Genomic DNA, 288,358 nt, shown 5'->3' with positions numbered 1-288,358 from the left:
TGCGCAAGTGAAGAATTATTTAATCCCACCATTAACAGAAATAGGAGTAGGTCAAGGGGTAGAGGTAGGAGGAACAGGAATTGGGGTTGGTCATCCGGAAGTGAATCGGATGCGGGGGACAAGTGCGTGTCTTTTTTAATCCCGGACTTGGACCCCCCATCCGAGGACACCTACCCCCAGCAGTCAGAGGCCCTACGGGGGTCACTAAGAGAAAAGGGAAACCCCAAAATCAAGAACAAAGAGGGCCAGTTCAAGGGTGGCTCACAGAGGGCTACAAGGTCCAGCAGCCGCAAAAACCATCGGTAGACTCACCTCGCGGTGACCTCAAGGTCGTTAATCTCTCTAGTTTCGATCTTCAGGAGAGGCATGTCAGTCTGCTTAGTAAAAGTCTATCCTTTGCCCCCGTATCTGTGATGACAGAATTTGAAGTTTTTAAGGATATAGACTTATATCTCAGAAAGGTTATCTTCAAGATCTGGCATGACAGGGGGACAGACGGTACTCAAGCAGAGACACCACTCACTGATGATGACACCGAACTAATTGAGATCCTTACATCTCTATTAGATGAGGGGCAAGGCCCTGAGGACGATACATCTCTAACGGAAGTGATAAGACGAGATGCGCAACTGCCAATTAAATCGACTAAAATGCCCTCACTCACAAAACACCGTAATATCAAGGTCTTCCTTGATTTGGTCAAGGAAGACCTTGGTAGGGTAAATTGGCAAAGGGGTAGATCTGTTAACCTAAGTAGTGAAGAGAGAACTCCCCTTAAAGAACTTACTGAGGCATCTAATGTGGTAATTAAGGGCAGCGACAAGGGAGGCAATGTGGTACTGTTAAGTGAGGACTATTACATTCAGGAGGTCCAAAGACAATTAAACGACACCACCACTTACTTAAAACTTCACGCCAGTCCCTTTCCCTCCCTTGTCTCTGCCCTTAACTATAAACTCTCTATTGCCAAAGAAGGCCTCATTTCTAAAAAGGAAGCAGAATATCTTTATGTCAAAACATATAACATCCCCACGTTTTACATTATACCCAAGTTGCATAAATCGCTTAATCATCCCCCAGGGCGGCCCATCGTATCGGCAGTGGGCGGCCCACTAGAAAGAACAGGCAAATTTGTCGATGCCCTTATTCAGGAGCTAGTGACTGCCCTCCCATCCTTTGTACAGGATACAAGGGATGTACTTCGTAGACTTTCTCTGACCTCTGCCCCACCGGATATACTTCTGGTAGGTATTGACGTTGAGAGTTTATATACATCCATCCCACATGAATGGGGCCTGAGGGCAGTTACACACTTCTTAGAGAGCAAATTCCCTGAACTCGGAGCACACAATGAATTTGTCACCGAACTCCTGGAATTCCTCCTGGGTCATAATTTCTTTCAATTCATGAATGGGTACTATCAGCAGATCAGGGGCACATCGATGGGGGCACCGTGGGCTCTGGCCTACGCGTGCCTCCATCTTGGCCTCTGGGAGGAGCAGGTTATCTATCCATCCTCAATGTACCTCAGCCACTCACACATGTGGCTGAGGTACATTGATGATGTCCTGCTCCTCTGGAAGGGTACCTCTGCTGAATTGGACCGATTCATGGGAAATCTAAATCAGAATGATCGCAATATACGGTTAACATACACGGCTAGTACCAATAGTCTCCCCTTCCTCGATCTCCTTATCTCTGTGGACAACGGGGGAATTAGGACCAAAACCTATCGGAAGGACACTGCGGCCAATACTCTTTTGGCCGCAAGTAGTCATCATCCCAAACACCTGGTTAACAGTATACCGGTCAGACAGTTCCTACGCCTCAAAAAGGAACTGTTCGGACCTGGCTGATTACCAGGAAGAGGCAAAACAATTGCACCAAAGATTCAGGGAGAGGGGCTACTCTCATGGTACAATCAAGAGAGCACATAAAAGAGCAGCGTTAAGACCATGATCCACTTTACTTGATGACCAACAAGCACATACCCCACATGTGACGACTGTGGGTGACAAATACCCTCGTATTATCACCCAGTACGGCACACAATGGGAAGAAGTCAGGACAATTTTAACCAAACACTGTCAGGTTCTTACGGTATCCCCTCTCATTGAAAAATTGGTAGGACCTAGGCCCCTACTTACTGCTAAAAGGGCAAGAAACTTAAAAGACACACTTTGCCATTCAGAATTTGTCAGGTCACGAAGTAACGATAATTGGTTAACTTCCCTACCACGTGTAAAAGGAATGTTCCCATGTGGCCACTGCCAGATATGCAAGTTAGTCATAAAGTCAAAAACCTTCACAAGTTGTAATGGGCAAAATAACTTCACCATCAATGACTTTATTAATTGCCAAACAGAAAGAGTCATATATGAAATTATATGTCCCTGTCAAAAATCATATATTGGCAAGACTAAACGTCAACTCAAAACACGCATCCTTGAACATGTTGCTGACATTAAAAAGAGGATAGACAAGAGGACGATACCCCTCCACTTTATAGAACATCATGATGCCAATCCCGAGGGGCTAAGGGTCAGGGGGATCTATGCCCTTAAATTGCCCGCAAGGAGGGGAGATTTTGACAAGATCCTCCTCCAGAAGGCGAAGATGTGGATCTTTAAGATGGGATCCCTATCACCGGTGGGACTCAATGTGGAATTCAGTTTACAGCCCTTCTTGAACCCCTGAACCCTTGGCCCCCCCGTGACTGGCATCGTGATGCTACCTGGCATTTTTTCCTTTCCCTCTCACTGAATCAACCATGCTTTGCCACATACTCAGCAAAAACACTGCTGTCTGTATGATGTCCTAAATGTTTAATTTTTCTTGGGGGTATCTTTACCTCCCATAGGTTCCCAACATTATTTTGTGTTTTCTAATAAATTGGGGACATAATACCAAACTCTGAGGATGATAGAGAATGGGGATAAAATGTCCCTACAATATAGACCATGAATGAATTTAGATAGTCATTATGTCAATGATAATTATATCTCCTATATATACTGGACCACAATCAATTTAAAATAACAACATTAATGGCCAACTAAGAGCTAGGACCAAATTAAAATCAATAAATAGTGAATCTAGAGGTTCTTCCCCCTTCTCTTTCATCTGCCCCCCTTTCTCCCCTATATCTACTTCGGGACATAACCTATGGATTACATAAAGGGTTTCTACCTGCAACTATCCAGTAACCCATACTAAATTCAATTATTGTTTTGCATATTAGAGAATGCAGATCTTATTAGTTATTTACATCTTCTTATGTTTAGTATGCTGTGTAATTTTTAATCACTCTTAATTATATGTTCACTTTGTTCAACTTAAGGATTTGGCACTGTCTACATGGTGATATACATGGAGATAGTGCTAATAACTTTGCTGGCAGAATGGCAAGTTGCATCGAATTAATCCGCACTGTCATTAAAGAGTGAGGACATCTTGTGGAAATATGCGGTAGTACATTTTCCCTCAGTCCCGCACATCAGTGAATGATTAAGTAATTATTACCAATTAGGGGCGGTATATATCGATGCATCTTGAGTCCATTCAGTAGCTCTGGGGAAACCAACTCTGTTGGTGAAACGCGTCAGCGTCCAGCATTGTTCACTGAGCACCCATGCACAAGCGACAATCGAGTCCCCTGTACAGGATCCAACACCTATCGCTCCCCAGGCTGTTCCCCGAGAAGGCGTCCGGCTGATCGGCTCTACAGGAAGTGACGACCGGGAGGACACCTCTGACCCGGAAGTCATTCTCCGCAGCCGCCGGTCCAGCCACATGGAGGGGTAGAACGCCGACGGGTTAGAGTGACAGCTACAGGTTAACCGGACCTGGGGGACCGTACCGCAAAATACCGCTATCCATCCTCCCTCTCTACATGACCAACACACCGCTATTCAAAGAAGCTCACGCCAAGGTAATTCCATGACCTGTTATACTTCTACTCTTTGATTCCGCTTACACGGACGGTGTGCTTCCATTTATATTTACTGTCAACCTGAGACCTATTTCGAGTTCCATCAAGTGATATCTGCGGTTTTCATCTATTCTCAACATCAAGGACTCTCCTTGTTTTGATGACTTAATTCCGAACTTCTCGCAGACCATCAAGTCTACATCTTCCAATACCTTTTAATGTCTGTGGGTTAACCCACCACAGCTAACGAACCAATTTTGGACAATCTTTTCGGCAGATAATTGCAGGTTGGAAGGTTGGAATTCCTTTGCACCATCAATATTCTTTCCAGGAAAATACCCTATTCATACTGAATCCATAATTTTGGTGAATTCCAGCCAGGTCCGTTTATTATGACAGACAGAGGGGTACTCCATTATATTTGAGGTCCTCACACTGTACCTTGCAAATTATCCAGCCTACATTGTATGCTGGTGTCCGCAGGGTCCAAGTGTTTATGATTAGATGGTAATCTTCAACATGCATGGGTGCTAATCGTTGATTTTAATTGTTGTTTTGTAACACTATGGCTCACTGCCTTTATGTTTGTTTTTGTCTTGAATTTGCAATTTAAGGCATACGTGCCTAATAAATTTACACTTTTTAACCAGAATACACGCCTGTGGTGCCCTTAGTTGGCGGTTGGGGTAGTGAGTAACAGACCTTTGTTTGTATTCTCATGGTCTCCCAACCTCTTTTTCTTTCTGTTTTGTTACTTAAGCTTATATGCCAACGGTCACTATTCAGGATAGTGTAACCCATTGAGGTCCGCTACCTGTTATTGATGTGGTGTCCACTATAATCTAGTGAACCCCCCTGAGCCCTTTATAGAACACTATTTGCTGCTCTTTTTTTACATTAATGGCTGTGTGTTGAGTTATCTTGAGAGGACAGCAGTATAAATGTGTCTCAACAGCCTTTTACTGCCTTTTACTGCCTCCCCAAACTATATGTGTAAACAAGCCCTACACATTCGCCACACCAGTGCAGCCAGTCACAGTGTCTCTGAACACTGTCACACCAGTCTCAGTGTCACCATAAGGCCTCTTTCACGTGGGTGTATCAATGCGTACCCTGTGCGAGGGCCATGTTTACCTGCACAGGATGCATAGGTTTGCTCTGCATCCCCATTGATGACAATGGGGACAAAGCAGCTGCAAGGACATTATTTGACATTTGTGTGGGTGCGGATGCAAGGCCCTGAATGCAGACAGTGTGACCAGCTAGTCCCTGATCAACATCACATTAGTCATAAAGTCCCCAGTCACAGTGTTCTTGATTGCCGTCAAATCAGTGACAATGTCACCAGACCACTGCAGCCAGCAGCAAACTTCCTGTTCACTAGCCATACCAGTGCCACTGTCACCGGAGCTAGTGTAGCCATCAACAGTGTCCTTGATCTCCTCCACATCAGTTGAGTGTCATCAGAGCCAGTGCAGCCAGCAACAGCATTACACCACACCAGTGTTGCCTTTGCCTGCTGCCTGTACCAACCCTGGCCTGTTTATCGATCATGTTTCTGCCTGCTGTCTGGACTGATCCTTTGCCTGTTTATGGACAATGGCTCTGCCTGCCACCTGAACTGAACCACCTGCAGGTCCCACTGACTACATTCCTGAGAGACACCAGTGCCAGACATCCCCTGTGGACAACTGTGCTCCTGGAATCACTTCCTGGAATTTTTTTGTTCTTCCCTTCCTCAGCAAGGGAAGAACTCCTTTAGCTCCTGGCAAGTGAACATGGCATTCCTGGGGGCAGCCAGTAGGCTAGATTTGTTTGGCTTATAGGAATGGGGACTGCTTTATGTGACACAACATTGCTATGTTCCTTGACCACTCATACAGTGGTGACCTTTACAGTACATTGTTTTCTATGCTTGTGTTGGTTGATTTTTGTGATATACAAGATGCAGTGTCTGGTACATAATCAATCTAAACACTGAAAAAGTCTCACACATATGGTATCCCTATAATAGGGAGAAGTAGCAGAATGTGTTTTGGGGTAAAATTCTAAGTATGCCCATGCTGTGTGTGAAATTTATCTTATAAAACTGACAACTTTGCATATAAAAATTTTCATTTTCATTAAGCATTTTCCTAAAACATGTGGCAAAAAGAAATGACATTTCAAATAGACTAATTTTTGCTCTTAGAAAATACCTTGGAGTGTTTTCTTTCCAAAATGTGGTCGTTTTGTGAGTGTTTCCACTGTCCTGGCACTCCAGGGCCTCCAACAATGTGATAGGCAGTCAGGAAATTAGATGTGTCATTTTTGCCCCTGGAATGCCTGAAAACACTCCTTGAATTTTGGGCCTTTCTATGTGGTTAGACTGCAAAAAATTCTCACACATTTGGTATTGCCATACTTTGGAGAAGTAGTAGAATGTGTTTTGAGTTGTAATTTTAAATATGTCTATGCTGTGCGTTAGAGATATCTTGTTAATTAATAACTTTGTGTAAAAATTTTTTTTTTTTAAAAATGTATTATGCCTCTTAGAAAAAACCTTGGGGTGTTTGCATTACAAAATGTGATCATTCTGTAGGTATTTTCACTGTCCTATTGCTCAAGGACTAGACTCATTTTTCCTCGGAGAAAATACCTTGGAGTGTTTTATTTCCAAAATGTGGTCGTTTTCTGAGTGTTTCCACTGTCCTTGCACTCCAGGGCCTGCAACAATGTGATAGGCATTCAAGAAATTAGATGTTTAATTTATGTCTGTAGAAAGCCTGAAGGTGCTCCTTCAATTTTAGACCCCTCCATGCAGTTAGACTGTAAAAAAAAGTCTCACATGTGGAATCCCCATACTCAGGGGAGTAATAGAATGTTTTTTGGCATTTGATTGTAAGTATGTCTATGCTGTATGTGAGAAACAGTTTGTTAAAATGAAAACCTTGTGACATTTTTTTTTAAATTAATCGCTTGCCGACCGGGCATCAGCTACAGGCACAGCGCCTGCCTACTTCCCTGTGATTTGCCACATTGGAAGTTCATCTACAGATCCCAGCCAATGATTCATGGACGGGACTTGCTGAGTATCCAATCACAGACTAGAGCCCTGTGTTGATAAACAATGCAGGGCTCTTTACAGAGGGAATGATCGCTTTGTTTCTTTTCCCTACAAAGCAAGGAGTTAGCAGCTGTGAGCTTGATTTAACCACTTGTCTACCATGTCATTTATAAACATACATTTGTAGACAAGTGGTTAAATCAGAGTCCTCATCAGAGTCCCGTTAGAGTTCCCCTTTTATTAGGGTTGCCATTGGAGTCCCCCCTTACACCAGAGCCACATTAGAGTCCTCCCTTACATCAGGTTCCCCATCAGAGTCCCAGTGCACATAAGGGAAATCTGCTAACTGTAGCTGCAAGCTGCATAAGATCTTGTGGCCAACCGGTTGTGGCCCACAAGCTGTGGTTTGGAGACCCCTGCCCTAAGGCAATCAGATTTTCCCTGTATCATCCACCTCTGGTTTTATGGCTTGTAAATGTTTATAACTGTTTTTCTTCTGTGCACCCAGGAATGCATCCAGCAATTTTTAAAACAATCAAGTGAGCTGGCTAGAACTAGTTCCTGAGGGAGTCTATTCTACATTTTCATAGCTCTTACTGTAAAGAATCCATATGCAGAGGTTAAACCTCCTTTCCTCCAATCACACATAATCAGAATATTCCTGCTGCTACAATTTGCACTGGCCAAAATCACCATTGTGAATGTAGCCTAAACCTCATTGCCACCTGGTTTTCCAGTCAAACAGTGCTTTAGGGTATGGCTGTAAGTTGAGGACATCATGTAAGGACTTTATTGAACTACATAGCTTGGTGTAATCTGCAAACACAGAAAAAGCACTTTCAATCCTAAACTCTATTGAAAGTCAATATGTGTAGCACTGCCCCCTTAACGACTGCTGGATCTTCACACTTTCGGGTCCCCCTGGGTCCCCCGGGTTAGCAACCTTTCACATTCACAGTCTATTACTTTACTTCTTGGCTCAGTCAATAATTAGTCCAGGGGTATGTTGTTGTTTTGTTTTTATTTTATAAATTTAGGGATGGGAGAAGGGAAGAGTGGGATACTCCAGATTAACTATGCACAATGTTTGGAAGACATCTATCTGTTCATACAGCCGGGCTGTTGATCAACCTTGCCACTTAGGTGGATTCAGGATTAAGTCTCTTTCCAGATGACTTGATGAACTAAGGATATCTTAAGGACACTCTCCTAGTATCCTCTTTCTTGACCATGACACCCATCCACTGACTATCCTACTCCAGGGTGGCCCCCCTCAGGTCAGGCCCCTTGACATGATCACCTGTAATCATGATATTGTTTTTTCAGGGTGTCCAGTGTCTCCCCCTCAGTCAGCTTTCCTGGACCTCTGGGTTCAGCTCCGTTCCTCTGGCCCTCAGGACAAACACCCGATGCCACGTGCCACTGCTATAGAGGAGGAGGCACCCTCCCTCCAGGACTCTGCTCACCAGCCAAAGACCCATAGCACATGTGCTCCTGGCTTTTATACAGTATTCCAGTATGCCCCGAGACAGCCCACTGTCCAACATGCCACCCTATTGGACCAGTGTGAAAAACTCTCTAGACTCAATGAATCACATACTGAGCAGACCTCACTAACAGATCCTGCTCTCTACTAGACAGAAAGCAATATAGATTTGCCTGCTGCTCCTCTGATAGGCAGACAGAGCCAAAAACTATACTCTCTCACTGGCCCCTACCTAGGATGGTGCTACATATGTAAAAATCCCAACAAGGAATCTTGGGGTATACAACTAATAGTTTTAGACCATTTGGATTATGAATGATTAATCTCTACTATTTGAATGCAGTTTTTAAGCAAGTTTTCTATCTATTCACAGTCTGAATTTTTTAAGCCTATAGATCCTAACTTACACATCTGTGGGGAACTGTATCAAATGATTTTGCAAAGTCCAAATACAGTATATATTATCTACAGACACTTCTTTGTCTAAAGCCCCGTACACACGATCAGATTATCGAATGATCTGTTGTCCGTTTTTTTGTTGCCTGCTAGTCTCATGTCGAAAGTGAAGAGGTTACTTTTATACGAAAATTCCCGTAAGACAGAATTCTACTTCAGAAGTGATGTATGTGTTGAATTGTTTTGTATGTGTTCTTTAGTTTCTGAGCATGCCTAGTCTTGCTCTTACGTTTTTTTTCGGATGAAAACTGTACTAATTAAATGAAAATCGGACGTTGTGTTGACGTATGATAAAAATTTTATAGCCTGCACATCCAGTTTTTGTCATCCGAAAATTCGTAATTGGCTGTCGAAAGCACCATACTAACAATCCTAAAATCGGCAGATCGCTCGTCGGACTAAATTTCCCTTCAGATTTTCATATCGTGTGTACGGGCCTTACGTTTCTGCTTACCTTCTCAGATTTGTTTACACATTTCTTTACTTGGACTTTAATTTACCACATACCTTGGTGTCATCTGCAAACACAAAATGGTACTTTTATTCACATACTTTATATCATTTTTAAATAGGCTAAAAAGTAAGGGTCCCAACACTTTGTCTTGCAGTACACTGCTAACAACCTTAGACCATTCAGAATTTGACTCAATACTCATTACTCTTTAAATGTGTTTTTTAAAGGGTATGTTGACCGTTTAATAAAAAAATAAAAGGTAACCTAGCTCAGAAAACTCTCCTCACCCCCCCACCCCCATTCCCCACTGCACTTAGCTCAGTCTGCTGCTCTCCACTATCTTCGTCAGTGGTTGTAACAAGCCACACTCTCAGAATCCTCACTACACAGTCCTAATAGCTGTGTAGCTTCATAATACAGGCATTTGAAAGTGGTGATTTATCAATGTGGCTGTGCTGTGCAATACGAATTTTTAGATGAAACTGTGAAATTTTCTTAAAACCATCATCCATTTACAGACTGAATTTCCAAACCTATAGCCCTAAACCTTAGCCTTGTACACCCTACTAGTTTTTTCTCAAAGCTCAGGTCGGAGCAACTGTACTAACAATCTGATGTTAGTACAGCAATCTCCCCTGCTGTGCCATTGTGTTTTGACAGGGGGACAACCCCCCCCCCCCCAAGTCAGAACACTCCAGTCACCGCTCTGAGCCATTGGCAGACCGTTTTTCTGACCCTTCAGGCAGCTTCTGTTTGACCGGCTGCCATACACACAGGTTGAATGTCAGACGGTTTCTATTGAACCAGCCAATAACGCCTGACATTGTATTAAACTTTACTGTACACATTAGTTGTCAGTGGAAAACTGTATTAAAGGCTTTTGCACAATCCAAGTATACTATATGCCCATTCACTCCATTGTCTAGGCCAGTTGTCTAGGCCAGTGATGGCGAACCTTGGCACCCCAGATGTTTTGGAACTACATTTCCCATGATGCTCATGCATACTGCATGTATAGTTGAGCATCATGGGAAATTTAGTTCCAATACAACTGGGTTCCAAGGTTCGCAATCACTGGTCTAGGTGTTTGCTTAATTCTAGATTTGTTTAAGAGTATTGGTATTATGAAATAATTGGTTACTATCACTTATAGTATTGCTTTTTTTTTGGTTGAGTTGTGCCTCATAAAATAGTCTCATGTCAACTAAGCCTGCTCCCCCGAACCAGTCTGGGGACAGTATGTTCCCATGGGGGTGCCTAGACCTTTGGGGGAATCTGAAAAAAGCCATCCACTATACAATATAACCCACTATTAAGGAGGTACCACAAGACCATTGCGGTCTATAAAAACTGATGTTTACTGGTTATTCACATGGATGTTTATCACTGATTGCACATTGTCTGTTGACTGTTACGATGTACTACCATACATACTTTTGTATATATTCTTGGAGTTTATATGTATTTTTGACTTTTCTTTGTATACAATGTTTGAACTTTAATAAAACGTTATTGAACGAAAATAAATAAATAAATACATGCATCCTTTAAAAACCACAACATTTACATATACAATTAAAAAACTAAATGACTCATTCTTTATCAGATGGCTACATTTAAAGTTCCAAGCTGACAGAGTCTCAAAGCAGGTAAAGTCTAGATGCATTGGTGCTCAACCTGTGGCCCTCCAGCTGTTTCAGGACTACAAGTCCCATGAGGCTTTGCAAGGCTGGCAGTTACAAGCATGGCTCCCAAAGTCTGAGGCATGATGGGACTTGTACTTCCCCATCAGCTGGAGGGCCATAGGTTGAGCACCCATTAAAGGTATGTCTGGTGCTTACCTTTAAATATATAAGCTTAACATCACCAAGCGCTTAATTTTATTAATATAAGCCTCCATATATCACAGGAGGCCTGCTCTTTCAGGGGACTTCATAAAATAGATGGAGAGTAAACATTCTTCATTTGCTTTGGGTCAACTGTACACTTGAATAGTTGTGTTTAATATCTGGAAAAAGCTGTGTGAGACACACAGAGAAAGCATCAAGTGCTGTTCTATCTCTGTTGAAAGGTTGACTTGAAAACAACATGTTTGCCATGTTGCATTTGAAGAACCCATTGGTAACTCATGTCTGTGAGGCACGTGGGGATCTATGCTCTCTTCTCTATCAAATCATGCAGAACCATCCATAAATAATATACAGTTACATTGTCCTAGTGCTGTAGCCGATTTATCTTTGTATCCCTTGTTACCCCCTCAACTCACATTTGTACACAAGAAAAAAAATAGTAGTAACTAACATTTGTGCCTTTGGCAATAAAACCACAGGCCTTGCAAACCCCACATGGCAAAAAGACATTTCCATTCCAATCCCAGTTTTAAATTAAACTGTAATGAAAAATCAGAAGAGGCAGCTGGGACCATTGACAGTGATTGTAGACAGGAACGCACACAACGAAAGAAAAAAAAATAGAGAGACAGAAGAGAAAGAAAGATTGTGAAGGAAGGCTCTGTAGAGCAATAAAGCAGCTGGTAAACATAAAAGTGAGGAGAAATTAGAAAAACAAATCTAGGATGGAGACAAGCAAAGATGTCTACGTTGCCAAATAAATACATTCTGGGAGGATGGCAAGACAGATGCAATGAATGAGAACTGAAAGAATTGTAATAGAAGGATTATACATAGTCTTACACTGACCCCTGCAGGCCCATGATTGCATTGTTTGTTCCATCAAGATCTATGCAGGCTGAAACTGTTTTTTTTTTTTTTTTTTTTTAGTAACATTTTTATCTTCCTGTTTAATCTTAAAAGGTAATTTAGGACTTCTTAGAACTTTGCAAAGAATACCCATCCATGTGCAAAGGAAAAAAAAAAACTGTATTTTTGCTTGACAGCAAAGCTTCAGTTTATTCACTAAGCTAAGGGAAAGTCCCCATTCTGGCTTTAATTATATTATCCTGTATCCAGTGGGAAATGCTCAAGATAACATGTTGTCATAGAAAAAGTTAGACGCAATGATGTCAGCAAAGTTCAAGGCCCCTTTCACACTGTCCGCTCCTTCGGCGGACTCCGTTTTTCTCAGCGGGGGATCGATCCCCTTGCTGAGCAGGCGAATGGCAGCTCCGTCTCTTCTCTGTGTGCGGAGACGGAGCTGTCAGGTTCCCGCTGTCCTCTATGGGGGAATCGGATGAGAAAGGACCACCTGTCCATTCTCATCCAATCCCATCCGATCCCATTCGCCAGACGGATGTAAAATAGGGTTTCGATCCGTCCGGATTTGATGGACAGGATCGGATCGGATGTCAGCGGACATGTCTCCGCTGACATCCGATGCCCCATAGAGATGCATGGGACATCTGTTCAGATCCGCCTAAAAAACTGACAGGTGGATCTGAACGGTCGGCATGTGTGAAAGGGGCCCAACTGTTTATAGAAGGATTTTCATACAAATGTAAGCATGTATATGCAAAGCTACACTTCACATACACAGCTGGAAGGATCTGCTTTATGAAAAATCCATAGGGCCTGCCTTACGGGTGCTGCATTTACATTTTACAGAAAATGAAGATACTGTTTATTAAAATTGGATCTCTTTCCAAATATGAATATAAAGTTATGTTTACAGTTTTGCTAAGATGAATAAATTAGGAGTAACAGAAATGACCTTTCCTGGAGCAAATGATGCATCAGATTCCCTCCAGTGGCACATATCTGATGGCCTAGCCAGTGATGGTGAACCTTGGCACCCCAGATGTTTTGGAACTACATTTCCCATGATGCTCATGCACTCTGCAGTGTAGTTGAGCATCATTGGAAGAACACCAGGAGTAGCATTCACATTAATTTTTTTTTTTTTTTTTTTTAAGCAAAGATCATGTGACCATGCCCTTAAAATAGAACTATAAGCCAAACTTTTTTTTTTTTCATTTTGGATAGAGTAAGGAAGGGCAGTAACACCTGTCAGATTTTTTTTTTTCACTGATTGTATCCCATTGTAGAGATTTTCCTTCACTTCCTGTCCCATGGCCAAACAGGAAGTGAAAGGAAATCCCTGCAAATTAAGGGAATTTTTGGGGACCCCCCAGGTCACTCGAACTAGTGTGCCCATTGGAAGATTTCCCTCTATTACTTTATGGGGACAACCCAAAATGTGGGATTTTCTTTTGATTTCACTTTTAATGATAATGGTTAATACAGACAGCAATGGGGACACAGACAGCAAAAAAAAAAACAAAACAAAAAAAACTGACAGGTGATCTAATCCCTCTCCACTCTATCCAAAACTAAAAAAAAAAGTTTTGCCTTTAGGTATACTTTAAGTTTTCAGACACATGGCCAATGTAAAATGGAACCCGGAGCAGCATGTTCTCCAGAAAAGGTAAGCATTTCCACTATTCCAACAAGGAATGATCTTTATGCTATTATCCTCCACATAAAAAGTTAAACCACTTGCCGACCAGCCACGTACTTATACGGTGGCAGGTCGGCTCTGCCCCGTGAAACGACGTACCTGTACATCGTTTCGCAGGATTGCTAGTGGGAGCGCGCCCACGTGTCGATTGCCTGCAGGGGAAGCCATTCAGCCAGTCTGGCGGGCAGGATGGCTGCCAGGCACCAGTGATCACTCCCCGTGGAGACAGAACGGCGATCTGCCATTGTAAACGCAGCAGACCGTTGCTCTGTCAGTAATGAACACAGGGATCCTGTGTTCCTCTTATTTAGGAACACAGGTTTCTGTGTTCATTCAGCAAGCCCATCCCCCACACAGTTAGAAAGCACCTCCCATGGACACATTTAACCCTTTGATCACCCCTGGTGTTAACCCCTTCCCTGCCAGTGTCATTAGTACAGTAACAGTGCATATTTTTAGCACTGATTACTGTAGTAATGTCACTGGTCCCCCAAAAAGTGTCAAAAATGTCAGTTAGATGTCCAATCTGTCCGCTGCAATGCCGCAGTCCTGCTAAAAATCGCTGATCATTGCCATTACTAGTAAAAAATAAATAAAAATGACATATATATTTCTCCCAGTTTGTGGACGCGATTACTTTTGTTCAAACCAATCAATATAAACTTATTGGGATTTTTTTAACCAAAACTATGTAGCAGAAAACATATTGGCTGAAAATGATGAAAAAATTTAGATTTTTAAAAAAAAAAAAATGTATTGGGAATGTTTTATAGCAGAAAGTAAAAGATTATGGTTTTCTTTCAGAATTGTGGCTATTTTTTTGTTTATAGCGCAAAAAATAAAAATCAGACAGGTGATCAAATACCACCAAAAGAAAGCTCTATTTGTGGGAACAAAAGGACATACATTTTTTTTTTTTTTGGTACAGTGTTGTACGACAGTGCAGTTGTCAGTTAAAGTAACACAGTGCTGTACCACAAAAAATGGCATGGTCATTAAGGGGGTAAAATCTTCCGGTCCAGAAGTGGTTAAAGGATAAGTTCACTTTTCGCAGATAAAAAAATGTGTGTTTATTTTTAATTTTTTGGAGCCTGTAAAACATTGCACCAGCTATCAGCAGATGGATGGTGCCATGCAGGTCCCCTACAGACCTGTCAGTGTATCTGTGTGCTCATACATCCTGTACGAGCAAGCAGATACACTGGCATGAAGAATCAATGAACTACCATGACCCTCCACAGCACTGGGGTCGTTTATTAAAAACTACAAGCCAACATCTGCAAAGGATGTCGGGACTTGTAGTTCATTCATACACAGAGCTCTGTGGGCGGAGCCCTGCACGGCCATGCTGACTTCAAATAATGACAGCTAGTATGGGGAACTGCTCCCTATGCTACTGTCACATGGAAGGGGGGGGGGGAATCAGGCAGTGGCTGCAGCACTGGGAACATAACACATAAAAGGAGATCTGGTGCCAATATAGAAGGAATAGACAAAAAGTTTGCCAAAAAAAGATCCATAGCTGCTAGAGATGACCCTCACTTAAAGCGGTAGTATACTCGGCTTTTAATTTTTACCTACAGGTAAGCCTATAATAAGGCTTACCTGTAGGTAAAATTAATATCTCCTAAACCTGCACGGTCTAGGAGATATTCACCCTGCATGCAGCCGCTGACACCAGCGACGCATGCGTTCTGAAGGTCCGGCGTATCTTGCCTGACCTTCAGAGCTCCTTGCTGGCTCCTCACCCAAAAGTGAACTCCCGCGCACATGCGTGAGTGATGTCTTCGCGGCTCTGGCCACTCACAGCGCCGGAGCCACCAAACCCGGAAGAGACGCAGAGGAAACATGAATAAAACCAAATTAATGCAGCGCTAGCAACAAATAATATCAAAAATTACAAATTATTTAAATTGAAACCAATCTATATCATGTGAATACAATATGTAATAATAAAATATATTAATCACATTAAAGTGCATAAATTTCTATAGAAATATTTTAAAGTGCATATTTAAACTAAAATATAAACATTCAAATGTGAGATTTAAAGTGCAAAAATGGTGGAATAAAGTCCTTATTGCCAAAGTGCCAAGTAAATAAAGGTGCTTGTGAGGTGAAGGTGCCCTCTTGGTTCCCCACTCACCGGAATTAGATAGTATAAAAGCCCTTGGTTTTATTGCACATTTGCCCAGGATCAGATATGGAATTCCTCCGATGTGTCCTCCAGATCTTCCAACCAATGATATGAAAGCGATGGGCAGCCCATGGATTTGGGGTGTCACTCTCTCGTGACATCGAGTGACACCCCAAATCCATGGGCTGCCCATCGCTTTCATATCATTGGTTGGAAGATCTGGAGGACACATCGGAGGAATTCCATATCTGATCCTGGGCAAATGTGCAATAAAACCAAGGGCTTTTATACTATCTAATTCCGGTGAGTGGGGAACCAAGAGGGCACCTTCACCTCACAAGCACCTTTATTTACTTGGCACTTTGGCACCTTTTTGGATCATCAATAAGGACTTTATTCCACCATTTTTGCACTTTAAATCTCACATTTGAATGTTTATATTTTAGTTTAAATATGCACTTTAAAATATTTCTATAGAAATTTATGCACTTTAATGTGATTAATATATTTTATTATTACATATTGTATTCACATGATATAGATTGGTTTCAATTTAAATAATTTGTAATTTTTGATATTATTTGTTGCTAGCGTTGCATTAATTTGGTTTTATTCATTTATTCTAAGAGTTTCTTAGTGTTGCAGCAGCTGCACACCTTCACAGTTTTTTCACAGAATAACATATCACTATTGTGTAGCGCGGGTTTAAATTTGTTTTTGCAGAGGAAACATGTCAGCTCCCTCAGCGGTGTCCGGGCGACCGTGTGGGGGCTTCGTTCGAAGGTAAGTATTTTATAACGTGCTAGTATGTTATGCATACTAGCACATTATACCATTGTCCTGCAGGGTTTTTCTTTTTTGTTTTTTTTTCTTTACACAGGGGATACAACCGCTTTAATAAATGTTGCCATTTATAATATTCAGTCTTTATTTGAATTTCATCTAATTGGCACGGTATTAAGGGACACTTCAAGAATCAGTAAGCTTGAGGGCTTACAGTATGTAGAGATTTATTTTGGTGTTATTTAGCATTGGAAACATGTTACCCCTAAAAACAGGTGGAACATGTAACATGTTCCCAATGGTGAACCTATAAGACCTGGTTCACACCGGTGTGGCTTTGAAATCTACTTGAGCCTGATTTCAAAGCGGCTCAAGTAAATTTCAAAGCGGCAGATCAGTGCAATTTTCATCTCCGATTTCATTTAACAGAAGTCTGTGTAAGTCGCAATGAAACTGGCAAAAGTAGCACTAGAACCTTTTTCATGCCTCTTGCACACAATACTCATGTTTGAGCATTTTTCAGCCGTAATTTTTGTCTTATTGAAAAGCGCGCATTTGCAAATATTTTCACGCATTTTCACGCATATGCGATCATGCAAATTCGCGTAAATTTGTGCCTCTGAATATGCAATTTTTTTTCAGATCAACAGTATTATCGTGTGCGTTCATTTGATCGCATTTGCATGTATTTGCGCGTATTTGTGCGCAAATGCACGCATTAGGCGTAAATTACTGTCCAAAAATGCAGATTTTTCTATTTTGTTCTTACTGAAGAATGTGCGGCGCTCATTTACGCGCCTGTGTGCATAGGCACATTAGAATTAATGGCCTCTATTTTAGTTCATAAAAAAAAAAAAGCTGTACTGAGCATTTTTAAGCTGCAGTGTGCAAGGGGCCTCAAAGGTGCTGCGATTTCAACCGTTCCATTAGCGACAATACGGTGCGACTTGTCATGCGTTCTGTAACTGTCAAATCACATGACAAATTGCACCAGTGTGAGTGGGGGCTAAATTAGGTAATTCTACCTTGCTTGCATTTGCTCATACCAACGTCAATGGAATCTAGTCACATGCAAAGCGAGTGTAAAATGGGTGTTGCTCATAAATGTTTCTGTTTATATAAAAGTATGCAAACTGACCATTTTCCTTGCAAGGACAGGCTACTGTATATACTGCATATGCATATGTATAAATGTTGTAAATGATAAAATATGTAATTAGCGTGCATGTTATTAAACTTAATAAACAAGCAAGAAGATCCTAATAGATTTATTGCTACTATGCTTTATGTATGTCCCTTCCTATCATTCTAAAATGAAAGGCAACAGCAACTCCAAACATTTCTGCTCATGGCTGTATTTAATTATATTCTTACTATTTATGTTTCAAGGAACAAGAATTCCCAGGGCAAGGGACAATATGTTACACATGACATTGTTCATGATTTGCTGGCAATGTACTAATGGCAACATTAATATGTTATTATTCCAATTCAGGGAAGGAAACATGGATGTTTGGCAATCTGAAACAAGTAATGCATTCTGCTGTAAGAAAAGATGATTTTACTTTGTCAGTGTGAGTGTGTTTGCCTTGAAAGTTATGAGGCCTACAGAAAATTAGTGACAAGTTAGCCCTGGGCTGGATACATTTCCATGCTTCTCAGTCAGAATTAGTTATTAATGTCTGACACCTCCCAATTCATTTACCATTACCATTAATTAACAGTTTAACACACATCATTAAGATCAAGGTTGATGAAGCTTCAGCATACAAATTTTTTGTATTGTCCTCAAATAAAATATAGATAAAAGTAAGCCTTGTACCCAAAAAAAAGCAAAAAAAAAAAAAAAGCACAGATGTTTTAAATAACATGCCTAAAGGAATACCATAAAGCTGCTGTTGAAGTAAACGGTACATTTTTTCCTTTTAAGAGTTACATTTTTAAAAAAAATGTAAACAAAAAAAAAGTGTGTAAGTTCCCCTTAAAATTCTAACCTGACTCTCAGTCCCGTGTAAATACAACAAACAGGATGTTGGATTCAGATTTTTTAAGAGTCACTAAAATTGTCACTGGGCACACTGACTCAGCATTCCACAAAATAGGGACAAGAACAGGGAAAGGACCCGCAGTTGAGAATTCACGGACATATAGTCTAATATGAGTGCCAAACAAATATCCAAAAGCACAAGATAATTTAATGATAATATGGATTCATAGCAGAATTAATCCATTTTATCAATACGTTACCTTGGTCTCTTGGAAGTTTGTTTGGTGCCCTAATTTTAAGATATGTATGGCTTATTCCTGAGTGACCAAAATAGGGAGGGCAGCAAGCATGTTCCTTCCTGAGCATATCAGGCTATATGCTTTTCAACACTAATTTATTCATAAATGATCTAGAGGAGGGGATATCTAGTACAATCTCAGTATTTGCAGATGATACTAAACTAAGCATGCCAATATCTTCTATGCAGGATGTGGAAACCGTACTAGCGGACCTGAACAAAATAATGGGGTGGGCAACTACATGGCAGATGAGGTTTAATGTTGAAAAATGTAAAGTAATGCACTTGGGGGCCAAAAACCAGAAAGCAAGCTACTCACTAGGGGGGGAGCCTCTGGGTGAGTCTAGGATGGAAAAAGACTTGGGGGTACTGGTAGACAACAGGCTTGGCAGTGGCATGCAATGCCAAGCCGCTGCAAGTAAAGCCAACAGAATACTGGGATGTATAAAAAAGGGGATTCACTCCAGAAATAAAGAGATTATTCTCCCACTCTACAAGACTCTGGTCCGGCCACATCTGGAGTATGCTGTCCAGTTCTGGGCACCGGTCCTCAGGAAGGATGTGCTGGAACTGGAAAGAGTCCAGAGAAGGGCAACAAAAATAATTAGGGGAATGGAGGATATCAGCTATGAGGAAAGACTACAAGTACTGAACTTATTCTCTCTGGAGAAGAGACGACTCAGGGGGGATATGATATCAGTGTTCAAATACTGTACTGGCGACCCTAGCATAAGGAACAAACTATTCAGAGAAAGGAGATGCAATAAGACACGTGGCCACTCACTAAAACTAGAGGAAAGGTGGTTTAACCTTAAAATGCGTAAGGGGTTCTTCACTGTAAGAGCAGTAAGGATGTGGAATTCTCTTCCACAAGCAGTCGTATCAGCAGGGAGCATTGATAGTTTCAAAAAACTGTTAGATGGGCACCTTAGAGACCACAACATACAGGGGTATACAATGTACGGTTAAAAGCAAACACACACACACATCATAGGTTGAACTGGATGGACTGGTGTCTTTTTTCAACCTCACTAACTATGTAACTATGTAACTATGTAACACTGGGAGGGTACTTTACAAGGGGAGGGGGAGGGCTTCTTTACCTCTTGAAAGTCACCCTGTCCCCATTTTGAAGGGAAAAAAGGATTCACCCCTACACCTATTCCTTGTGATTATGTGAGGGCTTGTTCTGGGGACCTCTTGGAATCTGGAAGCCACTGCTCGAATATATGGGCCTCCAGATACCCCTGTTATTAAAGACACTCACTGTGAAAATGTTCTTTAATAAAAATCTACTTAAAAAATGTATACATTCCCCGATGTATAATTCCCTGATGTAAATCCAATCATGATAACCCACCACCACCCTGACCACCATGTCTCTAATGATGCTGAGCTGTTGCTGAAGGTCGAAATGCTTTTTTTTTTTTTTTGGGCACAAGGCTTTCTTAAAAAAAGCATACAGTTTTTCAAAGGTGAATTGGGGGATTTCATCTGCCAAATTATATATCTATTTTTCAAAAATAATCTATGCACATCCACTACTTAATGGTCCTGTAATCAATTGTTCATGAAATTGTTGCTTCCTGTTTTGATCTGCCTCCTTGCAACATTCTCCATGAGTACACAAATCTCTCCTTTTCTCCCTCACTTCCGTTTTTTTGGAATGAGCAGTGTATGTTAGTTGTGGTCTGGACTGCTCTATGTACACTACACATCCCATAGTCTATAGTCCCTAGTCCATCTTGGCAGTGAGCAATGATTGGTGGCTATGCTCTCACTTGTAGTGGGACCATGAAGAACAAACATGGCCACCCTCTAACAGGAAGTTGGATTACAGCAGGAAAAAAAAAAAATTAAGATTTGGAGGAGGCTGAGAGCAATAAAAGGTACTTTTTTGAATTGAGAATACATACTTGAATAGAATATATTTTTTTAAACCCAGAGTTTAGTGTCACTCTAACAAAGCCATTTGTATTGTCCCTTCTAAACCAGCCAACCAAAGTTCAAAGGCCCTTGCAGTTTATAATTACTTATTTGGGTAGGCAAATTGCACATAGTTTTAGTTGTTTAGAGAACCTTGAACATGCTGGGTTTGTCTTCAACCCAAGGCTGTCCTAAACCTGAATCTCATGCCTAATCACAAGACTGGTGGTATGAAATTACAAATCGTTTGGCAAGTAAACATAAATGTATGTATGATGTGTATTCATGTGGTTGACTGGAATTTCAATTTAAACCTGTCTATATCATACTCCTAGTAACTGATTGTTTCTTTATGTTTTCCCAAATCTGATAATTTTATTATAGTTTTTGCTATAGATATGTACTTTTTGGTAATATGATACTGGGGATAATAATTTTCTAAAGGAATGCAGAATGTTCAGATCTGAACCCTAAACTTGTGTTTTGCAACCCCTCATCGAACCAAACACAGCCATGATTAGCTCATCCCTAATGTTTAATAATCATGTGCAAGCAGAATTTTTTTTTCCCCTTGCATATGATTAGCTAATCCAAGTGAACAGCTATTTACCAAGCTAAAATAAGCCTTGACTATGCCAAGTTAACAACCTCTACTCCTTTAGTAAATGAACCTCACTATCTTTTCTTCAACATATTCTCTTACCTTTTACAATGTATTCAACAATTTAAATGGTATATTTAATGTATATCTAAAATGATCGCAAGCTTCATATCAACAAAGTGCAGAACCTCCTTAGAAGAGTGAAGAGGAGAGTAATGATCAATCTTTGTGCAAATGAGACCTTGTAAACATACCCCATGATGCCTTTTCTCTATTGCCCCAGTATGCTAATAACCTCTTAATATCATATTCACTTTTCAGAAAAAAAATTAGTTGTCATGGCAATAAAATTGTGTTGTGCTCTTCCCTGTGAGGAGACTCAGTTATTAAAATTACATGGGAGAACTGTATTTTTTCCATGGATAAAATCTCATACAGTATGTTTAACCCTGTTCAGAGGTAACTGAAACACTGGGGACCAAACAACATTTTTTGCAGATTCGTTATGTATTTGGTTACTAAACAATATCTCTCTAACAACTTTTTATACCAAAATTATTTTCTCACTCTTTTTCCAGGCATAGAAGACATTTGTTTGAAAGATTTGAGCTTGTACTAAGAGAGGTACATGAGCTGTAATTGCTGATTGCATCAGGAAATACTGCTGATCCAATTGCTTCAATGCTTTCAATGTCACTTAACAGAACACCAGTGGAACATTAGGGGGGTGTGGGGACTGGTGTCTGCACCAGATATGGACTCACTGATGGGTCTGTGTTGGGAGGCGGTAGGACCTTGTGGTTGAGCCACACCTTTACTAACCCTCAACCACTTCCCCTCTTAGCTGGAGAGGCCCCTGCAGGAATTGTGCCCCCTGCCACTTTTGGCAGGCTTAGCTCCCACCGAACACAACCCATTCAAATGAGTGGGACCCCACAACTAATCAGAACACCAGTGGCATACTAAGGGGGTTGTTGAAGTCGCAGGGGGTGCGGTCTGCATCAGATATGAACTCACAGGAGGTGCTGCTCCACCCATCAATCTCCTTCCCTCTTCTGGACTTCTGCTAACTCTGAGCTCCCACTGTATATGATGACCTAATAAGAGAGTTTAAGGAGAAGGGTTTCCATACTTAGGGTTATGTAGGGAGCAGGGAAGAGGGGTGTCTTTACTAGGGGGATGGGCAGGATGTCTGTACTTAGGCATCTATCTGGGTTGGGGGGTGCTTGTCCCGGGAGAGGGGTGTCTGTACTGAGGGGTCCTTACTGGGGGGATGTAGGAATGTTAGGAGGGTGAGTCTGTACTGAATAGTCTGTGCTGGGGGGTATTTCTGTACTAAAGGGTTTGTAGTGTGGGTCCTCTCTGTGCTGGGAGGGTCAGTCTGTACTGAGGGATTTGTGCTGGGAAAGGGGAGGGATTTTTTACTGGGGAGTCTGTGCTGGGGGGTCAGTTTATGCTGATAAGTCTGTGCTGGGGGCTCAGTTTATGCTTGGGGGGAGTCTCTACTGAAGGGTTTGTGTTAGGAGGGTCAGTCTGTACTGAGGGGTCAGTTCTGGGGGGTCAGTCTGTGCTGGGGAAGTCAGATCCCTTGGTTGAGCCAAGCTTTTACTGCCCCCATTACTTCCTCTTTTAGCTACAGAGGCCTTGGCAAGAATTATACCCCCTGTCACTTTTGGTAGGTGTAGCACGCAAACCCATTCAAGTGAGTGGGGCCTCTCTACAAGTGACCTTTTTTGCAAGTGCATTGCAACTAATCAGAGCACCAGTTGCATACTAAGCGGGGGGGGGGGGGTCAGGGGTGTGGTCTACATCAGGTTTAGACTCGCAAGGGGTGATGTGGCTGTCTGACATTAATCCTTTTGCATTGCTCCATGCTGCACTGCAATGCCGTGCAATACCAAAGAAAACTGTCAGAGACCACAGCACCCCCTGTGAGTCTTCAGCTACTGAAGGAGCTCACAGTGAGAGGAAGATCTGTTCCCCTGCTCCACCCATCAGTCTCCTTCCCTGCTCTGGGCTTCCCCTCATATTTCTTAATACAGCCGGACCAGACAGGATTTGACCCGGGCAGACAAGCTTTGGATGCCACCAGACGCGCAATTGATGTGGTCCATTTTGCCGAATGAAGTTGAACCCCCTCTCTGCTTCTCTCTATTGATGCGAGAAGGCATTCGACCGAGTCCACTGGTGTTATATGTCTCAAGTATTACACAAGTTTGATTTTGGGGGCACTATCCTCTCCGCCATCCTAGCTCTATGTTCCAATCCCTAAGCTCAGGTGTACACCTCGGGTATACTTTCCAAACCATTCAGTATTTCCAACGGAACAAGACAGGGTTGCCCCCTGTCCCCAACAATCTTTAATTTGATGATGGAACCGCTAGCCAGTAAGATCCGCTCACACCCACAAATAACAGGATTTCTCTTTCGAGGAAAAGCCTCACATTATCAACCTGTTTGCGCACAATATCATTTTAATGTTAACGAACCCTCAAACTTCACTCACGATTACCCATACCATACTCTCAGAATTCAGCAGAATATCGTATTACAAAGTTAATCACTCCAAATCACTAATAATGAACATAAATACCCCCAACCCTGTGGTGGTGGCATTAAAAAAAAGTTTACCATACACCTTGGCCGAATCTAACATTCCCTATCTAGGCATAATACTCACCCCTTCTCACAACACGCACAGGCCAATTTCAAACCCCTAATCGCCAACTTAGAGTCACAGTCAGTGGCGGCTGGTGCTCAAAATTTTTGGGGGGGCGCAAACAGAAAAATGGAATAGGCATTGCTTTGCGGCAAAAAACGCTGTAAAAAATTGTGTGACTTTGAGGTCACAAAAGAATGAAAGGGGCCTTCAGTAATCAATGTATAGTGTGCCCCCTCTCAATGCAGAGTGACCAGCGTGCCCCCTTTCAATGCAGAGTGACCAGCGTGCCCCCTTTCAATGCACAGAGACCAGCGTGCCCCCTTTCAATGCACAGAGACCAGCGTGCCCCCTTTCAATGCAGAGAGACCAGCGTGCCCCCTTTCAATGCAGAGTGACCAGCGTGCCCCCTTTCAATGCAGAGAGACCAATGTGCCCCCATTCAATGCAGAGAGACCAGTGTGCCCCCATTCAATGCAGAGTGACCAGCGTGCCCCCCTTCAATGCAGAGAGATCATCGTGCCCCCTTTCAATGCAGAGTGACCGGCCTTCAATGCAGAGAGACTTACCTGCAGCGGCTGCTCCTCCTCAGTCCCCCGCAATCTCCTCGAGTCCTCCCGCCTCCTCCTCGGCCAATGGCATGCGTTCGCCTTTCGGCCAATCAGGAAGCAGGTCTCGGACCCGCTTCCTGATTGGCCAGGAGGAGGATCCGTGTGACAATAGCGAATTTCCATTCGCTATTGTCACACAATGGGTGGGCTCAGGGCGCACTGCCCCGGGTCTACCCTTTTCTGAAGCCTATTAGAGCTTCTGGCTCTAATCAGGTGATTAAGAAAAAAAACCCCATTGAAATCCATGTGTCCGGTGCCCCGCATGTAAATTAGGATGCCGGATGCATGTATAGGGAGGGGGCGGCGCCCCTGCGCCCCCATTGCACCAGCCGCCACTGGTCACAGTTAACCACTTAACGACTGCCCACCGCAGATTTACTGCGGCAGGCAGCCGCTCCTGGGCAAAGCGACTTGGCTCTACGTCGCTTGCTCTCTGGAGGCTAGGGGGCGAGTGCCCGCCCCTGGCTGTACGCTCCTGCCCCCGCTAGTCAGCCAGAGAGCCAGTGCATGTGTCAGGTGGCTCTGATTGCCACCTGACACCGGTGATCTCCCCCTGCTGACAGAGAAGGACAGACGGCTGATGTAAACACAGCCATCTGTCCTTCTCCCTGCAATGATCACAGATGTCATGTGATCCTGCTATATAGTATCGCATGTCTCTGTGATCATCTCACAAGCCCAACCCCCCCACAGTTAGAATCCCTCTCCTAAGCTTACATTTAACCCCTTGATCACCAATAGTATTAACCCCTTTCCTGTCAATGGCATTATTACAGCAACAGTGCATATTTTTAGCACTGATTACTGTAGTAATGTCACTGGTACCTCCAAAAGTGTCAAAAATGTCAGTTAGGGGTCCGATCTGTCTGCCACAATGTTGCAGTCCCGCAAAAGATCGCAGATCACTGCCATTACTAGTAAGAAAAAAAAAACAATAAAAATGACATAAATATTTCCCGTAGTTAGTAGACCCAATAACTTTTGTGCAAACCAATCAAAATACACTTATTGCGATTTTTTAAAAAAAAAATATGTAGCAGAAAACAAATTGGACTAAAATGTTAAAAAACTTAGATTTTTACATTTTTTGGGGGGAATGTTATATAGCAGAATGTGAAAAATATTGTTTGTTTTTTTCAAAATTGTCGCTCTTTTTTTGTTTATAGCGCAAAAAATAAAAATCGCACAGGTGATCAAATACCACCAAAAGAAAGCTATATTTGTGGGAAAAAAAGGACGTCAATTTTCCGTTAAAGTAAGGCAGTGCTGAATCGCAAAATAGGGCCTGGTCATTAAGCAGGAAAATCTTTCGGTCTTAAAGTGGTTAAAGAAGAAAACTTTAACAGAGATGTCTTGAGCTGGCAGACTAGCGGTATACAAAATGCTTATACTCCCTCAAATCCTATACATGTTTCAATCCCTCCATATACCAGTCAAAACATTGCACCTACAGTCCCTTACACAACAACTGAAAAATGTATATGGAAAAGAAAAAAATACGCTGACACCTGGAGGCCCCTAGAACTAGACTCGTACTTACCAACTAATAAAGCATCCATTCTTGCCTGGAGGGAGATAGCAAACTCCACCTCCACATCCTTTACCCCGCTTGTCACTGATATCCCTCTAAGAACTCTAGAACACCTCATCCCCGACATCTCCCTGTCCGACCTAGAGAAGTTTGACATTAAATCAGTATCAGACCTTCTCGAGAACGATCGGCTGATCTCCCCAGAAACCATGCTAACCAAATACAAGCTCCCAAGTAACACCTTCTTCAAATTATACCGCATTTATTATTTCCTTAAATCTCACCCTCCTCTGCATATAAAGATAAACCCCAAAATAGTGCAACTTTTCAATAATCCCAAACAAGAAACTAAGGGAACATCACTTATATACAACACCCTCCAAAGTCAAACCAAATTTAACAGAACTAAACCCATGCTCCAATGGGAGTCAGACCTTTAAACCTCAAGCTATCCAATACTCACACTCCACTACACACTGTGTAAATCACTGGGAAATGGCCTTAAAAATACAGTGGGTACGGAAAGTATTCAGACCCCCTTAAATTTTTCACTCTTTGTTATATTGCAGCCATTTGCTAAACTCATTTAGGTTCATTCCTCTTCCTCATGAATGTACACATAGCACCCCATACTGACAGAAAAACACAGAATTGTTGACATTGTTGCAGATTTATTAAAAAAGAAAAACTGAAATATCACATGGTCCTAAGTATTCAGACCCTTTGCTCAGTATTTAGTAGAAGCCCCCTTTTGATCTAATACAGCCAGGAGTCTTTTTGGGAAAGATGCAACAAGTCTTTCACACCTGGATTTGGGGATCCTCTGCCATTCCTCCTTGCAGATCCTCTCCAGTTCTGTCAGGCTGGATGGTAAACGTTGGTGGACAGCCATTTTTAGGTCTCTCCAGAGATGCTCAATTGGGTTTAAGTCAGGGCTCTGGCTGGGCCATTCAAGAACAGTCACAGAGTTGTTGTGAAGCCACTCCTTCGTTATTTTAGCTGTGTGCTTAGGGTCATTGTCTTGTTGGAAGGTAAACCTTCGGCCCAGTCTGAGGTCCAGAGCACTCTGGAGAAGGTTTTTGTCCAGGATATCCCTGTACTTGGCCGCATTCATCTTTCTCTCGATTGCAACCAGTCATCCTGTCCCTGCAGCTGAAAAACACCCCCACAGCATGATGCTGCCACCACCATGCTTCACTGTTGGGACTGTATTGGACAGGTGATGAGCAGTGCCTGGTTTTCTCCACACATACCGCTTAGAATTAAGGCCAAAAAGTTCTATTTTGGTCTCATCAGACCAGAGAATCTTATTTCTCACCATCTTGGAGTCCTTCGGGTGTTTTTTAGCAAACTCCATGCGGGCTTTCATGTGTCTTACACTGAGGAGAGGCTTCCGTCGGGCCACTCTGCCATAAAGCCCCGACTGGTGGAGGTTGACTTTCTACAACTTTCTCCCATCTCCTGACTGCATCTCTGGAGCTCAGCCACAGTGATCTTTGGGTTCTTCTTTACCTCTCTCACCAAGGCTCTTCTCCCCCGATAGCTCAGTTTGGCCGGACGGCCAGCTCTAGGAAGGGTTCTGGTCATCCCAAACGTCTTCCATTTGAGGATTATGGAGGCCACTGTGCTCTTAGGAACCTTAAGTGCAGCAGAAATCTTTTTGTAACCTTGGCCAGATCTGTGCCTTGCCACAATTCTGTCTCTGAGCTCTTCAGGCAGTTCCTTTGACCTCATGATTCTCATTTGCTCTGACATGCATTGTGATCTGGAAGGTCTTATATAGACAGGTGTGTGGCTTTCCTGATCAAGTCCAATCAGTATAATCAAACACAGCTGGACTCAAATGAAGGTGTAGAACCATCTCAAGGATGATCAGAAGAAATGGAAAGCACCTGAGTTAAATATATGAGTGTCACAGCAAAGGGTCTGAATACTTAGGACCATGTGATATTTCAGTTTTTCTTTTTTAATAAATCTGCAACAATGTCAACAATTCTGTGTTTTTCTGTCAGTATGGGGTGCTATGTGTACATTCATGAGGAAGAAGAATGAACTTAAATGATTTTAGCAAATGGCTGCAATATAACAAAGAGTGAAAAATGTAAGGGGGTCTGAATACTTTCCGTACCCACTGTATCCCTTAGATCAGTGGTTCTGAACTCCTGTCCTCAGGACTCACTAACAGGCCAGATTTTAAGTATTACCTTGGGGAGATGCAATACTGCAATCACTGAGCAACAAATGATATCACCTGTGATGTATTTCAGTTATCTTGAAAACCTGGCCTGTTCGTGGGTCCTGTGGACAGGAGTTGCGAATCACTGCCTTAGAGGGTACCTTACTCCATGCAGATTAGCAAAAATGTACCCCACTAGCTCACCATTATGCTGGAGAGGCTGCAACTCCACGGGTAACATCCTGCACATACTTTGGTCATGCAAAAACATTTGTAGTCTTTGGTATAAAGTATTTCAAATGATATCGGATATAACCGGCATCTTGACACCTGCCAACCCAGCACTAGCCCTATTTAGGCTTTCTATCACCAGACACTGGAAACAAGATCTATCCCCTAACCCTTTGGAAGTGATTAATACAACAAACCAACACTTCCTTTGGGAAAAATCCTCAGCCATACAAAACAACACTCTACGCTTTTTTGATCTGATATAGAAACCGTGGCTCCTATGGTATAAACCTTGAGAACTCCAGATTCCCTGCTGTTCCTGATCGTTAATTTCTGTTGTTCTACCCTAATAAATGGTCAATAACTGATAATCTATGATTAGAAACTTACACATATAATTGTGTTGTCTCTGCCTGCCTCCACCCTGTCTTCTCCCCCCCACCCCCCCTTACTTCACTATTTCCCTTTTCCTCCTTCCCCCTCCTCATTCTATCTCTCCTCTTCTCTTTCTTCTCTTTACGCTTACTTTCTTATATGTGATCCTCCACATTTGCGGCTGCGCCCTCTTTAAGTTTGCTGTACTCACTTTGTAAGCATTTGTTCCTCTGTTCATTTAAAAATAAATAAAAATATAAAAAAAAGGGGGTTTTCAGACGCCGAGAGGTGGGGGGGGGGGTCTATGATCATGTGACTGCTGTGATTGGCACATAAATCGAAAAGCTCCCGATCATAAGCAGGGAGCTTTCCGTTAGCCTCTGGTAACTGTGGCGGGAGTGCGCAGGGCATGTGCTTTCAGAACAGCTGTATTTGCAATGTGATACACAAATATGCAGCTGCTTGGTACCAAGACCCACCCGTCAAGAGGTTGCATATTTGCCTACTGCCAGTGCCAACAGGTTAACCTAACAAGCTAAATATAGAATCAAATTGGTTGTAACTGTTATGCATAACTGATCTAGATTTTGTCTTTTTATGTTTTAACAAGTTATGCTGTGTTTTACATTTCATACTCCTGGCTACTGTAATCTTTTGTAAGATAGACTGTGTGTAGAAAAATTAAACAGTTTATTTTTATTAAAATCACATGTAATTGAATAGTTTATTTTTATTAATATGAATTTGCTGAGGTTTGCACATGTCTGTGACATATGTTTATGATCAGTTTAGGGGGAATAGGCTTAGATGTTATTTACCTATGCCCCTTTAAGCCCCTCCCACTGTTAACACAATTTACTTTCAATAGATTTTTATTGAAAAATTATAAAATACAAATAACAAACCAATGTCGGTTTAACAAGAAATAGCCGTATCGAGCATGTACAGAGAATCAACAGAATGAAAAATTAAGGTAATGAACACATATATGCATACCATAAGTGCTGAGTAATGCCCGTGTATCAAAGGGGCATGGCATATGAACACATTAAACAAGGTATATTAACACATTAAACAATGTATAGTAACACATTAAGCAATGTAAACAACTAAGTAACCTACGTCATCCAGGAACCCGGGAGAAGTATGGGCTTTGTAACCATGACTGCCAGTCGGAATGAAACTTAGGACCCTTGGCTTTGGAGTAGGCATATGCCTTTTCCAGTGAGCATTGCATGTTTATCAGGCGGATAGCTTCCATGTGTGAGGGTGGTATAGGCTGTTTCCAGTAACGCGCTATTACCGTTTTGGCCGCCACCAGTATATGTACCACGACCGTCCTCAAGGCGGGCGGAAAAGAGTCCAAACCCAACGAGAGGAGGGCCAAAGCTGGATCGGGCTTCCTGAGAACGCCAGTTGTAGTAGATAGAACCTCAAACATCCTTCTCCAGAAGCTAGATAGGCCCTTGCAGGACCAGAAAATATGCAAAAGTGTTCCGATTTGGTCGCAATTGCGCCAACAGGTAGGGCTCTGTGAATCGTGCAATGTGATATGGAAATACTCGCGCCAAGGAGTGCAAAATAATGTCTGTGGGAAGCTGCAATGTAATCAGGTGCACTAAAAATTAGTGATCTAGGATTGTGAACAGAAAAGCTTACTGCGCTACCCTTTTAGCTAGTGAACAGCTCTTGGTATGGGTTGTTGATTAACAAAGTGCAGTAAGGTGAATAAAAATAAATAAATAAGTAAGTATGGATCACTCCAAACTCAAATGTAAAGTGCAATAATACCCATATAAAATAAAATGAAATAAATACAATAACAATATAAATATCAAAGAATGGTGCAACAACAGCATACATTAATAATATGACTTAAATAGTGACAGTCCGTTTATCGTGACTAAAGTGCAAAGTGCTGGATAAAAGTCTCTTGTGCAGATTTCAAACGGTGGTGACTCCTGTGACCCTTTGATCACCCTCCAGTGCTCGAAGGTAAGGTATCCCACTTACCAGATATGGTGGATTCTTATGGCGTACGCCAAAAAGAATCTATAAACGCTTGTGTGTTTCTCCTAACCTCGGATGGTCCGGTTCTGTGTTTGGCCCATAAGTACTCGGGATAAACAAGAAAGAGAAATGCTCCTCATAGTGTAGAAAGGTAACGACCTTTATTACTCGAACACATGCATAAAAACACACTCTTCATGTAAAAAACACATCCAATAGAAGTCCTTAAAAACTGTGATAAAAAACTCCAGAAACTCTTGTGCAAATATCGCAAAGGAAAACCGTGATAGGTCACAGCAAAAAGTGTGGGGTACCCATATGGATACTAGTACCGCTGCTGAGCTTCCATAGTGCCTCGCGGCACGGTAAGTCTGGACGCTGTGTAGTCACCGCTGGGTTCGCCGTACCCGGAAGTGGTGTGGCGGCGTGCGGTCCAGCGATAGCTCAGAGCGAGGCAGCGTGCGTACCAACTTGACGCGTTTCGTCAGAGATGTGACGTCTTCAAGTTGGTACGCACGCTGCCTCGCTCTGAGCTATCGCTGGACCGCACGCCGCCACACCACTTCCGGGTACGGTGAACCCAGCGGTGACTACACAGCGTCCAGACTTACCGTGCCGCGAGGCACTATGGAAGCTCAGCAGCGGTACTAGTATCCATATGGGTACCCCACACTTTTTGCTGTGACCTATCACGGTTTTCCTTTGCGATATTTGCACAAGAGTTTCTGGAGTTTTTTATCACAGTTTTTAAGGACTTCTATTGGATGTGTTTTTTACATGAAGAGTGTGTTTTTATGCATGTGTTCGAGTAATAAAGGTCGTTACCTTTCTACACTATGAGGAGCATTTCTCTTTCTTGTTTATCCCGAGTACTTATGGGCCAAACACAGAACCGGACCATCCAAGGTTAGGAGAAACACACAAGCGTTTATAGATTCTTTTTGGCGTACGCCATAAGAATCCACCATATCTGGTAAGTGGGATACCTTACCTTCGAGCACTGGAGGGTGATCAAAGGGTCAAAGGAGTCACCACCGTTTGAAATCTGCACAAGAGACTTTTATCCAGCACTTTGCACTTTAGTCACGATAAACGGACTGTCACTATTTAAGTCATATTATTAATGTATGCTGTTGTTGCACCATTCTTTGATATTTATATTGTTATTGTATTTATTTCATTTTATTTTATATGGGTATTATTGCACTTTACATTTGAGTTTGGAGTGATCCATACTTACTTATTTATTTATTTTTATTCACCTTACTGCACTTTGTTAATCAACAACCCATACCAAGAGCTGTTCACTAGCTAAAAGGGTAGCGCAGTAAGCTTCTCTGTGAATCGTAAATCTTTGACAGTCGGTACGGCGTTAGGTACCAGCGAGTGAGGATCTTCTGGGCTTGTTCCCAGTGGTTCACGCATTGGGTAGATTTATATGAGCCACGGATAGCAGTCTTCCATTGAGCCTCGGAGAAAGATGTTTGCAGCTCCCTCTCCCACGCCAACATGTGGGGGGACTTGGAGAACCCCGCTTTCTGACCAAGGAGGTTATAGAATAACTAAATACCTTTTACCGGGGCAGATGGGGATGTGAGGAAATTCCACACCTGTATGGGGAGGTTGATTACCGGAGGAGGGTGTTTGCGAAGAAAACTAGCTATGCTGTTGTAGGAATAATGTGTCTGTGGTGGTAAGCCAAACTCCGAACGCAGGGATTCGAATGATTTGAGAGAGTTGGACTGCAGGAGCTGGTCCACTGTGACGATACCTGCCGCCTGGAGGATGGAGAGATTGGTGTGGGGAAATAACCTACATAACGTGGCGATCGGGATCCAGACTGGTACGGTTTTAGACGCAGTAGGGAGCTGTGTGAGAAGGGTATGCCAAGCTGTCAGCGTGGCTTGAGTGGGCAGAGGTAAACAATGAAGTTCTAGTGGTTTCCACATATCAGCTAGTAGCAGGTCCGATAGGGCACCAGTTTTGGAGAGGGTAGATTCAACAGAGACCCATGGAGTGTTATGTTGGTCCGAGAACCAATGGCGCAAGGATGACAGGCGGGACGCTATATAGTAGTCATTAATGTCAGGGAGGCCCAATCCCCCTATTGATTTGTGTTTAACCATGTGGGATCGCGCGCATCTAGCCCTTTTTTTCTGCCAAACGAACGTGTGTAACAGTTGATTGAAGGGGAGAATGGCCTTCTTTGAGAAAGGGACTGGCAAGGTGTGGAAGACGTACAGGATCTTGGGCAGGCAAACCATCTTGAACGCGGCTATACGCCCCATCCATGACAGTTCGACGGTAAGCTTAGCGACATGCGAGGCTATAGATTTCAAAAGGGGGGTGACATTTGCCGTAACCATGTTGGAGGTGGGGAAGGTCAAATCTATACCTAGATAATGCAGGGGCTGAGTGGACCATGTATACGGTAGGCTAGCCTGTAAGTGGGATCGTGCCGTCGGGTGGACCCCCATGTCGAGTATCACCGATTTGTTGAAATTAACCTTATAATATGAAATCCTGCTGAATGTCTGAAGGATATTGTGGGTGGCCGGCAAGGATATAATGGGGCTTGTGAGGCTTAAGATGACGTCATCAGCGAAAAGTGTGATGATGTGGTGGGAGTTAGGGAATTTGAATCCTGTCACCAGGGAGCTCTACCGCAGTTGTACCGCTAGCGGTTCTATCAAAAGGTTGAAAATTAGAGGGAAGAGCGGACAGCCCTGACGAGTTCCATTCGAAATGGGGAAAGATTTAGAGAGCATGCCGGCGGACAACACTCTAGCGGAGGGGTTCGTATATAGAGTGAGGATGGCAGATAAGATAGGGCCCGCAAAGCCAAATTTTCGTAGGACGGCCTGCATATATTCCCAGTGTACGCGGTCGAACGCCTTCTCTGCGTCAATAGAGAGTAGCAGAGAAGGCGTTCGAGTGCGCTCCGCATGATGCATCAGATTGACAACAGGTCTGGTGGCATCTGGGGCCTGGCGGCCCTGGACAAATCCTATCTGATCTGCCCCCACTAGAGTAGGGAGTACCGTGGCTAGGCGATTTGCTATGATTTTAGCATAGATTTTCAAATCGGTATTGAGCAAGGATATGGGCCTAAAGTTTGCCGGGGTGTTGGGCGGTTTCCCTGGCTTGGGGAGAGTAGTGATGTTGGCCTGTAGCATTTCGGATGGCAAAGAACCTGTGTCGATAGCCTGCGTAAAAAGAGATAACATATGAGGGGAAAGGATGTCTTGCATAACTAAATAGTATTCATTAGTTAGGCCGTCTGGCCCAGGGGACTTATTTGATGGCATAGACTTAATAGTTTTAAATAGTTCTGAAGAGGAGATGGGATTATTGAGGAGTGCAAGCGCATCCTCTGATAGGGAGGGGAGTTGAAGGTGTTGGAGAAAGGCTTGGATGTCAGCGTCGGTAGGTTGCGGCGTGGAGCTGTCAGTGTTCAAATCGTAGAGGGCCCAATAGTAGTCCGCGAAAGCATCCGCGAAGCTTTGGGGGTGAGTAAGTTTTGCGTTGGTGTGCGGGTGAATAATAGAATCTATTCTGGTGCGGACACGTCGGGCCTTGAGTCGGGAAGCCAGGAATTTTCCGGCTTTGTTGTGAGATGAGTAATAGGTCATGCGAAGTTTTGCTAACAGTTTGTCACGCTGTTCGGTTAGCAGCCTGCAAAGGTCTGCTCGAAGAGCTGTCAGTTTAGAAGCGTGCGTCTGGGCTGGAGATGTTTTGTTCAACTCGTCAATGGAGTGTATTTCCTCAGTAAGCCGTTGGAGGGCAGCATTGCGCCTCCTTTTTAGTCTGGAACCTGCCTGGATCAGTAACCCTCGGATGAATGCTTTGTGCGTGTTCCATAATGTGGAAGGGGCAATATCAGGGGTGTCGTTAATATGGAAGAAATCCTGTAGGTTTTTCCGTAAGTGTCTTAGGGAGTCAGGGTCAGAGAGAAGGGAATTGTTACACCTCCAGATGAAGGAGGTTGTGGAAGGGGGACTGGTAGACAGAGTCATATGGACTGCTGCATGGTCCGACCATGTGATGGTGCTTATGGAGGTGTCAGCAAGAAGAGGCAGGGTGGCAGAGTCTACAAGGAACATGTCGATCCTGGAGTACGTGTTGTGGCTCGCAGAGAAGAAAGAGTAGTCTCTCTCCTCTGCGTGCTGATATCTCCAAACATCGTGTAACCCCTCAGAATGAAATAGTGTTGCTAAGGATGGAAGTTTGGACTTGGGTTTGGCTGATGAATCTAATGCGGGATCTACAACCATATTGAAGTCACCACATACTATCAATTTACCTACTGTCAATTTTGAAACTTTAGAACACAATTTTCTCAAGAAAGAAATCTGGCGGACATTGGGAGCATACACATTAACAATTGTATAAGGACATTTGTCAATAATACAGTGAATAATCAGGAAATGACCTTCCCTGTCCTCCACCACCTTAGAGAAGGAGAAGGACAGGGAGTCTCGGAAAGCTAGCATCACCCCTCTCTTCTTGGCTGTGTAGGAAGCCTGGAACACATGGGGGTAATCGGGGTTTGTACAGCGGGGAGTATGACCAATCTGGAAATGAGTCTCCTGAATTGCCAAGATGTCGGCCTTAGCTGAGCCAGCTTCTTTCCACATTGAGTGGCGTTTTGCGGGGTGATTCAGCCCCTTGACATTCATGGAAAGGAATTTAACTGCCATGGGTGGTCAGGAGAACATGCCAGGGGAAAGTGGATGAGCCGGAGGCGTAGGGGGAAAGGGAGCCTGGGAGGGTGTCAGGAGACTAGCCAGAGGAGAGTTGCCCGTAGGCCTGGCATGGTGGCCAATTTCCAATATGGCCGCACTCTCACAAATGCACGCACACGTATTGCGAACGCACGTTCACTATGGCAAAGACGTGTGTGTGCTGGCTCACACAATGCTTGTCAGATCTTGGCGCCCTCTGGCCTTTAAAAGAGGGACTGCAGCACATGGACATTGCTGACTGATCTTCAGCTTCCTGTTTCCTGTTCTTGTGTGTGTGCTTATGCTTCTGATCATCTGTTACCGACCCGGCCTGCCTTTGGATACCTCTTGTTATTCCCCCAGCTCTGACCTCGGATAGCCCACGGATCTGCTCTTGCCTCTTGTCCTGTGTATGACTTCGGCTTGCCTGACTACGTCCCTGCTCTTCTGTCTGCTGACCACTGGCTTACTGACTTTGGCATCCATCTCTGACTACGTTTCCTGCTTCACCCTGTCTGCTGTGATCCACCTTGGTGCCTACCTGCAGTACCCAGCCTGCTGTACCCACCTGCAGTACTTACCTGTTGCTCCAGCCTGCAATACCTATTTGCCATATCCAGCTTACTGGAGCCACTACAACCTGTTTCCTGCTGTGTGCAGTCTGCACCATCATCAGCTCCACTGGGTCCTACTGCTCACCTCATCTGGTATCCACCTGCGGAGAGATCTCCACACCTGCATCTCTCATCCGTGGCACAGCCTGCAATCCCTGCTTCTTTGGGCTTCGTGTTCCCTGTTTCCACCTTCAGGGACACCGAGCACCTAGCCGCAAGGAGAGCCCTCTCAGCATTTCGGCTTCAGGACCAGGTACGTGACAGTATCAGTCAGCCAAAAGATGTCTGAAGCCGACAGAGGTGCGTCTCCATTAGAAGCTCTGTGCCAACAAGTCGCAGCCATCACGCAAGCCATAACAAATCTGCAAGAAGACTATGATCAATTGGAAGGTCGTCTGCAGAGTCTATACACTACTCCTTTTCCTACCGACCAGAACCCGGAAAATACAGCCCCAGCCTCAGCTTCTGCTGCCTATAAACGCACAGCTGTCGCACCAACGATAGTGGTACCTCCACCCGAACCAAGGGTCCCCATACCTGAACGTTTCTCTGGGGACCGAAGAAAGTTCAGGGCTTTTAAAAACGCTTGCCAGTTGTATCTAGCTCTGCAACCACAGACTTTTTCTCTTGAAACCGTTAAGGTTGGCTTTGTCATTTCTCTGCTCACAGATGAACCACAATCCTGGGCCCATTATCTTTTGGAGCAAAAGAACCCGGTCCTCAACTCAGTCTCAGCTTTCTTCGAAACTATGTCGCAACTTTATGACGACCCCCAGCGAATGGCCACGGCCGAGGCAGCCCTACACACACTACAACAAGGGTGCCGGCCTGTTGAGGACTATACAGCTGAATTCTACAAATGGTCAGCAGACACCGGCTGGAATGAGGCCGCATTAAAGTACCAGTTTCGGCTCGGCCTATCTGAAGCACTTAAAGACGAGCTGGCTCGTGTCGACACCCCTGCCACTCTGGAACACCTTATCAAACTGTCCATCCAGCTTGATCGCCGACTGCGGGAGAGACGATCCGAACGAATTCAGTCCTCCAGACCTACCTGGATGCTACCGAGAGTTCCCCCAGCAATCCACTCTACGCCTGTTACCTCTTCTTCCTCAACACCCCTAGAGGGAGAACCAATCCAGATTGGACTGATGCATTCTGCCCTAACTCCCGAAGAAAGGACACGCCGTCGGCAAGCCAACCTTTGCCTCTACTGTGGAGGGGCTGGACATTTTCTTTGTAATTGCCCTGTGAGACCCAGTAAGCCCCGGCTTCCTGGCCCTGCCTACTCTCTAGTCACCGGGATTCACCCAGCTCACCTACTTCTACCCATCTCACTACAGGTGGCGGATAGGGAAATCAAGTTTCAGGCCATAATTGACTCCGGTGCTTGCAGTTGCTTCCTAGATCTTGCTCTAGCCAAGAAATTTAGCATTCCGCTTAGACCTAAAAGACTGAGCCTTACTGTTCACCTGGCAGATGGCACCATCCCCACATCGGGGCCCGTCACCCAAGAGACTGAACCTGTTATGACTATAACTGACTCTGAACATCAGGAATTCCTGTGCTTCGATGTCCTTCGCTCCCCCATATTTCCTGTGATATTGGGCATCCCCTGACTGCGAGCCCATAACCCCAGGATTGACTGGTCTAAGGGGGAGATCATATTTTCCTCTGCCTACTGCCACCAACATTGTTTTGTACCTGAGTCCCTGAGCTCTTCCAGTTGCATGACCATCCAATCAGTATCGGATAACAGTCAGCTTGTCCCATCCAGCTACCACAACTTTCTAGACGTGTTTGATAAGAGGAGAGCCGATGTCTTGCCTCCGCATCGGCCCTATGATTGTCCCATAGAATTGCTGCCAGGTGCAGAAATTCCCTTTGGCCGGATATTCCCGTTATCCGAGGTGGAATTGGAAGCTCTACGTCTCTACATTGACGAAAATCTAAACAAAGGATTTATTCGTCCATCCTCTTCCCCAGCAGGCGCGGGGATCTTCTTTGTTGAAAAGAAGGACCACACACTTAGGCCCTGTGTGGACTACAGAGAATTAAATAAAATTACTATTAAAAATCGATATCCACTTCCCCTAGTACCAGAACTTTTTCAAAGATTTAGGACTGCCCAAGTTTTCACAAAACTAGATCTCCGGGGTGCTTATAATTTAGTCCGGATTAGAGAGGGGGATGAGTGGAAGACAGCTTTCCGAACCCGTTTCGGACATTTTGAGTATCTTGTCATGCCCTTTGGACTGTGTAATGCCCCGGCAACTTTCCAGCATTTTGTAAATGACATCTTTAGAGAATACCTGGATCACTTTCTGATTGTGTATCTTGACGATATTCTTATTTTCTCGGCATCACTCGAACTACACCGTGTACATGTGAAGAAAGTCTTATCTACACTTAGAAAACATGGACTCTATGCTAAAGCAGAGAAATGTGAGTTCGAGAAACAAGCCATCCAATTCCTGGGGTTGATAATATCCACCAATGGAATCGCCATGGACCCCCAGAAGGTGTCTTCTATTCTTGAGTGGCCTGCTCCAGTGGATAAAAAAGGAATCCAAAGATTTGTAGGATTCGCTAATTTCTACAGAAGGTTCATCAGAGGGTTCTCAGCCATCATTGCCCCCATCACTCAATTGACACGACAACACTCTCGATTTCAGTGGTCTCAGGAGGCCCAGGAAGCCTTTGATAAACTTAAAGCCCTGTTCACTTCTGCTCCAGTATTACAGCACCCAGAACCCACTTTACCCTACGTCCTGGAGGTAGACGCCTCGGAAGTGGCTACTGGAGCAATCTTATCACAGCGCCAAGGGCCTAAAGCTTTGCTCCACCCAGTAGCCTTCTTTTCAAGAAAATTAAGTCAAGCAGAAAAGAATTATGATGTCGGTGACCGGGAGCTGTTGGCCATCAAGGCGGCTTTAGAAGAGTGGCGATATCTGCTGGAGGGTGCAGCCCACCCTGTGATGATCTTTACCGATCACAAAAATTTGGAATACCTCAGGACTGCCAAACGGCTTAGACCCCGGCAAGCACGGTGGGCCCTGTTTTTCTCCCGTTTTAACTTTCACATAACCTATCGGCCGGGGTCCAAGAATAGCAAAGCTGACGCTCTCTCTCGAATGTTCCCGGAAACTCCTGAAGTAGCATCTTCCAGCACAATCCTGTCCTCCCAAAATTTTTTACTAATACTACCTAATCTAAAGTCAGCCATACAGCTAGCATCTGCCCAATGCCTGGAAACTGAAGTTTCAGCTTTAAGGAAGCAAGATGGATTCTTCTGGCATAACGATAAAATTTTTGTACCACAAGAGACCAGGACTTTAGTCCTTAAAGCATGCCATGATCATCAGCTAGCCGGTCATTTTGGGGTACACAAGACCATCGAACTTGTCCAACGTTCCTTCTGGTGGCCAGGCTTGAGCCAGGACTGCAAAGATTATGTTGGTTCCTGCACAACTTGCCTCCGCAGCAAAGGGAGTAACACTAAAGCCTGGGGCCTGTTAAGACCATTACCGGTCCCGGACCTTCCCTGGAAAATGCTGTCCATGGACTTCATTGTGGATCTACCCCCTTCTGAGGGATTCACTTCCATTTTTGTAATAGTAGACCGATTGTCTAAAATGTCACATTTTGTACCGATGGTGGGCACTCCCTCTGCCGCAGACACCGCCCATGCCTTTATAAAGGAAATAGTAAGGCTCCATGGTCTGCCCAGAAACATAGTCTCTGACAGAGGAGTACAATTTACCTCCAGGTTCTGGAGAACTCTTTGTAGAGCCTTAGACATTGACGTCTGCCTATCCTCGGCCTACCACCCCCAAAGCAACGGCCAGACGGAAAGAACCAATCAAACCTTGGAACAGTACCTTCGATGCTTTTCCACTTTCTCACAAGATAATTGGGTATCTCTGTTACCCTGTGCCGAATTTGCCTATAACAATGCAGTTCATGCTGCCACCAACCAGACTCCATTCTGGGCCAACTATGGGTACCATCCATCCTTTCTACCTGACGTGTTGCCTGAAAGTCCTGTGCCCGCAGTTCAAGACAGATTAACCTCCATCTTAACCAACTATCAGGTTCTTCAGGAAGCCATTTCAAAAGCTCAGGAGGATTATAAAAGGTACTATGATAAGAAGAGGAGGGGGAATCCAGTTTTGAAAGTTGGAGACAGGGTCTGGCTATCTACGGCTAATTTGAAACTCCCTTGCCCTTCACGAAAGCTGGGTCCAAGGTTCATTGGGCCATTTGAGATAAGGAGAGTGATAAACCCTGTGGCCTTTGAACTGAAACTTCCACAATCTTATAAAATCCACCCGGTTTTTCATGTGTCTCTTCTGAAACCTGCCTCTTCAGACCGTTTTGCGGGAAGAGAAGACCCACCACCACCACCACCGGTTACAGTGGGCGAAGATACTGAATTTGAGGTAGAAACAATTCTTGATTGCAGGAAGAGAGGAAGGCAAACTCAATATCTTGTCAGATGGAAAGGTTACCCCCCTGAAGAGAATTCTTGGGAGCCCGAAGGGAATATTCATGCTCCCAGATTGTTGCTGGAGTTCTTCAACAGAAACCCTGAAAAGGTATCGCGTTTGGGCATCCGGAGGCTGCCCGTAGGGGGGGGGCACTGTCAGGAGACTAGCCAGAGGAGAGTTGCCCGTAGGCCTGGCATGGTGGCCAATTTCCAATATGGCCGCACTCTCACAAATGCACGCACACGTATTGCGAACGCACGTTCACTATGGCAAAGACGTGTGTGTGCTGGCTCACACAATGCTTGTCAGATCTTGGCGCCCTCTGGCCTTTAAAAGAGGGACTGCAGCACATGGACATTGCTGACTGATCTTCAGCTTCCTGTTTCCTGTTCTTGTGTGTGTGCTTATGCTTCTGATCATCTGTTACCGACCCGGCTTGCCTTTGGATACCTCTTGTTATTCCCCCAGCTCTGACCTCGGATAGCCCACGGATCTGCTCTTGCCTCTTGTCCTGTGTATGACTTCGGCTTGCCTGACTACGTCCCTGCTCTTCTGTCTGCTGACCACTGGCTTACTGACTTTGGCATCCATCTCTGACTACGTTTCCTGCTTCACCCTGTCTGCTGTGATCCACCTTGGTGCCTACCTGCAGTACCCAGCCTGCTGTACCCACCTGCAGTACTTACCTGTTGCTCCAGCCTGCAATACCTATTTGCCATATCCAGCTTACTGGAGCCACTACAACCTGTTTCCTGCTGTGTGCAGTCTGCACCATCATCAGCTCCACTGGGTCCTACTGCTCACCTCATCTGGTATCCACCTGCGGAGAGATCTCCACACCTGCATCTCTCATCCGTGGCACAGCCTGCAATCCCTGCTTCTTTGGGCTTCGTGTTCCCTGTTTCCACCTTCAGGGACACCGAGCACCTAGCCGCAAGGAGAGCCCTCTCAGCATTTCGGCTTCAGGACCAGGTACGTGACAGAGGGAGTGCAGAGAGCTTGGTTCAGTTGTTGAAAAGATGAAGGAAACAGGGGCTAGAAAAACAGTACCTGACGTGTCCATCATGCTAGGCGAAAAGAGCGGCCAGTACCTGACTGTATGGCAAGGAGTCCTGGAAGTCCCGAAGCTGTGGCCTGTGGAGTAGCTAAAGGCACTCAACTGGATACATTCGTTGATACTGGAGCTGCGGAGGAAGAAGTACACTGCACATGGACAAAGAAGAGGCAAAGTCACTGGTACGGCTAGGTTGGTGGTAGAGAAATCAGTAACAAGAACAAACAAAAAAACAGACAAAAGATAAAAAGGACATGGCCCCTCGGGGCCAACTGTGTAGCTGGGGCTACAAAAACTGAGGAGGGGAGGAAGCAGCACGGTGTAGAGTGCTTCCTAGAGACAGGGAGGGCCGTGCATGACCGGCTTGATCTGGCAGTGAGTGTCACTTGTGGCGGCTGCGAGATCTCGAAGATCTGGATGCAACCTGCCATTCCGGTTGTACGCGGGGTGGTAATGGAGGTAGAGCCTTGGAAGTCGATGTGCCCGGGTCTTCGGGAACAATTCCCCATTGGCGTAGCAGTCGCATAACCTGATCAATTGTGGTGATCTGTGAGGAAGAACCCTGATGGGTTATGCACAGTTTAGCTGGATATTTCCACTTGTACAATATCTTGTGGTTGCGAAGCACTTTTGTTACTGTATTGAGGTTGCGGCGTTGTTGGAGGGTGTACTGGGAGTAGTCGGGTAGCACTTGGATCGTTGCTGCACGTTCCGGCAAATGGTCTTTACGTCTGAATGCGTCCAGAATCCTTTCCTTCGCTTGGAAAAAATGGATGCGAAGCAGGACATCCCTAGGAACATCTTGGGGAAGGAAAGAGGGCTTCGGAATCCTATGGATCCTGTCAATAGTTAAGTCCGCATTGGTCAGTGCTGGGACAGCCTGCTGGAAAAGGTCGAGTACAAAGTTAGGAAGTTGGTTGGGCATTACCGTTTCTGGGATTCCGCGTAACTTTAAGTTGTTACGCCTGGATCTGTCCTCCAGGTCTGCAAGCTTGGCTTGTATGCGACTAATGTCGTTTTGTTGAGCAGTATGTGAATCTACCAGTGTGTTGTACGAGACGGTGAACTCATCCATTTTGCACTCCACTGTGTTAACCCTTTCGCCCAAGCCGTGCAGCTCCTTTTGGCAGTAGGCAATGGATGAGGAAACCGTGGTCTGCATAGATTTATGCATCATAGATAGCATGTCCTTCAATCAGAGATGGGTTGACCTGTTGTTGGGATTGATGCAAAGGGATCTGGTTCAGGGGTAAACGACCAAGTAGGAATTGTGGCATTGTCCTGGTCACTCACCTCCATGTCAGCAGGGCGAGATGAGCAGTGTCCCTCCTCCCACCTAGGCTTCGATTTTGCTGGGCTGTGTGTGGATGGGGTGGAAGGAGAGGAGTCTGCAGAGCGTGCCAGCCTCATTTGCCTGCCTGTGTCCTCTGTGTCCAGGCGCGCCGATGACGTCACAGCTGCGACGGTGGAAGCGGACACAAGAGGGCCGGCGATCTTCGGGTGGATTGAGGCTCCGACGCCATTTTGCGTGTTTCCCGAGGCCGCCGGGTAAAAGAAATCGGACAGTGTGAACTGCCGGAGGGTCCGTTTTTCTCCTGGCCATGGCGGGATGCTGCAGTGGATGTTCCCCAAGCGGTCTGTGTGATTTAGGAGTGGCAGCACTCGCTGTGATGGGCCGTAGATGTGTTACAAGCCGAGTCTGCAGCAGAGCTCCTCTGTCAAGCGGCCATTCAGTCCAGCGGTCGCCACGCCCCACGCCCCCTGTTAACACAATTTAATTATACCCACAATTCACTGTGGGGCATTATGCATGCCACTTATTTTGTTCAAACCAGTTATTTTGAAGGGAAGGGTAAAAAAATGACCAGCCCCTGTACCCCACTGCAGAACTCTGCAGAAATCTGGAATCCTGACATCACTCTGATCTCACTTGTTGCAGGCTTGTTACAGGTTAATGACTCTTAAAGTATTCATAAATAGTTATGAAAGCTGCGCTACCCTATTTAGTATACCATAATACAGATGGCCCCCGGGTTACAAACTAGATAGGGTCTGTAGGTTTGTTGTTAAGTTCAATTTGTTTGTAAGTTGGAGCAGGTACATTTTTTAAGTGTAGCTCCAACAGAAAAAATAATTTTTTGGATAGCGTAGGGAAGGGTTAACACCCCTGTAACATTTGTTTTGCTGTCTGTGCCCCTGTTCAGAAGATTTCATCTCACTTTCTGTCCCTATGACAATTGGATTTTGAAAATGTTGGGTTGTGGTGGAAACAAGGATGGATGATAAAGCTTCAGTGGAGACACATTTTTCCCATGATAACTCTTACAGGATTGAATTTCGTTTTCTAGGGGTAAATCTCCTCTAACTTACTGTTGTCTCCCTCTACGTTTGTAAGTAGGAGTTGTTTGTAAGGTGGATGTTTGTAACCCAGGGACCCCCTGTATATACAGTATCTCACTAAAGTACATTTTTGTAAATACTTTATGGTATCTTTCTATGTGACAACGCTGAAGAAATGACACTTTGCTACAATGTAAAGTAATCAGTGTACAGCTTGTATAACAGTGTAAATTTGCTATTCCCTCAAAATAACTCAACACACAGCCATTATTGTCTCAACCGCTGGCAACAAAAGTGAGTACACCCTAGGTGAAAATGTCCAAACTGGGTCACAATTAGGCATTTTCCCTCCCCGATGCCATGGGACTCGCTAGTGTTACAAGTTCTCAGGTGTAATGGGGAGCAGGTGTGTTAAATTTGGTGTTATCGCTCTCACTCTCTCACTGGAATTTCAAAATGGCACCTGATGACTAAGAACTCTCTGAGGATCTGAAAAAAATAATTGTTGCTCTACATAAAGATGGCCTAGGCTATAAGAAGATTGCCAAGACCCTGAAACTGAGCTGTAACACGGTGGCCAAGACCATACAATGGTTTAACAGGACAGGTTCCACTCACACAGGCCTCGCCATAGTCGACCAAAGAACTTGAGTGCAGGTGCTTAGCGTCATATTCAGAGGTTGTCTTTTGGAAATAGACGCATGAGTGCTGCCAGCATTGCTGCAGAGGCTGAAGGGGTTGGGGGTCAGCCTGTCAGTGCTCAGACCATACACCGCACACTGCATTAAATTGCATGGTTGTGGTCCCAGAAGGAAGCCTCTTCTAAAGATGATGCACAAGAAAGCCCACAAACAGTTTGCTGAAGACAAGCAGATTACGGACATGGATTACTAGAACCATGTTCTGTGGTCTGATGAGACCATGATAAACTTATTACAAAATGAGGTTGAAGGATTGTAAGAGGTGCATGAAAGTCAGCCAGCCCCCAGTTTGATGTACTCACCTTCCAGTCTGTCATCAACAAATAAGACCTGTCTCTTGGTACAAAGAACAGGGGTTTAGTTGACACACATTTGCAAACGCATGTGAAAGCTGCAGAACCACGTCACGGCACCCTGTTTAAATCTGCAGTCCTACACTCTTAATTTAGTGTCCTCACACTGGAGGCACATGGCCGCTAATGGGTGGATGGGGAACAGGTGAGAGGGAGACAGCCCAACCTCCCCCAACCCATCCCCATGCACGACTGGCTATTGTCTCAAAAAGTTCAAATAATTAGGTTAAAATATAACCATGGTGCAAACTGGAGAAGACCAGCTGAAAAGCATTACACCTCCATCCCCTTGGTGGATGCAGTATATGGATAGGAAGGGATTTTATATATGGGGCATGGCCTGTAAAGCACACTGCCTTTGAAATCCCTTATTTCCTTTGGGACTTTATATGAGACAAGCAGGTCATGCTATTGGTCTCCATCCCTGTATACGGAAAACACTAGGGTCAAATCAAAAACTGCATCCACCAAAAACGCACGAAAATCGCACGGTGGGACTTTAGATGAGGCACCAAGCTGTAAGCAAGGCGTCTCCATCCCTGGTTGCTTTAAACATAATGGACTAGGTGGGACTTTAGATGAGACCCAAGCTGGTGTTGCCCGGCGTCTCCATCCCTATAACAAAACACAAAATGAGGTTGAAGGATTGTAAGAGGTGCATGAAAGTCAGCCAGCCCCCAGTTTGATGTACTCACCTTCCAGTCTGTCACCGACTGGAAGGTGAGTACATCAAACTGGGGGCTGGCTGACTTTCATGCACCTCTTACAATCCTTCAACCTCATTTTGTGTTTTGTTATAGGGATGGAGACGCCGGGCAACACCAGCTTGGGTCTCATCTAAAGTCCCACCTAGTCCATTATGTTTAAATGATAAACTTATTTGGTTCAGATGATGTCAAGTGTGTATGGGGGCAACCAGGTGAAGAGTACAAAGACAAGTGTGTCTTGCCTACAATCAAGCATAGTGGTGGGAGTGTCATGGTCTGGGGCTGCATTAGTGCTGCCGGCACTGAGGAGTTAGTTCATTGAAGGAACTATGAATGCCAACATGTACTGTGACATACTGAGGCAGAGCATGATCCCCTCTCTTCAGAGACTGGGCCGCAGGGCAATATTACAACATGATAACGACCCCAAACACACCTCCAAGATGATCACTGCCTTGCTAAAGAAGGGTAAAGACTGACCAAGCATGTCTTTAGGCCTAAACCCTTTTGAGCATCTGTGGGCCATCCTTAAATGAAAGGTGGAGGAGCGCAAGGTCTCTAACATCCACCAGCTCTGTGATGTCATGATGGAGGAGTGGAAGAGGACTCCAGTGGCAACCTGTGAAGCTCTGGTGAACTCCATGCCCAAGAGGGTTAAGGCAGTGCTGGAAAATAATGGTGGCCACACAAAATATTGACACTTTGGTACATTTTCACTTAAGGGTGTACTCACTTTAGTTGCCAGTGGTTTAGACACTAATGGCTGTGTGTTGAGTTATTTTGAGGGGACAGCAAATGTACACTGTTATACAAGCTTTACACTCACTACTTTACATTGTAGCAAAGTGTAATTTCTTCAGTGTTGTCACATTAAAACATATAATAACATATTTACAAAAATGTGAGGGGGTGTACTCACTTTTGTGAGATACTGTTCAATATAATCTGCTATTGGTGAATGTTATATGCTACAAATACAATGAATACAAAATATGTACAAATAAAGTGCCATAAGTTCATATAAGTGATTCAAATAAAGAAAAAAAAATGCAAGCTCTATAGAGTACTAAAAAAAGTCCGTCAAGAAAAAATGTATGAAATAAAACGAAAAAGTCCATCAAATTAATGTTAAATATATACCCAATAGTGATTGTGAAGTTGATTCATAAGGGATACTTCCACAAAAAGTCCTCCGTGCATATACTAATGTGCCACTGCAATCCACCATATTTCCCCCCACCAGGGTGTGCACTCACCCACCAATATTGACCCCCTAGGCGTATGCCAAGGCAGGTCTGTAAAGCTTCCATTACTGCTGTGTGCCCCGAAGGTATGGAGACCACATCGCAAATATAATTCAAGGGAAAGACAAAACCATGGAAGATATCATAGCGTAACTCAATTTTATTGTAAAAAGGTCATAAAAATAAAAGATGTCCATCTAACAAAACAGGTGCTGTGTCCCATCACTGGGAATGCTCTGCCGATTGCTCAGAAGAGCCGCTGCTGCTCCGCAATGTGTTTGTTCCACCAGATGTAAGTGACATAGTGCTTGACAAAGTGCCCGGGCGGATCTATAAAACAAATCTATAAAAAAAAAAAAACACACCAGAGGTTATCTATTAGCCCATTGTAAAACTGGCACTTACAGTATCTGTTTTACAATTATTTCCAAGAGTTAATTTCCTTGCTTGAATAACAGGCCAATTAGGGAAAGCCTAATAATAATAATAATTTTAATAAACATTTTACTTCTTCAAATTATGCAAACCCCCCATATTTACTTGTATGGGAATTGAACATTATTAATTTTGACTTTTTGAGTATATTATTTTCATGGTTTATTTTATTGCACCATGTTTTGTTTGCAGACAGTTTGCAAGTGTTATTGAGTAAATATGATGTATTGTTGTATATACGATTTTATTTATTCGTAAACCAAATCTGTGACCTTTAATCTGCACATGGTAGCTTGTTTAATCCTGTTTAATTTGTTCATAAATGATCTAGAGGAGGGGATATCGAGTACAATCTCAGTATTTGCAGATGATACTAAACTAGGCATGCCAATATCTTCTATGCAGGATGTGGAAACCTTGCAAGCAGACCTGAACAAAATAACGGGGTGGGCAACTACATGGCAGATGAGGTTTAATGTTGATAAATGTAAAGTAATGCACTTGGGGGCCAGAAACCAGAAAGCAAGCTACTCACTAGGGGGGGAACCTCTGGGTGAGTCTAGGATGGAAAAGGACTTAGGGGTACTGGTAGACAACAAGCTTGGCAGTGGCATGCAATGCCAAGCCGCCGCAAGCAAAGCCAACAGAATACTAGGATGTATAAAAAAGGGGATTCACTCCAGAAATAAAGAGATTATTCTCCCACTCTACAAGACTCTGGTCCGGCCACATCTGGAGTATGCTGTCCAGTTCTGAGCACCGGTCCTCAGGAAGGATGTGCTGGAACTGGAGAAAGTCCAGAGAAGGGCAACAAAAATAATTAGGGGAATGGAGGACATCAGCTATGAGGAAAGACTATAAGCACTGAACCTTTTCTCTCTGGAGAAAAGACGATTGAGGGGGGATATGATATCAATGTACAAATACTGTACTGGTGACCCGAGCATAAGGAACAAACTATTCAGAGAAAGGAGATACAATAAGACACGTGGCCACTCACTAAAACTAGAGGAAAGGCGGTTTAACCTTAAAGTGCATAAGGGGTTCTTCACTGTAAGAACGGTAAGGATGTGGAATTCTCTTCCACAAGCAGTCGTATTAGCAGGGAGCATTGATAGTTTCAAAAAACTATTAGATGGACACCTTAAAGACCACAACATACAGGGGTATGCAATGTACGGTTAAAAGCAAACACACACACATCAAAGGTTGAACTGGATGGACTGATGTCTTTTTTCAACCTCACTAACTATGTAACTATGTAAGCTTAAAAAGAAACCTTTGGATTTTTTAAAATAAAATGTATTCTTGTTTAACCCAATATGTACTCTTAGTCAACCCTGATCATTCCTAATTAAGTCTTACTCTCCTTCTCTCCTTAAATCAATTACTTACTTTTTTAATTTACATTCATTTTTGTAATATTTTTTTAGTTTTGGAGAATTAAGAAAAAGTAATGTTTTCATTTGCCGGGCTTTGTATGAGAATCCTAATTTTAGTGTAGTTTTAAATGGGACAGATTATAGAATATATTATAGAACTACTGTATATACTTTTTATTTACAGTAAACTAAATGCACCACTGGTCAAAATAAAAAAAATAAAAAAAATCTTTCTTACCTTTACACCCACCTCCCACCACCAATGCTCCTCGTTCTGTGGCAGCATGCAGGGAATCTTATCCACCCACTGTCACAATTTGACTCTGCCCACACTCATTCATTCCAAGTTTGCTGTGAATGAATGAACTACTACTAGCATCTACCATTGCAGCAGGACAGCTTGTTGGACGCTGGTGAGCGCTCTCGTAGGTCATTGATTGTTCCTGCATTTCAGTAAATGTCTGCCTCTACTAGAGGTTTGGGCAGACAGCTGACTGAGAGTCTGCAGGATTCTGGCATTGCATCCGCGATCTCCTGATTGCGGGTAAAATGCTCTATAGGCCACAGTGTAAAAAAATAATACATGCACATTTTTTTACCTGCAAAGAAATGCACATTTATTATTTTTTTCATAAAAGGTGAATGTAGCCTTTAATTTTTCCTATAGATGACATTGAAAATAAAATAATTTTAAGTAAGTAAGCAAAGGAACAAGAACTAAAGTGGTTAAAGTTAACATTGAATCTAACTACCTGGATAATGTTTGCTCATGGTAATCCTGCTTTTAAAATTTCATTTGGTTATAGGGAAATAATTCCAACACCTGTGATATCATTAATCTAATAAGGAAGTATAATCTTTTCATATTAGGGCAGATCTAGCACAGGGGATACCCTGTGAGTTTTCTGAATTGAGGAACTTCTTTGCAAGCTAATTTGTTTTACTGAGAGTAAAGCAATTTCCTCATCTCTATTAATATCTGTTTAAGTGTGATATCTAGCATACTAACTATTTATTTTAGCACAGACAAGGAAAGCAAAGAAAAGTCAAATAGCTAAAAAAAAAAAAATATATATATATATTTTGGCAAATAGCACAAGCATTACAGCTTTGAAAACTGAGCATTCTGTCTCTTGACTTAGAAACGTCTGCAAAACAGAAAATGGTATCAAATACTTTTCCTTTTTTGGCGCCAATCCATGGCAGCATACATGTGGTTTAGCCCCAGCTAGCTCACATGTGGTAGTAGCCCCACCTGCAGTAGATGCCCACACACAGCTCTTTGGCAGAATATCCCTAGGAACAAACTGTGTGGGTTTAGTATACTGCCATTGATTGGTGCCAGAAAAGCAAAATTATGGTAAGTATTTGATACAATTTTCCATTTTCCTAGTGCCAACATGGCAGCATACATGGCAAATAACTCGCTACCAGAGTGGGAAGCTTAAGAAAATCCTTTCTTAAAAGAAGGCGAGTAAGCTACTACCTTCCCGGCAGTAGTCAACTGTAGGACTACTGAGCCCATCAGCAGTGCTGAATGCATCATAAGAGGACCTGTTTGGCTGCCCTGCCTTTCATGTCAGTTGGCACCCCTGCATAAGGTGTTGACCAGATGCTGCTGGTCAAATTTGCAACAATTGCTTCTGGTGGCTGCAGCCCAGCAGTATAGTGGACTCTTTAAATTACCTTTAAGACCAGCAAAGTGTTTGTGCACTGTGGCCTTCTACCTTTTTGATTTATAAGGAATTAAGTGTAGCTGTTCTGGCTACCCAAACAACTATTGTTTGCAAGTGTGCTGTCTTTGATCTGAAAATACAGAGGGAGTACTTGCAAGTGTAAGTGCACTAATACGGCTACAATAACCTCTAGCACCAGGTAGAAAACAGAGAATGAGAGGAAAGAAGTCTGCAGCCAAAAGCTTAGGAAGCACTGATAGATTTAGTAGAGTGTGTAATGTCAGGAAGGGATGGAACGTAAACCCTAGACTAAGGGGTTGGATAATGGTCAACTCGACATGGTGAAACTAGAACTTGGAGCGCCAGTAGAGCATCCACCTTGGAAAATAGGAGGAAAGTAGAGGCTGAGAGATAGACTCTTCATCCCAACCACATCCAGATAATAGAAGGAAACTTCCTTTGAGCACATTGGAGGCAGACCAAAAAAATAGATAAGGATGTCCTGTTTTGGATCAGTAAAGCCAAAGTAATGCAGCTCTATGTGAGTGATCGACTCTCACGTCTCTTGAACTAGAAGCCAGGGTGTTGCAAAGCTTGTCTGTGAGTTTTAGTAACATTCACAAATCCGGAACATTGTTGCACTTCTTGGTCTCTTAATTGAAGCAAAAAAAACACATCACAGGTATGACAGGAACATAAAAGGTAACATGTTTCGCAAAGTCAGCACTTACTCAAACCTCAAGCCATGCCAGATAAGGGCACCAGCCCGAACACTTGCCTCACTAAGCAAAAGCTGTGAATGAACTACTTCACATCCCACAGAGTCATAAGGACAGCAACAATAAGAACCCTTATAGTTCTGAGAGCCATACACTGACCTAGGCCCGGCTGCAGGAGAGTTCTTGTCCCATGAAGGAACTCCTGGGGAGGAAGTCCTGATGCTTACACCAAGATAAGCATGCATCACATGTCCAGCGATAGATTTAAAAAGTAGTAAACATCCCAGGTTAGCATCAAGGGATTCCTAGACTGCACGATGCCCTGTCTCTCAGAACTTGAGCTTCAATCACCAAACTGTAAAGGCATCTTGAAGCTGGATGGGAAAATATTATTCCTTGGGAATAGATGATCATAATCCAGTAAATATCTTGAAGCAACTGTCCGGGGTCAGCCTGAAACAATAAGGAACACCAGAATGCCCTCCATCCTGAACATGTGAGACAAATGAGGAAAGGGAAAGGATCAGGAAGTACTGATCCCACAGAGTCACCAGAGCATCCTTTACATCCATCAGAGAACCACTGCACCTGAGACAAAATTGTATAGCTTTTAGTTTGACCCAAGGGCCAGGAATAGCTCCAAGTGTAGGAATAACTCTCACAGGTTTAGTTGCTGCTGTCTGATGCAGCCTGTCTGCCACTGCATAGGTCTGGAATGCTCATGCCTGACAATATTGGATATAAAGATATAGCTTTTTTTCTTCGAAAAAATTCTGGATCAACCTGAAAATGAATATACATATATATAAGAGGATTAAAGATCCACAAGTTTGTCTTCAAAGAGGAATTAACCTCCATAATCAGTTTTAACAGCTTTACTGATCAACAATATGAGAAAAAATATTTAAAAATACCTCCACCATTTCAAAACATGTAATTGCAGGCCAGGCAGCTGCTGCAGTCATACATCCATTCATTCTCACACACCTAGTCAAGGGAATGATCAAAGAGGGCAAAGTCATATAAATTGCAATGCTAAGCATTATATCTTCAGAGATGTGGGATGCAGTCTTGCATATGGTGAAAGGACAGTTTGAAGCCCTATAGATAGATGACAAACTCACCAATGTCTGATTTCGCCACTTTGCCACACAGGCAGTGTTTCCCAGCTACTTCCTGGAACGGTCATGCATGTCTGCGCTGGCCGGCCAGTGGACTGATTTCATGAACGTGATGTTGTCACGCTGAAGTGTTTCACTTGCCAATCAACCTTCTTCAAAGCTAGGAGGGGCTTTACCTAGGTGTCTTATATACAGTTGATACAGATGTAGTGCTGATTACTGCCCCTAGGAGTCCTCAGTGCACACTCCTTTATTGACATTCATCACAACATTAAAATCAACAGAACTCAGAGTGCAATAATCATATGTTTTACTTGGCGTAGGATGACGTTACTGTTTTACATTATCAATCATATCAGAGTCCACATTTTTTCTCTGGCCATGTCTATTGGATCTAGATAAAAGGAGCAGTTATTCCCTTCACCTTGGATAAAAAGCAGCCACTTATTTAGTATTTTATAGATGCCATATAGTGTCAACTTGAAATGTTCTTGGGCCACTTATGCTGACAAGTTGCATTCAGTGTTTAACCTCTTGGGGTGTAGGGTACCCAGATTAAATATCCACATTTTCTCTTTCTGGACTAAAATCACGTCAAAGTCCCCCCTTCAAAACTGAAGGTCCAATACGTAGGTGCTTTTGTCACGTAAGCCTTTTGAGTTGCCTCCATGGAATTGTGCAAAGTGAACCACAAGTGGACATTCATCGTCCTTTTTCTTGATGCTCTTTATGTGCTCACCAATCCGGACCTTGCGCTGCTATTTAGTTTTACCTACATATGCTTTGCCAGAAGGGCAAGTTAGCATATATACCACATGGGTAGTTGAACAGTTAATACATTTACAGACATTGAAACACTTGGTTCTTACTGATGACATCACATCCGTGACGTCAGTCCACAGGCCGGCCAGTGCAGACATGCTTGTCTGTTCCAGGAAGTCACCAGGAAAGACTGCCTGTGTGGCGAAGTGGCGACGAGCGGGGCATGGGGAATATCGTGATTGGAAGCTGACACCACCGGGAATTCCAGGACCTTGTGAAGGCTGCCAGGGTGTGGTGAGAATTTCCAATTGACTTTGACACGCTTACTACTATCCGGTACGGCTCACCCACATGCAGCGCAGCTTCCATCTCCCCATCCGCCTGCAATCGCCCTCAGACCAACCCCACTCTGTTCGGGAAGTTACTGTGCTTAAACTGCACTATCACCTTGCAGAGTCTTCCCTCATATTTCCCTTGTGGACTAACAGCTTGGTTCATCCATACTAACACCCGACTGCAATACGATCTTGGGACTTCCTACTCACCATACACCTTATCTCATCAAGGTCAGACATTGGCGATTTTGTCATCTATCTATAGGGCTGCATGACTGCATCCCACAGCTTTGGAGATATAATCCCTATCATTGCAATTTATATGACTTTGCCCTCTTTGATCATTCCCTTGACAAGGTGTGTGAGTATGAATGGGTGTATGAATGCAGCAACTGCCTGGCCTGAAATAACAACGTTGTCATTTTATTGTTTTGAAATGGTGAAGGTAGTTTTACATATATATTCTTATATTGTGGAACAATAAAGCTGTTGAAAGTAACTGATTATGCTGGTTGATTCCTCATTGAAGAGAAACTTATGGATTCTCTTATTTTAATGCTGCTGTAGTCTAGAGGATCACGCCCCAGTAACTACTCCAAGGGTGACAGAGAATCCAGTTGTTCAGGGGTGCTTCATTTATTGGCCAACCTAATTCATTCCTATTTAAGGTCAAGTTATGGTGGAGTTTTTCTTTTCATTATATGGATAACAATCAATATACGCCACCTTCATGGCATTGTCTGCTTGAATCCAGATTGTATAACCTTCCACTAGGGAAGTGTAATATTTCAGGGACAGTCAAACAGCCCAGAAGTTCTGGATATTACTTTGGGCAACAAGATGCCAAAGACAACCAAGTCCCTTGTAATCAAGTGTGTCCAGGTGTCCTCCCCAGACTAACCAACTGGTATCCACTCGGGGATTTCTTAAACAGGAAGGGAGGACTTCCTTGCTTGGTATCTTCACCCAGGGCTTACAGCAATCCTTTGTGATTATGAATAGTGGATAAAGGAGGTTTTGTCTACTCCTTTAACCCAATCATGACACACTGTTTATCTTGTAAAGAGCGCTTTACCCAGGGTTTAAAAAAATTGTTTGTAGCTAAGCATAGGAGCAGGAGAGCTTCTGTCTGACTCACTCTTCAGCCCAGAGTGCTGAGGTTTGCAGCCTGGAAGATGATTTTCTGTATCTTGTATTGGACTTCTGACACTTCTGTCACAGTATAGGACAGGCTGGGCTCCTTAGCCAACAGAGAGGCCTGCTAGCACCTGAATTCACTCTTTTAGCAACAAAATTCCTGCCTGTCTGATGACCCCCACTGATAGGAAACCTGTGGATCTTTGTTATGCAGTGCAGTCAAGTATAACAATAACAATGCAGCACAGAGACATGATTGATAGCATATCTATCTGCTAGAAACAGGAAATGGCCCTTGATGCATGGTTTGCAGCTATGGGCATGCTGGCATCCAATCTTAGCCCATGGATGCCCTATCTGTAAGCTGCTGGCTCTCTAAACATTTTTCCTCCTCTTTTCTTCCTGCCTCTGAATCCGGGAAATGTTTTCACCTATTTCAAAGAAGCCCCCCAAGTAGTTTTGCCTAAATCTATGATGGCCACTAGAATGCACACTGGAAAACACTGCACCCATGGCCCATCTGAGAGGAAACGTAACACACAATTTATGAAGACATTGACAGATAAATTATAAAAAAGTGAAAACATACTTATCTTGGAAATGCATTGTCACAGTTCCATGGATCCGCTCACTTCTTGGGAGGCAGGCTCCAGACAAGAAGAGCACATTTGGAAAAAAAAGAAGAGCACTTCTGAGGAAAATAGCCCAGGCTTCACTGCTGTATGAAAGGGCTACTTAGTACCCAATGTTTTACCCCAAAAGAGCCACAGAGGAGGTTCCCTGCCTCATCAGAGCCTTTAGCATCCCGAGGTCAGAGACTGTACTACAGGAGAGGCTGAACCTGTGCGGACACCACCAAAGGTGGCAGGTAAGAGTTTATTTTCTTCACACTGGCTGTAATTTCTGTGAGGACAGAAAAGGGAATTGGTTGTTGTGTGGGCATCAACTCTTTATAGCTATGCACTGTTCCTGTAGGCGAAAGTAGGCGGGGCTATTATCACATATATCTATAAAAATCTAGTTGTAGAACAAGGATATGTGTCTCTTTTTGAAAGCACTGTTTTTTTCATGTTTTTTTGCAGTGTAGTATGTTCATTAAAATTTTTACAGGTAGATTAGGTTTGGACAGAAGGAAAATTATTTCTTTGTGAATGCATGTCATGAAACCTCTAATTTTCTAGTCAAACACACCTCACAGATACAATTGAATAGTCCTAATATTCTGTATAAAAGCATAGATATAATAAACTCAACTAGAGAGGTCTACTTGAAATCTTTGAAATTATGATTAAAATTATGTTTGCGTGTGATCTGTAAAATGAGACAAAGAAAACATTTAATTGTATGCCATGTGTTATTATAGCAGATTTTCATCATGTTACAGGAGTGACTTTTTTTACTAATAAGTAAAATAAACTGCTAATGCATATTGACACTCAATAGCATTCCTTGCCCCTCACACTCAGGTTTAATTTACTAAGCAGTCTTGCTAAAAATAGCAGATAAGAGATGAACTGCTAATTGCAGAGTTAGAATCCACATTCTGTTGAGGATGACGATCTCTATATTAGTAGCAAAACTCTCTGCTTTTAGAAAGGGTGTGCTCACATAACTGTTATCCTCCTGTATTTTGTATTTTTTTTATTTTTTTATTTTGTATTAAGAAGGAGATAGAAAAAAAATTATATTACACAAGGGAAATAATCACCTTTGTGCGATGAAGTCGCTATGTAACACTGAAAGTAGAAAGATCTAAAGAGGACAACTTATTATTATTATTTTTTTTTTATTTGGATAGAAAGTGGGAGGTCTAGAGCCTCTGATTTGACTGCTGTCCATATCCCTGTTGGAGATATTTCTTGACAGGAAGTGAGAAGAAAATTCGACCTAGAGTGAAAAGTCCCTTATTTGTCACTGCCACTGAAACAGATTCCCATTTTCTTTTGTCCTGGTGACATCTAAAAAATGTTTTAGGCAGCAGTTCCTACATAATGGTAGTCGAATTTTACATCTAATATAAATAATGCACAGCATAATAAGTAGATACAGTATAAAGAATAAACAATCAAATAAACTCATACTTTACACTTTGCATAAAAGTATATAACAAAATAGTAAAAAATAAATCTTGTGTCGGTATTAGGGTTGAGCGAACCCGAACTATAAAGTTCGGGATCGTACCGAACTTTAGGGTTTTCGGGTACCGGACCCGATCCCGGACATCGTACTGTATATTCGTTATCGAGTTCGGCAATTTAATGGCGCGTAAAAAAAGGTGCAGGGCAGCCTATCCACAAGCGTTTAACTGGTGTGCCCTTAGAAGCCATCACAGCCATGTCTACTAATGGCATGGCTGTGTTTGGTCAGTGCAGCATGTGACCCATCCAGCTTATCTATATAAGCTGGAGTCACATAGCGCCGCACGTCACTCTCCTCTATCTAGTGTAGGGAAAGGCTGCCTGCGGCTGCTGCTTTGAGGGAAAGCATAGGAGTAGGACAGAATCTTTGATCATTCTAATTACTCTACATAGATGTTGTTGTGTACTAGGGCGCTGCTACATTGAGGGAGAGAGGGAGAGTATATAGAAGGAGGACAGAATCATTAATATTATTCTTTAATCAGAACTTCAACTCATCTACATAGATGTTGTTGTGTACTAGGGCGCTGCTGCATTGAGGGAGAGAGGGAGAGTATATAGAACGAGGACAGAATCATTAATATTATTCTTTAATCAGAACTTCAACTCATCTACATAGATTTTGTTGTGTGGGTGCAGTGCACAATCTTTTTACTCTGCCCTGATCCCAGTGACAAAAAAAATACTTTTATACATCTGTTAGTTAGGTGGGTGGTGGGGGGGAGTTTTATGCAAGCTCAGTGCACGAGCATATTCAGTGCGCATTTAAAGCTATATATAGCTATAATTTTCGGGGTTTTTAAAAACACCCTTTTTGGGCTAAAGTCCACAATTGTATAGCCCTTGCTTGCTGCATCTGTACATGTAGAATTCAAGCTGCTGTCCTACTGTGTTAGTCAAAAAAACAAAATTTTGGGGCAAAATACACAGTTTTACAGCCTTTGCTTGCTGCATGTGTGATAAAAACAAGCTTGAAATACTGCAATAGTTTTCAGGGTTTTAAAAAATACCCATTTTTGGCATCACCCTCCTTCTTGGGCCTCTGTCGCATTATTAAGTGCACATTTTAAGCTATATATTGCTCTAATTTTCTGGGTTTTACAAAAACACCCTTTTTGGGCTAAAATCCATAATTTTATAGCCCTTGCTTGCTGCATCTGTATGTGTAGAATTCAAGCTGCTGTCCTACTGTGTTAGTCAAAAAACACCCTTTTTGGGCAAAATACACAACATACTGTTGTTTTATTCTGCTATTCAAAAAACACCCATTTAGGACAAGATCCTAAATGTGAGAAATATGAGGAGAACATCAAATAAGGGACGTGGACCCCAGTCGTGGTGCTGCTGGTGGAGCTCCTGTTGCAAGGAGAGGACTTGCGGCTCTACGAATGTTGAGGCCAGAACAAGTACAGGCGATAGTAGATTGGGTTGCTGACAGTGCCTCCAGTGCCGTCAGATTGTCTCCCATCCAGTCTACTGCTGAAAGGTCAGAGTTGGCACCTGCAGCCGATATCCATCAGTCTTTCACCTCACCCCCTTGCAAATCAGCCAAGCAGTCTGAGGCCCAAGTCATGCAGCAGTCTCTTCTGCTTTTTGATCACTCTGTTAGCCTGGTTTCCCAGGGCCATCCACCTAGCCCTGCCCCAAAAGTGGAAGAGATTGAGTGCACCGATGCCCAACCACTTATGTTTGAAGATGAGTACATGGGAGGACCATCGCAGCACGTCTCGGACGATGACAAAACACAGGTGCCAACTGCTGCGGCTTTCAGAATTGTGCAGACTGACAAGGAGGGCAGGGGTGAAGACTGGATGGAAGATGATGTGGAGGACGATGAGGTCCTCGACCCCACATGGAATCAACATCATGCAGGTGACCTGTATAGTTCAGAGGAAGAGGCAATGGTTGCAGAAAGCCACCAGCACAGCAGAAGAGGGAGCAGGGTGCAAAAGCAGAGTGGCCGTCCCCTAGACAGTACGCCTGCTATTGCCCAATGCAGCAAGGGACTGAGCACACCAAAGCCAGCTCCAAGGAGTTGTCTAGTGTGGCAGTTCTTCAGACAATGTGCTGATGACAGGACACGAGTGGTTTGCACGCTGTGCAATCAGAGCCTGAAGCGAGGCATAAACCTTCTCAACCTGAGCACAACCTGCATGACCAGGCATCTAAGTGCAAAGCACAAGCTTCAGTGGAGTAGACACCTCAAAAACCAAGAAAGGTCTCTTGCTCCTCCTGCTTCCTCTTCTGCTGCAGTCTCGGCCTCTTTATCCACCTCTGTAGTGACAGTGGCACCTGCCACCCCGCAAACAGAGGGTCAGCCAGCAACACCACCACCTGGGTCACCAACCATCTCCACAATGTCCCATGGAAGCGTTCAGCTCTCTATCTCCCAAACACTGGAACGGAAGAGGAAGTACCCCCCTACCCACCTGCGATCCCTGGCCCTGAATGCCAGGATTTCAAAATTCCTGGCCTTTGAAATGCTGTCATTCCGTCTGGTAGAGACGCAGAGTTTTAAAAGCCTTATGGCGGTGGCTGTCCCACAGTACTTCGTGCCCAGCCGCCACCACTTTTCCAGGCGAGCCATCCCTTCCCTGGACAACCAAGTGGGGGACAAAATCAGGTGTGCACTGTGCAACTCCATCTGTGGCAAGGTCAACCTAACTACGGATACGTGGACCAGTGAGCATGGTCAGGGACGTTATATCTCCCTAACAGCACACTGGGTAAATGCAGTGGCGGCTGGGTCTGAGGCGAAAAGCAGTTTGGCACATGTCCTTCCACCACCAAGGATTGCAGGGTGCTTCAGTTTGCCTCCTGTTGCTAACTCCTCCTACTCAGCTTCCTCATCCTCTACCACCTCCTCATCCGGTCAGTGTAACACCTTCACCACCAACTTCAGCACAGCCAGGGGTAAACTACAGCAGGCAGTTTTAAAACTCGCCTGTTTGGGGGAAAAACCACACACCGCATAGGAATTGTGGAGGGTCATTGAACAACAGACCAATAAGTGGTTGGTGCCAGTGAGCTTCAAGCCCGGCCTGGTGGTGTGCGATAATGGGCGAAATCTTGTAGCAGCTCTGGGCATAGCCGGTTTGACGCACATCCCTTGCCTGGCGCATGTGCTGAATTTGGTGGTGCAGAGGTTCCTTAAAAATTACCCAGATATGTCAGAGCTGCTGCAGAAAGTGTGGGCCGTCTGAGGGCACTTTCGGCGTTCTCACCCTGCTGCTGCTCACCTGTCAGCGCTGCAGCGTAACCTCGGCCTTCCCGCTCACCGCCTCATATGTAACGAGCCCACAAGGTGGAACTCCACCTTGCACAGGCTGGCCAGACTGTGCGAGCAGCAGCAGGCAATAGGGGAGTTCCAGCTGCAGCACGCACTCGTGAGTCGCTCTGCAGAACAGCACCACTTCACCGCCAATAACTGGGCCTCCATGTGAGACCTGTGTGCCTTGTTGCTCTGTTTCGAGTACTCCACCAACATGGCCAGTGCCAATGATGCTGTTCTCAGTGTTACTATCCCACTTCTATGCCTCCTTGAAAAAACAATTTGGGCGATGATGGAAGAGGATGTGGCACAGGAGGAGGAGGAGGAAGAGGGATAATTTCCAAGGCTTTCAGGGCAGTCATTCACAAGTGGCTTTGAGGGTGGGTTCCTGCACTCACAAACGCCAGGTACACAATTGTCCAGCAAGGGCACAGTGCTGGAGGATGCCGAGGTGGAGGATGAGGAGGAGGAGATGGAGGAGGAGGAACCATGTTTACAGCAGGGTGGCACCCAGACCAGCTCATGGCCATCAAAAATAAAATTAAAAACCAAAACCAGTGTTGGCTACCTCGCCCTCCTCCACTGCCGCCGCTTCCACCTACACCGCCACATCCACCACCACCTCAACCTCCTACTCCATATGGACCTCGTCCTCCTCCACCGCCGCCACTTCCACCTACACCGCCACATCCACAGCCACCTCAACCTCCTACTCCATATGGACCTCGTCCTACATCAAGATTATTATTTTTTATTTTTATGTATTTTATGTTATTTTAAATTATTTCCCTATCCACATTTGTTTGCAGAACACTTACCATGCTCTTAACAACATTTTGCTGCCATTTGCAGCCCCCAGTGGCGTACCTAGAGCATTTGGCACCCGGGGCGGATCCTATATCTGGCACCCCCCCAACTTTAAAATGTAAAAACACCCACAAAAAATTGTAATGTGTCTCTAATCACAGTTCCCCCTTTTCCACTCTCTGCCTCCCCTGCACAGTCCTACCTTCAGCATAAATAGATAGCTAATATTATTAGCAATGTGTTTAAGTTTGAGTAATAGATTGGAGACTTGCTAAAGGAGATATTCAGAGACTACAGACATGATACAGGAGATGGTCAGAGACTGCAGACATGATACAGGAGATGGTCAGAGACTACAGACATGATACAGTAGATGGTCAGAGACTACAGACATGATACAGGAGATGGTCAGAGACTGCAGACATGATACAGGAGATGATCAGAGACTAAGGGCATGATACAGGAGATGGTCAGAGACTGAAGACATGATACAGGAGATGGTCAGAGACTACAGACGTGATACAAGAGATGGTCAGAGACTGAGGACATGATACAGTAGATGGTCAGAGACTGCAGACGTGATACAAGAGATGGTCAGAGACTGCAGACATGATACAGTAGATGGTCAGAGACTGAGGACATGATACAGTAGATGGTCAGAGACTGCAGACGTGATACAAGTGATGGTCAGAGACTGCAGACATGATACAGTAGATGGTCAGAGACTGCGGACATGATACAGTAGATGGTCAGAGACTGCGGACATGATACAGTAGATGGTCAGAGACTGCAGACATAATACAGTAGATGGTCAGAGACTGCAGACATCATACAGGAGATGCTCAGAAACTGCAGACATGATACAGTAGATGGTCAGAGACTGCAGACATGATACAGTAGATGGTCAGAGACTGCAGACATGATACAGGAGATGGTCAGAGACTGCAGACATTAGTACAGTAGATGGTCAGAGACTGCAGACATGATACAGTAGATGGTCAGAGACTGCAGACATAATACAACAGATGGTCAGAGACTGCAGACATGATACAGGAGATGCTCAGAGACTGCAGACATGATACAGGAGATGCTCAGAGACTGCAGACATGATACAGTAGATGGTCAGAGACTGAGGACATGATACAGTAGTGTAAGATCCTGGCACGCTCAGTGCCTTTCTATCATCTCACTTCCGGGTTGCATTCCACCACTCAGGTAGGTGGAACGCATATAAGGTGTGTATTCCTTTAACAGTGCTGACATCATCATCAGGCGCCACACTGAGCGGCTATTTCAACTGACGGTCTGCACTCACACATTGTTCGTGCAACCGCTCCTGATACCTGCCTAACCTGACGCTGCCGAATCTTCCAGCTACATACCCTATACCTGTATTGACCGGAGCCTCGCTACCTTGTCCTACACTCCCTCACTACTGGCTATTGATAAGTACCCCACAGGGGACCCCCTCTTATCAACAACGCTTGCTATCTATACCTGCATTATAAGAACTATTGCTAGCTCTAGGATACATGCTCTCCAGTATCTACCATCTGCATTTCTAAACCTAGATCGCTAGCTCTTGGTCCTATTAATTGTTACAACCTGCATTACCGAACTAAGCTTAGCAACACCTGTATATCTTGCTTGCTATTATCTATCACCTGTTGATTATACTAGATTGCTAGCTCTTGTGATTGCTATCTATCATCATCTACTATCATTCCTGTAACATCACTATCTGAGTGTTTATCATCATCTACTATCACTCCTCAGAGCCTATACCTTCAGTGTAACATCTCACTGCTACTTACATAATTACTATCACTCCTGCAACATCATTATCTGAGTGTTTGTATATGTGCATACTGAATCAGGCTGAACAACTATGATGAGTCAAGAGAGTTGGATCAGGTGATTTAACAAGATCTCTACAAGACTACTGAGTGGAATTCTGCAGCTGCAAATCCAGTATCCTTGAGCTAAAACCCAGAGCGTTACAAATAGATGGTCAGAGACTGCAGACGTGATACAGGAGATGGTCAGAGACTGCAGACATGATACAGAAGATGGCCAGAGACTGCAGACATGATACAGGAGATGGTCAGAGACTGCAGACATGATACAGAAGATTTGCCAGATACTGCAGACATAATACAGGAGAAGTCAGAGACAGCAGACATGATACAGGAGATGGTCAGAGACTGAGGACATTATACAGTAGATGATCAGAGACTGAAGACATGATACAGTAGATGGACAGAGACTACAGACATGATACAGGAGATGGTCAGAGACTGCAGACATGATACAGGAGATGGTCAGAGACTGCAGACATGATACAGGAGATGGTCAGAGACTGAGGACATGATACAGTAGATGGTCAGAGACTGAGGACATGATACAGTAGATGGTCAGAGACTGAGGACGTGATACAGGAGATGGTCAGAGACTGAGGACATGATACAGGAGATGGTCAGAGACTGAGGACATGATACAGTAGATGGTCAGACACTGCAGACATCATACAGTAGATGGTCAGAGACTACAGACATGATACAGTAGATGCTCAGAGGCTGAGGACATGATAGAAGAGCACTAGGGGGGCCGGAGAGCACAGACGAAGCAGAGAGCACTGGAGGAGTTGAAGGGCATGGTGGGGGGGGCTGGAGAGAATTAAGAGGGGGTTTGAAAAGCATTGTAGGGGGGTTGGAAGGTGCAGGGGGTGGAGAGCACTGGGGGGGACAGGGAGCACTTGGGGGGGCGAGCAGGGAAAACCAGGGGGGTGGAGAGCACTGGGGGGGGACAAGGAGCACTTGGGGGGTGGGCAGGGAAAATCAGGGGGGTGGAGAGCACTGGGGGGGACAGGGAGTACTTGGGGGGCAAGCAGGGAAAATCAGGGGGGTGGAGAGCACTGGGGGACAGGGAGAACTTGGGGGGGGGGGTGGGCAGGGAAAATCAGGGGGGTGGAGAGCACTGGGGGGACAGGGAGCACTTGGGGGGCGGGCAGGGAAAACCAGGGGGTGGAGAGCACTGGTGGGGGCAGGGAGCACTTGGGGGGTGGGCAGGGAAATTCAGGGGGGTGGAGTGCATTGGGGGGGGCAGGGAGCACTTGGGGGGTGGGCAGGGAAAATCAGGGGGGGTGCAGTGCACTGGGGGGATAGGGAGCACTTGGGGGGCGGGCAGGAAAACCAGGGGGGTGGAGAGCACTGGGGGGGGACAGGGAGCACTTGGGGGGACAGGGAGCACTAGGGGGGTGGGCAGGGAAAACCAGGGGGGTGGAGAGCACTGGGGGGGGGACAGGGAGCACTTGGGGGGCGGGCAGGGAAAACCAGGGGGGTGGAGAGCACTGGGGGGGACAGGGAGCACTTGGGGGGCGGGCAAGGAAAACCGGGGGGGTGGAGAGCACTGGGGGGGCAGGGAGCACTTGGGGGGTGGGCAGGGAAAACCAGGGGGTGGAGAGCACTGGGGGGGGGCAGGGAAAACCAGGGGGGTGGAGAGCACTGGGGGGGACAGGGAGCACTTGGGGGCGGGAGAAAGCACTGTGGGGAGCTGAAGAGCACGGGGGGGGGGCTAAAGAACAGGGGGGGTCAGCAAAAGAAGTTTTATAGGAGGGGGATGGGGCAGCTGCATATAGATGAATTGATCTTCCCCTATTCTTCCTGCAGGAGAGAGAGGAGGAGAATCAGTTATTCAGCAGGCAGCTGCAGGAAGATTAGAGAAAGATGAATTCCTCTATATGCAGCAGCCCCACCCCCCTCCTATCCAGCACACACACTTGGGCATTGGGCACTCACCTTCTTCCCGCCGAGGCTCCGCCCCTTCTTCCCACCGAGGCCCAGCCCCCTTATACCCGCCGCGGCTCCGCCCCCCCCCCCCCCCCGATAGCAGCACGGACTGAAGGAGCTGCCAATGCAGCTGCCTTCACACTGCGGGATCTGTCTGAACACACAGGCAGGACACCGGCTGACACCCCCCAGAGCGTGGCACCCGGGGCGGGCCGCCCCCCCCGCCCCCCCCCATTGGTACGCCACTGGCAGCCCCCTATCCCTTTCCATTACTTTTTTTAGAGCCATTTTAGTGCTCAAAAGTTCGGGTCCCCATTGACTTCAATGGAGTTCAGGGTCAAGTTTGGGTCAAGTTCGGGTCACAAACTCAAACTTTTTTGTGAAGTTCGGCCGAACCTGTCGAACCCGAACATCCAGTTGTCCGCTCAACTCTAGTCAGTATCTATATATTACTTACCAGTGGCGTAGCGTGGGGGGTGCAGGGGGGGCAAGCCGCACCGGGCGCAACATCTGGGGGGGCGCATCCGCAGTGTCGCTCTGTCTGTCTGACTCTGACATACACAGTTCACACACTTTCTGCGGCTGCCTCCATCTTTAGGCTGGGAGATGTCCAGCGTGGCCGTCCTATGGCTGAAAATGGTGGGTCGGACGGGGCTGGACTGTGCCTTACCTGTCCATTGGTGTAGAGTGGGGTGGCGTTGCAAGCCAAGCCCCGCATATGCCGCCTCACCTCACTGCTCAGTCAGTTTAGCAGCGAGTGAGTCAGCAGCTTGGCGCTGTCACAGAGTGGGGTTTTTTTTTTTATCACCTGATTAGAGCCAGAGGCTATAATAGGCTTCAAAAAAGGGTGGACACGGGGCACAGAGCAGTGCGCCCCGAGCCCACCCATTGTGTGACAATAGCGAATGAAAATTCACTATTGTTACACGGATCCTCCTCCTGGCCAATCAGGAAGCGGGTCCGCTTCCTAATAGGCCGAAAGGCGAACGCATGCCATTGGCCGTGGAGGAGGCGGGAGGACTCGAGGAGACGCGGGGAACTGAGGAGAAGCCGCCGCTGCAGGTAAGTCTCTGTGCATTGAAGGGGGTACGCTGGTCTCTCTGCATTGAAAGGGGGCACGCTGGTCATTCTGCATTGAAAGGGGGCACGCTGGTCTCTCTGTATTGAAAGGGGGCACGCTGGTCATTCTGCATTGAAAGGGAGCACGCTGGTCTCTCTGCATTGAAAGGGGGCACGCTTGTCATTCTGCATTGAAAGGGGGCACGCTGGTCATTCTGCATTAAAAGAGGGCATGCTGGTCATTCTGCATTGAAAGGGGGCACGCTGGTCACTCTGCATTGAAAGGGGGCACGCTGGTCTCTCTGCATTGAAAGGGGGCACGCTGGTCATTCTGCATTGAAAGGGGGCATTCTGGTCTCTCTGCATTGAAAAGGGGCATGCTGGTCATTCAAACTTGCATTTAGATGCATTTTACTTTAATTACAACCAGTATTTTCATAACAAACAATACATGTGCTTAGGGGGTAAGGTTTCTTTAACTAATCTAGTGGAAGAGACTCGAGTGCTAAAATCCTGCGGGTTGGGGGCGCAAATTACTTGCCTTGCCCCGGGTGCTGACAACCCACGCTACGCCACTGTTACTTACAGGTTGTACCAAATGAGATAATGTTATTAGTCTTTGTCTCCTAAAAGGGAGAAATAGAAGAATGTGGGTATTATGGGGCACGCTTCTCTTTGATCAGGAAAGCAACATGTCAGTAATTTGCATGGCTTGGCATTTCTGTTCCATATATATACTGTATATACAGGTGCATCTCATAAAATTAGAATATCATCAAAAATGAATTCATTTCAGTAATTTAATAAAAAAAAAGTGAAGCTCATATATTTTATAAAGATGTGTTACACACAGAGTGATATCTTTCAAGCATTTATTATTATTTTCTTTTAGTTTTGATGATTATGGCTTACAACTAGTAAAAACCCAAAATTCAGTATCTCAGAAAACTAGAATATTACCAATAAAAAAAAGGATTTAATTTTTTTTTTTTTAATTGTAATTTTTATTCCTTTACTTCACAAATACATATATATAAAGAAAATCGAATTTCTACCCCAAATCCCAAGAACCCCCCCCCCCCCATCTAACCCACTCTGGAATTGCAGATCTACTTCTCCTTTCCCAGAAAATTAGCAAACTCAAATTTTTAATCACTCCCCTATTCTTTCCATAGATCTATATATTCTCTAGTTTTTTTTTAAGGCAATCTAGTTCTTCGTCTCTGTTACACAAATACTCCATCTCGTATATATATATTCTACTCTATCACACCATTTCCTTACAGCAGGTGCTTCTATTTCAAGCCATTTTTTTGGGATAGTTCTCTTCACTGCATTGAGCAAGTTTCTATATTGTTTTAAATATCTATTTGTTCTATGGAATAGGCATGTCCAGGGGTCATCCATAATACTCTCACCTGTATTTTATTAATAAGTTGTTGTATCTTTAACCACTTGCCGACCACCGCACGACTATTTACTGCAGCGGTCAGCTGTTCCTGGGCAAACCGGCGTAGGGCGCGCTCCAGCCCCCGCTCATTCGCAGAGATCCCCGCGCGAGTGACTGGCGGCTCCGATGTCCGCTGGCCACTCGCGATCTCCCGCAGGAGAGGGAGAAAGGCAGACGGTTGATGTAAACACAGCCATCTGTCATTCTCCCTCATGTAAGTGCAGAGACTATACGATCCTGCTATGTAGAATCGTATGTCTCTGTGGTTACATCACAAGCCACGCCCCCCACAGTTAGAATCACGCCCCTAGGGATACATTTAACCCACTGATCACCAATAAAGTTAACCCTTTCCCTGCCAGTGTCATTTTTACAGTAACAGTAACTGATTACTGTAGTAATGTCACTGGTACTCCCAAAAGTGTCAAAAATGTCAGGCAGGGGTCCACCGCAATGTCGCAGTCCCGCAAAAAAAATCGCACATCGCCGACTTTACTAGTTAAAAAAAATAAAAATGACATAAATCTTTCCCGTAGTTAGTTACGGAATAACTTTTGCGCAAACCAATCCAAAAACGCTTATTGCAAATTTTTTTACTAAAAATATGTAGCAAAAAACAAATTGGCCTAAAATGTTAAAAAATTTTGATTTTTAAATTTTTTTGAGAATTTTTTGAGAATTTCATATTAAAAAATGTAAAAAATATTGTTATTTTTTATAAAATTGTCGCTATTTTTTTGTTTATAGCGCAAAAAATAAAAATCACACAGGTGATTAACCACTTGCCGACCGCCGCACGACTATCTACGTCGGCGGTCAGCCCCTCACAGGCAAACTTACGTAGCTCTACGTCGCTTGCTTGTGAGGGTCTAGGGAGCGAGCGCACGCCCCCGGAGGCGCGCTCCCGCTCCCGCGTGGTCACGGACCCCCCCGCGCGTGTGACCGGCGGACCCGATGTCCGCCGGCCACTCTGCGATCGGCGGGGGAGAGGGAGAAAGTCAGGCGGCTTGTGTAAACAAGCTGCTTGTCATTCTCCCCTCTGTATGAGAGATGATCATACGGTTCTACTATGTAGAACCGTTGATCACTCTGCATACAGCTGAAACCACAGCCAATCACAGTAGAAAGCACGCCCCTAGGGACACACACAGCCCCTCCCTCTCAAATAAAGTTAACCCCTTCACTACCAGTGTATTTTTACAGTAACAGTGCATATATATAGCACTGATTACTGTAGTAATGTCACTGGTAACCCCAAAAGTGTCAAAAATGTCAGTCAAGGGTCCGATTTGTCCGCCGCAATGTCGCAGTACCGCAAAAAAAATCGCAGATCGCCGCCATTACGCGTTAAAAAAAAAACAACAAAAATCTTCCCCTTTGTTAGTAAACGCGATAACTTTTGCACAAACCAATGAAAATACGCTTTTTGCGATTTTTTTTACCAAACATAGGTAGCATAAAACAAATTGGCCAAAAATGTTAAAAAATTTTGATTTTTACATTTTTTTGGGGGGGAATTTCATATAAAAAAAGTGAAAAATATTGCTATTTTTGCAAAATGTACTCTCTTTTTTTGTTTATAGCGCATGATCAAAAAATCGCACAGGTGATCAAATACCACCAAAAGAAAGCTCTGTTTGTGGGAAAAAAAGGACGCCAAATTAGTTTAGGTACAGCGTCGCACGACTGCGCAATAGTCCGTTAAAGTCACGCAGTGCCGAATCGCAAAATACCCCCTGGTCGTTTAGCAGCCAAATCCTCCGGGGCTTAAGTGGTTAAATACCACCAAAAGAAAGCTCTGTTTGTGGGAAAAAAAGGATGTCAATTTCATTTGGGTACAGCTTTGCACGACCGCGCAATTGTCCGTTAAAGTCACGCAGTGCCAAATCGCAAAATAGGGCCTGGTCTTTGAGCAGCCAAATCCTCCAGGGCTTAAGTGGTTAACCAAAACTCCCAAATCTTGGGATATTCCCACCAGACATGAATCATTGTGCCCACCATCTGGCATCCTCGCCAGAACAAATTTGACTTCACTGGTTGACAGCTATGTGCTTTGACCGGTGTTGTATAACATCTCGAAAGGCACTTATAAGTCAACTTAATGGTATTTATGTCTCTAGCGGTGCAGTGTGAGGTTCTCAACACGGTTCCCTCCTCGTGCTCATTCAAACCAAAACCTATTTCTCTCCCCCAATTTCTATAAATGTAACTTTCCTCGTTCCCACCAGATCTGTTAACATCTTATATGTCTGAGACAAATCATTTTTTATTAATGAATTACAGAGTTTTTCCACCAGATTTTTCTGAACTGATGGATTGGGGCAAATCACTTACAAAGTGTTTGAATTGCAATAATTAAGTGTCAGCTTTCCCATTGTGTTTAAATCATTAAGTGATCCAATTTTGTGTAATATCTTTTAATTGCAAATCTCCTATCCCACCACCAAATTGTTTCTCCATTCCAGATATAAAATATGTTGTGCCGACTAACGGTAATAACGGAGAGTTGTATTTCCACCGGGGCCTGCTTGTATAGCATATCCCAGGTCTTATATATACAGCTCTCATTATTTCAAGCGTATCTTCGTGCAATTCCCTATATTTTGGTGGGACCCAAATGTTCCTATCCAATTGTACTCGGCTCAACGTGATTTCCAACTTAACCCATCTTTTTTAAGAATTTTTTTTTTTTATTACTCCCCCCTGTGTCTTATCTCTACTAAGAGCCGCATACTGCACCCTAAGTTTTTTCCCATGCCATATAAATTTTAACAACATTGTTCTGTTTGATTTAAAATATGCAGGTGGAATAGCAATAGGTAGCATTTGAAATCTGTATAGTATCTTAGGCAAAATCATCATTTTAAACATATTTATTCTGCACAACCAAGAGATTGAGTGAGTCAATATTTTCCTAATGTTTGACTTTTTCTCCTCTAACAGTGGGATGTAGTTGGCAACGTAAAGTTTTTCAGATAAGGATGTTATATTTATCCCTAAATATTTTAACTTAGATTTAGCCCAAGTAAATGGAAATTACTTGTGCAGTGCCTGCTCTTCTTTTTTGTTTAATCCAATATTCAGAATTTCTGATTTATTTGTGTTTTACTTAACGTTTGACAATTCCCCATATCTCTTTAATTATTTGATAATATTTGGGAGACTTATTCTAGGGTTGCTAATATAAAACAAAACATTGTCCATGTATGCTGCTATTTTATGTTCTTTCTGACCAATCCTCACTACTTTTATATCTAATGCCCCGTACACACGTACCGATCGTCGGCCGACAGAACGTCCTACAAATGTTTGCGGCTGGCGTGTTTGTTGTTTGTCTGTTGAAAAGTGCTCAAAACTTGCCTAGGACATTTGTCTGCCGACAGAAAATGATGTCACTACGTTCCACGCACGTTCGCCGCTACAAAAGAGGAAGTGAGTGTTTGGCCGTGACCCTTCTGGGCATCTCGCGCTGATTTCGGTAGCATTTGTTTGGTTGACGACATTTCGCTATTTTCCGAGACATCGTTCGAGAATTTATTATGGCGACCGTGAATTCGTCCATTGCTGTCGTTAGTGTTGGAGTTTTGGCTCTGAGACGACGTACGAGCAATAGGAAGAAGAAGCGGACCTCCTGGGCGAAAAATTGGTTGCTTAACCGTGATCAATTTACTCATATGTCCTTGCTGAGGGAGCTCCAGGAAAATAATCCTGATGACTTCAGGAATTATTTGAGGATGACGGATCCCATCTTTCACCGTCTTCTTGCCCTGGTGTCCCCCTATATTCTGAAGCAGGATACTTGTTTGCGGCTAGCAATTACTCCTGAGCAAAGGTTAATTGCAACGTTGAGGTATCTTGCAACAGGGAGAAGCCTGCAGGATCTGAAGTTCACCACAGGCATCTCCCCCCAAGCACTGGGAGTCATCATCCCTGAGACCTGCTCTGCCATCATCAAGGTCTTGCAGAAGGACTATATCAAGGTATGTTTTTTTTTTTTACATTACATGTATTAGTAGTTTCACCCGAATTATGATGTTTTTGGATGTACAGCAATTGACACAGGCCATTATTTGTAAACTACCCTCTGTCCGCATGCACATAGTAGTAAAGGTGTAGATTATCTTAACCATTTGTAAAATTACCCACTAACCACCCCACCATTCTCTCCTATGTGTCCCTAAATGCATTGCCTGTTAACAGTATGTCGAATTTTTTAAATTTTATTGCTTTCCCTCAAACAATTATTCCTTGGCCAATGTTTTAGTACCTAGTTTATGATTTATCTAAAATACATCAGTCCATCCATTCCCACCTATGATTCTGTATGTTTATGTAATGATGTTAAAACCTTCACTGACCACAAGCCCTTATTGATGTATAAATGCCCAGTTTTACTTACCCATCCCCCACCCACATGCTAAATCTCAAAGTCAGTATATACCAAAGCTCAAGCTCAGAGGTCTTCAAACTACGGCCCTCCAGTTATTCAGGAACTACAATTTCCATCATGCCTAGTCATGTCTGTGAATGTCATAGAATTACAAGGCCTCATGGGATGTGTAGTTCTGCAACAGCTGGAGGGCCATAGTTTGTAAATCTCAGCTCTAGCTGGTGAGTATAATGGGCCATACACACTATAAGATTGTCAGAACAATTTATCCTTCCGATTTACCAAAACCAAATAATATGAGGTCCAACAAACACTTTCAAATCCTATGCAATCTGGTAGGCCCTTGCACTACATAGAAAAGGTAAATCTGCACGAAAAAGTCTTCAGAGAATCTTATAGTGTGTATGGCCCTTTACAATATAAGAACAATAGGAGGTTGAAAATAAATGTATGTAGATGTTACATCCCCAAATCCAAACTTTTGCCTTCCTGTTGTTTATATTTTTAACAAGTTGCATAAGCATTTAACAGACAACTGTGTGTGTAATTAATAATGTGATGTGCTCAAGCACTAATTTTTTTTTTTTCCCCACAGTTTCCTTCAAACGCAGAGCAATGGCTGGAGATTTCTGATCAATTTCTGGAGAAGTGGAATTTTCCCAATTGTGGGGGTGCTATTGATGGGAAGCACGTCCGCATTGTCCCCCCTCCGAATTCCGGCATATTTTATTATAATTATAAAGGTTTTTTTAGTATAGTCATGTTAGCCATAGTTAATGCAAACTATGAGTTTATTTATTTGGATATTGGCAAAAATGGCCGCAATTCGGATGGGGGAGTTATTGATCAGACGGAGTTCGCTCGTCGTCTAAAGAACGGCACTCTGAACCTGCCATCCAGGGAGCAAACTGTTGAGGGTATGAGCTTTGTGTTTATCGCAGGTGAGGCTTTTGCGCTTGGGGAGCATCTCATAAAGCCCTACCCTCAGAGGAACCTCACCCCCGACCAAAGGATTTACAACTACCGGTTGTCCAGAGCTCGCAGAGTTGTGGAGAATGCCTTCGGGATAATGGCCAACCGGTTTCGGATATTCCTGACGTCCATAAACCTGGCACTGTACAAAGTGGATAATGTGGTCTTGTCTTGCTGCATTTTGCACAACTTCCTATGCAGGAATGTACACAATTATGTTTTGCAGCAACTGGATACTGACCCTGCTATGCCAGGTACAAGTGGAGAGGCCCAACCTCCTGACCAAGTGGAGACCATGACGTCAATGGAAGTTGGACGGTCAGGATTGGCATCACACAGGGCCCGTCAGATCCGCCAGGAATATCTGGACTATTTCGTGGGGAGAGGAGCTGTGTCCTGGCAGCAATCAATGTCACACACACATTAATGTTGGTAAATATTTGACACACAAGATAAATGTCAGCGATCTATTATTTTTGAACACATTAAACAAAAATTGCTATGATTCTGTATTGTGGATTCTAATCATTTGGGCACATATGGCCAACATAATTTTTGTTGTAAATCATGTGTTATATATGTGTGACTTTGGAAGGGTTAATACATTCATCAGTGGGTTTCTTTGCTGTAGTCTCTCACCAGCTGATCCAAAGTGATGATGGCCATGTGTTATTTTTTATCCAGTGGTGTAAATACAAGGGCCTTCTGCACCCCATAAAATTTCCACAAACCCTCTCACATAGAGAACTAGGTCACACCCAAGGTTCATCTAATGTCACCTTACATTGGTGGTCATTGTCCAGAAGGTGCCCATACTATATATTTCATATAATACATTAGGGTATTAACAACGTACCTACACCTGTTATGTTGTGTTCATTTAGGACATCCTTCTCACTGCCCACCAATGTTAGGATATTTCAGTGTTATGTGAAACTTGATCATTGTTCATCTCAAAGTGTTATATATATAGGTAATGGAAAGTGAACTAGAGCAACGAACAAGCAATACACTATAGATTACACTGATCTCCCTACACTGATTGCTACTGGCAATATCAATGCCATCTTGAATCCTAGGACTGCTAGTACCTTGAGTGTTGAGTCACACTTATGCGATGTGGGAAGTCTGCGACTTTTCAGCCTTCCAGCATTGCATAAGGGTGACCCGCCACTTACTTTTTGCACAGGATTGTATTCCACAAGTGTTAAGCACTGTGCGATCCAATCCAGATACATCAGAAATAAAGGGTCATGTGCGACTTGTATGCGTGTTCATTGCGAATGTAGCCATACAAAGTGTATATGTCTCAATTCACACTGCACATCTGATGGCATGTAATATCGTAGCGCACTGCTCCTTTATTACATGCGATCAGATGTTCATGCGAAAATCATCTATACAGTTTGTATGGCTCAATTCGCACTGCACTCGCACAAAAGTCGCACATGATGCATTTATTCAGCCGCATCAGGATAGGATCGCACAGTCGTTCAAACTTGTGTGATCCGATCCTGTGTGAAATGTCAGATCGCACTGTGATATGCGTTAAAACTGGGGGTATCTTTAACATTTCATTGACACCTCCAGCAACTCGCATATGGCAGTGTCAAAAATGCTTACATTAACATGTAAATATGGGAATAGGACAGCCATCATACATTTAGTGCTTCTTTACACAGCTTTAGACCTCGACCCCCCAACGAAAGTCTAATAAAGAATTGAACACACATTGTTGAATGTAAAAACGTTTTAGTATCAAACATTCACAGGGTTAGGGTTAGGGTTAGGGTGTTGGAAAGTGCTTTTCCCAAACTTGGGTACACTCTTTAACATCTGAGTGTCATAAAACTGGCATAAAATATTCTATAAAAATTGGAACATCCCAATACAAACAGTAAAAACTTAAAAAAATTTTTTTTTTTAAATTTGGCAAGCATGTCCACAAAATCACGCATTTTTCCTTGCAATGCCGTTGCAGTCTCTTTTATTTGCTCGAGGTCTGAGCAGCATTGAAGAGCCTCACGGGTCAATTTGGCCAATGTGCAAGTATGTAATACATGATCTGGAAAATAAAATACAACGGAGTCAATGTGAATCACCTACATGAGGTCATAATATAGAAACATTTGGTGTGCAGGTAATCTTTAAATTCCTCTCGAGTTAATACCTACCCTGTTCTTATGCTCTTTTGCCCTAGGCTCTTCATCTTCCTCCTGTCCTCCTCCAATGCTGTTGCTGATGATTCTGCCGGTCTCCTGAGCTTACTATATATTCATTAGGGGTGTGAACGCATGATGACGTCATTGTGAGGGCATGGTTGTAATGTATATATATTAAGATGCAGAGACCAGAGACGGGCAGAATGCACGGCAACAGCATCGGAGGAGGACAGGACAGGAGGAAGAAGAAGAGCCTAGGGCAAAAGAGCAGACAACATAAGAGCAGAAGATTGGACAGCAGAAGAGTGGAGAGGAGAAGATCCAAAGAGCAGAGTGGAGAAGACCGGATGAAGATATTTAAGAACATTTCAGAAACGTCTCCTGTCGTTATTCACATACACTTCCATTTATGTGGTTAATGTGTAGGGGTACTATGTACCCCATACCCATTCACATAGTGATTGGGGTCTGGGATCTGGGGACCACCCTTTGTTAAAGGTTGCTTCCAAACTCCTAGGAACCCCCTGGACGCATGACCCCCCAAAACCACCAGACAGGGTTGTGGGGATGAGGCTCTTGTCCTCCTCTACATGGGAGTAAGGTGCTTTTGGGTGTGCGGTGCAGAGGCCCCCTGGCCCAAAGCAATAAAACCCCCCCATGTTGAGGGCATGGGTCCTGCTGTGGTCCAGGGGGTGTTTGTTCCGCTTGCGCGTTCTCTTTCCTGGCCTGACAAGCTGCATGCTTGGATAAGGGTCTGGTAGGGGTTTTGGGGGTAACCCACGCTGTCTTTTTGTTGTGGGCCTACCCTCAAACTCAATACCACACACAAAAGGCCTGATTGTGAACTTGGGGTGGACACCCACGGTGGGTTATTCAATTTGTCTGTGTAGTTCCCCCTCAAAAATCTTCACAGCGCAGGTGGCCCCGCAAGTCAGAGCATCCTGATCCGACTTACGGTGCCACTTCCATTCAAATAAAGAGGCTCCCATAGGGAACTAGTGTTGACAATTGGAGGCTAAAAATAATACTGATATAAATCATTATGAAAAAACCTACGTGGGCACACAATTGGCTCTTGGACACTTGGTCCTGGATCCTCCACAGTTTTGGAAGTGGCTTCCACGCTAATTGCCAAGTTGCCAGGAGATCTGGGTTCTGACATGGCTGGGGATGCCACATCCTGGCATGACGCAACATCTGCAATGTAAATTTGTAAGGGAATACAAGAATATAAGGTTAAACAATCATTGCAAATACACATATTTCTATGATCCCACTACACAAAAATCTGTGCCTACAAACCTTCATGTTGCTCTGGTGTCTCATCACTTGTTGGCTCCACCAGAATCACCTCAGGAATAATGTCTTCATCTACATAATCCAAAAAAGTTGCCATATCATAAAAGTCACAAGAGGTACTTTTGTTAGGACATGGTGCCCTGCTTGATAGCTCTTTTAGTAACAAATATGAAGACATGTACATAGTTATCTACGAAAAATATGGTACATTAATGTTTGACAGTGCATAGGAACCAATTACCTTTAGTGGAATCTGTGCCACCTTCTGGACCCATGTCCTCATCTTCTTCGGCAACTGCCGATGGAGCTGCCAAACCTCTCCTCCTCCTTTCCCATAGTTTGGCACGGAGTTTTCGTTTTTCTCCTATTTAAAGGTTTGAATAATAATCTGTGATTAATAGGAATGTTTGCAGAGAAGATTCGTGCAGGAAAGAACGTTCGTTGCAACACAATACATATATTTTTAACTATGGCTTCCTGACTTTTAATGTCATATACTAAAACATCAACAATAGATCGATCTAATCACGACATGACAACTAAAATGAGTAATCTAACTTTTTACATAGACATTATAATCTAGACATGTTAATACAACATACACCAAATTATAAAAAACATATTGCATTTTAAAAAAAAAAATAAAAAAAAAAACTTACTTTTTTTCAGAATCCCATGGATTTGGGAAAGCTGATCCTGCTCACGGTGTTTCAGGTCGGACCACCGTTTCCGAATCTGATCTTTCGATCGCTCAACACCGAATTTTTTCAATAAACAGGCCACCACCTTATCCATGATGCCATCTTTCCTGGCATTTGGCCGCTCGTAATTAGCCAACTTGCCATCATAGTCCATTTTTTCTAAAATGGAGACCATCTCCACCATTTCTGGCTTTGACATAGACTCAGACAATCTTCTTGATTAAAAGATTGTTCCACTGCTTCAGGTGTGAGTGTCGCATGTAGGCCTGATCTTCAGCACGTACACACCCCTGCACAAGCCCGCCACTGGAGGAGGAGTTGACGCCTGCACTGTATTTAAAGGACGCCAGATCGTTCGGCCGACGATTCGCTAGCGGACACATATCGAGGGTTGGAGCACGATCGAGCGGCGAATCACGACTTTTCCCCACAAACAAAGGTACGACTATTTTAATAGAAAGTGTGTGTTTTGGGCCCTATACAGCTTTTATTAGGAATATCTTTATTATGTGCCAAAATACATGCTATTTTAATATGTTTTGTGTTGTGTTGTGTCTTGCAGGCATATACTGTCCTGCAATATGATGGACAATTACACCAGCCACAACTTTCTAATAAGTTTTATTGATGAGTTCAGGCAACTGCCGTGTTTGTGGCAAGTGAAGTCGGCGGATTATAAAAATAAAAGATTCAAAAAACAGGCCATGGACCATTTGGTGGCCTTCTACAAGCCCGTCTGTCCTGGGGCAAATTTGGAGTATGTAAGGCGAAAAATCAACAGCATTCGCACTGCCTACAGGCGGGAGGTCAAAAAAATTGAACAGTCCACCCAGTCTGGAGCAGGTGCACAGAATGTACATGTACCACGGCTGTGGTACTATGATAACTTGCGATTCCTGTCCGACACCTTGGAATCCAGGCCATCCATATCAACACTGCCTTCTACTTCGGCAGAGGGCTCAGTGTCGGTTGATCCAAGCCAGGATGAGGATTTCCTGTAGGAGAGTTTGAATCAGGTATGGCATTTCACTATATATTGTCTGCTAAAATTTAATCATGTAACAAAATTAGAAGCTAAACCATAATTGACCCTTTATGTAAACGGGCATAGCAAGGGGTTGGCATGACAGGCAACCGCCAGGGGCGCAGGCCAAGGGGGGTGGGTCACAAAAACATTGGCATTGGTTTATTGTTTTTTTGAACAATCCACTCAGCCTGCACACCCCAGAACCCCCAGTTTGCAGGCGCATTCATGCAGGTGTAAAACATTGAGAGCTGCTTCATGCATGTGTAAAACATTGAGAGCTGCTTCATGCAGGTGTAAAACATTGAGAGCTGCTTCATGCAGGTGTAAAACATTGAGAGCTGCTTCATGCAGGTGTAAAACATTGAGAGCTGCTTCATGCAGGTGTAAAACATTGAGAGCAGCTGAGCCAAAAGACCAGGAGACTGAGACTGCCTCTCACTGCATCCCCAGCACACCTCCGGTCTTACAAACAGTGCTGCATCCCCAGCACACCTCCGGTCTTACAAACAGTGCTGCATCCCCAGCACACCTCCGGTCTTACAAACACTGCTGGAGCCTCAGCATTCCTCTGGCTCAACCTTTTTTAAAACAAAACTAACAGCTCCTGCAAATGATCCATCCATCCTTGCTTCCATGTCTCTGGTCTCTCACTCTGGGTCAGCAAGGCAGGTGGCTCCCTTATTCCTGTTTACCTGCACTGCTTCACCCTCAATGCCCTACATCAAAGCCCTCTGCAAGTTCAGGCCCCTCTCTCTCTTCAACCCCCCTCCTCTCTCTCTCACACCCCCTCTTTCTCTCCCTCTCTCTATCTCTCACCCCTCTCTTTCTTGTTTTTCACACCTGAGACAATGATTGCCCACTAGAGAGCTCTACACTGGGCAAACAAGGGACAAATGAGAAACATTTAATGCCCTTTTATTTTATTTTTGGGGGTGGGTTACATTTTTACATTGATCTTGGGGGGGGGGGGTTGTTGCCAAATACAGCTCCTCAACAAGGGCACTGGAGACCCTAGATACGCCACTGTATGTAAAGTCTGCTATTTGATCACAATAATATAACAAACATGCATTTTTTATACACTATAACATTCTAACCAATTGTTCATTTCATCAACAGGGAAGTATGACTGAGGAGGAGCCAGGTTGCAGCCAGGAGCCTGGGGAGCCTGGGGAGCCTGAGGAGCCTGTGGAACTATTTCCACCACCACCTCCTCCTGCCAAACGGAGGCAAAAGAGAAAACACATTGATGACATCACCGATGAGTTTATACAGGAGGCCACCATAGCCCTACGTAGGAAACCGGAGGCCAATGAATCATTTGGCAACATGACGGGCAAAATTTTGGATAAGGTGGAACTCAGCCAGTGTCAGTATGCCCGAAAAATCATACTCGATGTGCTGCAAAAGGCTGAAAACGGCATCCTTAATGAGCACAGCCATGCATGCCAGGAGCACCCGTGCCCTCCACCTCCACCTCCACCTCCACAACAGCCACCACCTCGCCAAATGCCACATGGCCAGTGGCAATATGGCCAGCAGGATCCAAACCTGCCCTCATGGCAACCTGATTACAGTTACCACCAACTTTAATTTGTGTAACCCCCTATTATTTATTTTACCCCTGTTTGGCAGTTTCTATTTTAATTTTGTCCAAATGGACCTTTTTTATGTTTTGTTTATTATACGGAGAGTATTGATGTTTTCATTTCTTTTTTTCAGAGATACAAAAAATAAAGAAAATTGAAAATAAAAAATGGCCTATCTGAATTTGTTAACATGTTTAATATTGTGCATAACCTGAAAAATATGTTTTATACATTAATTCATACAAGAATAAAGGGTCATATCAATAGTTAGATCTTTGCTGTTAAAAAAATAATAATGGTGAAGAGTTCAAATTATTTAATTATATAATTTGATAGAACAGATAGAATAGACAAACATTATCTTCATCATAACAGAACACATGCCTTTTTATTCGAAAAGTATGGCATTATGAGCAGCATCTTCCTTCTTCTCACATTTATCAAGATGAGCATGTGCTCCGCATTTCACCTATTTCTTGGACTGCCGCGAGCCGAAAGTTCTTTCTGGATAAAATGTTGAGTTTACTAGAGAAAATTCTTCCGGAAACTCATTTGGTTTGATCATGCGTGTTGGGATTTGTAGCTGTGTGTCGGCAGAATTCTGTACTGACTGGCGAACAATCGTCCGTTCTGGTGTCGGCATACAAAAATGTAAATGCTTGCAAGAAAGACTCTTGTCCGCAGAATGTGCGCAGACAGCTGTTGGAGACACCATACTAACAAGCGTACAATCGGCAGATCTTTCGTCCGCCGACGTTTGTATGCCGACGATCGGTACGTGTGTACAGGCCTTAAGTTATTTCTTAAAGATGCCAACAAAGCTTCTAATGTTAGGACGAACAATAGGGGCGAAAGAGGACATCCCTGTCTCATCCCGTTACACATCTTAAACCAAGGTGATAAATTACAGTTTACTTTAATGATGGATTTTTATATAGGGCTCCTATCTATTCATCTTGGGTCCAACATCCCGGTCCTTTAGTGTTTCAGGCATGAATTCCCAGTCCACCCTATCAAATACTTTTTCAGCATCGATTGATAACAAGAGGGCCGGGACATCTCATTCTTTAGACTTGTGTAACAACAATTGAGTTCTAATCCCATTATCCCTCCCTTCTCTTCCTGGGATAAATCCTGTCTGATCTGCATGTATCCACTCTACCATCAAGTTCTTCAATCGCGCCAGAATTTTTGCATATAATTTTCTATCTGTATTTAACAGTGCTATTGGCCTATAGCTAGAGCACAAGATTGCATCTTCCCCATCTTTGGGTATAGCATTTATATGGGCCTGTAGTGGTTCCACTCTCATCTCCCTCTTTTCACTTATTTCCTTAAACGTCTTATAATAACTAGTGGTAAAACCTTATGGACCAGGGCTTTTTCCCGTAGGGGTATTTTTCAAGACATCCCTAACTTTTTACTGAGATATTGGTGCCTCTAAGGCTATTCATTTTTCAGTTTTTATTTTAGGGAGCTTTGAATTTTGTATATATGCTACGATCTTTTGTTTTCTACACTGTTCAACTTCAGATGTTCCCTTTTGACGGACTGTGTATAAGGTTTTAGAGTAATTTTGGAATGCACTGCCTATTTTCATAGTTGAGTACACCATTTCCCATTAGCTGTTCTTTATTTTTTCTACAGTATATAGTTGTTTGATTTTTTTTTACTTTTTATTAATCTTGTGAGATATTTTCCGCGTTTACTTCCCCATTTATATCTTTCCTTTGCCACCCTATTAAAGCATTGTCTGGTTTCTTCTACAAGCACTTCTCTTAGTTTATCTCTTTTTAGCACTGAAACCTTTTGTGTCTCTGCATCTAGGTTCTTTTTATGTTTCTGCTCCTCCTCTTGTATCTCTGATATTAATCTTATAATGTAGGCAGTTCTTTCCTTTTTATTTTCTAGAGCCTACTGAGATAAATATCCCTCTAATGTATGCTTTATGGGCCTCCCAGATTGTGACTGAAGACACATCGGAGGTTTCATTTACTAGGAAATATTGGTCTAGTTCTTCCTCAACTCTCATTCATCTTGCAATAATTCTTAGTTTATTCTCCTTGTATTCACTTTTCTATAATGCCCTGGGAATTATATTTCCATGATAATCGGTGCATGATCAGAAATAGTCCTATCGATGTACTAGTAATTGCTTCTATCAACTTGTGCTCTATCATTATATTGCCAGTCTTGAGTACGTTGAGTGCATGGGGGGAATAGAAGGAATAGTCCCTCTCTCCTGGGTGTTGGATTCTCCAGGCATTGACCAGTTGGCATTGGAAAAGCTTAATCCTTAACTTCCTAAGCTGGACTCTTCCCGTCGCCCGTGCACTCGACGTACAGTCCAGAGATGGATCCATGCAGAAATTATAATCACCCGCCAACAATAGGTTACCTTTTTTAAACAGGGACAATTTATCTAATATCTTCCTCAGGTATTCTTTGGGTTTTTATTTGGGCAGTATTTATTTGCTAGGGTACAATCTGTACCCTGCAGTTGTCCCTTCCAGAAGATGTATCGGCCCTCTGGGTCGACCAATCTTTCTTCCAGGGAGAACCTTATATCCTTAGCAAACCCAATTGCCACTCCCTTTGCTCTTCTTATAGGTAAGTCTCCATAATACCAAGTCGGAAAGGTATTTTGAGTATATTTTCACATTTGTATCTTATGCAATCTATGTCTCCTGTAGAAACACGATTTTAGCTGAAATCTGTCTGAGTTCTCCTAATATTTTATGTCTTTTAGTTGGCGTATTTAATCTGTTAACATTATAGGATAGTATTTCTGGCAATTCATTCAGTCCCTCTATCTATTTTCACCTTTCATTGCCTATCCCCCCCCCCCCCCAATACTTCCACGTTGATCCAACATTAAGCTTGAAAGAAGCAGCGACCACAACCAATAGGACCACAAATTCCCCAACCCCGCTTCTACCCCTCCACATCTGCCCATTACTCCCATCAGGTTCACTCCCGTGAGTGACAGCAGGCAGTGGAGAGATTGCAAGTTGTCACGGGACCAGGCCTAATGGGGAACTCCATCAGGCTCCAACCACCCAGCTACAGAAATCATCAGCCCCTGCACTGTCTGTGTTGACAGCTACAGTGGTGGGAGGGAGCTCAGCTGCACGGAGGGAGTGTTCATACAGACACTTTGGCCGTGTTCATCTTAAATTCGGATACCTATTTCCAATCCAGTCTCTCGTCCACACCAACTCTTCCCAGAAATAGAAAGGCAAAAGTTGTCCTGCAATGACAGAGAAACAAATAAAACATTTTTTTTTATTATTTCAGGGGGAAAAAAAGGTGAGCTTGAACTGTTGCAGGACTGATTGACAAAGACATTTATTGAATATTTTGTGTCATCTCATCTAAATATGTGGAACAGGATACTTTTACTGTCAGTTATTTCCGAGTTTCCCCCAAAAAAAAAATGATTGACATGGCTTGTTGCCTAATAACAACAACAGTAAAGAAAAAATAAAACTTAGCTAAAGTATGCATTTAAGATTTCACACATCTCTCACTAACCGAATGTGACACTGCAAAAAAACATCCTTTTCTTTGCACCCTAAACTGTATTAAAAAGAACACTTTTATTTTGAGATTTACATAAAAACACTACCCTGATACATTTCTATCCCAAACAATCATTGTAAAGTAATCATTTAAAACAGTTTTCTTTATTTTACTTTCCTGTTTTGGAGGTTGCATGTATCCAATTTAGTCAGAGTGTCACTTCAAGAAACAACTTTGTTCACTGTGATCTTAAGCAAATGGACTAGAACCATTAAACTTGTTTTTAGAAAACTGTAAAAACTAAAAAAAAAAAAAATAACACGCTAGCATTTCTTTTATTTTCAGGAAAACAAATACCTGAGTCTCCATCAGTGCTTAAAGCGTATGTAGAGCCTTTTATTTTAGATAGAGTGGAGAATGGTTTAGAAATAATTACATTACCAACCCTTAGGCAGTGGCAAGAAGCTTCCAGTTACCACCAATTATCAGTTAGTGGCTGTGTGAAAATTATTGGAAAAGTAACAAAAATAGTGACAATAGAGGATGATGATGAGATGATCAGAAGCACTGTGACTAGTAGTGAAGACTCTATAGCACTGAAGTGTTCACATCTATATGCATCTAAAACGGATGGAGCTATCCCAAAGGAATACATCCAAGACAGCATAGAGCAGGGATCCTCAAACTACGGCCCTCCAGCTGTTGTGGAACTACATGTCCCATGAGGCATTGTAAAACCTTTACATTCACAGACAAGACTAGGCATGATGGGAATTGTAGTTCCTGGACAACTGAAGGGCCATAGTTTGAAGACCCCTGGCATAGAGGAACAAGCTGAAAGCAACCAGAACCTATAGGAAATATTTGTGGTTTGTGGCACTGCACTGGAATCTTTGAGTGAATGCACCCAAATATGTAAGTTTAATTGGCCCATCCCTATCAATGATATGTAAATAAATTGAGAGCTGTTGCCATCCTTTCCCCCCATGTTATTCCTCCTGGATCATCACTGAACGAATGAGTGAACTTGCAGACTGGGGAGATTACTTTTTATCTGCTATCATACAACATATCTTAAACTTTGAAGATTTGTATCCCGAAGCCTCTCAATGCCTTTGAGTTTCTTTGACAATTGTTGGAGTGACAGTCTTTCTGAGGACTTTTGATAAAAACTCAACTCAGAGTACTGCTGATGGGCACTGATAGGCAGCATTGATGAGCACTGATAAGTGGCACTGATAGGCAGCATTGATGAGCACTGATAAGTGGCACAGATAGGCAGCATTGATGAGCACTAAGTGGCACTGATAGGCAGCATTGATGAGCACTGATAAATGGCACTGATAGACAGCATTGATGAGCACTGATAAGTGGCACTAATAGGCAGCATTGATGGGCACTGATAGGTGGCATTGATGAGCACTAAGTGGCACTAATAGGTGGCATTGACGAGCACTGATAAGGGGCACTGGTGGGTAGCACTGAATACTGATGAGCACGGATAGGTGGCACTGATAGGCAGCATTAATGAGCACTGATAGGCGGCATTGATGAGTACTGATAGGTGGCACTGATAGGCAGCAATGATGAGCACTGATAGGCGGCATTGATGAGCACAGAAAGGTGGCACTGACAGTCGGCATTGATGAGCCCTGATAGGTGGCACTGATCGGCAGCATTGATGAGCACTTATAGGAGTCACTGATAGGCAGCATTAATGAGCACTGATAGGTGACATTGCTGAGCACTGATAGGAAGCATTGATAAGCACTGATAGGTGCCACTGATAGGCAGCATTGATGAGCACTGATCGTTGGCATTGATAAGCACTGAAAGGCGGCATTGATAAGCACTGATAGGTGGCACTGATAGGTAGCACTGATATGCGCTGACATGCATTATTGATGAGCACTGATAGGTGGCACTGATGGGCATTGATGAATACTGATAGGCGGCATTGATGAGCACCGATCAGCAGCATTGATGAGCACTGATAGGTGGCATTGATGAGCATTGATAGGTGGCACTGATAGGCAGCATTGATGATGAGCATTGATAGGCAGCCCTGATGAGCATTGATGAGCAGCACTGATAGGTGGCACTGATAGGCAGTATTGAAGAGCACTGATAGGCAGCACTAATGGACACTGATAGGCGGAATTGATGAGCACTGATAGGACAGTATTCATGAATCATGATCACTGATAGGTAGCACTGATCAGAGCCCTGATTATCAGTGTAAACAATGTACTGACAGTCTTGCTGGTTACCGGGTCTCCTTTCCTCACACAGACACAGAGTGGGAAAGAAAGGAGTGCCAATACCTGACAAGTCTGTTTACATGTGATCAGCTGATCACATGGTAAAGGGCCACTATGGTTGTCCAAAGTATTTGTACAAACATTTTAGCCACTGACTTTTTATAAACAGACACTCACCTGTCCCAGGATCCAGTGCTGTCCTCGTCCAGATGTTTGTTTTTTTTTACTGGTTTGGTCCTCAGCACCGCCATTGTAACCACTTTGCGCCTAAGAGTAAAACAAATGTTAATGCCTAAGCACCATTTTGTAACTTTGACATGTGTTAGTAAAATTGTGCATATCATCACAACTACTTTGTGCATCCAGGTGCATTATACTGCTTTTTTTTTAAGGACAAATTTGGTTTTTATTTGGTGGTAAATGGTAATGGATATCTCCTTATTTTTTTAATATCAAAGAAGAACTGGCCCAAAATAGTAAAAACAATTTTTTTTTTTAAATTTAGCTGTATATTTCTTGTTACTACCATAACCTACCACCAAAGAACAATCCAAAATAAATTTTCCTGCTCAGAACAATTGCAGTGATACCACACATGTAACAGTAGTGCGCTTTTCTTTCTTTTTTTTATTCTACCTAAAATACACTGACACTGACATTGACACTGATATGAATTAAAAAATGCTTTTTAAAATAAAACCTCCCCAAAATATACTACCTATGACCTTTGGACCTGACATTGACCTTTAACCTTTACTTGAACCATGCACTAACCCTGGCACTGACCTTGATCAAACCTAGATCTAGGTATTTTTCTTTATTTTTTATTTTATTTCTTTATTTATTTTTACACACACGTGTTTATTTTTCTCTCTGCAAGAAGAGAGAGCAATACAATGTATCTTTCCCCTCCATTCAGAGAGAGAAACACAGGGGTGGGCTTCATAGTGACTAATCACTGTGATAGCTAATCAGAGGCTATCACAGCAATCAAGTGACCCGAAACCCGGAGTTCCGGGTCCTGATCGTTAGTAGGGGCTCCTGGTGAGATCCCAGTTTCTGTGCTGGGAGCGCACTGTGCGGTGTGCTCCCAGTAAAAAGGCGTATGCATATATGCAGCCCCACAAAAAAACAGTCCAGTGGGGCCGCATATACAGTATCTCACACGTCACAGGTCCCAGAAGATTGCCTGGCTATTTAGGACATGCACTGCAGCCGCAAGCTGTCACAGCCGGGTGCCCACATGAGTGATGTCGGCACCGGGGAGAGCCGAGGGAGAGAACCGAGGCTTCAGGCGGCCACATCGCTGGATCGTGGGACAGGTGAGTGTGTGTTTATTAAAAGTCAGCAACTACAATTTTTGTAGCTGCTGACTTTTAATAAAAACAGAAATGGCTGGAACTCTGCTTTAGGTATTTTTGGACTGCTTTACTTTCTTTTTGGCGGAGTTCTGCCTCTTCTTTTCTCTTCCCAGCATATAGGCATGCTTTACAACTTATTCACCATAAAATACTGCAATAGTATGCATCTAGTGGTGGACACTCTCGAACAGCCTATGCAATAACAATGTCACTTGTTATCGAATACTGCCAAAACCTCTCTACAAGGACTGATAGAACATTTTAACTAGCTCATGGACATGTGGTCAGTGGTCAGTAGAACCCAACTGGGACTTCCTTTTTAACTTTTTTTAATTTTTACAATGGCCAAAGACCTTAATTCTAATAAAAATTATGCAAAGTTTGCTACCCTGTAAATTTTTGGTCCATCAGTGACCTATTTGTAAGAAACACATTTATTGCAGGATGATGATAGTGTTCTCCAGAGATCCAAATTTTCAATTCAATATCACTCCACTTTTTCTACTTATGCATGTAGGGTGAGTGTGCTGATTTCTTCCACAGCATTGTTCTTTTGCAGGCAGGCCAATGTCATCTCTCTGGGGAGATTTATCTTTCTATACTAATTCATTGATAACCTTTTGTGTATACTAGCTAACATAGTGTATATATACCACCCCCATGTATGCATGAGGTTCTCTGGGAGTTTGAAAGGATTTTAGCTACTTATACTGATCTACCAATTTTAGTGTTTGGGACCTTAAAAACTTATTAAACCCCAGTCTGGATAGACATAGTGATTCTGTCTCACAGTCAGTAACTTTGGTGATGACTTTTGTCCGATATTTACGAGAACATGAGTTAGGTTTGATGCATAGAGGCTTTGTCACCCTGATACATTGCAGTTTTCTGGCTGTTATGGTACTTGCTCTATCTAGGAATGATCTCACTTTATGCACATATTTTATGATCCCTTATGTAAAATATGTTGCATATGGTGCTAGAGGCCCATCACATCATTCTGCTATAGAGGTTAGGCAATATCAAGCACCCTCTTCTTGCACTGTTCCTTGAAAAATAAACCCAACGTGGCTTAACTTTACTCCTACAGAGGATAAAATCATGGCCCTAATAATAGAGTTTTTCAATATTAATAAATATTGTGCTAACACTTTGTTGTTTTGGGATGCACAGAAAGCGTCTAAGGGGCTACTCATAAAAACCATAAGTCATATTAAGAAAACATCAGGGGAATGGGAAACTGCTCTTATAAAAGCAATGCAGTTGGATGGGGATGCATTTTGTCAATGATTCTACCCCAGCCCACCAATCACAATGGAGAGATGCTCAATTATAAAAGTGCTTCCCTTACTAAAGCTGAGAAGAAGCAATTGTTTTACACACCATAGGTACTTTAAGAAGGGGAGAATACTGGACACCTTTTGTAGAGGATTGCTAGGTCTCAACCTGAACCGAATTATATTGGCTTCATTCAAAATATAGCTGGTAAAGTTGCACAGAGCCATAAGGAAATTACTTTTACATTTAAGTCTTTCTATCGGGACTTATACTGTATATGGTTCTAAATTGTCTTATTCCCTGCTCAGATTTTTGCCTTCTTTAGACCTACTCAAGCTAGCAGACAGGATAGTGTTAAATTCCCTGTTGACCCTAGAAGAGCTCTCCAGTGCAGTGACGGATGGCACAAGTCATAGAACCAGGTACAGATGGTTTACCTGTTGAAATTTAAAAACAGTATGGTTATGTTCTGTTAACTGAGTTACTCCAAGTATTTAACATTGCCTTCCAGACAGGTATACTTCCCCATTCTATGATTGAAGTGATGATTGTGCTGTTGCCAAAGCCCAGAAAGGATTTACTTTGTCTACATGCGTTTCGCCCAATCTCCCTATTAACTTCTGATGCAAAGGTCCTTGCTAAGGTATTGACGAATAGATTGGCCACATGTATACATAAAATTGTAAACCTGAATCAAGTTGGATTCATTCCCACCAAGTCTACGGCACTTAACATCAGGTGTTTATTTCTCAATATTCAAACCCCTTCAGACTAATTGAGTGAGAGGGCTATACTGTCATTGGATGCAGCTAAAGCCTTCAACAGTGTAGAATGGTTGTATTTGTGGGAGGTCTTGAAATCTTTTGGATTGGGGAAATAGTTTATTAATTAAATGGGTACAATTTGTTACTGTATATGCAGCACCTCAAAGTCGTATCCTCATTAATAATATGCTCTCAGAACATTATAATCTGCATAGGGATACAAGACAAGGATTCCCCTTGCCCCCCCTTCTATTTGCCCTTGTCATGGAATCTCCTAAAATGGCTAATAGACAGACACTATCCATAGTGAGATTAAGGGGAGGCAAGTCTGCAGTGCAGGAACAGGCAGCTGAATGATGCTGTCAATCAAGCAGGGGGCGTGACTGGGGGTGTCTGGAGCAGGAAGGATGGGCAGCAGAATGTCTGCTGAAAGCCACTGTGAGTCTAATAGGGGGTGTTGCCCGGAGTGTGTCTGCAGCAGGGATGACAGGCGGCAGAAAAACATGTATGGCAGTGGGGAAAGCTGCTATCAATCAAACTGGGGGGGGGGGTATGTCTGCAGCAGGGAAGAAAAGAAGGGCAGGCCAGGGGGCAAGGCAACAAGATGACCACTGGACTATAGGCATGTTGTGTGTGTGCATGGTGTAGCGGCTCTAATCAGCAAGTTCAGGCTCGTAAACCAACCGTGCCAGCATAAATTTGCATATAATCCATGCTTACTGTAGTGAGTTTGAAATATGAAAAGAGAAGGCCTGGCAGAAAAGGGGCTTGCTACTAAATGAGTGCACAAATGATGAAAAAGCATCATTTTCAAAATAGTTTCTGACTAAATAATAGAAAGTCAAATTATATAACATTAATAATTATTTTAAGCCTAACATTAACATACACTTTAAAACACACAATTTGTGGATAACTTAAACCTGCACATGAAGTTGCACACTTGTACAATGTACGCCAGAAACAGTAGCATTTAGAAAGAAAGAAACCATTGCTACTTCGGCCCCTTTCACACTTGTGCAACTTATCATGCAACTTTGGACATCTGAGTTGCACGACATGTCGTTCCCCATGTTTTCCAATGATACTTATTCATATATGCAGTACTTTGGTCCACCTTTCATGCAAATTAAGGGCCATAGACTTCAACGGTGCCCCTGAGAAGTTGCATGAAAGTCATACCTGAGTGTTATACAATGCAACTTGTGTGCAACAGTTGTCCAATAAAACTGGTCAAATCCAAGTTGCACCCATCCAAAGTTGCGTCAAAGTGCATCAAAGTTGCACTTTAAAGTTGGCGCAACATTGGAGTCGTACAAGTGTGAAAGGGACCTAAATGACATTTCCCAGCAGACTTCATTCTGTTTATCAAAAACAGCATGGGGCCCCACTCAAAATCAATACCAAAGTCTTAGCCACATGCCCTTAGCATTGTGAAGGTATTTTGCAGGGAGGGGGGGAGGGGTGCAAAGCCTCTACCCACAATGTACCTTGTCCCAAAGTCCATGGGGACAAGGGCCTCATCTTCACATCCCTGTCTCAGTGGGTGTAGGGGTCTTGAAGCACTCCTGAAAATAAGGGGCCCCCAGATATCCGGCCCACTCCCCCTATGTAATTGAGTACGGGACCCCCCAATATAAATCCAAAGTCAATCAGACTGTGCAGTGATGCAGATACAATGTAAATCATGATGAATGGCACCTGATGATTAGGGATGGGCTGAACACCCCCCTGTTTGGTTCACACCAGAACACCTCGAACAGGAAAAAAGTTCTAGCGAACATGCAAACTCGATTAAAGTCTATGGGACACGAACATGAAAAATCAAAAGTCCTACATTTTTAAGGCTTATATGCAAGTTATTGCCATAAAAAGTGTATGGGGACCTGGGGAACATGTATCAATGCATTATAATGATCGTTTTTAAAGGAGCAGTGATTTTAATGAAACTTAAAGTGAAACAATAAAAATGAAAAATTCCTTTAGATATCGTGCATGGGGGGTCACCTTGATGTGCCTGTAAAGTGGTGCATCTGTACGATGTATGGAGCCTGCTGTTATGTATTGCTGGTTCCTGGCAATACAGTTATAAAAAAATGGAAAAAAAACAGCGTAGGGTCCCCCCCCCCCCCAGTCCATACCAGGCACTTTGGGTCTGGTATGGATTTTAAGGGGAATCATACCCCACACCAAAATTAGTAAAAAAAAAGGGCGTGGGTTCCCCCTCAAAATTAATACCAGACAAGCAAGCACACACCCCCCCTCCTGAACCATACCAGGCCACATGTTCTCAACATGGGGGGGTGGGTGCTTTGGGGCAGGGGAGTCTGCCCCCCACCCCAAAGCACCTTGTCCCCATGTTGATGGAGACAAAGGCCTCTTCCCGAGAACCTTGGGCTGTGGTTGTCGGGGTCTACGGGTGGGGGGGCTTATCAGAATCTGGAAGCTCCTTTTAACAAGGGGGCCCCCAGATCCCGCTCCCCCCATACATCGTACCCATACCCATTCACCAAAAAAGTGTAAAAAATTAAAGACCACCACAGAACATAGTTTTTGACAAGTCCTTTATTAAAAAGAAAAAAATAGTGTCCCTCGATGTAAATCCATTACCAATCCGGACCCCGCCGGACCCGGAATATAGGAAAAAATGAAAAAGTCACGTGACTTCAGAAGGGGGTGGTGCCACCGGGTGACATAATCGCATGGCCCTGCCCCTTGCCTATAAAAGAACTGTCAAAGGCGACGATCGGGCAAACGGTGGAAAGCTTCTTAAGAGGCGAAGTGTTTTAACCTTTTTTTTCTATTTGCCGGTCCGGCAGGCGTTCTGATTGACGATGGATTTACACTTTGGTCTGTGGTTTTTACTTTTGTACACTTTTTTGGTGAATGGGTATGGGTAGGATACCCATTCGTATAGGGGGGGCCAAGATCTGGGGGCCCCCTTGTTAAAGGGGGTTTCCAGATTCTGATAAGCCCCCCACCCGCAGACCCCCACAACCACAGCCCAGGGTTGTTGGGAAGAGGCCCTTGTCCCCATCAACATGAGGACAAGATGCATTGGGGCGCACCTCAAAGCACCCTCCCCATGTTGACGGCAAGCGGCCTGGTATGGTTCAGGAGGGGGGGCACTCACTCGCCCCCCCTCTTTCCTTGCCTGCCAGGCTGCATGTTTGGATAAGGGCCTGGTATGGATTTTGGGGGACCCCACGCCTTTTTTTTTATTTTGGCATGAAGTTCCCCTTAAAATCTATACCAGACCCAAAGGGCTTGGTATAGATTTTGGGGGGGACCCCACACCATTTTTTTTTTATTCTGTCATAGAGTTCCCCTTAACCACTAATAATGCTGGGCACTTTCACCCCCTTCCTGCCCAGACAAATTTTCAGCTTTCAGTCCTCTCTGGCATCTATGGGAAATATTGGTTAGCTTGATATGGCACTGCTCCCTGTCTTTAACATTGGCATCAGGGGTCTTCAAACTATGGCCCTCCAGTTGTTCAGGAACTACAATTCCCATCATGCCTAGTCATGTGTGTGAATGTCAGAGTTTTACAATGACCCTTGGGATGTGTTGTTTCGCAACAGCTGGAGGGCCGAAGTTTGAGGATCCCTGCACTAGATCAAGAGGACAACAGTTTAAATGTTGCAATCAAAAAAAATTGTGTTGCGCTGTGAATATACTAAAACAAACATGTATTAAATATTTAAAATCATGTAGTGCTCATACACTGACGGGAATAAAGTGCTATAAGTGGAAAAAAGAAACTTCATCAATATACACATGTAAAGTGGTAAACATGTGCATTCATAAATAATAATATACGATAAAGTGCAAAGTAAGGTAAACAAATGAATGATTTTCAATCGAAAGTGACAATTATTCTGTAAAAAGCATAAAAAACTTTAAATAATGTTCATTCAAAATTCCAAATCTTCAAATGTTGCATACAATTGGTAAATGAAATAGACAGAGGAATCCCAAATCCAAATACTTGTGGTGACACAGGTGCTCCACACATGCTTAACTACAGTCAAAAAGTGCTCCAAGTGGTCCCTTGTCCGTGCTCCACCATACATAATGAATGGACACTTACCAGATGAAGAGACTCCAAAAGAGGTCTAGCCACGCATTAGTGGGCAACAACCCCCACTGTGGGTTTGCAGGTAACACTTTCTTCACATGACCCATATGTTGGATGTGTCCTCAAAAAGATCCCACATTAATTTGTCACCATTCATTAACCAATAAAAAAGGAACACAATCGCTCATTGCTCAATTTCCCAGCATAAGAAATGTTTTAAAAGAACTGTATTCTACTCACAAGTAATATGAATACATCATACATTCAGAAATGATTAGAGAAACAAAGAAAACACTGTGCATAAAGAAGAAGCAGCTGGCACCTGAAACAATAGTACAAGTTCCAAATAAAAATAATCAAAACAGCGTGTTGCAGCGCTAAATCATGAATAAGATTATAAACTAAACATCTTCTCGTGTGGAAGAGATCCAATGGATCAAGATCATTCGTCTGGCAACAAGTAGGCTGGTGAGGATCCAAAGACGAGGAGGGTCAGCCGAGGTGCTCGACCATTTCTGTAGGCGTTTGTCCCAGTAGCCGAACAATAGTAGGAAAGGGTCTTTTGGAGGAGATATATTAGTGACATTTTTGATGAAGGCAAGGACTTGATTCCCAGAATAGCGAAATGTACTGACAGTCCCAAAATTTGTGGAAAGAGGGAGGGCCTCTCGGCAGAGCAAAGAGGACACTTATGGGCGTCCGGGATCGTATTGTCAGAGAGGAAAGGAATGTGAGCTCTGTGAAAGATTTTAAGCTGGGTTTCCTTCCAGTTAGAGTTAGGGGTAAGTCCGAGAGTGGTCCGGAGATCGCTGATCATGTTAGGCAAGGTATCATCTCCAGGAAAATCTTTCAGCCAGTTTGAGGCGGAGGACGTGAAGGAGGCAAGTGGACATGACTTCAATAGAGGTTTATAGATATCCGAAATGGTGAATTTGCCAGAGTCCAGGAGGTTGTCAATGAGCGAGAGCCGGAATCTGTTCTCAGACTTGCTTGAGATAGTATGTATAAAATGGAGACATTGGTTCAGGTAAAAGGAGTCTGATACCCGCAAGTTGTATTTAGCCACAATTTCAGAGTTAGAGAGCAGCGTCCCCGTTTGGGGGTCGCATAGCTGAGCAAAGGTGTGCAGTCCTTTCATTTCCCATACCTTATATACCGCATGATCTACACCCGGGGGGAAGGCAGGGTTGCCCCTGATCGGGAGGTACTTGAAAAGTAAAGAGGCAATTTCAAAAGCTTACGTACTTCCCTCCATGCAATAACCGTGTCCCTAAGGAGCAAGTTATGGCGAAAAGCAGGTTGCAATTGGGCCAATTTGACACGCGGGAGAGCCGATAAGGCGTAGGGACTGGACATCTGAGACTCATGGTTAGAATACTGCGAGGTCTGAGATATCCAGTCCAGGGCCACCCTTAAGAGGCATGATAAGTTGTACAATCGTAGATCAGGAAAATTAATGCCAGCGTCACGCCTGGGGAGGCTCAGTTTTTTAGAGGATATACGAGGTCTCCTACCTCTCCATAAAAAACGGGAGAAAGCCAGAGAAAGCTCCTGAGCATCTTTATGCTTAATCAATAGAGGTAGAGTTTGAAGAAAATACAGGAGGCGGGCAAAGCTGACCATTTTTATCAGGTGGCATCTCCCCAAGAGAGACAACAGCAGTTCCATCCAATTCTCCAGTTCCCCTTTAATTTTAGAAAACAACAGGGGATAGTTGAGAGCATAGATAGAGGAGGGGGTCCTCCCAATTTTGTTACCGAGATACGTGATGTGCATAGATGCGATTTAAACGGGGAGTGTTTTTCCCAGGCGTGGGACGTAGCTAACCCCAGGTGGAGAATTTCGCTCATGGAATAATTAATTTTGAGGCCCGAGCATTTCGGAAATGCATCGAAGGTGGAGATAATCGTAGGTATGTCGGCGGAAGGGTGGGAGGTAAAGAGAAGAACGTCGTCCGCGAACAGGGAAATCCGCAGGTCCTGAGATCCCATTCGTATCCCATGCAGGGGAGTATTGCTAGAAAGATATCGTGACAGGGGCTCCATCGCCAAATTGAATAATAGTGGGGACAGGGGGCAGCCTTGGCGTGTACCTTTATACAGTCGTCAGTCATGGAGCCACCCACGCACAGTCTAGCAGTCGGGGAGGTGTACATGGAGGTTATGAGATTGACAAATGGGCTATGGAACCCCATGGTCGCCAAGACCTTGCGCAACCAGACAAAGTTAACATTATCAAATGCCTTTTCGGCATCCAAGGTAACTATGGCCAGGTCTTGCTTAGGGTTTATCCATGCATGGTCCAGAACCAGTAACACCTTTCTGATGTTGGCAGTGGCCGAACGGCCTTTGGTAAAACCCGACTGGGCGGGGTGTATCAGATGGGGCATAATCAGTGCCAGGTAAGAGGCAATGATTTTTGATAAGATATTCACGTCGAGATTAAGTAAGGAGATAGGGCGATACGATCCCAGTTCTAGTGGGTCCTTGCCTTTTTTTGCAAGGAGTTTTATTATAGCCTGATTACCCGTCGGCAAGTAAAGCTCACCTTCCCAAATGTACGAGTAGACTGCGACGAGCGTGGGGACTATGGTAGGTGTGATGGATTTGTAGAACTCGCCAGAGAGACCATCAGGCCCTGGAGATTTATTAGATGTGAGGTGCCTAATCGTTTGTGTGACTTCTTCTGCCGAAATTGGGGCATTCAACATAGCTAGGTGGTCAGTACTAATGACAGGGAGTCCCGTGCCCGATAAGAACAAATCACCCGCCGAGCTGTCCACCTCGTCAGGGTCATAAAGAGACGAGTAGAAATCCCGCATAATGCGCTGCATGCCGTGTGGTGTGGAATCGACGGCACCCGTGTGATCTCGCAGAGAATTGATATGAGTAGGAGATGTCTGGCCCTTGCACATTTTCGCCAATAGCTTGCCAGCCTTATTGCCGAACCTGTGCAAAGTCGCAGAAAGGTGTGCTTTGTGGATGCGTTCCACTTTGTCAGCCCAGTCATCAAAATTTTTCTTGGCTAGGAGCCAATCTTCCCTATCCGCCGGGGAATCAGTCAGTACCAAGTTCCGCTGGGCCAGTCGCAAGCGCTCGCTAGCCGATTTATACCCGCCATTCGCATGTCGTTTGTAAGCCGCCGCATAAGAGATGATACGACCTCTCAGGAAAGCCTTGCCCGCCTCCCAAAACAGGTGGGGGGAGGTGGAGTGCGCCGCATTGGAATTCGAGTTTTCCGTCCATGCACGTTCCAGGAAAGCCTGGAAATCGGCATTGTTGGCCAGGTATGAGGGGAACCGCCAAATAAGGGGGGCAGCCGCAACACCGGCTAAGTCTAGGGATATGGAGAGTGGAGAGTGATCTGAGATTGCCATGTCATGAATAGTAGCGTCCTGCGTCAACGGGAGAAGGGAGTCCGAACAAAAAAAATAGTCGATTCTCGTGAAAGTCTTATGAGGGTGAGAGTAGAAGGTATACTCGCGATCCGCCGGGTGGAAATGCCGCCACATGTCAGTTAGTGAGAGAGATTCAATGAGCATGGCTAAAGGGGTGGGATTCCCTATCGCATGGGGCAACGACGCCGGGGGAGAGAAAGATTTGTCAAGGACTAAGTCCATAACAGCGTTAAAGTCACCCCATAGCAGGCGCGGGACATTTGGTAGGGTCAGTACTCGGGCAGATAGTGCAGTATAAAAGACTGATCGAGGACATTGGGGGGATATACATTGGACACGACAAATTCCTTGCAGTGAAGTCGGACATGAGTTGAGACATAGCGGCCTTCTGAATCCGCATCCACCGAAAGAATTTCCACTGGGAGGCGTTTATGATCAATATAAGAACCCCAGCTTTACGGCCTAACGCTGCCGAACCCACTACATTACATACCCAGAGCTTTTCCATACGTGCCATATCATCAGTAGGGATGATCGAACGGTTCGGGTCGACCATCGGTTCGACCCGAACATTGGCTGTTCGAGGTTCGGCCGAATTTAGAACTTTTTGCTAAAAAAAGTTTGGAATTCGGCAACCAGAACCGACCAAAATGCAATGGTTCAGGAAATGGGCTTTAAAAGCCTGTGATTGGACCAGAACCATCAGTAAAAGCCAATTGAGGGGGCAGGAGAATGCTAGGAATGTGATTGGAGTGACTAGGGGGTCCACAGTCCAATCATTAGTGAATACGCCCCCCCGTGTATGTAAGATAGCCCCTGCCAAATTCCTAGCATTGTTATACAGGGACATGGAAGAGAGTGAAAGCAGTTCTGTGACTTTTGCTACAAAGTGTCATTTAGCAATTTTTAGTGTGAGGAAAGGGATATCTAGTGTAGTTAGGGTGCTATTTTCCACTATAGTTAGCTTTAATTATTCAATTTCTGTAGGGAAAGTGTTAAGTGTAAGGGGACCGTAGTGTAGTGTAGGGTTAACTGACTCTGATTGCTATGGCAGGGTGACAAAACCCTTCCATATCAGGGTGACCGCTATAGAGAAAAGATCGTTTCTCTCTGTCACTTTCAGAGCACCAATATGGCTTCTCACCATTCAGCTTGCTTTTTGGCTGCAGGCATTTATAGGGCTTTTTTGAGGAGATGTTTGGAGTCAGGCATGCCATCTGAACATCTGTGTAGGTGTATATATACAAACACCCATGTCTGTGTATATATACACATACACATATATAGGTGTGAAAGTAGCAGAAACATATGCTTGGGTTATATATACACACACACTTGTATATATTTATACACATACACACATATAGGTGTTATAGGAGCGGAGCCATATTAGTGTGAATTAGCGCAAGCATAGATTTCTGCTATTTTCACACCTATATATGTGTATGTGTATATATACATACATGGGTGTATATACCCCTACACAGAAGTTCAGATGTTATGCCTGCCTCCAAAGACGCCCAAAAATTGCCCAAAAAAACGCCTGCAACAACACACCTGGGCATTTTTTTTTTGGCGCAGGCATTTTTTTGGGCATTTTTTTTGGGTCTTTGGAGGCAGGCAAAACATCGGAACTTCTGTGTAGGGGTATATATATACATACACCCATGTCTGTATATATACACATACACATATACAGGTGTGAAAGTAGCAGAAACATATGCTTGCGCTAATTAAATTATTAACAGGCATATGGCTCCGCTCCTATAACACCTATATGTGTGTATGTGTATAAATATATACAAGTGTGTGTGTATATATATAACCCTATATAGAAGTTCAGATGTTTTGCCTGCCTCCAAAGACCCAAGAAAAATGCCAAAAAAAATGCCTGCGCCAAAAAAAAAATGCCCAGGTGTGTTCTTGCAGGCGTTTTTTTGGCCATTTTTTGGGGGTCTTTGGAGGCAGGCAAAACATCTGAACTTCTGTATAGGGTTATATATACACACACACACTTATATGTATTTTACACATACACATATAGAGGTGTTATAGGAGAGAAGCCATATTAGTGTGAATTAGCGCAAGCATAGATTTCTGCTATTTTCACACCTATATATGTGTATGTGTATATATACAGACATGGGTGTATGTATATATACCCCTACACAGAAGTTCAGATGTTTTGCCTGCCTCCAAAGTCCCCCAAAAAAAGCCAAAAAAAATGCCTGCTACTAAACTGGCAAGGTGTGAAAATAGCGGAGCCATATCCCTGTTCTATAAGTGACCTAATACAAACAAGCTTTTTTTTATGGCTCTGGACATGCTACAGAGCTGAAACTTCACAGGTACACTTTTTAGACCCCCCCAGACACTGAAGCCAAATATTTTTTTTTTTTTATTTATTTTTTTTTTTCAATAATTGGCTCTCTATCAAAAATGAAAATTTTTAAGAACTTTTTTTTGTGTGATTAACCACTTCACCACTAGGCCTATTTTGGACACTTTTTGTTTACAAGTTAAAATCAGTATTTTTTCCTAGAAAACTACTTAGAACCCCCAAACATTATATATATTTTTTTAGCAAAGACTCTGGAGAATAAAATGGCGGTCATTGCAATATTTTTTGTCACGCGGTATTTGCGCAGCGGTCTTTAAAACGCCATTTTTTGGGGAAAAATTAAATTTCACTGCATTTAAAAAATACTAAACAGTAAAGTTAGCCCATTTTTTTTGTACATTGTGAAAGATGATGTCACGCCGAGTAAATAGATACCCAACATGTTACGGTTTAAAATTGCGCCCCCCCGTGGGATGGCGACAAACTACGGTCAATAGAGATCTCAATAGGCGACGCTTTAAATTTATTTAACGGTTACCAGTTTAGAGTTAGAGTGTAGCTCTTTTTTTTTAATTATTGCTCATGCTCTGGCGATCGCGGCGATACCTCACATGTGTGGTTTAAACAGCGATTTCATTCGCGGCTCAAATTCCGTATACGTTTTTTTTTGTGCGCGAGCTAACGGTGACCGGGGCGGCTAATTTTTTTTTTTCCCTTTTATTTTATTTATTTTTTTAACTTTATTACAGTTTTTAAAAAAAAAAAAAATCTGATCACTTTTATTGCTGTCACAAGCAATGTAAACATCCCTTGTGACAGCAGTATGCGGTGACAGGTACACTTTATGGAGGGATCGAGGGTCTAAAAGACCCTAGACCCCTCCACTACACTTCCCTGTATGCAAAACGCCAAAAACGGCGTTTTTGCATACAGCCGTTTTTCAAATTTGCCGCCGTTTTGCAGCACACTGACCCGGAAGTGACATCATGGACGCCACCTCCGGGTTACGTCATCGGAGACCCGATCGATGCCGTTTCCGGCATTCATCGGGACTCCATCCAGCCGGCGGACGCGCCGGCTGGGTGCTCGGGGCTCCCGGTGGGACGGGAGCCCCAGTAAAAGCCGCGGAAGGCGGCGGGAGGGGGGGGACGTCCCCTCCCGCCCCCCCGGGTAACGATCAAGCGGCTCCCGAGCCGCATCGATCAGTACCGACGGAAAGCCGACCGTCAGCTTCAAACCACGGTACCGGGATGATGCCTCTAGCTAGAGGCATCATCCCGGTATACCCCCGCAAAGTTTAGGACGTCATATGACGTCCACCCAGGGGGAAGTGGTTAATAGTCCCTGGGGCATGACCCAGAACCCTAGGCACTTTTTAGGGGCATTTTTTGGGTTTTAGGGCTTCAAAATGGTGTTTTTTGATTACCGAAGTTCGGGTCCCATTGATTTTAATGGGGTTCTGAAATCCGGGCCGAACTTTCGGGAAGTTCGGATGTTCTGGCCGAACTGAACTTTTGAAAAGTTCGATCATCCCTAATCATCAGCCGGAAGGTGGGATTCCTGGATAAGAGCTATGTCAGCCCGGAGGCGTTTAAGGTGCCTTAAGATTTTCATCCTCTTAGCCGGGGATCTGAGACCCTTAACATTCCAGGACACTATCGTCATGATAAATGAAAAGGGGAAGGGTGTGTGTAAAAACGGAGGTAGAGCTTACCCATAGTCAAAAAAAGAGTGCGATATGTATAGCAGAAATAGACCCGCCGAGTAGTCACACGAGCACGTCGAGTAGGAAGCGTGGCCGCCGGGTGATTGACCTCTGGGGGAAGGGAATCGGGAAAGGAATGGACCGGAAAACTGGATGGAAAAAAAACAGACAAAATAATCAAAACTACACAGTCGCAAGGACTTCACTTTTTTCCGCATGCGTATTCAATGGAGCAAAGCTCCACAAGTGTGACTCCAGGGACGAGAAGGGACGAAGTAGGCCCTACCAAAGTTCGTCTCTGCAGAAACCTGGGACGCGACCTACGACAGAGCATGGTGCAGCCATAGCATAAGAATCAACCAAGGGAAAAGGAGCATGTAAATATCAATACAGTAACGAGTGAAAAAAAACAAGCAATAAACATACAAATGAACTCTACATGTAGAGGACGAGCTTACGAGTCATGCCTTCCTAGAAGGCAGGGACCACCCGGGTGCCGTCCCCGGAGGAAATCGTTCCAAGGGCCCACCAGGTAGAATAAATCATAACCAGGGCCCAAGATGAATCAACGGGGGTCCAGAGCGACCAGAGCTAACAACATCTGAGTACCGTTGCCATTTAGGGGATTCCTTTCTGGGGCTCTGTTGAACATCGGGTCTGGAGAAAGAAAGGGCTTTGGCAGATGTGGAGTGACCAGGGTCACCGTGGTGGAGAGAGCGGACAAAGTTCTCTGCCTCTTCCGGGTCTTGAAAGGATAATTGGTTGCCGTTCGGGGCACGAAGGCGTAGTGTCGCCTGATAGGCCAAGGTGAATTTCAAACGTTCCTGGTGAATTTTGGAGCAAACGGTCTGGAAGGCTTTGTGTCTTTTTGCGACATCAACCGAATAGTCAGCAAATATAAGAACTTTCATACCTTAGTTCTGGAAGTGGGAGGTTTGGCGGAATTTCTGTAAGATGGCAGACTTGTCCGCATAGTTTAAGTATTTTGCGATAATGGGGCGAGGGGTCTTACGTTCTTCAGAGTAGAGACCCATTCTGTGAGCCCGTTCCACTACGCAGGTCCCATGAAGGCCCAAAGCGGCAAGAATCTTCCGCGCGCACAATTCAGGAATGGCTGAGGGCGCAACGCTTTCAGGGATCCCAATAAATCTCAGGTTGCTCCGGCGTGATCTGTTTTCCAAGTCTTTCAACTTGTCCATGATAACGCAGTTCAGTTTGTCTTGGGATTGTTCCGTGCCCTGGAGCTGGTAAAGTTCATCCTCAACAGTAGAGATGCGACTTTCTGCCTCATTGAGGCGTTGGGAGTGGGAATCCAGCTCCTTTTTAATGCATGCCATGCCAGCAGCCACGGCCCGCTCCACGAGGCCGCAATGGTGGGGGTCAGCAAGGCCACTACAGCCTGAGCGATCTTGTCGGTGGAGGGGTCCTGTACACAGGGGGATGCAGTGTGAGGCATCTGGGGATCATCCGCAGGCATCCTGGAAGTGTCCATCTCTGCAGCGTCTGGCGGGGTGCCAATGTAGGCCGAGACCGCTGCCTCGATTTGCGCCGGGCCCGGCGGTGGCTGCGGCGCCGCTTTTTCTAGATACCAGTCCATCGTGGCAGAAAATAAAGATCACCGCCGGGTCCGGGGGGCTTCACAAGCCAGATGGAATGGTCGGAGGCAGGCAAGAGGCTTCGAGCAGAATTTTGTTGCCGATTTAGTGGGTCACACCACGGGAGCTGCTGAGAGCCCTGCTACTCCATGCGGCGCCGGAACCGGAAGTTCGACAACTTTTAATTTAAAATCAATGTTAAATTGCACTCACGTGTAGAAGATCAAAATAGCAGTAAAACGAACAGAGCATACAGCAGCAGCGTTGCTGCAGATCGTTCCTCCTTAGATCACAGGTCTCCCGGCCGTAGACAGACTGGTGTGGGAGAGGAAATATTATCACCCCTTCATCCGTCCACCAGGGACCAATATGAAAACAGACTCGCGCCGTCAGGATAAACCATGCCCTGGAGTTTTTCTCTTTCTGGGCATCTATTCAAGCTATCATCGTTTTTTGAGAACTTTGTATGTTCATATATGGACTGCCTTATGCTTGCTTACCACATTCATTTGTTAGATGTTTAGTTTATAATCTTATTCATGATTTAGCGCTGCACCACGCTGTTTTGATTATTCAGAAATGATTGTCCTGCACCCCGGTGGGCGTGCTGACGTCACCGCTATGTCCTTCAACTCAACATACGTTTCATCTCAATAGACGTCCTCCACAGGGGCAACGGAGAGTTAAATGTTACCCATTAATACTCCTAGTGCTGTTTTAAAAAGGCATTTAAATTTAGCTCTCATGGGCCCTATCGGCACTAGCCCTGCAATGTTATGCTAACAATTTACGCAAACCATTTTTTGTGAGTGCATCACAAATTAGTGTTTAAAGAGGAATGATGCCTTCCTTAGTTAAACACATAGATTCATTAAAAGCTTTACCATTCCACTATGTTACAGAAAAGTCACACTAATGTAATATCATTTGGGACAGCAGGATTCCCTGCCACCATGTAAAAATAGATATAAATGACACAGGTTTGTCAAGAATGTGGAGTGAGGGCCTCCAGAGTGTTTGTGCTGAGTGGGGAAAGTTGGTTTCACAGATTTCTACAGGTTTTGTTATTCCAGGATTGGGTTCTGGAGTTGGGAGGCCTCATGGATTCTTAGGAGGGACAAAACTTCTGATCCTTTGTCTGAGTCTTGTTGACACCAGCAGAGTGTGTGTGCAGGTGTGCACAGCCTTTATAATCTAAGGGCTTGGCTGCAGCTCAAGACTCCATCTAGGAGACAGTTGTTCTCCACCCTCCCCACTCCAAGAGGCTGCAGTGGAGCAGCCAGTGGTATGCGTGTCAGCGCAGGCCAGGTGAAGTCTGTGAGGGAACATACAGAGGCCCTAAGCCTGAGGGCCAAAGAAGCAGCACTGCAAGAAACTGATAAGAAGCCTGGAAACTTAATGTCATTGTGTCCCTTTTTTGAAGTAATGGTGGAAGCCCCTGCGAACCCAAGTGTTTTGTTTGAGCTTTACTGTTGTTATTAGTAAAACTGGGCCACCAAGCCCTGAAATGGCATTTCCTGGTTAGCATGAACTTATAGGAAAGCTTTACATCAGCGAAACCCCCTACATATCACACATTCTAATCAACAGAGTGATACAATGTCACTATGGTCACGTTGAACTATTCTGATGACAGTATGTAAAAAATTGTAAGAAAAATAAAAAAATGTCACTAGTCAGTATACCTGATTACCACCACACCAGTCATATGATGACCCTGTACTGCACTGGTGACAGCATGTAAAAAACAATTGTAAAAATAAAACACATGTTATTTAATTTCTTATATTGGCAAAAATTTATGACACAAAATTACAATTTTAAAAATCTCACAATGCCTCTTACTAAATACCCTTGGACTGTCTACTTTCCAAAAAGGAGTCATTTGGGGGGTATTTTTTACTGTCCTGGCATTTCAGGGCCTCAAAAAAAGAGATTTACATCAGTACACAACTCTACAACCTTCACACAGGCTAAATAAAATCACAGATTTGGGTTATTTTTACTAAAGAAATGTAGAATTTTCGCCTAAATGTATGAATAAAGATCATTTGTTTGCAACATTTGATAACAGAAACTAAGAAAAAGGTGGGGGGGGGGGGTTCACATTTTTTTAGTATTTTTTTTATTTTTATTGCAAAAAATTTAAAAAACCCAGTGGTGAAGAAATACCACCAAAAGAAAGCTCTATTTGTGTGAAAAAATTATGCACATTTCATTTGCATACACTGTTGCATGACCAAGCAATTGTCAGGTAAAGTAGCACAGTGCTAAATAGCAAAAAATGCCCTTGTCATGAAGGGGGTAATACCTTCTGAAGGTCAAATGGCTAAGCAGTGGCCAATGTATTTGCTTGAAAACAGAATTATTTATGTTTGGCTGGAGCTGTTATTATAAAATATTATGTGTGTGTGTGCAAGGGTGCACAGACAGGTGTTTTGTTTTTGTATGTTTGTGTGTATTTGCCTACAATTTTTCTTTATTTTCAACCATTTTGAATAAAATGTGTATCCAGCCAAATGTAGAAATTGTTATTAGACAATGTAGAAAGGTTTGTCCATTGTAACATGAGTATAAAAAATGTATAACATATACCGTACATTACATACATAGTGTATATATGCAAAACATTTGTCTGTTAACCCTTTTTTTATTTCAACCTATTGTTGTTTATGTTTTACAAAACATATAATTAATACAATTTAACTTAAACAACGGCAATAACTATAGGTATTACAAAAGTAACAGATGTCCACGTAGATTTTGTCTACTTGATATGATTCTGTTGATTAAATGTTGAAGCTATTTGCATAGAGCCCTGAAGCAACTGGATACTTTAGCACAGAAGTAATGTCAAACATAAGAATCAGCAGGTTATAAATCACAAGGCCCCATATTATTACATTCCCCATTACATTCTCTGCATAAATGCTGCACAGTACCTCAAGGGTACTACCACGAGCAGGGGAAACAAATGATCCTACGGTGTTTGTAGACCACAAATGCTGACAAATTGCCATTGCATTCCATTTTTTTCCTTCCCTCCTGATTAATGATCTCATGCTTATTTAATTACTGTGACACATTCTATATATTTAATGCTAAATGAGCCTATTTGCTTGAGAGTGCAAGCATAAAACAAAAGGTTGTAATAACTCTGCAGAACACATTACAATAATTATTCCTATCTATCTCTCTGGGTGCAAATTATAATATGGATATTTCAAACAAGGCATTTATTGTATATCATTAAATCTTTAACAAGGATATGCCTGTCCAGAAATGTAGATTTTTGATTCGCATGTTATTAATGTAATAGATAAAAATCAGAAGCCTTCAAAACCTGCAGTTACTGATCTATTTCATAACTTTAATATCATTTCTGAAGGCCAGCTTTCAATCAGACGTAGCTTGCAGTGTTTTCGGTTTTGAAATATTTATTGCATTTACCTAAACCCTATTAGCAAATAATTCTTCTGCCTACTGATAAGAAGTAAGATCCATACAGTAAGCAAGACACGATTGATACATTTAGGCAGGAATTTATTACATGGATTCCGATTTTAAAGAATGCTAAGTGGCACTGCACCCTTAGTTTCTTCTCTTAATACAATAAGGAAGAAGATCGTTATTCCCTATAAGACGATTTTTCATTCTAAGCTAATTCTTTTTCAGTTCAGTCCCCTGTATTGTGTTACGCTTTCATTTAAGAAAAGCTATTGTGGATTCAATGGCTTGTGATTAGATTAGGCTGTGCTCTGTGAGCATGTCACGTTTTGCTTTATAACTTAGCATCTGTTCCTGCAGTCACCAAACTCCTGTTTTCAGTGCCCATTGCAGCCAACTGAACCTTTTCTTTACTGTCTCCAAATAAAAGTACTCATAGCTTTTGTTTCACAGGTCATTTCAAGTTCATTCTAGAAGTTCATTAGTTAAGCTTTTGTGTTCTTAACAATGATACATCTTGCAGGGGCAAGGGTCATTTCCCACTGGAAGGGATCATACGTTATCTGCTGTGTATCACTCTAAGATGTGCGCCCATCTTCGTGATAAAGACCACTCCGACATTTATTCTGTGAAGGAACATCAGTCAAAGCGGAGGTTATAAGATCAAATGCTCACAGAGTGTAATTTCAGAAGAAAAGCATTTGGATTATTATATATTATTATCACTGAGGAAACTATTCAGTTACAATTGTCCAGAATTCATGGAGCTGGGTTTAAGCCACCCGGTAAGCTTTTATCATTTCTGGAAAGTGACTATAGTTAAAGAAAAAGATTATGTTATTTGTTGCTGGATATAGAGATAAACTGACATGCTTAGGGCCTTGGTAAGCTGATGTATAATGTCAGCATGCTGCGGAACTATTTACAATTAATACTATAACTGTGTACAATTAGAGTCGGTTCACACTAAGGCGACACGACTCCTTACTACTTCGGGGGCGACTTTTGCATTACCATGCACCACGACTTCAGAGCGACTTGCAGGGACTTCACATAATGGAAGTCTATGCAAGTCGCTCCGAGGTCGCCCCGAAGTAGTAAAGGACCCTTTTTCTAAGTCGGAGCGACTTGTGTCACTCCTATTAGAACGGGTCCTGTAGTGGTCAATGGACCGCAAGGGAGCACGACTTGTCAGGCTGACAAGTCGCCTGACAAGTCGCGCTAATGATGACCAGCTCTTATAAACTATTTTAGATGACCACACATTAGCAAAGTAAAATATATAGGTTAACAATATTTGAAAAGGTGTTTCTATATGAAATCATGTGGAAGTGTCAAAGGAACTTAGATGTTTTCCTGGTGCTACTGTTAGGAGAGATAAAATGGACATTTTAAAAATTGTCAAAAAAGCTAGTGAAGAGTGCAATGTTGATGTTGTTGTGCACCTTGGCACAAATGGTTTGTCCCAGAATGATGTGCGATCTGTACAGAAAGATTTTCTGAATGTGGGCCAGGATCTTCAACAATTGAGGTGTACTGTTACTTTTTCAGAGGTCTTACCAGTGCATAATGGATAATACAAGAAAGTACCTCATTTAGCAGAGTTCAATGTTTGGTTAAAGGATTGGTGCAACGCTGAAGGTTTTAGTTATATTGGTTATGATGCTATCCGGTGGTCTGACATTTAGCTGTTCAAGTGAGATGGCCTGCATCCCTCACACAAGGGCACTGAGCTTCTTGGTATGGAATTTAGAAATTTTTTGGGCATGCATTTAAACTGAGAAAAGGGGGCAGAGATGTAGTTGAGGAGCATTTCTGACCCCAGCAGGTTGAAACAAATGTGAGGGTTTGTGTTGCTAACGACTGGGCTGATGAGGTGGTCACTTCAGTTGAAGTTTCTGGTGGTAAAAAATAAAGCCATTGATAGTAGCGTTTGTCATGTCATGTGCACTAATGTTCGTAGTTTAGGCAACAAGCTTTGTGAGCTGACAGCTCTTATGTCTAGGGAGAACCTGGACCTTGTTGCAATTACAGAGACATGGTTCAAGGATTCAAATGACTAAGAAATAACTTTACAAGGGTCATAGGCATGGGCACAGGGTGTGCCAGGTGTGCCACCCTAATCACCCTGTGCAGTGCCAATTTCCCCTGCTTTCTGGCGCCCTGTCTCCGCCCCCCCCCCCTGCAGTGCTACCAGCTTTCCTCCTCTCCTCTGCTGCCGGCTGCTGTGGGGGGTGTTTCAGGATGGAGAGCAGGGGACATTTCATTTACTGGCCCCTTCCTTTTCTGAATGAACAGAGTGAGTGATCTGTACTGGTCGCTCCCGTGTTCATTCTTAACTGAAGCTAAGTAAACTATGTTTACTATGTTTCCGTTTGTGAATGAACAGGAAACCGCTCAGCACAGAGCACTTCCCATTTGTTCACTGTCCAGTGCACCTGAGGCTACAGAGAAATGGACTGGGGAAGCTCTTTAATCCCTTCCTCTGTCTCAAAAGTGTGACATCAGGGGTCTGTTTAAATCCTTGATATTTCACCAAAGCCCCCCCAATCAAAAAATTGTAAAAAAAAAACAATAAAAACGAGAATTGTAAAAAATAATAAAAATAAAAAACTACTGACACCAATCTCTGCTCTACTAACACTGTCCACTGCTCTGCTGATATACACGCATGTGTGTTTGTGCTCTGGGGTGCAGATTCTAATGCAAAAGGATGCGCATGCCAATGACCAGGATATACACTGAATAGGAATGACAGACTAGGGAAGAGGGGAGGCGGAGTTTCCATATATGTAAAGAATAGCATAATGCTAACAATAATTTAAAAACACAATGAAATACTAGAAACCCTCTGGGTCTGCCTTCCAACCAGAGAGGGATCTTTCCTTAGAATTGGTGTAGTATACAGACCCCCCAGGACAGACTGAAGATTATGATAACTTGTTGATTGATGAGGTAACTCAAATGGCAATGAAGGGAGAGGTTTTAAATATAGGTGACATCAACATGCCTGACAATAACTGGAATTCTCAAACTGCTATTACAAGCAGGAGCAGGCATGTAATGGAAGCACTGAATGGGGTTTCTCTAAAACAGTTAGTAAAAATACCAACCTGAGGTGATCATAGTACTGACAAATGCTGATCGACTTTGGGTTCTCGTTGTAGCACCCTCCTAGGTACGTAGGTGCTAGGTAAATGCATTGATTGCTCCTTCTGCTTAACAGGGGAGCCTAATCTATTAGGTTGCCTGTTACATGTTTCCAGATGTGATTCACTGCGTCTGATGGAGTGTCCCCACTGCATCCAATGAGGGAGCTTGTTGGACAGTGGAGGAAACCCAGCCAGTGACATATTAGCTTTTATGGGAGAACCAGAGGGAGGGCCTTCTTGCAATGCATCCTGGGATTGCTCATAAAAGCTCAAGGGACCTGTGACAGGGCATCTTAGGCAGGAAGCAGAGTCCCGGGAGGATGCTTTTGGCTGTCTCTCCTCCTGCTGTGTGTGAGGAAGGTGGTCTTAGGCTGGTGGTCGGCCTAGTGAACCAGGTGTGGAGCTGAGCAGCACAGGATCCATTGTAGCTGACAGTGAAGAGTCTCTCTGGAAAAACAGTGTCCATGAGTACTAAGGGACTTGCCAAAGGGTCGGCCCAGGAAGGGGGACCACTCCAATCAAGTCAGGGGATCAAGGAGATAGCTCACACAGAGAGAGTTTCAGTAAAGGGAGTGCCATGTAGAACCCTGAAGAATAGGGACAAAGGGGGTACCTAGTTGGGCCCTGAAGAGCGATTCACAGAGCAATACAAGTTCATTAAATTCTTCTTCACTGCTAGTTTCAAGGTGAAGCAGTGGCTTTGCCACACTCAGCTATATCCAGACGTCCCAGCAAATTGTACATAGTTCATTCAAGTTGGAGTATCCCACTCATCCCTTCTCCTATCCAAGTTCTCAATAAAACCATAAAAAAACAAAACCCCTAGACTGTTTCTTGACTGAGCCAGGCACTTTAAAGATGCTAAACTGTTGTGTTGTTGCTATGGAAAAACCAGGCGAACCTGTAACCAGCAGCTCCCAAGGGAGTAGTGCTACATAGTGATCACTAATGCCTTAAAACAAGAACTGAAAACTCTTATACAAAAACAAAAGTTTTAGATTTTAAAAGGACACATTTTGCTGAAATGGGGATATTTCTAAAAAATGAATTGAAAGGTTGGAGTAAAATGACAGGCGTAAGTAATCAGTGGGCACTATTAAAGTCTACCATCCTGGAGGCAACTAGATTATACAGTCTGTCAGGCAAGTTAGTAAGAATAAATGGAAGAAAAAACAATATGGTTCACTAAACAGGTAAGTACGATAGTAAAGGGAAAAATAAAAGTAGCATATATAAGATTCAAGGAAACAGGAGGACTGGCTGTCACAGCTCTTTGCTCAGAGCGAAAATGGGGAACTGAGCAATCAGCAGTGTTTGATTGCTCAATTCTTGGGGTAGAGCCGGTAGGTAGTCCCATACTTCCCTGCCTAAGAGTGCCTAACCAGTAGAGAAAGATAAAAAACAGGCAGCACGTAAAACAGGAAGGTATGCAACCTGACAGATACTGACTCTTCTAAAACTCTGTTTTACCAATAAGTGCAGATAGTATTAGAATTTGTGTATTTGTGGAGTAGTTGTTCACATAGGCTTGTTACTTCCAGTAGTTGTTTAGCTGAACAGTTCTTCAAGGACCTAGATAGCAATCTATACAGCTGGAGGTATAAATGGCATTTGAACACAACAGCTTTTATACAATATGACTTCTAACAACATATACATCCAATATATCTGCTTAATCATAAATAAATGTTTGATAATCATAAATAAATGTTTGATAAATAAAATGGCTGTTACCTTTTCCCCTTCAGTTTGAGATCATGTCCCCGTGTTCTTGATTTTGGTTTCATATTGGGCATTACGATTTGTTTTAGGCGTGAGTTAAACTACAGCATGGAAATGTAAATGATTACCTGTCAACTCTGATGTCCTCAAATCCTACCAAGAGCCTACCTTCATGAAGTCATTATGTTCTCTCTATGTTTGTGTGTTCATAAGGTGTGGCATGGGGTGGGGGGGGGGCTTACTGTTTTCACCCCCTGTTTTCCTTGCCAACTTTACCCTGTATGTAGTAAATGTCCAAGCTAGATGTGATAAAGGTGAAGAAGTATCTTATAAGAGGCCTGTCTCCTATATTGGCTGTAGGCACTGTGGAGCTTTTCCCAATTACTAACTTGCCATTTCTTGTTCTGCATTGTGTATCTGTGTAGAGGTGGCCTTGATAGGGGAGAAGCACTTTGATTCTTCATTTGAGAGTTGTCAAGAATCAAGAATCAGCTATAGGGGTGGGAAAAACACTGATTCAATGTACAGATGAAGCAGAAGCAGGGAGAGCCTTGCACTTTAGGTCCACATGTCAAGTATTTATTCCAGCAAGCTACACAATAATGAAATCACAAAATCTCCTGAAACTATGTCAGAGGCAGCAGTTCCTCAGATGATCTAACACTGTAGATATACTGTACAGCTACGATGCACAGGAGTGACTAGGCACATAAAATACACTGCTGTTTTTCACAAATTCAAGAGACAAGGTACCTTTATCAGGGTATTGCTTAGGTACAGTATTTTAAAAGCAAAAGATGCTCAAGCATCTTGAAGCTGTAATGGACAATCTTTTGAACTGTTGAAACATACGTTATAATCACAAACACACCAAGGTATGAAAAGCACGTATTACATTTATTAAGTACAGATCACTGAGCAATATTTTATAGGTCCACCAAATGTAAGCAAATAGGCACTGACAGCTGCTGCTGACCCGTTGGGTTAGTGGTGCTATTAACTGATACAGCAATCCTAAGATCACTAAATCACTTCTTCTTTTCAGCAGTAAATAAAAATGGTCAGATGCCTTTTGTTTACTACTGGTACCAGGGGAAGCCCAACATAGAACCAAAATGTCCTCTGCCATGGGCTCCGGGGGCCATCTTGGAATAACCTGTGTCTAGTTTGACATAGAGCCCTCATGAGATTCCTGTGGCCACATTGTACACAGATATACTATATAAAATAAATAGGTAGTTATGGAGAGGAACCTATTTGTTAATGGCTGGCAAGGATAGCTAGGTTCCAAAGACTTCCTCACCCCTCCAGGCAGGACGGGTGAAGGAACAAAGTCACAGTAAGCCTAGTAACAGGACCCTCACAGGGTGCATTACGGTAAGAATTCCCTATGTTTGCATAGGTAGGTTCCCCTTTGAGATACACTCATGCAGTTGAGCAGCCTGTCATTAGGACCAGGAGCAATTTCTAGAGAAGCCTACTGTTTGGAGGTGAATTCGAAGAGGGTTAGAGTGTTATATCCCCTGAAGAAGTCACGTGAGCGATCGTGATGTAAGGCGTAGGGCATAGCACCGGAAGTGACGTTACGGGACACGGAAGTCCCGCGGCATAGCGGCTGATAGCGGCAATTTTAAATGTGAGTGGATATATTTTTTTCTAATTAATGTGAATAAGAAAATACTGCACTATATTGGCCCCTTATTTTTGAGATCCAAAGTCTGACCAAGTGAACCCCAGCGGGATCCAGATAAGGAGGAGCATACCACCAACCATCCCCTTTACAGAGAAAGAGAGGAAGAGGGACCAGATCCTATACCCCATCCTGTATACCTATAAAAGGAGAGGAGGAGAGATCAGATCTTTAATAGATCTAAATGCGCAATACCTGAGGCATTAAGGTGAGCATATAGCACACCTATAGGTGAGGAGCACCGAAGAGCATGCCTGAATCACACGGTGTATACTATATGTAAACATTAATGTTACATATAGAAAAGGAAGATCTGCGGTCACTGTCTAAGCAATATTTGGGACACTAAAGCACTTGTTGGATATTTTTTATTTAATTTATATCTTGTTTGCACTCTATGTTACTGGCGTATGTATTGATATAACATCTATAATATATACCGATTTACACAGAGCACTTTATGGATACACTTATATCACCTTGATTTATTGATAATATATTAATAATTTTAATTATATTTATTGTCACAGAGCACTTTATTGGCACATTCATATTTTTTATTACTTAATCTTTTCATCATCATATTTGTTTTATAATTTGATACAACACATGGAATATTTACACTATTTATTATCTATTGCACAATACGTTATTTAATATAATTTTATTATTTTACACTATTTATTACCACTGAGATATACGTACACCTTATAGATATCCCTTGAAGCACAGTACTCCCCCCCATTTTTTACAGTGTTATAGTATTTAACGATTTTAACCCGGATAAAAACTCCCTTAAAGATCAGTTGTGTCCTCTTCTTTTGGTACCTTTGTCATCTAATAAGCACACACATACTTCCTGTTGGCTCCCTTACTTGCAGCTACACCTCTTCAGTGTGTGTATTAAAGCTGACATGTTTCAGGAAGATGCTGTCATCTTCTCAATCACACTTATCTACAAATACAGCTTAAATTCTAATACTATCAGCACTTATTGGTACAACAGAGTTTTAGGAAAGCCAGTATCTGTCAGGTTGCATCCTTTCCTGTTTTACATGCTGCCTGTTCTGTATCTTTCTGTACTGGTAAGGCCCTCTTAGGCAGGGAAGTATGGGACTACCTACCGGCTCTACCCCAAGAATTGAGCAATCAAACCCTGCTGATTGCTCAGTTCCCCCTTTTTGCTCTGAGCAGAGAGCTGTGACTGTCAGTCACCTACTTTCTTCTCTGCCCTTCCAGTGCTCACTGGAGTGCTGGGATGTGGAGGGGGCAGGAGGGGCTGGTTCAGCCTCTCAGAAGCATGCTGAGAAAAGGAGCCAGCTACTAGTGATTGACGAACATCAGATGTGGCGGTTCACGAACGCGATCCGCAAACTTTCTCAAATGTTCACGAACCGCAAGTTTGCGGCGGACCCCATTCACTTTAATGGCAGGTGAACAATAAAAACCTCCAGGTCATATTTGCAGCCACAAAATACTTACTAGCTGTGCACACATAGTTCCACAACATGGACACTGACATACCAGAAGTATTGCTATTGGAAAAATTGCCATAAAAAAGTCAGCCAAAAAAATATATATATTTTTTTCTAAATCAGCCAGAACTGACAGCAGCCGGTAAATATATGTCAAATACATATAGGATCCATTCACACGTCTGTAAAATGGGTCCGCATCTGTTCCACAATTTAGCGGAACCTTTACAGACCCATTGATTTTCAATGCCAGTCTGAAAAATTAGGCATTCACAGGATAAAGAAGTAAGTGTCGGCCAGTACAGGCCCCAAAAATTAGCCAACAGGCGTTCACCTGACAGCAAAGAACTTTGTATTCTGTGGCTGGAGGTACATTGGCATTCACAGGATACAGAAGTAAGTGTCGGCCAGTACAGGCCCCAAAAATAAGCCCACGGGCATTGTATTCTGTGGCTGGAGGTTGCTGTGTGGAGAAGGGACAGACTGTATAGTGACACAAGTTGCTAGCTAATAGGTCCAAAAAAGTATTTTGTCAGTGTAGGGAGAGGTTGCTGTGTGGAGCTTGGGCAGACTGTAGCAATTAGGCATTAAACGGACATAAAAGGCCTTTTATGCCAATGTATTTACCTAAGACAGGGACCATGAATTGTTATGGGTGGTGGCAGATATTTGTGGCCTGTCATGGAGGAATTTAAATCAAACATGGTCTACTGGTCACATGTGTTGAATTCCTCCGAGATCCATGCCTCATTCATTTTTAGAAATGTGAGGTAGTCAACACTGTCGTGAACTAGGCGAGTGAGCTTATCGGTCACGATCCCCCCTGCTGCGCTGAATGTCCTTTCGAACAGGACACTGGATGAGGGGCAATCCAACAGTTCAATTGCAAATTGTGCAAGCTCTGGCCAGAGGTCAAGCCTGCCCACCCAGTAGTCCAGGGGTTCATCACTTCTCAGAGCGTCCACATCGGCCGTTAACCCAAAGTAGTTGGACACCTGTCGGTCTATGCGTTCACTGTCGCTGGAGCCTTTGCAGTCAACGTATAAGTCGCGGCAAGCCCAACACTCACCTAGGGACGATCCACTGGACGGATGGAAAATAGGGTTTCCATCTGTCCAGATTTGACGGATCGGATGTCAGCGGACATGTCTCCGCTGACATCTGATGCCCCAATTCCACATCCTTACCGCTCTTACAGTGAAGAACCCCTTACGCATTTTAAGGTTAAACCGCCTTTCCTCTAGTTTTAGTGAGTGGCCACGTGTCTTATTGTATTCCCTTACTCTGAATAGTTTGTTCCTTATGCTAGGGTCGCCAGGACAGTATTTGTACATTGATATCATATCCCCCCTCAATCGTCTCTTCTCCAGAGAGAATAGGTTCAGTGCTTGTAGTCTTTCCTCATAGCTGATGTCCTCCATTCCCCTAATTATTTTTGTTGCCCTTCTCTGGACTCTTTCCAATTCCAGCACATCCTTCCTGAGGACCGGTGTCCAGAACTGGACAGCATACTCCAGATGCGGCCGGGCCAGAGTCCTGTAGAGTGGGAGAATAATCTCTTTATTTCTGGAGTGAATCCCCTTTTTTATACATCCAAGTATTCTGTTGGCTTTGCTTGCAGCGGCTTGGCATTGCATGCCACTGCCAAGCCTGTTGTCTACCAGTACCCCTAAGTCTTTTTCCATCCTAGACTCACCCAGAGGTTCCCCCCCTAGTGAGTAGCTTGCTTTCTGGTTTCTGGCCCCCAAGTGCATTACTTTACATTTTTCAACATTTAACCTCATCTGCCATGTAGTTGCCCACCCCGTTATTTTGTTCAGGTCCGCTTGTAAGGTTTCCACATCCCGCATAGAAGATATTGGCAAGCTTAGTTTAGTATTCTCCTTCTCCTCTCTCCTCACAATTGTCCTCCAGTCCACCTTCCATCATGCCGTCCTCACGTTTTTCTAGAAAAAGGCAGGCTTCCGTGGCCCAAATGTTCGAGCGTAAAAAAATGATGACGCCGGATAACCCTCTTGCCCAACGGTTGACCGCTAGCTTGTCGGGAACTGATAGCCCGCCACTACTATCATATAAACTGGTGGACTCGGAGGCCTTTCGAAAATGTGTGGCCATTGGAACACCACTATGGAAGATCCCAGGAAGGAAATATTTCTCACAGAAGAGCATCCCAGGGCTATATGGCCATGTTCAGCGGCAAGTGAATGTATCTCTGGCACAAAGTGTCGGTGTCAAGATACATCTGACTACAGACACGTGGTCTAGCAAACACGGGCAGGGAAGGTATGTAACTTTTACTGCCCACTGGGTGAACCTTCTGACAGCTGTCAAGCATGTAATCCGTGGCACCCGTGTAGATTTGGTTTTACCTCCACGGATTGCATGCAGGCCTGCCTCTTCTTCTACTCCTCCTACTCCTTCCTCCCTCTCCTCCTCAGCTGACTCCTCCTTTTCCGCTGCTACCGTCTCTTCCACTGCGCAGCCCAAGATCCCCAGAACGTATTCGGCATGCCAGGTGAGACGTTGCAATGCTGTCTTGCGTCTGTTGTGCCTGGAAGCCAAGAGCCACACTGGTCCTGTACTCCTTTCAGCTTTGCGTTCACAGGCAGATCAGTGGCTAACACCACTCAATTTGACAGTTAGTAAAGTGGTGTGCGACAACGGTGCCAATCTGCTGAGCGCGCTAAAACAGGGCAAATTTACACACGTGCCATGCATGGCACACGTCCTGAACTTGGTCATGCAGCGATTTGTTGTCAAATACCCTGGGGTCCAGGACGTCTTGCGGCAGGCCAGGAAAATCTCAGCCCATTTCAGAAGATCTTACACAGCCATGGCTCGCCTTGCTGACATTCAGCGGCGACACAACCTGCCCGTCAGACGTCTTATTTGTGACTGCCCGACGGGATGGAACTCAACCTTGTATATGCTTGATAGGCTGCTCCAGCAGAAACGTGCAGTTAACGACTACCTGTACGAACTCTGTGGCAGGACAGGTTCTGGGGAGCTTGGGTTTTTTTCACCGCGCCAGTGGCTGCTCATGCGCGATGTATGCAGACTTCTGCGGTCATTTGATGAGATCACCAAACTGGTCAGTCGCAGCCAGGGCGTATCGTACCTTACGCCTTCTTTCTGGAGCGTGCATCGCGTCATGTCATTGATCAAGCTGTCGAGGAGCAGGTAGATGAGGAAGTTGCAATGCTGGATGAATAAAGAAAGCATATTATAATGGATTTGTATTGTGCAGCATTGTGACTGGTGAGCGGTTCTGCAGTGATACTACAACTACAAAGAGTGACAAACACAATTAGAAAAAAGTATTATAACTGGTGTGATAGACCAGTGGCCCCCCAAAATGACGGATTGAAGCGGGGGTGTTATATAACAATATACTTTCATAATAGTGTATTTGGGTACTGCAGAAATTTTGCCTCTGCATCATCGATGTCACCTTCCCCACCACTAACATTAGAGATCTCGGAGTAGGCAGCAACAGTGGGGACCAACCTCTTCGGCTGATCTGGGTACTGTCATCAGAGTGCAGAGTAGCGGCTGTTGCTACCTCCTCTTCCTGATCCGATGCCAAGAATGGATGTGCATCGTAACTGTCTTGTGATGAATTGGAAAATAATTCCTGTGACTCAAGCAGAGGGTATATGGTGGTGGTGCCTTTGAGGGTGCACACAGCAGAGAGTGAAGAGGGTGCAGATAGAGAGGATGAGGAGGGTGCAGATAGAGAGGATGAGGAGGGTGCAGAAGAGGAAGGCTGAGTGAGCCACTCAACCAAGTCTGGTGTGTTCTTTGACGTAATCGAACGCACCTTCTGCAACTTCCCACTTTGGCTCCGGCCTAGTGCTCCTGCCCTACCCCTACCACCCCTGCGGAAGGGCCTGCCTCTTCCTCTGCCTGTCATTTTTTAAATGACCCTGTGACAAAAGTCTCTAGAGAAGAGCAGTATATGGGGAAGAAGGTATATAACACCCCGCTTCAATCTGTCGTTTTGGGGGGCAACTGGTTTATCACACCAGTTATGAAAAATATTTTCTAGTAACTTTTGTCACTGTGTGTAGCAGAGTTAACGCAGCGAAAGAGGCAACATTTCTGCAGTACCCAAATACACTATTATGAAAGTATATTTTTAAATAATGCCCCGCTTCAATCTGTCCTTTTGGGGGGCCACTGGTTTATCACACCAGTTATGAAAAATATTTTCTAGTAACTTTTGTCACTTTGTGTAGCAGAGTTAACACAGCGAAAGAGGCAACATTTCTGCAGTACCCAAATACACTATTATGAAAGTATATTGTTATATAACAACCCGCTTCAATCTGTCATTTTAGGGGGCCACTGGTTTATCTCACCAGTTATGAAAAATATTTTCTAGTAACTTTTGTCACTGTGTGTAGAAGAGTTAACGCAGCGAAAGAGGCAACATTTCTGCAGTACCCAAAAACACTATTATGAAAGTATAACACCCCGCCTCAATCTGTCGTTTTGGGGGCCACTGGTTTATCACACCAGTTATGAAAAATATTGTCTAGTAACTTTTGTCACTGTGTGTAGCAGAATTAACGCAGTGAAAGAGGCAACATTTCTGCAGTACCCAAATACACTATTATGAAAGTATATTTTTAAATAATACCCCGCTTCAATCTGTCCTTTTGGGGGGCCACTGGTTTATCACACCAGTTATGAAAAATATTTTCTAGTAACTTTTGGCACTTTGTGTAGCAGAGTTAACACAGCGAAAGAGGCAACATTTCTGCAGTACCCAAATACACTATTATGAAAGTATATTGTTATATAACAACCCGCTTCAATCTGTCATTTTAGGGGGCCACTGGTTTATCACACCAGTTATGAAAAATATTTTTTAGTAACTTTTGTCACTGTGTGTAGCAGAGTTAACGCAGCGAAAGAGGCAACATTTCTGCAGTACCCAAAAACACTATTATGAAAGTATAACACCCCGCTTCAATCTGTCGTTTTGGGGGGCCACTGGTTTATCACACCAGTTATGAAAAATATTGTCTAGTAACTTTTGTCACTGTGTGTAGCAGAGTTAACACAGCGAAAGAGGCAAAATTTCTGCAGTACCCAAATGCACTATTATGAAAGTATATTGTTATATAACACCCCACTTCAATCTGTCGTTTTGGCGGGCCACTGGATTATCACACCAGTTATGAAAAATATTTTCTAGTAACTTTTGTCGCTGAGTTAACGCAGCGAAAGAGGCAACATTTCTGCAGTACCTAAATACACCATAATATGCTTTCTATATCAGAAAGTATATTATAAGTCTATTACACCCCTATATACTGCACACCAAACAATAGTACACCTATACCAGTCCTAGTGCCGGTTCACACTGATGCAATCACAGTTTGTATGGCTGAGTTCGCACCGCAATCGCAGTGAACACGCACAGGATCCTTTTTTTGGTCCGCAGCAGAATCAGATCACATGGTGGTTCACACCAGTGCGATCCGATTCTGTGTGAACTGTCAGATCGCACTGCGATATGCGATCTACGCTGGGGGTGTTATTAAGTTTGAATTGACACCCCCAGCATATCACATATGGCAGTGTGAACTGCCTGTGCTGTGGATGCGATGCAAGAACACGCAGATATATTCGCATCAGTGTGAACCAGCACTGACAGTCTGTCCCTGCTCCCCACAGCAAACCTCTCCCTACACTGACAAAAGACAGAATATAGACAGTACACCTATACCAGTCCTTAAAAGGACTTTTGTGGACCTATTACCAAGCGATCTGTGTCAGTGACAGTCTGTCCCTGTTCCCCACAGCAACCTCTGCCTACACTAAATAAAGACAGAATATAGACACTTAGACAGTACAATTATACCAGTCCTTAAAAGGACTTTTGTGGACCTATTACCGAGCGATTTGTGTCACTGACAATCTGTCCCTGCTCCACACAGCAAACCTCTCCCTACACTGACAAAAGGCAGAATGTAAAATGACAGCCAGGTCAGGTCTATTTATAAGGTAGGGGGTATGTCCATGGGCTGAAATGTCTCAATTTGCTGTCCTGTATCACCTGATGGATGTGTCATGGGTCAAAGTTCTTCACAATGTAAAAGAATATGGCGGCCGCGAACATCGTCATATGTTTGCATGATCAGCGGACAGTGAACGAGCAAAGTTCGCCGCAAACCGCAAGGCCATCTCTACTAGCTACCAGTCAGGATCTTTCAAAAGTCTGGACCAGCTGAGTGACATCAGTCGACAGCAGGCTTTAGCCCACTGTCGGCTGAAAATGGTTCACTAGAATGCAGAACAAACTGCACTCCTCTAAACCACAGGAGAATTAAAGCCAAAATGGATTTTGCTATACTTCTCATTTAATATTTCTATATACTATAAGATTACTACAATATAACAACTCTTCTATTTTGAGTTCAGGTATTCTTTATTGGCCATCACTGCCCCATTGCAAACAAAGCCATCAGATGAGCAAGCCTGGAGGCATTAAAAGGGTATGTTTTTGTTAACTTCCAAAAATGAAATATCTATGTACTCATTTATCTGTGTACTCATTGGTCAAAAGTTGAATATACCACAAGAAGTACAGCAATTTTTTACATTAGTTTGTGGCATGTACTTTGTAAAACACACTTATTTACATTTATGTATAGCACTTAAGGGAAGGTACTGTACATTTTTATTTGGATGGCATTATAGGAGCACTCTCATGTTTGCATGTCCATTTTAATAAAAATCTGAGAATCTAATTTAATAGATAATTTAATAGATATTCACAGAGCAAGCTCGGCACAGATGCAGTTTTCCACTCACATTTTTTTCTCTAGTTTATACTTTCAGAAGTCAAAGTTTAGGCTGCGGTAAAATTGATTACAGAAAAATAATCCTATTGTTTACTTATTCGATTTTGAAAAGTTATTCTTGTCTAAAAAGAATACTGACAACAAAGGAAGCTCAATAATGCTTAAATGCAAGCCTGTCAAAAAACTGGATAATTCTAACTGCGAATATGATGAAAAAATGTTATAATGATGAGTCAAATCGGCGATGTAGGCAGCAAAATCATATGCAAATTGTAATTTGTCAGAAACAAAATCAAGCTTGTACCTTGGACCCATCCTTCCCCACCTTTTCAGTCTCTGTCCAAATGAATTCCTTCTTTACCTTTTCGCCTTAGCTATTTATTTCCTACTGATTTTAGTTTCTTATTTAACAATTGCCATTTAAACACTTTTCGTGTTCAGTCACATCATCTGTTAAATTTCTATTTTTATTGTTGCATTAAAAAAAAAGCACAAAATGAAAAAAAAATGTCTTTATTTGTAAACAGCTTTGTAATACTTTGTATCTGAATCCTAATGTTAGTGTCATTGTACTTGGCAGATAACTATTAAATACTTAAAAGAATAAATCTAATACTTGTAATCTATACTAACACTAATTTTCAAAAACAAACACTGATCAAAGCAGATTAAAAAGTGCATTTTTTCTTTTGTTGCCTTTTTGTCTATGGTTTGCATAGAAAATATCTTTAAAAAACATATTTTTCCTGAGAAAAATTATCTATACATTATTTTTGATATCCCAAGTAATGTCATTGCCAAGGTTATTGCCAAATGAACAGGACCATAGCAGAAAATGAAATATTGCTCAAGAGCATGAGTGGTATACAGGGGGAAGAGCTGAAATAAATAAATAATAGTAAGATTTGAAAGCAGCTCTAACTTTTACAGGACTTTTAAAGTCCCATTCACTTAGTGGTAATGTCGGTTACTGCTAGTGATTTAAAAGCTGTGATTCACACACCGAAAGATATGCCGTGCATAGGGAAGCTCATTCACGTTAACTGGCTGTCCTATGCATGTTTGTTGTGCCAGAGAAGCTCAGGGGCTAAATTTTGTCCCTGAACAATTTTACACTCATTTTGCTGCGATTCTCACAAGTATTGTCAAGTGACAATTGCAGCAAATTTAAATTAGGCTGCATTTTGGGTTTCTAACCACAGCGATTCTCCCCATGATTCCAAATTGCCTATATGTGAACAGGATCCAATGCCCTGTACACACGATCCAAAAATCGGACAACAGATCGTCCCTTTTTGTTTTGTATGCTAGTTCTTCTTCCCTTTGTAGTCTGCATTCAGCCCTGCCATAGGATGTCACCACCTTTTTCAGCTCTCACTTTCTGCAATCCTCTTGGTGCCACCCTCTGAGTCCACAGGAGCTGGAATTACAGATGTGGTATCACATATCAATGCACGCTGACAGTACTCATTGTCAGCATACATTGAGAAGAACATTGGAAACAAAATTGAGTGGATATATATCCACCACAATGTTGATTCCATGTAACCCTGGTTGAGAATATAATGTCTAATCATTCAAACTTCCATTGCCATTGCCTTTATAATGAATTGCTTTCTTTGATAACATTACATTGCAGTATGATTGAATCTATAGCCCTATATTGGTCTACTTACACTGTACATATGTATATTGTTTTTGCTATTCTACTAATGCTTGCTGCTTGTGACCTTCTAGGTGCCTTCGGGATGCAGGGCCTGATTTGGGGTCCCTTTTTAGCTTCTGCCCTGCCTCCTTTCCATGGGACTGGTCCTATTCCTGTGGAAACTGGGGAGAGTGCTTAGTGGGCTTATGCCTTAAGGCCCCTCCTTTCCCATACACTGCCCCTTGTTGCTGTTTTCCTATGGTGGATTGCTGTGGGCAATGACTATGGGGGACGTTATGGTGCATGCTCGACCTTTCTCTGCTGACAATTTTGCAGGTTAGGCTTTAGGCCAGGAGACCAGCATGTGAGTCCCCCAAGGGGGATTTAAACTGTGGGGCGTGCTGGGGAAGATTGGACATAACAGGTAGGCACTCTGCATTATAAATTGCTTTTTATACTCAATCCATTAGGGGATTTACTTTGCATGAGGCTCTGTCATTTATAAGGAATTGCTCTGACAGAGTTAATGAATTAACTTGCAAGTCATGCATATGTTCCTGTAACGGAACAGGACACCCCTAACTGGGTAGCTCCATTGATCGATGCTCCTAGTGCTTCCCAAGGGCTCCAAGCACTTCACAAGAAACTGTAACCACTTCAGACCCCACAAACCTCCGCAGCTTGGTTAGGGTCTCGCCGTCTCCTACCCACCCTGGACCTACAACAAGGCTCCAGGTTCCCGTGGGTGAACCTCTCTTTCCCCAGAGAGTGCAGCAGAACAAGCTCTTACACAAGCTCTTACAAGAGCTTAGTGATTATTCCAAGGGAGTATGGAAGACCATAGCAATCCCTTGTAGCATATTCCCCCAATAAGAGACATGACTCTACATTGAGGGTGAAGTAACTCTAGAACTACTTTGTTGAACAAGAAACAGACTTTTATACAGTTTTCACCCACAAGGTTACCGCCCAGGTGGACCTTGTTGAACACTGGACGTGACATTCACAATCCAATAGGAACAGGGTTTTACACTCCCATACAGTGTATACAATCCCGCCCCTCTGGCTGATTACAGTAGCATATGAAAGTGTATACAGGAACTAAACTAATTTTCTAGCCATCTGGACAGAACAATGTGAGGTCATTAACATTTAACAATGGAACAGACAGGTAAACTTTAACCACTTTACCGCTAAGTACTGTAATAGTACTGCGGCAAAGTGGCTCTTGTAGGTCTGACGACGTAGACCTACGTCGTCAGACTCCTCCCCTGTAGGCGGCGCTCGCGCGCCGCCGGAGGCGCACTCCCGCTGTTTTCATTCACAGCGGGAGTCGGGCCAGGGGAGGAGCAGCGGCGATCGCCGCTGCTCTGCCCCGATCGTCGGGGATCTAGTGTGGAGATCCGTCCGCCTGTGTAAACACAAGCGGGCGGATCTCCTCAGTGACAGGGAGTGACAGATCGGACTGTTCAGCATAGCTGGACATCCGATCTGTCCCTGTCTCACAAAGTCACCTCCCCCACCACACGTCAGTAAGCACCAGGCATACATTAACCCCTCCCTCTCCAATAAAGTTAACCCCTTCCCTGCCAGTGTCATTTTTACAGTAACAGTGCATATTTATAGCACTGATTACTGCAGTAATGTCACTGGTACCTCCAAAAGTGTCAAAAATGTCAGTCAAGGGTCCGATCTGTCCGCCGCAATGTCGCAGTCCCGCAAAAAAAACCGCAGATCGCCGCCATTACGCGTTAAAAAAAAAAAACACCAAAAATTACAAAAATCTTTCCCTTTGTTAGTAAACGCAATAACTTTTGCGCAAACCAATCAAAATACGCTTATTGCGATTTTTTTTACCAAACATAGGTAGCAGAAAACAAATTGGCCAAAAATTTAAAAAAAAATTGGTTTTTACATCTTTTTTGGGGGGGATTTCTTATAAAAAAATGTGAAAAATATTGTTATTTTCTCAAAATAAACGCTCTTTTTTTGTTTATAGCGCAAAAAGTAAAAATTGCACAGGTGATCAAATACCACCAAAAGAAAGCTCTGTTTGTGGGAAAAAAAGGGCGTCAATTTCGTTTGGGTACGGCGTCGCACGACCGCGCAATTGTCAGTTAAAGTCGCACAGTGCCGAATCGCAAAAAGTGGCCCAGACGTAAGACAGCAAAATGCTCTAGTGGTAAAGTGGTTAACACAATACACATTCCCTCCCAATACACAAACAATAGGGAAGTCTGCGAATGACAGTCTTTGTGTGTCTCTCACAGCCAAGCATGAAATACACTGTGTAAGGAGGTATTAAATCTTCATATTTCTATATGAAGATTTTGCTGACAAATATTGAAGCAAACCAAACCATTACTTATCTGTCTTTCACTCATAGTGATGGTTAGTACCATCACAGTTCATTTTTATAGCTGCTCTAACTATATTTACCAGCTTGCTTAGTGGACTCCATCCTCCCTAGATATGGTTGTAAAACTTTGGGAACATTCATTTTATGAATTTATACATTTATATACTGTAATTGTGTCTTCGAGGAGTGGTTCCTTCTTCTTTGGTACAAGTTTTTTTTTATGAAACCTTTTCCCTTTCTATTCCCTTTATTAATACAGAGCCTTCTATAAGATTAATCCTTTTGAATGTTCACCTGGTTCTTAACATGTCCCTCTTCTCCACCCCACAGCTTGTATATATCACCCTCACTCCTGTCCTCACCTTATTACTGCACTCACTATCTCCTGCTATTTCTAAACCCACATGCACATAAATCCTCCAGGACACTGAGGCATGTCCCTTCATATAAATCACACTCTCATATTACCAACCTCACCTTTCTGCTTCTCCTAGCCTCTGAAGACATATCCCCAAACCCTGGGCCTCCATCATTTACCCATACTCAACACACCACTTTCCCTGCACTCTCTGGCTGCAGCCGCACTCAGCATAATCTAGTTCCCATCTCTCTTCTTCCCAAGACCAGACTCCCTTTCTCTTGTGCCCTTTGGAACGCCCGCTCTGTCTGTAACAAACTCACCTCTCTCCATGACCTTTTCATCGCTAACTCATTTAATCTACTCGCCATCACCGAAACCTGGCTTCACGAATCCGACACTGCGTCTTCTGCTGCCCTATCCCAAGGTGGTCTTCTATGGACTCACTCCCCTAGACCCAATGGACGCAAGGGAGGGGGTGTCGGGATCCTTCTAGCCCCAAATAGCACCTTTCAGGTACTTCACCCACCACCCTCTCTGTCAGTCTCCTCATTTGTGGTACACTGCATTCGTCTTTTCTCTCCGGTTTCTCTAAGGTTAGCTGTGATCTACTGCCCCCCTGGACCAGTATCGACCTTTCTTGACGACTTCTCTGCCTGGCTACCCTACTTTCTCTGTTCCAAAATCCCCACAATCATTCTTGGCGACTTCAACATCCCTGTTAATATTAACACTCTTACCACTTCCAAACTTCTCAGTCTAACCTCCTCCTTTGACCTGAAGCAATGGATACATGCCTCTACTCACTCTGAAGGCAATATCCTTGACCTTGTCTTCTCCCACCTATGCACTCCGCACAACCTTTCAAACATTCCTTTCCCTCTCTCTGATCACTACCTTATTAGTTTCACTCTCTCCCTCTCCTCCGCCTCCTCTCCCTCCAGCTACCGTACAGTTACCCGCAGAAACCTACACCATCTCAACCCTTCTCTTCTCTACTCTGCTACCGACCACCTCTATGACAAAATCGCACCCCTGTCCTGCGCCAACCTAGCCACTTCTGTCTACAACGCTTCACTCTTAGCCTCCCTGGACACACTGGCCCCCCTCACCACACACCGAATCAGGCCCTGACCCCTTCAACCTTGGCAAACCGAAATCACTAGAAATCTGAAAAAGCATAGCCGTGCTCTTGAGCGCCTATGGCGTAAGACTAGGTCTCAGAAGGATTTCAACCAATATAAATCTGCCCTCCAAAAATACAATTCCAGTCTCCACACTGCCAAACAGGCCTATTTTATCACTCTCATTAACAGCCTGTCATCACGCCCCCGGCAACTCTTCGTTACCTTTAACTCTCTACTCCGTCCTCCACTACCCCCTCCCACAGACTCACTCACTGCCCAGGAGATTGCCTACCACTTCAAACAGAAGATTGATACAATTCGTAAGGAGATCGTAGCTGTTCAGACACCTTCCATGCCTTATGCTTCATGCCCACAGGTGCGATCATTACTTCCCTCATTCAACCCCGCCACTACAGATGAGGTTGTTAACCTACTTGCTAACGTCCACTTAACCACCTGCCCTCTGGATCCTGTTCCCTCACAAATGCTACGTTCACCTTCTGGCCCTATTCTACGCTCTCTAACCCACATCTTCAATCTCTCCCTCTTTTCTGGCATCTTCCCCAACTCTCTAAAACATGCACTAGTCAGCCCTATACTCAAAAAGCCCTCACTGGACCCAACCGATCTGAACAACCTACGCCCTATTTCCTTGCTCCCCTTCTCATCCAAACTCCTCAAACATCTAGTTTACAACCGACTGTGCGACCACCTTGCCGTGAATAGCCTCCTTGATCCCCTTCAGTCCGGATTTCGGCCTCAACACTCTACTGAAACTGCTCTCCTAAAACTGACAAACGATCTACTAATGGCCAAAACCAATGGACACTATTCTGTACTCCTACTTCTGGACCTTTCTGCTGCCTTTGATACGGTTGACCATCCCCTCCTCCTCAAAAAACTCCACGCCTTTGGTCTCCGTGACTGTACTCTTCACTGGTTATCTTCCTACTTATCCAACCGCACCTTTAGCGTTATGTACAATTCTACTTCCTCCTCTCCTCTTCCCTTCTCTGTTGGGGTCCCCCAAGGCTCTGTTCTTGGACCCCTCCTATTTTCAATCTACACCTCCTCTCTGGGTCAGCTGATAGCCTCCCACGGCTTCCAATACCATCTCTACGCTGATGATACCCAAATCTATCTATCCACCCCTCAGCTCTCTCCCTCAGTCTCCTCACGTATCACTAATTTACTATCAGATATATCGGTCTGGATGTCTCACCACTTCCTCAAACTCAACCCATCCAAAACCGAGCTTATAATTTTTCCTCCACCACGTGCCCCTTCCCTTGATTTCTCCGTCAATATCGACGTCATTACTAATAGCCCATCCCCGCATGCCAAGGTCTTAGGTGTTGTCCTGGACTCCGAACTCTCCTTTAAACCCCACATCCAATCGCTGTCCAAATCTTGCCGCTTCAGCCTCCGCAAGATCTCCAAAATATGCCCCTTTCTAACCAAAGACACAACAAAACTCCTAGTTCACTCTCTGGTAATCTCGCGCCTTGACTACTGCAACTCCCTTCTCGTTGGCTTACCTATACACAGGCTAGCCCCCTTCAATCCATCATGAATGCTTCCGCCAGACTCATCCACCTTACCAATCGCTCAGTGTCCGCTGCTCCCCTATGTCAAGCCCTCCACTGGCTTCTGGTCACCCAACGAATTAAATTCAAAATACTAACAACATCTTACAAAGCAATCGACAGCTTAGCCCCCAGCTACATCACTTGCCTAGTCTCAAAATACCAACCTAATCGCTCTCTTCGTTCCTCTCAAAACCTCCTGCTCTCTAGCCCCCTCATCACCTCCTCCCATGCTCGCCTCCAGGACTTTTCCAGAGCCTCTCCAATCCTATGGAACTCCTTACCCTTATCTGTTCGATTATCTCCTACTCGCCTATTAGCTTTTAGGCGATCTCTGAAAACCCTCCTTTTCAGAGAAGCCTATCCTACCAACACCTAACAAATGTATCTCCATCTTCTCCATCAACCCATCCCCCACGGTTATTGCCTTTTGTTTCACTTGACCCTCCCTTCTAGATTGTAAGCTCTAACGAGCAGGGCCCTCTAGTTCCTCCTGTTTTGAACTGTATTGTAACTGTATTGTCTTCCCTCACATTGTAAAGCGCTGCGCAAACTGTTGGCGCTATATAAATCCTGTATAATAATAATAATAATAATAATAATAATAATGTCCTCTGTGGCAGGGAAAGCTATTTAAAGCATATTTGCTTTATTTGCTGTCCATGCTCTTCTTCCACGGGAGTCCTGTGTTTGTTCCCATGCTCGTTCATAGGGATTGCCCCTGAGTTTGGTGCCCAGGGTTCCTGCTGGTGTACAGGTAGCAAACAGTATTCATTACTGTTGGCATATATCGTTGGAATCTTTTGTTGTTGTTTTTTCTTTGCTTTATTTTGTTTTCCATATGCATAATGTTGATACTGTCTAATTACAGAATGACTGGTCTCTCCCAATATCCTCCTGAAGAAGTGGGTTTCTCTGGAAAATGCATTGAAGCTTAAGCTCCCTTGAAAATCCTAGCATATTTACTTACTTCCTGAAGCTAACCTTTTACATTTTACTAATGATTGTATATATGCTTTACTAATTTTGTTATCCTGTGTAGGACATTGTCTTTTAACAGTTGTCTTAATCTGGTATGTGAATATGTTTTTAAACTTCTTTAATAATACGTTTGTGCGATTTTAACTATATTACACTCTGTGTAGCACCATTAAAGTCCATTTCCAAAAAAAATCTTTTCAATGATCAAAGAAAGGCTTTAAGTGTAGTTAGCAATTCATAAAGTAAATGAAAATATATTTGTGTCTTTGAAAAATTAAATCGAGAATCAAAAAAAATGAAATTTGTGGTAATGGTGTTTGTTTATGGGTTTATTTTATTTTATTCATCTATTTTACTTATTTTTATATTATCCTTACTGCAAGTCCTATTTCAGCTGATATTTATATTAGTCAGGTATTTCTACTTTTTCAATTCTACTGTAATAGTGCTGATAATTTTGTTATATCTTAATAAAATACTGTTCCTTTCTCTAGAGAGTAAATTGAAACAAATGATCGTGTTTATCTTATTAAGGAAAGTGTATGTTACTAGAGCTAGCAGGACACATGAATTTAAAGAAATGCCATGAAGACACAACAATAAATAACACCACTGTCCATCCTGAAAAGCTTTCATGACCTGTTAGGGTCATAAAATAATTATTTAGTTTAATGTCATGATCCAGTCCCCCACCATCCATATAGAATTCTATTCTATTCCCTATCTCATCAGGGAATTTATTGTTTCATGTTAGAGGTCTCAAAATATATTAAACATGCAAAAACAGTAGACCATCTGTGTGAGAGATAAAGTTCTCTACTCTAAGGTGTCCTTTTATGAAACGGAGATGAGCAGTGATCCTGCTGATCACAGCTCATTTCCGATCATTCTCAGTTTATGAAACAGAAATGATCGCAGGAGAACATGTTCTCCGCTGATCATCTCTTCACACAGGGAATCTGTCATTGACAGACACAGAAATGGCCAGACTATGAAGCTGCGATCCCCGCACTTCACTGGCGATCTGGGTCAGAATTCACACTCCCGGGTTCACCAGCCTGGAGCTTGTGAAGCAGGGAGTGAAGACAGAATCGGGGGAGAACTGAGGGGGAAAAAGGAAGATTATGGACTTCCTTCTTCCTCGTTCAGACCCCCCAACACAGTAATCATGTCCCCCTGCCATATTTATGTATATATATACATGTATATATATACACACATACATGTAGATATATATTTAATGTGTATATATATATACAATGTATGTGTGTGTGTATTCAGTGTATATATATACATATTTATGTAAGGGGACTATTATTTATAACCTCGTGTACTCAGCAGTGATAATTTATCTCTGCTTGTTAAAGCGCGCGAGGGATTTTCATACTACTGTAATCTCGCTTTGTCTCACGAGATTACAGACGCTCCATTGACTTCTACACAGATCTCCGAGAAAACCGTTCTCCTCTGATCACCCTGGGCGAACTGAAGTTCTCCGATTCATAAAATGGGTGCCAGATGTGATCATTTTCCCCAGAGAACTGTAGAGAAGCCAAAGGAGAAAAAAATTCACCCGTTCATAAAAGGACACCTAAATGGGTAATTTATCTCATATGATAATGTGATATTTTCTGATATGTTATTACCTAAAAAGATGTGTTATACAATCAATGAACAAATATTTTTAAAGAGTTTCTACAGGACAAAATACTAATTTTTAATTTTACAATTACACAAATAAAGCTGTACTTATGTTTGAGAGTAATTAATCTGGATAAAAAGCCCCATCCCCAATTTATTTAGATCTCCCCATCTAGCCATTATATCAACAAGACCTTATGATTTATTATGCAGCACCACATGCAGGCAGGTTTTAACCACTGAAGAGGGAAGCAGTAGTTGCAGGTCTATGGAATTGATTTAGAAAAGTGTAAAAAGCTGTTCACTTAGCATGGGGATTTTCACTAATTGTTAGCTTAGTGAAGGAGGAGAAGCTCTGCTGACTTCCATCATCCTATCATTTGCAAGCATAAATACTGTTTTCTAATTTTCCTTGCGCATGATTGGGCACTCTTTGCCAAGTATATTTTCTCAACATTTGCTAAGGGAAAATTCCTTTACAAAGTGAACAACTTTTTTGCCTTTAGTAAATCAAACCCTATAACTACAAGGAATCCACTAGATATGTTGGGCTTTTTCTTCTCCTTTTTGATTATTTATTAATCTGAAGGTGGACTCTGCCCTAATATACCATTATTTTTTACTACTTTTTTAGGTTTTTACATCTGAATTCCTTATATCTGGAGATGTGTGTGGGTCTCATTGAAGGCTAATTAACTTGATCCAGATCACAAGCTGGTCTCACTACCTTGCTGTTAAGTGCTGTATTTGCTCAAATCCCTCTATCCCCAGTTGGGCTGCTATTTCTCCTTATTCTGGTGCTACCGCCCAGTCTAATCAGTATTTACAATGAATGTAAGTGAGGATCCATCTTTTTTTGATCAATTTATTTTTATAAACTCATATTGTGCATTTGTTTCCCTATTGGTTGAGTAATTATTTAATCTTAACACTTCCGCTCCTGCTAACCCCCTCTGCAGGTGACCTTTAGGCGCTAAATGGCGTATTTTGGCTATGTGGTCTCTGGATCCCTGACATCAGGCTTACACAACCATCCACTCAGGTTCAGGCTTCATGCCACAGGTATGATTTTGCCTTGTTTTTGGTGCATACCACCTGGACACATGGCACTTTATCTATATACTTGGTGAGCGCATTAATTGAATTCTATGCATTTACCTGTATATATATATTAATAGCATTCATTGCCTGGGCGTTGCTCTGAAGAAGCCATTTCCGGCTAAACCGGTCAGCATTAAAAGCTAAATCAGCGCAGACGGAAGCATGATTTCACGTTTACTTCTTTGTAATAAATGCACTTTATGCTGATGTAATTTTTATGATTCATTTTGATATAAATAAAATGTATACTTTTTTATTACATTTGTTGGTTTATTCCAAGCACCGTTAAAGTCTCATCATGATATACTCTTGTTCTTAGTCTTTCTATGCAAGGGATGTTGCTGATATGATCTATTGACTTACTGGCCCTCTTCACCATTTTTTCCCTGATTCTGGTATGTTTGTGGAAATTTTCTAGGGAAGTTTTGCTGTAAACCCTGCATGTCATTTTCCCTCATTACTAGGGTTGAGCGGACACCTAGATGTCCGTGTTCGACGGGTTCGGCCGAACTTTAAAAAAAAGTCCGGGTCCGTGTCCCGGACTTTTACCGAACTTTTCCCGGACACCGAACCCCATTGAAGTCAATGGGGACCCGAACTTTAAGGCACTAAAATGGCTCTAAAACACCAAAGGAAAGGGCTAGAGTGCTGCAAATGGCAGCAAAACGTAATTAAGAGCATGGCAAGTGCTCTGCAAACAAATGTGGATAGGGAAATAACTTAAAACAACAAAAAAAAACAGAAAAATAAAACAATGTTCTTCTTCATCTCTGAAGGACGAGGCCCATATGGAGTAGGAGGGAGGTTGAGGTGGTGGTGGATGTGGCGGTGACATAGGCGTGCGCACAGGGTGTGCTGGGTGTGCCTGGGCACACCCTAATCACCTAGGGCACATAGCATTGCCAGTGAGGAGATGGGAAAGATCTCCCTGGGACCTGCTCTGCTCTATTTCTCCTTGCCTACAGGTACATGGCCCCGATACATTACTCTCCCTGCTGGCAAACACATGCATGTGTATTTCAACTTTGGGGTGCACACCTTAATGCAATAGGCTGCGCACACCTATGGGCGGTGTAGGTGGAAGCGGCGGTGGAGGAGGACCAGGGCCGGATTAACAGCATCATGGGCTTGGTGCTGAGGATTTTGAAGGGCCTTAAGGGCCGTGCCTTGCCATGCACCCAGAGGAGGAAGGGTGCAGCCATGCATGCCTAATTCAACATGGGATGCTGTCTCTGAAGCCCATAAACACATCCATGCATCGCCAACTGTCCCTCCTTGTCCGGCCTTCACGCTGTGTGGGGAGGTTCTGAGGGTGCTGCCTGGGGAAGCGAGCATAGAAGCCAGACTTCTGTGTTTACAAGTGACAGAAGAGCGGTAACAGTGAATATGGCCAACCCGGGGCCTATATAAAAGGTAGGGGCCTGGAGCTGCAGCTCCAATAGCCCCTACATTAATCTGGCCCTGAGGAGGAGGACGAGGTAGCCAACACTGCTTCTTTTCAAAAATTTTAAATGAGGGTACACCCCAAAAGAGTGAGAAAGAGCAAAAATGGAACAATGGGTGGGTAAGGTCGGTATCCATTGCTATTCTGCATAAGGTACGGAAAAGTCCCGTGGGATCCATGCCTGGTTCATTTTAATGAACGTGAGCTTGTCCACATTGTCTCTGGACAGGCGGCTGCGCTTGTCTGTTATAACGCCCCCAGCCGTGCTAAATACCCGTTCAGATAATACACTGGCTGCAGGGCACGCCAGCACCTCCAAGGCGTAAAGGGCAAGCTCAGGCCATGTGCCCAATTTGGAGACCCAGAAGTTGAAGGGGGCAGACCCGTCATTCACTACATGTAGGCGTGTGCACACATACTGCTCCACCATGTTGGTAAAATGCTGCCTCCTGCTAAGACGTTCCATCTGAGCTGCTGGTGCTGCTGTTTGTTGTGGCGTGCTGACAAAGCTTTTCCACATTTCGGCCATGCTAACCCTGCCTTCTGAGGTGCTGGCGGTGCCCTGGTTGCGTTGGCGACCTCCTCCTCCTCCTCCTCTGCCTTGTGCTTCCACTGTGGCCCCGCTGTCAGATGGGAATGCCAGCAGCATGGCGTCTACCAGCGTGCGCTTGTACTCGCGCATCTTGCGATCGCGCTCCAGTGAGTGAATTAAGGACGGTACGTTGTCCTTGTAACGGGGATCCAGCAGCGTGGCCACCCAGTAATCAGCACAAGTTAGAATGTGGGCAACTCGGCGGTCGTTGTGGAGACACTGCAGCATGTAATCGCTCATGTGTGCCAGGCTGCCCAGAGGCGACGAAAGGCTGTCCTCTGTGGGAGGTGTATCGTCCGTGTCCTCTGTATCCCCCCAGCCACGCACCAGTGATGGCCATGAGCTGGCCTGGGTGCCACCCTGCTGTGAACATGGTTCCATCTCCTCCTCCAGCTCCTCCTCCTCCTCATCCTCCTCATCCTCCAGAACTGTGCCCCTGCTGGACAATTGTGTCCCTGGCGTTTGTGTGTGCAGGAACCCACCCTCGGAGCCCCTTGCGAATGACTGCCCTGAAAGCCTTTGAAATGTTACCTCTTCATCCTCCTCCTCCTCCTCCTCATCCTGTGCCACATCCTCTTCCATCATCGCCCAAATTGTTTTTTCAAGGAGGCATAGAAGTGGGATAGTTAAGCTGAGAATGGCGTCATTGCCACTGGCCATGTTGGTGGAGTACCCAAAACAGCGCAACAAGGCACAATATATGCAAATGTCAAATATGCAAACTATGCCGCAATTTAATGTTTTTTACACCAAAAGGGTGTGTATTGAATAGCGGAATAGGATAAAAAAACTGTGTATCTCACACGTACAAACACAGACTAGGCCCGATTAAATTTTTTCCTACCCTAAAGGGAGGATGAGGAAGAGGAGTATGGAACATGCAGCACCCTCAAATCTTCAGAAGTATGAGATGAACCCCAAAAACTTGGAAAGGTGGATCTCTCTCACACGTACCAACACAGACTATCCCCCAATTTAACTGATCCCCAAAGGTTTTTGATTAAATAGCGGAATAGAAAATATGATCCAAAAAAAGTGTATGTATATCACACGTACACAACCACACTAGGCCCCAATTACTATTGTTTGTACCCCTAAAAGGCTAGATGAGGAGTAGGGGGGGTATGGAACAGGCAGCACCCTCAAACCTTCAGAAGTATGAGATGAACCCCAACAACTTGGAAAGGTGGATCTCTCTCACACGTACCAACACAGACTATCCCCCAATTTAACTGATCCCCAAAGGTTTTTGATTAAATAGCGGAATAGAAAATATGATCCCAAAAAAGTGTATGTATATCACACGTACACAACCACACTAGGCCCCAATTACTATTGTTTGTACCCCTAAAAGGCTAGATGAGGAGTAGGGGGGGTATGGAACAGGCAGCACCCTCAAATCTTCAGAAGTATGAGATGAACCCCAAAAACTTGGAAAGGTGGATCTCTCTCACACGTACCAACACAGACTATCCCCCAATTTAACTGATCCCCAAAGGTTTTTGATTAAATAGCGGAATAGAAAATATGATCCAAAAAAAGTGTATGTATATCACACGTACACAACCACACTAGGCCCCAATTACTATTGTTTGTACCCCTAAAAGGCTAGATGAGGAGTAGGGGGGGTATGGAACAGGCAGCACCCTCAAACCTTCAGAAGTATGAGATGAACCCCAACAACTTGGAAAGGTGGATCTCTCTCACACGTACCAACACAGACTATCCCCCAATTTAACTGATCCCCAAAGGTTTTTGATTAAATAGCGGAATAGAAAATATGATCCAAAAAAAGTGTATGTATATCACACGTACACAACCACACTAGGCCCCAATTACTATTGTTTGTACCCCTAAAAGGCTAGATGAGGAGTAGGGGGGGTATGGAACAGGCAGCACCCTCAAACCTTCAGAAGTATGAGATGAACCCCAACAACTTGGAAAGGTGGATCTCTCTCACACGTACCAACACAGACTATCCCCCAATTTAACTGATCCCCAAAGGTTTTTGATTAAATAGCGGAATAGAAAATATGATCCAAAAAAAGTGTATGTATATCACACGTACACAACCACACTGGGCCCCAATTACTATTGTTTGTACCCCTAAAAGGCTAGATGAGGAGTAGGGGGAGTATGGAACAGGCAGCACCCTCAAACCTTCAGAAGTATGAGATGAACCCCAACAACTTGGAAAGGTGGATCTCTCTCACACGTACCAACACAGACTATCCCCCAATTTAACTGATCCCCAAAGGTTTTTGATTAAATAGCGGAATAGAAAATATGATCCAAAAAAAGTGTATGTATATCACACGTACACAACCACACTAGGCCCCAATTACTATTGTTTGTACCCCTAAAAGGCTAGATGAGGAGTAGGGGGGGTATGGAACAGGCAGCACCCTCAAACCTTCAGAAGTATGAGATGAACCCCAACAACTTGGAAAGGTGGATCTCTCTCACACGTACCAACACAGACTATCCCCCAATTTAACTGATCCCCAAAGGTTTTTGATTAAATAGCGGAATAGAAAATATGATCCAAAAAAAGTGTATGTATATCACACGTACACAACCACACTAGGCCCCAATTACTATTGTTTGTACCCCTAAAAGGCTAGGAGTAGGGGGAGTATGGAACAGGCAGCACCCTCAAACCTTCAGAAGTATGAGATGAACCCCAACAACTTGGAAAGGTGGATCTCTCTCACACGTACCAACACAGACTATCCCCCAATTTAACTGATCCCCAAAGGTTTTTGATTAAATAGCGGAATAGAAAATATGATCCAAAAAAAGTGTATGTATATCACACGTACACAACCACACTAGGCCCCAATTACTATTGTTTGTACCCCTAAAAGGCTAGATGAGGAGTAGGGGGGGTATGGAACAGGCAGCACCCTCAAATCTTCAGAAGTATGAGATGAACCCCAAAAACTTGGAAAGGTGGATCTCTCTCACACGTACCAACACAGACTATCCCCCAATTTAACTGATCCCCAAAGGTTTTTGATTAAATAGCGGAATAGAAAATATGATCCAAAAAAAGTGTATGTATATCACACGTACACAACCACACTAGGCCCCAATTACTATTGTTTGTACCCCTAAAAGGCTAGATGAGGAGTAGGGGGGGTATGGAACAGGCAGCACCCTCAAACCTTCAGAAGTATGAGATGAACCCCAACAACTTGGAAAGGTGGATCTCTCTCACACGTACCAACACAGACTATCCCCCAATTTAACTGATCCCCAAAGGTTTTTGATTAAATAGCGGAATAGAAAATATGATCCAAAAAAAGTGTATGTATATCACACGTACACAACCACACTAGGCCCCAATTACTATTGTTTGTACCCCTAAAAGGCTAGGAGTAGGGGGAGTATGGAACAGGCAGCACCCTCAAACCTTCAGAAGTATGAGATGAACCCCAACAACTTGGAAAGGTGGATCTCTCTCACACGTACCAACACAGACTATCCCCCAATTTAACTGATCCCCAAAGGTTTTTGATTAAATAGCGGAATAGAAAATATGATCCAAAAAAAGTGTATGTATATCACACGTACACAACCACACTAGGCCCCAATTACTATTGTTTGTACCCCTAAAAGGCTAGATGAGGAGTAGGGGGAGTATGGAACAGGCAGCACCCTCAAATCTTCAGAAGTATGAGATTGTGTTCACTGTACCCCACAAAGATTGAGTTCACTGCACCCCACAATGATTGTGTTCACTGCACCCCACAAAGATTGTGTTCACTGCACCTCACAAAGATTGTGTTCACTGTACCCCCCAAAGATTGTGTTCACTGCACCCCACAAAGATTCTGTTCACTGTACCCCACAAAGATTGTGTTCACTGCACCCTAAAAGGATGTTGTTCACTGCACCCCACAAAGATTGTGTTCACTGCACCCTAAAAGGATGTTGTTCACTGCACCCCAAAAAGATTGTGTTCACTGTACCCCCCCAAAGATTGTGTTCACTGCACCCCACAAAGATTGTGTTCACTGCACCCCAAAAAGATTGTGTTCACTGTACCCCCCAAAGATTGTGTTCACTGCACCCCAAAAAGATTGTGTTCACTGTACCCCCCAAAGATTGTGTTCACTGCACCCCACAAAGATTCTGTTCACTGTACCCCACAAAGATTGTGTTCACTGCACCCCAAAAAGATTGTGTTCACTGTACCCCCCCAAAGATTGTGTTCACTGCACCCCACAAAGATTCTGTTCACTGCACCCCACAAAGGATTTTGTTCACTGCACCCCAAAAAGATTGTGTTCACTGCACCCCAAAAAGGATTTTGATCACTGCACCCCAAAAAGGATGTTGTTCACTGCACCCCAAAAATGATTTTGTTCACTCCACCCCAAAAAGATTGTGTTCACTGCACCCCACAAAGATTGTGTTCACTGCACCCCAAAAAGATTGTGTTCACTGTACCCCCCAAAGATTGTGTTCACTGCACCCCACAAAGATTCTGTTCACTGTACCCCACAAAGATTGTGTTCACTGCACCCCAAAAAGATTGTGTTCACTGCACCCCAAAAAGGATGTTGTTCACTGCACCCCAAAAAGGATGTTGTTCACTCCACCCCAAAAAGATTGTGTTCACTGCACCCCACAAAGATTGTGTTCACTGCACCCCAAAAAGATTGTGTTCACTGCACCCCAAAAATGATTTTGTTCACTGCACCCCAAAAAGGATTTTGTTCACTGCACCCCAAAAAGGATGTTGTTCACTCCACCCCAAAAAGATTGTGTTCACTGCACCCCAAAAAGATTGTGTTCACTGCACCCCACAAAGGATTTTGTTCACTGCACCCCAAAAAGATTGTGTTCACTGCACCCCAAAAAGGATGTTGTTCACTGCACCCCAAAAAGGATTTTGTTCACTGCACCCCAAAAAGATTGTGTTCACTGCACCCCACAAAGGATTTTGTTCACTGCACCCCACAAAGATTGTGTTCACTGCACACCAAAAAGGATTGTGTTCACTGCACCCCAAAAAGATTTTGTTCACTGCACCCCAAAAAGATTGTGTTCACTGCAGCCCAAAAAGATTGTGTTCACTGCAGCCCAAAAAGATTGTGTTCACTGCAGCCCAAAAAGATTGTGTTCACTGCAGCCCAAAAAGATTGTGTTCACTGCAGCTCACACACAGAAAAATGGATGTGGATCACTGACACCTGCCTATCTCCAATCCCACACCACACAGCAATATCGATTGTAGTTTGTAGAACACAGTTTCCCTAAAATTCAGCAGACTCTGTCCCTAACAGGATTGAGAAGAGATCGTAGATCAGGATTGAGTGCAGATTCACCCCACCCCCCACACAGCAATATCGATTGTAGTTTGTAGAAGACACTGACCCTATAATTCAGCAGACTCTATCCCTAAAATGCCTACAACTCGCCCTGCCTAAACACTCCGACCTGTCCCTCAATTCTATCCGGACACAAATGGTTTTTTCCTGCCTATCTTTCCCTAATCAGCAGCCAGCACATTGATGTGTGCTCTGTCCCTTAGCTAAGCAGCAGAATGACGCTGCTGCGGCGGCTGCCTCGAACTTATAAAGACTTGGTCACATGCTTCAGACGGCCAATCACAGCTACTAAGACATTTGCAGGCATGGCTGGGATGGCTTAAGGCACACCAGTTAAATGATTGTTGATTGGCTGTTGAAAGCCCGCCATGAAAAGAGCGCCAAAGCATGCAAAACCCGGAAATAAAACGACCGAACACGGATTTTTACCCGAACATACAGTAAAGTGTCCGTGTCCGTGTTCGGGTAAAAAAAATCCAATTATTCGGTACGAACACGAATAATACAGTCCGTGTTCGCTCAACACTACTCATTACACGATCTTACACAGCTATAAAACATAACTGATAAAGGGACTTAATGAAAACAGAATTTTTAAATTAATAAGGTACTTGTGTTGTTTTGAATTGAGAAAAAAAAAAGAGTGAGTATGGTAATGAACAGTTAAAATAATTGACTTTGAGAGAGTTTTTCCATGAGATTCTTGCCCCGGGATTCACCCATAGAAGTTTATTTGTGTCTGTTGTTATAATAAAATGGCCCTCACCTCATGCAGGTCAGTCTGATATAGAGGTTTGACCATTCAAATGTAAAGGGTAATACTAATATAAGGGAAATATAAGTATTATAGTATTATAGCATAAGGGTAATAATATAAGGGTAATACTCTCTGCAAGAATTATGATTACATTACAATTTCACCAATACGTGCTTATATAGATTTCTATTAACACATGATTAGGAATGTCAGGTCCTTGCTTGTTTTCACCATAAAAAGCAATGTGGGTCCTCACACAGGTATTTGCCCTTACTTATGGTTCCTATGCGTAGGTAGTGCTATAGCAAAGTCATAAAAGAAAACAAAAACTCCAACTGTCATATCTGCGAGTAACCATCATTAAACTACAGGCATCTTTTCACTATGTTGCTCCCACTGTAGTGCCTTACCTATTCGGAACTTTAGTTTATGGATACACAATATTAAAAGCACACAAGCTATTTCTTATAGAGATCTTTCCCAATATGTCTAGAAACTATATATTTTGCACAAAAAAATCAATAGAACTATAAAAGAGCAGGCAGGTAAAACAGTAAAAGATCTTTTAAAATGTCTGAATTTCATATCTCTGTTCATTTTCTGGGTCAGTGAATCACAAAGAATTGAATTCAAAACATCCAACGTGAATGACAGTCAACTAGCATTTTCATAAGGAGAGTTCAGGGATTGCAATCTACCTTATCTCTTGGAATAGGTTTACTTTTAGGTTAACACTGAAATAATTATAACTATACAAACTATGTTCTCACTGCAAGTGCACTATGTTTTCACTTTTATTGGCATACATCTAAAATGTATGAAGCCTGATAAAGGGATCTGAGCATCCTGAATGCTTGCATCTTTAATAACTTAACCACTTGAAGGCCGGCATTTTGAACCCTTTTACAGTCCAGGCCATTTTTTCAGTTTTAAGCGCTCACACTTTGAATGACAATTACTCAGTCAAGCAACCCAAATGAATTTAATATCATTTTGTGAGACAGATATAGCTTTCTTTTGGTGGTATTTTATCACCACAATTGTTTGTGCTATATAAAAAGTAAAAAAAAGACAAAAATGTAAAATAAAAAATAAAAAAAGAACAATTTCTTTGTTTCTGTTGTAACACTGTGCAAATAAGTAATAGTTTTTATAATTTTTGACCAAAATGTATTCTTCTACATTTCTTAGGTTTAAATCTTTTATTCTGTGTGAAAGTTATAGAGCCTACACACTATGGTATATACACAGTGTTAGAAAATTGATCAATCCTGATGTTCTGACTGCCTATCTAATTCTTGATGCCCTAAAATGCAAAGTCAATATAAATACCCCCAAAACAACCCCTGTATGGAAAGTCCTAGGTATTTAGTTAGAGGCATAGTGAGTTTTTTTAAGTCGTCATTTTTTGCCAAAATGCTTTGGAAAATGATGAGAATAAATCAATTTTTTTTTTTAATGTTGTCATTTTAACAAGTTAAACCTCACACACAGCATAGGCATACTTACAATTACTAATAAAGAGATTGCTGCGTTTGCTAATAATATATAAATATCATATCACAAGATAATATTATAAAAGCTGCCAACACATGATCCTGAATATGGAAACAGATGAAATCAAGCAAATAAAAGTAATAGTGTAACGCTAATGTCTTTCTATAATAACTAATAAGTCCAGCCAGCTCTTGTGGCTCTACCTGGCACCATATTGTTCATCATGTTCATCAGGCAGGGGGTTGCACAGGCTGGGATTGCATTGGCAACTATCATCTTGGATAAAGTATTAATATTGGATTAAGTATTACACTTCTGCTCAGCACTTTCTAAAAAGCTCTTCTCTATCCCTCCACAGGTAAACATATGCTGCTTTCTTATGCTGCTTTCCAAATCCACCTTTAACTGAAACAGAATCATTTCTCTAATTTGCTTAATGGTAAACATATGCTGCTTTCTTATGCTGCTTTCCAAATCCACCTTTAACTGAAACAGAATCATTTCTCTAATGTGCTTAATGGTAAACATATGCTGCTTTCTTATGCTGCTTTCCAAATCTTTTACCTCTGTCCATTGAACACTGATGTTTGTTTTTGCTTTCTCTTGTCTCTACCCAAATTATGAGCTGTCCTTATCTTTATTACTCTGCCATTCTGCCCTCTTGCTATTCCTTGTAGTCTGTTTTGGGTGTGAGAAGTTTATGCTGTCATCCATGTGTCCCTCCTATGCAATCCTAATTGATTAATTGGCAATACCTCCACCCAACTCTGTATAAATGTAAGCCCTTTCTAGGGGATGCACAGGCTGGGATTGCATTGGCAACTATCATCTTGGATAAAGTATTAATATTGGATTAAGTATTACACTTCTGCTCAGCACTTCAGCGAATGCACAAAGCATACAACTGCAAGCCAACAGACAGACTACAGGTGAGCTGAGACTCTATACTGCTTTTCCATCTCACATTCAATTTACATCACAATCTCACCACCCTGTATTATGCAATCCCTAATTCTCCTTCTCATGTTTGCATCCTCTCTCCTAAAACTTTCTCTCCTTCACCCCTCATCTCCGCCCCACAGCTTGTATATATCACCCTCACTCCTATCTTCACCTTTATACTGCACTCATCAACTCCTGCTGATTCTGAACCCACACACCAATAAAACCTACGGGACACTGAGATGTGTCCCCCCTCATAAATCATACTCCCATATCACCTCCCTCACCCTTTTGCTTCTCCTAACCTCTGGAGATATTTCCCCAAATCCTGGACCCCCATCATTTACCTTTGGCAGACATACCCATCACCCCCTATCCTCTGACACCAGCCGAAATCCACGCAATCTGGTTTCTATTCCTCTTCTGCCTCAAGCCAACCTCCCCTTCTCCTGCGCCCTCTGGAATGCCCGCTCTGTTTGCAACAGACTCACCTCTGTCCATGACCTATTTATCACAAACTCCTTCAACCTGCTTGCAATTACTGAGACCTGGCTTCAAGAATCTGACTCTCCTTCTCCTGCTGCCCTCTCCCATGGTGGTCTCCTGTGGACTCACTCTCCCAGGCCTAGTGGACGGAAAGGAGGTGGGGTTGGAATTCTGCTTTCCCCTCAAAGCACTTTTCAGGTTCTTCATCCACCGCCTTCTCTGTCTCTCTCCTCATTTGAAGCTCACTGTATTCGTCTATTTTCTCCAGTTTCGTTGAGAATTGCTGTGATCTATCGGCCTCCTGGACCGGTATCAGGCTTCCTTGATGACTTCTCTGCCTGGCTACCCTACTTTCTCTCTTCTGAAATTCCCACAATCATTCTTGGAGACTTCAACATCCCTGTTAATCTTAACACTCCTGCTACTTCTAAACTTTTGAGCTTAACCTCCTCTTTTGACCTAAAACAATGGACACATGCTTCTACTCACTCTAATGGCAACAGCCTTGACCTCATGTTCTCCTACCTATGCACCCCTCACAACCTCTCCAACATTCCATTCCCTCTCTCTGATCACCACCTCATTAGTTTCAGTCTCTCCTTGTCCTCCTCCTTACCTTCCAACTACCGAACAATTACCCGTAGAAACATTCGCCATCTGAACCCTTCACTTCTTTTTTCTGCTACAGATGGTCTCTTCAACACAATCTCATCCCTCTCCTGCCCCAACATGGCCACTTCTGTCTACAACAGTTCACTGTCATCTACCCTGGATGCTTTGGCCCCCCTCACTACACACAGAATCAGGCCCCGACCGCTTCAACCCTGGCAGACAGACAATACCAGAAGCCTCAAAAAACGTAGTCGTGCTCTTGAGCGTCTGTGGCGTAAGACTAAGTCACAGCAAGATTTCTGTCAATATAAATCTGTCCTCCAAAAATACAGTTCCTGCCTCCACACTGCCAAACAGACCTACTTTATCACTCTCATTAACACCCTCTCACACAGTCCCCGTCAACTCTTTTCTACATTCAACGCTCTACTTCGTCCTCCATTGCCTCCACCCACTAACTTACTCACTGCCCAAGAGATTGCCAATCACTTCAAAAATAAGATCGATACAATTCGTGAAGAGATTTTTACACTAAAGATATCTCCCTCACCTTACACACCTTGTCCTCCTGCACAATCAATACTTCCCTTGTTTAACCCAACTACTGTAGAGGAAGTTACTAAAATTTTTTCTAATGCCCACCTAACTTCCTGCCCCCTGGACCCTGTTCCTTCTCAAATACTACGGTCACCCTCTGACTCTATCCTACACTCTTTATCTCATATCTTCAACCTCTCCCTCTCCACTGGGATCTTCCCCAACTCTCTAAAACATGCGCTAGTAACTCCCATACCAAAGAAAGCCTCGCTAGACCCCTCCAATCTTAATAACTTAAGACCCATGTCCTTACTCCCTTTTGCTTCCAAGCTTCTTGAACGTCTAGTCTACAACCGCCTGAGCAAGCACCTCATTGAGAATAACCTCCTTGATCCCCTTCAGTCTGGATTTCACCGGCAACACTCCACAGAAACTTCTCTCCTAAAACTTACAAATGACTTACTAACAGCAAAAACCAATGGTCACTACTCGATACTCTTACTCTTGGACCTCTCGGCTGCCTTTGATACTGTTGACCACCCCCTCCTTCTCAAAAAACTCAGTTTGCTCGGTCTCCGTGACTGTGCTCTCCACTGGTTCGAATCTTACCTATCTCACCGCACCTTCAGTGTCACTTACAATTCCACTTACTCCTCTGCAACTCCTCTTACTGTTGGGGTCCCCCAAGGTTCTGTCCTTGGACCACTACTATTCTCAATCTATACCTCCTCCCTGGGTCAGCTAATAGCCTCCCATGGCTTCCACTACCATTTCTATGCTGATGACACCCAAATCTACCTCTCTACCCCTCAGCTCACCCCATCAGTCTCCTCCCGCATCACTGATCTACTAACAGACATATCAGCCTGGATGTCTCACCACTTCCTCAAACTGAATCTATCTAAAACCGAGCTGATAATATTTCCTCCTCTACGTGCCCCTTCCCCAGAATTCTCTGTCAAGATCAATGGAATAACTATTAGTCCTTCCACACATGCCAGGGTGCTAGGGGTAACCCTGGACTCTGCACTGTCCTTTCAGGCTCACATCCAATCCCTGTCCAAATCATGCCACCTTAACCTCCGCAACATCGCTAGAATACGGCCCTTTTTAACCAATGACACCACCAAGCTCTTAATTCACGCCCTGGTTATCTCTCGCCTCGACTATTGCAACTCCCTCCTCATTGGATTACCCTTACATAGATTATCCCCCCTTCAATCCATAATGAATGCAGCTGCAAGACTTATCCACCTTACCAACCGTTCAGTGTCCTCCAACCCTCTCTGCCAATCCCTTCATTGGCTTCCACTCACCCAACGAATAAAATTCAAAGTGCTAACAACAGTTTACAAAGCCATCCACAACTCTGCCCCCAGCTACATCACTAACCTGATCTCAAAATATCAACCTAGCCGCTCTCTTCGGTCCTCCCAAGACCTCCTGCTCTCTAGCTCCCTTGTCACCTCTTCCCATGCTCGCCTCCAGGATTTCTCCAGAGCTTCTCCCATTCTTTGGAACTCTCTACCCCAATCTGTCCGACTGTCCCCTAATCTATCCATCTTTAGACGATCCCTGAAAACCCTTCTCTTTAAAGAAGCCTACCCGGCTACTAACTAATAACGCTGTTTCTCTTGCTCCATCAGCGCATCCCCCACAGCTATTGCCTTTTGTATCAATTGACCCTCCCTTTTAGATTGTAAGCTCTAACGAGCAGGGCCCTCTGATTCCTTTTGTTCCAAATTGTAGTGTAACTGTAATGTCTGCCCTCATTTTGTTAAGCGCTGCGCAAACTGTTGGCGCTATATAAATCCTGTATAATAATAATAATAATAATCATTGCTGCACTTACAGGCTGCTTTCTGATACTGGGTTTCCCAGGTGGATTGTTCCTAGTTGAACTGTAACTGTGCTGCTTTCAATTAAATGGTGTTTGTTTTATCCTACTAGCCTCAGTGCCCTGTCCTTAACTTTCTTCTGATTTAGGACACTGTGCTGCAATGTTCTCTGTGTTTCCAATGGATTTCAGCTGAATGGGTTGACAATGACTTTCTTCCATTCACAAGGAGGAGCTGACAAGTAGAAGGAGCTCAAGAGACTTGATGGTTGGCAACAATGAATCATGGGAGATGAAGTTTGGGAAACATACTTTACTATGGCAGTCTACAGTATGGATTATTGGACTTCACTTGCAAGTGCGAACCAGGTATAAGGGGAGAGAGAGTTGTACTTTCCCAAGCCGAATACTGAAGAACTTTCTCTTTTCTGTGAGGAGACTGAGGCATGCACACTGCTGTTCCTGTGTGCAAATTAACCTGCCTCAAGCCTGTGGCCATGTGCTGAAGTCACTCCAGGTAGATCCAGAAGTGATCCGAAATCTAAACAGTGAGACCCCTGTTGCTGTATCACTAGGACTAGTGAGAGGACACTGTTGCTATGAACCTGTGGCGGCTAGCAGAGACTGAGCACATAAGGATTGGCCATCAAACTAGCAGCATTATTTATCGATTGCAGTCTTTGCTGGGACTGTACTCATGTGCACCACCATGAAGACTGTGCTTCGAAGCTAGCCAGCTTTTTTGCCCGTAATAAGATGGCTAAGCTGAAATATAGCCAACCAGAATGGTTTTATTCTTGGGCAGGACCACCACATGTGAAAATGCATGCCACCTGGCTCTCCACATCTCCAACATTGGTCTGGTATAGCTGGGGTAATCTTATGTAGCTTGGCCTGGCTATGATACCATCTGGTTAGGAGTTTATAATTATGTTCTTGCGCTTGGGAAGCTAAGGTTAACTTAAACGTAAGGCCGAAGGCTTTATCCCAATCTTCAGTGGAGGGATTGCTACCTAATTCTCACTCCCAGTCACGAGTGTAAAAGGGACGACCAGGATAATTTGTTAAACAAAAGGATGCCATACAGTTTAGAAAGAGCATGTGAGCAATCTGAATCTGAAAGACACAACTGAGTCAGGCCCCCATGAAGCCGCTCCTCAACCAGCCAGTCGTAAAAATTGAAAAGTTGAAAATACTGAAGCCACTGTCCTCTGCAGGTTCAAAAAAGGGATCTAAGAGGTTTCAAACTCTGTGGAGTAAGCGCTTGCCAAATGGAAGATTTACAAGGTGGTTGCCAACTAAGAAATCCCTTATCAGACGACCCTGGCAAAAATCCCAGGTGGCTCAATATTGGAGTTAAATGCCCCCGGTGCGATGAGACACTGTAGGTTCAAATGACCATATCCCACATGAATAGAAGCAAAGAAAGCAGTGGCGTTAATTATGTTGAAGCTGGGTGGTCAATAGGAAGCACCCACAAGAAAAGTCAAAGGAACAGGCCATATGTCTGACTCAAGAGAGACCCAGTGCTTGGGAGAATCATAGTGGAACCAGTCCAGCACCCTACTGGAAGTGCCACAGCATGGTGTAATTTCAAGTGAGGTAAACCAGCACCACCATTGTCCCACCTCTTCACCAAAATATCATGCCAAAGTCTAGCCAAAGATCTGGGACAAATAAATTTGAGTAATAAAAAGCTCAAAGATTGGAAAAGTAAACCTGGAACCTGAATAGGAATTGTTTGAAAAATATTAAGAAATATAGGGGGATATCCATCTTAAAGAGGAACATCTGTCCCAATCTAGAATATTGCATTAATGGCCAACTCTTGATGTTGTTGCATAGTGGACAGGAGCGTGAAATAATTTAGCTCATACACTTTATGTAATTGCGAAGGTAAAAAAAAAAAAACAATATTGTTTTACTTTCTGCTATAAAACATTCCCAAAATAATTACAAAATCAATTTTTTTTTCAGCATTCCGCTACATATTTTTGGTAAAAGAAATCCCAATAAGTGTATACTGATTGGTTTATGCAAAAGTTATCGCGTCTACAAACAAGGGGAAAGATTTATGTCATTTTCATTTATTTTTTTTATTTTACTAGTAATGGCGGCGATCAGCGATTTTTAGCGGGACTGCAACACTGCAGTAGACAGATTGGACACCTAACTGACATTTTTGACACTTTTGGGGGAACCAGTGACATTACTACAGTAATCAGTGCTAAAAATATGCACTGTTACTTTACTAATGACACTGGCAGGGAAGGCGTTAACACCAGGGGCGATCAAAGGCTTAAATGTGGGCATAGGGGGTGCTTTCTAACTGTGTGGGGGGGGGTGGACTAATTGAATGAACACAGAGTCCTGTGTTCCTAAATAGGAGGAACAAAGGATCCCTGTGTTCATCACTGACAGAACAGTGGTCTGCCGTGTTTATATCTGTCTCCATGGGGAGCAATCATGAGTGCCCGAGGGACATCATGGCTGCTGGACCTGTGGACTAGCTCCCCCTCTAGCCAATCTAGTCACACTAACTGCTACACGTCATTTCGCATAACAGAGCCGATCTGCTGCAGTAAAACTACGGCGGCTGGTCGGCAAGTGGTTAACTGACGTGCCCCTTAGCCTTCCCCAAACTTGTGTGCCCATGCAAATAATGGGGAGAGCAATGGTAATACATACAGTATGACACACGCCCAAGAGAACATCCGCCCTTGTTTGTGTCCACAAAAGTGTTACATGAGCCATAAGGCTATCAAAAGACCATTTGTATTCCCCACCTGTCCAAGAAATTACCCAATTCCTGCAGTAAACCAAATAAAACAATATTCATATAATAAGCCCACTTTCCATATTGTAAATTATGGACCATATGTTCCAGGAGAGCATTACAGACCCCGCAGTCGGGACTAACTGCCCATAAAGGGACTATCTGACTTCAGCCCCCGAGGGGACACATCAAATTAATCCGGTCAGCTAAGGTGCTTTGGCAAAGGTCTACAAAATGACTAATCTGAACAACAGCTCAGTTCCTTAGGACTAAGTTTCCGAGCAATAAAAAACTAGGACAACTCCACACAGACACCACAGCTAGACCTTCTTGGAAAAACATATTGTTAAATAGAAATAGCATTGGAGAGGTCATGTACATATAAATACCTTTGGGAAATAGTTCATTAAAAAATAAAAAGATCTCCACTTCCAGGGCCGGGTGCCTAGAATAGGCTATGCAGCACAGGGTGGAGAAGGCTAACAAAGCCCTACAGGTGTATCAATAAGAGGGCAAAACAAAAACCCAACACATAATCCCTACAAGCAAAAATCACAGACAGTGCTGCAATAAAAGGCAATGCTCAAAAATGTATGTAGGCAGGTTAATACTCTGTCCATTAGTCCAAACAAGACAGTTAAGTAAGTACATTTACGATAAAGAATATCTGTATTTTTTTTTCTCTTTTTTTCCCCTTTTTTTTCCTCCTCTCTTCCCCTCTTCGTTGGCCCCCCTTTATCAGTGTGGTCAACTGCTCGAAGATGGCCTAGGCGACTTTCCAGAAGGGAGGTGTGAGGGTTCCAATGGCTCCCATGTTGGAGGTTAAGGAAACATCAGTAGCAGAGGGTCTGGCCATGGCTCCAATTCTACTACAGGCAGCTCTAGTTTTCTAATAAAGTTTGGGAGGTCCACAGGAATGCAAAAACCATAGGAGCAGCCATTTTTCTTCATCTGTAGATGAAATGGAAAACCTCATCCATATGTGAGCCCACCTTCCTGAAGTGCCCGAGTTAGCAAGCGTGGGGCTCTTCGCTTAGCCAAGGTCTGCTTCGATAGTTTATGTATAAACACAATTCATATAGTGAACTTGGTGTTGAGTTATTCACTTTAAAGTCATTACAGAGGACAAGGAGGCACTCTTTAACTCCAGAGCCAAAGAGACTTTTCCAAATATGGAAAGGTTTCTTCAGAGTAAAAGCTGTGAAATTGTGGAATAGACTCCCTGTCATGTACCTGGTTGAGGCTGACGGGAGGGCTTTCCCTTACACCACCTGTGCTGTTCCTCCTGTTCCTCCTGAAGAAGGTGAGAGGATATAACAGGGCACAAGGTGGCACGGATACCTGGTTGGAGGAGATCCTGGACAGAAGGTACATGCAGCAGCTGCCAAGCAGGTTTGTGGACTGGTAGATGCGGGTACACGCCAACGAATGCAGAACAGCAGGCAGACTGATGAACAGACAGGTGCAGGTACACAGCAGCAGGTGCAGGACAGCAGACAGAACCCAGGCTGGTGAGCAGGCGGATGCAGGGACTTGGGTGGTCAGGCAGGCAGAAGTCGGTAATGGCCAAGTAGCAGAGGTACAGGATCGGATCCAGAGAAGAGTCAAGGCCAAGCCAGGGTTGATATCAGGTGAGCAGAGAAGGCACTGGAACGGTAGGCAAAAGGCAGAGCCGAGTCAGCAATAAGATATCAGGAACAAGCAGAGTCAAACAGGCCAGGTATAAACAGGAACAAGCACAGGATCAGGTCACAGACAGTAGAAGCTGACGACCGCTCAGCAATCTTCTGGTCTATGGAGCCAGTTTAAATAGGCAGGAGGGCGCATGCGTACGTTTGCAGATACGTTAGTGAGTCAGGAATATCTAGTTGTCAATCGGGAATTATTATTAGCAAGTGTCCATCTTCGTGCACATCTTTGTGCATGACTATGCATTCGATCCCCTGACACTGCCTCAAGAGCTGGTTCGGTCCAGCTCAGTAGATTGCTTTAAAATAGGCCTCGATTATTTCCTAAATGTACATAATATATCTGGATACTAACATTTACAGGTAAAGTTGATCCAGGGAATATCTAATTGCCTTTCGGGGGATCAGGAAGGATTTTTTTCCCCTGCTGGAGTGTCATGGTCTTACCTTCTTGCTGTTCTCCTTCGTTTGACATGTGCTGGCGGCCATCTTGGTTTCTGGGTTTCTTGTAGCCTCCCACCCTGCGGCTCCTCCTTTCCCACTGGGAGGAGCTGGATGCCTAGCTCATATATATATAGGAGGTCTGTGGCTTCAGTTCCCTGCTTGGTCCTCCTGTGTTCACATGCTTCTAAGACTGCTGCTGCTTCTGCTTCTGGTTCCTGTTCCTGGCTCGTCTGACTACCCTGCTGGTTCCTGATCCTGGCTTCGTCTGACTACCCTGCTGGTTCCTGATCCTGGCTTCGTCTGACTACCCTGCTGGTTCCTGATCCTGGCTTCGTCTGACTACCCTGCTGGTTCCTGACCCCTGGCTTCGCAAATGACTCTGCATCAGTTTCGCCATCCGTTTGGACTTTTGCTTTACAGCTTGTTTTTCAATAAAGCTTTCTTATTTTCACTTATCTGTTGTTGTACGTCTGGTTCCTGGTTCCGTGACATTAGGACCAAGCCATGAATTCTGACGGTACAGGGCCATCCTCGCTACCCACGCTGGTTGCCAGACTTGATCAGCAGGATCACCTGTTGGGTCGGTTCGCCGTGACGTTGCAAACCCTGCTTGAACGCACGGTACCACAGGCCATGAATTCTGACGGTACAGGGCCATCCTCACTACCCTCGCTGGTTGCCAGACTTGATCAGCAGGATCACCTGTTGGGTCAGTTCGCCGTGGCGTTGCAAACCCTGCTTGAACGCACGGCTCATTTCGCTCCCGTTGCCGATGGGTCGGTTGTCGCTCCTGGGCCCGCTCCTACTGCCGCTCCGGTTGTTGCGCCAGAGTCTACCCCGACACCTGTTGTTGCGCCTGCGGTGTTTCGGGGTATGTCCGGTTCTGCCCCCCTTCCACAGCGCTTTGGGGGAGAGCCAACTCAGTGCCGAGGTTTCCTTAACCAGGTGGGCATTTATTTCGAGTTGCTGCCACATGCCTTTCCTACTGAGAGATCAAAGGTGGGCTTCTTAATCTCGCTGCTCTCGGACAAGGCCTTGGCCTGGGCCAGCCCTTTATGGGAGAACAACAATCCGGTGGTTGCCGAGTTTTCCGGTTTTGTTGCTTCTCTTCGGAAGGTATTCGATGTGCCGGCTCGTGCTGCCTCTGCTGCGAAGCTCCTTATGTCCATCAGACAGGGTTCACGATCCGTAGCTGAATACGCCATTGAGTTTCGTACCCTGGCAGCAGAGGTGGGCTGGAATAATGAGGCTCTGGTCGCTGCTTTCTCTCATGGTCTCTCGGATGCCTTGAAGGATGAGGTTGCAGCTAAGGACCTACCAGTGGAGCTCGAGTCTCTTATTTCTTTCCTGATTTTGATTGACACCAGACTCAGGGAGAGACCTTCCTTTAAGGAGAGTCTGCGGAGGCCTCCTAACAGATTGGCGCCTACCTTTGTTGTCCCACCCGTGCCTCCCTCTCCTCCCACGCCTCCTGGGGATGAATCGTCTGGGGGTGAACCCATGCAGCTGGGGTTTGCTCGCCTGTCCGAGGGGGAGAGGGTACTCCGGAGACGCGAGGGCCGATGCATGTACTGTGGTCTCAGTGGGCATTTTCGGTTGGCATGTCCGAACCGTCCGGGAAACGCTCGCACCTGAGATCCTGTCGGGGGCAGATCTTGGGTGGAGTCTCCTCGTCCCCGGTTTCCCGTGTTGACAAACCACTGATCACTGTTGTCCTCTCCTGGGTCGGGGGCTCGGTGACGACCCAGGCGTTGGTGGACTCTGGTGCTGGTGGTTTGTTCATTGATAGTGTGTTCGCTGCCGCCAATTCCATTCCTCTGCAGGCTCGAGGTTCTCCTCTGGCTCTTGAGGCGATAGACGGCAGACCCCTTCTGCCGCCACACGTGACTCATGAGACCCTTCCAGTGGGGTTAGCCATTGGTGCCGTCCACAGAGAGTCGGTCTGCTTCCAGGTTATTTCGTCTCCACACTACTCGGTGGTCTTGGGGTACCCCTGGCTCCAGAAGCATAATCCGATTTTCGATTGGAGATCGGCCGAGATCCTCTCGTGGTCACCGCAGTGTGGGGCTAGTTGCATCCATGGGCCTGTCAAGTTGCTGTGTACTTCCTCGGACTCTCTGTTGCCCCCTGAATACGAGGAGTACCGGGATGTATTCGATAAGGTGCGCGCGGTTGCCCTACCTCCGCACCGCCCATACGATTGTGCCATCGAGTTACAATCTGGTGCCGTTCCTCCTCGTGGCAAAGTCTATCCACTGTCGGTAGCGGAGAATGAGGCCATGGAGGAGTACGTGAAGGAGGCGCTTTTACGCGGACACATTCGCAAATCCTCGTCCCCGGCAGGGGCTGGATTTTTCTTTGTGAAAAAGAAGGGCGGTGAGTTGAGGCCTTGCATCGATTACAGGGGTCTCAATCGCATCACGATCAAGAACGCTTACCCGATACCCTTGATTTCCGAGCTGTTCGATCGCCTTAAAGGGGCCACGGTCTTTACCAAACTCGACCTGAGGGCGGCATATAACCTCGTAAGGATCAAGGCGGGCGATGAGTGGAAGACCGCGTTTAACACCAGGACCGGTCATTATGAATCCTTGGTTATGCCCTTTGGGCTGTGCAATGCGCCCGCAGTCTTTCAGGAATTCATCAACGATGTTTTCCGTGACCTGTTGCAGCAGTGTGTGGTGGTCTATTTGGATGACATCTTGGTATATTCTGAGTCCATGGAGACCCACATTCTGGATGTCAAACGAGTGTTGCAACGGTTACGAGAGAACAAGCTGTTCGGTAAGCTTGAGAAATGCGAATTTCACCGATCCCAGGTAACCTTCTTAGGTTACATCATTTCCGCTGAGGGGTTCTCCATGGATCCTGAGAAGGTTTCGGCTGTCTTACAGTGGCCCCAGCCCAGTGGTCTTCGCTCCCTCCAGCGCTTTTTGGGCTTCGCCAATTATTATCGGAAGTTCATCAGGGACTTTTCCATGCTAGCCAAGCCTCTCACGGATCTGACCAGGAAGGGCAGTAATTCCCAGGTCTGGCCGCCCGAGGCCATCCGAGCTTTTGAGGCTCTAAAGTCCGCCTTTGTGTCAGCTCCGATTCTGTCGCATCCCAACCCTGGGTTGCCCTTTGTCCTCGAGGTGGACGCGTCTGAGACGGGAGTAGGCGCCCTTCTGTCTCAGCGTAGAACACCAGAGGGTCCTCTGCTTCCTTGTGGGTTTTACTCCCGGAAACTGTCTTCCGCGGAGTGCAACTACCAGATTGGTGACAGGGAGTTATTGGCCATCGTGCAGGCTCTTAAAGAATGGAGGCACTTGCTCGAGGGTTCGGTGGTTCCGGTCCTCATCCTGACGGACCACAAGAATCTGACCTACCTCTCTGAGGCCAAGAGATTGACACCACGTCAGGCCAGATGGGCTCTGTTCTTGTCACGTTTTAATTACGTGGTCTCCTACCTACCCGGTTCCAAGAACATCAGGGCGGATGCCTTATCACGGCAGTACTCCGACCTGTCCAGGGAGGAGTCGATTCCGACTTCGGTCATACCTCCGAATCAGATCCTGGCCGCCATTCGCACCAGCCTGACCTCTCCCCTGGGTGAGCAGATTTTGGCGGCTCAATCTGGTGCTCCCTCTGGGAGACCCAACGGCAGATGTTTTGTGCCTGAGGAGTTGCGCACTCGGTTGTTGCGAACCTACCATAACTCCAAGACCGCGGGGCATCCTGGAAAGAATCAGCTGTCCTGGGCTGTTTCACGTCTGTTCTGGTGGCCTTCCCTACGTTCCGACATCGCCGCATATGTAGCGGCATGCTCCGTTTGTGCCCAGAGTAAGTCTCCTCGGCACCTTCCGTTGGGCCTTCTGCAACCCTTAGCCACCGGGGAGCGCCCATGGTCACACCTGGGGATGGATTTCATTGTGGACCTCCCTGCATCCCGAGGCCATACGGTCATTCTCATGATTGTGGATCGGTTTTCCAAAATGTGCCACTGTGTTCCTCTCAAGAAGTTACCCTCTGCACAGGAGTTGGCCACGATTTTTGCCAGGGAGGTCTTCCGGTTGCACGGTTTGCCCAAGGAGATTGTGTCGGATCGGGGGAGTCAGTTTGTGTCCAGGTTCTGGCGTGCCTTTTGCTCCCAGTTGGGGATTCATCTCTCCTTCTCCTCGGCCTACCACCCTCAGTCCAATGGGGCCGCAGAACGATCCAATCAGGCCTTGGAGCAATTCCTTCGTTGCTATGTCTCCGATCACCAAGACAATTGGGTTGACCTCCTGCCTTGGGCTGAGTTTGCCAGGAACACGGCGGTGAACTCTTCCTCTGGGACGTCTCCCTTCATGGCCAACTATGGGTTCCAACCTGCCGTGTTACCGGAGGTATTCTCTCCCCAGGATATTCCGGCTGTGGAGGATCACCTTTCCGTCCTACGTGCTTCTTGGGTACAGATCCAGAGGTCCCTTGAGGTCTCTGCGCAGCGCCAGAGACTCCAGGCTGATCGCAGACGAGCGCCTGCTCCTTCCTACCAGGCCGGAGACCGTGTATGGTTGTCCACCCGCAACCTCAACCTTCGAGTGCCCACTCCCAAGCTGGGGCCTCGCTTTGTTGGTCCCTTCCGAGTGCTTCGCAGGGTAAACCCGGTAGCCTATGCCCTTGCGCTTCCTCCTGGCATGCGGATCTCCAACGTGTTTCATGTCTCCCTGTTGAAGCCACTGGTGTGTAATCGTTTCACTTCCTCGGTTCCTCGGCCTCGTCCGGTCCGAGTGGGCAATCGTGAGGAGTATGAGGTGAGCAATATCCTGGACTCACGCCTGGTCCGCGGTCGGGTGCAGTTTTTGGTTCATTGGCGTGGTTATGGTCCAGAGGAGCGTTCCTGGGTTCCCTCCGCAGATGTCCATGCTCCTGCCTTGCTCCGAGCCTTCCATGCACGCTTCCCTCAGAAACCGTTCTTTACTCCGCGGAGGAGGGGCCCTTGAGGGGGAGGTACTGTCATGGTCTTACCTTCTTGCTGTTCTCCTTCGTTTGACATGTGCTGGCGGCCATCTTGGTTTCTGGGTTTCTTGTAGCCTCCCACCCTGCGGCTCCTCCTTTCCCACTGGGAGGAGCTGGATGCCTAGCTCATATATATAGGAGGTCTGTGGCTTCAGTTCCCTGCTTGGTCCTCCTGTGTTCACATGCTTCTAAGACTGCTGCTGCTTCTGGTTCCTGTTCCTGGCTCGTCTGACTACCCTGCTGGTTCCTGATCCTGGTTTCGTCTGACTACCCTGCTGGTTCCTGATCCTGGCTTCGTCTGACTACCCTGCTGGTTCCTGATCCTGGCTTCGTCTGACTACCCTGCTGGTTCCTGACCCCTGGCTTCGCAAAAGACTCTGCATCAGTTTCGCCATCCGTTTGGACTTTTGCTTTACAGCTTGTTTTTCAATAAAGCTTTCTTATTTTCACTTATCTGTTGTTGTACGTCTGGTTCATGGTTCCGTGACATGGAGAAAATTGGATTAAGCTTTGCTGGCATTTTTGCCTTCCTCTGGATCAACTGCAGGTATAGGATTGTGTATATAGGATTGTTTGATTTTTTTTTTCCCCCTTTTATTGGATAAATTGTACAGATGTGTGTCTTTTTTCAGCCAGACTAATTATGTAACTATGATAGATCTGGATATACAGAAGGGTTATTTCGGCACCGTAAAAATCTACAATGCCCTTTCCCAAGTTTTATTGAGTATGGCTTCCTTCTGTTTGAAAAAGTGCACCCGGTATAGAACATCACAGGGTTGTGTAGCAGGATTGAGAGAGCCTGGGATCCAATATACCCAATCAATATCAATTGGATCTGTGTCAAGCATCCTGAGTAGTATGTAGAAAATACTTGTCACTGTAGGCAGATGATCTTTCTGTTGTTCTGCCGATGTCGGTCTTCCAGGTCATCAGCGTGGGACCATAAAGCTTGAATCTTGACATGATGGTCAGCAATCCCCATCTGGTGATCTTCTTGGACAGAATAGGTGATACAACATTTTCCACCACCTCCAGGTGATCGTGAAAACCATGTCGCTTTTATGGCTATCTTCCATTTTCAGAAGTGTAGCCTCCATATCCCTCTTGGTAGATAGTAAATGGAGTTATTTTTTTTAGGTTGTGAGACATTTCTCCCCTCTCATTGTCATTGCCTAAATCTGATCATTGATCCACACAATCTCATCCAGTGTCTCCTACACTATTAACTGATAGACTTCAGAACCTGCATGAGCAGGCACCATCTTGACTGCATGTTGGGACAGTCGTGGCTGCTGGCGACTTGAGGACTTTTTAAAAAAGGCACCAATATCAGAGCTTTTATCCTGTAGGTGCTGTGATTCAGGCTCTGGATCCCTGGGGTCTCCTCTTACCCAGCTAACTCACAGCAGAAATCGAATGCCATGTAATAGGTAGACACTGCCAAATTGCCAGACACTGCCCACTACCTAAGCTATGTACTCACAAATAAGGCACGTAGTGTCTGACAGATTTTTGTTGCTTGTTTCTGTTTGTTCTGGGGTGAGGAGTACTGGCGATCACTGCCAAAGCTAACAACAACTATGAACAGCTAAAGCATAGGTGACAGCTATGGAGATGGTAGATGGTGAATCGTGGATAGCTGGTAGTAGTTGGTCACTGTCAGATCAGTATTGCCGAAGAGCCATCAACAGAGCTGCAGTGTTCAGGAGACAAACAGAAGAGAAATCTTGCAGCGGTGGGTAGTAGATGACTGCTAGTGAATGGCCACTGCTGGTATTGCCGACACACCATCAGTCAGGCTGCTAGGTCCACAATGCAGCTGTCACGATTACTGGGTCAGGCTCAGAGTCCAGTCGCAGGAAGCAGCAGCACAACCGTGGTCAACAAGCAGAGTCTGGTACACAAGAGATCAGCCGGAGTGAGGGAGCAAGCAGATGAGTAGTCGTAGTCTTTAGCCGAAGGTCGGTACACAAGCAGTGAAGGGCAAAATGGCAGCAGGCAGAGGCGTAGTCCTGGAACGTAGCTGGAGGTCGGTACACAAGTGGAAGATTCAGGATGAAGCACACAAAGCTAGATCTTGGCAAAGCACAATAATCTGGCATCAGGAAGTTTCCAGATCAGGCTTAAATAGGAAGTACAAAGGAGTGGCCAAAGGTTCAGAGTTCACAGGAGGCTGGGCAAGGAACTAGGCAGGAAACTGGACAAGGTCTAGGTCACCACATAGATCTAGTATGCATAGATATCAGCTGCTGGATAGCTCAGCAAGAAGAAGCACTGTCAGAAGCAACTGAGGACCTGGGTTTGAATCTGGGCCCTGACAGTATGCCCCTCCTTCTAGGATGACCACAGGGCATCTCAGGACCAGGCTTAAGCGGAAACCTTTGATGGAACTCCCGAACCAGTCTAGGAGCATGGACATGCTCAGCAGGTTCCCAAGAATTTTCTTCAGGTCCGTATCCTTCCCATTTCACCAGGTACTGCAACTTGTTCCTGTGGATCCTGGAGTCAATTATTCCTTCTACAATAAATTCCTCTTCACCCTCAACAACCACAGGCAGGGGAGGAGGAAGGACTCTCCCAGGGAAGGAATTTTCATGGAAAGGTTTAAGTAAAGAAACATGAAAAACAGGATGGACTCTCATACTGTCAGGAAGTTTCAAGCGGAAAGTAACTGCATTAACTTGTGCCAAGATTTGAAAAGGTCCTATATACTTTGGCCCCAACTTAACAGATGGTACCTGAGTCCTGAGATTCTTTGTGGATAACCAGACCTTGTCTCCAACACGGAAAGACGGTATTTCTCTTCGAAGTCTATCAGATGCTTTCTTGTAAGCCTCCTGTGCCACTTTCAATGTTTCAAGCAATTTTCTTTGAGTTTCCTGTAAAAGAGATAACCTCTCATTAACAGCAGGAATTGGTGTAGCAATAGGGAGGTCAGGAATGCAAACTGGATGGTACCCTGTATTCACATAAAAAGGACTAAGAGATGTGGAGCTGTGCTTAGAATTATTGTAGGAAAATTCTGCTGTTGGCAGATAATCTACCCAATCATCCTGCAAATAGCTAACAAAACAGCGAAGATATTGTTCCAAAGTCTGATTTGTTCTTTCTGTTTGGCCATTGGATTAAGGATGAAATGCAGAGGAAAGATTGACTGTGACACCCAGGGACATGCAGAAACTTCTCCAGAATTTGGAAGTAAATTGAACCCCCCTATCTGAGACCACATCATCCGGGATTCCATGTAGTTTAAATACTTCCCGGATCATTAATTCAGCAGTTAGTTCCGCATTGGGTACCCCCTTAGTTGGGATGAAGTGAGCGATCTTGGTGAAGCGGTCGACCACTACCAAGATGGTGGTCATTTCCTTCGAAGGAGGGAGTTCAACCACAAAATCCATAGAGATTGATCCCCAAGGCCGTGATGGAATTGGAAGAGGTTGAAGCAGTCCGACAGGGGAAGATCGGGGTGTCTTATGACGTGCACAAGTTGGACAAGAAGCAACATAGTTCTTAACATCTTTCTTGTAACTAGGCCACCAGAATGAACGAGACAACAGTTCAGCAGTTTTAAAGGCCCCAAAATGTCCTGCAAGCTTAGAGTCAAGAACCAGTCTGAGGACTTCTAGCCGCGCACTTTGAGGGACATAGAGGCAATGGTTCTGAATCCAAAAGCCATTCCTGAAGGTGAGACTCAGGTCCTTGGGTGGATGTTTAAGGAGGGGATCAGAAGAGTAGCCATCTTTAAGCAAGGTCAAAAATTCTTTGGGATTAGTGGCTCCTAAAAAGTTCTTTTGAGAAAGAATGGTGCAGTCAGAGTTGCTTTCTTGAGGGGATTCAGACAAACTCCGTGACAGGGCATCAGCCTTGCCATTTCTTGAGCCAGGTCTATAAGAAACAATGAAATTAAACCCGGAGAAGAATAAAGACCAGCGTGCTTGTCGGGAGGACAGTCTCTTTACAGAACGGATGAACTCTAAGTTCCGATGATCGGTAAGAACAGTCACTAAATGCTCAGCCCCTTCCAACAGATGCCTCCATTCAGAGAAAGATTCCTTTATCGCCAGCAGTTCTTTATTACCAATGTCATAGTTCCTTTCAGCAGAGGACATCAACCAGGAAAAGTAAGCACAGGGATGAAGCTGCATCTTTTCACCTGTACGCTGAGAAAGGATAGCTCCAACAGCAGAATCTGAGGCATCAACTTCTACAACAAAGGGCAGTTCAGGGTCAGGATGTACTAGAATTGGTGCAGAGGTAAAGAGTGTCTTTAGTTTACAGAAAGCAGATTGTGCCTCTGGTCCCCATGTGAAGGGACATCCCTTCTTGGTTAACTGGGTAATTGGTGCAACCACCTTGGAAAAGTCCCTTATAAACTTTCTGTAAAAGTTGGCAAATCCCAGAAATCGTTGAATTTCTTTAACATTCCTAGGGGCAGGCCACTCCACCACTGCTTTAATCTTATCAGGGTCCATGCTCAACCCTTCAGGGGAGATTATGTACCCCAGGAACTGAATCTTGGTCTGTTCAAATTCGCATTTCTCCAATTTGATGTACAGCTGATTCTTCCTCAGGCGGTCGAAAATAATGGATACGTGTTTGCGATGTTCCTGTAGAGAATCTGAAAAGATAAGAATATCATCTAAATAAGCAATCACAAATTGATCCAATAGATCTCGCAGCACATCATTTATAAAGTGTTGAAAGGTTGCTGGAGCATTGCAAAGACCGAAAGGCATGACCAAAGACTCAAAATGTCCATATCTGGTTCTGAATGCAGTCTTCCATTCATCACCCTTACGAATGCGAATGAGGTTATATGCACCCCGTAAATCCAATTTAGTAAAGATCTTTGCAGAACAAAGTCTTTCCAAAAGCTCGGGGATTAGTGGGAGGGGATAGCGATTTTTGATTGTGATTTTATTTAATTCCCTATAATCAACACATGGTCTCAATGTCTTATCCTTCTTTTCAACAAAGAAGAGACCTGCCCCAGCAGGAGAGGTTGAGTGTCTTATGAACCCCTTTGCCAGGTTTTCATCCAACCACTCCCTTAACACCTTTAATTCAGGTTCAGACATAGAATAGAGGCGGCCAAAAGGAATCTCTGCCCCAGGTAAAAGTTCAATAGGACAGTCATAAGGGCGATGTGGGGGTAGCTGATCAGCATTCTTCTTATCACACACATCATGAAATTCCCTGTATTGAGGTGGCAGGCCTTCATATCCAGGAACCATGTGTTCCTCTACCCGGAGATTCTCGATATGGGAGGAATCAGGTTGACAATGTCCTTTACAGTACTCTGAGGCAAAAGTTAAAACACGTGTTTCCCAATTGACAGAGGGGTTATGAATCGAGAACCAGGGGATACCTAGAATGATAGGAAACTTTGGTGATGAAATCAACTGAAAACATATGGTCTCCTGGTGATCAGGCTCAAAAAACAGACTAAGAGGAGCAGTCCCATGGGTAACTGGCCCGGAGGATAGAGGGGAACCATCAACAGTCTCCATATCTACAGGTAAGGATTTATTCCTTAATTCAATATGATGGTCTTGAGCAAATCCAATATCCATAAAATTTCCCCCCGCTCCAGAGTCCAACATGGCAGAGCAGGAGATGTCATTAGCCCCATCAGAGAGTCGAATGGGAATTATAAAGTGAGTGGGCGGAGCTTGTATAGGATTGCTTTCTTCAAGTATTGGAGAAACTGACTGAGCGATGGAACTAATTTGTTCAATGTCTTTCACATCAGTTGCAGCAACTGTTCTCCTTAGCTTATTTGGACAGTTAATAGCATAATGTCCAGAGTCCCCACAATAAAGGCATAAATTTTCACTCCGACGTCTTTCCTTTTCCTGAATAGTGATACCCCTTCTAACGGAATCAATCTGCATAGGTTCAGGGTTACTGGAATCATGAAAAACCTGAGAACTCTTCCGAGGAGGTTGACTAAAAGAAAAACGCATACCCTCAGTATTTCCCAGTATTCCCAGTCTTTCTTTTCTCCTTTCAGAGAGTCTCTGGTCAATACGGATGCACAATTGGATAAAGTTCTCCAGATCATCAGGGGTATCACCTCTAGCCAGTTCATCCTTTATTTGCTCAGAAAGCCCCTGACGAAATTGGCTTCTTTGTGCTGCTGGATTCCAGGTTGTATCTGCGATCCAGCGCCTGAATTCAGTAGTGTATTCAGCCACGGAGCGTCGTCCTTGACGCAAATTATGCAGTTTGGCCTCAGCAGTAGCACATCGATTTGGATCGTCAAAAACTTGGTCCATAGCTTTAGTAAAGGTGTGGAGGTTATTTAATCCTTTTCCACATAGGGAGAGGCCCAAGATAAAGCTTCCTCTGTCAGGAGATTGATAATAAACAGTACCTTCTTTTTTTCGGGAAAAAATGCAGCAGGCTGCATTTGAAAATAAATGCGACACTGATTAAGGAATCCTCTGTAAAGCCTTCGGTCTCCATTGAATTTTTGTGGAAGAGGAATTCGAACACTGGGCTCAGGACTTGCGCCATTTAGGGAACTAAGATCCAACACCTGTTTCTCTAAGTCCTGAATTGCCTCTTGTTGATCTTTCACCACATTTTGCAGTTCTTTAAATTTTGCCTGATAAGTGACACCAAACTCTTGTAATTCAGAAATTTGCTGAGTGACAGTGGCAAGGGTAGCTGCCACTGCGGACTCCATTGTGGCCAGATTATTCTGTCACGATTACTGGGTCAGGCTCAGAGTCCAGTCGCAGGAAGCAGCAGCACAACCGTGGTCAACAAGCAGGGTCTGGTACACAAGAGATCAGCCGGAGTGAGGGAGCAAGCAGATGAGTAGTCGTAGTCTTTAGCCGAAGGTCGGTACACAAGCAGTGAAGGGCAAAATGGCAGCAGGCAGAGGCGTAGTCCTGGAACGTAGCTGGAGGTCGGTACACAAGTGGAAGATTCAGGAGGATGAAGCACACAAAGCTAGATCTTGGCAAAGCACAATAATCTGGCATCAGGAAGTTTCCAGATCAGGCTTAAATAGGAAGTACAAAGGAGTGGCCAAAGGTTCAGAGTTCACAGGAGGCTGGGCAAGGAACTAGGCAGGAAACTGGACAAGGTCTAGGTCACCACATAGATCTAGTATGCATAGATCTAGTATGCATAGATATCAGCTGCTGGATAGCTCAGCAAGAAGAAGCACTGTCAGAAGCAACTGAGGACCTGGGTTTGAATCTGGGCCCTGACAGCAGCCAAATAAAACAAGCAGGCATGGGAGGGGAAGCCCGCTGCAGTACACAGCGGGCGACGGACAGTCCCTGCCTGATAATGGATGGTAGACGCTGGATGCAGGCAGACAAGGACTCAGTCATAAACTCAGGTGGTTGCTCACACAAGTGAAATGATGGGCTGATAATTGTCAGTTTCCAGTGGGTCAGAGACTGGATTGTGCTGCAGTTTGCAGACGAGCAGGAGCGGGAGTGGAGCTCACGCTGGGAGCAGGCCTCTCATCGTCATCAGCAGGCCACTCTAATATAGCTGCATAGAAATATGCTGCTATAGCCTAATGGCCATATTGCCTAGTGAACTGTCATTGACCTAATCCTTGATTTACTCTTTTATGTGCATACAACAATTTACTACAACCCATGACAATATATTGGGTACATCTACCACAAACCAGTCTGAGGTTTGCTTTTTGAAACTGAACCTTGGTAGTGTGTACAGCATCTATATTTGTGATGCCAGTAGCAGTGCAATAACCATTTGCTTTACCTGGTGTGCCAATGGGGCTTAGGTGTTCTCAGAGTAGAGGCAGAAGAACAGAGAACCCAATCTATCAAACGGCTCCTGTGGGCATAGCACTACATGTATAATTGTACTAGGGATATTAGGATATTAGAATGCATTTCGCCTTGGGACAGTACTCTACAAGAATGGTTTGAATTTCATTTTAAACTACCATGGAATATGTTCATGCTACATAAATTACCAAAATCATAATTCACAAGAAGTACGCTCTCTATAATGCAGGATAACATGAGCCCTCTCTGATAAGGACACAGAAAAAAAACAAATGGGATCTTAAACTGTTAAATGATACAAGAAACTTACTGCAAAATACACTTTCATTGACATTGTTTCTGTATTGTGTAATTAAACTACTGCATGTCAGATAATTTCCAGATCAAACAAAGTTAAAAGAGTAGATAATACAGTTCTGTATTCTTAATCTTCACAAATTCTTTACAGCTATTAAATCACAGAAATTTTGAATGAGCAACAAAAGTTAAGCTACAGTATGTCTTGTTATTGAATTATCTTGCTTTGCTTTCTCTAGTAAGAGAAACTAATAATAACTGGAATTGGACACTTGGGGTTCACATCTACAAATCATTTCCACAACGTTATTAAAGTATTAAAGAGTAAACCAACAGTTATCAGACTACCAGGAGATTTCTTTTTTCCATTCTAATTTTAACAAAAAGAAACAAAATGGATTCTAATTGAGACTGTCTATAAAGCTATCTTTTAAATCTTCCTACTTTTATAAAATAGCAATATGTTCCTATGTCCTTTTGTGATTCTCAAGATACTTTCCACTCAACTTCCACCCCTTCCAAGGATTTTAATATACAGAGTCTTACTTGGTAATAAATAGCTACTTGGCATTATCTCTCTATATACAGACATGGCTTATTAGATTAAACTTAAATCCTCTTCTAGACATTTTAGAGCATCAATATCTATAGCCCCTTAAGAAAAATATTCCTTTTCAGATAACTGAGAGATCAGACAAAGAGTAGAATACACATAGATGGTATCGATGCTACAGTGTATGAGTGACATCCCTTGATCTTTAATACATGACTGCCATGTCTTGCAGAACCAGATAGTATTTTCAAGCTTTCTCTGATCTTAAATAGGAACTGCCAGGTGTTTTCTTACTATCCAGTTTATATTTTCATACACATTGAAAAGACTTTTGAATGCTGATTTTACACCCCTGGCACCAAACATATGGCCCCTCAGTGCAAACTGTGTGGCCCACTGTGCTCCAGTCCTTAGAACAGGTCTTAAGCCCAGAGTTGTTTATACAGTACATATACAGGTGCCTCTGTCAGTTTTTAAGTGCAAACACTGTAAACACAAATACATCCAGTGCTAATATAACAGGACCAGCGCCCCTCCATAGTAAATGACAAATAACATCTGGGGGTCAAGAAGCAGCTATGTGGAAAAGCTGGATGGATACTCAAAAACACAGTCACGCAAAGAATAACCACATGTAAGCGCTATATGAACCCACCAGGTGATGGGTAATGATAACAACAATAGTGGTCATAAATGATACCAAGCACTGTGTCGTAAATAAAATATAAAAAAGTTTAATTAGAAAATTAGTTTCATAAATATTAATCATTGGTATAAGACAGCAGTACACCTTATGCAAAAATACCCCCTTAGTCTGCACTGGTGAAGCCAAATGAGTAGTTATAGACTCATAAATGAGTAACCACCCAGCATGCTGTGGAAGGCTTGGAACCAGCCAGGGACAGTGCAGCAGTATGGGGCAGCTGTGCTGTACTCTGGGCTGTGAGGAGGTGGTGACAGAGTGCCCAAATGTATGATGAAGGAGGATGGAAAGGTCATTTGATCCCCAATGTAGGAAGGCTGAGAGGGTCACCGAATGTGGCCCCTCTGATCCACCCGTGGTGGGTACCGCCCGCGAGGAGACCCAGACGTGACGCCAAACCCTAGGGGTAGGATATCCAGAGCAAGGCTTGAACCGCTGATCAGCCGTTGATGGTGAGAGGCAATGCTAGTGACACAGTGCAGATGAAACAAGGGAGCAAAGGGAGTAGCTGCTGTGCACACGGCGACCTCTCAGCCTCCCTACATTGGGCATTGAACTACCTTTCCATCCTCCTTCATTCTATATTTGGGCACTCTGTCACCACCTCCTCACAGCCCAGCATACAATATAGCAACCCCACGCTGCTGTACCATCCCTGGATGGTTCCAAGCCTTCCACAGCATGCTGGATGGTCACCTATTTGTGAGTCTCTAACCCCTCATTTGGCTTCACCAGTGCAGACTAAGGGGATATTTTTGCATAAGGTGTACTGCTGTCTTATACCAATGATTAACATTTATGGAACTAATTTTATAACTAAACCTTTTTATGTTTTATTTATGACACAGTAATTGGTATCATTTATGACCACTATTGTTATCATTACCCATCACCTGGTGGGTTCATATAGCGCTTACATGTGGTTATTCTTTGTGTGCAAACACCAGCTTGTTAATTCAGGAATGTTGACAGATTGGGACTTTCTCATGTATAAGAAAGCTCTTAAAACAAACAGTTTGCAGGTCTTCTAACCCTGCCCATCACACCTTCCTGCTGCAATTTTCCTGGTCAGTTCAGCCAAGTTTGACTGATCCTCTCTCAGCCATCTCTTCCCTTTGTTAAATCACTCCTCTTGCATCCACCTACCCCCTGTCTAGCTGCTCTGCTCCAGGTCACCCCTCCCCTATCAAGTCACTACTCTGCCAGTCATTTTCTCCCCCTAGTCAATCCACATTTCTGTCCTAGTCTAGACACTCTCCAATGCTTGAAAATAGGAATGAAAGTCCCCGCGCTATGGATATAAAAAAATAAATCTCCTTGTGTTTTAAATTAGTATATCACCACATGTGGGCTGCTGCTGGTATAAAGGTGTGTGCCTTTAAATAATGTATAGTAATAAATGTCAGCGCTGCTCCTATATAATACCGCAATAAATGGTGCAAAAATAAATATGATAAAAAATTATATAAAATATCAATGCTGCCAAAGTGCTGCATGCAATAAAGTGACAATTAGAAGTTCATATATCACTCCATTAAAAGTCCAAATAATGCTCCTTTAAAGTGCTGCTGCTTGACTTCAGTGATGAATTAATTCATGTGCAGTAAATGATCCAACCGTGCTCCCCTGTGTGCCCCCACTCAGCAAAACACTGCTGGGTAATGCAGATATAAATGAAGAATCCCCCGCACTGGTAAATTAATCATCCACAACGTTTACGGATCAATGTGCATGCCTCTAGGAACTCTCCTCCATCATGGTACATGAAATAGATGGACACTCCATAAGGTAAAATAATTTAAATCTTTATTGCAAAGAAACAATATCCACTTACATCCACTTACATAGAAGGTACAGGCTATTCCTCTATTCAGTCCGGGGGTTAGCCAGGAAGTGGCATGCGTTCCACCGGGCGGATGTGAAGTCAGACGATGGTATCACTCTTGACGTGTTTCGTCCCTCCCACTGGGCGTCATCGGAAGCTCATCAAGCTTGATACCAGCGCCTGACGTCACATCCGCCCGGTGGAATGCACGCCGCTTCCTGGCTAACCACCGAACTGAATAGAGGAATAGCCTTTACCTTCTATGTATAGCCGCATCGGCTATAATCGGGACTCCAACCAGCCGGCGGACGCGCTAGCTGGTTGCTCGGGTCTCCCGGTGGGACGGGACACCCGGGCAGAGCCGCGGAAGGAGGCGGGGAATTCCCTCCTGCTTGCTGGGGTAAGTATTGAGCAGCTCCCGAGCCGAATCTGTCATTACCCCCGGAAAGCCGACCGCTGGCTCTAAAAAATGGTAGCTAGAGGCATCCCCCCGGTACAACCACTTAAAGGCAGCCGGCGTAGGTCTACGTGGCTGGTCGGTAAGTAGTTAAAGAGGCATTATTTGGACTTTTAATGGAGTGATATATGAACTTCTAATTGTACATATTTTGTCACTTTATTGCACTTAGCACTTTGGCACCATTGATATTTTATATAATTTTTTATCATATTTATTTTTGCACCATTTATTGTGGTATTATATAGGAGCAGCTACCCTATGTAATAGGATTTACTTGTAATATATAACTAGTAGGTGATTTGTGTTCACGTGAATAAATAAATAAATATTGCTGTGCTATAATTAATAAGCTTACTGGGAACAATAATATATTAGCAAATATCATAAAAACCTCTAAAGTGCATGTGCAAACATGTAAAAAATATTGGTGATAAACTTATAAAGTGCTGGTGCTTAATTGATAATAATTTCAATAAAAACTCATGTCATATATAATACATAAACAGCAAAAAAGGTTTTCCAAGCGTGTATCCAGTGAAAAAAAGTCCATAAAGTGAAAAAATACACAACTAAGGGAAGTGCAAAAAGGAAAGTGCTCAAAAAAGAGAGTCTCTTGTGATGAAATGGGGATCGTGCAAGCCTTGATTGCTAACACTCTGTGCCAAAAGGTAAGGTAGCCCACTAACCAGACGATGTGGATTCTTATGGCGTATACCAATAAGAATCTAAAACGCTTAAACTGCTGCTCCTTGGATGTGGATGGACGGATGGGCGATCTCGTTATGGGTACGGATGTGCTTTCAGCATAAGAAGAAAGAAGGAAGAGAGACTCCTCATAGTGTAGAAGGTTAAACACCTTTATTCAAAAAATCTTAGGAACACATCAATCTTCATAAAATCATCCGTAAAAATAGTCCATAAAAACCCCCAAATCCGACACTGCAGCTAAAACTTGAATACTCCAGGTAAAATCACTCCAAGTAAAAACATACGTGACACAGCAAAAAAAGTTCAACCAAAGAAAAACACTCGAGTATGGCTAAAAACGATAAGCGCTCATGAGATCCTGTATTGCCTCCCGGCTGTAATACAACAGGACGCTGGTTTACAGCCGCGAGGCAATACAGGATCTCATGAGCGCTTATCGTTTTTAGCCATACTCGAGTGTTTTTCTTTGGTTGAACTTTTTTTGCTGTGTCACGTATGTTTTTACTTGGAGTGATTTTACCTGGAGTATTCAAGTTTTAGCTGCAGTGTCGGATTTGGGGGTTTTTATGGACTATTTTTACGGATGATTTTATGAAGATTGATGTGTTCCTAAGATTTTTTGAATAAAGGTGTTTAACCTTCTACACTATGAGGAGTCTCTCTTCCTTCTTTCTTCTTATGCTGAAAGCACATCCGTACCCATAACGAGATCCGTCCATCCACATCCAAGGAGCAGCAGTTTAAGCGTTTTAGATTCTTATTGGTATACGCCATAAGAATCCACATTGTCTGGTAAGTGGGCTACCTTACCTTTTGGCACAGAGTGTTAGCAATCAAGGCTTGCACGATCCCCATTTCATCACAAGAGACTCTCTTTTTTGAGCACTTTCCTTTTTGCACTTCCCTTAGTTGTGTATTTTTTCACTTTATGGACTTTTTTTCACTGGATACACGCTTGGAAAACCTTTTTTGCTGGTTTATGTATTATATATGACATGAGTTTTTATTGAAATTATTATCAATTAAGCACCAGCACTTTATAAGTTTATCACCAATATTTTTTACATGTTTGCACATGCACTTTAGAGGTTTTTATGATATTTGCTAATATATTATTGTTCCCAGTAAGCTTATTAATTATAGCACAGCAATATTTATTTATTTATTCACGTGAACACAAATCACCTACTAGTTATATATTACAAGTAAATCCTATTACATAGGGTAGCGCAGTATTTACCATCTCTTTCACAACTATCAGATCACTATCTCATAGTAGATAGTGACCTTTTATTACTTGCTGCTTCCCAACAATTTAAAATTTTTTAATACACCTTGGCGCGAGTATATTATTTACAATATAGGAGCAGCGCTGACATTTATTTCTATACACTCTCCAGTGCTTAACAGGAGCCTCTGGGGCTTGTTGGTATGAATCCATCTGTTTATTTTCATACCCATTCATAATGTGTAAATAGATTTTATGATAAACAAAGGCTTTAACCACCTGCCTACTGGGCACTTTCACCCTCTTCCTGACCAGGCCAATTTTCAGCTTTCATTGCTGTCGCACATTGAATGACAATTGTGCGTTCATGCAACACTATGCACCAGAAAGAGACATCAGCATAGATGAAAGTCGAATGGCCTACAAGGGAAGACTCATCTGGGTGCAATATATTGCATCAAAGAGGGCACGATTTGGTGTAAAATCCTACATGCTATGCAAATCGTCAACTGGCTACATTTGGAATTCAGTGATATATACTGGAAAAGGAAAAAAATTTGATAAAAAATACAGCAATTATGGAATGGAAACATCTTCTGTTCTTTCACTAATTGAGCCATTGCTAAATCAAGGCTAGTGTGTAACAACCGACAACTTTTATACATCTTCTGAACTGTGTGGGGTCCTACTGCAAAACAAAAACTGATGCCTATGGAACTGTAAGGGCTAACCGGCCCGACATGCTGCCAATGTTTGCAAAAAGAAGCTCAGGACAGGAGAAATGGATGCCTGGCAAAAAGGCAAAATGATGGCACTGTGATGGCGGGACAAGAAAGATGTGTGCCTAATGAGTACAGTGCATAATACCTCCACTGTTATGGTACCCATGAAAAGTAGGAAAGAAATCATGAAGCCACAAGTAGTGATAGACTACAACAACACCATGGGAGGTGTCGACAGAGCCAACCAAGCAATGACATTCTACCCAGCAATAAGGAAACAGCAAAAGAAGTACTATAAGAAGATCTTTAGACATATTCTTGAGCAATGCTTGTGGAATGCCTACATTCTGCTCAAAAAAAAAAAAAAGACAAGCCTGTGATTCATTCAGACTTAATTTTGAAAGTTGCCGAACATATCTTTCTAGATCCCCAAACACCATCAATGGCTGTAAATAGATCTGGACGTCGTGCTGTTGGCGTTGTCAACCCAGAACGCCTGACTGGTCGTCACTTCATGGACTACATCCCACCAACTGAGAAAAAGTCATCACCTACAAAGATGTGCGTTGTTTGTTGCTCGAAGAAAGATGACAGTGGAAGGTAAATAAGAAAGGAAACTAGATTCTATTGTCCTGAATGTGACGTCGGACTTTGTGCAGTCCCATGATTCAAAATCTTTCATACCCGAGATGTTTACTAAACCATTATTACAGTGACTAGTAATACTTGTTTGTACACATTTCAGTGTTTTTGGTTTGATTATATTATTGAATAAAATGTATTATTATTATATTATAATTTTTTGATTTTGTGTTTCAAACTTTATCATACCCGGGATGTCTATTAGACTCTTGTTTGGACATATTTAAGTGAGTTATTCCTAATAATTTCAGGCCTAAAATATAAAACAACAGATTTCCATGCAAAACAGTGTACTGCTTTGAGATCAATCCTGACATAATCAGACCGCCAGGGAGGTTAAATACATATATATGAAAAAAGCCCTACAGAGGGCCACACATGACAATACATGTGTACCAACCTAATCCACCAGAAGACAGTCAATTGGATTAAAAGGCTGACATAAGGCTGACACAAGGCTGAGAATGGATGCGGCTTGGCGGCTCTTAGACCTTTCCATAGTGGCATGAGTGACACCACCCATCAGTTGTATATTGCAGATGATAGATGGTTGACTATACACAGGCCTTTCTGTACCTCTGATTTATCTTAAGCCTTGTGTGAACTCCTTATTTTCCTGTATTACATTGACCATTAAGACCTTGCATGTAAAAATCTGCTGCCAGTGGTTATGATCAAGTAGAGCTAGTGGGCAGTAGTTCGTTTTGGTTTTGGTTTTGGCGAACAGTCACCTTCTGATAATTAAATTCTGTGTAAGAATTTTTTTTTACTGGATTGGCCTTATCAGGAAAATACCTCCCTTTGCCCAGTTGTCTTTAAATGTCGCAGATTGCCAAGTATATGCTACTTCAGCTTTTTTTATTCAGTATAATGCCCAGGTTCAGCACTCGCCCGTGAGACTGTCAATTGGCATTGCCATCCATTACATCAGGCTGATCGCTGATTTTACATTTCTCTTGAGTTAAACTTCTGAAGAAGCAGGAAACCCGTGAAACATGTAGAGTAAGATTGGAGATACCCCTCTGAACCCCCCAGGGATGAGACACCTACAGTGGATAACCACTTGTTATAAGAGGAAAAGTTATGTTCTTTTAATCTAATTGGTCGTCTTCTGGTTGATTAAGATGGTACACTTGAATTGTCATGTTTGGCCCTCTGTAGGGCTTTTTTCATATACAGTATCTCACAAAAGTGAGTACACCCCTCACATTTTTGTAATCATTTTATTATACTGTATGTTTTCATGTGACAACACTGAAGAAATTACACTTTGCTACAATGTAAAGTAGTGAGTGTAAAGCTTGTATAACAGTGCAAATGTGCTGCCCCCTTAAAATAACTCCACACACAGCCATTAATGTCTAAACTGCTGGCAACAAAAGTGAGTACTCCCCTAAGTGAAAATGTCCAAACTGGGTCCAAAGTGTCAATATTTTGTGTGGCCACCATTATTTTCCAGCACTGCCTTAACCCTCTTGGGCATGGAGTACACCAGAGCTTCACAGGTTGCCAATGGAGTCCTCTTCCACTACTCCATGATGACATCATGGAACTGGTAGATGTTAGAGACCTTGTGCTCCTCAACCTTCCGTTTGAGGATGCCCCACAAATGCTCAATAGGATTTAGGTCTGAAGACATGCTTGGTCAGTCCATTACCTTTACCCTCAGCTTCTTTAGCAAGGCAGTGGTCGTCTTGGAGGTGTGTTTAGGGTCGCTATGATGTTGGAATACTGCCCTGTGGCCCAGTCTCTGAAGGGAGGGGATCATGCTCTGCTTCAGTATGTCACAGTACATGTTGGCATTCATGGTTCCCTCAATGATCTGTCGCACTGCTGGCAGCATTCATGCAGCCCCACACTATAACACTCCCACCACCATGCTTGACTGTAGGCAAGACACACTTGTCTTTGTACTCCTCACCTGGTTGCCACCACACACGCTTGACACCATTTGAACCAAACAAGTTTATCTTGGTCTCATCAGACCACAGGACATGGTTCCAGTAATCCATGTTCTTAGTCTGCTTGTCTTCAGCAAACTGCAGGCTTTCTTGTTCATCATCTTTAGAAGAGGCTTCCTTCTGGGACATCAATTTGATGCATTGTGCAGCGTATGGTCTGAGCAATAACAGGCTGACCCCCCACCCCTTCAACCTCTGCAGCAATGCTGGCAGCACTCATATGTCGATTTCCCAAAGACAATCTCTGGATATGATGCTGAGCATGTGTGCTCAACTTCTTTGGTCGACCATGGCAAGGCCTGTTCTGAGTGGAACCTGTACTGTTAAATCACTGTATGGTCTTGGCCACCGTGCTGAAGCTCAGTTTCAGGGTCTTGGCAATCTTATTATAGCCATCTTTTTTTCAGATCCTCAGAGAGTTCTTTGCCATGAGGTACCATGTTGAACTTTCAGTGACCAGTATGAGAGAATGAGAGCGATAACACCAAATTTAACACACCTGCTCCCCATTCAGACCTGAGACTTTTTAACCTTAACGAGTCACATGACCAGGGAGGTTAAATGGCTAATTGGGCCCAATTTGGACATTTTCACTTAGGGGTGTACTGACTTTTGTTGCCAGCAGCTTAGACATTACTGTGTGTTGAGTTAGTTTGAGAGGACAGCAAATTTACACTGTTATACAAGCTGTACACTCACTACATTGTAGCAAAGTGTAATTTCTTCAGTGTTGTCACATAAAAAGATATAATACAATATTTACATAAATATGATGGGTATACTCACTTTTGTGAGATACTGTATATGTATTTATTACATTTTTGACTAATTTTTTTGTTGTATTTTGTTGAGGTCATACTGTACCATGAAAGTCCTCAGTGATAGTAAACACAGCTTATTATGCTTCAGTGATGAATGAACACTGAGTGATTGGTAACGATTAGTGTTGAGCGAACACGGACTGTATTATTCGTGTTCGTACCGAATAATTGGATTTTTTTTACCCGAACACGGACACGGACACTTTACTGTATGTTCGGGTAAAAATCCGTGTTCGGTCGTTTTATTTCCGGGTTTTGCATGCTTTGGCGCTCTTTTCATGGCGGGCTTTCAACAGCCAATCAACAATCGTTTAACTGGTGTGCCTTAAGCCATCCCAGCCATGCCTGCAAATGTCTTAGTAGCTGTGATTGGCCGTCTGAAGCATGTGACCAAGTCTTTATAAGTTCGAGGCAGCCGCCGCAGCAGCGTCATTCTGCTGCTTAGCTAAGGGACAGAGCACACATCAATGTGCTGGCTGCTGATTAGGGAAAGATAGGCAGGAAAAAACCATTTGTGTCCGGATAGAATTGAGGGACAGGTCGGAGTGTTTAGGCAGGGCGAGTTGTAGGCATTTTAGGGATAGAGTCTGCTGAATTATAGGGTCAGTGTCTTCTACAAACTACAATCGATATTGCTGTGTGGGGGGTGGGGTGAATCTGCACTCAATCCTGATCTACGATCTCTTCTCAATCCTGTTAGGGACAGAGTCTGCTGAATTTTAGGGAAACTGTGTTCTACAAACTACAATCGATATTGCTGTGTGGTGTGGGATTGGAGATAGGCAGGTGTCAGTGATCCACATCCATTTTTCTGTGTGTGAGCTGCAGTGAACACAATCTTTTTGGGCTGCAGTGAACACAATCTTTTTGGGCTGCAGTGAACACAATCATTTTGGGCTGCAGTGAACACAATCTTTTTGGGCTGCAGTGAACACAATCTTTTTGGGGTGCAGTGAACAAAATCTTTTTGGGGTGCAGTGAACACAATCCTTTTTGGTGTGCAGTGAACACAATCTTTGTGGGGTGCAGTGAACAAAATCCTTTGTGGGGTGCAGTGAACACAATCTTTTTGGGGTGCAGTGAACAAAATCCTTTTTGGGGTGCAGTGAACAACATCCTTTTTGGGGTGCAGTGAACACAATCTTTTTGGGGTGCAGTGAACAAAATCCTTTGTGGGGTGCAGTGAACACAATCTTTTTGGGGTGCAGTGAACACAATCTTTTTGGGGTGGAGTGAACAACATCCTTTTTGGGGTGCAGTGAACAAAATCCTTTTTGGGGTGCAGTGAACAAAATCATTTTTGGGGTGCAGTGAACACAATCTTTGTGGGGTGCAGTGAACACAATCTTTTTGGGGTGGAGTGAACAACATCCTTTTTGGGGTGCAGTGAACAACATCCTTTTTGGGGTGCAGTGAACACAATCTTTTTGGGGTGCAGTGAACACAATCTTTGTGGGGTACAGTGAACAGAATCTTTGTGGGGTGCAGTGAACACAATCTTTGGGGGGTACAGTGAACACAATCTTTTTGGGGTGCAGTGAACACAATCTTTGTGGGGTGCAGTGAACACAATCTTTTTGGGGTGGAGTGAACAAAATCATTTTTGGGGTGCAGTGAACAACATCCTTTTTGGGGTGCAGTGATCAAAATCCTTTTTGGGGTGCAGTGAACACAATCTTTTTGGGGTGCAGTGAACAAAATCCTTTGTGGGGTGCAGTGAACAGAATCTTTGTGGGGTGCAGTGAACACAATCTTTGGGGGGGTACAGTGAACACAATCTTTTTGGGGTGCAGTGAACACAATCTTTGTGGGGTACAGTGAACAGAATCTTTGTGGGGTGCAGTGAACACAATCTTTGGGGGGTACAGTGAACACAATCTTTTTGGGGTGCAGTGAACACAATCTTTGGGGGGTACAGTGAACACAATCTTTTTGGGGTGCAGTGAACACAATCTTTGTGGGGTGCAGTGAACACAATCTTTGGGGGGGTACAGTGAACACAATCTTTTTGGGGTGCAGTGAACAACATCCTTTTAGGGTGCAGTGAACACAATCTTTGTGGGGTGCAGTGAACAACATCCTTTTAGGGTGCAGTGAACACAATCTTTGTGGGGTACAGTGAACAGAATCTTTGTGGGGTGCAGTGAACACAATCTTTGGGGGGTACAGTGAACACAATCTTTGTGAGGTGCAGTGAACACAATCTTTGTGGGGTGCAGTGAACACAATCATTGTGGGGTGCAGTGAACTCAATCTTTGTGGGGTACAGTGAACACAATCTCATACTTCTGAAGATTTGAGGGTGCTGCCTGTTCCATACTCCCCCTACTCCTCATCTAGCCTTTTAGGGGTACAAACAATAGTAATTGGGGCCTAGTGTGGTTGTGTACGTGTGATATACATACACTTTTTTTGGATCATATTTTCTATTCCGCTATTTAATCAAAAACCTTTGGGGATCAGTTAAATTGGGGGATAGTCTGTGTTGGTACGTGTGAGAGAGATCCACCTTTCCAAGTTGTTGGGGTTCATCTCATACTTCTGAAGGTTTGAGGGTGCTGCCTGTTCCATACTCCCCCTACTCCTAGCCTTTTAGGGGTACAAACAATAGTAATTGGGGCCTAGTGTGGTTGTGTACGTGTGATATACATACACTTTTTTTGGATCATATTTTCTATTCCGCTATTTAATCAAAAACCTTTGGGGATCAGTTAAATTGGGGGATAGTCTGTGTTGGTACGTGTGAGAGAGATCCACCTTTCCAAGTTTTTGGGGTTCATCTCATACTTCTGAAGGTTTGAGGGTGCTGCCTGTTCCATACCCCCCCTACTCCTCATCTAGCCTTTTAGGGGTACAAACAATAGTAATTGGGGCCTAGTGTGGTTGTGTACGTGTGATATACATACACTTTTTTTGGATCATATTTTCTATTCCGCTATTTAATCAAAAACCTTTGGGGATCAGTTAAATTGGGGGATAGTCTGTGTTGGTACGTGTGAGAGAGATCCACCTTTCCAAGTTGTTGGGGTTCATCTCATACTTCTGAAGGTTTGAGGGTGCTGCCTGTTCCATACCCCCCCTACTCCTCATCTAGCCTTTTAGGGGTACAAACAATAGTAATTGGGGCCTAGTGTGGTTGTGTACGTGTGATATACATACACTTTTTTTGGATCATATTTTCTATTCCGCTATTTAATCAAAAACCTTTGGGGATCAGTTAAATTGGGGGATAGTCTGTGTTGGTACGTGTGAGAGAGATCCACCTTTCCAAGTTGTTGGGGTTCATCTCATACTTCTGAAGGTTTGAGGGTGCTGCCTGTTCCATACTCCCCCTACTCCTAGCCTTTTAGGGGTACAAACAATAGTAATTGGGGCCTAGTGTGGTTGTGTACGTGTGATATACATACACTTTTTTTGGATCATATTTTCTATTCCGCTATTTAATCAAAAACCTTTGGGGATCAGTTAAATTGGGGGATAGTCTGTGTTGGTACGTGTGAGAGAGATCCACCTTTCCAAGTTGTTGGGGTTCATCTCATACTTCTGAAGGTTTGAGGGTGCTGCCTGTTCCATACCCCCCCTACTCCTCATCTAGCCTTTTAGGGGTACAAACAATAGTAATTGGGGCCTAGTGTGGTTGTGTACGTGTGATATACATACACTTTTTTTGGATCATATTTTCTATTCCGCTATTTAATCAAAAACCTTTGGGGATCAGTTAAATTGGGGGATAGTCTGTGTTGGTACGTGTGAGAGAGATCCACCTTTCCAAGTTGTTGGGGTTCATCTCATACTTCTGAAGGTTTGAGGGTGCTGCCTGTTCCATACTCCCCCTACTCCTCATCTAGCCTTTTAGGGGTACAAACAATAGTAATTGGGGCCCAGTGTGGTTGTGTACGTGTGATATACATACACTTTTTTTGGATCATATTTTCTATTCCGCTATTTAATCAAAAACCTTTGGGGATCAGTTAAATTGGGGGATAGTCTGTGTTGGTACGTGTGAGAGAGATCCACCTTTCCAAGTTGTTGGGGTTCATCTCATACTTCTGAAGGTTTGAGGGTGCTGCCTGTTCCATACTCCCCCTACTCCTCATCTAGCCTTTTAGGGGTACAAACAATAGTAATTGGGGCCCAGTGTGGTTGTGTACGTGTGATATACATACACTTTTTTTGGATCATATTTTCTATTCCGCTATTTAATCAAAAACCTTTGGGGATCAGTTAAATTGGGGGATAGTCTGTGTTGGTACGTGTGAGAAAGATCCACCTTTCCAAGTTGTTGGGGTTCATCTCATACTTCTGAAGGTTTGAGGGTGCTGCCTGTTCCATACCCCCCCTACTCCTCATCTAGCCTTTTAGGGGTACAAACAATAGTAATTGGGGCCTAGTGTGGTTGTGTACGTGTGATATACATACACTTTTTTTGGATCATATTTTCTATTCCGCTATTTAATCAAAAACCTTTGGGGATCAGTTAAATTGGGGGATAGTCTTTGTTGGTACGTGTGAGAGAGATCCACCTTTCCAAGTTGTTGGGGTTCATCTCATACTTCTGAAGGTTTGAGGGTGCTGCCTGTTCCATACCCCCCCTACTCCTCATCTAGCCTTTTAGGGGTACAAACAATAGTAATTGGGGCCTAGTGTGGTTGTGTACGTGTGATATACATACACTTTTTTTGGATCATATTTTCTATTCCGCTATTTAATCAAAAACCTTTGGGGATCAGTTAAATTGGGGGATAGTCTGTGTTGGTACGTGTGAGAGAGATCCACCTTTCCAAGTTGTTGGGGTTCATCTCATACTTCTGAAGGTTTGAGGGTGCTGCCTGTTCCATACCCCCCCTACTCCTCATCTAGCCTTTTAGGGGTACAAACAATAGTAATTGGGGCCTAGTGTGGTTGTGTACGTGTGATATACATACACTTTTTTTGGATCATATTTTCTATTCCGCTATTTAATCAAAAACCTTTGGGGATCAGTTAAATTGGGGGATAGTCTGTGTTGGTACGTGTGAGAGAGATCCACCTTTCCAAGTTGTTGGGGTTCATCTCATACTTCTGAAGGTTTGAGGGTGCTGCCTGTTCCATACCCCCCCTACTCCTCATCTAGCCTTTTAGGGGTACAAACAATAGTAATTGGGGCCTAGTGTGGTTGTGTACGTGTGATATACATACACTTTTTTTGGATCATATTTTCTATTCCGCTATTTAATCAAAAACCTTTGGGGATCAGTTAAATTGGGGGATAGTCTGTGTTGGTACGTGTGAGAGAGATCCACCTTTCCAAGTTGTTGGGGTTCATCTCATACTTCTGAAGGTTTGAGGGTGCTGCCTGTTCCATACCCCCCCTACTCCTCATCTAGCCTTTTAGGGGTACAAACAATAGTAATTGGGGCCTAGTGTGGTTGTGTACGTGTGATATACATACACTTTTTTTGGATCATATTTTCTATTCCGCTATTTAATCAAAAACCTTTGGGGATCAGTTAAATTGGGGGATAGTCTGTGTTGGTACGTGTGAGAGAGATCCACCTTTCCAAGTTTTTGGGGTTCATCTCATACTTCTGAAGATTTGAGGGTGCTGCCTGTTCCATACCCCCCCTACTCCTCATCTAGCCTTTTAGGGGTACAAACAATAGTAATTGGGGCCTAGTGTGGTTGTGTACGTGTGATATACATACACTTTTTTTGGATCATATTTTCTATTCCGCTATTTAATCAAAAACCTTTGGGGATCAGTTAAATTGGGGGATAGTCTGTGTTGGTACGTGTGAGAGAGATCCACCTTTCCAAGTTGTTGGGGTTCATCTCATACTTCTGAAGGTTTGAGGGTGCTGCCTGTTCCATACCCCCCCTACTCCTCATCTAGCCTTTTAGGGGTACAAACAATAGTAATTGGGGCCTAGTGTGGTTGTGTACGTGTGATATACATACACTTTTTTTGGATCATATTTTCTATTCCGCTATTTAATCAAAAACCTTTGGGGATCAGTTAAATTGGGGGATAGTCTGTGTTGGTACGTGTGAGAGAGATCCACCTTTCCAAGTTGTTGGGGTTCATCTCATACTTCTGAAGGTTTGAGGGTGCTGCCTGTTCCATACCCCCCCTACTCCTCATCTAGCCTTTTAGGGGTACAAACAATAGTAATTGGGGCCTAGTGTGGTTGTGTACGTGTGATATACATACACTTTTTTTGGATCATATTTTCTATTCCGCTATTTAATCAAAAACCTTTGGGGATCAGTTAAATTGGGGGATAGTCTGTGTTGGTACGTGTGAGAGAGATCCACCTTTCCAAGTTGTTGGGGTTCATCTCATACTTCTGAAGGTTTGAGGGTGCTGCCTGTTCCATACTCCCCCTACTCCTCATCTAGCCTTTTAGGGGTACAAACAATAGTAATTGGGGCCTAGTGTGGTTGTGTACGTGTGATATACATACACTTTTTTTGGATCATATTTTCTATTCCGCTATTTAATCAAAAACCTTTGGGGATCAGTTAAATTGGGGGATAGTCTGTGTTGGTACGTGTGAGAGAGATCCACCTTTCCAAGTTGTTGGGGTTCATCTCATACTTCTGAAGGTTTGAGGGTGCTGCCTGTTCCATACTCCCCCTACTCCTAGCCTTTTAGGGGTACAAACAATAGTAATTGGGGCCTAGTGTGGTTGTGTACGTGTGATATACATACACTTTTTTTGGATCATATTTTCTATTCCGCTATTTAATCAAAAACCTTTGGGGATCAGTTAAATTGGGGGATAGTCTGTGTTGGTACGTGTGAGAGAGATCCACCTTTCCAAGTTGTTGGGGTTCATCTCATACTTCTGAAGGTTTGAGGGTGCTGCCTGTTCCATACCCCCCCTACTCCTCATCTAGCCTTTTAGGGGTACAAACAATAGTAATTGGGGCCTAGTGTGGTTGTGTACGTGTGATATACATACACTTTTTTTGGATCATATTTTCTATTCCGCTATTTAATCAAAAACCTTTGGGGATCAGTTAAATTGGGGGATAGTCTGTGTTGGTACGTGTGAGAGAGATCCACCTTTCCAAGTTTTTGGGGTTCATCTCATACTTCTGAAGATTTGAGGGTGCTGCCTGTTCCATACTCCTCCTCCTACTGCTCAACCATCCTTTTAGGGGTACAAACAATAGTAGTTGGGGCCTAGTGTGGTGGTGTACGTGCGAGATACATACACTTTCTTTTTGATCATATTTTCTATTCCGCTATTCAATTAAAACCTTTGGGGATCAATTCAATTGCGAGATAGTCTGTGTCGGTACGTGTGAGATCCACCTTTCCAAGTTGTTGGGGTTCATCTCATACTTCTGAAGATTTGAGGGTGCTGCCTGTTCCATACTCCTGCTCCTACTGCTCAACCATCCTTTTAGGGGTACAAACAATAGTAATTGGGGCCTAGTGTGGTTGTGTACGTGCGAGATACATACACTTTTTTTGATCATATTTCCTATTCCGCTATTCAATAAAAACCTTTGAGGATCAATTGAATTGCGGGATAGTCTGTGTCGGTACGTGTGAGATCCACCTTTCCAAGTTTTTGGGGTTCATCTCATACTTCTGAAGATTTGAGGGTGCTGTCTGTTCCATACTCCTCCTACTCCTCATCCATCCTTTTAGGGGTAGAAACAATAGTAATTGGGGCCTAGTGTGGTTTTGTACGTGCGAGATACATACACTTTTTTGGATCATATTTCCTATTCCGCTATTCAATAAAAACCTTTCTAGGGCAAGATCTTAAATTACAGAAATATGAGGAGACCGTCAAATAAGGGCCGTGGCCTGGGTCGTGGTGCTGCTGGTAGAGCTCCTGTTGCAAGGAGAGGACGTGGTCGATCTGTGCCAGCTACACGCACAAGTGAAACACCTTCCTCAAGTGTGAGTAGGCGACAGAACCTGCATCAGTATTTGGTAGGGCATCAAACGCCCCTAGAAGTGATGAGGCCAGAACAAGTTGAGGCGATAGTAGATTGGTTTGCTGCTGACAGTGCCTCCAGTTCCTTCACATTGTCTCCCACCCAGTCTACTGCAGAAAGGTCAGAGTTGGCACCTGCAGCCAATGTCCAACCGTCTTTCACCTCACCCCCTTGCAAATCAGGCCAGCAGTCTGAGCCCCAAGCCATACAGCAGTCTCTTATTCTTTTTGAGGACTCTGTCAGCAGGGTTTCCCAGGGCCATCCACCTAGCCCTGCCCCAGAAGTGGAAGAGATTGAGTGCAGCGATGCCCAACCACTTATTTCTCAAGATGAGTACATGCAAGGATCATCGCAGCACGTCTCCGATGATGACGAAACGCAGGTGCCAACTGCTGCGGCGTTCAGCATTGTGGAGACCGACAAGGAGGGCAGGGGTGAAGACTGGGTGGAAGATGATGTGGAGGACGATGAGGTCCTCGACCCCACATGGAATGAACGTCATGCAGGTGACCTGAGTAGTTTGGAGGAAGAGGCGGTGGTCGCACAGAGCCACCAGCACAGCAGAAGAGGGAGCAGGGTGCAGAAGCGGAGCGGCCGTGCCCTAGACACTACGCCCGCTACTGCCCAACGCAGCAAGGGAACGAGCGCACCAAAGTCAGCTCAAAGGAGTTCTCTAGCGTGGAAGTTCTTTAGAAAATGTGCTGATGACAGGACACGAGTGGTTTGCACCCTGTGCAATCAGAGCTTGAAGCGAGGCATAAACCTTCTCAACCTGAGCACAACCTGCATGATCAGGCATCTAAGTGCAAAGCACGAGCTGCAGTGGAGTACACACCTTCAAAACCAAGAAACGTCTCTGGCTCATCCTGCTTCCTCTTCTGCTGCAGTCTCGGCCGCTCCAGCCACATCTGTAGTGATACCGGCACCTGCCACCCCGCAAACAGACGATCTGTCAGCAACACCACCACCTGGGTCACCAACAACCATCTCCACAATGTCCCGTGGAAGCGTTCAGCTTTCCATCTCCCAAACACTTGAGAGGAAGAGGAAGTACCCCCCTACCCACCCGCGATCCCTGGCCCTGAATGCCAGCATTTCAAAATTATTGGCCTTTGAAATGCTGTCATTCCGTCTGGTGGAGACGCACAGTTTTAAAAACCTTATGTCGGTGGCTGTCCCACAGTACGTCGTGCCCAGCCGCCACTACTTTTCCAGGCAAGCCATCCCTTCCCTGCACAACCAAGTGGGGGAAAATATCAGGTGTGCACTGCGCAACGCCATCTGTGCCAAGGTCCACCTAACTACGGATACGTGGACCAGTAAGCACGGTCAGGGGCGTTATATCTCCCTAACGGCACACTGGGTAAATGCAGTGGCGGATGGGCCTGAGGCGGATAGCAATTTGGCGCATGTCCTTCCACCACCGAGGATTGCAGGGCGCTTCAGTTTGCCTCCTGTTCCTAACTCCTCCTACTCCGCTTCCTCATCCTCTACCGCCTCCTCATCCGGACAGCGTAACACCTTCACCACCAACTTCAGCACGGCCAGGGGTAAACGACAGCAGGCAGTTTTACAACTTGCCTGTTTGGGGGACAAACCACACACCGCGCAGGAGTTGTGGAGGAGCATGGAACAGCAGACAAATGAGTGGTTGCTGCCAGCGAGCCTCAAGCCCGGCCTGGTGGTGTGCGATAACGGGCGAAATCTCATAGCAGCTCTGGGCCTAGCCGGTTTGACGCACATCCCTTGCCTGGCGCATGTGCTGAATTTGGTGGTGCAGAGGTTCCTTAAAAACTACCCCGATATGTCAGAGCTGCTGCAGAAAGTGCGGGCCGTTTGTGCGCACTTTCGGCGTTCTCACCCTGCTGCTGCTCGCCTGGCAGCGCTGCAGCGTAACTTCGGCCTTCCCGCTCACCGCCTCATATGTGACGTGCCCACAAGGTGGAACTCCACCTTGCACATGCTGGAAAGACTGTGCGAGCAGCAGCAGGCCATAGTGGAGTTTCAGCTGCAGCACGCACGCGTGAGTCGCTCTGCGGAACAGCACCACTTCACCACCAATAACTGGGCCTCCATGCGAGACCTGTGTGCCTTGTTGCGCTGTTTTGAGTACTCCACCAACATGGCCAGTGGCAATGACGCCGTTCTCAGCTTAACTATCCCACTTCTATGCCTCCTTGAAAAAACAATTCGGGCGATGATGGAAGAGGATGTGGCACAGGATGAGGAGGAGGAGGAGGAGGATGAAGAGGTAACATTTCAAAGGCTTTCAGGGCAGTCATTCGCAAGGGGCTCCGAGGGTGGGTTCCTGCACACACAAACGCCAGGGACACAATTGTCCAGCAGGGGCACAGTTCTGGAGGATGAGGAGGATGAGGAGGAGGAGGAGCTGGAGGAGGAGATGGAACCATGTTCACAGCAGGGTGGCACCCAGGCCAGCTCATGGCCATCACTGGTGCGTGGCTGGGGGGATACAGAGGACACGGACGATACACCTCCCACAGAGGACAGCCTTTCGTTGCCTCTGGGCAGCCTGGCACACATGAGCGATTACATGCTGCAGTGTCTCCACAACGACCGCCGAGTTGCCCACATTCTAACTTGTGCTGATTACTGGGTGGCCACGCTGCTGGATCCCCGTTACAAGGACAACGTACCGTCCTTAATTCACTCACTGGAGCGCGATCGCAAGATGCGCGAGTACAAGCGCACGCTGGTAGACGCCATGCTGCTGGCATTCCCATCTGACAGCGGGGCCACAGTGGAAGCACAAGGCAGAGGAGGAGGAGGAGGAGGTCGCCAACGCAACCAGGGCACCGCCAGCACCTCAGAAGGCAGGGTTAGCATGGCCGAAATGTGGAAAAGCTTTGTCAGCACGCCACAACAAACAGCAGCACCAGCAGCTCAGATGGAACGTCTTAGCAGGAGGCAGCATTTTACCAACATGGTGGAGCAGTATGTGTGCACACGCCTACATGTAGTGAATGACGGGTCTGCCCCCTTCAACTTCTGGGTCTCCAAATTGGGCACATGGCCTGAGCTTGCCCTTTACGCCTTGGAGGTGCTGGCGTGCCCTGCAGCCAGTGTATTATCTGAACGGGTATTTAGCACGGCTGGGGGCGTTATAACAGACAAGCGCAGCCGCCTGTCCAGAGACAATGTGGACAAGCTCACGTTCATTAAAATGAACCAGGCATGGATCCCACGGGACTTTTCCGTACCTTATGCAGAATAGCAATGGATACCGACCTTACCCACCCATTGTTCCATTTTTGCTCTTTCTCACTCTTTTGGGGTGTACCCTCATTTAAAATTTTTGAAAAGAAGCAGTGTTGGCTACCTCGTCCTCCTCCTCAGGGCCAGATTAATGTAGGGGCTATTGGAGCTGCAGCTCCAGGCCCCTACCTTTTATATAGGCCCCGGGTTGGCCATATTCACTGTTACCGCTCTTCTGTCACTTGTAAACACAGAAGTCTGGCTTCTATGCTCGCTTCCCCAGGCAGCACCCTCAGAACCTCCCCACACAGCGTGAAGGCCGGACAAGGAGGGACAGTTGGCGATGCATGGATGTGTTTATGGGCTTCAGAGACAGCATCCCATGTTGAATTAGGCATGCATGGCTGCACCCTTCCTCCTCTGGGTGCATGGCAAGGCACGGCCCTTAAGGCCCTTCAAAATCCTCAGCACCAAGCCCATGATGCTGTTAATCCGGCCCTGGTCCTCCTCCACCGCCGCTTCCACCTACACCGCCCATAGGTGTGCGCAGCCTATTGCATTAAGGTGTGCACCCCAAAGTTGAAATACACATGCATGTGTTTGCCAGCAGGGAGAGTAATGTATCGGGGCCATGTACCTGTAGGCAAGGAGAAATAGAGCAGAGCAGGTCCCAGGGAGATCTTTCCCATCTCCTCACTGGCAATGCTATGTGCCCTAGGTGATTAGGGTGTGCCCAGGCACACCCAGCACACCCTGTGCACACGCCTATGTCACCGCCACATCCACCACCACCTCAACCTCCCTCCTACTCCATATGGGCCTCGTCCTTCAGAGATGAAGAAGAACATTGTTTTATTTTTCTGTTTTTTTTTGTTGTTTTAAGTTATTTCCCTATCCACATTTGTTTGCAGAGCACTTGCCATGCTCTTAATTACGTTTTGCTGCCATTTGCAGCACTCTAGCCCTTTCCTTTGGTGTTTTAGAGCCATTTTAGTGCCTTAAAGTTCGGGTCCCCATTGACTTCAATGGGGTTCGGTGTCCGGGAAAAGTTCGGTAAAAGTCCGGGACACGGACCCGGACTTTTTTTTAAAGTTCGGCCGAACCCGTCGAACACGGACATCTAGGTGTCCGCTCAACCCTAGTAACGATCACTGACTCTGTTCATTCAGAAAAGTAAGAGGCTTTTCTTCTCTCAAGACCGAAAATATGGATACAGTTCAGTTCCATTGACTGTTTACTCCATTCCGAAGTTCGATCAGCAAGCTCCTTTTACATCCATGAATGCCATTTAAAATTATCTCAATAAATGCAAATGGATTAAATCATCCAGCCAAGAGATACGCTCTTTGGAAAGAAGCTAAATCTTCCAATGCGAACATCATTTCGGTACAAGAAACACATTTCCAGACATCCAATCATCCCAAATGCTCTAACAAAGATTTTCCCAACATCTATTTAGCTACATCTCCATCAAAGAAAAAAGGAATCCTCCTAGCAATTAAACACACAATTAACTGGCAACAAAAGGACTTGGTGACTGACCCGGATGGCCGCTAAATTATCCTCACAGGATCATTTAACGGATTGCCCATGACCCTAGCATCAATCTATGCTCCTAACACGCATCAACTTCGATTCCTCAAGAGAACACTAAAAGTCATCTCCAAGGTCAAATATGGCAATCTTATAATCTGTGGGGACTTCAACCTGACATCTAATCCAGAGATGGACACTTCAATCAACAGGAGAAGCTCTTTACAGGGTTTATTACATAAGGAAAACATGTACGATGTTTGAAGGTGTCTCCACGCATCAGAGAGAGATTACACTTTTTACTCCTCCAGACATCGTACATACTCAAGGTTGGATATGTTTGTGTCTGATAGGCAACTTCTGGGGATGATCTCATCCTCGGTCATTAAGGATATCACATGGTCTGACCATGCTGTGGTGGAGGTGACCGTGGATGAGGGAATCCCCAGGGGGGCTAATTCTGTATGGCGTTGCAACATTAGAAATCTGCAGTCCGATATGGGTAAAAAACATATCTCCCAACATCTTACTGAATTTTTCCAACTAAACGTAAATTCGGTATCAGATCCTTGGAGCCTCTGGGAAGCACATAAGGCCTACATGAGGGGAATCTGCATACAGCAGAGCTATAAACTTAAGAAGAAATATAATCAAAAGCTCTCACGAGTCCTATCTCAAATTCATGACCTAGAATCCAAGAACAAAATTCTCCCAGACACCAAAACCACGAAACCCTTGGCTAACCTAAGGATAGAACTTCGTTCTATTCTATTGGAAAAAAGCGATATCCAATTCAGAAAACTTAAATTAACATGTTACGCACAGTCCAATAAAATTAGTAAAACATTAGCAAATAGGCTTAAATCCAGACAAACTAAATCTAGGATCTCTTACCTCATTCAATCTAAGACAAATCACAAATTAACCCATCCTCAAGACATAGCAGACGAATTTGCTGACTATTACTACTCACTTTATAATTTGGAATCAGATCCCGTAATCCACAAACCTGTAAGTAAAGATATTTCAACGTTTCTAGAGAACCTTAATTTACCTAGTCTCTCTGAAACACAACTCCAAACACTTAACGCACCCATAACTATTGACGAAGTAAGAAAAACAATATTATCCCTACCTCAAGGCAAATCGTCAGGCCCAGACAGCTTCCCGAGTGAGTACTACAAGCTATTTCAACACACCCTCACACCATTTTTACTTGATGTATTTCAAAAAGCGGTTGACACGTCATCATTCCCAAAAGATATGCTAGGAGCCTATGTAACCACGATCCCTAAACAGGGAAAAGACCCCTCTAAACCCGAAAACTATAGGCCGATCTCTTTATTAAATACTGACCTCAAAATATTTGCTAAATTATTAGCAAAACGCCTACAGGGAGTTCTGCCTTTTCTGATCCAAAAAGACCAATTCATCAGATGCGACTAGAAGAATTGTTAATATCCTTGATGTAGCAGAAAAACGTCTGACGCCTTCTCTGCTGTTCACATTGGATGCAGAAAAGGCGTTTGACAGAATCAATTGGATGTATATGTCATCCGCCCTACGTAAATTTGGCCTGGAGGGTAACATCTATTCAGCAATTATGGCTCTCTACTCCCAACCTACAGCCAAAGTCTTCACATCCTGAACGCTTTCCAAACCCTTTAAAATTTCGAATGGTACAAGACAAGGATGCCCCCTTTCCCCAACAATTTTCAATTTATCCATTGAACCCCTAGCCGAAGCTATAAGAAATTCTCCCAAAATACGAGGTTTCACTATTGGCGATACAGTACACAAGATAACTTTGTTCGCAGATGACATTATCTTGATGTTGTCATCTCCAGAAACATCCCTACCTGCAGCCCACATTATCCTTACCAATTTCAGTAAAATCTCTTACTATAAAGTAAATAATTCCAAATCGCTTGTCCTAAATCTGAATGTTAGTCCTGATACAAAAAACCGTCTGATGGGAAACTGCCCCTTCACATGGACAGATGAGAAAGTATACCATTACACCTCGAATCTCTGGCCTTATTCACTCAAATTTTAAATCCCTAAAACAAAAAATCTGTGAGGACCTTAATAACTTCTCTAAAATTGACTTAACATGGGGAGCGAGAATGGCTGTAATAAAAATGACCATCCTTCCTCAAATCTTATACTTGTTTAGAGCACTGCCTATCCCCATACCAAAAGCACAGTTGAATTGCCCTTACAAGTATTATTAGGAAATTTATTTGGTCAGGAAAAAAAGCCTGCATAGCTTTCAATATACCAACTGCACACAAATCCATGGGGGGAGCTGGGCTACCGAACTTACAAGCCTATTGTTGGGCCTCAAGGCTAGACCAAATAAAACATTGGTATACCAGTAGTGAAACCCCACTATGGGCATTAATTGAAACCGACTTGGTGCCAACTAAAAACCTAACACTCATGCTTCAGTGTGATTTATGGATACCCTGGAATTGGCACAACATTCCTATAACAGTCAAGGCTTCTCTCCAAGCTTGGAGAGCTATTTCCAAACTAACTCCTACAGTAAACCTTTTCCACGCATGTGATATCCCTATCAAGATAGTAGAATTTAAATTTAAAAAACGTAATGTTTCTAGACTAGAGGATTACGGCCTGTCACTCATTAAACAACTATACATTAACTATAAGCTTAAAAACAAAGAAGAAATTATACAGGAGTTCTCCCTCCCTCATGACCTGTCATTTACCATTTCCAAGTTAATTTTCACTCTAGCCAAACATCCACTATCAGAACTACTAACTAATTCCCAAACATGGAATTTCATCTCCACAGTTCCACCCCTAACTAAAGGAATATCTCTCTTTTACTCCTGCCTTACATCTGATTCCCTCAAAACCAAATCACAACACATGCTGAAGTGGGAGAAAACGCTTAACCAATCTTTCACTCTAAAACAATGGCAAATAGCGATCAATTCTACCCACAAATTATCACATTGCACAAATCATTGGAAAATGATAACTAAGATTGTGAATAGGTGGTATTTCACTCCCTATAGGTTATCCAAAATGAATGCTTCCCTCTCTCCACTATGCTGGAGAGAATGTGGTAAAATTGGATAACCTACAACACATCCTCTGGGAGTGCCCCTCCCTTACAAGTTTTTGGAAAGCAATTTTCCAATGTATGGCATCCATCACTGGAATCCTAACGCCTCCCAAACCTGAATTAGCTTTACTTAATCTAAACATTGAATAATATCCACTCACATATAGACAAATGATTGTACATCTCCTTTCTGCAGCTAGGACTTTAATATTACGAAAATGGAAAAACACCGACACTCCGAATCTCTCTGAGGCAATCACCTTGGTCAATGAGAACTATAAACTGGAAAAAGCGTTATCCTTCAATACTTTAACGCATCACAAATTTCAAAAAGCTTGGTCGGAGTGGCCCTATTTGGCACCTAAAACTAGAAGTTTATAATCTAACCCTTTACTTAGCTTAGTTACACTTGTTTTGAGCTCATCTTTATTTGTGTTGATCTTGGGGAGGTCGGGAGGTGGGGGACGATCCATGACTTGGTGACATTGTTCCCCTAGGGGTTCTGAGTCAGGGTGGTTCAACGCCTCTCATCTTCTCTCTGCATCAATGCAAACTGTATTGACATTTATATGCATAATGTATATGCACTTGTACGAAGTTTATATTGATTCTTGAACACTGTACCATCTACTTTTGGATAATATTCTACCTTGTTGTAGTAATTTTCTTTACTTATTTCACATTCTGTTAATGTGTTTTTTTTTTTGTTTCTCATCTATATTTGAATCTTAATAAAAACTATTGATTGAAAAAAAAGAAAAGTAAGGGGCTAGGAAAAGACACATTTACCAGCCCATTCCCTTGCTCTCCATTCTAAAAGATTCACTGCAGCAGCTGGTGGTGAGGAATAGGAGGGAAGCCAGCAGCACTGCAGAGGGGCCGCTTCTGTCCATACCATTTGCCTAGCTTCTCTGTACCACCTTCTGCTTACTTTGTCCACTACCTTCTTCTCTCTTTGCACACCTCTTACACACTTTGTCCATAACATATATCTTTGAAGTTCGGCATTCTTTTCTCTTCCTATTCTGTCTACCCCACTTTCTGCCCACTTTAATACAATGATCTGCCCAGTTTGTCTACACCAACTTCTACACATTTTGTACATTAAAATATTCTGTCCACTTTGGCCACTCCATTGTTTACTCACTTTGTCCATACCATGTTCTTTCCACTTTGCCCACTCTAGCTTCTGTCCTGTCTGCTCCACCTCCATACCACATTAAAAATGTCCTGTTCATTTTGCCTATACATCTCCTGTCAACTCTACCTACCAGTAGCTGCTACTTCCTCTCCTGACAGCTTGGCAGCTGGTGGGTCCGGGAAAGGCGCATTGGATTGGGCGTGCCCTTCATTCACGCGCCCAATGACATCACCATCCAGGTACCACCTCACCACCTTAGCCAAGGCTGCCAGTTTAGCAATCAGGCTACTAAAGGCCTTCTGGAACACAGGCAGGGCAGGAGAAGAGACACAGACATGGCTGCATAGTGGGAGGTGAAGGCATGGACCGGGTGGCCGCAGCCCACTGCGAAAATAGCTATAGACACTGATGAGGCATCACTAATGGGCACTGTTATGCTGCACTGGTGGACACTGATATGCTGCACTGATGGACACTGATTGGCACTGATGAGGCTGCAGTGCCAATCAGGACACTGAGTGAGGATCAGTGCCCCTATTATCAATGTAAATGTCCCCTGTCACAGAATAGACGGTTATTGGCTTTCCTTTTCTCACACAGTGACAGTGCTGAGGAAAGGAAATGCCAATAAACTGGCATTAATTTACATGTGACAAGCTGTGATCATACATGGTAAAGGGCAGCTGTGAGTACTGTGAATGGATTTGTTAACAGAAATCCATTCAAAAATGAAAAAGAAATGTATAAATATAAACACAGTTCATATTAAAAAAAATTAGCTTAAAAGTCAAGAATTATTTTTAACAAGAAAAGCCCATTAAAAGAATATCAATTTTAAGACTAACTACTTGTTTAGTGCACTAACTTTCCGATTGTTAATTTCAAGTTAAACAAACTGTTTTTCAGACAAGAGACCTAACCTTAAACCTGATCTTCAGTCAAAAAGCTAAATGCAGGTATAAAACACATATATGGGGAGTGCCTAACCTGCTGAAGTAATACAGTCAGTGGAGTGAACAAAAAAAAAAAAACTGATTTCCCCATCCACACAAGTGAGATAGATGGAGGAATCCTTCCCACTTGGGACATTGTATTCTGACCCGCCAGCTGCATCTGCTGATCATTATTTTTTTTAATGAATTTTTATTTTTATACTTGATAGCAAATGAGAATATGGTATCCCTAATCATCGTATTACAGAGTGTCGTAGGACAATCAAAACAACTCAGCACACTTTGCATATATAATAAACAATTTAACGACAAAGATAGGTTAAACATGGGATAGCTAGAAAACAAGTGAAACCTCTCCTAATAATAGAGACATTACTTATGTATAGTACTATGTTGGGATAACAGGAAGAAATAGTGGGTAGAATAGGGAGAAAAAGGGGTTTGGAAAGAAGTAGTGAAGTGAGGGTGGGTGGGAAGGGAGTGGGTGAGAAAAAGGGCATTGGTCAAAAGGGTGAAGGGCTTTGTCTAGTCTCACAATGAACACCAAACAATAACACTACTTTATCAGTTGCGCAGGTTAAAGTTGAGTAGATTGTACTTGAGGCTAGAATTTTTAGGTATTCTGTGGTGGTTGTAAAAGCGTTCCAATAGAACTACATCTACAATAGAAAGTTACTTCTTTCCCTTTAATGATGGAAGGGATCGATAGTTTTTTAACATGTCCCTTTGACAAAAGTTAGTTAAACAAGGGCCTACAAACAACTACCCATTTAGTGTGCAAAAACTGCATATAAGAATTTTCATACACAATAAATAAAAAAAATGAAGTAAATCAAGTGTTTACAATTAAAGAAATTCAAAGATATGTTAAAGATAGTAATACCATTACTAAGTCCTTCAATCCTTGATAAATATATAAAATTTAACAGTTCATAGGAGTGCATGCAAAGCTGCCACCGTTAGTCCATGAGAATGAATATTATTGGACAGTGACGTCCACACTGTGCACCACCAGGAACCATCACCACCATTCCACACTCACCAGAAGGTATGGCTGCACAGTGTTAATATAGCAAACAGCGCTCAATTTCACTGCCCAGTTAGGTTCTGCTGCTCCCCAAAGAAGTCGGTCCCTTTAAGGCAGGGGTGGCAAACCGTTGACCCGGGGCCACATGTGGCTTGCGGTGCCGTCTGATGTGGCCTGGGGGACAGCCAGCAGCAGCTGCCAGCCATACCCACCTGGGAGACAGCAGCAACTGCCAGCCCTTCTCACACTGAGAGACAGCAGCAGTCACCAGCCATACCCGTCTGGGAGTCAACCAGTAGCAGCCGCCAGCCAAACCCACCCCGGGGAACAGCCAATAGTAGTAGCCAGCCATACCCTTCCTAGGGGAAAGCCAGCAGCAGCAGCCACCAGCCGTTCCTGCCTTGGGGGACAGCCAGCAGCAGCTGCCTGCCATACCTGCCTGGGGGATAGCAGCAGCTACCAGCTATACCCGTCTGGGGGACAACAGCAGTTGCCAGCCATACCTGCTTAGGGGACAGCAGCAGCCATCTATACCTGCAGGAATCCTGAGGAAGAAGATTAAGGTCAGTTTTTAAAGTCAAACAGAAATGGGCATATCTTTTCTGTACACTGGTGCACGAGCTACACTGGGCTGCTTTCAAACTGCAGTGCAACTGCGGGTTACCTGCGCTTCGTCATCGACTTCTGTTATTACCTGTGGTTTTGGTGGGCTTTCAGAAAGTGCACCACACCTGCAAGATATAATAGAATTCTATAGCAAAGTGCAGCTAACCTGCAGGAAAGCCACAGGTGCACAGCGCTGCACCCACCATGTGGGAAAACCGCAGCGTATCAGTGTGAAAGCAGCCTTAGGCCCCTTTCACACAATCAGTCCATTTCGGTCCACCTGTCTGTTTTTCAAGTGGACCCAAATGAACCCTCCAATTACCTCTATGGAGTGGCAGATGTAAACAGGTTTGTGTCCATCCCCTTCCATCTGGGTGGATAGGATTAGAGGGCCCATAGAGGAGAGCGGGCTGTGTCCATGTCTGCTCAGCATTTGTGAAGTGGACATGGACCGGTCATCTGCCCGTTCCTCTCATTGTGGTCTTCAACCAGTTACCAAGTCGCTTAAATGGCCCTTGCTTTTCAAAGGTTGGGCGCCCCTGCTTTAAATAATTAAACTGGCTACATGAAAACTCCACTATCTAAGGCAGAAAAACAGGCACCACAGCTGTATGGCGGAAATATCCACAAAGTGGAGCCAGAAATGCCCATCACAGTGTAGTGATTTTTTAGTTAAAATTAAGACATAAAAGTACAATTATCTCCAAAAACAACTGCCTTTTATAAAAGGTCTATACATAAACAAACTCAGTCGGCACTTGCAAATATGGATAATAAAAAGAAAGCACGCAAAGCCCCCACCCTTTGGATGCTGGCAGAGCACCTACCTAGAGGTTTTTTTTTTACATATTGTGTTTTTGTTGTGCTAGCTGCTAGTTCACCCACTGAGCACTGAGTTTTTGTTTATATGTGGCTCATTTAAACAATTGATTTCTGTTGTGAGGGGAAGCCTACACACTGATCTGAATTTGGCTGGTCTCTGCTGGACCGACCAAATATCAATATGTGTATGGCTTGCTTTAGTATACTCTTTTTGAAACAACAGCTAACAATGCAAAAAATGGCTTTACAGCAAATGTTTTCTTCACTCTACATTCAGTATTATAGCAGCATTTATTTTCTAAAAAAAACCTGTTGCCAAAATGAAAAAAAGAAACTACAATTTGGGAATACTAGGGAGCAGCTAAAGTCATTTCTTGTGCCCCCAGTAAAGGCTATTCAGTGCAGAGGAAGTGTGGCTCAAGGAAGGGATATGGGCACTAAAAACACACACCATAGTCAGCTCACACCATGCCCAATAGTTAGCACACAGTAAAACACAGTGATTATACTTTTGCTGTTACTGAGCTGTGGAATTGCTGCTTGATGTGTGCATGCAGAATTTCTTCACTAATGTAGAACCCTCCTAGGTAGGTTCTAGAAGAGAGTATAGTTTTGGGGTCTTTCTGCTTACCTGGAAAATTGCCAGGTAAATTTAGAGTGCTCTCTGCCTACCAGGGAGCAGGGTCTATTGATAGGTTCTGCTCATGGTGTTCTGCTCAGGTGCAGCTCAGCTTGTCTGAATGTTTCACACTGGTCTAATAGGGAGGCATTGTGGACATTTGAAGGAAACCTGACAAGTGATGGCACAGGCATTGTTACAGCCCTGGTGGTTGTCAGGCGAAAGTGCCTTGTTGCATGCTGGGGACTGTATAAATGCCAGGGGCACATTTGCTTGGGTTATTCGGCTGGAGAGCTGACTGGAAGGCACCAGGAAGGATCTGATTCTGCCTTTTGTGAGTATAGATCTGTGTCATGGGGCTTGTCCTGTGAGGGCCATCCCTTCAACTAGAAGAGTTAGTGGACAGGTGTAAGTCAAGGGGATGCTAGAGAGTGTCCTGAAGATAAAGTAGTTGCATTATATCTCCTGCTAGAGAGAGCAAGAAGATTTAACTCTTCCATACAAGTGGCAGTAAGGTAAAAGCAGTGTGTCTGCTTCCACAAGTAATCTGGTGAGGCTAAGTGAGAGTTGTCCTTATCTACTTAGAATAGTTCAGTTGGAGTATCCCACTTTTCTCTTCTCCCATCCATGTTCCAACAAAAAATATAAAACCCAATACACTGGACTATTTATTGAGTAATGAGCAAACCGGAGTAAAGATGGATGTGTGAAAAAATCCCCTAGTGATTGTCTGCAGATAATCAGAGCGAGGCCCAAGAAGTCATCACACAGCAAGCCCTACGGGGACAGTGCTACACTGATATGATGTCTAAGGATAGTGTCCATGAAGTGAAACATTCAACCTAGAGATAATTTAAAGCTGCAGATCTGATTTTTCCTTTTACTACAGAAATGTGCAGTGACGCAATATTTCCAGACGTGTGTGGGTGTTGGTGATTACACACTATTCTTAGAAAGGAATGCATTAAATAGGAAGGACAGGTGGACAGCTGAATGTGACCAGCAGATATGGGAAAACCTGGCCTTGTTTATATGCTCCTCCATGTCACTTTTCCTAAGCCAATACTCTCCTAAACACACTCCATGCTATAGCTACTGCTTCTCTGAAGAACTCTTTAAGCCGAATATTATAAATTACTGCATAAGCAACAAAACTAAATTTCCTCATAGTTAAAGAGGAAGTAAACTCAGCTGTAAAAATCTATCTTTTAACCACTTTAATACAGGGCACTTCCCTCCCTTCCCGCCCAGGCCAATTTTCCCCTTTTAGCGCTGTTGCATTTTGAATGACAATTGCGCGGTCATGCAACACTGTACCTACACCAAATTTATGTCATTTTCCCCCCACAAATAGAGCTTTCTTTCGGTGGTATTTGATCATCTGTGCGATTTTTACTTTTTGCTAAACAAATAAAAAAAGACCGAAAAGTTTAAAAAAAAAAAAAAAAATTTTGTTTATGTTATACAATTTTGTAAATAAATAATTTTTTTCCTGCACTGATGAGCACTGATGAGACTGCACTGACAGGCACTGATGAGGAGGCACTGATGGGGTGGCACTGATGGGGTGGCACTGATGGGGTGGCACTGATAGGCGGCACTGATAGGCGGCACTGATATGCGGCACTGATAGGCACTGATATGTGGCACTGATAGGTAGCACTGATATGCAGCATTGGTGGGCACTGATAGGCGGCACTGCTGGGCACTGATAGGCGGCATTGATGGGCACTGATAGGTGGCACTGATGGACACTGATAGGTGGCACTGACGGGCACTAATGGGCACTGATAGGCGGCACTGGTGGGCACTGATGGGCACTGATGGGCGGCACTGATCGGCACTGACGGGCGGCACTGATGGGCACTAATGGGCACTGATAGGCGGCACCGGTGGGCAATAATGGGCACTGGTGGGCGACACTTAAGGATGGCAATGATGGGCACTTGTGGGCAGCACTGATAGGGAGGGCACTGGTGGGCAGCACTGATGGGGTGGGCAATGGGGGGCTCCCTGAGCCCTGATTGCCATCCCTGGTGGCCATAGTGGGCATCCCTGGGGTCATAGTGGGCATCCCTGGGGTCATAGTGGGCATCCCTGGTGGATCTAGTGGCATCCCCCCCCCCCGAGGGTCTGCACTGGTAATCAATGATCTGATTACCAGTGCCAACCCCCCCCCTGTCAGGGGAGCCGCCGATCGGCGCTCCTTTACTCGTGCCTGTCAGGCACGAACTAAGGAAAGCCGATCAACGGCTGTTCCTATTTACTATGTGACCAGCCGTGATTGGACACGGCTGATCACATGGTAAAGAGCCTCCGTCAGAGGCTCTTTACCGAGATCGGAGATGCAGGGTGTCAGACTGACACCTCGCATCACCGATCGCCGCTTTGCGCGCCCCCGGGGGGCGCCCAGAGCGGAGTTATCCTGCCGCCGTCATATGACGTCCGGTCAGGATAACTCAACCACATTCCCGCCGTCATTTGCCTATAGGGCGGGCGGGAAGTGGTTAATGCACATTAAATATTTAAATTAAAACCTTCACAAAAACCTTTTTTGAAATTTTATTTTTTTCCTGCTTCTTGATCTCGGCTGCGCCATGTCATCTGCTGCTGTCAGCTTCCCCTGCGGACGTCATTTCCGCCCTTACTGTATTCCTTGGTCAAAATTTTGTGAATGCGCGATTTGCTACTTTAATCAATTAACAGTATTATAGTTAATATAATCTAAAAATAAATGTCATATAAAACTTTAATTTAATAATGTTGCTTGACTTACATTAGTTGCAATTGCTCTCAGTATTGCACTGTGTACTGCTGATGCTGCCGTGGTTCACTCCCACTGTGTGACGTCTCACAGTCACAAGGGGAGAACCAGGAAGTTAGGGAGAAAGGCACAATCGCGAGGCTTCATAGCTGTGCCATTTTACGACGTACAGGGAGACCTGGCATGATTTTCTTAATGAAACGGCACACATATAGTGCAGTGGATTGACAGACAAACTGGGCATGTGTCGATGATGTCATAAAATTTTACAGGAAGAATTACAGGAAGATTATGCAAGTAAGCAATATTTTACAGGCACCGATCTATTGCTTTCTTTAGGCAGATTAGAATGAGCTGAAGTCTAGATGGGGAGTTTACAACCACTTTAAAGGAAATGTATAGTGGCTTTAAATATATTCCCTTTATGTATTATGGGGAAGATTAAAGTTACAGTTTTTTAAAAAAAAATGTTTCTTCTTTTTTTTTTTTTTTTAAGCCAGGTAAGTATTTCTGCATAACATTATATATGCAGGCAGGAGATGGTGCCCTAAACCCGTGTTTCCGAACCTTTTTCCAGTCACGGCGCTCTTAAAAAGTATTTTCAGTCTCGAGGCATCCCCTTTTCAAGGGTCGGTTCACGTTACTGCATGTCACGGAACACACGCAAAATAGCACTTCTTTCTGACACACAGACAAATGCACTGCTCTTTAGGTGTGCTTTTAATTTTCAATGATACCTCACACATTGGAAAACATGGGGTGCTTTTGGTGCGGCATAATTTTAAAAAAGGGTCAGGGACTTCTTTCCCCGCATTTCTGCAGAAAAGGAAGGCCATTGAAATTAATGGGCTGCCCTATATGCAGCACGCAGCCACACAGATGTGAACCAAGGGCTTGGTCACATGTCAGGTTGGAGGGTTAGTAAAACCACATGGTTGAGCGACTTTTACCACCCCCAACTTCTCTCCTTTTAGCTGTAGAGGCAGCAGTTGGGGTATACACATGCTGTGGCTGCAGCTGGAGGTATACCCAGGGTGAATGGGGCTGCATTGCAACTACCCCGCAACTGTGTGCATTGCACAGCTGCGTGTAGGGATGCTGCATTTACAGGTTTAAAACAGGAGGTGAGGAGTCAACGTATTGCCTCTTTATCGCCTGCCAAATGCCTATGAAAAGCAATTTGAGCATGGATTGCGATCATGCAATCAAGGGCGAATACAAATGCGCAAAATGTAAGCACGTTGCTTCCCTGGAAGCTCAGGTCCTGAATCTAGGGAAGCAGCTGGCGACACTGAGCCAAATGTCCATACCGAAGGAGAGCCAGGATCGTACCAGTCAGGCGCAGGCAGGGGCCTGCACAGAGGTGGGCGGAGTATTGGAGGTGCAGGCATCAGAGCAGAGTAGAGGGGTGACAGTTAGGAGGGGTAGAAGGGGACAAGGCAAGGAGGCTGATCCTGGGCTGGAGCACCCCAATAAATTTGCCCCATTGCGTAATGTTGGGGAAACCAGTCAGGGACCAGCATTGCTGGAGCAGAGCGACGCCCCTAGCTGCCAGGGGAAGAACTCCTCCAGTGAGGCCCGGGAGAAAGGGAAAGGAAATACAGGTGCTGGTGGCAGGGGACTCAATTATTAGAAGGACAGACAGTGCAATCTGCCACAAAGACCGTGTGCGCCGAACAGTCTGTTGTTTACCGGGCGCTCGGGTTCGGCACATAGCAGATCGCGTGGACAGATTACTGGGTGTGGCTGGGAAAGACCCAGCTGTCATGGTACACGTGGGTGCCAATGACATAGGCAGAGGAAGATGGAGAGTCCTAAACAATTTCAGGGACTTAGGAGCTAAGTTGAGGACTAGGACCTCCAAGGTAGTATTTTCAGAAATACTACCTGTACCTCGAGCCACACCAGAGAGGCAGCTGGAGATTAGGGAAGTTAACAAGTGGCTGAGGAGCTGGTGTAGTAAGGAGGGTTTCGGGTTCCTGGAGAACTGGGCCGACTTCTCAGTCGGCCACCAGCTCTATGGTAGGGACGGATTGCACCTAAATGGGGAGGGTGCAACCGTACTGGGTGAGAAGATGGCCAAAAAGTTAGAGGGGTTTTTAAACTAGGTGATGGGGGGGGGGGGGGGGTACAGTAGAATTAGCCAGTGGAAAGCAAGATCCAGAGGGCAGAAATGGGGGCATTAGCGGTAGGGTGTTCGGAGTTCCTAAACCCAGGGGGGGTATGGGGAAAAATCACAAGAGCAGCCTAAAAACATCAAATGAGGATATATGTAACCGATCAAGATTACGAGGCTTGTATACCAATGCCAGAAGCCTGGCCAACAAGATGGGAGAGCTGGAGCTGCTGATGTTTGAGGAGGACTTAGATTTTCTGGGGATAACAGAGACTTGGTTTGACAGCTTTCATGACTGGATGGCAACCATTCAGGGGTATTCCCTTTATCGCAGAGATAGAGAAGGTAAAAAAGGGGGAGGGGTATGTCTGTATATTAAGAACAGTGTACAGGTAAATATGAGGGATGATATTAATAATGGAGCTATGGATGAGGCAGAATCCCTATGGGTAGAACTTCAAAGGAAAGGCGCTGTGGGGAAAGTATTATTGGGCATATGCTATAAGCCCCCCAACCAGAGGGAGGAGGGGGAGGCGGACCTCCTTTTACAAATAGGATTGGCAGCAAGGATGGGAAATGTCATTATAATGGGGGACTATATTATCCAGATATAGACTGGGCAGAAGGAACCGCGCATTCAGCCAAAGCTCGGCAGTTCCTAAATGTTTTGCAGGACAATTTCATGGGTCAGATGGTGAATGCACCGACAAGAAACAATGCGGTTCTTGACCTACTGATTACCAACAATACAGACCTGCTCACGGATATAGAAATATGGGACAACTTAGGAAACAGTGACCATATGTCAATTAGTTTCAGTATTAATTACAGTAATAGGAAACACAAGGGCAATATAAGGACACTGAATTTCAAAAGAGCCAACTTCCCAAAACTGCGCTCTCTGCTAGAAAATATCAAATGGGATAGAACCCTGGGAACAAAGAACATGGAGGAAAAATGGGAGTGCTTCAAAAGTATACTTAACAAAGGGATTGACCAGTGCATTCCAAAGGGAAATAAATTTAAAAGAGCAAAACTAAACCCTGGGTGGCTAAACTCCAACACAAAAATGCATATTAATGCTAAGGAAAAGGCCTTCAAAAAATATAAGGCTAGACAAATATATAGACAAATAGACAAATAATAATTATTAATTAATTAATATTAATAATAACAAATAATAATTCATGTCCTGTTAGCTGCTAGAAATCTAATACTTAGAAACTGGAAATCCAAAGTCATTCCAAACCTCTCGGAAGTTATACATTTGGTAAATGAAAACTATGTACTTGAGAAAGCACTGTCAATTAATAACTTGACCTACAATAAATTTCAATTAGCCTGGGCCGCATGGCCTTTTCTTACACCTGATAATAGAATGTCCTAAAATTTCCTCTTAGGATGGAGACATGGGACTGGTCCTCCTTTGCCTGGAGACATTGCTCCCTACGGGTTCCGGGCTCGGGAGGACGGTCCTATCCTTTATCCTCTACCTTCAATGTCATGGAAAGGATCTTACATCTGTACTATCTGTACCTTTATTGCTTAATGAGACTTGAACTGGATACACCTTTGTACTCTTTTTTTTCCTCTCTCCTCCCCCTTTGTTAAACTGTAACATTCCCTATGTTATCCTCCATGTTGGAGGTTTGTTCTTATGTTACCTTCTTACCTTGTAAATCAATAAAAATTTATTGAAGTAAAAAAAAAAAAAATATAAGGCTGAGGGGTCATTGGCAGCATTCAAGCATTACAAAGAGTGTAATAAGAAATGTAAAGACGAAATCAGGGCGGCTAAAATAGAACACGAGAGACATATAGCGGAAGAGAATAAAAAGAACCCCAAAAAATTCTTTAAGTACTGTATATAAACAGTAAGAAAGCGAGGTCAGAACACATTGGCCCCATAAAAGACGATAAGGGAGTTTTGGCCACAGAGGACAGGGAAAAGGCAGTAGTGTTAAATAATTTCTTCTCTTCAGTCTTCACAAAAGAATTGGGGGGTTACACTAACCCAGCTTGTAAGGCCAAACTAAACAACACACCTCAGGAAATACCGCCATGGCTAACAGAAGATAGACTTAGAACTAAACTAGAAAAACTTAACATAAATAAATCACCGGGACCGGATGGCTTGCATCCGAGGGTTCTTAAAGAGCTCAGCCAGGTGATTGCCAGACCACTATTCTTGATCTTTAAGGATAGTTTACAGATCGGTATGGTGCCAGCTGATTGGAAAAAAGCCAAAGTGGTACCATTATTTAAAAAGGGCCCGAGATATATCCTGGATTCCCGGGTAACTATAGGCCGGTCAGCCTAACATCAGTAGTCTGCAAGATTTTAGAGGGGATGTTAAGGGACCACATACAAGACTTTAGTAATGAAAACGGTATTATTAGTAGTAATCAGCATGCATTCATGAAAAATCGTTCTTGCCAAACCAATCTATTAACCTTCTATGATGAAGTGAGCTGCCACCTAGATAAAGGTAAGCCTGTGCATGTGGTGTACCTGGACTTCGCAAAGGCCTTTGACACCGTTCCCCACAAACGCTTACTGTTCAAACTAAGAGAGGTAGGTATGGACCATTAAGTAAGTACCTGGATAGAGAACTGGCTCCAGGGGAGGTTGCAAAGGGTGGTGATTAATGGGGAGTACTCAGATTGGGCAGGTGTGGAAAGCGGGGTCCCCCAGGGTTCTGTTCTGGGGCCATTCCTGTTTAATTTATTCATAAATGATCTAGAGGAGGGGATATCGAGCAAAATCTCAGTATTTGCAGATGATACTAAACTAAGCATGCCAATATCTTCTGGGCAGGATGTGGAAACCTTACAAGCGGACCTGAACAAAATTATGGGGTGGGCAACTACTTGGCAGATGAGGTTTAATGTTGAAAAATGTAAAGTAATGCACCTGGGTGCCAGAAACCAGAAAGCAAGCTACTCACTGGGGGGCTCTGGGTGAGTCTAGGATGGAAAAGGACCTGGGGGTACTGGTAAACAACAGGCTTGGCAGTGGCATGCAATGCCAAGCCGCTGCAAGCAAAGCCAACAAAATACTGGGATGTATAAAAAAGGGGATTCACTCCAGAAATAAAGAGATTATTCTTCCACTCTACAAGACTCTGGTCCGGCCACATCTGGAGTATGCTGTCCAGTTCTTGACACCGGTCCTCAGGAAGAATAAACTGGAACTGGAGAAAGTCCAGAGAAGGGCAACAAAAATAATTAGGCAGCTATGAGGAAAGACTGCAAGCACTGAACTTATTCTCTCTGGAGAAGAGACGATTGAGGTGGGATATGATATCAATGTACAAATATTGTACTGGCAACCCTAGCATATGGAAAAACCTATTCAGAGAAAGGAAATACAATAAGACACGTGGCCACTCACTAAAACTAGAGGAAAGGCGGTTTAACCTTAAAATACGCAGGGGGTTCTTCACTGTAAGAGCAGTAAGGATGTGGAATTCTCTTCCGCAAACAGTCGTATCAGCAGGGAGCATTGATAGTTTCAAAAAACTATTAGATGGGCACCTTAAAGACCACAACATACAGGGGTATGCAATGTGCGGTTATCAGTAGACACACACACATATCATAGGTTGAACTGGATGGACTGATGTCTTTTTTCAACCTTACTAACTATGTAGCTATGTAACTATGATTGCTTTACAGAGGAGCAGTAGGCCTCGCTGCTATCACAAGCAAGCCCTAAAAAAGCAGTTCAGAAATAGGGGGGGGGGTCAAGATTAAAAGTGAGTACTATATACTATGTACTATATACCCCATACTCATTTACATGGGGGGGGGGGGGGGGGTTGGGATCTGTTTGCCTCCTTGGTAGAGCGGACTTCCAGGTTTAGATAAGCCCCCTGCCTGCAGACACCCACAACCACCAGCTAGAGTTGTAGAAGAAGAGGCCCTTGTCCCCATTCTAGGTAGTACCAATAGTGACACTTGAGGGGTCACAATGGTGACCCCCCTCCCAATGTTTCAGGGGGCCGTGAGGCCTCCATGCTTAATTTTATTGCAACGCACCATACAGGATAACATGTTCTTGTACTGCAGCACATTGCGTTGCTGTACCGCAACATGCTTTTGCTTACTTCACATAAAGCTTGTACAGAAAAAAAGGGAGCTGGGTGATGTACTGAATCACGCACTTCACCGCCCCCTGCCGCAGTCGAAATTGAGAGATAAAGTGCTCCAACAGAGGTCTCTTTTAAGTGTGAATTACACATCTTTGCAGTGTATAATAGCCCACCTTAAGTTTGCATAAGCCAAAAACCAATTTAGATAAAATTTTATATAGCACCACTGCCCTCACTTTGCCACTATATTTTACACACCACATTACAAAAAAAGAATATGGCTAACAATTCCTTTCTTTTAGGATATTTCTTCACTCACCATTACCTTTGTATCAAATTTGACGAGAAACATTTTGGCAGTTTCATTAAAGGAGATGTACAGCCAAAGCTCGTTTGGCTGTACATCTCCTATGGACTACAGGAGTGCAGTTCGTTCTGCACTCCTCTGACCCGACTTCAGCCTGCTCTCTGCTGATGTCAGAGATGTCGGTCCAGGCACCGCGTCATCACGACCACAAAGTCGGAATCCGCCAGGTGCCTGGACCGAGACCCGGCTCAGCCTATCAGCGAGCTGCTGAGAGCCTGAGCCAGCTTCTCCCTGCCCCTCCACAGCCCAGTGCTCCAATGAGCGAGGAGGAGGTGGAGCGGAGAGCTGCTGACTGATAGTCAGCCTGTAAGAGACGCTCAGCTGGACCCAAACAGATGTTTGTGCGCATGTCCAGGCACACAGGAAGGAATGTGCGAATGCGCATGTGCAAACGCGTGTACGCAATGTGCACACATAATTGGCACCAAACGGCCTATTTATACTGAGCGGTGACATGAGCATATTGCTGAGTGGTCTTTCAGCTTGTTCCTGTTTACCTGTGCCCTGACCTGCTTCTGGATTACCTGTTATACTGACCCGGCTTGCCCCTGACTCTCCTTTGAATTCCTGCCTCCCTACCTGTGACCCCGGCTTGTGTCTGACCCTGCCTTTGCCTTATGCTTTTGTGCCTCGTTGCCAGACTGTGTACCGACTTCGGCCTGTATCCTGACTCCGCTCCTGTCTCCCGTTCCTGCACCCGTGCTGTCCGGCTGTTGACGACTCCTTGGCTTGTGTTCCGGCTTCGTTTCTGCCTTCTCATCCAGCATCACCAAGTTCCAGTTCCAGGTATTCATCTGGTGATCCACAGCCATCAGTCTTCTGTCAAGACACCACCTGCTATACCGGCCATCGTGCCACTCTGTGTCCTAGACCGCCTGTCATCTCTAACAGGGGTGTTGGACAGGAGGTGCGAGAGAAGCCCTCTCTACAGCTTGGTCTTCACCAGGTACGTGATACAACCTCTCTCTGCTCGGGGAGCTGTCAGAACACAGGGATTGGCGGTGATTGATAGCTCAGTTCTAAGTGCAGAGGCACCGGGGGACAGATGCAGCATCAGACCAATGCTGCAGTCATCTAGGTCTAAGTAAAAATGGGGAAAAAGGGAAACCCAATACTTCTCTTTTAATAGCATGAGCTTTTTAAAGTTATATGCCTTTAACAAACTGTAACATATAACCTTGGTGCTGTGTGAAGTGAAACAGTATAAGCGTGTGCTGACTGGAATATTCTAAGTTTTCAAGATAATTATCTGTTTGTAGAACACTTTAAAGGAAGTTGAAATAATACCCTACACATCAGTTGTTCTTTTCTGTGCTTCTCTCATTTCTGCATCCAAGACAGCTGGGAAAACAGGGTTGGTGATTGGAATAAAGTCCTCTTACAAAAAGAGCAAAGATGGATTTACATTCTTAGACCTACAGATCCTCCAGATCTCAAAGAAATGGTCATCTTAAAATCCTATATGGGGGTCACTGCCCTGGATTACTGCTCTAGGGTTGCTTCTGGGAATTTGGTGTTTCTATTTTGGGTCTCTTTACATGACCTGTGTGAGGATTGAGCTGCCTGTGGTCATATAGCCTGTGACCTGGTTCCTCCCTTCCCACTTTTGGGTATCTTCCCTCTGTGTGGTTCTCTACTGTGCGGGGGTGGGACTACTGTGTGTGGTGACATAATCATGGCACTATTTATGCGTCGGAGGAGATGGCATCACAATGAGTAGTAACAGGGGGTACTCATGAAATACAGGAAGTGGTTTCACTTCTTTCCCATGTGCTGTTTGATGCCAGATTTTCATTGTGCATTGTTATATTGTGAGAGAACACCGCTCAAGATGAAAGCTCCTCCAATTAGCCTTGTCTGAGCACAGAAAGAGGGCGCTGGCTCTGCATGCATAACAAGTGAAAACAGAAAATGTCTGGACGGCTGCACTCCAATGAGAATCACATTTATTGGGATAGATAAAATCCATACAGCAAAGCAGAGGTACAGGAACAAAAACTACTGACGCATTTCACCCTTGTGATCGGACTCAGAATTATTGTGTATACCATTTGGTCTTTTACATCTTTACATACAGTATCTTGAGTTTGGTCATGTACACTGTAGCTATGATTAAGCACTGACACAAGTGCAAAATGTGTCAGATGTTTTTGTTCCTGTTCCTGTACCTCTGTTATGCTGTACAGATTTTATATATCCCAATAAATGTGAACTGCATCAGAGTGCGGCCGTCCATACATTTTCTGTACATTGTTATATGGTGACCTGTAATTGTTTGTTGTGTCCACATGGTGTTCTCCTGGCACTGCCTCACCCCATTTTTTATTTGTAATGAGTTTTGGTGAGTTGATTTTACTGGTCCGGAGAGGTTCACGCACAGGAATTCAGTTTTTGGGGGTGATATTGTTCCTGTTGGTTCCAGCAGGCACAAGTGAGAGTGCAAATGGTCTCATGCCCTTCCCTAGCAATCGTTTCGGGTTGGATTTCATCGTATATAATGTGTAAATATTTTCTCATAATTTACAGTTGGACCTTATTTTTCTTTTGATTACCTCTCTAGATTGATGTGATTTTTTTTTTCTTATGGCATCATCCATCTTAAGATATGTATATGGGCTTGTATGAGAGAGAAGAAAGTGCAGACAGTTTACAGGTGATGTTATCTGCACATGCTGCAGTCCATGCCGTGGTCCAGAATCATCCCTCTGCTCGGCTTTCCACCTAAGGACTTCTCCATGCAGCAGCAGACCCTGGCGGTTCACATCGCAGACATCCAGCGCTGACATCCCGGATTCCCCTTACTGATGAGAGCTTGTTTTACTTCACTCCATGTGAGTTGCCCCTTGTATTTTATTGCAACTAATAAACCTGTAAACTGTCTGCACATAGAGGTGCTTTTTCTTCTCTCTCCTGCCAGTCATTTAGAGCCCTAGTGCTTGGATACCATGTCTCAGGATCCCCCCCCCTTCTTGTTGGATCACTTCCTCCTATCCTATGAACTTCATGCTTACATGGACTTCTTATGAACTTCTTGTCAACTATTTATACAGAGACTGCCCCCTTCACACAGGGTCTGGTTACCTGTTGGCAAAGAAAAATAATTAAAGGCAAAACAAATGCAGGCAAGCAGTCTTGACTCCCATCAGTTTGCCTATAGAGCAAATAGGAGTACAGAAGATTCTATTGGGTTAGCACTGCATATGACCCATTAAACTACATGAGAATGCTGTTTATAGACTACAGCTCGGCCCTTAACATCATTATTCCAGACTTATTTTTAAGAAACTGCTGAAGCTGGGTCTGCCGCTGTCCATATGTCCTTGGATTAAGGATTTTTTGGTAAACAGATCTCAGGTGGTTAACATGGGCCAATGTTCCTTCTCTGAGACGTACCAAGTCATCTACTATTTGTGATTTATACCTATGACTGTACACCCTACTATCGCACAAAAGAGCATTATTACGTTTGCTGACGATACTACGATATTTGGTTGAATTAATGTAGGGAATGAGGAATGTTATAGAGCAGAGGTAGAAAAGATAGTGGGGTGGTCTGCAGAAAAAGTTTAACCTTGAACATGTGGAAAACTAAAGTGCTAGTTGAAGACTTTAGGAAAAACTAAAAATAGCTCCACTTTTGATTAAGGGTGAATGTGTGGAGAGGGTTTCTGGCTTTAAAGTGAAGTTCCGCCCCCCCAAAAAACGTAAAAGTCAGCAGCTACAAATATTGTAGCTGCTGACTTTTACTATTAAGGTACTTACCTGTCCAGGCATCCAATGGTGTCCTCAGCCGAGCAGATTATTGAATCAGCATTCTTCTTGAATGGGCTCCCTTAGCTATTGTTAAGGGAATCCCTTAGCTATGGCTAAGGGAAAATGGGCCAGCTGCAGGGGGAAGGAGGGGTGCAGAACTTTTGGCTCAGTTCTCCGCAGTCAAAACCAGGTACCCACTCCCCCCCAAAAGGTGCCAAATGTGGCAGTGGAGGAGGGGAGGAAGCAGACAAGCGGAGCTTGCCTATTTGGGTGGAGCTTTAGGTTTCTTGGAGTATATATTTCTGAGAATCTTTCCTGGGTTAGTAAAATGTACCTGCTATTGTTAAAAAATCGAATCCGAGAGTATAGGACTACTTAGGAAGAATGGTCTAGGGCAAAAAGTATTAGAGACCTTTTATGGATCTTCAATTGAGAGCGTATTGGTGTAGTGTATTTTAGTATGGTAACCAAGTTGTACTGCGGCTGAAAAATGCTTCAGAAAAGAATTATCATTGTGCAAGAAATTGTGGGTTGTAAACTCCCATCCCTAGCAAAATCTTGCCGTCTTGTAAGAGCAGAAAAAATAATAAGTATACACTACAGGAATATTACATTTATAACAATTAGGTAGAGATAGAGCTTACTTCCATGTGCAATCAAAGCAATAAATGGACAAATGAATTCAAGTTAGGTAACAATTGGCCAGGGTTAGTGCCTTGCTTTTTAAAGGGGTAGTTAATTATTTTGTTTTATATAATCTTTTATGGACGTATGAGTGAAAGCTGTTTGTATGTTTAAAAATTGTGTGGAGGTCCATTCTAAAAATCTTTTTTTGGATTTTATTTGCAATGATAATAAATCAAATCTATTAATCTTAAGTAGAGTTGAGCGAACACCTGGATGTCCGGGTTCGATGGGTTCGGCCGAATGTGAAAAAAAAGTCCAGGTTCGTGACCCGAACTTAATCCGAACTTTACCTTGATCCCGGACTCCATTGAAGTCAATGGTGACCCAAACTTTTGAGCACTAAAATGGCTCTAAAAAAAACATGGAAAGGTCTACACTCTACAGGGCTGCAAATGGCAGCAAAAGCTTCTTAAAAGTATGGCAAGTGCTCTGCAAACAAATGTGGATAGGGAAATAACTTAAAATAGCATAAAAAACAGAAAAAAAAATCATCTTTATCTAGGAGGACGAGGCACCTACTGGAGTAGGAGGTTGAGGTGGCAGAGGATATGGCGGTGTAGGTGGAAGTTGCGGTGGTGGTGGAGGAGGAGGACGAGGCCCATATGGAGTAGGAGGTTGAGGTGGTGGTGGATGTGGCGGTGTAGGTGGAAGCAGTGGGGGAGGAGGACGAGATAGCCAACACAGGTTTTTGTTTTTATTTTATTTCTTTTTAAATTAGGGTACACCCCAAAAGGGTGAGAAAGATCAAAAATACAACAATGGCTGGGTAGGGTCGGTATACATGTCTATTCTGCACAAGGTACAGACAAGTCCTGTGGGATCCATGCCTGGTTCATTTTAATGAACGTGAGCTTGTCTACATTGGCTCTGGACAGGTGGCTGCCCCCAGCCATGCTAAATACACGTTCAGGTAATACACTGGCTGCAGGGCAGGCCAGCACCTTCAAGGCGTAAAGGGCAAGCTCAGGCCATGTGCCCAATTTGGAAACCCAGAAGTTGAAGAGGACAGACCCGTAATTCAGTACGTGTATAGTACATAAGGAATGGTATATGGTATATGGTAAGGAACGGTGATGGCGGCGGAGGGGCTTTTTTCCCCCTTCTGGGTTGAGTCTTGCCTTGGAAAAGGTATGTGTCCCTGGTTGTGGGCAGGGCTCTCCCAAAGCTGTCTAAGTTCTGAGGCCTTCTGGTAGGGACGGGGCAGCACTGGTCTTGCCAGGGACCGGGATTCAGAAAAGCCTGTGTTGTATGTGCCCCTGGAGTGGCAGTCCAGGGGTGCCATAATTCACGGTGGATGGCAACACTATGAGTATGGCACCAAGGACACTGCACTTCCTACACACGTTTTTCACACCTGCCTCTAGGGCCGGGCCTTTTGGTCAGGAGTCAGGACCAGAGGAATTTTTTATTCCTGACAAAAGGGCCTGCCATAGTATTGCAACGTGGCACTAACCTTGCACTTCTCCACTATCCCTTTCCCCTTTTTTATGTGTTGTGTGTCTCACGTTTTGTGTTTTTTATTGTGGCAGTACAATTTATTTTGCACAGCGTGATTAGTAGGGTGTAGGTCCTTGGGCCTGTCCCTGAAAGTCTTGGGATGGGGTGGATATGGCCTTCTGGCTTGGTTCTCCCTCTCTCATGGGGTCTCTATTCAGGAGAGCCCCACCTAGTACTTGGGGTGGTCTGTTTCAGCAGACCTCCTAAAGAATGGGGCTGTCTGGTTTTGGCCAGGTTAGCCAGTGTAAGTACCCCAGCCCCTGTCAGGAGCCTTGCGCCCCAGGGGATCAGGGTCAAGGACCCTGCGAACACCCTGTGCACTTTTTGTGTTTAACTTTTTTGGTGTGCACTTTTTTATGCACCCATCGGGTGATAGACTGAGTGTGTTCACACACCATGGGCTTAAAAAACAAAACAAAAAACAGCTGGTGGTCCTGGTTGTTGTGGCGTGCCGACAAAGCTTTTCCACATTTTATACATGCTAACCCTGCCTTATGAGGTGCTGGCGGTGCCCTGCCTGCATTGGCGACCTCCTCCTCCTCCTCTGCCTTTGCCTTTTGCTTCCACTGTGCCCCCGCTGTCAGGTGGGAATGCCCTTCTCGACCTTTTGGCTAAGATCAAGTGTAGTATCTGTTGTTATCAGTTATCTGGGTGCCACCCTGCTGTGAACATGGTTCCTCCTCCTCCATCTCCTCCTCCTTCTCCACCTCGTCATCCTTTAGAACTGTGCCCTTGCTTGACAATTGTGTACCTGGCATTTTTGGGTGCAGGAACCCACCCTCTGAGCCACTTGTGAATGACTGCCCTGAAAGCCTTGGAAATGATCACTGCTCCGGATGCGGAGGCGGTAGAGGATAACGATGAGGAAGCAGAATAGGAGGAGTTAGCAACAGGAGGCAAACTGAAGCGCCCTGCAATCCTTGGTGGTGGAAGGAGATGCGCCAAACAAATTTAAAGGGGGTATCTCACAGTAACATAATCAGCAAACGCTGCAAAATTATACATTTTTCCCTAAATGGGTGTTTATTGAAAAGCAGAATAGAACAACAGTATCCAAAGGGTGTATCTCACACGTACAGATACAGACTAAGCCGCAATTTAATATCTTTCTTTCCCCTAAATGGGTGTTTATTGAATAGCAGAATAGAACAACAGTATCCAAAGGGTGTATCTCACAGTAACATATGCAGACTAGGCCGAAATTTAATATTTTTTCCCTATATGGGTGTTTATTGAATAGCGGAATATAACAACAGTATACAAAGGGTGTATCTCACACGTACAGATACAGACTAAGCTGCAATTTAATATCTTTCTTTCCCCTAAATGGGTGTTTATTGAATAGTAGAATAGAACAACAGTATCCAAAGGGTGTATCTCACACGTACAGATACAGACTAAGCCGCAATTTAATATCTTTCTTTCCCCTAAATGGGTGTTTATTGAATAGCAGAATAGAACAACAGTATCTAAAAGGATGTATCTCACATGTACATATACAGACTAGGCCACAATTTAATATTTTTCCCTAAATGGGTGTTTATTGAATAGAGGAATAGAACAACAGTATACAACGGGTGTATCTCACACGTACAGACGCAGATTAGGCCGCAATTTCATTTTTTTCCCCCTAAATGGGTGTTTATTGAATAGCGGAATAGAACAACAGTATACCACGGGTGTATCTCACACATACAGATACAGACTAGGTCGCAATTTAATATGTTTTCCCTAAATGGGTGTTTATTGAATAGCGGAATAGAACTACAATATACAACGGGTGTATCTCACAGTGAAATATGCAGACTAGGCTGCAATTTCTATTTTTTCCCCTAAATGGGTGTTTATTGAATAGCGGAATAGAACAACAGTATCCAAAGGGTGTATCTCACAGTAACGTATGAATGACAATTTTTTATTTTTCCCTTTCCCATTTTTGAATAGCAGATTAGAACAGCAGTGTCTAAACACTGTATGTCACAGTAAAATATGAAGGAAAAAACGTTTTTTTTTTTTTAAATCCAGATTAGGCAGACACATATGCACTGAGCTTGCATTACATGGCCGCTACACGCCGCATGCTGCCCACCTAACAGACTGATAAAAGTTTTTTTTTTTTCTCCCTCCTCCTCACTGGGCTCAGGTCAGGGCAAAAAGATTGTGCACTGCACCCCCACACAATAAAATCGATGTACATCGCTGTCTGATTAAAGAAGATTCTCCTATTCTTTCCCTGAAAGCAATCTCCAGCCTGCCCCTACAATAATCTTCTATCTCTCCCTCATATCAGCAGCAGCAGGAACCTGACCCTACAGTAGTTAGAGCAGAGTAACGTGCGGCGCTATGTGACTCCAGCTTATATAGAGGCTGGGTCACATGCTGCACTGGCCAATCACAGCCATGCCATTAGTAGGCATGGCTGTGATGGCTTCTAAGGGCACACTAGTTAAACGCTTGTTGATTGGCTGCCCTGCAGCTGTTGAAACCGCACCATTAAAACCACGCCAAAACATTAAATATATTACCGAACAACTGACTGTATCCCGAATAAACAGTAAAATGTTCGGGTCCGTGTCCGGGTACCGAACACCCAAAAGTCCGGTACGATCCCGAACAATACAGTCCATGTTCGCTCAACCCTAATCTTAAGTGCAAACTCAGGGGGCATTTTAGTAACCATGGTTCGTAGATTCCAGACCAGTGTTTTTAAACTCATTTATAACTTGAAGGCATTTTTCACACTTATACGACTCAAATATTGTGCTGACTTTGTAGTGCAACTTTGACGCAACTTTGGATGGGTGCAACTTGGATACGACTTTGGCTTTGACCAGTTTTAATGGACAACTGCTGCACACAAGTTGCATTGTATAACATTCAGGTAACATTCTGAGGGTTAACCTTGAAGTCTACGGCCCTCAAGTTGCATGAAAGTCAGACCAAAGTAGTGTATGAACTACTTTAAATTGCACATATATGAATGGGTATCATTGGAAAACATGAGGAACCACATGCTGTGCAACTCTGATGTCCAAAGTTGCATGACAAGTTGCACAAGTGTGAAAGGGGCCTAAATCAAAATATGGAATTTACATGGCATGCTGCAATGTAATCTCTGATCCCAAAGAAGTGGACTGTTTTACAGTTCCTTGGCAGGGCCAAAACGTATTTTGTGGTTATTAAAATATACTACTTGGAATAATAAGGAACACATGAATATAAAAGTTATTCTGCAACAAATATTTAATTTTCTTTTTTGACCATAGTTACATATTAACCACTTGACCACCGGAGGATTTTGCTGTCTTCCGTCCAGGCCACTTTTTGCGATTCGGCGCTGTGCGACTTTAACTGACAATTGCGCGGTCGTGCGACGCCGTACCCAAACGAAATTTACGTCCTTTTTTTCCCACAAACAGAGCTTTCTTTTGGTGGCATTTGATCACCTGTGCGATTTTTACTTTTTGCGCTATAAACAAAAAAAGAGCGTTTATTTTGAAAAAATAACAATATTTTTAACATTTTTTTATATGAAATTCCCCCCCAAAAAAATGTAAAAATCTATTTTTTTTTAAATTTTTGGCCAATTTGTTTTCTGCTACCTATGTTTGGTAAAAAAAATCACAATAAGCGTATTTTGATTGGTTTGCGCAAAAGTTATTGCGTTTACTAACAAAGGGAAAGATTTCTGTCATTTTTGGTGTTTTTTTTTTTAACGCGTAATGGCGGTGATCTGCGATTTTTTTTGTGGGACTGCGACATTGCGGCAGACAGATCGGACCCTTGACTGACATTTTTGACACTTTTGGGGGTACCAGTGACATTACTGCAGTAATCAGTGCTATACATATGCACTGTTACTGTAAAAATGACACTGGCAGGGAAGGGGTTAATTTTATTGGAGAGGGAGGGGTTAATGTATGCCTGGTGCTTACTGACGTGTGGGAGGGGAGGTGACTGAGTGACAGAAGGACAGATCGGATGTCCAGCTATGCTGAACACTCCGATCTGTCAGTCCCTGTCACTATGGAGATCCGCCCGCTCTGTTTACACAAGCGGGCGGATCTCCTCACTAGAATCCCCGACGATCGGGGCAGAGCAGCGGCAATCGCCGCTGCTCCTCCCCTGGCCTGACTCCCGCTGTGAATGAAAACAGCGGGAGCGCCGCCTACAGGGGGAGGAGTCCAGCGACGTAGGTCTACGTCGCTGGACGGGAACGAGCCACTTTGCCGCAGTACGCTCCATGTGAGCGGTCGGCAAGTGGTTAAATGTTGTCAGCATCTCTGCAGAACAAGCACTGAGATAAAATATGGTCACTACATAGGTAGTCCTTTGTATCATGCAAAGAATCAGTAAAACACAATCACTGTGCTGCACTGCTAAGCAGAAAACAAAGTCTACATATCCAATGAACAAATATGGCTTCTCCCACACACTTTATTTTAGATATTTATATTATGGCAATGGCATACCTAAAGAAATTAAAAAGACAATACATTCACTATATAAAAAATAATTGTTTAATCCTACAAAAAAGAGATACACTTTGCTAATTTTTCAATGCCTCTGACAACTGTTTACCGCAGTGCGACATGCCCTGTATACCAAGAGAAGTCAAGCAATACATCTTTAGGCACTGGAGGAGGTGAAATGTGACAGAGAGGAACACACTTACATGCTCAACATTATTTTGTTTCTCATTTTCCAGTACACTCTGCATGGTAATTATCATTTATTTGCTTTTCCTGGAACATCTGCTGCCACCAGAAATGATGGGCTTGTTTTTAACAAACACTGATTAGCACTTCATCATAAAATCATTCTGAAGGGTTGGAAGAGTGGAGTGGAAGGCTCTAAAGATATCTTTATTAATTAATCCTCACATCAATAAACTGTTAAGTTTGGACTCTATTCTTCACAACTGTCTTATACTCTATAATTTTGTACAAGAGCTGCATAAAGAAATGTGCAAGCAGAGAAAATTTAATTTTTAGACTTGCAAAAAAAAAAAATGGGGGAAGTAAGGTGTTTTTTTAATTCATTCATTAAACTCTTTAAATCCTATACCTGACTATCTAATTATCCTATATCTATTTATCTTCCAATTTGCTGTTCATCTATACAGCAGTTTTAATGTTTTTCCATCATCAGTCCAGCTATTTATCTTAACAGGCCATCTCTGTGAAACTCTAATTATTGCTGAATCTACTCTGCTGGCTCTTGACTTTTGCATGACCTCAATGATTTTATTATGGTGCTATAGACGGTATCCCTACATGTAAATGCATTATTTCACTGAGAGATAGTGTATATTAATTTGATTCCACTGTCATCTTTTTGGTACAGATCCCCACAAACATGAAGTCAACTGAGACACAGCAATTATATCAGCACTACATGAGAACTTCAACTGAAACCAATATTTTAAAAGCAAGATAGAAACTCACTCAGCATCATCCCACCAGGGAAAGTCAATATCACAACCTAATAAACTGCTGTGGCCTGCTGTTATTAGATTCTAAACTTTATACTGTGATTTTAGTCCCATTTCACAGCATTAACAAGTGACTGAGGTGTACGTTTAATGAACAGAGATAATTTATCTAATTTCAGTTCTTAGAGAAAAATCACCCTGTTTATGAAGCGGAGAACAGAGGAGAAGTTTTTCCTCTGAGAACAGCTGAGATCTGTGTAGAAGGGGGGAGGGCTGCCTGGTATTTCGTGAGATACCTGTGTGATTACAGAGCAGCTGAGTTTAAGGCCTCATGCACACTGGATGTTATCAAAACGTCAGTATAAAGTTGTAGGAGTTTTTCAGCTTTTTTGCAGTAGCGTTTTTTAGCTTTTTTTCAGCTGTAGTGTTATTTAGCAAAACTATACTCCCACAAAAGCTTGTGGCACAAAAATGTTGATAAACGCCTAATATCCAAATTTTTGGCATTTTTCAGCTTTTATCATAGTTAGAGTGTTTTTAAGCCTTATGCACACAGGTGCTTTAAGAGCGTCAGACAGGTTTTTTTGCAGCTTAAAAAGGCCGCTCCATGTTATTTCTAAGGCCCTTATGCACACACTGGCTTTTAGGAGCTGCAAGTGGCATAGGCATTTTTAAGCTGTAAATAAAACCCAGGCCAGTGCGTTCTGGAGCAGCAGCGTTAAGCTGTAAAAAGTCTGATGCTGCTAAAGGCTGCATACAGCCTTAGGCCATGTCAGACATTTTTAAGCTGTAGTAGTTGGATTTGAGGTTGGAAAATAGAAGAGGGCAGAGAAAGGCTGCTAAACATGGCTAAAATGTACATTAACTCCAATACAAAACGCTTCTAAAAGCACTTTTCTACAGTTGTTTTTTTACTGGTGTCAGAACTGGCTTTGCAGCTAGTTTTTTTCAAATGCCCTGTGTGCATGAGGCCTTACAGCTGAAAAACTCATCTCAAAACGCACTATTTCTGGGTTTTTTTCCCAGCCAGAAAACGCCCCTGCCAAAAACTGCTGATAACAGCCTATGTGTGCATGGACACATAGAATAACATGCTGGGGAGTTTACTGGCTGCAGAAAAAAATGCCTACACCAGACGTTTTGGTGATAAACGCCAAATATCTGCATTTTTTGGTGTTTTTCAGCTTATATCGGAGTTAGAGCATTTTTACAGCTGAAAAACTGCTCTCAAAACCCACTAGTTCTGGGTTTTTTTTCCCAGCCAGAAAATGCCTCTGACAAAAATTGCTGATAACAGCCTACATGCAGTGGTGGGATTCAGCTGGTTCGCACCGGTTCCCCAGAACCGGTTACTAAATATTTGGAAGTTCGCAGAACCGCCTTGTGACCATCTATATATCATCCGCTGACCGCTCTGCTGCTCTCTCTGTCCTCTGTCCCTGCTTGTGGCCATGGCGGCAGCGCTCTCTCTATGCAGGGAGGCGGCTGGAGCCCACACACTGCACTGGTTGCTAGGCTAGAGCCGCTTAGCGTCTAGCAACCAGTGACGTCACCCCTTTCTCCTCCAAGCCGGGGCACCGCCGCCTCCCAGACAGTCCCCGCCTATTACAATTTGGCTCTAGTAGGCTTCAGGAAAGGGTGGAACCAGGCGCAGAGCAGTGCGCCCCGAGCCCACCCATTGTGTGACAATAGCGAATGAAAATTCGCTATTGTCACATGGATCCTCCTCCTGGCCAATCAGGAAGCAGGTCTTAGACCCGCTTCCTGATTGGCTGAAAGGACTTGAGGAGACGCGGGGACTGAAATGAAGAAGCCGCCGATACAACAGGTAAGTCAAGTGCAATGGTCTGGGGGGGGGCGCGCTTGGCAAGTTGGCACGCTGTTCAGTCTGCATTGAAGGGGGCACACTGGTCTCTGCATTGAAGGGGACATGCTGGTCTCTGCATTGAATGGGGCACAAATGATGATCTCTGCATTGAAGTAGGCACGAATGATGATCTCTGCATTGAAGGGGGCACGAATGATGATCTCTGCATTGAAGGGGGCACAAATGATGATCTCTGCATTGAAGGGGGCACGAATGATGATCTCTGCATTGAAGGGGGCACGAATGATGATCTCTGCATTGAAGGGGGCACAAATGATGATCTCTGCATTGAAGGGGGCACGAATGATGATCTCTGCATTGAAGGGGGCACAAATGATGATCTCTGCATTGAAGGGGGCACGAATGATGATCTCTGCATTGAAGGGGGCACGCTGGTCTCTGCATTGAAAGGGGGCACAAATGATGATCTCTGCATTGAAGGGGGCACGCCACATGCTGGTCTCTGCATTGAAGGGGGCATGCCCCACGCTGGTCTCTGCATTAAAAGGGGACACGATGATCTCTGCATTGAAAGGGGGCACGCAGCACGCTGGTCTCTGCATTGAAAGGGGGCACGCTGGTCACTGTGCATTGAAAGGGGGCACGCTTGTCACTGTGCATTAAAAGGGGGCACGCTGGTCACTGTGCATTGAAAGGGGGCACGCTGGTCACTGTACATTGAAAGGGGGCACGCTGGTCACTCTGCATTGAAAGGGGGGCACGCTGGTCACTGTGCATTGAAAGGGGGCACACTGGTCACGGTGCATTGAAAGGGGGCATGCTGGTCACTGTGTATTGAAAGGGGCACGCTGGTCACACTGCATTGAAAGGGGGCACGCTGATCACTGCATTGAAGGGGGCACGCTGGTCTCTGCATTGAAGGGGGCATGCTGGTCACTGCATTGAAGGGGGCACGCTGGTCACTGCATTAAGGGGGCACACTGGTCTCTGTATTGAAGGGGGCACGTTGGTCACTGCATTGAAGGGGGCACGCTGGTCTCTGCATTGAAAGGGGGAACGAATGATGATCTCTGCATCGAAGGGGGCACGCCACACGCTGGTCTCTGCATTGAAGGGGGCACGCCGCACTCTGGTCTCTGCATTGAAAGGGGGCACGATGATCTCTGCATTAAGAGGGAGCACGCTGGTCTCTGCATTTAAAGGGGGCACAATGATCTCTGCATTGAAAGGGGGCACCCAGCACGCTGGTCTCTGCATTGAAAGAGGGCATGCTGGTCACTGTGCATTGAAAGGGGGCACGCTTGTCACTGTGCATTGAAAGGGGGCACGCTGGTCACTGTGCATTGAAAGGGGGCACTCTGGTCACTGTGCATTGAAGGGGGCACGCTGGTCACTCTGCATTGACAGGGGGCACGCTGGTCACTGTGCATTGAAAGGGGCACGCTGGTCACTGTGTATTGAAAGGGGGCACGCTGGTCACTGTGCATTGAAAGAGGGCACGCTGGTCACACTGCATTGAAAGGGTGGCACGCTGGTCACTGCATTGAAGGAAGCATGCTGGTCTCTGCATTGAAGGGGCACGCTGGTCACTGCATTGAAGGGGGCACACTGGTCTCTGCATTGAAGGGGGCACGTTGGTCACTGCATTGAAGGGGGCACGCTGGTCACTGCATTGAAGTGGGCACGCTGGTCACTGTTTTAAATGGGGCATGCTGGTCAATGTGCATTGAAAGGGGGCACGCTGGTCACTGTGCATTGAAAGGGGGCACGCTGGTCATTCTGCATTGAAAGGGGGCACGCTGGTCACTGTGCATTGAAAAACGGAACTGGTTACTAAAATTTTTGAATCCCACCACTGCCTATGTGTGCATGGATACATAGGATAACATGCTGGGGAGTTTACTGGCTGCAGAAAAAAACAGGAGGAGTTTTTCAGCTTTAAAAACGCTCTAACTCTGATAAAAGCTGAAAAACACGGGGAAAAAAAACCCGCTGAAAAACGCAGCTATTCAGCGTTTATCAGTGTTTTTGAGCCTTAAAGCGGAGTTCAACCCTCTTTTTCTTCCTTCCGGATTCCTGTGGGGAAAAGCATGTTGAAAAAGAATTGGACATTTTTTTTGGGGGGTCACTTACCTTTTTTTAAGGGAATCTCTGTCCGACTTCCTCTTTCTGTGGCCGCGGCCCCGGACGTCACTTCCGGTTTCGCATTGCGTCATGGGAGATGTGAGTCATCAATCGCAGGGTGCAATGGGAATGGCCGGCCGCTACTCTGATTGCCGAACGCAATCTACAGTGCATGTGCGAGATTGCGATCAGCATTCTGGGAGCCAGAAACCAGGAGGAGGGACACAGTGGGGGACACAGTAGCTTCAGACGCCCACACCGGAGATGGCCGCGCTCTGCAATCAATTTTAAAGGTAAGATTTTATCTAAATTCAATTACTGTCCTGTACTGTAATGTGGGGTTACTGCTAGTGTAATTGGCGTTAGCTTAGGATTAGGGGGGTATTTTTTATCTAAAAAATGTTTTTGTGGTCGGAACTCCGCTTTAAGCTTTTATGGGAGTATAGTTTTGCTAAAAAAAAAAGCTATACAATGCTACTGCATGTAGCCTGGTCGCAAGGCTAGTGTTGTTCAGACTGTTGTTCTGTCATTAAAGTTTTAACAAGGATGAACTTATGAATTATAGGAGATGTAGTTCTGGGAGGAGCAAGGACCATAGACTGCTTATGTGGTTGGACTCTTCTCCCAGGGAGCAATGTGACTCGCGGAGCCTGCTGGGAGTGTCTTTATAAAAGGGGGCGGGACCAATTATCACTCTCTTGCCTGGAGGACATCACGCTGTGAGGAGGGATAGAGCTGCTGCGGAGTGCAGAAGAGTAGGCCAGAGGCCTTGTGGAGGACACCGGAGTCTGATTGATCCCTGTGAGGAAGGATCTCGGTAGCGTGACCGAGTGAGAGATCGCCCTGAGAGGCCATGAGTGTCGCTAAGGAGAGCGGGACACTGCTGGAGTGAACTGGGTAGCGGAGTTCGTCACATTGGGTGAGAGAAATCCAGTTAAAATATCTGCTGTGCTGCTAGACTGAGCCAGGGCGGGACTGCAGAGCTGTTTTAGCAGAAGGCCATATTAATTCTAACGGTCACCACAGGACACTGAGGTTCCGTAGAGTGCGTGGTGGATCAGAAGGCCTTGCCCCTCCCTCCCAGTGCTAGATTTACTGCCAACTGTGAAGAACCAGAATCTATTTTCTCCCTTCCTGTTTGGATTACAATTACTGCATATTACCGTGGGGATTACAGTTATTCAATCACCTCTACTGTGGATTACAAATACTTTCTTTGGATTGGCTGAGGACACCCTTGCCGGCGAAGACTAGTGAGGCCTCACTCATCCAGGAGATTCTTGCAATCTAATGTAAAGGGGGCCCCCAATAGTACACAGAGTGCACTCTGATAGTTAGATTGGTGCAGACTTATTAGAACTGCTAAGAAGTTACTAAGGATAGAGTTATTCTTTAAACACTGTCAAATATTGAGTTGTGGTCACTCTCGCATTGCACTTGAGAAATAGTGTATTGACAGGATTAGCAAATATTTAATCCTTTAGTATATATACAGTAAATGCAATTATTGCTGCGGCAGCTTCTATACACAGTACGGATGTGCCACTTTACAGGAAGACCCCCCCAGCCCCCCCCCCCCCGGGCACTAAATTGAAAGGAATTTTTCATCTTATTGTTATTTCTCATTTTTATGCTTTCACGTTAACCACTTAAGGACCGGAAGGTATTATACCCTTAATGACTAGGCCATTTTTTGCAATTTGGCACCTTATGACTTTAACTGGTAATTGTGCAGTCATGCATCAATGTACCCAAACAAAATTTATGTAATTTTCCCCCCATAAATAGAGATTTCTTTTGGTGGCATTTGATCACCTCTGCGGTTTTTATTTTTTATGATATAAACGAAAAAATTTACATTTTAAATTTTTTCCTTTAAAAATTATCCAATATACTAAATTTTTGTCATGTATTTAGGCCAAAATATATTTAACTACCTGTCTTTGATAGAAAAAATCTCAGTAAGTGTAGAATTATTGGTTTATGCAAAGGTTTTAGCGTCTACAAACTATGGTGTATATACTGAAATTTACGCAGCTTTTACTTTCTGACTGCCTAGCTCATTTCTTAAAGTGCTAAAATGGCAGGGCAGTACAAGCCCCCCCCCCCCGAATTTACCCCTTTTTGGAAAGTAGACACCCCAAGGAATTTTCTAAGAGGCATGTTGAGCCCATGGAATATTTTATATGTTGCCGCAAGTTTCGAGAAAATGACAAAAATGTTTTTTGGTTTTCTTTTTTACACAAATTTGTCGTTTAAATGATATATTGCTCACAAATGCCATGGATGCATTCTGCTGCTTCCTCTGAGTATTAAGATACCACATATGTGGGACTTTTTGGCAGTCTAGCCGTGTACAGAACCCCAAAAACAATCACCGCCTTCAGTCTTTCGAAGGGCATACTGTACATTGTTGATTTCACTCCTCACTACCTATCACAGTTTCGGAGGCCATGAAATGCCAAGAGAGCACAAAACCCCCCAGATTACCCTTTTTCAAAAAGTAGACACGCTAAGCTATATTCTGAGAGGCATGTTGAGTATTTTCCAGATCTTGCTTTTTGTCACAAAGTTTTGAAAATTGAAAAAAAAAAGAAAAATAACTTTTCCTTTCTTTCTTCATTTTCCAAAACAAATGAGAGCTGCAAAATACTCACCATGCCTCTTAGCAAATAACTTGGGGTGTCTACTTTCTGAAAAGGGGTAATTTGGGGTGATTTGTGCTATCTAGGCATTTCATGGCCTCCGAAAATGTGACATGTAGTGAGGAAGTAAAATGAGCAATTTACGCCCTTTGAAAGCCTGAAGGCGGTGATTGGTTTTCGGGGTCCCGTACACGGCTAGGCTCCTAAAAATTCTCACACATGTGGTATCCCTGTACTCAGGAGAAGCAGCAGAATGTATTTTGCAATGTAATTGTGTAATTCCACATATACCCATGGCATGTGTAAGCAATATAAAATTTAGTGACAACATTGTTTAAAAAAAAATAATAATTTTCCTGAAACTTGTGGCAAAATACAAAATATTCCATGGACTCAACATGCCTGTCAGCAAATAGCTTGGGGTGTCTACCTTTCAAAAAGGAAAGGCGTCATTTGGGGGTGTTTATATTTTATAAAATATTAGAAGTTTACGCCACACATCACCCACTCTTCTAAGGACTTGAAGACCAAGCCTTTTCTAACACATTTTGTTTACATGAAAAAATATTTTTTTTTACTAGAAAAGTACTTTGAACTATTTTTTTAAAAAAAGAGGCCCTACAGAATAAAATGGTGAGTGTTGCAATTTTTTTTGTCACACGGTATTTCCGCAGAGATTTTCAAAATGCAATTTTTGGGGAAAAAAACACTTCTTTTAAATTGAATGCACAAATACACTATATATTGCCCAATTGTTTAGTCAAATATAGGATGATGATCTCATGCCGAGTACATGGATACCAAACATGACATGCTTTAAAATAGCACACGCCCATGCAGAGGCGACAAACTACGTACATTTTTAAAAGCCTTTAAAAGCCTTAACAGGTTACCACTTTAGATTTACAGAGGAGGTCTACTGCAAGAATTGCTGTCCTCGATCTGACGTTCATGGCGATACTTCACATGCATGGTGTATTGCTGTTTACATATGACACGAGACTGAGACTTGCGTTCGCCTTTGTGCACAAACACGGGGGGGACAGGGGTACTTTAATTATTTATTTTTTTATTATTAATATAATTTATTTTTCTTTTTTATTTCATTTTGACACCTTAGCATTTTTATTGTTATCACAGGTAATGTAAATGGCCTGGACCTAATGACTGATCAGTTCTGAACCCAATTACTTGCATATAAGCCTTCAAAATGGCCACTTTTCATAAACTTCAAACAACATATTCGGTTCCGAACGTTCGCGATGTACAAAAGTTCTGGTGCGAACCGAACAGGGGGTCGTTCGGCCAATCCCTGGTCCCTACGTGACCGCTACAGGAAAGAACTCCATGAAGAGAGGTCTGCAGAGAGAAGTGGATACCTGCAACACATCGTAAGCCTAACCCCCATGCAGAGGCTTTGTCGTTTTTGAGGTGCACCACTGAGATGCGACCATATGTATATTTTGTGTTTTTTTGCATCCAAGAAGCTGCTAATTTTACCTTATTATTTGATTTGTCTCTGGATAATATTGCCTGCTATCATCTGCAGCAAACATTATTATACTATAGTATTCCTACAATCACTTCTTATCCAGAAGGGAATCTGACCGCTTTTTTGTAACGTTCCCTCAGCTATTGCTAGAGGGCAATCCTGTAGTGCACACTTGACAGGATTCTAATAAATACTGTGAACACTGTGAATTTTTTTAAGACATTATCAATTAATTTTTATCCTCAAAGCTGCATGCTATTTTACCTAGAACTGTCACAAGCAAGGCCTGCAAGTATGTCATCAGACAATGGAATCAAAGCTGAAGCAAAACCAAAAAACAAACGCAGAGCCAGTTTCTCCTGATGAAAATCAACCACCCACTCAAGCACCTGTGGTGTTTCTTTCAAAATGTCACAATTGTCATGTCACAAATCACAACCCCAATCTACCAACCACTCAGTGTTGACCCCTTAAAAATGGCACCTGGTGTTGGTGCAGTGACACATTTGTAAAAAAGCATAATCTGTATTTTCAGGCTATTTACAGGCAAATATTGATAGGAGAGTCCAATCTAGTTCCACCACCTGTCAAACATGCCATACTCAGCCAGAGCCCCCTTTTGAAGAATATTTTGATCGCTTACTTGATGAAATGAAAAACCATTTTCAATCCTCTGCCACAAAAGATGATGACGACTTCCTCAATATCTCGGACCCCAATGTGATGTTTTGCAGAATGTTACTGTCTGTAATCAGGGAGGTCCCTATTGATAAGCATACTGAAGTCAAGGGTGATATATATGCATATATTATGTTCATAGCTTCCGCTTGCAAAGAGCAATGCCCATTTCCTCGATTTCAGCCCTGGGGATTGGGTTTTAATAAAATTAGTGGCTCTTTTACTAAATCACTGCCGGCCATCATTACCATGACACTATACCTGCCATGAGCCCTTACTCAGGACCCCCACCAATGAACACACCTTTCCCATCTCATTAGGGTTTTCAAAAAAATGCATGAGCAGCCAAACCCATGTCGTCCACTCTCATCTTTATCTTCCCAATCTAAATCACCCACAGATGTCGGCAGGGAAACAAGCCATTCTTTCCTGTATTCCAATTACCCAGTTTATGAAAACTTGTAGTCTTGCTTACTGCTTTTAATTTGTTATTTATATGCCTGTTTTATTTTTATATTTTGGTTTAATCGGACTGATACCTTTGCTGATATCAGGTATATCCAACATCCTGCTGATTGTTATGTATGCTACCCCCACTAAAGATTGGTTTTCATCATGGCATGGTCAAACTTCTTAAATTTGACCATTTCAACCCCCTCTTTGTGTCCTACGCTCATGCCATCTTGTCTGCACACAGCCAGCAAAGCCAAAATGTGTCCAGGTAAGATGAATGACAGTATACTTTTCACGAATCCTGTTAAATCTAGCCAAACCAATTTCTAATTTTTTGTAAATGAAGTAAAGGAGACGAAGGAGAGGTTACCGACACAAAATCACACCACGCAATTTTTGGCACATATTCAATGGGGGCATCTCACAGCAGGATGTTGAACACACTTTGAAGTTTGTGCATTTCAGAACCCAAGCGGTTTAAAAAAATGTGTTTTTTGAAGCAATACATGTGGCCACTGTAAGCCCAGTATGTACCATCCAGTACACGCAGTACTATGCAGTAGTTGGTAGCAAACTTGTGAAGATCTCTGAAAATTATATACAATTCCAAGGTGTGTGGCTGGTGTCACTATCTGTATCAATGTAATTTAGAACATGCAAAGCTTGCATAACATTTTTTGCAGTGTATAGAAATTATTGACAATTTTGCCAGTGATGTTTACTGTGCTCACAGTGCCCATATGTATTAAAAAAATGTTTTTGTTACATCACATGACAGAGGAATACTTAACATTTTTGGGATTAATGGAAGGGATTTAATGTGGCTCGTGTTATCACAATTGCAATATTGAGTCAAAAATAGTGTTGTATGCTTGAAACCGAAAAATTGACAAAAAAGTTGTTTTTTTTACATGCAAGCATCAAGGTTTTGTATTTTAAAGACCTAAGGTCTTCTTTCTTTGGTTTTCAAGTTTACATAAAGCAGACATAAAAATAAATCTAATATAATTGGACAAAGGTGTTGACTTTTTTTATGTTATTCAAAAATGTAAAACTCGTATATTATCTATAGAATTGTAACAAAAAAAAGTAAACATGTTTAAAATTATAAAATGGTACAACAGTGGTAATTACAAGTTTGCAACATGGAAAAACTCTTAAAAAAAGAATAGGTAAAGTTATTTTGCCATGGAACCTGTCCTTCATTAGAAAAGAAGTAATCCGGAAAATGTTCACATATTTGGAGGGCATGATTACAGGGACGAGTGTCAGTCAGATGACCTTGGGGTTCATTTGGAATCAGTTCTGGAGATTAAGTGTCCATTCACATTGATCCGACTTGTCACATTGATCCGACTTGTCAGGCGACTTGTTAGCCTGACAAGTCGCGGTCCTCACGCTCCCACTGTGTAGTACAGGAGCCGTTCTAATAGGAGCGACACAAGTCGCTCTGACTTAGAAAAAGGGTCCTGTACTACTTCGGGGCGACCTGCAGGCGACCTGCATAGACATTCATGTTATGAAGTCCGTGCAAGTCGCGCCAAAGTCACGCTGCACGCGACTTCACAGGTCGCCCCCTAAGTCGGACCGACCTAATGTGAACGGAGGCTTACTGGACACATTCTCCTTTATCCTTAAAAAGTTATGTAGAGCACACCATGCCAAAACTATATTGACTGCATGCTCAACATCCAGGTGCACTGATGTTAAAAAAACATGCCATTTTGATGTACAGATTACAAAACCACCCTCTACCGTTCGGCATGCTCTGTTTAGTTAATAAGTAAAATTACGTTTCCCAGTGCTTTAAGTGGCCCAAAAGAGGCGCCGGTACTCTATTATAGCCTATAATTTTTTTTTTTTTTGATGACTCCTACCTATGACCAAATACATATGGCTACCTTAGACTCTTAGACTCACCTAGAAGCACACAATGTGCTATGCAGCTGTGGCAGGCAGGCAGGGCATTGTGTTGTACAGTGTTGCCAACCGTCCGTATATTTACGGACAGCCCGCAAAAACAGGGCACTTTTCTCCTGCCCGTAAATGCCCGTAGCAGGAGAAAAGTGCCAGTAAAAATAGATGTGACCGGCTCACCTCGGAACTGCGCATGCGCAGTTCCGGAGATGCCCGAGATGATCATCTCATTATCCGATCGATTCCGATGCTGCAGGGCCCAAGCTCTGGGGGCGGGACTGGCAGAGGCTGTGCGGCGCGCTTACTGGTCGGGACTCAGGACAGGAGGCAAATGATGATGTCATGGCGCCACGCCAGGAGGCAGGACTCGGAGCCGAGCGGGAGTTGATGCAATGGAGAAGCTGGACTCTGGAGCCCTGTGAGTGCTGTCACGCTGTGGAAGGAGTCAGAGACTCAGAGCGGTCCGGACAGTGTTGTCATTGCCAAATCAGTGCTTGTGTTGTGTTATTGTCCACTTCCTCTAGTCTCCACTGCTGTGTGCCAGTCAGATTCGGTACTTTTAAATGTGAGTCTGTCTGACCATCTGATCGTGGGACAAGCACTTTACTCTTAATTGTGATCCCAGGGGGCTATCCAGTGCTAACATTCCATCCCCAATGAGGCTATCTCAGTCAGTATTAAGAGTAAGCTGGGTCCCGCAGTCTCTGACCACCCCCCTGTACCATGTCCGCAGTCTCTGACCACCCCCCTGTACCATGTCCGCAGTCTCTGACCACCTCCTGTTCCATGTCCGCAGTCTCTGACCACCTTTTGTACCATGTCCGCAGTCTGTGACCACCTCCTGTTCCATGTCCGCAGTCTCTGACCACCTCCTGTTCCATGTCCGCAGTCTCTGACTACCTCCTGTTCCATGTCCGCAGTCTCTGACTACCTCCTGTTCCATGTCCGCAGTCTCTGACCACCTCCTGTTCCATGTCCGCAGTCTCTGACCACCTCCTGTTCCATGTCCGCAGTCTCTGACCACCTCCTGTACCATGTCCGCAGTCTCTGACCACCTCCTGTTCCATGTCCGCAGTCTCTGACTACCTCCTGTTCCATGTCCGCAGTCTCTGACCACCTCCTGTTCCATGTCCGCAGTCTATGACCACCTCCTGTACCATGTCCGCAGTCTATGACCACCTCCTGTTCCATGTCCGCAGTCTCTGACCACCCCCCTGTACCATGTCCGCAGTCTCTGACCACCCCCCTGTACCATGTCCGCAGTCTCTGACCACCTCCTGTTCCATGTCCGCAGTCTCTGACCACCTCCTGTTCCATGTCCGCAGCCTCTGACCACCTCCTGTACCATGTCTGCAGTCTCTGACCACCTCCTGTTCCATGTCCGCAGTCTCTGACCACCTCCTGTTCCATGTCCACAGCCTCTGACCACCTCCTGTACCATGTCCGCAGCCTCTGACCACCTCCTGTTCCATGTCCGCAGCCTCTGACCACCTCCTGTACCATGTCCGCAGTCTCTGACCACCTCCTGTACCATGTCCGCAGTCTCTGACCACCTCCTGTACCATGTCCGCAGTCTCTGACCACCTCCTGTACCATGTCTGCAGTCTCTGACCATCTCTTGTCTTTTATCATGTCTGCAGGGGAGTCTGGACTCTGGAGAGGAGTCAAGAGTGAGAGCGCTACTGGGATGGGGTCACGGGAGAAGTCAGATATGTGGGGCCTGCAGAGTGGAGACCAGAGCAGTCTGACTGAGCCCTGCACAGTGCACCTGAGAGGAGGTCAGTGACAGCGCCGCCAGACCAGTCTGATGGGGGGGTCACTGATGTAAGGGGGCACTGATATAAAGAACCCTCTATATTAGTAACCCCCCCATATCTTAATGTATTCACTCTGTGGAAGGTGGTCTCTGGTCACCAGATTGCCCCCCACATCAGAGTTCCTTGCGTTCCCCTTTACATCAGTCTGCAGGATTCTCCCCTTACAGTGCGAAGGGGGAACTCTGGGGACCCTGATATAAAAGGGAACTCTGATGTAAAGGGCAATGCAGTGGACTTTGATATAAGGCGGTTTCTGGTCACCAGAGCACCCACTTAAATCAGAGTTCCCCCTTAAATCAAGATCTGCAGCATTCCTCTTTATGTCACTGTAAGGGGAATCCTGCACACTCTGATATATGGGGTAACGCTGTGCTGGCTGGGTTATATTAATCTGATATTCATGTAAATGGAGAAATATATTTTTTGACTTTTGTTTAACCTAAACACATTGCTAATAGCACTATCTACATGTTTATAGTTCAAGTATTGATATTTGCACGGTTTAGCACTGAAAAAAGCCTGTTTATGTACATTTTTGCCATGTCAGTAAAAAATTAGTGCCGTCCGTAAATTTTGGATGTTCTGCCAGTAAATTTCCCTCCGGGGGGTTGGCAACACTGGTGTTGTAGCTGAGGGCAGCTGAGCTTGAACTTGAGGCCGAGGCGCCACTTTCTCTCTTCAGGAGAAACCAATGCGATTTTTAGATTATGAGCTATAAACCAATAAAAGAGCGTCAATTTTGAAAAAAAAAAAAAAGTAGTATTTCTCATTTTCTGCTATATAATATTACCAAGAGCGATACACAGATAAACTAAAAGTAGGGGGCCAGACTGGTGTATCGCTCTTGGTGTAATATTATAAAACAGAAAGTGAGATACATTTTTTTTTTTTTTTTTAATTTACGCTCTTTTATTGGTTTATAGCGCATAATCTAAAAAATGCATCGGTTTCTCCTGAAGAGAGAAAGTGGCACCTCAGACTTAAGTTCAAGCTCAGCCGCCCTCAGCGACAACACAGTGCCCTGCCTGCTGCCATTGTGTGCTTCTAGGTGAGTCTAAGGTAGCCATATGTATTTGGTCATAGGTAGCAGCAAAAAAAAAAAAAAAAGTATGGATGCCTAGCTTGCTGCTACCTATACATATCATATATCATGGCTACCTTAGACTCACTCACCTATAATGTGCTGCTCTGCTGCTACTCACCTAATGTGCTGTGCGGGTGGCAGGGGCCAGGGCGCTGTGGTGGCAGGAAGGATGGCAGGGCACTGTGGTGGCACTGGCAGGCCTGGCAGGTGCTGTTGTGGCAGGCGGTAGGCAGCCAGGGCACTGTGGGGTGACAAGCAGCCAGACTTTACTTTCTCTCGGCAGTCGGCAGGACACCTGTTGTTCTTCTAAACCGCTCAGGGTACTGCTGAAGGGAAGGGGGATGGAGCACTGGAGCCAGCCCCAACGCTGTTTAGGCGCAGGAATAAGTTCCTCCTCCGCTGTGAAGGCTGGGGCGGCGGGCCGGGCGTATGATGTCACTGGTTGCTAGACGCCAAGCGGTAGGCGATCTAGCAACCAGCACCAGGCAGAGGCCTTGATTGTGACATGTCAAATTCCCCATATTGGAAACGCTGATCCATCAAAGAATTACGAAATATTCTAGAATCTTTAGAACTTCCTTAGGCCCCAACATCCACAGCTATATATTTCAAATTATCATAACTGAGTCCCAGCAGAACAATTGAGAACATTTTTTTGTAGTTGAGAAGAGAGAACCAAAATTAGGTGGCTTGATGAGACGGACATGTTTACAATCTAATGCCCCAATGCAATTTGGGAAGTTAGTTTTCTACCAAAACTCATGAGCTATTTTTCCCCACACACTGGATGTTGGTTCTGGCATTACTGATTTTCAGTTCTTCCCACAGGATGATACAAGTGTCATGCACAATTGTTGACACAGTTGAGATTCCCATTAAAAACTGATGGTGTAGGCAAAGTGGCAAAGTATCTGGAAGATAAAATTGAAAAACTACCTAAAATCACTAACAGAAATGTTTCTGCACTAATGCTATGCCTCATATTGGTATGCCTTCGGCTCAGGCGTCCTCTTACAAGGTCTAATACCTGATCAAAGGTTGCCACTGACATCCTAGTAAAATTGTAGAATTTGTCTTGGTGAGTACGTATTTCTCCAAACATGAGGGCAAAGTAGCCAATAGATGGACGCTGGGAGGTCAAGGGATGTTCCCAGTAAAGACGATGTCTCCTCCTCTGAAACAGATCCATCTGTCTCCTCCTTTTCTTTCTCATAAGCAGCAAAATGAGCATTGCAATCAGATTGCTTCCATAATCCATATTTAATTATCACACTTTCACAAAGGTCGAAGTCCTTTCCACTAAACAAAGACACAGGAAATAGGTGGGCAGAAATGCACTATGGGTAGTCAAGGGACCAAAACAACCATACAGTAGTTGCTATGGAAATCGCAAGAATGTTCAACTGCAGCTAAACGCAGCCGCATTTAAACACAAGTAATCACTTTTTATTAAAATGTACAACTGCAAGTGATCACTGTGCTTGGAGTCTTGGGATTTCAAAATAACAAATCATGATTTTACCAGAGCAAGACAGCCGCCTGTGTAAAAGAGGCCTTAGCAAGAAGACACATGCAGGAATTTTAAGTTTCTCATAAATTCCATTTAAGATATATTCCATTTAAGATATATTTTTATGCTTTACATCTCTTCAAATATTTTCTAGCAGCATATTGTGACCTACTGTTATGTTGGAATGTACAGTATTTGTAAGGGAGCAGCTTGGTTCTTTTAGATTTTAAAGTGGTTGTAAACTCTCTATTCTGCAGTTCCAGTTCAGGAATAAGAAGGGTTCCAGGGGAGAAGCCGGAGTGACAGCAATATACAGGTGCAGAAGAGGTAATCCAGGAGTTCAGGAGGTCCGGAAGAGTGCTGCCACGAAACACGGGGAGTGAGGCATGAGGTACGGTCAGCCCCGTGCCTCGAGGTGTTCTAGCCAGGAGATGGCGGCACCCGGATCATCAAAGAAATGTACTCTATCATCGCCCTCAACACGAACGCGGGCTGGGAACAGCATGGCATACTTGATGTTCTTTATGCGGAGTCTGCGCTTTGCTTCAATAAACGTTTTGCGTTTTTTCTGAACCTCCGCCGAGAAATCAGGGAAGATGGCTAGTCTCCCATTTCCAAAGGGGATATTGCCCTTCTCCCTGTTAAGCCGGAGCACAGCATCCCTGTCTCTGAAGTTCAGGGGTTTGGCTATGAAGGTGCGGGGAGGTGCTCCCTGAGGTGGTGGTCTGCCAGACAGGCGGTGGGCTCTCTCCACTACAAAAGTAGGAGAAAAGGCTTCATGGCCGTATGTATCAATCAGGAGTTGCTCTAGAAAGTCTGATGGATGAGCCCCTTCTGCCCCCTCAGGCAATCCTATAAGCCTGATATTACATCTCCTCAGCCTATTCTCCATATCGTCATGCTTAATCATAAGCTGGTTAATCATAAGCTGGTTAACTTGAAGCTGGAGACGATCTGATGTAGTTTGCAGGGGGGACAGGGAGTCCTCCACAACACTGATCCTCTGTTCAGCCTCAGTTACCCTCTCCCTCAACTTCTTAAGATCTTGGTGGACCAGGGAAATATCAATCTTTACCTCATCGATCTTTGAGGTGAGAGAAGCCTGACACTGTGAGATGGCCTCCAGCACTTTTGCTGTCTCGGCTCCCGCCGTGCTTATCTCCGCTCCCGCCTCGGCGCCATCTTGGGACAGGGGGTCCTTGTCTGTGCGGCGGTATTTGTCAAGTTTGGCGGCCCGATTTTTTGGGCGGCGACATGCTGCGGGGTTTCCAGAGAGTGACCGGAGGTATCGAGGAGGCTGAAGAGGATCGCGGGGTACAGGATTAGGGATAACAGGAGAGTTCGCCGGTGGAGCTGCTCTCACTTGTGTCCTACTTCATGCCGCTCCAGGCCACGCCCCCCGTAAACTCTCTATTCTGACTTCAGCTCATTTTATTCCAAATTACTAAAGCTACAGATTGCTACCTGTGTAATTCTCCTTACTTGTTTCTTCTTCTTGTATTCTGTCCTGCAATGTTTCATGACATCATTGGCACATGCGCTTTCTGTCCCTTGATTCACGGCACGCTCTGTGTGCCATTCCCCCTTCAACATCATACATCATGCTTTGGCTGAGAGTTACGCTCTCTGCTGCACAGCTGAGAGGACACGAAAGACTTGGCAGATTAAAATTCCTAGCTTCCTTGTTTTCCCCTTAGTAAGCACACGATCACGCATGCATGAGATTTCAGCAAGGGAACCCAAGGAAGGGCGGAAATCACGTCAGCAGGGGATTTACCAAACAATACAGAAGATGGCGCTGCCGATTCCCCGAAGAAGCATTAATTAAAAAAGATAAAAAAAACAGTAAGTAACAAGCATTCTTACATCCTTTAAACTGGGCAATGATTGTAAATACTGTACTATATGATATAGCTTGAAAAAGCGATTTAAAATGCAGTTTATTTTAAATCGCCTCGTGCCTCGAGGTGTTCTAGCCAGGAGATGGCGGCACCCGGATCATCAAAGAAATGTACTCTATCATCGCCCTCAACACGAACGCGGGCTGGGAACAGCATGGCATACTTGATGTTCTTTATGCGGAGTCTGCGCTTTGCTTCAATAAACGTTTTGCGTTTTTTCTGAACCTCCGCCGAGAAATCAGGGAAGATGGCTAGTCTCCCATTTCCAAAGGGGATATTGCCCTTCTCCCTGTTAAGCCGGAGCACAGCATCCCTGTCTCTGAAGTTCAGGGGTTTGGCTATGAAGGTGCGGGGAGGTGCTCCCTGAGGTGGTGGTCTGCCAGACAGGCGGTGGGCTCTCTCCACTACAAAAGTAGGAGAAAAGGCTTCATGGCCGTATGTATCAATCAGGAGTTGCTCTAGAAAGTCTGATGGATGAGCCCCTTCTGCCCCCTCAGGCAATCCTATAAGCCTGATATTACATCTCCTCAGCCTATTCTCCATATCGTCATGCTTAATCATAAGCTGGTTAATCATAAGCTGGTTAACTTGAAGCTGGAGACGATCTGATGTAGTTTGCAGGGGGGACAGGGAGTCCTCCACAACACTGATCCTCTGTTCAGCCTCAGTTACCCTCTCCCTCAACTTCTTAAGATCTTGGTGGACCAGGGAAATATCAATCTTTACCTCATCGATCTTTGAGGTGAGAGAAGCCTGACACTGTGAGATGGCCTCCAGCACTTTTGCTGTCTCGGCTCCCGCCGTGCTTATCTCCGCTCCCGCCTCGGCGCCATCTTGGGACAGGGGGTCCTTGTCTGTGCGGCGGTATTTGTCAAGTTTGGCGGCCCGATTTTTTGGGCGGCGACATGCTGCGGGGTTTCCAGAGAGTGACCGGAGGTATCGAGGAGGCTGAAGAGGATCGCGGGGTACAGGATTAGGGATAACAGGAGTGTTCGCCGGTGGAGCTGCTCTCACTTGTGTCCTACTTCATGCCGCTCCAGGCCACGCCCCCCGTAAACTCTCTATTCTGACTTCAGCTCATTTTATTCCAAATTACTAAAGCTACAGATTGCTACCTGTGTAATTCTCCTTACTTGTTTCTTCTTCTTGTATTCTGTCCTGCAATGTTTCATGACATCATTGGCACATGCGCTTTCTGTCCCTTGATTCACGGCACGCTCTGTGTGCCGTTCCCCCTTCAACATCATACATCATGCTTTGGCTGAGAGTTACGCTCTCTGCTGCACAGCTGAGAGGACACGAAAGACTTGGCAGATTAAAATTCCTAGCTTCCTTGTTTTCCCCTTAGTAAGCACACGATCACGCATGCATGAGATTTCAGCAAGGGAACCCAAGGAAGGGCGGAAATCACGTCAGCAGGGGATTTACCAAACAATACAGAAGATGGCGCTTCCGATTCCCCGAAGAAGCATTAATTAAAAAAGATAAAAAAAACAGTAAGTAACAAGCATTCTTACATCCTTTAAACTGGGCAATGATTGTAAATACTGTACTATATGATATAGCTTGAAAAAGCGATTTAAAATGCAGTTTACATTTCCTTTATTTATGCAGGCTAGATGCAAGAATTATGTCTTATGTGTTTGGAAAATCTTCAGACGCACAGCACAGAAAAAATACAAAGAGTTTATTTAGTGTAAAAAGATGGACAATTTTGCAGCCCAAGGAACAGTAAACACAAAGTAAAGATTATTGATTCAATAGTTCTAATCTTCTAACATACAATAACTTACTATTACCTGTGATAATGTAAACCTTTCAGAAAAATATAAAAAGTTTAAATAAAAGGCTGATTTTATCTTTACAGTCTAAATAAAAGATCTTCCTTTAATTGCTGCCCACACCCTGAACGCTGTTCTAATTAAGATACATGCTTTCCATCTTTTTTAGAAACTGACATTTTTGGGAATATTGATTTCCTGGTCCGCTTCTGTTCTCAGTGGCTCCTTCCACCAAGCCCTAATTTCACTACAGGACATACTGTAAAGATGTAGGGGTCGGTGGAAGGAACCAGTGAGGGACCAGGATATAATCACTAGGGATGATCTTTGGGTTCAGTATGTACATGGGTTTGGACCAAATTTTGCTTGTTCTGTGGTTCGGTGAACAGACTTAATGAGTGTTTGGCCAAGCAGAACCTCCTGCTGCAGTGGGAAGTGAAAATTTTGCAGCGTTTTGCTGTAGAAGGTAGTACATATTGTACAGATGCAACAATTTACAGGCAGGTTAAGTTGATTCTTGAGGCATGTTATTTAAAATAATTTTGCAACTATATTCTTTCACTCCTTTTATCCGTCTGCCAAACAAATTTTTTGTTTTAATGGTACATGTCCCTCAAGGTTTTTTTTTTTTGCCTAGAAATTGGCCATTACTAATTAACTTTATTGGGGTTTGGATTCAGCATTTGAACTTCAGTAAAGTTTTATAAACCTACCCTGAACTGAACCCAGACATGATCAGCTCACCACTAATCAAAACACCTTGAAGTGTTAGGGAAGCCATAGATGGTGCAAATTTCTTTCCTGCAAGCACGGGTTGCAGGAAAGCAATTTGCATAATTCCCCAATCAACACAGAGAGTGCTGACAGGGGAATCTCTGCTATCGATCACTGTTTTCTCCGGCGGGGGCGGCTTCCCCCTCACAATCCAGCCCCCCATGCCGAGAGAAGACAGTGGTTATCGCTTGCGGCTATAGTAGCCACTTGCAATGACTGCAAGTGAATCCAGCAGGCTGCTTGTACCCAAGTTGATCGATCAATAAATTTGGTACATTCAGCCTACTCATTAATGGTTTGAATCTCAGCCAGTTTCTGCTGAACTAAGCCTGCCTTCGTTTCCAAAAAGATTTTAAGGTGTATCTTCTTTTCACTAGAGCAATGCTCTGTGGTAAATGCATAGAGAGAGGTAAGTATTCGCTGTCTTCTTTAGGGTCCATACACACTGGCTTGACCACTTCAGCTCTGGAGGATTTAACCCCCTTCATGTGCCATTTTTTGTGGTACGGCACTGCGCAGTTGTGCGGCACTGTACCCAAATTAATTTTTTGTCCTTGTTTTCCCAAAAATAGAGATTTTTTTTTGTGTTATTTGATCACCTCCTTGTTTTTTATTTTTTGCACTGTAAATACAAAATCTACCAACAATTTAAAAAAAAATGATATTCAAAAGTGGTGCCGCGCTCCAAAGTGCTAATGTGCTGGTATCCATTTAAACCTGTTTGCATAGCAATTTTCAAACTCAACATATCATATCAAACCATATACAACATTAACAAAACAAAACAAACAATGCATCAGTCTATAAAGTGTCCTTTGTTATGAATATGCTTGCATATTATTATTATTATTATTATTATTAATAATATTATACAGGATTTATATAGCGCCAGCAGTTTGCGCAGCGCTTTACAATATGAGGGAAGACAATACAGTTACAATACAATTCAATACAAGAGGAATTAGAGGGCCCTGCTTGTTAGAACTTACATATGCTCAATCTTTCTTAAAAAACAGAATTGTGTTCACATATCAAAAGGACTGCTTCCTTAATTAGTGCTCGCCACTATGTGCTCCAATCATCCACATACATTATTGATAATCCCCGCATCCGATGTGCCCTCTCCTGGGGGAGAAGACCAACCAATGGTCTATATACACTTTTGTCCCTCTCTGGGGATCTGTTTTACTCCTTTGCTGGCAATCCTGAGATTAGAATCCTCCTTCTCTTACACTTATCTCTATACACCCAAATCATAAAGAGAGAAAGCTGTACATAGTGCTTTAACTTTTAAAACAACCGGTTTATTAAACATTAAGTATAAAAACATTCACATTTTCCTGGTGCTTAGAGTGCACCAAACTGTAAAAAGTATTCAGTCCTCACAGTGTGCGTATAAGACAATTAGACAGTATTTCCACAGTATGCTCACAATGCGCGGCTCAGCGTGATGACAGATTCGCCCTCCCCTACATGTTACGCCACAGGGTCACGTGGCTTCCTCAGGGAGCGATTTAAAGGGATACTAGCACATTAGTATTCGGGAGCACGACACCACTTTTGAATACAATTTTTCACATTGATACACGTTTAGAGAGTGTGTAGAGGTGTGAGCAATCTGCTTAGTACGTTTTGGAGTCTTATAGCACTCAGTATCACAACATAGCAGCGTGCAAGTACACCCATTTTAAATCTCTTTTACTTACTGCTATAAAATATATCCAATAAAAAAATGTAACAAATCAAGTTTCTTCATCAGTTTAGGCCAATAGGCATTTTGCTACATATTTTTGGTAAAAAAAAACACCCAATAAGCATATATTGATTGGTTTGCGCAAAAGTTATAGTGTCTACAAACTATGGGATATACTGTATGTATGGAATTTTTGTTTATTTATTTATTCATTTTTTTTACTAGCAATGGAGGTAATCAGGGACTTATAGCGGGACTGCATTATTGCGGCGGAGGAATCGGAAACTAACTTTTTGGGGAACCAGTGACACTAACACAGTGATCAGTGCTAAAAATATGCACTGTTACTGTACTTATGACACTGGGTGGGAAGGGGTTAACATCAGGGGCAATCAAAGGGTTAACTGTGTACCTAGCTAGTGTTTTAGTGTAGTGTGGGAGGTGCTTTTACTAGGGTATTCATGCCTTCCTTACTGACAGAACGGCAATCTGCTTTGTTTATGCCTTGCCTGACGAATAATCAGCGGGTGCTGACAGACGTAGAGTCCGCAGGACCCGTTGATCAGCTCCCGCTGTGTAGAATCACAGTGGGAGTGAGCCAGCAGCAGTGTGCACTTGCGCCTGTTACTTGGAAATGCAAGATCACGTATATATATGTGATCCTGCGTAGTGAGGCTGCCCTGTAGCAGTAAAACTGCTATAGGGCGGTCGGCAACTGGTTGAAAAACAAGAGTTTTGTGTTTTGCCTGTAGAAGCAGCTCAATGGTATCCTGCGTGTCCATGCACATTAGGACCTTTAGAGGCATATTTTAAGCTCAGTGTTTAGAGACAGGAAAAAAACCCTTCTGGTTTGTTTTTTTAATTGGAGCTTTCTGGCAGAAAAAAACACTAAACACTCTTAAACTCTTTGTAAAGTGGTAGCAATGGGAGCCAAATATGCTCCCAGTGTGGCCAACATAGTCATGGCAAGATGGGAGGAAAATGAAATCCATGAGAAGTGACCAGAGAGGGCACTTTATAAGAGGCACATAGATGATATTGTTATTTGTTGCAGGAACTAAATTATAACAGATATGACCTCAGCTTTACTGGAGAATATAATAGGGAAGCAATACATTTTATGGATCTTGTTCTATATAAAATAAATGGAAAAATATGTACAAAAATTATTTTTAAAGAAACAGACTACAATAGCTTTATCCCCACTACTGGTTATCACCATTAACGATGGATATACAGTACAATACACTAAGCAGTCAATTCACAAGAATTAGGAGGAATTGCAAATTAGACTCAGATTATTTTACACAAACAAATTTGTTGATGGAGAGATTTTTAGAGAAGGGGCATACGAGAGTTTTCCTCGGAAAAAGGAAAGAAGTCATACTAGATAGAGAGACCAGAATTATTATCTAAAAATATTTAAAAAAAAAAGATTGATATGGGATGTAGTTTTTTTACAAATTCAATCAAAACATATTGAGGGAGCCATTAAAAAACATTGGCTAATACTAACTCAGGATGATATTTTGAGAAAAATACTTCCTAGACACCCTACATTTGTTTATAGGAAAAATAGATCAGTACCTAATAGGATTGTCAATTATGTTCTAGACCCTCCCTAACAGATCCAATACATTACTAACATGAAAGGGTTTTATAGGTGTAACCAGTGTAAAGCTTGCCGTACAACTAATAAGGATAAGAAGAAAATTAAAGAATTTGAAGCTAATACTACCGGGAGAAAATATGTTATCAGGTCCTTGATTACTTGTGAGACCACCCATGTGGTGTATGTTCTATAGTGTCCATGCCATTTACACTACGTAGGGAGGACTACAAGAAAACGTAAGGTTCATATAGGACATTGATGGAGAACCTTGGCACCCCAGATGTTTTGGAACTACATTTTCCATGATGCTCAACTACACTGCAGAGTGCATGAGCATCATGAGAAATATAGTTCCAAAACATCTGGGGTGCCAAGGTTTGCCATCACTGGTATAGGAGAACACTGTAACAATATAAAAAAAGGACTAGAAAAACACATTGTGTCCAAACATTTTAAACTACAACATAATAGGGACTCCAGTTTGCTTACTTTCTATGGAATAGATAGGGTTAAAGGGATTTGGAGAGGGACAGATATGATGAAGGAGGTATCCGAAAAATAAACTCAATGAGTATATGAAATGGCTACATTGCAGCCTTATGGGTTGAATATGGATATAGATTTGAACTGTTTTTTTAAACTCATTTTTGATCAGGGATAATGTCAGTGTGGAGAAGGAGGAGATGATTGTCATTATCTGGATGATTGTGGCATTGTCCCTTTAAGAGAGAGACTTGAGGGTTGGGATAAATGTTTGGGGGAGAAGTAGGGAAAAGAAATATTACGGTAAATGAGAACCTATCCCTCTTCATCTTAGTGAAAAGGAATAAAATGTATGAAATATGGTACTGGGAGTAACTCTAACATCTTTAATTTTGAGGTTAACCCATACCATAATAATAATAAAAAATGGATAGTTTTTCCTAGGACTAACACTAATAAGAAATAGAACCATATAGGTGTTGGTATATGGTCATCAAATTAGATGAAGGATGGTTAGGTAATTTAGTGCTGTCACTCTCCCTCTAGTGAAGTGAACATATCATTACAAGAGAATAGAGTGATGAGAGGGGATATATAGTGAGGATCTCAACATATGCATTTCTATAATAATAAATACATATTTTAACCCATTATTCAGAATATGTTATTATGAAATTGAAGATCAGTTTGGTGTATGTCAGGTTGGATTGGTACATTGATTGATTTTTAATTAATTGCGAGTGGGTAGTTGTCCTTGAATAAAATGGCACATCCTTACCTGCTCCCATGAGAGTGTCTGTATGATGGGGACAACATAGAGTAGGTTGTGGATCTGTTTGTTGGATATATATGAAAAAGGCACTGTAGCTGGTTTATCATTTTACCAGTAACTCCATCTGGTGAGTCAGTTTTGGGTGATTGGTGAAGGGAGCACATAGGGTGTGGTTTGGCACACAATTTTCACAGAAGATTTGTTGCACAGAATATATTCACCTTTCTGCACATTATTTGAATGCTTTTAAGAATATTAAAGAATGGACATTGTTTATGGATTTTTTTGATTTTTAATACTTATTTATTTAATTGGACTTTTTCACTGATATGAATTGTTTTTTTATTTCACATTCATTTCACCTGATTTTTTCACGGATATGAATTGTTTTTTATACTATCATTTTTTCCACTTTTTTCCACTATTTTTACCATCATATTTTTGCATTGATTAATAGAAAACATTTTTTATAATTTTTTAGAATTACCATTTTTTTCAATAAGACACTTGCACTTTGTTTTAGATATCATAGGATATTATTCTAGATAGATTTACACTGATTCTATAGTTTGTTGATCCACTCTTAAACACGCCTAAACATGTATACAAAAAATGCTCTATATGAGTGTTTTTTCTGCTAAGGGAACTGTCATTTTGTTAAGCCCAGTGTGCATGGAGCTTTACTGGAAAATATTTTATGTTCACTCTCAATTTAGTGAAATTATTTCAATTTAGTGACATTCAATTTAGTGAGTCATTTAACCTAAAGAGGAATACTTTTTTTTATTAACAACAAAATTAGCTCATTAGAATAGTGAATTTTGTCGTGAGGTACCACATCCCTAATTGAGTACACAGAAGTATCGAATGTTGGGGCATAGGTTGGGATTTTAAAGGTACCGTTTTAACATAACCAATATGACACAGGAAATTGTGTGATCTATTATTTTCTTTAAAATATAGCTTTATTGTATACAAATAATCCCAACAGTGGGATGTATGATCATATATCAAACAGACATAATGACAGACAAAAAATCATCAAATACAATATAAAAATGTGCCATGATGGCGAACATCACAGTATCAACATGTAGTCACAGCCTTATTTGAGTGGGTGGACTCCCCAAGAGGTTGCTGCCGGCCTGGGCAACCCTTGCCGATATGCAAACCTCTAGTGTATCCGACTTCCACTACCCGACATGTTTCGCGGTGTGAACCGCTTCATCAGGGGTATAAGGAATTAACAGTGACCAACTAAAGAGGTGACAGGAGAAAACAAACATTAGCATCATAGTTATACAGTTCGTACTTTAATATCATATGATTGAGTTGTTGCGAATATCGGTATGTGTCAAGAATGGAGCATTGGGCCGTGGCCCCTCCACCTTCTGACACTTGCACGTCATATATTCGATCATAGTTACCACGATTACTTACATAAATAACAGGAAAATTTATTTACACTGACATGCAGGCCGGAGCTCATGCGATATTCCCAGGTGATGAGACTGATGTATCACAAGCATCCAAGATACACGTGCTGGGTGCCAACTAATGTCCCCCAGGCGGGCATGGACGATCACATGTAGAAGGCAGCTTTGCCTAAAATGGTAGAGAGTATATTCTATACTAGTGAATCAATGCAATAAGTGCCAATGGATACTAGTAAGTATTTCATACATAAACCAGATATAGTGCTTAGGATAGACATTTGTCCACCCATTAGATAGCTATCATTAGCCATATATTATTGTCATGGGTAACAAAAGAACTTTATGGTAGTTGATGAAAATAGTAACAGTATATAATGTCTTGATACCTACCAAAATAAAGGCTAGCAGGTAGCACACTGGTCAGACGATGGATATGGCGGTGTTGCGTACATAGGGAGGGATAGGATATCTATAAGGGAATTGTCCCGTTGTATTCGGGTCTCCAAATGATCCCCTGGATATCTGTGGAGGTATATGTATAGTTGATATAAAATATAAAAAATATAAAAGAGGTGCTTGACACAACCAGTCCAATGTTCCTCAGTAACAGAAAGCCCGAACCCACATGGTTACCCAAAGAGTCAGACATATACAAGATGGGTAAAAACAGGGGTCCGTAGTATGTGACACCCTGTGTTGGGTCCTACCAAAATGTGATGCGCCAGAAATATAATAAAAAAGTGATGACTTTAAATACAATAAATCATATCCAGTTCATAAGGCACATAGCAATGTGTGTGCTTCCAATAAAGTGATATGAAGAGTGTCCCCGTATCCAATTGAAGAAAATCCAGTGATGAAAACAAGTTGTAAACACCAATTAGTGAATCCCTCCACCAGGTGAATTAGCCTCTCACCTTCCTAAAGGACCCAAACGGGCCAGCAATCACATGTATCATGGATCAGACTTCCAGGAAAGAGCCACACTGTATTGCACCTCGAGGGATCCCGGGACATATAAAAAACAGATGAAGAAATCTAGTGCTCTCTGCTTACTAATAAGGGTGTGCTTTATTAGAGAAAGGCAGATCAACTCACATTTGTTGGGCACTCAGCCGTGCCTGCTGTATAAGCGATGTCAGCGATCTGTTACCAGAGAGAGACTCTGCGTCGGCCACGCATGCTCCGTCCCCCTATACGCGTTACGTCGAGCGTAATGCTCCTTTGACTTCCTCGGTAGGGGTCTGTGTTGGGTCCCAAAGCCATACAAGTACAGCGTGGTAAACACCATTACCTCTCCTAGTCCGCGTGTCCAGCCTCCATCGTCTGCGCCATAACAGTGCCCTGCCGCTGTTAAAATGTGTGTCGTCAACCCCGTCGTCAGTAGAGGGCGACGCGTGCCGTACTGACGTCACGGGGTCTGATGTACAACTGCGCATGTGCGTCGATGGACGCAATGCGCAGCTGTGAATACCACAGGCGGCTCCACCTAACAGGGGTTGCATAGCAACCCGATAACGCCGGAACACAGCATCCGCTGTGGAATGGAAGCGGCGTTAGTGGTGGAAGATCCATCCGTGTGATTTTATGATGCTGACTGCCATTGAACCAAGAAGATTGAGTATTACTGGTAGAAAAGAAGTACTGTGGGGGGCACCTCTAAATGGAAAGTGAGAATTTCAGCAAAATCTACATTTTTTTTATTTTACCCTTTTTTGGGCCATTTTTTTTCTTTTTGTTGAGTTCTGCTTAAGAAGGACATTGTAGTGGCTTTTAGGCCTAGTAATATTATTTCAACTACTGTCTGATGCCTCAGGCTGGGTTCACACTGATACGATGCAGGAACAACAGCAATTCCTGTGCAGGTTCCCACATCGCATCAAACTCACAGGCAGCTTACACTGCTCTCTGCGAACCACTGCAGGTGTCAATGTAAAGTTAAAGACACTCCCAAAATCAGTTTGCAGAATGCAGTGCGAACTGTGGAATAGGATGGGAGTCATATTGCATAGGTCTGAACACCCATGCGATCCGATTCCAGCACAGACCAAAATGGTGCAGGACCCTTTTTTTTTTTGGTCCGCTCTGGAATTTGATGCAAATTCAGCCATACAAACTGTTCTTTTCTTTACAGCAAGAAAAAGGTAGCTGCGTCTGATTCTACTGGGAGGCAACTGTTTAAGAATTCTGGAGTATGTCATTTTAAACATTACAAGTTTCCATCAACATGAAAAAACATTACAATGCAGCACTACTTAAGGTTGTGCTAGGCATAAATAAAATTATGTAAAGTGTGAAAAAATGACTAGCTTTCTTTTAAATAGTTATTTGATAATTAGACAAAGTAATTATCTGAGCATTTTAATTTCCTTATTAATACCTTTTCTCCAAACTTAGTTGTCATTCTCCCTGACATACCCAAGACACAGTAAGTCACTTTATTCTTACAATGGTGTCCGCAAAGGATTTCTTTCATAATTGCATTACATTGTGACACTGGGGGAAACAGGACACCCTGGGACATCACTTCTCTTATTAGTAAATTAGATATTAAAGACGTCAAGTTGTTTCCTCTTGACTGTGAAGCAATTAATGTTTCTCCAACAGCTACAGATCACTTAGCAGAGTTCATTAACTGTGACTGCTGGTTACTGAAATTGGCATGTTTGAAAGGACAAAACAAGTAGGTCCCAATCCACAATGAAGCAGCGTCTGAGCTCCAAATCCATTAACAATATATATTGAAAGCTATCCTTGTACCAAGAAAAAAATAAAAATTCAATGTTTTTTTTGTCATTTTTAAATTCTTCTCCTCAATAAATGCCTGCCTGAAACGTCAGGAAAATAATAAATAAGCACCATGAAAGAGTTTTTTAAGGCACATAGGCTCAAATCTTTAAAACAAATGATTACTACTGGAAATCATGGACTGTTTGAAAGTTTTCTAAAGTGTTCATATCCTCAAAGTACAACTTAAAAGGCAACTCCACTAAAATAGCAAGTGTAGCTTGTAAGTGCACAGTCTGTTTTTTTACTGTGTAATCAACCTGCGCTTCCCCACTTGTGGAAATCAGCCAGATTGTCATCGGACAAATTTGATTAATTTGATTAATTTTGTGAGCCTCCAGGTTTTCCAATTTCTGAAGTTAAACTAGTTGAACCAGACTGCAAATAAAGTGTTACAGAGCAAGAATTATGCAAATTAATGAAGCATTGTGTAGCAGGATTTCCAGGCATTGGGCCTGATGTGGGTCTGCCATGGTTACCGGTGACACTTTCAGCCCATTTAGGCTGAATACCCAAGTGTGAGATTTGAGTCAAAGACCAGTCCGGCATCTTTGGTTTGTTTTGTTTATTTGATATTGGGGATGGGAGAAGGGAATGAGTGGGATACTCCTCTGGCTCAACTAGGTACAAATGGGACACTTTGGAGAAAAATGCCTTTCAGCGCTGTCTTGACGCCGGCTGGATGCCGACCAGCACTTGCTGGCGCTTGAAAAACAATGACCTGCTGTACTGTACTTGAACCTGACTTCTGACACTTTGGTTAGCTCAAAAGTCCCAGACTGTACTGAGAACTGACTCCTGACGCTCTGGTGTGCTCAAAAGTCCCAAACACTGCTCCCTCCAGTCCTTCCTGACTGAGGTAGCCTCTGTATACTGCTTCTGCTGCTGCAACTCTCAACACTTTACACGGCACACTGCATGCTGTACACTTTAACACTTTGGGGCCAAACCGCTGGCGCCCCCTTTGTACTTCAGGGTCCTCCCATTAGGCACCCCCTCTACAATTCATGGTCCTCTTACTAGGCACCCCCTCTACGCTTCAGGGTCCTCTCACTAGGCACCCCCTCTACACTTCAGGGTCCACACTGGCACCCCTTTGCACTTGCTCCTGCACTGGCTAGCTAGCTCCTGGATCCCTCTGACTTTCACCAGAGTGGTCCCCTCTCTCTAGGCAGACCCCCAGGGGCAGCTTGCAGTACTCACGAACTGGGAATTCTTTCCTAAAACTTGACCCCTCTCTGCTGGTTCTCAGCACACCGGATCCTCTCTGCAACTCAGCTCAGCCCTCTGTTCCCTCAGGCAAGCCGCCTGGGACACCCGATTCCTCTGACAGGAGGAGAGACAGCCGTACTCTCCCTCCTGGGACTCTGCTTCCCGCCAAAGACACTGTGTCATGTGCTCCCCTGAAACGTATACACACTCCCAGAATGCTGTGTGGCAGAATCTCCCTTACTGGGGTAGATACAAACCTGAGTGTGCCATTGGCTGGGTTTCCTCCACTGCCCAATGAGAGCCCTCTCATTGAGCACAGTGGGGAGACTCCCCAGTCTCAACAGCCACACCTGGGAACCATGACAACCTAACTGAAACATGGCCCTGCTGTTAGGCAGACAAGGCCCACTTTACTTTACCTAGCACCTACCTTGTAGGGTGCTACATCTGTTTTGTAAGTTCCAAGCAATTCTACCGAACCAGGTAATTAAAAAGAAAAAAAAGTATAATTGGGATGGAGTCTGGGTAAACAAAAAAGAAAAGTAGCAGCAGCACTATAAGGTCTCAAGTAACCTTTATAACAAAATATGAACAAGAGAACCCTCCGAAAATGCGGCGCTATTGCAGGCAGTGATGATCACAAGGGTACAAGTATATTAAAAAGTATCAATTTATTAAACATCATAATAAAATCATCCAAAAAACAGGAAGGTTCAAAAGGAATTAGAATATATGTGTACACAGCAGCACATATATAAAAAAAGAACCTCTATGTATAGCAATGGTGAGGAGTGAGGCATCCGATGGGTTTCGAGACTTCAAAGTTCACACTCTTCTTCAGGGATGCTCACATATAAGTATATACAGAAGTTCTAAAATGCAAAAAGAAACAATCAATCTACAGTATATAGATGTAGGCATAACAGGTAAGGAGATGCAGCAGTATATGACATGCAAATTGGGATGAATACTGACCAGGCTAGTATGAACTGCTCCACATAAGTAATCAGCCCCAAAAAAATATAAAGGCAAGTAAATGGAATGCTGTCTGAGTTTTTCCGGAGTAGAGCAAAACCAGCAGTTGGCCTATTGCCCTTTAAAAAGTGATACCTTTGGGGGTGCAGAGTAGGGCTGAACCAATCGAACAGAAATCACAAGGCTGCATTAAAAAGATATATAAAAGAGGATGTATAAGAAAGTATACCTGTGAACTATAAATAGTTTAATAAGAAAAAGGCATTTGCTAATGCCTAATGCTGACACAGACTTACATGTGGGGCACTATCCATGCGAAGACAATCAAACTGAATGGATATATATATATATAGATAGTAGCCAATTAAACACAAAGCCCAGATGTGGTGAAGTACATCCAAACACAGCTATTCTGAGGGCAATATTGAAAGAGAGTATATACAGTAAGTATAAATATAGGTAGGTCTATTATCACAAAGCAAAAGTGGTTGATCTTCAAAAGAGACTACAGTAAAGTACATACCAGAATTGCAGTGGGCAGAGCCACATGCAGCTGGGACTGCCAGTACGACACTGAAGCCTGACAAGGTGTGTGCCGTTATAAAGGCAGTCAAGGCTCCAAAAGCAGCCAATCGTAGTCAAGTTGAAGTCAACCTGGAACAGCAGCCAATCATGACAGAGTAGGAGGGAGGGCCAAGAACATCTCTCCTCCTGAGCTGAGGGCGTGCTGTGCAGGCAAGCTCAGAGGCGTGACGTTGTGCCGCATCATCCACCCACTGGTGCGTGATATGGCTGTAGGCGGAGGCAGAGGGAGATAGGTCCAAAGCAGCCGCCAATCCAAGGCCGAGTATTGGCCATGGATGGGGATATGACCAAGGCACGCACATCCAGGGATGACAGCCGCAACAACAGCCAGAGAAAGAAGGCTGCTGCACCATCCACACAGGAGAGAGGAGGCGCAGGCAGCCTGCGTGCGCCGGGCGGCACCACAAAAAGAGAGCAGGGACAACAAGCTGGTCCAACAGCAGCAATGGAGCAACACAGGATTAACACTTAAAGTGCTATATGGTAGCTATATCAAAAATAGGGCAAAACAAAAGGGGCTAAAATATAACATCTAGCATAACAATATGGCCAGCAACATAGCATGTGCATATCATAAACATACACTCAGATATACCCAAGGTGGTGGTATTAAGCCTATAACGGAGCTCGCACTGGAGGACAATTTTGTTCCAATCCCCGCCCATGCAAGCTTGGGTGGACCTGATCCAGCACCAAGAACTGGATACGGGGAAAATGTCCACCATGTATGTTGGCCCCATGACGACCAAGAGGGAGTTAGTCATCACAGGACTGCATGCTAGAGATATGCCGGTAGGTTCTTCTCCATAACTGCAATTTAGTTTTGCCAACATAAAATCCACCACATTTGCAGGTGAGGAGGTACGCTACCCCCTTAGTTTTACAATTAGCATAGTGTCTAGAGATGTATTTGTCCCCATTTGAGAACAAAATATTTTTGGATATATTAATCTAACAGCAGTAATTGCAACCTCCACACCTGAAAGTGCCCGGATATTTACACGGATCTTTCTGGGAAGTTCCTTTATATTCACTCTATACCAAGTTATCACCTACAGACTTGGCTCGTGTGAAAGTGAAGCCCCGTGTTTCTGGAACCAATGGTCCTATGCTTGGATCAGTTGTTAGCAAATGCCAGTTTTTTTTACAATATTGGAAATCTGTTTGTGTTGGTTTGAGTATCTAGTAATGATGCAGGTAAGCATGATAGAATTGTCCTGTGTCTTATTCGAACTGAACAAAAGATCTTGGCATGTTTTTTGACTGGCATTTTTATATATCTTTTTTGAGACATGAGGACAAAATAACAAAATATGGGGTTTGCATGAGGTGGCATGCTCAGACAATAGCAGTAGAAATATGACCAGAAGATTCCTATTCCAAAAATTGTACCAGCATTTTTAAGGTTTTAGTTTGGGCCTAGTAGTGGGTAGAAGTAGACCTTTAGAGTTAGGCTGAACACCCCTCAGTTCAGTCTGCACCAGAACTCCCAAACATGGAAAAAGTTTTGACCTGAACTGTGAGCTCTTTTAACCTCTTGCCGACCACCCACCGCACTTTTACTTCGGCAGGTCAGCTCTATTACGCGAAATAACGTACCTGTACGTAGTTTCGTGTCATAGACAGTGGGGGCGCGCGCACGCTGCCGGAGGCCACAGGGGGATTTGCCACAGGGGGAGCCAATCAGCGGGTCCGGCAGACACGATGTCCACCAGCCACCCGCAATTGCTTCCCATAGAGACAGAATGGAGGTCTGCCTATGTAAACAAGGCACACCACCGTTCTCTCACAGATGAACACAGGTCTCTGTGTTCATCTGGTGAGTTCATCCCCTACACAGTTAGAAACCACCCCCTAGGGACACACTTAACCCTTTGATTGCCCCTGGTGTTAATCCCTTCCCTGCCAGTGTCATTAGTGCAGTAACAGTGAATATTTTTAGCACTGATTACTGTAGTAATGTCACTGGTCCCCTCAAAAGTGTCAGTTAGGTGTCCAATCTGTCCGCCACAATGTCGCAGTCCTGCTAAAAATCGCTGATCGCCGCCATTGCTAGCAAAAAAAAAAATTAAATAAATAAAAATTATATAAATCTATTCTCTAGATTGTAGACGCTATAACTTTTGTGCAAACCAATCAATATACACTTATTGGGATTTCTTTTTTTTTTTAACTAAAAATGGCAGAATACAAATTGGCCAAAATTGATGAAAAATTTAAATTTTTTATTTTTTTATTGGCTGTGTTTTATAGCAGAAAGTAAAAAATATGTATATATTTTTTTTCAGAATTGTCGCTTTTTTTTGTGTGTTTATAGTGCAAAAAATAAAAACTGCAGAGGTGATCAAATACCACCAAAAGAAAGCTCTATTTGTGGGAAAAAAGACATCAATTTTATTTGGGTACAGTGTCGTACGACAGCACAACTGTCAGTTAATGAAATGCAGTGCTGTATTGCAAAAAAGGGCCTAGTCATTTCAACTCGTAAAACCCTCCTGTCCTTAAGTGATTAAAGTCTATGGGACCTGAACTTCAAAAAATCAAAAGTCCCCATTTTGAAGGCTTATATGCAATTATTGGACATAAAAAGAGTATGGGGGCCAGGGCACTGCCCTGGAGGACATGTATCAATGCAAACATTTTTATTTAAAAAGACGGTTTTTAAAGGAGCAGTGATTTTAATGATGGTTAACCACTTCAGCCCCAAAAGGTTTTACCCCCTTAACTACCATTTTTTTCAATATGGTACTGTGTTACTTTAACTGACAGTTGCGTGGTCGTGGGATGCTGTACCCAAATAAAATTGATGTACTTTTTTTCCCAAAAATAGAAATTTCGTTTGGTGGCTCCCCCTCCAGCCAATCAGCGCACGATCGTGCCTCCGATGGGGTGCGCACGCCTCCTTGAACCCCTCACGAAATGACATACAGGTATTTGATTTTACGCAGGGGAGCTGACTTGCCGCAGTAAAGTACGTTAGGCTGTTTGTAAGTGGTTAAAGCGAAACAATAGAAATGAGAAATTTCTTTTAATATAGTGTCTGGGAGGTCCCCTTAGTCTATCTGTAAGGTGGCGCATCTATAACGTGTAGAGAACCTACTGCAGCAAAACTGACATATTTAATAAAGAAAAAAAAATACATTTAAATTGATTTTCCTGGCTGCAAGCCTTTGCCGGCAATACAAAAATGGAAAAGAAAACTGGGGTGCAATGCAAAGAATAAGCGAACCTGATTCGTGAAACACCATTTCCTATAAAATTCCCCCCAATCCATACCAGGCCCTTATCTGCGCATGCAGCCAGGCCAGAAAAGTGTGTGTGTGTGTGTGTGTGGGGGGGGGCGGTGAGTGAGCAGCCTCTTTCCAAAACAACCCTAGGTGGTAGTTGTGGGGGTCTGCGGGCAGGGAGCTTAATGGAATCCAAAAGCCCCCCTTTTTTTTTCTTTTTCTTGGGTATGACGGTGCGGCGGGCATCGTGGTTGATGATGGATCTACATCTGGGGATGTTGTTTTTTTTTTTTTTAAATGGAATTGTCGAAAACAGTGTGTGTATGTATGTTTATTTCTTTTTGACACTATTTTTTGGGAAATTAATAGGGGTACAATGCAACCCTACTTATTCACAATGGGGGCAGGATCTGGGGGCCCCCTTGGTAAAGGGGGCTTCCAAGTTCCAAAAAGCACTCTGTTCTCAGACCCCCACAACCACAGCCCAGGTGGTGAGTCCCTTGTCCCCATCAACATTTAGACAAGGTGCTTAAGGCTTGGCGGGGGGTAGAGCCCCCCTGCCCCAAAGCATTCCCCCATGTTAAAGGCATGTAGCGTAATATGGTGCAGGAGGGGGGTGATCCCTCGTCCTCCCCCTTTCATGGCCTGCAGTGCCAGGTTGTATGCTCGAATAAGGGTCTGGTATGGATTGGGGGGACCACAACATTTTATTTTTTCAAATTTTTTTTTATTGATGGCAATGTTTTTTTTTTCATTCAGTTTATAGCAGGAAAGCTGATTACTCATCCTCTAAGGATGCGACGGATGGTTTCCCGGCCCACTTCTTAACAACTGGCAGCAATTCATTGTGCGCTTGGCAGGTGAACATCCCCGAAAAATGTGGGTGTTGGCTGAACACGCAAACAGGTGATGTTCGGCCCAACTTGCTCACCCAGCACTAGTAGACATAGGTTTACAAATTGCTCAAGCCACTTATTTAAAAAAAAATAATAAAAAAAATTGCAACAGTAAAAGCAGCCTGCATAGCTGCTCACTGTTGCCCACTGCTGTAAATCACTATTGCTCTAGTGTCCTACATTCTATTCCCAACATGCTTTACGTAGAAGCTAAAACAATCTCTTCAATCTGCCTTCTCCCACATAGAAAAGTGATGAATTCTGGAAACAGGTTTCTTATTATACCAAAGGTGATATCGCGTTTTCCAACATCTTTGATAGGTTCTTTGGAGGTTACATGGTTTCCAGAAAAAATGGAAAATCAAACCAGGAAAAATAACACTGGAATTTGGATTTCATTTGGGACTTAAGATTTTAACCACTTTACCGCTATGTACCGGAGTACTACTGCGGCAAAGTGGCACGATCCCGTCTGACGATGTAGACCTACGTCGCCAGACTCCTCCCCCTGTAGGCGGGAGTCGGGCCAGGGGAGGAGCAGCAGCGATCGCCGCTGCTCTGCCCCGATCGTCGGGGAATCCAGTTTGGAGATCCGCCCGCCTGTGTAAACAGAGCGGGCGGATCTCCTCAGTGACAGGGAGTGACAGATCGGAGTGTTCAGCATAGCTGGACATCCGATCTGTCCCTGTCTCACACAGTCACCTCCCCCCCCCACACGTCAGTAAGCACCAGGCATACATTAACCCCTCCCTCTCTAATAAAATTAACCCCTTCACTGCCAGTGTCATTTTTACAGTAACAGTGCACATATATAGCACTGATTACTGCAGTAATGTCACTGGTACCCCCAAAAGTGTGAAAAATGTCAGTCAAGGGTCCGATCTGTCCGCCGCAATGTCGCAGTCCCGCAAAAAAAAAAAAATCGCAGATCGCGCCATTACTCGTTAAAAAAAAAAAACACCAAAAATGACATAAATCTTTCCCTTTGTTAGTAAACGCAATAACTTTTGCGCAAACCAATCAAAATACGCTTATTGCGATTTTTTTTTACCAAACATAGGTAGCAGAAACCAAATTAGCCAAAAATTTAAAAAAAAATTGGTTTTTACATCTTTTTTGGGGGGAATTTCATATAAAAAAATGTTAAAAATATTGTTATTTTTTCAAAATATACGCTCTTTTTTTGTTTATAGCGCAAAAAGTAAAAATCGCACAGGTGATCAAATACCACCAAAAGAAAGCTCTGTTTGTGGGGAAAAAAAGGACGTAAATTTCGTTTGGGTACGGCGTCGCATGACCGCGCAATTGTCAATTAAAGTCGCACAGCGCCGAATCGCAAAAAGTGGCCCAGACGTAAGACAGCAAAATGCTCTAGTGGTAAAGTGGTTAATAAAATCAATCCAAATCTAACGTTGCTCAAATTTCTCGATCTTGTCTAACTGTCTGTGCTTTATAGGCTGCTCAAAGATTCAAATGTGTAGGTAAAAAAGGTCACTGTGAAAAAAGGTCACTGTGAAAAAAGGTACATATTCTGCTCCTTAACCACTTGCCTACTGGGAACTTATACCCCCTTCCTGTCCAGACCAATTTTCTGCTTTCAGTGCTCTCACACACGCGCTATAAATGAAAAAAGACCGAAAATTAAAAAAATTAAAATAAGTAATTTTTCTTGATAAATTGTGCCCAAAATAAAGTAGACATTCCAATGTATATAGTAAGAAGTATGGTGAGTTTTTTTGAAGTTGTAATTTTGTCCCACAATTCTCTGTAAAATTAAGACTTTTTTTAATCACAAAAGTGTAATATTAACTGGTTATTTCTCTCACACTGCATATGCATACTTGCAACTACACCTCAAAATACATTCTGCTACTTCTCCTGAGTATGGCAATACCACATGTGTGAGACTTCTTCAAAGTCTAGTTACAAAGAGAGGCCCAACATGCAAGGAGCGCCGTAAGGTGTTCTAGGGACATAAATTACAAATCATATTTCTTTACTACCTATTACAGTTTTGAAGGCCCTGCAGCACCAGGACAATGGAATTACCCTTAAAATTACCCAATTTTGAGAAGTACACAACCCAGCGTATATTCTATGAGGCATAATGAGTCTTTTGAATATGTCATTTTTTTCCACAGGTTTTTAGAAAATGAAAATATATATTTGTTTTACACAAAGTTGTCCATTTATAAGATATTTCTAACACATAGCATGTACATGCCAAAAATGACACCCCAAAATACATGCTGCTACTCCTCCTCAGTATGGTCATACCACATGTGTGAGACTTTTCCACAGCCTGGCCACATAGAGAGGCTCAACATCCAAGGAGTACCATCAGGTGTACACATTTAATTTCCTGACAGTGACAACCTATCATTTTTGAAGGCCCTTCATATTTCTAACACCTAGCATTTACATACCAAGAATGACACTCCAAAATACATTCTGCTGAGCAAAGGGTAAACAAAACATTAAATGTGGTTTTAGTAGTGCAGTTGTACACAGAGGAGAGCATTGGTCCAGGCAGCAGGCTGGGACGTAGTCAGCGACAGCGAATGGAATTGTCCAGGCAGCAGGCAGGAATATTGTCCATAGTTAGTACAGGCAGCAGGCAGAGATGTGGTCATGGTCAGCAACAGCCAAACGAATTGTCTAGGCAGAAACATGGTCAGCACAGCCAAAATATTGGTCCTGGTAGTAGGTAGGAACATGAGAACTGGGATTGTAAGGTCTCAAAAAACGTTTCCACTTGATCCAATATAGTCTGGGCACTCAGGGGGATGCAGCTGGGTGTCCATTCCTTTGTGAAAACTCCTCATCACTTTCCCCACATGACACCATCCACCGATCGCAGCTGACAGGCCAGGTCTGCCTGTCACACAGGGCAAGCGCCACAACAAGGCAGCTTAAGCAGCTGTCTTAGGGTGCAGTGATGGGGGGGGGGGGATTTAAATCCAAATCCAAAACTTTAATGGTGCTGCAGCAGTGTGTTTTCTAACAGCGGACTAACAGCTTTCAGTGTGGAAGTTATACAAATGGCTGTTAAGCCACTAAACGTTTCCACGATGTGCCTCCTGACATCCATCCACTGAGCCTTCCTCTTGAGCAAGGAGCAGGAAGTGACATGTATGATGTCATTTCCTGGGCCAGGACTGTCATTCTACAGGAGCTGTGTTTGAGGAAGCAGCCATCTGTGTTCCATCAGCTGTAGCACAGGAACAGTACTGAGGTGGCATTCAGGGTCCAATAGAATGTCTAATAAAGAGTAATTGTCACCTATATGCTATATCACACAGGGGGCTATTGATCCCCTATGTGATAGCAATAAAATTTATGTAAAAAAAATAAAGAATACAATTATAAACTATAAAAAAGCAGTATAATTCAAACATTAAGAGACTTTTAAAACACACATTTTAGACCCCCCCTACACACACACACATACAAAAATGCATGTGCTTTGGTGCTTGCCATTGCCCTACACATGTTATATATCACTGTGCATGCCGGAGTAAGAGCAATAGTTCTAGTATGAGAACCCCTGCATAACACTAAACTGTTTACCTGTAGGGGCTTGACAAGCTGCTTGCTCTGGAGGCAGACACTGAAGGTGAGGAGGTGCTGACAAAGCCAGCGGGGGACCTCTGAAGGAGGAGGCTCAGGGCCCCTCTGTGGAAAACCATTGCACAAAGCAGGTAGCATGACATGTTTGTTTTTTTAATAAAAAAAAAAAAACAACACTTTAAAGACTGTGCAAGTACATTAAATTACCAGTCGATCTACCATAAAGACTCTCAGGCCCCCATGTAATGCACCCTGTGGCTCCGCCCCACGTACTGTGCCCTGTTGACCCCCCAATACAATGTTCCCTGCCGTGCCCTCTATGTCATGTGCCCTGCTGACCCCCCCATGTCATGTTCCCTGCTGCCCTCACGCCCCGTAATGTGCCTTTCTGATTCCCTTTGCTCTGGGCTACTGACCCTCTCTGCCCTGCTGGCCCCGATACTTTGCTGTGCTGAATCCCTGTGCTCTGCCTTGCTGACCCTCTGTGCTCTGCCTTGCTGACCCCCTGTGCTCTGCTAACTCTCTGTACACTGCTTATCTCAAGTTTGACCCAGAATTGAGCATCTGTGCAGAAAAAAGCCAGCATATATATATTTTCTATTATTTAATGCTATTTCTAAAAATAATTGTTATTATATCAACAACTTATTGATCACACCAATGTTCCATGAGCTGTAGATCTGAACCTCTTTCTGGGATTACCTGAGAACTCAAACGTTTTGCCAAGGTTTCCCCCAAGGTAAAAATGGTTAAGAAACCCTGATGTAACAGGTACATTCACAGAAGAGCATATTCTTTTGAAAAACAACAGATTCATAAAGATGTAAATAAAGAAAAGAAAGCCTAAGTGCCGGTTCACACTGAAGCGGCACGACTTCGGGGGGTGACCTGTGAAGTCGCGTGCACCGCTGTGCACCACGACTTCGGCGCGACTTGCAGGGACTTCACATAATTGAAGTCTATGCAAGTCGCTCCGAGGTCGCCCCAAAGTAGTACAGGACCCTTTTTCTGAGTCGGAGCGACTTGTGTCGCTCCTATTAGAACGGGTCCTGTACTACTCAATGGACCGCGACATACCGCGACTTGTCAGGCTGACAAGTCGCCTGACAAGTCGCGGCAGTGTGAATGGGCTCTAAAAAAGAAAACCAATGCAGCCACCACATCTAAGAGTTGGTAAGCTGCAATATGCTTAAATAAATATTATTATAATACATAATATATATAAATATTTGCTTTTGGGTTTGTTACCACTTTAAATTTACTTGACAAAAAGAAAATGTAAAAATATAATAGAAATACAACATATTTAAAACATAAAGAAATAAATATAGAAACTATATACAACTGTATTATAAATCCCCATATCACTGATACTTCCATTCTGTAGCATTCTGAAAAAGTAACGACAAACAACAGATTTGATTTGACATTTCCAAGTAGGAAGATATGAGAACGAAGATATGAGGGGAAATGTAAGGTTGTTTTCAACACCTGTTCAGGTGCCCTGTCATACTAAGCTACTATATTTAACTGTAGGGAAGAACTGCAGATCAGCTGTACACATCAGTGTGAGCTCCTGTCTACAATATTCATTAATGTTTATAAAAAACACAGGAAACAGAAAATCTCAAAGCACCATGAAATGCTACTGCCATCTCCTGGTCAATAATGTCATCAAGCAAATTGTTTTACTAATCTTTAAAACAAGGGCCAAGATTATTTTATATTTCTAGTTAAAATAAAATATGTTTCCAACCACAATGTGTCATCAAATACTGCTTATTATCGGCGTCTAGAAACATGTGGCCGGATGGATTGAGGACAGGGAAAACAGTGAACACAACACTAATAATGTGCAAATTGCCTTAAACCAGGGTTTGACAAAATTGCTTTGAATCTAGGAGCCAGCTAAAAAAGTTAGCCAGTTTTTTTTTTTTTTTTTTTTAGCATAGCATAGCATAGCATGTGCTGTCAGCACCTGGGGCAGGGCAAGTATTTGTGCCCCTTAACCTTAACTTACATCAGAGCAGCCAGTCAAAAACTCGCTGATACCTCAGGGTTATAGGCTGACCAGAAAGAATGTCATTAAAAATGCCTTATGTATGTAAAACACCCTCATCTGCTGCCTATTGCAGCTTAAGGGTGGCCACTGGTGGGTAGCAAAAACATGTCTCTACAGCACATTTTTACCACCCAACTGCACATCTAAATGAAACCCTAGTGACACTTTAAATAAAATACAAAAAAGGATGAAAGAAGTATCCCAGCATTGCTGATCTTCTGCTGTCTCTTTGCAGCCACTTTCTGCCTACATGTGTGTGTCGCCCGGGGTGACTCTATTCATTGCTCTGGTGGGTTTCTGGTCACCATGAAACATGAAAGAAGAAAATGGTTGCACACCACCACGAAACCCAATCAGGAAAAGTTCCTTGATAGTGAACAAGCATTTAGCAGTCGTGTAAAACGCGTCTACTGTCCTACCCTGCTCTACCTTGTACCACTTACGTGAATAAGAGAACTTTTCTTTATTGGATTTTGTGGTGGTGTGCGACCATTTTCTTCTTTCATGCTTCTCCTGGTGGCGAGCCAAGGTGCAGCACCTACCTTGAATCCTGGACTTTGGCCAGCCTGAAGTGGGTGGTGCTATCTCTCTTCATTGGTCACCATGAAATACTGGAGCCCAGCTGTACATAAAGAGTGGTAATTGTTGATGGTACACAGGGCTTTATCACGGGACATATACTGAACAAAATTATAAAACGCAACATTTGTTTTTGCTCCCATTTTTCATGAGCTGAATACAAAGATCTAAGAAAACCGGGATTCATCCGTAAAGAGAACACCTCTCCAAAATGTCAGATGCCATGGAATGTGAGACAGTTTGTGCAGAATTTCTTTGGCTATGCAAACCGATTGTTGCAGCAACTGTCTGGGCGGCTGGCAATCTTGGATGTGAAGATGCTCGATGTGGAGGTCCGGTTGGATGTACTGACAAATTCTCTGAAACGCCTTTGGAGACGGCTTTTGGTAGAGCAATGAACCTTCAATTCACGGGCAACAGCTCGGGTTGACATTCCTGCAGTCAGCATGCCAATTGAATGCTCCCTCAAAACTTGCGGCATCTGTGGCATTGTGCTGTGTGATAAAACTGCACATTTAGAGTGGCCTTTATTGTGGCCAGCCTAAAGCCGGATACACACTATACAATTTTCTTTAGATTTTTTCCTTTAGATTTACCAAAACCATATTATGAGGTCAGACCTAAACACTTTCAATTTGTATGCAATCAGGCCTGCCCTTGCACTACATAGTTGAAGGTAAATCTAATGGAATTCTACCAACAAAAGTTGTATAGTGTGTATCCAGCTTTAGGCTCACCTGTGCAATAAGCATGCTGCCTAATAAGCATCTTGATATGCCACACCTGTGAGGTGGATGGATTATCTCGGCAAAGGAGAAGTGCTCACTAACACAGATTTAGCCAGATTTGTGAACACAATTTGAGATAAATAGACCTTTTGTGTATATAGAAAATGGCTTAGATCTTTGAGTTCAGCTCATGAAAAATGGGGGCAAAACAAACGTGTTGCATTTATTATAATTTTGTTTAGTGTGGAAGGATTCTTCCAAAGCAAATCTACTTGCCTTATCTCCCCTACTTCCCCTCACAGCACACCGTAAACTTTCCAAGGAGTGCCTGCTCAACGTGTCACAGCATGGAGACAGGAACACACAGCTCAGGCAGCTCCCCTGCTCCATCCTTCACCAGAAAACCTCCCACTTCCGCTAAGAGTACTCACAGTTTGCGCGGTCCCACTCCACCTCACTCTTTACTGAGGTCTGAATTCCCCCGTCTGCCCCTCCCACACTGTGGAGGAAGAGAGCAGCCGTTCATCCTCGGACCTTGTGCGGGCATTGGGGAAGAGGCGAGGACAGTAACCACCTGAGAAGAGGAGGCCAGTCCTCTCCCTTCCCATGTCACTCACAGCTGGACATCAGACTACTAGAAGCCTCAGGGGAAACCACAGAGACCAGGTGGGGGTAGAGAGAAAGATTAGCTGCCCAGCACTCTGAGCTGCATGTCCGGGGCATCAGGAGTTGCAGTAAGTGGGCTAGTGGGGTCCAGGCACCAGGACGCGGTTTCTGGACGCCATGGCAACCTGACGCCTGAGATTTGTTGAGCCCTGCCTTGAGCTATTACAGATCAATGAAACATGAATTCCAATAGCAACCAATACAATTTTATTTATTAAAGAAAATTCAATAATAGATTGATTCTGATTAGCTCTTCGTGCTCCCTTCATTTTCACATTACATATTGCCTAAAAAAGCAGTGTAATAGTGGAAATTCTCATATAAGCACTGCATTTGTACTTTTGGAGATCTTCATGTTTATACAGTAAGTGACATTTTTAGGAATCTCTAGGCAAATCATTTACAATCTTTGTAAGTTAACATATACAAAGGCCATACCCCCCAACTGTTCCTCTTTCCTCCTTTATTATCCTTCTTTTTTGATTTGATATACTGTATAGACCTCTATTAACCACTTCAGCTCTGGAAGGTTCACCCCCCCCCCCCCCCAGGGGTGGACTGACATTTCATGGGACCTGTGGGCACTAGGGGTTCATGGGGCCCTCAGGTTTAAAGATGGCCACCACACATCACCCATCTTTCTGATGCAGCATTAATGTAGCAGGGCCTCGTGGAGGGGCATCTTGCTTGGCGACATGCAGAGTGGCAGGAGTCTTAAAGCTGGTGACCCAAAAAAGGTACCAGGAGCCTCTCGTGGGCAGTGCCACCTAACAGCATCATGGGCCCCTGGGGAAAGTAATGTATTGGGGCCCCTACCAGGGAGAAGGTGACCTGTTACATGTATAGCCACGGTACGCAATGGGTGTGGCTCAATAATGCAAGATATTGGGTGTGGCCTTTTAGTCTGCTTACAAATGTAAGTCTGAATTTTTTACAATTTTTTTATTATAATTTTTTCTTAAATGTTTTTTTTTCACAACTCTGTCAGGGGGTGGGGAGGCTTTGGTGAGATATCAGAGGTCTAAACAGACCCCCCAAAGTCTCACTTTTTAGACAGGGACTGAGGACAGAGATTCCCCAGTCCTTTTCTCTGCAGCCTCAGTTGCCCTGAAGGTGAATGAACAGGAGACAGAGGCTCTTGCCCATTTATAAACTGAAGCATAGTAAACACAGTTTACTATGCTCAGTTATGAAACCCCCAAACACTCTGTGTATGTCCAGATAACATGACTGCATTTTATGACCATTCTATTTAACCCTGTGTTATCCAAATTTTGCAAAATCAAAAGTTTAAACTCTCCCCCCCCCCTCCCCCGCCCAGCTTGAACGCTTTAAATATCCAGGTTTACAAGTATTGTTATCTAAGCTTCTCATACCGACTGTTCAGTTAGATGAATTTAGTTTTGGTTGTATACTCCTGTTTTCTATTTTTCTGTATTGTACAAACCTGAAACTTTCAATAAAAAAAAAAAAAAAAATTAACTCAACACATAAACTAAAAACTCTATGGCTAAGTTCACCTCAATGCATGTAGGGAATGCATGCAAAAGTTTATGCTTTCCCAACATCTTTGAGTATGATTCTAAAAGCTTGGCACACCTATTTTTGGGCAGTTTCATCAGGTTGGATGAGGAACATCAGTGCACCGCCATTTTCAGATCTCTCCAGAGATGTTCCATCGGGTTCAAGTCTGAGCTCTGGCTGGGACACTCAAGGACATTAACAGAGTTGTCTCATAGCCACTCCTTTGTTATCTTGGTTGTGTGCTTAGGGTCATTGTCCTGTCTGAAGATGAATCTTCACCCCAGTCTGGGGTCCAGAGAGCTCTGGAGTGGGTTTTCATCATGGATGTCTCTGTTTATTGCTGCATTCATCTTTCCCTCGATCCTGACTAGTCTCCCAGTTCCTGTCGCTGAAAAACACCCTCACAGCATGATGCTGCCACCACCATGCTTCACTGTAGGGATGGTATTGGCCAGGTGATGAGCAGTTAATACAGACATGACGCTTCCATTCAGGCCAAAGAGTTCAATCTTTGTTTCATCAGACCACATATATTTGTTTCTCATGGTCTGAGAGCCCTTTAGGTGCCTTTTGGCAAACTCCAGATTGGCTGTCATGCGCCTTTTACTGAGGAGTGGCTTCCGTCTGGCCACTCTACCATTCAGGCCTGATCGGTGGAGTGCTGCAGAGATGGTTGTTCTTTTGGAAGGTTCTCCTCTCTCCACAGAGAAATGCTTGAGCTCTGTCAGAGTGACCATCAGGTTCTTTGTCACCTCCCCGACTAATGCCCTTCTCCTCCGATCGCTCACTTTGGCCGGGCGGCCTGCTCTTGACTTCAATCAGGTTATAAAGTCATCTCAAGGATGATCAGTGGAAACAGGATGCACCTGAGCTCAATTTTGAGTGTCATGGAAAGGCTGTGATACTTTGGCCCCTTTCACACGGGCTTTCCGATCAGGTCCGCCTGTCAGTTTTTCAGGCGGACCTGATTGGATGCTCCATGCACCCCTATGGATTGGCAGATGTCAGCTGTGACATGTCTGCTGACACCCACTGCTATCTGATCCGATCCTGTTCGTGAATCTGGACAGATGGAGACACTATTTTCCATCCGTCTGGAGGATTGGATAGGATTGCATGAAAACAGACAGGCGGTCCGTTTTCATCTGAACTCCCATAGAGGAGAGTGGGGATCTGACAGGTCTGTCTCTGAAAAGTAAGCGGAGACTGACCTGTGATCCACCTGCTCCCCACTGAGCAATACGGAGTCCACAGGGCGCAAAGCCCATGTGAAAGGACCCTTATGCACATGGGATTTTTTTCTTTTTTTTTCTTTATGATAAATTTGCAAAGATTAAAAAAAACTTCTTTCAGATTCTCATTATGGGTGATTGTAGAATTTTGAGGTAAAAAATGAATTCAATCCATTTTGGAATAAGGCTGTAACATAACAAAATGTGGAAAAAGTGAAGTGCTGTGAATATTTTCCAGGGTGTATAGTTTATGTGGTGAGTTTACACTTTTCATTGTACAGGGTGTGCATAACACAGGGTTAAATGGAAAGGTCATACATTAACCTCCCATTATCTGGAACATACACTTAGTGATTGGGGAATGTTTATGTAGATAAATAGTGATGTGTGCCTGCTTAGGAGATGTCTGTCAGTCTGTCAGCTGGGGGGGGGGGGGGGGCTGCAAACTCTGCAAGCTCCAACACACACAGTATCCCATTATTTCAACCCTCCTTGTCATAGGCTTCAGTCCATCCAGTTCAACCCATAATGTGTGTGCCTGTGTGTTTACTGCTAACCGTACATCGTATACCCCTGTATGTTGTGGTCTTTAAGATGCCCATCTAATAGTTTTTTGAAACAATCGAAGACAATAGTCCATCCAGTTCAACCTGTGCATGTTTGTGTGGATGTATTTATTTCCCATACCCCTGATTGTTTTGATCTTTGAGATGTACATCCAAGAGTCTTTTAAAAGTTGCCATACTCCCGCAGTTACCACCATTTGTGGAAGAGAGTTCCACAATCTTATTGCCCTTACTGTAAAAAAAAAAACCCTTGCGTAGCCTGAGGTTAAATCGCTTCTCCTCTAATCGCATTGTGTGGCCACGTGTCCTCTTACATTTCTTGCGACTGAATATTTTTTTTCTATGCTGAGATCACCATTGAGGTATTTGTAAATCGCTATCATGTCCCCCCTCAGATGTCTCTTCTCCAGGGAGCATAAATCAAGTGCTTGTAAACGCTTCTCATAATTCAGGCCCTCCAAACCCCTAATCAGTTTTGTTGCCCTTCTCTGGACTCCCTTCAGTTCCAACACATTCTTTCTGAGGATTGGCGAGTACTCCAGATGTGGTCGGACCATGGTTTTATAAAGTGATAGGATTATAGCTTTATCTCTGGAGTAAATCCCCTTCCTTATGCATGCCAATATTTTGCCAGTTTTGGCAGCTGCAGCTTGACATTGCATGATATTATGCTATTGTTTAGTCTATCTTCTACTAAGACTCCCAGATCTTTCTCCATTCTTGATTCCCCAGAAGTTCTCCCCTAAAGCGTATTTTGCGTTTATGTTTTTAGTCCCCAAGTGCAGTACCTTACATTTCCCCACATTAAACCTCATTTGCCATGTAGTTGCCCACTCTGTTATTTTGTTGAGGTCATTCTATAAGAAGCCCGGCTAGACAACAGAGAGAGAGGTGCGAGCCCAGCTGGGCCGCAGAGAGAAATGAGCGAGCCCAGTAGGGCCACAGAGAGAAAGGAGCAAGCCCAAGTGGGGCACAGAGAGGGAGGCGTGAGCCCGGCGGGGCCGCAGAGAGAAATGAGCAAGCCCAGCTGGGCCACAGAGAGAAAGAAGCAAGCCCAAATGGGGCACAGAGAGAGAGGTGGAAGCCCAGCTGGGCTGCAGAGTGAAAGGCGTGAACCCTGCTGGGCCACAGAGAGTAAGGCGTGAGCCCCGTAGATAGAAAGGTGTGAGCCCCGCCAGGCCGCAGCAAGAGAGGCGTGAGCCCGGCAAGGCCACAGAGAGAAGGGAGCTAGCCCACAGAAAGAGAGGTGCGAGCCCAGCTGGGCTGCAGAGAGAGAGGCAAAAGCCTGGATGGGTTGCAGAGAGAGAGAGGCATGAACCCAGCTGGGCCGCAGAGAGAGAGAGGTGAGAACCTGGCTGGGCCGCAGAGAGAGAGGTGCGAACCTGGCTGGGTCGCAGAGAGAAAGGTGCAAGCCCCGGCTGGGCTGGTAGAGCCATAGAGTAGCAATCCTGGCAGAGCTGAGTGAGGAGAGAGAGAGAGAGGGGCGAGCCCGGTGGGGCAACAAAGAGGGGCGAGCCTGGAGGTGCCCCAGAAAGGGGCAAGCCCGGTGGGGCCGCTCCCGCCCCCGCTCATTCATGGGGAAGCCGGCGTGTGTGTAAGGCAGCTCTGATTGCTGCCTGACGCCGGCGATCTTTCCCCGCTGAGGGAGAAGGATGGTCGGCTGATGTAAACACAGCTGTCCGTCCTTCTCCCTGCAATGATCACAGAGACCATGTGATCCTGCTATATAGGATCGCATGTCTCTATGGTCATTTCACAAGCCCAACCCCCCCACAGTTAGAATCACTCCCCTAGGCTTACATTTAACCCCTTAAACAGTATTAACCCCTTCCCTGCCAGTGTCATTATTACAGTATCAGTGCATATTTATAGCACTGATTACTGTAGTAATGTCACTGGTACCCCCAAAAGTGTCAAAAATGTCACTTAGGGGTTCAATCTGTCCGCAGTAATTTCGCAGTCCCGCAAAAAATTGCAGATCGCCACCATTACTAGTAAAAAAAACAATAAATCTTTCCCGTAGTTAGTAGACACAATAACTTTTGCGCAAACCAATCAAAATACGCTTATTGCTAATTTTTTTACCAAAAATATGTAGCAGAAAACAAATTGGCCTAAAATGTTAAAACATTTTGATTTTTAATTTTTTTTTTTTTAAGAAAGTCATATAAAAGAATGTGAAAAATATTGTTTTTTTTTTTTTTTCAGAGTCAGCGCTCTTTTTTTGTTTATAGCGCAAAAAAAATTAAATCGCACAGGTGATCAAATACCACCAAAAGAAAGCTCTAATTATGGGAAAAAAGGACGTAAACTTTGTTTGCGTACATCGTCGCATGACCGCGCAATTGTCAGTTAAATTAACGCAGTGCCGAATCGCAAAATAGGGCCTGGTCAGGAAGGGGGCAAATCCTTCCAGAGTTAAAGTGGTTATAAATGTACTTGTGTTTGCAAGTAAAAAGTGTGTGTTTATTTTATTTTCCTAGCAGCATGCAGAGTATTGCACTCATATTCAGAAGATCGTGGGTGCAATGTCAGGCTCCTGCAGACTCTCAGTAAAGCTGTCTGCCCATATCTCCTGTACAGGCAGACAGTTATTGAAGTACAGGAAGAAGAAATGAACTGTGAGAGCGAATCCCCAGTACCCTCACAGTTCATTGAGAACTACATGGTATCGGCTGCAGTGACAGATGGTAGTTGTACTTCCTTCATTCACTGAGCCCTACATAGCTGCACTGTTTTTAAATTGTGACAGTGAGTGTGGTGAGAGGATCCCCTGCTCACTCTCACAGTAGGGGATGAGGAGGGGAGCTGCTGCTTTAGTAACATGTTACACCCGGAATACCAGTGTAATATGTAACATGTTACTAAATGTCAACCTACCCTGGAATTAAAGGCTTACACTAACTATTCTTAACAACATTTCTTCCATATGTGCACAGCATATTGCATTAGGGTGTGCACCCCAAAGCTCAAACATACATGCCTTTCTCTGCAGCCTCAGCTGCACTGAACAGTTAATAAATGGTAAGTGCTCTGTGCTGAGCTGCTTCCCTGTTCATTCACATATGGAAGCATAGGAAACACAGTTTATTATGCTTCATTTTTTGAATGAACACAGTAAGTGAGTGTATTCACTGTGTTCATTTAGAAAAGTAAGGCACCAGTAAATACCAATATGTATTAGCCTCTTCTCCCACTCTCCATCCTGAAACATCCCCTGCAGCAGACAGGGGGAGAAGAGAGGAGAACTGCCAGCAGCACTGTGGGGAGGGGGGGGGGGAGCCTGGGCAGTAGGAGGAATCGGCACTGCACATAGTGAGTAGGGTGTGCCCAGACACACCTGACAAACCCCTTGCGCACACCTATGATTCCTTCACCCTTTCTTCTACATCTTCTGCCTACCCTGCATAAAAAGATCTGAATACTCACCTTTTCAGATCCTCTTTTTTTCCAGTCAGAGGATTCTGCAGCTGTGTCAGTGAGCAGCGGCTATAGTGGAGAAGAGGGAATGCCAACAATGTCTGGGCCATGGGAGCCTATGGGTAACGTCTCCTGTAATTTCCAGCTGATGTTGAGCACTCTGAGAAGCTGGACTAAAAAAAGGTACTGTAAGTACACAGGTCTTTTTATACAGGTTAGGTGGGATGGGGAGTAAACAGCAGTGTTAATTTCACCTCTGAAAATATTTTTGTTGACTAAACATTATTTTACTTGACTAAAATACAACTAAAACTAAAATGGCATTTTAGTCAAAAGACTATGACTAAAACCAAATCAAAATTTGATGTCAAAATTAACACTGCACTACTACATAAGGGGCATCTACTAAGCTGCTGAAGGGGAAAAAATGGTTATCCTATTTTTATTTCTTAATATTTATTGTTGGTAATATATTCAGGTAATATGTGCAGTGGCATTACAGCTGAGGTGGCAAGATGGCTGCTTAAACAAGATGGCTGCTTAAACAAGATGGCTGCTTAAACAAAATGGCTGCACAGTATTAATCTCTTTTCTATTTGATTTATTTCATGTTTCATTAAACTTTTAAAACCTAAGTGTAGCGGCCCCTTTGGCATCGAGTAAAAAAATGAGAGGAGGACGGGTGCAGTACTTTTATTCTTTTGCATCAAAGGTGTGCAGGAGGGTTGAACTTTAATCTCTTTAACACCTTGAGCACCGTAAACCATGAACACCATAAGCACCATAGCACCGTGAAAACTGTAAACGACATACAATACATTTGTTTACAGTGATCACCAAAAAGGGGGTTACCAGGTTAATTACAAATGTGAAATTACAAGGTGGATTACAGTTGTCTGCACACATATCTAAATTACATTAAACGTCAAGGAAACATGACTACATGTACAATGCTTTGGATTATCTATAGCATATTTTAAACTAACAGCATGGACACAATTTATGTCTAAGAACATATACACTTTATATATATAATGCACTTTTACTGCATACCTCGCTCCGCTTGCCAAGGGGTGCAAACTTTAAACCTTAGAAATCCTCTTTAGAAGTCATCTTCCCATGAGGTCCTGCTGACATGCTCTGTATGAAATCTGAGTCACAAAACTTTACCTCAGAGCTAGAGGGAGGAGTAGGAGGAGTGGTCTAGTGATCCTGCTGATTAAACATTCCCCAGGGAACCAAAAGGAAGGCAGAAAGGTTCCACCTGGCAGTAAGTGCTGAACAAAGATTTAAAGTGAAAGGCGGACAGTTAAGAATATATCAGATGACTGAAAATGTTCTGAAACAGTGGAAATTCCCTGTCTCTCAGAATACTAGCCCTGTCTGGATATCTTGACCACAGGACATTAATATCCTCTACAAAAGTCCTTGGAAAATTTCCTGATGGAAATCACAGACATCGCAATATAGACTATTAACCATATGCTTACCATAATAAATTGCTAACCTTGATTGGACAAAACGATCTTAATAACAACCTACTTTTTATACATCAGATGATAATACAACCTACTTTTTATATGTCATATGGTATATTTAAACTCAGACACGGAATAATAAATCAGGTCATTTTGATTCAACCATCTTGAGTCTTATCTGTTCTCACTATATATATAGCTATATATATTTCTGATTTGGTATCGCTGACTAACAGGTAACAGGTATTTTTTTACCTGAGGAAAATTCAACAACACAGCCAATAAAGCTTACAGTTTTTTGTATTTTTTATATTTTAAAGTTGCATTTCTGCTTCTCAAAAAACAGTAATTTTGTTTGTTAATGAAATCTAGTTTTATTTATGAAGATATATATCACAATGGCTAAATCTGTGTCTGCAGCGCATGTTCAAACCTAAAAGTGATTTTTTTTTTTCTTTTAACAACAAGCATGTGCCCCCATGGAGAGCTGCTTTCCATGGGGCACCAATGCAGGCAAGCTCTCGAGTCCCCGCTGCTGGGTCCAATGACAAAGACAGCAGGACTCGGCCCCGACCCCTGCTCTTGCATCACTGGATTTGATTGACAGCAGCGGGAGCCAATGGCTCCTGCTGCTATCAATCTATCCAATGAGGACCCGAGACAGAGACTGGAGCTGCCGGGCTCGTGCTCGAAGCTGGAACCTTTGGGTTCAGGTACGAATAACGGTGGGTCTGTGGGGCAGCTGAAACCAAGAAGGTTTTTCACCTTAATGCATTAAGGTGAAAAACCTTGAAACTTTAAAATTCCTTTAACCACTTAACACAAACCGACGTAGATCTATGTCGGCTGCATTTAAGTGGTTGTACCGGGGTGATGCCTGCAGCTAGACTACTGTTTTTATAGAGCCGGCGGTTGGCTTTTCGGCAGTAATGACCGATGCAGCTCGGGAGCTGCTCAATCGGGTCCCCCCCCCCCCCGCTGCCTTCGGGAGACCCTCATCCAACAGCTGGTTGGAGTCCCGATCAAAGCCGGAAGTGGCTTTGATCGGGTCTCCGATGACGTAACTCCATGACTTCACGTCCGAGTTACTTCGCTGCTAAAGGCGCCAAATTTAAAAAGTGACAGTATTCAAAAATGCAGTTTTCGGCATTTTGAATACATGGAAGTGTAGTGGAGGGGTCTAGGGTCTTTTAGACCCCCGATCCCTCCATAAAGAGTACCTGTCACTGCCTATTGCTGTCACAAGGGATGTTTACATTGCTTGTGACAGCAATAAAAGTGATCAGATTTTTTTTTCTTTAAAACCTGTGCTAAAATTTAAAAAAAAAATAAAATAAATAGGAAAAAAACATTTTTAGCCGCCCCTGTCGCCGTGAGCTCGCGCACGAATGAAAACGTATATGGAAGCCTGCGCCCGAAAATGAAATTACTGTTCAAACCACACATGTGAGATATCGCCACAATCGCCAGAGCAAGAGCAATACTTTAAAAAAAGAGCTACTCTCTAACTCTAAACTGGTAACCGTTAAAATCTTTTAAAGCGTTGCCTATGAAGATTTTTGTTGACCGTAGTTTGTTGCCATTCCACGGGTGTGCGCAATTTTAAACCATAACATGTTGGGTATCTATTTACTCAACGTGACATCATCTTTCGCAATACACAAGAAAATGGGCAATCTTTACTGTTTAGTTTTTTTAAATGCAGTAAAATGAAATTTTTCGTAATTTTTCCAAAAAATGGCGTTTGAAAGACCGCTGCACAAATACCACATGACAAAACATATTGCAATGACTGCCATTTTATTCTACAGAGTCTTTGCTAGAAAAATATATATAATGTTTGGGGGTTCTAATTAGTTTTCTAGCAAAAAAATATTGATTTAACTTGTGAACAGCATGTGTCAAAAATGGGTTCGGTCCTTAAGTGGTTAATACCAGAAAAAAATAACATGTTTTTTTAGATTTTTTTACTCATTGAGTATATAATGAGTTTGGCAATTTTAGAGAACTGCCTAAAGTGTTTGTAAAGTATCACCTTGTAAAACATCCCATTCAGTTTAAAATTGAAATAAAAGGCAACCATTTGTGTAAAGATATAAAAAAAAAAACATAAATATCCTTTTCCCTTTTTTATAAGTGATCACATTCCCAATGTTTTCAGCTGCATAAGAGCTGGGGGTGGAGAAGCAGCAGCACACTGAGCTTCCCAGTTAATAGCTGTGCAGTGGGGGCATGTCAGGACAAGTCTTAACATTGGAGGAGAGCAGCCTGAGTTCCCAGTATAGCTAGAGAACTGACCAGTGCTCTCCTACTTAGTGTGGTCAGTTTTTAATAGGAAAGCAGAGGGGCAGGATCAACAAGGATTTACCACAAAGAAAGCAATACAAAGAGAACAGGAGACTTTCACATACAAGTACATGGTACAGCAGGCACATATCAGAAATTTGAAATGCTGAGGTAACAAACATTTTATATAATGCATTACAGTTTAACTAAACCCATTGGATTTTTCAGACTAAAATTTACTGGAGATTTCAGTCGACTAAAACACAACTTAAAACTAAAATAGCATATTAGTCAAAAGACTATGACTAAAACTAACTTGAAATTTGACAACACAATGAACACTGGTCATGCAGTATTTTGTTATTCATTAGGGGGTTAATTTTTGTATCATACTTGAAAAAGGCATGTAATTTTTGTATCATACTTGAAAAAGGCATGACATTTTAAATGACTAAACCGGGGTGGATGTATTTCCTCTGGCATCGTTTAGTTGATTGTTTATGGAATAAACTTTTTTGATTTTTTGATTTTTAGTAAGTTGTAGTATCACACTGATAGACCCCCACCTTGAAAGTCCTTAATTTTAATTAATCTTGGGTTTTCCCAGAAGTAAGGCATTTATATTTAATGCTAGCTCTAAAACAAATGCACTGCATTAGCAACATAACTGGTGATTGATTCTCAACTCCATTTGGCATGAGTGATCAAGAGACTCAATTACTTTTTACGACCATTGCCTGTGTCTGTGGCTGCTCTGGTATTGTCCATCTCCCTTCCCATATTTATGTGTCTCAAATCAGATCCTATATTGATCAATTGACAAATGCTTGCCTACGCAATCTCCCTAAAAATTTAAAGCGGCCTATGGAGAGACGCAGACAGGGGCAAGGTGCAGACACCATGTCTCATTCTCGAGTGTCTCGGACACAAGTGTTGCACAATTTCACCACCGCAGTTTAACTACAGCAGGATAAATCAAGCTGTATGAAGATACAAAAACTCTGCTCCACACTGGAATAACGGCAAGCAAACCAGCATTCAACATTTAATTTTTTGAAGTCAGATTCCCACTTTCTTTCAAAAAACATGCTCCTTCTACTCTTCCTTCTCACATCGGTGTCTTCTATCCTCAAATTATCCAGCAAACACATATCACCCTCACTTTTACCCTCTCCCTACTTCTGTACCCCTCATCTCCTGCAATTGCTGAACCGACATGCTAACCTAAACACCAGGGCAGTTAGACATGTGTGCTCATACACATCCTACTCCCATCTTACCTTTCTCACCCTCCTTCTCCTAACCTCAGGGGGCATTTCTCCAAATCCTGGTCCATTTTCTAACTACGAACCACATATCCAGGACCCTTCCTACTCTGGCAACAGCCGCAATCCACTCAGTATAATTTCTGTCCCCCTGCTTCCTAAAACCAGCCCCCCAATCCCATGCACCCTTTGGAATTCCCGCTCCATCTGTAACAAGCTCACATCTGTGCATGACCTTTTTATCTCTCATAGCTTCAACATACTCTCCATAACTGAAACCTGGCTTCAGAATTTTGACTCTGCTTCTCCTTCTGCCCTCTCCTATTGTTGGCTCCACTGGATTCACTCCCCCAGACTCAAAGGACAGAAAGGAGGTGGAGTTGGATTCCTTCTATCCCCACAAAGCACCTACCAAGTCCTTTCTATCCCTCCCTCTCTATCCCTCTCTTCATTCAAGATGCACCGTATTTGTCTGTTTTCTCCCATTTTTCTGAGAATTGCATCAATTTAATTTAGCTACCTCGGTTTACAACAGTTCACTCTCATCATCACTGGATGCATCTACTCCTCTAACTACACGCAGCATTAGGCCCCGACCATTGCAACCCTGGCAAACTGACAACAGTAGAAATCTCAAGAGACATTGCTGTGCTATTTGAACGACTGTGGCGTAAAACCAAATGCCTGCAGGACTTCACCCTATATAAATCTGCCCTCCTAAAATACAATTCCTGTCTCCATGCTGCCAAATAAGCCTACTGTCTCATTAATACCATGTCATTCAGTCCCCATTGGCTCTTCTCAACCTTTAACTCTCTGCTTCGTCCCCCACCGCCTCTACCCTCTACCTTACTCACTGCCCAAGAGATTGCCAATCACTTCAAAGACAAGACTGATGCAATACATGAGGACACCTCCACTGTGCGTACATCTTCCCCATTCAACATACCTTACCTAACAGCATAGTCAACACTCCCCTCTTTTGAACTGGCTACTACTGAAGAGGTTACAAAAATTTCTGCCCACCTAACTATTTGTCCCCTGGATCCTGTTCCCTCACAACTACTATGGTCACCTTCTTATTCTATCCTATGCTCCCTCTCTAGCGGCACCTTCCCCTCCCCTCTAAAACATGCGCAGATCACTCCCATACTTAAAAAGCCCTCACTTGACCCCACCAACCTGAACAACTTAAGACCAATCTCACTGCTCCCATTCACCTCTAAACTTCTAGAATGCTTGGTCTACGACCATCTTAGCACCTACCTCAGTGAAAATAACCTTCTTGATCTCTTACAGTCTGGCTTTCGCTCACAGTACTCCACAGAAACTGCCTTACTAAAACTCACTAACGATTTACTAACTGCTAAAACTAATGGCCACTACTCCATACTCCTATTGCTTGACCTCTCTGTGGCCTTTGATACTATTGACCACCCAGTGCTTTTTAATAAACTCCATTCCCTTGGCCTCCTAGATTCTGCTCTATCTTGGTTCTCCTCCTACCTATCACAGCGCACCTTCAGTGTTACCTACAACTCTATCTCCTTTTCTCTGTTGTCCCTTTCTGTGGGTATTCCCCAAGGCTCTGTTCTTGGACCCCTTCTCTTCTCTATCGACACCACCTCCCTTAGTCTCAAAATAACCGCCCATGGCATCCAATGCCATCTATACATCAATGACACTCAAATCTAATGTGTACTCCTCACCTCACTCCTTCAGTCTCCTCTCACATTACTAACTTACTTACTGACATATCAGCATGGATGTTGAACCACTTCCTCAAACGAAATCTCTCTAAAACTGAGCTGATAATAATCCCCCATGCTCATGCCCCCCTCCATGACTTTTCCATCAAAATCAGTAATGCAACCATCAATCCCTCCCCACATGCTAGGGTACTAGGTGTAATCCTAGACTCTGACCTGTCCTTTCAGCCACAAATCCAATCATTGTCAAAAGCTTGTAGACTTCACCTATGTAACATCTCTAAAATTCGCCCCTTTTTAACAACTGAAATCACCAAGCTACTCATTCACTCCCTTGTTACCTTTCACCTAGACTTTTGCAACTCCCTTCTCATAGGCCTACCTCCCTACAGGCTATCCCCTCTTCAGTCTATCATGAATGCTGCTGTCAGGCTTATCCACCTAACCAACCGCTCAGTGTCTGCAACCCCTCTCCGCCAATCAGTACACTGGCTCCCGATTGCCCAGTGAATTAAATTCAAAATACTAACTACAACATACAACACACAACATACATATCTGGCTGCCTTCAGGTGATCCCTGAAAACTCATCTCTTCAGAGAAGTCTATCACTCCTCCAACTAATCTTTTATCTCTTCCATCAGCTCATTCCCCCCAGTTACAACCTCTTGTAACACCTGCCCCACCCTATTAGATTGTAAGCTCTTCTGAGCAGGGGACTCTTAATCCTCTTGTATTGTAACTGTATTGTCTCCCTTTTATTTTGTAAAGCGCTGCGTAAACTGTTGGTACTATATAAATCCTGTATAATAATAATAATAATAATAATAATTACTCACAATATTAGGATGTGGTAGGGTACCCCAGCTCTTGTTCCCAAAGGAACTTTTGGACCAGATGGCCCAGGCCCTGGTGTTCCTGTGTGATGTGTCCCTGGATGCGGCTTCCCTGGTGGCCAGAGATTCGGCTGTGGGGATTGCCTTAGGGCGCATGATTTGGCTGAAGTACTGGTCGGCTGACCAAGTTTCCAAGAAAGCCCTGACAGATCTCCCTTTTCTGGGAGAGCATTTGTTTGGCGTCTCACTGGATGAGTTGATCAAGGGTCTGACTGGCGGGAAGAGTACTCTTCTTCCTCAATCCTCCAAAGGTAAAACACCCCGTACTAAGCGGGGGTCCTTCCTTTGCTGCTCATAGACTTTTTTTTCGTGCCCCCGGGGCGCAGGAAAAATGTAAGCCGTTCAGAGCGGACAAGTCCTCTTCAGCATGAAGGGGTGCCCTCACCCGTTTCTGGGGTGGGGGGATGTCTGTGCTTCTTTCAGGAACCCTGGACTTCCTTCGTTGAAGACAAATGGTTTTGCAAACTGATTTGTTCTGGGTACAAGATTGAATTTTGGTCCCGGCTGGGGGACAGGTTTTTTTCAGTCAAATCTTCACCTGTCTCCAGAGTGTTTGAAAGATCTTCCGGAGGCTGTGCAGGATCTCCTGGCTCAAGGAGTGATCATGCCAGTTCCTCCACAGGAACGCTCTCAAGGTTTCTATTCAAACCTGTTCACGGTACCCAGAAAGGAGGGCAAGGTGCGTCCATTCCTGGACCTCAAGGATCTGAACTGCTTTGTGTGGGTGCAGCAGTTTGGAATAGAGTCCATTCGGTCGGTGGTAACATCCTAGAATCAGGGGGATTTTCTGGCCTCCATCGATATCAAAGATGCGTATCTCCACGTCCCCATATTCGAGAGACATCAGCTATTCCTCCACTTTGCAGGGACAGAGGAGCATTTCCAGTTTGTGGCGTTACCCTTTGGTCTCGCCTCCACTCACAGAGTTTTTTACCAAGGTCCTGGCCCCTGTGCTGGCCCTGTTACGTCAGCAGGGAATCTCAATTTGGGGATATCTGGACAATCTCCTATTGTGAGCAGACTCTCATTCGGATCTGTTGACCAACATCTCTTTTACAGTTCAGACCCTTCAAGAATTCGGGTGAACGATCAATAATCAAGGAGTAGTGTTGAGCGAACACGGACTGTATTATTCGTGTTCGTACCGAATAATTGGATTTTTTGTACACGGACACGGACACTTTACTGTATGTTCGGGTAAAAATCTGTGTTCGGTCGTTTTATTTCCGGGTTTTGCATGCTTTGGCGCTCTTTTCATGGCGGGCTTTCAACAGCCAATCAACAATCGTTTAACTGGTGTGCCTTAAGCCATCCCAGCCATGCCTGCAAATGTCTCAGTAGCTGTGATTGGCCGTCTGAAGCATGTGACAAAGTCTTTATAAGTTCCAGGCAGCCGCAGCGTCTTCATTCTGCTGCTTAGATCAGGGACAGAGCACACATCAACGTGCTGGCTGCTGATTAGGGAAAGACAGGCAGGAAAAAAACATTTGTGTCCAGATAGAATTGAGGGACAGGTCGGAGTGTTTAGGCAGGGCGAGTTGTAGGCATTTTAGGGATAGAGTCTGCTGAATTATAGGGTCAGTGTCTTCTACAAAGTACAATCGATATTGCTGTGTGGGGGGTGGGGTGACTCTGCACTCAATCCTGATCTACGATCTCTTCTCAATCCTGTTGGGGAGAGGCTGCTGCTGCTGAATTTTAGGGAAACTGTGTTCTACAAACTACAATCGATATTGCTGTGTGGTGTGGGATAGGAGATAGGCAGGTGTCAGTGATCCACATCCATTTTTCTGTGTGTGAGCTGCAGTGAACACAATCTTTTTGGGCTGCAGTGAACACAATCTTTTTGGGGTGCAGTGAACAACGTCCTTTTTGGGGTGCAGTGAACAAAATCTTTTTGGGGTGCAGTGAACAAAATCCTTTTTGGGGTGCAGTGAACAACATCCTTTTTGGGGTGCAGTGAACACAATCTTTTTGGGGTGCAGTGAACAAAATCCTTTGTGGGGTGCAGTGAACACAATCTTTGTGGGGTGCAGTGAACACAATCTTTTTGGGGTGCAGTGAACAACATCCTTTTTGGGGTGCAGTGAACAAAATCCTTTTTGGGGTGCAGTGAACACAATCTTTTTGGGGTGCAGTGAACAAAATCCTTTGTGGGGTGCAGTGAACACAATCTTTGTGGGGTACAGGGAACAGAATCTTTGTGGGGTGCAGTGAACACAATCTTTGGGGGGTACAGTGAACACAATCTTTTTGGGGTGCAGTGAACAAAATCCTTTTAGGGTGCAGTGAACACAATCTTTGTGGGGTGCAGTGAACAAAATCCTTTTTGAGGTGCAGTGAACACAATCTTTGTGGGGTGCAGTGAACACAATCTTTGTGGGGTACAGTGAACACAATCTCATACTTCTGAACATTTGAGGGTGCTGCCTGTTCCATACTCCTCCTCCTACTGCTCAACCATCCTTTTAGGGGTACAAACAATAGTAATTGGGGCCTAGTGTGGTGGTGTACGTGTGAGATACATACACTTTCTTTTTGATCATATTTTCTATTCCGCTATTCAATTAAATCCTTTGGGGATCAATTAAATTGCTTGATAGTCTGTGTCGGTACGTGTGAGATACACCTTTCCAAGTTTTTGGGGTTCATCTCATACTTCTGAAGATTTGAGGGTGCTGCCTGTTCCATACTCCTCCTCCTACTGCTCAACCATCCTTTTAGGGGTACAAACAATAGTAATTGGGGCCTAGTGTGGTGGTGTACGTGTGAGATACATACACTTTCTTTTTGATCATATTTTCTATTCCGCTATTCAATTAAATCCTTTGGGGATCAATTAAATTGCGTGATAGTCTGTGTCGGTACGTGTGAGATCCACCTTTCCAAGTTTTTGGGGTTCATCTCATACTTCTGAAGATTTGAGGGTGCTGCCTGTTCCATACTCCTCCTCCTACTGCTCAACCATCCTTTTAGGGGTACAAACAATAGTAATTGGGGCCTAGTGTGGTGGTGTACGTGTGAGATACATACACTTTCTTTTTGATCATATTTTCTATTCCGCTATTCAATTAAAACCTTTGGGGATCAATAAAATTGCGTGATAGTCTGTGTCGGTACGTGTGAGATCCACCTTTCCAAGTTTTTGGGGTTCATCTCATACTTATGAAGATTTGAGGGTGCTGCCTGTTCCATACTCCTCCTCCTACTGCTCAACCATCCTTTTAGGGGTACAAACAATAGTAATTGGGGCCTAGTGTGGTGGTGTACGTGTGAGATACATACACTTTCTTTTTGATCATATTTTCTATTCCGCTATTCAATTAAAACCTTTGGGGATCAATTAAATTGCGTGATAGTCTGTGTCGGTACGTGTGAGATCCACCTTTCCAAGTTTTTGGGGTTCATCTCATACTTCTGAAGATTTGAGGGTGCTGCCTGTTCCATACTCCTCCTCCTACTCCTCAACCATCCTTTTAGGGGTACAAACAATAGTAATTGGGGCCTAGTGTGGTGGTGTACGTGTGAGATACATACACTTTCTTTTTGATCATATTTTCTATTCCGCTATTCAATTAAAACCTTTGGGGATCAATTAAATTGCGTGATAGTCTGTGTCGGTACGTGTGAGATCCACCTTTCCAAGTTTTTGGGGTTCATCTCATACTTCTGAAGATTTGAGGGTGCTGCCTGTTCCATACTCCTCCTCCTACTGCTCAACCATCCTTTTAGGGGTACAAACAATAGTAATTGGGGCCTAGTGTGGTGGTGTACGTGTGAGATACATACACTTTCTTTTTGATCATATTTTCTATTCCGCTATTCAATTAAAACCTTTGGGGATCAATTAAATTGCGTGATAGTCTGTGTCGGTACGTGTGAGATCCACCTTTCCAAGTTTTTGGGGTTCATCTCATACTTATGAAGATTTGAGGGTGCTGCCTGTTCCATACTCCTCCTCCTACTGCTCAACCATCCTTTTAGGGGTACAAACAATAGTAATTGGGGCCTAGTGTGGTGGTGTACATGTGAGATACATACACTTTCTTTTTGATCATATTTTCTATTCCGCTATTCAATTAAAACCTTTGGGGATCAATTAAATTGCGTGATAGTCTGTGTCGGTACGTGTGAGATCCACCTTTCCAAGTTTTTGGGGTTCATCTCATACTTCTGAAGATTTGAGGGTGCTGCCTGTTCCATACTCCTCCTCCTACTGCTCAACCATCCTTTTAGGGGTACAAACAATAGTAATTGGGGCCTAGTGTGGTGGTGTACGTGTGAGATACATACACTTTCTTTTTGATCATATTTTCTATTCCGCTATTCAATTAAATCCTTTGGGGATCAATTAAATTGCGTGATAGTCTGTGTCGGTACGTGTGAGATCCACCTTTCCAAGTTTTTGGGGTTCATCTCATACTTCTGAAGATTTGAGGGTGCTGCCTGTTCCATACTCCTCCTCCTACTGCTCAACCATCCTTTTAGGGGTACAAACAATAGTAATTGGGGCCTAGTGTGGTGGTGTACGTGTGAGATATATACACTTTCTTTTTGATCATATTTTCTATTCCGCTATTCAATTAAAACCTTTGGGGATCAATTAAATTGCGTGATAGTCTGTGTCGGTACGTGTGAGATCCACCTTTCCAAGTTTTGGGGTTCATCTCATACTTCTGAAGATTTGAGGGTGCTGCCTGTTCCATACTCCTCCTCCTACTGCTCAACCATCCTTTTAGGGGTACAAACAATAGTAATTGGGGCCTAGTGTGGTGGTGTACGTGTGAGATACATACACTTTCTTTTTGATCATATTTTCTATTCCGCTATTCAATTAAAACCTTTGGGGATCAATTAAATTGCGTGATAGTCTGTGTAGGTACGTGTGAGATCCACCTTTCCAAGTTTTTGGGGTTCATCTCATACTTCTGAAGATTTGAGGGTGCTGCCTGTTCCATACTCCTCCTCCTACTGCTCAACCATCCTTTTAGGGGTACAAACAATAGTAATTGGGGCCTAGTGTGGTGGTGTACGTGTGAGATACATACACTTTCTTTTTGATCATATTTTCTATTCCGCTATTCAATTAAAACCTTTGGGGATCAATTAAATTGCGTGATAGTCTGTGTCGGTACGTGTGAGATCCACCTTTCCAAGTTTTTGGGGTTCATCTCATACTTCTGAAGATTTGAGGGTGCTGCCTGTTCCATACTCCTCCTCCTACTGCTCAACCATCCTTTTAGGGGTACAAACAATAGTAATTGGGGCCTAGTGTGGTGGTGTACGTGTGAGATACATACACTTTCTTTTTGATCATATTTTCTATTCTGCTATTCAATTAAAACCTTTGGGGATCAATTAAATTGCGTGATAGTCTGTGTCGGTACGTGTGAGATCCACCTTTCCAAGTTTTTGGGGTTCATCTCATACTTCTGAAGATTTGAGGGTGCTGCCTGTTCCATACTCCTCCTCCTACTGCTCAACCATCCTTTTAGGGGTACAAACAATAGTAATTGGGGCCTAGTGTGGTGGTGTACGTGTGAGATACATACACTTTCTTTTTGATCATATTTTCTATTCCGCCATTCAATTAAAACCTTTGGGGATCAATTAAATTGCGTGATAGTCTGTGTCGGTACGTGTGAGATCCACCTTTCCAAGTTTTTGGGGTTCATCTCATACTTCTGAAGATTTGAGGGTGCTGCCTGTTCCATACTCCTCCTCCTACTGCTCAACCATCCTTTTAGGGGTACAAACAATAGTAATTGGGGCCTAGTGTGGTGGTGTACGTGCGAGATACATACACTTTTTTTGATCATATTTCCTATTCCGCTATTCAATAAAAACCTTTGAGGATCAATTGAATTGCGGGATAGTCTGTGTCGGTACGTGTGAGATCCACCTTTCCAAGTTTTTGGGGTTCATCTCATACTTCTGAAGATTTGAGGGTGCTGTCTGTTCCATACTCCTCCTACTCCTCATCCATCCTTTTAGGGGTAGAAACAATAGTAATTGGGGCCTAGTGTGGTTTTGTACGTGCGAGATACATACACTTTTTTGGATCATATTTCCTATTCCGCTATTCAATAAAAACCTTTCTAGGGCAAGATCTTAAATTACAGAAATATGAGGAGACCATCAAATAAGGGCCGTGGCCTGGGTCGTGGTGCTGCTGGTAGAGCTCCTGTTGCAAGGAGAGGACGTGGTCGATCTGTGCCAGCTACACGCAAAAGTGAAACACCTTCCTCAAGTGTGAGTAGGCAACAGAACCTGCATCAGTATTTGGTAGGGCATCATACGCCCCTAGAAGTGATGAGGCCAGAACAAGTGGAGGCGATAGTAGATTGGTTTGCTGCTGACAGTGCCTCCAGTTCCTTCACATTGTCTCCCACCCAGTCTACTGCAGAAAGGTCACAGTTGGCACCTGCAGCCGATGTCCAACCGTCTTTCACCTCACCCCCTTGCAAATCAGGCAAGCAGTCTGAGCCCCAAGCCATACAGCAGTCTCTTCTTCTTTTTGATGACTCTGTCAGCAGGGTTTCCCAGGGCCATCCACCTAGCCCTGCCCCAGAAGTGGAAGAGATTGAGTGCAGCGATGCCCAACCACTTATTTCTCAAGATGAGTACATGCAAGGATCATCGCAGCACGTCTCCGATGATGACGAAACGCAGGTGCCAACTGCTGCGGCGTTCAGCATTGTGGAGACCGACAAGGAGGGCAGGGGTGAAGAATGGGTGGAAGATGATGTGGAGGACGATGAGGTCCTCGACCCCACATGGAATGAACGTCATGCAGGTGACCTGAGTAGTTTGGAGGAAGAGGCGGTGGTCGCACAGAGCCACCAGCACAGCAGAAGAGGGAGCAGGGTGCAGAAGCGGAGCGGCCGTGCCCTAGACACTACGCCCGCTACTGCCCAACGCAGCAAGGGAACGAGCGCACCAAAGTCAGCTCAAAGGAGTTCTCTAGCGTGGAAGTTCTTTAGAAAATGTGCTGATGACAGGACACGAGTGGTTTGCACCCTGTGCAATCAGAGCTTGAAGCGAGGCATAAACCTTCTCAACCTGAGCACAACCTGCATGATCAGGCATCTAAGTGCAAAGCACGAGCTGCAGTGGAGTACACACCTTCAAAACCAAGAAACGTCTCTGGCTCATCCTGCTTCCTCTTCTGCTGCAGTCTCGTTCGCTCCAGCCACATCTGTAGTGATACCGGCACCTGCCACCCCGCAAACAGACGATCTGTCAGCAACACCACCACCTGGGTCACCAACAACCATCTCCACAATGTCCCGTGGAAGCGTTCAGCTTTCCATCTCCCAAACACTTGAGAGGAAGAGGAAGTACCCCCCTACCCACACGCGATCCCTGGCCCTGAATGCCAGCATTTCAAAATTATTGGCCTTTGAAATGCTGTCATTCCGTCTGGTGGAGACGCACAGTTTTAAAAACCTTATGTCGGTGGCTGTCCCACAGTACGTCGTGCCCAGCCGCCACTACTTTTCCAGGCAAGCCATCCCTTCCCTGCACAACCAAGTGGGGGAAAAAATCAGGTGTGCACTGCGCAACGCCATCTGTGCCAAGGTCCACCTAACTACCGATACGTGGACCAGTAAGCACGGTCAGGGGCGTTATATCTCCCTAACGGCACACTGGGTAAATGCAGTGGCGGATGGGCCTGAGGCGGATAGCAATTTGGCACATGTCCTTCCACCACCGAGGATTGCAGGACGCTTCAGTTTGCCTCCTGTTCCTAACTCCTCCTACTCCGCTTCCTCATCCTCTACCGCCTCCTCATCCGGACAGCGTAACACCTTCACCACCAACTTCAGCACGGCCAGGGGTAAACGACAGCAGGCAGTTTTACAACTTGCCTGTTTGGGGGACAAACCACACACCGCGCAGGAGTTGTGGAGGAGCATGGAACAGCAGACAAATGAGTGGTTGCTGCCAGCGAGCCTCAAGCCCGGCCTAGTGGTGTGCGATAACGGGCGAAATCTCATAGCAGCTCTGGGCCTAGCCGGTTTGATGCACATCCCTTGCCTGGCGCATGTGCTGAATTTGGTGGTGCAGAGGTTCCTTAAAAACTACCCCGATATGTCAGAGCTGCTGCAGAAAGTGCGGGCCGTTTGTGCGCACTTTCGGCGTTCTCACCCTGCTGCTGCTTGCCTGGCAGCGCTGCAGCGTAACTTCGGCCTTCCCGCTCACCGCCTCATATGTGACGTGCCCACAAGGTGGAACTCCACCTTGCACATGCTGGAAAGACTGTGCGAGCAGCAGCAGGCCATAGTGGAGTTTCAGCTGCAGCACGCACGCGTGAGTCGCTCTGCGGAACAGCACCACTTCACCACCAATAACTGGGCCTCCATGCGAGACCTGTGTGCCTTGTTGTGCTGTTTTGAGTACTCCACCAACATGGCCAGTGGCAATGACGCCGTTCTCAGCTTAACTATCCCACTTCTATGCCTCCTTGAAAAAACAATTCGGGCGATGATGTAAGAGGATGTGGCACAGGATGAGGAGGAGGATGAAGAGGTAACATTTCCAAGGCTTTCAGGGCAGTCATTCGCAAGGGGCTCCGAGGGTGGGTTCCTGCACACACAAACGCCAGGGACACAATTGTCCAGCAGGGGCACAGTTCTGGAGGATGAGGAGGATGAGGAGGAGCTGGAGGAGGAGATGGAACCATGTTCACAGTAGGGTGGCACGCAGGCCAGCTCATGGCCATCACTGGTGCGTGGCTGGGGGGATACAGAGGACACGGACGATACACCTCCCACAGAGGACAGCCTTTCGTTGCCTCTGGGCAGCCTGGCACACATGAGCGATTACATGCTGCAGTGTCTCCACAACGACCGCCGAGTTGCCCACATTCTAACTTGTGCTGATTACTGGGTGGCCACGCTGCTGGATCCCCGTTACAAGGACAACGTACCCTCCTTAATTCACTCACTGGAGCGCGATCGCAAGATGCGCGAATACAAGCGCACGCTGGTAGACGCCATGCTGCTGGCATTCCCATCTGACAGCGGGGCCGCAGTGGAAGCACAAGGCAGAGGAGGAGGAGGAGGAGGTCGCCAACGCAACCAGGGCACCGCCAGCACCTCAGAAGGCAGGGTTAGCATGGCCGAAATGTGGAAAAGCTTTGTCAGCACGCCACAACAAACAGCAGCACCAGCAGCTCAGATGGAACGTCTTAGCAGGAGGCAGCATTTTACCAACATGGTGGAGCAGTATGTGTGCACACGCCTACATGTAGTGAATGAGGGGTCTGCCCCCTTCAACTTCTGGGTCTCCAAATTGGGCACATGGCCTGAGCTTGCCCTTTACGCCTTGGAGGTGCTGGCGTGCCCTGCAGCCAGTGTATTATCTGAACGGGTATTTAGCACTGCTGGGGGCGTTATAACAGACAAGCGCAGCCGCCTGTCCAGAGACAATGTGGACAAGCTCACGTTCATTAAAATGAACCAGGCATGGATCCCACGGGACTTTTCCGTACCTTATGCAGAATAGCAATGGATACCGACCTTACCCACCCATTGTTCCATTTTTGCTCTTTCTCACTCTTTTGGGGTGTACCCTCATTTAACCACTTTACTACCAGTCACGTAACCTCTACGTGATCAGACTTTGCGGGGTTATACCGGGATGATGCCTCTAGCTAGAGGCATCATCCCGGTACCGTTGTTTGAAGCCGACGGTCGGCTTTCCGTCGGTAACGATCGATGCGGCTCGGGAGCCGCTCGATCGTTACCCGGGGGGGCGGGAGGGGACGTCCCCCCCCTCCCGCCGCCTTCCGCGGCTTTGCTCGGGGCTACCGTCCCACCGGGAGCCCCGAGCACCCAGCCGGCACGTCCGCCGGCTGGATGGAGTCCCGATGAATGCCGGAAACGGCATCGATCGGGTCTCCGATGACGTAACCCGGAGGCGGCGTCCATGACGTCACGTCCGGGTTACTGTGCTGCAAAAGGCGGCAGATTTGAAAAACGGCTGTATGCAAAAATGCCGTTTTCGGCGTTTTGCATACAGGGAAGTGTAGTGGAGGGGTCCAGGGTCTTTTAGACCCTCGATCCCTCCATAAAGAGTACCTGTCACGACATATTGCTGTCACCAGGGATGTTTACATTGCTTGTGACAGCAATAAAAGTGATCAGATTTTTTTTTTTTTTTAAAAAACCTGTAATAAAGTTTAAAAAAAAAGAAAAAATAAATAGGAAAAAAAAAAAAAAAAAAATTTAGCCGTCCCCGTCACCGTTAGCTCGCGCACAAAAAAAAACGTATACGCAAGTCGAGCCGCAAATGAAATCGCTGTTCAAACCACACATGTGAGGTATCGCCGCGATCGCCAGAGCGTGGGCAATAATTAAAAAAAAAGAGCTACACTCTAACTCTAAACTGGTAACCGTTAAATAAATTTAAAGCGTCGCAGATTGAGATCTCTATTGACCGTAGTTTGTCGCCATCCCACGGGGGGCGCAATTTTAAACCGTAACATGTTTGGTATCTATTTACTCGGCGTGACATCATCTTTCACAATATACAAAAAAAAATGGGCTAACTTTACTGTTTAGTATTTTTTAAATGCAGTGAAATGTGATTTTTCAAATTTTTTCCAAAAAAATGGCGTTTTAAAGACCGCTGCGCAAATACCGCGTGACAAAAAATTTTGCAATGACCGACATTTTATTCTCCAGAGTCTTTGCTAAAAAAATATATATAATGTTTGGGGGTTCTAAGTAGTTTTCTAGGAAAAAATACTGGTTTTAACTTGTGAACAAAAAGTGTCCGAAATAGGGCTGGGGCTAAAGTGGTTAAAATTTGTGAAAAGAAGCAGTGTTGGCTACCTCCTCCTCCTCCTCAGGGCCAGATTAATGTAGGGGCTATTGGAGCTGCAGCTCCAGGCCCCTACCTTTTATATAGGCCCTGGGTTGGCCATATTCACTATTACCGCTCTTCTGTCACTTGTAAACACAGAAGTCTGGCTTCTATGCTCGCTTACCCAGGCAGCACCCTCAGAACCTCCCCACACAGCGCGAAGGCCGGACAAGGAGGGACAGTTGCCGATGCATGGATGTGTTTTTGGGCTTCAGAGACAGCATCCCATGTTGAATTAGGCATGCATGGCTGCACCCTTCCTCCTCTGGGTGCATTGCAAGGCACGGCCCTTAAGGCCCTTCAAAATCCTCAGCACCAAGCCCATGATGCTCTTAATCCGGCCCTGGTCCTCCTCCACCGCCGCTTCCACCTACACCGCCCATAGGTGTGCGCAGCCTATTGCATTAAGGTGTGCACCCCAAAGTTGAAATACACATGCATGTGTTTGCCAGCAGGGAGAGTAATGTATCGGGGTTATGTACCTGTAGGCAAAGAGAAATAGAGCAGAGCAGGTCCGAGGGAGATCTTTCCCATCTCCTCACTGGCAATGCTATGTGCCCTAGGTGATTAGGGTGTGCCCAGGCACACCCGGCACACCCTGTGCGCATGCCTATGTCACCGCCACATCCACCACCACCTCAACCTCCCTCCTACTCCATATGGGCCTCGTCCTTCAGAGATGAAGAAGAACATTGTTTTATTTTTCTGTTTTTTTTTGTTGTTTTAAGTTATTTCCCTATCCACATTTGTTTGCAGAGCACTTGCCATGCTCTTAATTACGTTTTGCTGCCATTTGCAGCACTCTAGCCCTTTCCTTTGGTGTTTTAGAGCCATTTTAGTGCCTTAAAGTTCGGGTCCCCATTGACTTCAATGGGGTTCGGTGTCCGGGAAAAGTTCGGTAAAAGTCCGGGACACGGACCCGGACTTTTTTTTAAAGTTTGGCCGAACCCGTCGAACACGGACATCTAGGTGTCCACTCAACCCTATCAAGGAGGCATCAAGAGTGTCTTGGTGGCCAAGGAGGTGGATGAGATTCTGGTTTGGGTGGAAGCCAATGTTCTAGCTCTTTCTGCAGTCCACATTCCAGGTGTGGAGAATTGGCAAGCAGATCACCTGAGTTATCAGGTGTTGGATCAAGGGGAAGGGTCCCTTCATCCAGAGGTGTTTCACCTCCTGTGTGCCCTGTGGGGGACTCCGGAGGTGGATCTGTTTGCATCTCGACTCAACAGAAAAGTACAGCGGTTTGTGTCCAGGTCTTGGGATTCTCTGGCCGACGCCACAGACACTCTGGTGGCTCATTGGAGCCAGTATCAGCTGATTTATGCCTTTCCTCCGCTCTTACTCCTGCCGAGATTTCTTCGCCGGGTGGTGGTGGAAGGCATTCTGGTCATTCTGGTGGCACCAGACTGGCCTCGGCAGTCTTGGTACGCAGACCTGGTAAAAATGGTCGTGGATCCTCCATGGCGATTCCCTCTGCGGGAAGATCTGCTGTCTTAGGGACCGATTTTTTATCCTGCTTTACGGTCGCTGGCTTTAATGGCTTGGCTGTTGAAAGCAAGGTGTTGAGGAATAGAGGTCTTTCTGACTCAGTGATTCCTACCCTTTTGAAGGCCAGGTAGTCGACATATAGGAAGATCTATCATTGTACGTGGAAATCGTACATTTCATGGTGTAATTTGCTTCAGCTGCACCCGCGCTTGTTTTCTATAGCTAGGGTTTTGGCCTTTTTACAACAAGGGGTTGAGCAGCACTTGGCGTTGGGCACTATCAAGGGTCAGGTGTCAGCTTTGCCCATTTACTTCCAATGTCCGTTGGCTTCTAATAGCTTGATTGGCACTTTTATCCAAGGGGTGCCTCATCTGGCTCCTCTGAGGAGATCTCTGTTACCTCCGTGGGATCTCAATATGGTTTTGTCTGTTCTTCAAAAGCCTCTTTTTGAGAATATTAGGGAGATTTCTCTGCTTTCCTTGTCGCAGAAGGTTGCCTTCCTAGTGGCTATTACTTCTATTACTTCTGCTCCCAGAGTATCTAAGTTGGCGGCGATGTCCTGTCGTTCGCCTTATTTGGTGGTCTACAGTAATAAAGTGGTCCTCCAACCTAATCCGTCTTTTCTCCCAAAGGAGGTGTTGGATTTTCATGTTAATGAAGACATTGGGTTGCCTTCCTTATGTCCTAAGCCCAAGCATCCTAAAGAAATTGCGCTGCACTATTTGGAGAGTTTATCTGACTGTTACTGAGTCCTTTAGAAAGTCACACTTACGGACGGTCCTCGCAAAGGTTTGGCTGCATCTGCTGCGACCATTTCGAAGTGGATCAGGCAGACGGTTGTTCAGGCTTATTCAATCAAGGGTCAGGTTCCTCCTTTCCCTGTGAGGGCGCATTCTACTACAGCTGAGTGCCTCTTGGGTTTTTCACCATCAGGCCTCTGTTGTACAAGTTTGTAAGGCAGCGACTTGGTCGTCTGTGCACACCTTTTCAAAATTCTACAAGGTGGATTTGTTGGCCGGATGCCTCTTTTGGCCGCAAGGTTTTGCAGGCTGCTGTTTTGAAAGAGAATGTTTTTAGTTTCCCTTAGGGGTCTTTTACCTGGGTGAGCTCCTGTTGTTTGGTTGAGCTTCATGTTACCCAGTTGGCTAAGTTTAGCCTTTGGAGTTGACATTACTTTCTGGTTGTGTTCTTCCCACCCCTCATGCCTACACTGCTTTGGGACATCCCATTCAGCTAATGAAGATAAGCCTGCTTCTGTCAATGATCGATAGAGAAAATAGGATTTTTGTAAGATCTTACTGTAAAATCTTTTTCTCTGAAGTCCATTGACAGACGCACCACCCACCCCTCTGATGTGAGGATGTTTATTTCTTCACTGCTCGCAACTAAACTGGTTTGCTGAGCTGAGTGTGTGTGGGTTATGCCTGTGGGAACAGCCCCGTGGGCGTGTATATTTAAATTTTTCCTGCCTAGACTACTCCTGCAGGGAGGAGCATAACCCCATTCAGCTAATGAAGATCAGGCTGCGTCTGTCAATGGACTTCAGAGAAACAGATTTTACGGTAAGATCTTACAAAAATCTTATTTTTATACCACATACTGTATTTTCCCCATAACTTAGACAAAACAGACACATTCGGTGTTGTATGATTCAAGACAAAAGAGATATATTTCAGAGAAAAAAAAGTTTCGTCTTTTTCAGCTTAATGTGTTTGAAACAGAAAATTGCTTGTTTTTCATAATTTGCACATTTTTTTAATCTCTTTTTTCCTAAAAAAATAAACAATAAAAATAAAGTACATAAAGTATTAGTTGAGTTATAATATTTGTACTTGCATGAACTGTGTGGATTTTTCACCCTTTACCATACACAAAGTAATAGTGCATGCATGAACTGAATTGTGTGGATTACTGCACTATTAATTTTTATTTTTTTGCAAAAAGTAATAGTGGTTTGCTCACGTATACTGAATAATTTGTTTACACACATAGATATATATATATGTTTATCTATTGGGATATTCATTCAATTTTACACCAGAAGAGGAAGCACTGGTTTATATTAATCTATCATTTAAAGTGATACTAAAGTTTTTTTTTTTGTTTCTTTAAAAATAACAAACATGTTATACTTACCTGCTCTGTGAAGTGGTTTTGCACAGAGCAACCTGGATCCTCCTCTTTACGGGTCCCTCACCGGCGCTCCTGACCCCTTCCTCCTGTTTAGTGCCTCCACAGCAAACAACCTGCTTTGGGGGCAGCAGCTCTGTGTCCATTCAGACACAGAGCGTGAGTTGGGCTGCCCCACCCCCTCTCTTTCCTCATTGACTAACTGACTTGGCCAATGGTACCACTACTGTGTCTCAGCTGATCAGTAGGGAGAGTCCCTGATGGCTGAGGCACTTTTGCACATTGCTGAAAAGAGATGGGCTCAGGTAAGTATTAGGGGGGCTGAGGGGGGCTGCTGCACACTGAGGGTTTTTTTAATCTTAATATATAGAATGCATTAAGATTAAAAAAAAAAACCTTCTGCCTTTAGAACCACCTTAACGTTTGGTAAAAGAAAGTACTATCTGTCTCCAAAAATAATATCAGGATTGGCTGGGTTGATTATAAGACATTCTATCACATTCAAAACCTGAAAAAAACCCTGGGTCTCAAGAGGGTGTAACTTGAGAAGCAAGTAGATGTAAGGGATTCTATGAAGGCTATTCTCTTCAAATTGGGATTATTGTTTGTTAAACTGTCTGTATAATCAGGTTCAAGTGTGATACGTAGTGATGGGCGAACATTGGACAGGGTGGTTCGCAAACTTTCTCAAATGTTCACGAACCGTAAGTTTGTGGCGGACCCCATTCACTTTAATGGCAGGCGAACATTAAAAACCTCCAGGTCATATTTGAAGCCACAAAATACTTACCAGCTGTGCACACATAGTCCCACAACATGGACAGTGACATACCAGAAGTATTGCTATTGGGAAAGTTGCCATGAAATTTTTTTTTTTTTTTTTCAGCCCAAAACATTTTTTTTTTTCCTAAATCTGCCAGAACTGTCAGCAGCCAGTAAATACATGACAAATACATATAGGGTCCATTCACACATCTGTAAAATGGGTCCACATCTGTTCCACAATTTAGCGGAACATTTACAGATCCATTGATTTTCAGTGCCAGTCTGAAAAATTAGGCATTCACAGGATAAAGAAGAAGTGTCGGCCAGTACAGGCCCCAAAAATTAGCCCACAGGCGTTTACCTGACAGCGAAGAACTTGGTTTTCTGTGGCTGGAGGTACATTAGGCATACACAGGATACAGACATAAGTGTTGGCCAGTACAGACCCCAAAATTGAGCCCACAGGCATTCACCTGACAGCAAAGAACTTGGTTTTCTGTGGCTGGAGGTACATTAGGCATACACAGGATACAGAAGTAAGTGTTGGCCAGTACAGACCCCAAAAATGAGCCCACAGGCGTTCACCTGACAGCAAAGAACTTGGTTTGCTGTGACTGGAGGTACATTAGGCATACACAGGATACAGAAGTAAGTATTGGCCATTACAGACCCCAAAAATGAGCCCACAGGCGTTCACCTGACAGCAAAGAACTTGGTTTTATGTGACTGGAGGTACATTAGGCATACACAGGATACAGAAGTAAGTGTCGGCCAGTACAGGCCCCAAAAATTAGCCAACAGGCATTCATCTGACAGCAAAGAACTTGGTATTCTGTGGCTGGAGGTACATTAGGCATTAGGATAAATAAGTGTGGGCCATTAATGGCCCCAAAAATTAGGCATTCAACGAACATAAAAGGTCTTTTATGCCATTGTATTTACCTAAGACAGGGACTATGAATTGTTATGGGTGGTGGTGGATATTTGTGGGCTGTCATGAGGAATTTGAATCAAACATGGTCTACTGGTCACATGTGTTGAATTCCTCCGAGATCCATGGCTTATTCATTTGTATAAATGTGAGGTAGTCAACACTGTCGTGAGCTAGGTGAGTGCGCTTATCGGTCACAATCCCCCCTGCTGCGCTGAACGTCCTTTTGGACAGGACACTGGACGAGGG

Source organism: Pelophylax lessonae (assembly GCF_965119305.1).
Source record: "Pelophylax lessonae genome assembly, chromosome: 6".
In the NCBI taxonomy this organism is placed as follows: domain Eukaryota; kingdom Metazoa; phylum Chordata; class Amphibia; order Anura; family Ranidae; genus Pelophylax; species Pelophylax lessonae.
Note: the sequence above shows the minus strand (reverse complement) of the source record.